Raw genomic sequence first — 278319 nt, 5'->3', positions numbered from 1 at the left:
CAGGGCTGGGGGTGGGAACACAGAACTGAAACCTATAGGGTTGCTGCATTTCTGGCACCTCTGAAGTTACTTGGAAAGCTTTTCATTTTAAATTGCTGTTGTAGGATTGTACTGATGGGTGTCCTATGGAAGTTTTGAACTTGAGATGTTCGAATAGTTTAAACTTGATCTCAAATTCTGTTCCAGGCAGCTTCTTAAATGGAAACTACTCCTCCAGAAAAAGTTGTGTTTATACTGAGTAGTAGGGTTGGCAAGACATTATTTACTTATCTATACTAGGTTCATCTGAGAAGAATTTTGACAGTCGTCTAGTATTACATGGGTTTGAGTCACAAATTGGAATATATCATTTTTTATTTCTGTCAGAAGGTTGGCATTAAAATTATTGATTTGTGTTAGTTTATTACAATGTTGTTTGACAGCAGCTACTTCTGAAATTTTGAACTCAAATGTTATTAGAGTCTTTTATTAATTCTGCTGTATTCAAAGCAATCAAATATAATCATTCAGGTAACAGAACTATTAGCTACAAGTTCAAGACAGGTATCCTTTAAAGCAGGGGTTCCCAACCTTTTTGATGCCATGGACTAATGCCATTTAGCAAGAGGGCTGTGGACCCTAGGTTGGGAACCTAGGTTGGGAACCCCTTCTTTAAAGAAATTATAAATTTGCAGTCCCAGATTGACCTTGCTGCATCTTTGGTGTGAAAGCCCATTGAAATAATTTGCTATTAATGCATAAGAAGAGAGCATCACTGATTCCCTGGACTGCCACATCGGGGGCTTTGGAGTTTTTAGCATTTAAGTGTATGAGAGCTTCACAGCAATGCAGTTAAGCAGAATGGGAGAGCTGTGTGTGCCTTTAACTGTCTACAATCAATATAAGAATGCTTTCCACTGTCTGTAGAAATGATGATGTCAACCATTATATTTATATTTTGATTGCACAAGGTCTGATATATCTTCTTAGACATGAAAATCAAAAATCCGAGGAAACTGGAAATCTGAGATGCAAGCAGAAATGACGAGAAATACTCAAGTCAGGTTGCATACTATATGTGGGAAGAGAAACAGAGTTCCGGTCAGAGATCCTACGTGCCTTGTTCTGGTGACAGGCCCCTGACTGGAAATGTTAACTGGTTCTCCTCCCATAGATGTAGTTGGACCTGCGGAATTCCACCAACATTTTCTGTTTGTGTCTTCTTGCATCTTTGTCACTGCCATAGTAGCAGCTAATCAATTTCATGGTTTTTGAACAGAATTCAATTTTTCAAATTTGCTTTGTATCATCAGGTGCTAAGTAAAGTTGGTCACAGAACCATACTAAACTGTCATTACCCTTTGAGTCAGTATACGGGAAATTTGCAAGTGACAAACGGAACCAGAGGACTATCTGGCCTCTGTTCAGAAGGGAAATTTAATGTGAGCAGATAAAGCTTCTAGGACAGCGAGAAAGTTTTCTGAGAAGGCCTTTGTGCATAGGATTAAGGAAATCCCCAAGGATTCTTTTCACACATGTGAAGAACAGGAGTATGTCCAGAGTGAGGGTACAACCAATTATGGATAGTACAGGAGACAGATGAGGTAGGGGAGGTCATTAATGAATACTTTGCTTCAGTATTCACCAGTAAGCAGGACCTTGACATTTGTAACTACAAGCTGATATGCTGGAACATGTCGATGTTTAGAAAGAAGATGCTCTTGAATTTTTGAAAATCATTGTGATAAATAAGTTCCTGGGGCTGGACAGAATATAGACAAAGTTCATACGGGAGATGAAGAAAGAGATTGCTGTGCCTGTGGTGATAATCTTTGTGAACTCACTGGCCACGGGAGTAGTGCCAGATAATTGGAAAGTGGCAAATTTTATTCCTTTGTTCAGAAAGAGAATAGGGATAACCTTCAGAATTATAGACCAGTGAGCCTTACTTCAGTGGTGGGCAAATTTTTGGAGAAAATACTTAGACAGTATTTCCAAGTATTTTGTGATGCATAGTATGTTTAGGGATAGTCAACGTGGTTTTTATGAGAGGCAAGTCATTCCTCATGAGCCTGAATGAATTCTTTATGGATGTGCCAAAGCACATTGATGAAAGTAGAGCAGTGGATGTGGTGAATATGGATTGCAGTAAGAAGTCTGATAAGGTAGGATCATTCAGAAAGTCTGGAGGCAGGGGATCCAGGGAAACATGGCTGCATGGATTCAGAATTGTCCTGTCCACAGAAGGTAGAATATAAAGTGTATTCTGCCTGGAGGTTGTTAACCAGTGGTGTGTTTTGAGACTGCTGCTCTTTGCGTTTTTTATTAATGGCTTGGATGAGCAAGTGCTTGAAGTAGGGAGTAAGGGAGCAACATTTTGCAGGGTGAGATCCATTTGAAAATAGTAAATCCAGTCGGGAGTGAGTCATTGTTTGAAGTAGTGAGTGGGAGGGTAATATTGGGCAGGGCTGGAGCCAGGCGTGAGTCATTGTTTGAAGTAGCAAGTGAGGGAGCAACAGGGCGGGAGCTATTTAAAAACAGCCAATGAAAAGAAAGGAAGTGTAAACAGAGTGGCCATTGTGGGAGTGATCATGCTTTGGCTCAGGATATGGCAAGAACAGGAGTAGGCTAAAGGTACTGAGTCTTTTGGAGTCATTTAGATTATTGTAAAACTTGAACTTGAGAAGTTACACCCAAAGGTATACAGAGCATTAGCAGGATGGTACCTAAGACGGTCTTCCTGATGACTGCATCTGCAGAAAGTGCATCCAGCTTCAGCTCCTGACTGACAAGGTCAAGGTCAGGGAGCTCGAGCTGAATGTACTCAGGATCATACAGGAAGATGAAAACATCATTGATGAGACTTGTACTGAGGTGGTCACACGCAGAGTGCAGGCTTCAGGTCGTAGATGGATGACCACCCAGAGAGGTAACAGGAATAAGAAATCAATGCAGGGTCCCCCTGTGGCATTTCCCCTCAGCAAAGTGTATACCCCTTTAAATACCGCTGGGGGTGGAGGTGACCTATTAGGGCACAGCAGCAGCAGCCAGGCCAATGGCATTGTGGCTGGCTATGAGGCTCAGCAGGGAAGGGTAAAGTCAGGTCGTATGAAAGCGAAAGGAGATTCGATAATTAGGGTGATGGACAGGAGATTCTGTGGCCAGGAAAAAGACTCCAGAATGTTGTGTTGCCTCACAGATGCTGGGTTCAAGGATTCCTGGAGAATATTCTCGAGGGAGGATGAGTGTCCTGTGGTTGTGGTGCATGTTGGCACCAATGACATAGGTAGAAAAGCAATAAAGGTCCAGTGCAGTATGTGTAAGGAGTTAGGGAAGAGGCTGAAGAGCAGGACTGACAAGGCCGTAGTTACTGGATTACTCCAATGCCATGTGCTAGTCAGGGCAGGAATAAACTGATAGTATAGATAAATGAGTCCAGCTTGGTGGCACAATAATATCAGCTCCAGACTCCGGAGCGACAGTTCCCGAGTTCGAATCCAAGTCAGGTTGAGCGTCGAGCTAGTAACTCAGCCTAGTAAAAACAAGATTAGCTTGCTACAGAGCCACCTTCATGACGGTGCCCCGATAACTCCGCTGCCGAGTTGAGGGCTATTCTTCTGCTTCATAGATAAATGAGTGGCTGAGGATCTGGTAAAAGGGGCAGGGTTTCAGATTTCTGGAGCATTGGAATCCCATGTAGGGAAGGTATGAACTGTACAACTGAACTGGAGGGGACCAACATCCTTGCAGAAGGATTTAACCTAATTTGATCTGAAGTGACAAGGCTGAGCATGTGGCAGTTGATATTTAAGTAGATGCGGTGTGCAGTGAGACTCTGAGGAAGGACAGGCAGATGATAGGGCAAAATTGCAGTCAGTGGGATGAGCTGAAGTATAACATGGGGGCAAAATCAAAAGGGATGAATATAGGACTAAAGGTGCTAAATTCGAATGCATGCAGGGTGATGATCTTGCAGCACATTTAAAAATTGGCAGGTATGACATTATGGGAACCACTGAGACATGGCTGAAATGAAGCTTAACATCCAAGGGTAGACCTTGTACTGAAAGGACTGGCAGGTGGATAGAGGAGGGGGGGTTTCTTTCTCAGAGTAAGGTGATATAGGAGCGGAAGATGAAGAATCTTTGTGAGAGTAAAGAAACTGCAAAGGTAAAAAGACACTAATCGGAGTTATTCAGACCTTGAACAGCAGACAGGATGTGGGATATAAGCTACAATGGGAGATAGAAAAGGCTAGTAAAAATGGTAATGTTATGATTGTCATGGCAGATTTCAATATGCAGGTAGATTGGGAAAATTAGGTTGGTACTGGACCCCAAGTGAGGGAATTTGTAGAATGCATATGAGATGGCGTTTTAGAGAAAACTGTAGTTGAGCCCACTAGGGGAAAGGCATTTCTGAATTGGGTGTCATGCAATGACCCAGATTTCATTAGCGAACTTAAAATAAAAGAAGCCTTAGGAGGCAGTGATCATAATATGATAGAATTCACCCTGCAGTTTGAGAGGGAGGTGATCAGTATTACAGTGGAGTAGAAGAAATTGCAGAAGCTTGCTAGAGGAGCTGGACAAAGTTAATTAGAAGAGGACACTTGTAGGGATGATGGCAGAACAGCAATGGCTGGAGTTTCTGGGGGCAATTCGGAAGGTGCAGGAGAGATACTGTACATCCCAAAGATGAAGAAGTATTCTAAGGGGATGATGAGGCAACCATGGCTGACAAGGGAAATCAAGGACAGCATAAAAGGAAAAGAGAAGGCATGCAATAAAACTAAAATTAATGGGAAGTGAGTGGATTCTGCTAGTTTAAAAACTAGCAGAAGGCAACTAAAAAGTCATAAAGAGAGAAAAGATTAAATATGGAAGTGAGCTAGCCAATAATATAAAAGAAGACACCAAAAGTTTTTCAGATATATCAAAAGTAATAATGCCAGAAATTTGAGAGTGTCAGGGGACTGAAATAAGCGCAGTTACTATTACTGAGGAAGGTGATTGGGAAGCGGAAAGTTCTGAAGGTAGATAAGTTACCTTGAGCAGATGGACCACACCACACAGTACTGAAAGAGGTACAGTAGCTGAAGAAATTGTGGAGGCATTAAAAATTGCCTTTAAAGAATCTGGAGGTCTGAAAAATTGCAGATGTCACTTTACTCTTTAAGAAGAGATGGAGGCAGAAGAAAGGAACTTGGTGGTCAGTTAGCCTGGCACTAGTGGTTAGGAAGATGTTGTAGTCTATTATTAAAGATGCTGCTTCAGGGTACTTTGAAGAGCATGATAAAGTTGGCCAAAGTTAGTCAGCAAGGTTTCCTTAATGAGAAATCTTGCCTGACAAATCTATGGGAATTACTTGAGGAAATAATAGGCAGGATAGGCAAAGAAGAGTCAGAGGTTGTTGATTATTTGGATTTTCGGAAGGACTTTGACCAGATAGATAGACACTTTATTGATCCCAAAGGAAATTACAGTGTCACAGTAGCATTGCAAGTGTACAAGTATACAAATATTAGAAGAGAAGTAAGAAAAAGTTTTTAAAAAGTTACCTTAAACAGTCTAAGAGGAGGTATTCAACACTTCTCCAGCTATAAGTTGACTTGTGGCTGAGGATAAGAGTGACCTCATATAGCGCTCTTTGGAGCACCACAATTGTCTTAATCTATTACTAAAAGTGCTCCTCTTTTCAGCTAAGGTGGCATGCAGAGGATGCGAAACATTGTCCAGAATTGCCAAGATTTTCTGAAGGGTCCTTTGTTCTACCATAGCCTTGAGTGTGTCCAGTTTGACTCCTAAAACTGAGCCAGCCTTTCTAATCAGGTTATTGAGCCTGTTGGCGTCACCCGTGTTGATGCCATTGCCCCAGCACACCACAACATAAAAGATTGCACTGGCAACTACAGATTGACAAAACCGGTGAAGGAGAGGCCTGTGTTCTCCAAAGGAGCTCAGTCTCCTCAGGAAGTAGAGGCAACTTGGGCTCTTCTTGTACACAGCCTCTTTGTTGGTGGTCTTTTCAAGTCTGTCATCCACGTGCACCCCCAGATACTGCACATGAGACTGCTTTACAAGATAAATACCTGTGGTATTACAGGAAAGGTACTAGCATGGCTGACTGGCATGAGGAAAATAATAGGAATAAAGGGGCTTTTTCTGGTTGGCTGTCAGTGACTTATGTTCCTCTGCAGGGGTCGGTAATGGGATATCTTCTTTACAGGTTATATCCCGAAGATTTGGGTGGTCGAATTCTTGGCTTTGTGGCAAAGTTTGCAGATGATACAAAGATAGGTGGAGGGTCAGGTAATGTTGAGGAAGCGCATACTGCAGAAGTATTTGAACAGATTAGAATGAGCAGATGGAATATAGTGTCATGAAGTGTATGTTCATGCACTTTGTTAGAAGGAATACAAATGTAGACTATTTTCTAACTGGAGAGAAAATTCATAAATCAGAGATGCAAAGGGACTTGGAAGTCCTTGTGCAGCATTCCCTAAAGGCTAACCTGCAGGTTGAATCGATAAGAAAGCCAAGTGCAATGTTAGCTTTCATTTTGAGAGGACTAGAATATAAGATTAAGGTTGTAATGCTGAAGCTTTATAAGCAATTGATCAGACCACATTTGGAATACTATGAGCAGATTTGGGCACGTATCTAAGAAAAGTTTTGTCAGGATTGGAATGGGTCCAGAGGAGGTCCATGAGAATTATTCTGGGAATAAAATGGTTAAGGTATGAGGAGCTTTGATACTCTGGGCCTGGAATCACTGGAGTTAAGAAGAATGAGGGAGAATTTCATTGAAACTGATCAAATATTGAAAGGCCTGGATGGAGTGGATATGGAGAGGATGTTTTCTCTAGAGGGTGAGTCAAGGACCAGAGGGCACAACCTCATAATGGAGAGACTTCCATTTAGAACATAGATGAGGGGGTAATTTCTTTAGCTAGAGGGTAGTGAATCTGTAGAATTCACTGCCACAGGTGGCAGGCTAAGTCATTGGGTGTATTTAAGGTGGAGGTTAATAGGAGGTGGAGGTGTCAAATGTTACGGGTAGAAGGCAGGAGAATGAAATTGAGAGAAGATCCACAGAAGGTTCATGTGAATGACTCTGGGAATTAACTGTTAATATATGAGGAGCATTTTATGGCTCTGGGTTTGTGCTCCATGGAGGAAGGATCTTACTGAAACCTATCATATATGGAAAGGACTAGATAGAGTGGATGTGTAGAGGATGCTTCCTATAGTGGGTGAGTCTAGGACCAGAGGGCACAGCCTCAGAAAAGAGGGACTTCCATTTGGAACAGAGATGAAGAGGAATTTCTTTAATCTAAGGGTGTTTATTGTCACGATCGGTGTGGAGGCCAAGTTGTTGAGTATATTTAAAGTGAAAGCTGAGAGTTTCTTTATTAATCAGACTGTTAAAGGTTTCATGGAGAAGGCAGGAGAATGAGGTTGAGATGGATAATAAATCAGCCATTGTGGAATGGTGGAGCAGACTGGCCTAATTCTGCTCCTCTGTCTTATGGAAAGGTAGATTAGTAGGCTTGCAGACAAACAAATGTTGGTGGAGTTGTGGATAGTGTGGAGGGTTGTTGTAGATTACAATGGGACATTGACAGGATACAAAGCTGGGCTGCGAAGTGGCAGGTGGAGTTTATCGTATTGTTAAGAAGGCGTAGGATGTTTTGGCATTCATTAGTTGGGGGATTGAGTTCAAGAGCTGTGAGATAATGTTGCAGCTCTATAAAATCTTGGTTACACCACACTTGGAACATTGGGTTCAGTTCTGGTCACCTCATTGTAGGAAGGAATTGGAAGCTTTAGAGAGGGTGCATAGGAGATTTACTAGGATGCTGCCTGGGCAAAAGGGCATTTCTTATAATGTAGGTTGAGTGAGCTACAGCTTTTCTCTTTGGAACAAAGGAGGATAACAGGTTACTTGATAGAGATGTTCAAGAAGATCAGAGGAATAGATAGTGATTGCCAGATAATTTTTCCCAGGGCAGAAGTGGTTAATACAAATGCGTATATTTTTAAGTTGATTGGTGGAAAGTGTAGGTGACATGTCAGAAGTAGGTTCTTTACACAGAGATTGGTGGGTGCATGGAATATCTTGCTAGGGGTAGTAGAGACAAATACAGTTGGGACATTTAGGAAACTCTTAGAAAGGCACATGGTTATGTAAGAGTGAAGGATTAGATTATCTTAGAGTAGGCAGAGCACCATGAGCTAAAGAGTTTTCACTGTGCTGTTATTTTTCTTTGTTTTACAGATGTGTGTGAACAAAACATTACAGCATAGTACAGGCCATTTGACCCTCTATGTTTATTGAGCCAGTAAAGCTCCAGCTCTCTCAACCTATCAGTGTAAGTCATGCTGACTAATCCAAGCAGCATCCTGGTAAATCTTCTCGGTACTCAATATAAAGCTTTTATATCCTTCCTACAATGAGGCAAGCAGAACTGAACATAATATTCCAAGTGTGGTCAAATTGGGATTTACAGAATTACAAAATGACTGACTAATGAAGACCAACACATCATGTGACTTCTTTAAAACTCAATTAGCTTGCATGGCAACTATTAGGGATCTATTGATGTGGACTCCACTCCTTAGACCAGCTTTGCTTCCTGTTAATGTCCCGTTGTAATTGTGGTGAACTACATATACCTGTCTGGACATGCCCCCACTGCTGACTGCTCCTGTGGCTCCTCCCACAGACCCCTGTATAAAGGCGATTGGAGGCACGGCTCTGCCCTCAGTCTCCAGGATGTCGTGTGGGGATCTCTTGCTGCTGACTGCTCTCTTCCAGCGAATAAAAGCCTATATCTCGCCTCACGTCTCCGAGTTATTGATGGTGCATCAATAACCTATGGCAACCTACTACACTACCCACAACTCCACCAACCTTACAGTATCATGACAAATATTATCTATCACCTAACTAAAATATTGAATAAGTAAAAAATTATATAGCCCGGCCAGTCAATGGTACAGCAATCTCTTCCCTCACTGCCTGACTGCCTGTAGTAACCTATGGTTATATCCCAATCGGTCCCAGGAACTTACCTGGCTTAATATTTATCCGTTTCCAGCATATGTTCTTTTTTAACATGTCACCTGTTAGTCTATTTTGTGTTGTCCTTGCAAATGTCAAGATCACTTTTACTTTGAATACTAAAGAAAAACACTCATTAAGAACCTCCCATTACACTTGACTCCAGGGATGTTTTCTTTTCTATCCCTGATTGGTTCTACTCTCACTCTAGTCATCTTCCTGTTCATTTCGTACATGTCAAACACCTTGGTATTTTCTTAATCCTATTCAATATGGCCTTTTCATGCCCCCTTCTGGCTCTCCCGTCCATTCTTCAGACACTTCCTGGATATGGATACCTGTCTAACCTTTGCTTTGTAAACCCTAAGTAAGCTTCCTTCTTCCCCTTGACTAGATGTTCCATATCTCTTGTCATCCTTTCCCTGCTTCAATGAGACAAGCCTATCCAGGACCTCATGTAAGTGTTCCCTAATCTGTTCCCAGTTTACACTCCCAAATTCCTGCCTAATACCATCATAATTTCCACTCCCTCAATTAAATAATTGTCCCGATTCCTCTCCAAGGCTATGGTAAATGTTAGGAAATTGAGATCACTTACTCTGAAATACTCACCCACTGAGAGATCTGATACCTCACCTGGTTCATTACCCAGTACTAGACCCAATATGGCTTCCTCTTTAGTTGGCCTGTTTATATTTTGTGTCAATAATTCTTCCTAGACACATCAAATTCTGCCCCAACTAAACCTTTGCACTAAAGAGGTGCCAATTAGTGTCTGGGAAGTTAAGTCATTGCCACCCTAGCATAATGGTTTGTGCAATGCTTTTACAGCTTGGAGCAGTGAAGTTTGGACATCCTCATTTTGAATATTTTTCCCCATGAACGTGTGGGTTTCCTCTGGGTGCTACAGTTTCCTTCCAAGTTCCAAAGATGTACCAGTTAGTAGGCTAATTGGTTACTGTAAATTGTCCTCTGATCAGGGTAGGGTTAAATAGCTGGGCTGCTGAGCAGTACAACTCATTGGGTTGAAAGGGTCTGTTTCGCACTGTATCTCTAAATACACCCATGACACCAACTCTGTTATTTTTGCATCTTTCCAACTCTGCCTCTTGATCTGTTCCTCAGTGTTTCCATTACCATTGCGAGTCCTATCGAATACTTCCAATAGAGTCATTGCCGACTTTCTGTTTCTGACTTCCAACTACACTGAAGCAGTAGACAATTCCTCAATGACAACTTCCCTTTCTGCAGCTGATACTATCCCTGATTAACAATCCCAGTCTCCCACCGACTTTATCTCCCTCCCTATGCCCTTTGAAACATCTAAACCCCGGAACATCCAGCACGCATTCATGCCCTTATGACAGCTAGGTCTCTGTAATGGTCACAAATTCATAGTCCCGTTTATTGACTCTTGATCTAAGTTCATCATCCTTGTTCCTGATATTTCTTACATCAAAATACACATTTCAACAGACCCCACTGACTGCATATTTTCCTCATTGCTACCCATCCTTCCTTATGGTCTCTATTAGTCCTTATAGTTTTATATTCCTACTTGGCTCCCTTTATTCTCTTTTCAAGACCTCATCCCTTTTCATACCTAACCATAACCTATGAGAGGATCTCTTTTTTTTCCTCACTCATACAAGATTTCCATTTCTTATATCTGTTGTTCCTTATCTGGTGATATCTATTATGAACCCACAGACTCTCACAGCTCCCTGGACTATACCTTGTCCTACCCTGTAACTTGTAAAAATGCCACCCCTTCTCTCAGTTCCTCTGTCTCTGCTGCATCTGCTCGCAGGATGATGCTTTTCATTCTAGGATGAAGAAGATGTCCTCCTTTTTCAATGGAAGGGGCTTCCCTTCCTCCAGCATCAATGCTGTCCTCAACTGCATCTCTTCTTTGTCATTCACGCCTGCTCTTACCTCAGCCCCCCATGACCCTACCAGAGATAGGGTTCCTCTTATCCTCACCTACCACTCCACCAGCCTCTGTGTCCAGCACATAATTTTCCAAAACTTCTGCCACCTCCAATGGGATCCCCCCACCAAGCACATCTTTCCATCCCACCCCCCCCCCAACTTTTTGCTTTCCTCAAGGATCACTCCCTATGTGACTCCCTTGTCCATTTGTCCCTCCCCACTCATCTCCCTCCTGGTACTTATCCTTGTTCAAGTGCTACATCTGCCCCTACACCTCCCTCACTACCATTCAGGGCCCTACACACCCTTCCAGGTGAGTCTGTTGGGGTCACATACTGTTGGGTGCTCCCAGTGTGGCCTATTGTATATTGGTGAGACCCGATGAAGATTGGGAAACCCTTTTGCAAGCACCTATGCTCCATCCACCTGAAAAAGCGGGATCTCCCAGTGACCACCCATTTTAATTCCATTTCCCATTCCCATTCCGATATGTCCATCCATGGCCACCTCTTATGTTGCGATGAGGTCACACTTAGGTTGGAGAAACAACACCTAATATTCTGTCTGGGTAGCCTCCAACCTGATGGCAGGAACACCGATTTCTCAAATTTCCAGTAATGTCCCCACCTGCCTTCACCACTTCCCATCCCCTTTTCCCTCTCTTAACACATCTCCTTGCCCGACATTGCCTCTCTTTGGTGCCACTCCCCCCTACCCCTTTTCTTTCTTCCATGGCCCTCTGTCTCTTTCACCAATCGACTTCCTGGGTCTTTACTTCATCCTTCTCCCTCCAAGTTTCACCTATCACCTTGTGTTTCTCTCTCCCCTGCCCCCGCCTTTTAAATCTACTTCTTAGCTTTTTTTCTGCAGTCTTGCCAAAGGGTTTCATCCCAAAACGTCCACTGTACTCTTTTCCTAGATACTGCCTGGCCTGCTGAGTTCCTCCAGCATTTTGTGTGTGTTACAATCTATTGAATCTTCTCACCTCTAAGTCTTTGAAGATATTCATAAGCCTCATTTTGTTGTACACTCAATCTTTCTGTTCGATACTTTCTAAACAGAACAGTATGAAATTATGACGGATTATGTCCAAAAGGGAGAAAGTCATCAGTTTATAGGTTCAAACATAGGAAAAAAACACCTTCAAAGTATTCTAACATAATTTTTTAAAGAAGTACTTACAGATTGCCACCCTAATCTAAAGCTACACTAAAAGTTAGCAATCAATCTTCATGTATTGAGCTGCAAAATTGTCTCATTGCTTTTGAACTCAGTCACCTGACTAACGAAGGCCAACACACCATATGTCTTCTTAACTGCCCTATTAACTCTTGAATGGACTTCTATTATGATAAAGATAAACTCTTAACCCCATATTGTACCTCTTCATGGTCCCTGCACCTTATTGTCTACCTGCCCTGCGCTTTCTCTGTAACTGTACCTCTTTCACTACTGTATCTTTTGCATTATGTTATTGCTTTTACACCATATAACCTCAATGTACTTATGTTTTCAAGTCCCAAACACGAGAAAATCGGCAGATGCTGGAAATCCAAAGCAATATGCACAAAATGCTGGGGGAGCTCAGCAGACCAGGCAGCATACATGGAAAAGAGTAAACAGTAGAAGTTGAAGGTCATTGCTGAAGGGTCTCTTCCCTCCGCAATTCTCACTCCTCTCTCCAGGACACTGGAGCCTTTTGCTGTTTGTTGTTGGATCAATTTAAACTCTGGCTGAGGTAGACTGCAAAAACAAGGTGTTGGGATCTGAGGTGAGAGCCAATTTCACTCATTCTCCATGATGGTCATCTCCATGGTGCTGAGGCTATGAAGGTTGCCCTGGCTGTTGTGCTCCATGCCCACTAATATGATGAACTGATAAGTGAGGCTTTAGGCCTACTCCGTGCTTCTCCAGGGTTCAGATCTGAGGACTCAGTTTTGGTTTGGATTGCTTCATTTGTTTGCATGATTTTTTTTAATATAATTTTTTCTTTTCTCTTGCACATCAAGTGTTGGTCTTTTATTTTTCTACTTTTTCTTTAATTGGATCCTTTCGGGTTTTTTGCTTTGTGGCTATCTGTGAGCAAGCAAATCTCAAGGTTGTATAATTTATACATTCTTTGAAAATAAATATACTTGAATCTGAATCTGAAATGATCTGCTTGGCTGCTTACATAACTAAGTTTTTCACTGTACCTTTGTACATGTGACAATAAAAAATCAATTACCAATTATGTCTGGTGTGGAGTGCTTTTGAGTTCAGAACAAAAAGACTGAAGTTTATTATTAACTCTTTCAGTTTTGTTAAGCATGAGGCTGTCTATTGTCCAAATAACTGTGAGGATGTCATAAAATAGAGATTGAAGGAATTTTAAATTGGCAGGAAATGATCCCTGCACCAAGTCAGTCAGGACTGATGATAATTTATGTTGTTTAAGCAGTGAATGTTCATTTTTTATGAACCATGGCTCTTTCCAAGATCTAATTTAACAGTGATCCATCCTAATATTACTTTAGGAAACAGTAACTCATATGATATTGAAATAACTGGGAAGTAATTTTTGACTCCATGCTCAACCATGAAAGATGACAAAGAATTATAGATATCAAGGCAGGGCAATGAAAAGATAAATGGTAGAGACAAAAAGGAATCTTCAGTAAAAACCTCTCCATCCAGTAATTGCCTTTTTCATGTTACTGCCATCAAGGAGAAGGTACAGGAGCCTGAAGACTCACATGCAATATTTTAAGAACTGCTTCTTTCCTTTTGCCATCAAATTTCCATTAACACTGTCCCATTTGCTTTTTCTCTATTTACTTCTATTTGTAAGTTAAAGTAAATTTCATATCTTGTGCTGTACTTCTGATCCAAAACAACAAATTTTACGATTTATGTCAGAGATAATGAACTCGCTTCTGGTTCGTATTTTTAAAATAACATAGAATAAGCTATTGTCCCCACCCTCCCCCTTCACCATTCCCATTTCCCTCTCTCACCTTAACTCCTTACCTGCCCAACACCGCTCTCTGGTGCTCCTCCCCCCTTCCCTCGCCTATCAGATTCCTCCTTCTCCTGCCCTTTATCTCTTTCACCAATCCCTCTCCAGGTTTTTGGGCCGGCTGGTGGCGTAGTGGCATCAGCGCCGGACTTCAGAGCAAAGGCTCCCAAGTTCGAATCCAGCCGGCTCCAAAAACCTGGAGATGCCTTTCAGATGTCCAAGACACATCGTATGATGAACAATCACCAAAAAGATTGGTGCAAAAAGCTTGTCATGACGGTGCACTGACGACTCCACCAGGAGTTAAGGGCGCATACACACACAATCAACTTATCAACTTCCCAGTTCTTTACTTCACTCCTCCCTCTCCCCCCACCTTCTTTTCTTTTTTCCAGTCCTGATGAAGGGTCTTGGCCTGAAATGTCAACTGTTTAATCTGTACCATAGATGCTTCTGGCCTGCTGAGTTCCTCCAGCATTTTGTGCGTGTTGCTTGGATTTCCAGTATCTGTTGATTTTGTTGTGTTTGCGATACTATTATGGAGTCTTGGTTGTCCGTCTGTTTCCCTCACTATTGAAAATCCCTCCTTCATACCTTACATAGACTTTTCTCAACCCTACAGTGGTGCCACAGTGTTGCCTCTGAGAAGCTAATCACACATTTGTATCCAAAACCGAATATCTGCTTGTGAGAGGAATGGCCGCCACCTATCACCTAGGAAATGCCCTCTTCTCAGTGCTAACATCAATGAGGAGATACAAGAGTCTGAAGACACACACTCAAAGTTTCAGAAACAGCTTTTTACCCTCAGCCATCAGATTTCTAAGCGGACAATGAAGCTATTAACACATTCTTGATATTTTTCTTTTATTTTTGCAATACTTAATTTTAAGAAATTATAGGTATGTTTCTTATTGTAATTTGTAGTTTTTATTATTATGTATTGATGCTGCAAAACAATAAATTTCATGATTTATGCCAATGATATTAAACATGATTCTGATTCTGATCCATCCCCTTTCTGTCTCTGACCAACTTGAAAAAAGCACCATCTATCACATTTAATTATGAATTATCCTCTGAAATGACCTACAAGACATTCAGATCAAGGGCAAATGCATGAAATGGGACAATATATACAGACCTTGCCTGTAGTTCCCAAATCTCAGAAAATAAATAAATGGAAAATATTGTAGTCATTTTAAAATATGAACATAGTAATTATTCCACTATGAGTACAGGTACTTTAACTCAAAAATGATTCTACAAGATGTATGGTTTCTACCTAGTTCCCATTATAGATGAATATAACAGGAAATTTCACCCTCTTTAACCTAATGGTAGAAGAGAAAAGCAACATGGACAGGGTATAATTAGCAACATATTAAAAATTAATTAGGACCAGGGCTGGAATTATTTAATTTCAAGCCCATCAAGTCTCAGGGATAACAGTTATTGATCAGTGTGTGGAATTGCACCTGACAAAGAAGGAGGAAGAATGGCAGCTTAGGAGAAAAGACACAACTTAACTACAAAAAGATAGCAGAATTACTTGAGAAGCAAAATGTTTAACCTTATTAAAATGTATCATTTTTCCCTTGACAGAATATTGTGGAGTGTTAAAATGCCCCTGCACAAAGAAATTATTTACTGGGGAAATTAAAGCATCAAGATGTAGAAAAAAAGCACCGAGAAAACTGGAAAAGCAGGTGCTGTTGGCCATAAGTTTGGATTGCATAGCTGTGATGTCACCTATTCACGAGAGTAATTCTTTTTTAATTGCCAGTATCACTGAAACATTTTTTTTCAAGAAATAGTAATCTTGTTGAAGGTTTGTAGTCTTAGGAAATAAATCAGATTTTGTTCACTATTATTCTGAACAATGCTGTTAGTGACAGTGGCCAGGAAGTTTTACCATGCTTCATCTGGGCCAGGGTTTGGTGTGTAGCACATTGGCTGTGCATACATAGAGACACACAAAGAGTGATTCTGTCATCGTGAAGGTTAGTTGTGAATGATGGTTCTTGGGGTGGATGTTTAGTGAAGGTTCATAACAATGAGACAGGATGGTTGTTCATGTCTTTAAGTATTGTACCTTTAAGGATTTAGGATTGATGACATAAGTGGGGGAGGGGGCATGGCAATATATTCAGAGCAGACACTATGAGTGCAATTAGTCTGGATACGTAGTTGAGGTTTATGCCAGAGAAGCAATTAGATGGCTCAATTAATGTGTGTAATGATTGTAGGTGAGGATGCTGTTCCATTAAGGGGTATGTGGGGCAGAGAGGTAAGGAAAGGGCAAGGTTTGTGGGGAGCAAACTGTCAGAGAAAAGTTTAAAATAGGATCTGCCTAAAACATTTTGACTTCAGACTCAGGCCATGGAGCAAGTTAAAATCCTCTTTAACTAAAGCAGTACAAGGCCAAACTTTATTAATTAAGATATTAATCTGTGAAAATATATTTTCTCATTTCAATATGCTGTATACTTTATTCATAAAGTGTTAACTATATACAGTAGCGAAGACATGTTAACATAGACAACAAAGGATACCATCCGAAAGCAAAAAGGGTAGACGTGGTGGGCCTGCTCCTCTGAAACTCTTCTGTGCTCTACAACTCTGTAACTATATGACTCCAAAGTTCAAAGTAAATTTTATTATCAAAGTACCTGTACATCATCAGATACAACCTTGAGATTCATTTTGTGTGCATACTCATCAGATCTATAGAATAGTTACTAGAACAGGATCAATGAAAGTTCAATCAGAGTGCAGAAAACAACAAACTGCAAATGCAAATATAAATAAATAACGAGAACATTATATGAAGAGTCCTTGACAGTGAATCCATAGGTTGTGAGAACAGCTCAGTAATGGAGAAAGAGAATTTGAGTGTAGTCATCCCCTTTGTTCAAGAGCCTGATGATTGAGGGGTAGACACTATTCTTGAACCTGATGGTGTGGGTCCTGAGGCTCTTGTATCTTCTACTTGATGGTGACAGCAAGAAGAGAGATACCCTGGATTGTGGAGATCCCTGATGATGGATGCTGTTGTCCTATGACAGTGTTTCATGCAGATATGCTCAAGGGTTGGAAGGGCTTTGCTGGGCTGAATCCATCACCTTTTGTAGGATTTTCCATTCAAGGGCATTGGTGTTTCCATACCAGACTGTGATGCAGCCAATCAATACACACTCCACTACACATCTATAGAAGTTTATGAAAGTCTTAGGTGTCATACTGAATCTCTGCAGTCTTCTAAGGAAGTAAAAGTGCTGCCATGCTTTCTTCACAATTGCACTTACATGCCAGGTCCAGGGCAGGTCCTCTGAAATAGTAACACCTAGGAAGTTAAATTTGCTAACCCACTCTATCTCTGATCCTCCAATGAGGACTGGTTCATGGACCTCTGGGTTCCTTCTCCTGAAGTCTATAATCAGTTCCTTGATCTTGCTGACATTGAGTGAGAGGTTGTTGTTATGACACTCAGCCATATCACCACCTTTAATTTGACCCACGACAGTGGTATCAACAGCAAACTTAAATATGGCATTGGAGCTGTGCTCAGCCCCACAGTCATAAATGAGTAGAGCAAAGGTCTAAGCACATAGCCTTGTACCATAGCTGTGCTGATGGAGATCGTGGAACATTCTCAATCTGAACTGACTGCGGTCTACAAGTGAAGAAATCCAGGATCCATTTGCACATCGAGGTATTGAAGCCAAGGGCTTGGAGCTTAAATATTAGTTATGAGGAGATGATGGTGTTGAATGCTGAGCTGTAGTCAACAAAAAGCATCCTGATGTATGCATTTTTACTGTCCAGATGTTCCAGCATTGAGTGAAAAGCCAAAGAGATGGCATCTGCTGTGGACCTGTTGCTCCAGTAGGCAAATTAGAATGGATCCATGCCACCTTTCAACACCAGCCTCTCAAAACACTTCTTCACTGTGGATGTAAGTGCATCTGGGGAAGAGGCAGGTCACCATGCTCTTCTTGGGTACCGATATAATTGAAGCCTGCTTGAAACAGATGGGTACCACACATTGCTGAAGTGAGAGGTTAAAGATCTTGATGAACACACCAGCCAGTTGACAGCACAGGTCTTTAGTACGTGGCCAGTTACTCTGCCTGGTCTGGATGCTTTCCATGGATTCATCCTCCTGAAGGCAGCCGACATGTCAACTTCAGAGACTGAAATCATTGGAATCATCAGGAGAGGTGGGTGCTTGTGATAGCCCCTCCATGTTCTGATGGTCAAAGGAAGCACAGAAGGCAGTGAGCTCCTCTGAAAGCGAAGCCCTGCTGTCTCCCATGTCACTTGATTTAACTTTATAACAGATGATAGCATTCAAACCCTGCCATGGCTATCAAATATTGATTCAAGTTTAGTCTGGAATTTCCACTTTGCCCGTGAGATGGCTTTCCAGAGATCATACCTGAACCTTTCATAACTTTCTTGGTCTCCAGACCTGAATGCCTCTGATCTGCCCTCAGCAGATCGTGGATCTCATGGTTCATCTAGGGCTTCTGATTGGGACGTACTCTAAGTGATTTAGTGGGGACACACTCATCTAAAGCTGTGTTAACAAAGTCTTTTACAACCATGGTGTATTCATTCAGATCTCTAGATGAGTGCTTGTACTCAGCCGAGTCCACTGACTCAAAGCAACCCCATAATTACTCCTCTGCCTCCCATGATCACCTCTTTGTTGTTCCAATCTCTGGAGCCTTAGTTTTTAGCCTCTGCCTGGAGTAGGTATATATACAAATGTCTGTACATTAAATATTACAGTAAGTGTGTGTATATATATAGAATTGTTAAATTAAACAAGTAGTGCAAAAATAGAAATAAAAAAACTAGTGAGGTAGTGTTCGTGGGTTCAATATCCATTCCGAAATCAGATAACAGAGGGGAAGAAGCTGTTCCTGAATCGCTGAGTGTGTGCCTTCAGGCTTCTGTACCTCCTTCCCGATGGTAACGACAAGAATAAAGGATGCCCTATGTGCTGGGGGGGGGGGGGGTCCCTAATGATGGATGCTGTCTTTTTGAGGCATTGGTCCTTGAAGATGTCTTGGATCCTGCAGAAGCTAGTGCTCATGATGGAGCTGATTAAGGTTACAACTCTCTGCAGCTTACTTTGATCTTGTGCAGTAGCCACCCTCCACCCCTATACCAGATGGTGATGAAGCCAGTTAGAATGTTCTCCATGGTACATCTGTAGAAATTTTTCAGTGTTTTTTGAGACACACAAATATTCTCAAACTCCTAAAGAAATACAGCTGCATCAAAATGTTGGGTTCCGGACTTCTCTTTTGGTTTGCCTTGGTTTTCACTTTCCGGGTAGAGTCCAGCAAGATCTCTCTTGTCCTAATCTATCTTTGCTTGCAGCATTGGATGAGATCTTTGGCTGCAAAAGCCTCTTATTCCAGAAAGAGAGACAGAGGATAACCAAACTGGCACTCAAACGGTGACATCCCATACACAAATGCTGTAAGGCTTTGTGGGTGACTTCCACCCACATCAAACAGTCACACCACTCGTCTAGTCTTTCCGAGGTCAGGCATCTTAAGGTACGTTCTAAATCCTGGTTGGTCAGCTCTGTCTAACCGTTGGGCTGCGGGCGAAACCCTGAGGCAAGACTTGCTGCTGCCCCTATCAGTTTACAGAACACACTCCAGAAATGTGGTGTGAATTGTGGACCGGGATCCAAGACAATGTCCACTGGGAATCCGTAGATCCACAAGACCTGGTCCAGGATGATCTCAGATATCTTCAGCACAGACAGTACCTTTTCCAAGGCAATGAACTCGCAGGCTCAACAACTACCACGATGACCAACTTCCCCTTGGATGACAGGAGGCCTGTACAAAGTCCATGGAGATGTGTGCTCAAGGTCTTTCTAGGTAAGGAGTGGAGGAGCCCTCGAGTTCAGGTACGGGTTTCCTGGTTCTGGTAGTACACCTTGCATGCCTGAACATACTGCTGAGCCTCTTTTGTCATTCCTGGCCACCAGTATCTCCTCTTGATAAACACGAGGGACCTGACAAACCCTGGGTGTGCAGTCATTCTCAACAAATATCCCCATTGGAGTACCTGGGACCTGAAGGAACTTGGGACAAACAGCCTACCTGGAGGACCATTCCTAGGAATCTCAAAGCAAACACGAGGAAATCTGCAGATGCTGGAAATTCAAACAACACACACAAAATGCTGGTGGAACACAGCAGGCCAGGCAGCATCTATAGGGAGAAGCGCTGTCAATGTTTCGGGCCAAGACCCTTCATCAGGACTAACCAAAAGGAAAGATAGTAAGAGATTTGAAAGTAGTGAAGGGAGGGGGAAATGCGAAATGATAGGAGAAGACCGGAGGGGGTGGGATGAAGCTAAGAGCTGGAAAGACAGAGCTGGAGAAGGGAAAGGATCATGGGACGGGAGGCCTCAGGAGAAAGAAAGGGGGGGGGGGGGTGTGGAAACACCAGAGGGAGATGGAGAACAGGCAAACAACTAAATATGTCAGGGATGGGGTAAGAAGGGGAGGACGGGCATTAACTAAAGTTAGATAAGTCAATGTTCTTGCCATCAAGTTGGAGGCTACCCAGCCGGTATATAAGGGATTGTTCCTCCAACCTGAGTTTGGATTCATTTTGACAACAGAGGAGGCCATGAATAGACATATCAGAATGGGAATGGGATGTGGAATTAAAATGTGTGGCCACTGGGAGATCCTGCTTTTTCTGGCGGACCAGGCGTAGGTGTTCAGTGAAATGGTCTCCCAGTCTGCGTCGGGTCTCACCAATATATAAAAGGCCACATCGGGAGCACCGGACGCAGTATACCACACCAGCCGACTCACAGGTGAAGTGTCGCCTCACCTGGAAGGACTATCTGGGGCCCTGAATGGTGGTGAGGGAGGAAGTGTAAGGGCAGGTGTAGCACTTGTTCCGTTTACAAGGATAAGTGCCAGGAGGGAGATCGGTGGGAAGGGAAGGAATCTCTCCTTGAGCTTGGGCCTTGTGAGCACAAGCGCCAACGCTCCAACAAATTGGCACTACCACCCTGGCCATGCACAAAATGGTGGTAAGCTGCTCCTCTCATTCTGTTTCATCAAACTGATGGGACAGGGCATCTGGCTTCTGGTTTTTTTGACCCCGGTCAGTAGGTCAGGATGAATTCAAAGTGGTTAAAGAATAAAGTCCATCTGGCCTGCCTAGAATTCAGCCTCTTGGCCTCCTGAATGTAAACCAGGTTCTTGTGGTCAGTCCAAAAGAAAAAAGGGTTCTTGGCCCCCTCTAGCCAGTGACACCATTCCTCCAAGGCTAACTTAACTGCAAGAATTGCCTGATGTCATAGTTCCTCTCTGCTGGAGAAGAATGCACATGGATGCAGTTCACTGTCCGAAGATGGTCATTAGGACAAGACAGTACCCACTCCGATGTTTGTGATGTCCACTTTCATGATGAAGGTTAGGTAGGGGTTAATAGAGAAACCAAAATGGGAGTTGTTTTGAACCACAGTTTAAGCCTCTGCAAAACCAGACAAAAGGGTCGTGGATTTCTTAGTTAGATTCATCAGCAGAACTGCCACCGAGCTGAACTTCCTGATGAACTTCTGGTGGAAGTTAGCAAACCACAAGATTCATGGGACTTGTTTGATACTGGTTGGTGGTGGCTAGTCTCTGACTGCCTGGGTCATGGTAGAGACAATCTTGAGATTGCTATTGGAGATGACAAAACCGAAAAATGAAACAGTCATCACATGAAACTCTGACTTCTCCAACTTAACATAAAGTCCATGGTCCAAAAGGCTCTTTGAAATGTCCCTGACATGAGCAACATGCTCCTCCATGGACTTTGAGAAGATTAGGATTTCATCCAGGTGAACAAAAGCATACAATGTGGTGTATCCCCAAGCACATTGTTTATAAAGGCTTGGGAAATGTCTGGAACATCCACAAGACTGAAGGGCATATCCATGTAGTCGCAGTGCCCTGTCGCTGTATTGAATGCAGTCTTCCACTCATCTCCTTCCCAAATATGGACAAGATTGTATGCACTCCGTAGGTCTGGTTTTGTGAATACCCTCGATCCTTGGAGCATTTTGAAAGCCGTATTCATGTGTGGAAGGAGGTAGTGATACTTAGGCGTTTTGCAGTTTAATCCCGTACAATCAATGCACATTATGAAGAATAAGCCTGCACCTGCAGGTGCGGTAGAGGGCCAAATGAAGCCCATGGGAAGAGCTTCCTTTATATATTCCTCTAATGTGCTTCTCTCTGGGCCTGAGAGGACTTAAAATCGACCCCGCTGAGGACAAGTGCCGGGCAGCAGGTCCATAGCATATAACCATATAACAATTACAGAATGGAAACAGGCCATCTCGGCCCTACTAGTCCATGCCGACGCTTACACTCACCTAATCCCACTGGCCCGCACTCAGCCCATAACCCTCCATTCCTTTCCTGTCCATATACCTATCCAATTTTACTTTAAATGACAATACCGAACCTGCCTCTACCACTTCTACTGGAAGCTCATTCCACACAGCTACCCCTTTCTGAGTAAAGAAATTCCCCCTTGTGTTACCCTTAAACTTTTGCCCCCAACTCTCAAATCATGTCCTCTTGTTTGAATCTCCCCTACTCTCAATGGAAAAAGCTTATCCACGTCAACTCGATCTAGCCCCTTCATTATTTTAAATACCTCTATCAAGTCCCCCCTCAACCTTCTACGCTCCAAAGAATAAAGACCTAACCTGTTCAGCCTTTCCCTGTAACTTAGGTGCTGAAACCCAGGTAACATTCTAGTAAATCTTCTCTGTACTCTCTCTATTTTGATGATATCTTTCCTATAATTTGGTGACCAGAACTGTACACAATACTCCAAATTCAGCCTTACCAATGCCTTGTACAATTTTAACATTACATCCCAACTCCTATACTCAATGCTCTGATTTATAAAGGCCAGCATACCAAAAGCTTTCTTCACCACCCTATCCACATGAGATTCCACCTTCAGGGAACTATGCACCATTATTCCTAGATCACTCTGTTCTACTGCTTTCCTCAATGCCCTACCATTTACCATGTATGTCCTATTTGGACTATTCCTACCAAAATATAGCACCTGACACTTATCAGCATTAAACTCCATCTGCCATCATTCAGCTTACTCTTCTAACTGGCCTAAATCAGCACAGTTGTAGGGTCCGTGTGGTGGAAGAGTCGAGGCCTTTCCCTTGCTGAAGACCTCCTCCAAGTCCTTGTAGATGAAAGGCATTTTGACCAGTCTAGTGTTGCTATCTCCTCCAGGCCTTCTTTCAAGGATGACTCCTGAGGCTTCTGAGGTGACAGATGATTTGACAGACCTGTGAATCATATCCCTATGCTCACAAAGTTCCTTCATAGAATCAGTGGCCAAATTAGAGTTCAAATCCCAGTCTGTATCCTCAGGCAATGGTAGTGAGGTATTACAGAGGTTTCTTGCACCACCCCCCCCCCCAAACAGGTTTCAAGTATCAACCTAGAGGGGTCTCCCCCTTCCTTGAGATCTGACAGCTAGAAGCCTTAAGCTTCCCAGACTGTTTGGGCCTTTCCTTGGACCTTTCTTGAACTAGAGATTTTCGCTCTCTCTCATTCCTGTGGGATCACAACTAGACAGTGTCAGGACTGGCACAGTCCCATTGGCTGGAACCAGCTTGTCCACTCTTGACTGGACTAGGTCTCCAGAAGGTCTTGCGTTCCCTCGCACTGACACCTGCCCCCTTATTTATCATTGGTCACAGGAGGATCTGGGTGTCAAAACTCCATGCCGCAAACAAACCCTTGTACAATGACTGGACCAGGCAATGATTTTCCCCTCCCCTCAGGGCAAGGGTACTGAGGATTAGGAGTATGAATGGAGAGTCAGTAATGCAGAAACTAATGTCTCCCACATGATCCCCTATCCTCATCTGCAACCCCACTGTATATTGCTGGATCTGCCCGGAACCTAGTGAGCAACCATCCAGGACCATTGCGGGCATGGGCTGGCTCAACTTTCATGGCAGTATATCGAACCAATGGGCTGTTCTTAAGCCCAGAAAATTATCTGCTGCCCCAAGTCCACAAAAGCCTTTACCTGCCTCAAGTTGTTACCTCAGGTGAGCTCCACCTTCAGCACAAAACCGGAATCTGTGGGATTGGGAGCAGTGGCCGCTACTGTCACAATCCTCTCGACATTGGACGGTCCTAGCAGTTTCCTGACAGATGCAGGCTGGGACATTCAGCCTGAGTGTGACCTGCTTCCCTGCAGTAAAAGCAGTGATCTTGCCTCCTACACCGGGAGCTCTCATTGGCAGAAAGTTTGGTGCAACCGACCTATATCTTGAGCAGGTGGAGGGCTGGTACAAGTCCAAGGTTGGGGAGTGGAACTGCGATACACAGGGACTGGGCTTCGACCGGCTCTCTTCAACCTCCTGAAGATTCACTCTGCCAGCTGAGAAGTTGATTGGTGATAGAGATAAATTATTGGAGAAGGGGGAATCTGATAGGAGAGGACAAAAAGCCACAGAAGAAAGAAAAGTGGGGGAGGAGTGGCAGAGGGAGGCAATGGGCAGGCAAGGAGATAAAGTGAGAGAGGGAAAAGGGGATGGAGAATGGTGAAGGTTGGGGGGGGGGGGCAGAATTACCAGAAGTTCAGAAAATACATCCTCATGCCATCAGGTTGGAGGGTACCCAGGTGGAACATGAGGTTCCTCCTTCTTGAGTGTGGCCTCATCACAACAGTAAAGGAGGTAATGGATCAGCATATCAGAATGGGAATGGGAAGTGTAATTAAAATGGGTGGCCACAGGGAGATCCTGCTTCTTCTGGCAGATGGAGCGTCAGTGCTCAGTGAAGTGGTCTTCCAATCTACATCGGGTCTCACCGATATACAGGAGGCCACACCGGGAGCAATGGACACCGTATATAACTCTAACAGACTCACAGGTGAAGTGTCACCTCACCTGGAAGGACAGTTTGGTGCCCTGAATGGTAGCAAGGAAGGAGGAATAGGGGCAGGTGTAGCACTTGTTCCGCTTGCAAGATAAGTGGGGAGGTTGTCGTGTAGGGAGCAATCCCTGCGGAAAGCAGAAACTGGTGGGGGGAATGATGTGCTTGGTGGTAGGATCCCATTGGAGGTGGCAGAAGTTTTGCAGAATTATGTGCTGGATGTGGAGGCTGGTGGGGTGGTAGGTGAGAACAAGAGGTACCCTATCGTTGGCAAGAAGAACCCTATCCATGGGATAGGAGCAGATGTGCGTGAAATGGAAGAGATGTAGTTGAGGGCTGCGTTGATGGTGGAGGAAGGGAAGCCCCTCTCTTTGAGAAAAGAGGACATCTCCTTCATTCTGGAATGAAAATCATCATCCTGAGATACAATAGGGTCTTTTAAGTAACTTTTAGGTAGGTACATGGAGCTTAGAAAAATAGAAAGCTCTGCGGTAGGGAAATTCTAGGCAGTTTCTAGAGTAGGTTACATGGTCGGCACAACATTGTGGGCCAAAGGACCTGTAATGTGTTGTAGATTTCTATGTTTCTATATTTCTATGAGAGCAGATACGGTGGAGATGGAGGAATTGAGAGAAAGGGATGGCATTTTGACAAGTTACAGGGTGAGAAGAATGTATAGTCCAGGTAGCTGTGAGAGTCCGTGGATTTATAATAGATATCGGAAGATAAGCTGCCTCCAGAGATAAAGAGAAAAACAAAGAGACTGAGAAAGGGGAGGGAGGGAGGTGTCAGGTAAATTTGAGCGCAGGGTGGATGGAAGTTGGAGGCAAAGTTGATGAAGTCAGCAAGCTCTGCATGGGTGCAGGAAGCAGCACCAATGCAGTTGTCAATGTAGCGTAGGAAAAGTGGGGGACGGACACCATTGTAGACTTGGAACATTGACTGGTCCATGTAGCCGACAAACAGGCAGGCATAGCTGGGTCCCATGCAAGTGCCCATGGCTACACCTTTAGTTTGAAGGAGAAATATTAAGAGTGAGGACACGTTCCACTAGACATCCATAGTGAACATATGATGATAGGGGCCCGTAAATTTAAAATCATTGAAAAGATCCAGAGCATGTAAAGTGTCACGGATGTAGGTAGGAAGGGAGTGAACTAGGTGGGATAAAAGAGAGTCAAGGTATGCAGATATGATTTCAGTGGGGCAAGAACAAGCTTACGTTCCCAATGTGCAGTGGCCCAGGCCAGGGCTCTCCCAGTCAGGAGAGAAATAATGAGGGTACTTGTCATAGCTCCAAAGGGAACTGGGATGGAAAATAATGAGTTCAAATAATGAGCTTTGAGTGTGGAAGCCACAGCAAGAACCGGGGTCACTGGCAAATCTCTCTGGGGTTTGAAGATGTGGTGACTTCACAGAACGATCAACTCCCGAGCGACTCTGGCTTCCTCCTTTTGAAAGCTGACGAACAGCTGCCTGTAGGTCATAAATCTCCAGGACTTGTCTGGAAATCTTTTCACTGTGGCTGGTCACAGTGGATGAAAGATTCTGAATCCTGCTGGGCCCATTTTGGCTCAATTGTACTGTGACGAGAGTCCTTGTCTAGGATGAATTGGACCCAAATGCTGGGATATCAGAAGCAAGGTTTGGGACACAGTATTACACTGGATGTGAGCTCAAAACAAACACTAGATGAAATCACAAGTAGGCTAATGATTGAGCACCGAATCACAATTCAGGTGTTTCTTAAATACTCAATTCTTGGTGCTCAAAACATGATTACCAATTAGCGGGACTGTCCTGAACCCTTAAGGGGGTTGTGTTAGCTATCTGTACTTCGGGGAGTTCGAGCATCCCAAATCCTGGAAGCCGGCGTGGTTGAGGGTGTCTTCTAACACAGAGCCATCAAATGCTCCTCATACCTTTAAGTGACGTGCACACAAATCACGTGGTAGCGTGATGACATATGCAATTTACATAATTATACATATAACCCCTAATGAATTATTTACACAAAAAAGAATGCTTCATCATACAACATATTTACAAGAGTACTCAAATATTACTTAACTATTAAATACACCACACTCCTCCCAGCTTAGCTACAAAACTCCAACTCAATGAAAAGCATCTCAACAATATACACAGCATGCTGCATTATACAACTACTAAATACAGACATCCACAGCATAGTAAATTTTAAATTGTCCCATTCAGGCCTAAAGATTTAATCACTGTGGTGGCTTTCTCACTCTTGTGGAATAATATCTTTCATGACAAGGGGAATCACTCTGCTTGGTACATGAGACTTGTGACTATGAAACAATCTCAGGTGCTGAGGTCTCTCTGTGGTGGTTGTATGTGTTGGCTTAGACTGCAGGAAGTGGTTCTGACAGCTCTGGACACCTTTCTTCTCCTTTTCTCTCTCTGGATCTACTTCTATACCTTTCTTTTACTTTCTCACATCCCTTGTCTCATTCACACCTTTCTTTTTCTTATACACACTCTTTCTCACCATCTCTACCCTACTTTTTCATCTAGTTTGTGCACCTTGATCTTGGGAAGGTTCATTTAGTTCACTGGTGTATTTTCTTACTAATCCTTCTATTGCTCCTTTTATGATCTGAACTGTCCTGATAGTTCCCTCATCCACAACATCATGTGATGAATTCTCTGTTTTCCTGTCTCCAGAGATTCCTTTCTTTTTGGTCTTCCATTTATCCAGCGGGACTTTAGTCATTGCACCTACTTTTCGTCATTGCAGGTTTTCGTCTCCCACTTGAAGTTCTTGCACGCTCAATGTGGCTTGTTGGTTTTTGTACTTCACTGTTAGAAATGTCATTCCCACAGGAGTTATCTTTTCTTCAGTATAAGTTCTTAGTTGGATATCTGCAGGCTTCAGTTTAGTATCTTTGAAGTGCTGTTCAAACTTATTTTGTGGAATGACTGAAACAGATGATCCAGTATCTAATTTCATTTGAATCAATATGACATTTACCTCTGGTGTAAGCCATATTGCTTATCTACCGTTAGTTTTCACATTGTAAATATCTGGGTTACACAGTCCTGTGTTACTCCCATTATTATCCACTTTTTCATCAGCTGTGCTGATTTGTTCTCTTTTTGAAACTGCAACTTAACTTTCTAGATTTTTCTCTTTGAAGTGCAGTCCATTTATTTTTGTATGCCCAACATGCTCTTTGTATGTGTCCTGCAAGTTTCATCTTTAAACCTGCATTTGTCTGTTGTGTGTAACCTTGAGTTTACATGGATCTCTGAGAGAAAGGTGACAGCCAAGCTTAAAAAGATCAGACATGACCTCTTTAAAAGCCTGTCTAGCTCTTAGAACTTCCGGTGGATAATCTTGAACGATCCGAAACTGTTGATCACGAAATTGTAATATACGCTTCTTCCTTGATTCACAAAGGATATGTTCTTTAATCTGATAGTCATAAAAGCGAATGATAATAGAGCGAGGTTTGGCAGGATCCCAATTAGGCGGCATAACTCGGTGAACGCGCTCAAATTTTGGTAGTTCCGATAATATATCAGGGAATAAATCTTTCAGCATTTGAGCACAAAAATCGTTAGGTTGATTACCCTCCAGTTTTTCAGGAAGCCCAAGAATTCTGATATTGCACCTTCAGTTCCTGGTCTCCAAATCTGTAAGTTTCTTCAGTAACACATCATATTTTTTAAGTTGTTCCTTAGAAATTTTCTTGAAACCTTCGATATCCTTCTGCAACACCGGCAGAGATTCTTCGTGTAGCTTAATACGAATTTCATGGTCATTCACAGTCTGCTGTATACTTCCAAGTTTCTGATTAAGCGTTTTCAGTTCAGATTTAACCAGGTCGAAGGAATTCTGTAACAAATCAAACTTGGATTCCAAGTCATCCAGTTTAACCAATTTTTCAAGTTTCTGTGACATTTGTTGAAACATTTCAGTCAAAGTCTCTAAAGTAGTCTCTTTTTTTGACTGCTTTCTACTCGTGGTGCTCTCACCGAGATAGGTTTAAACAGCAAAGTAAGCGAATAATTTCGGAGCACGTAGCTAGTGCAACATACTCCATTACAGCCACCGGAAGTTCTATGTCTGTTGTGTGTGAGGCCCTGCCATAACGGAACACAATTTGTTCAGCTGGGCTGGTTTCTGTTCAGACACAGCAATTTTGTTCATGCTCACTTTCATTTCTGCCTGCAATTCTATTGCATCTCTGTCTGCTGTTTCAATTGCCACAACAATTTCAAACTGCTCTTTTAAATTTAAGTTGTGCTTCAATTAACAGCCATTTTTGCAATGCCTTCTTGTAAGATTCCACAAACTAAATTACCTTCTGTGCATCATTAAGACCATTTCCAAACTGACAATGCACAATCTCTTCAATTCAGTCATGTATGCTGAAATGGACGCCACTTCTTTTTGATTCCACTTATGAAATCTAAAGCATTCTACAATCAACAATGGTTTCGGTTCTAAATGTTTCTGCATCACATTCACAATATTCCAAAGTTCATTCCGAATGCCTTGGTTGGAGCAGTTAAACTTCAAAACAAACTGTAGACCTTTAAACCTAATAGACTCCACAAATTGGTACTTATTTCTCTTGGCTATTTCATTTGCTTCAAAATAATTTCAGTTTGCTTAGTATACTTGAGCCAGTTATCTCTTGTAAAATCAAATGTGCCAATCTTTCTTATGTAGCCAGCCAATTCTGATTATTTTTTATGAGTATTATGACCCTGAATTCACTCTTTTTGAACCCATGAATTCTTCCATTTTCAGACTTTAAAAAAACTTGCTCGAGTCTTCCCTTCCGAAGAATACATGCTGTGCTGCTGATTTTTAAAGTTGTTGTCTCTGCACATGCTATGCTGTGTTTTTTACCCATTATTCCTCACTGCATTTTTTTTTAGTTCCAACGTCTCGCTTCACTCAACAGGTTGATAGCCATTTCAGGTTCATTTTAAAAATATTTTGCCCCCACTGTTCTGTTTTGAAACTTCAATACATTAAACTAATTCAAAGGAAGACACAGTAGTTTGAAATCTGAATCTAACTTCATGTTTACTATAAGCAAGGCGCACACGAGTCATGTGGTGCTGTGATGGCAATTCATGAACTTATACATATAACTTGTCATGACTTACTGAAACAAAAAAGATTATTTAATCTTACTCAAATATTACTTAAATATTAAACTCAACAATAAGCTCAGAGTCTTCTAATAGATCTCTTTGAAGCCTCCCCCACCCCAGAAAAAACAACTCAAGTTTGTTCATTCTCTGCTTACGACACGTCTTCTAAACAAGGCAGCAAGCAAGCTGGTCAAACTCTGCTGCACTCCCTCCACGGTCTCCATGTCCTTTCCATAATAGAGTAACCAAAATTCAATACAATGCTCCAGATGTGGCCAAACCAAAGTTTTATAGAGATGCAACATAACTTACTGACTCTTGAACTCATTGCCTGGACTAATAAAGGCAACAATGCCATACACGTTCTTTACCACCCCATCAGCTTGTTTAGCCACTTTCAGGGAGCTATGGACTTAGGCCCAAAGATACCCCTGTGCATCAACATACGTGGATCCTTCTATTAAATGTGTCCTGTCCCTTTACATTTCTTCTTCCAAAGTTCAACACCTCACACTTGGCCAGATTAAAATTCAACTGCTATTTCTCTGTCCATATGTGCAGACAGTCTTCTGAACCATCCATAACACTACCAATCAGTGTGTCATCTGTACATTTATTAACCCACCCATCCATGTTTTAACCTAAGTCATTTACACACACACACACACACACACACACACACACACACACACACACACACACACACACACACACACACACACACACACATATATATATAGTGTGTGAGTATATATATATGTGTGTGTATATATATACACACACACGTACACACACACATCGCATATACTGTAGCAGAGGTCCCAATACAGACTGGTTACAGACCTCCAGCCAGAACCACTACCATTGACAGCTACTTTCTATCTTCTATGGCCAAGCCACTTCTGAATCCAACATCCAAGTCACTGCAGATTGCATGCATCCTTTTCTCTGCATGAGCCCACCATGAGGGACCTGATTGAATAGGTTACTAAAATCCATGTAGACAACATCCTTACCTTAATCAAACACTTTCATCATCTCCTCAGAAAACACAAACCCATGCTGACTACCCCTAATCAGGGTTTGCTTTTCATTTGTGTGGAGACTTGTCTGGATTCAGATTCCTTCTGCTCTCATAATAGGAATTATAGTTCTCATTATTTGTAAGTTGATTAAAGCAGTTGCACACAATCTCACTTAGCTCAGCATTTTCAGGGGCCCATCTGTTCTGCATATGTTGTATTATTTAGTCTATGAGGAAATATGAAGATAACTGAAGGGAAGCATACGTTCCATCATTTGCACAGCAAATCAAAATATATCTCAGTGATTTCAGCAACATTCTCTACACTGTTATCTTCTGTCACGTACAGGAAAAAGCACAGAATAATAGATCACATAGGCATATATACAAAAGATATTCAAATATTATTCCAAGTGCACACACTGATGTTTCTCATTTAGGATTAACTGGGTAGTGTGGAAACATTTACTAATGAAAATTAAATTGAGATGAAAGGTCTCAACCTGAAACATAAACTGTCCTTTTCCCTCCATAGATGCTGCCTGTCCCTTTGAGTTCCTCCAGCATTTAGGAAAACTTTGATGCACTGCTGAGAAAATTGTAGGTACTTCATTTAGATGGGAGGAAAAGAGTGATTGGCTTTTCAAAGCTATACTTTCAAATATATGGGAATAGCAAAGGCATCCTTTAACTTAATGGCACGCATTGTTTGCTATGGTTGGCCACCAATGTTTTCATCTTGTTTACATAGTTTTGAAAAGTTTAGATAAAGGCCAGTCTGCAAATTACTATGTTCAAACACTTGAGAAAGATTGTTTGATAAAGCTACCAACAGCTGCTGGCCATGTTAATAGACTGGAGAGGCCCATCTGTCAACATTGGCAATCAGTACCACACACTGCTGAATCAGGCAAAGGGAACTGACAGCAACCTTCCAATGCCAGTGTTTATATTGACTAGGTCATTTTACCTCATTTATTGACACTTTTTATGCTTTGCAATTTATTTCTTGTGCTTTAACATGACTATAAAATAATTGTTAATTATTAAGAAAGATTAAGGTAAATTTTATAAAATCAGGTTTTAAAAAGTAAGCAAGTGTTACATCATAGGTCTCTGTTGTGAAGCTTTGGTTTGGTGCATTGATATTTATGGCTATATAAAAATGAATACAAATTCAGAACACTTTTTGATATGAGTTAAAGAACAAAACCTGCCAAAACTTATATAATAGGTACCTAACTTAATTCTTCAGCCCATACCTTATTTGCTTTTGATTAAAAAGATAACCACGGAAATATCTAATTTGCCAGCAACTATTTTCCTTTTGAGTTTTATCCATTTTAGTGTTTCTTTATTATGTCCCTTATGATTTCTGTATGTCACTAGGATGTGAATGTAACCTTCTTCTTGATGGCTCTGAAAAATTAAAGTTGAGTCACTAGCAGGGGATCTGATTCAAAGTAGTTCATTTATTCTCCCCCTTGTGATGCAAGATCAAAAATTTCCCAACATATGTCAGAGGTGATAAACTTAATTCTGACTCATTTTTAAAAGTTTAATTTATTTAGTCACACCTTCCAGGTAATTTCTGATTCTTTTTACACTTTGAAGAGTCATGCTCATTTATAAGTCCAGTCAAGATTAATCTTCTGGAGATCAATGCTGAAGCAGCATTTGGAATACTGGGGCTATATTGAGTCCAGGTATAAGGATAAAATGAAGATACTATGTTAAATATTTCTTATTTCCATTATTTACTTGCTAAGTTCAAACTTACTTTCATTGTATGCAGTTTACAGTACCCTATATCTACGAGGGGTGGTTGATAAGTTTGTGGCCTAAGGTAGAAGGAGATGAGTTACTAAATTCAAACTTTCTGCATAATCACTCAGAGTTGACCTGCACGTGCATGTTACAAGAGCTATATAACTCATCTCCTTCTACCTTCGGCCATGAACTTATCAATCACCCCTGCTGTGGACACTTTCTGGGGGTCCAAAATCCGTATCCTGCACGACCACTGGGCTAAGTGTGTAAATGTAGGAGGGGACTATGTTGAAAAATAAATGTGCTAGGTTTTCTAAAATTGACTCCTTCTACCTTAGGCCATGAACTTATTAATCACCCCTCGTAAAAGACCACCAAAATTCTACAAAAGGTAGTGGATTCAGCCCAGTAGATCACAGGTAAAACTCTCCCAACCATTGACCACATCTACATGAAACATTGCCATAGAAAATCAGCATCAATCATCAAAGATTGTCATCACCCAGGCCATGCTCTTTTTTCACTGCTGCCATCAGGTAGACGATTTCCTCATGTCTGAAGATACAAATGGCTCAGGACTCACACCACTGGGTTCAAGAACAGCTACTACCCCTCAACTATCAGGCTGTTAACTACAGCTATTTAAACTACAGTCTTTTATCTTGTTAATTTATGCTCTTTATTTATTTCTATTTATTTGTTTGCATTTGCGCAGTTTATTGTCCATTGATCCTGTTTACAGTTACTGTTCTATAGATTTGCTAAGTATGCCCACAGAAAAAGAATCTCAGCATTGAATGTAGTGACATGTATCTACTCTGATAATAATTTTTACTTTGAACTTTAGCCAGAAGCCAAATTGTTTGTTAGAAGTTAATTGCATATCAGATGGAGAAGGCTGCTGAAAAAAGTCATGGCACACAGATGGGGAGCTTAGATTTTGTTGAGGTTAGTGATTATAGGCTAAGATTTGAATATATGGCATGTGATAAGACTATCAGAAAATCAAGATGAGGACAAAAAGCTGTAGGCCATTGCAGAATGGATGTCAGAAATCAACAACAGCAATTTCCACTTACAATGTACTTCCAAATAATATAATCAAATATAAGCTGATGCTGAGATGAACAACAAAATTTTAAGGATTTATGAGGAAGACAGATGACATCCTAAAGGAGAAAGGAAAATTGGAGAGATAAAGTTTGAAAGGCAGTTCCAGAATTTGGGGTCTCAGCAGCTCAAGCCACAGCAAATAAATGTGAAGCTGAGAAGCTGAAATCGGTAATGATTTCAGTACTAAATAATCTGAGGTTGCGATGTTACGCAGAAGTAGGAATCATAATATTATATTTTCTTTGGGTTGGTGTTCCAAACATGTATAAAACTTATGAACACACATAAAATGCTGGAGGGACTTAACAGATCAGGCAGCATCTATAGAAATGAATAAGTAGTCATCGTTTTAGGCAGACGTCCTTCAACAGGACTGGAAAGGAAGAGAGAAGACAGCAGATTAAAAAGGTGGAGGGGGGAAGTAGAACAGCTAAGGCTTAGGGAGGTTAAGCTAGGTGGGTAGGAAAGGTTAAGGGCTGGAGAGGAAGGATTCTGATAGGGGGAGAGAGGAATAGGAGAAAGGGAAAGAGGAGGGGACCCAAGGTGAGATGATAGGCAGGTAAGAACAAGTAAGAGGCCACAGCAGGGAATAGAAGAAGAGAGGAGGGGAAGAGATTTTGTTTTACCAGAAAGAGAAATCGATATTAATGCCATCCAGATGGAATATAAGATGTTGCTCCTCCATGCCAAGGGTAGCCTCTTCATGGCATGAGGAGGCCATAGACCAACATGTCAGAAATGGAACTGGAATCAGAATAAAAATGCTTGGCCACTGTGAAGTTCTGCTTTTGGCAGATAGAGTGAAGGTGCTCAACAAAGTGGTCCCCCAATTGACAATGGGTTTCACCAACGTAGAAGAGGCCCCATCGGGAACACTGGACATAATAGACGATGCCAGCAGATTTACAGGTAAGGAGTTGCCTCACCTGGAAAGACTGCTCGGCGTCTTGAATGGAGGGGAGAGACAAGGTGAATGGGCAGGTGTGGCACTTAAGACACTTGTAAGGATAAGTGTTGGGAGGGTGATTAGTGGGGAGGATGAATAGATAAGGGAATAATGGAGGGATTGATCCCAATGGAAAGCAGAGAAAGGGGGGAGCTGAAGATGTGTTTGATGGTTGGATCCCTTTGGAGATGGGTAATTTGTGGAGATGCAGAGGCTAAAAGGGTGGTCGGTAAGGACAAAAGGATCTCTATCACTGTTAAGGCAACAGGAAGATGGGATGAATGCGGATGTCTGGGAAATGTAGGAGATGTGGGTGAGAGCAGCATCAATGCTGGAGGAAGGGAAACCTCATTCTTTGATGAAGGAGGACATCTCTCTGTAGATAAACCTACCTGTAACAACCCCCAAATTTTTTCCTCCAAACACCTTAAAATTATATCCTTCGTATTAGCCATTTCTGCCATGGAAAAATGTGCTGGCCGTCAACACTATCTATGCCTCATACTATCTTGAACACTCTATCAATTCACCTCTCAACCTCCTTCTTTCCTGTGAGAAAAGCCCTTGTTCTCAAATCCAGGCAGCATTCTCTGCACCCTCTCTAAAGCTTCCACATCTTTCCAATAATAGTGCAACCAGAACTGAACACAATACTCCAAGTGTAATCTGATAAATGTTTTATAGAGCTGCAATACCAGCTCATGGTTCTCGAACCCAGTCCCCTGACTATTGAAAGACAACACACATTCTTAATAACCCTATATGCTGCAACTTTGAGGAATCTATGGTCATGGACCCCAAAATCCCTCTGTTCCTCCATACTGTTAAGAAACCGGCCTTTAAACCTATAATTCCGAAGTGAATCATTTGACACTTTTCCAGATTGAACTCTACATGCCACCTTTCAGCCCAGCACTGCATCCCATTGTAGCCTGTGACAAAGTTCTACACTATCCACAACACCACCAACCTTTGTGTCATCTGTAAACTTATTAACCCAGCTGTCCACATCCTCGTCCTCAATCAATTCATTTATAGAAGTTGCAAAGAGCAGGCGTCCAAGAACAGATTCCTGAAGAACACCATTGGTCATTGGCCTGTAGGCAGAAAACGCTCCATGTACTACTACACTATCCCTTTTATTGGTAAAACAATTCTGAATCCATACAGTCAGATTTCCCTAGACCCCATGCCGCCTGACTTTCTGAATGAGGAACATTGTCAAGTGCCTTACTGAAATCCATAATCACCACATAATTCTCAGGCCTATCTCTTGGGAATAAGGTTAATATTTCTTGAACAAAAAATATTGAGTGGACAGCCAGAGACTTTTTCCCAGGGAGGAAATGGCTCATATGAGAGGACATAACTTTAAGGTGGTTGGAGGATAGCAAAATGGCGGGGGCGATGTCGGAGGATGTTTTTTTTTACATACAGAGAGCAGTGAGTGCCTGGAACTCCCTGCCAGTGTGGTGGTAGAGGCAGATACATAAGAGGCATTTAATAAATTCTTAGATAGGCACTTGGATGATAGAAAAATGGAGATCTATGCAGAAGTAAATGGCTAGATTGATGTTAGTATAGTTTAAAAGGTCCACACAACATCGTGGGCCAAAGCAGCTGTACAGTTCTGTAATGTTCTCTGCTCTATGTTCTATTTAACACCCTCCAGTTCTCTGGCATTACACCTGTGGCAAATGAAGAAGCAGATTATTGCCAAAGGTACATCAATTTCACCCTTCACTTCCCATTGTCACTTGTATTCCATCTGGCCTCAGGGAATTATCTATCCCAATGTTTCTCAAAATTTCCAGTGCATCCTCTTTCTTAACATCAACACATTCCATTATATTTGCTTGTTTTATGCTGAACTCAGATTTGTCAGCTAAACCCTTACTGGTAAATACTGAAGCAGAAAATTCACCAAGGACATCACCTACCTCCTACCTCCTCCAAGTTGAGGCACATTTCTGCTTTTATCCTTAACTGGTCCTAAGCTTGCTCTAATCATCCTCCTGCTCTTCATACATTATGCAGAATCCTTTGTGGTGTGTGTGTGTACATATATAGAATGTTATGGGACTTTGAATCCACCTTGCCATAAACTTTTCTTGGACCCTGCTTCTTCTCCTAATTCCATCATTCAGTTCTTTTCTAGCTTCTTTATAATCCTTAAAGGTTCTGTCTGATTTTAGCTTCCTAAACTTTATATTCTGCTATACTATCTATTCCCCTATCTGCAGTAGTCTCATTTAGCTATCTTATATCCATAGCCCCAATGTCAATCCAATTACTTGTCTGGATGCCTCTTAAATGTTCAGAGAGCATCTACCTGCACTATTTTTTTAGCAGTACATTCAGACTTCAACCACCCTCTGTGTGAAAATTTTCATTTTTTGCCTTCTTCCTAAGCCTTTTACTTCTCACCTTAAGTTCAAGTTCAAGTCTAGTTTATTGTTAACCAACCATATACATGCATGATCAAACAAAACAACATACCTCCAGTGCACAACACAGTACATGTAAATCATACACATAACTCTTTCCAAAAAGTAAACTAACAAATAATGAAGTGCATTTACATCACAAGTTAAAAAGTAAACAGCATAATGCTGCTGGCACTTCAAATGTTCAGTAGTCTAATGGCCCGGGGGAAGAAGCTGTTTCCATTCCTAAAGTTCTTGCCCTAATGCTACATTACTTCCTGCCTGATGGTAGGAGGTCAAAGAGACTGTTGGATAGATGAGAGGGATCATTGTGCTCAGGGCCCTGCATACATAGCACTCCTGATAAATATTCTTGATGGGTGGAAGAGATAATCATTTCAACATCAGAATCAGGTTTAAAATCTCTGGCATATACTGTGAAATGTGTTGTTTTGCAGCAGCAATACATTGCAACATATAATAAAAATCATAATTTATGGCAAGAAATATATATAAAAAAGAAAATTAAATTAAGCAAGTAGTGCAAAAAGAGAGGGAAAAATACTGAGGTAGTGTTCATGAATTCATTGTCCAATCAAAAATTTGATGGCAGCAGGGAAGAAGTCTTGAGTGAGTGGCTTCAGGCTCCTGTACTTCCTCCTTGATGGTAGCAATGAGAAGAGGGAGAAATTTCCAAGTATCTTTGGTAACATTCCAATTCTCCTCAAACAGTAATGAAATATAGCCACTGTTATGCCTTCTATGTAATTGCATCAATATATTGGGCCTGGGATAAATCCTCAGAGTTGTCGACACCGAGGAACATGAAACTGCTCACCCGATCCCTTGATGCGGGCTTCACAATTCTCTGCAATGACAGGGCAGCTGAGTCTTTTAAAGGCAAAGGAGGTGGAATATGATTTATGATTAACTTATTGTCGTGCACAAATGTGGCATACTGTCTCAGGTCGAATGTCATCCATTGATGTGCTGAGGGAGTTTTCTGCCATCATTCTAGTAGCAGTGTACAACTCACCTTAAGCCAACAGCAGGCAAGCATTAGAGGAACTGAGCAATGTAATCAGGAGGATGAAACTGCACACCCTGATGCCTGCTCTATCATTACAGGAGATATCAATCAGATTTGCTTGAAAAAGCCTCTGAACAACTAACACCAATATATCACCTGTGGAACCAGAGGAGTCAACACACTTGACTACTATTTTAGCAGCATCAAGAATGCTTACTAGGCTATCCCACACCCACACGTTGTAAAGTCCAATCTCCTGGTTGTAGTTCTACTCCCAGCATATGTGCAGAGACTAAAACCTGTAGCATCAATATTGAGGACTACAAAGGTATGGTCAAGGAAGGCAGTGGAGTGCGAACAGGACTGTTTTAAGTTGGTGGATTGGACAATATTCAGCAATTCATCTTTGAGTCTGAATGAATACAGTTGTCACCAACTTTATCAGGACCTTTGTGGAATGGGTTTGTGCATTCGAGAACATACCAGACCTTCCCAAACCAAAAGCCATGGATGAACTAGGAGACAGAAGTGCCACGTTTGTGCACCACGATGAGTTAATCATAAACCATATTCCACCTCCTCCGCCTTTAAAAGCCCTGTCATTGCAGAGAATTGTGAAGCCATCAAGCTGCAGCTCTGCATCTGAAATGGTGGGTGGTAGCCAAGTACACAGAAGTCCCTAATGTCCCTCTGGTACAGCAATCTATCTCTGGGGTTATCAATTTTACTGCCCAGAGATGGTACATTCACCAGCAGGAGAGTCGGGAGTGGGGGGCTTTTAATTATATTGTAGATCAGCACGCTGTCCCCACTACCATTTTGTTAAGGGGGAATTGCCCAAGACCCAAGTCTGCCATTCAAGGTTCGTCAATTTTGAGTTTGATAGATTTTTTAAACGTCTTAAAACCATGCCACTTACTGAAGCACCCATTGCCGTGACTGTGGCTTTCAGCTGTAGTAGTCCTAAGTGGCAATATTTGATGATTCCCATTGGAACTGCAAGCAAACAGTCACCCCTTAATGGCAACACACATAAAATGCTGGAGGAACTCAACAGGCCAGGCAGCATCTTGGAAAAGAGTACAGTCAATGTTTCGGGCCATAGTCCTGCCAAAGGGTTTCAGCCTGAAACATTGATGGTACTCTTTTCTTAGATGCTGCCAGGCCTGCGGAGTTCCTCCAGCATTTTATGTGTGTTGCTTGGATTTCCAGCATCTCCAGGTTTTCTCTTGTGACCCCTTAATGGCACCATCTTAGCTACATCTCAGCAGACCTCACAATCCTTTAAAAGGACTTAAGGTCAGATGCCTTACAATTCCCATACCAGACAGTGATAGAGCTGGTCAGGGCAGTCTCAATGGTGGTGTTGTAAAAACTGGTTAGAATGGGGGTGGGAAGCCTCATTCACCTCAATCTCCTCAGGATGTGGAGATGCTGCTATGCTTGACCACAGTGACTAGGGTGAGATGGTCCATTATGTGCACTCCCAGAAACTTGGTGCACCAAACTGTCTCCATGGAGCAGCCATGTGCGTGCAGTGATGAGTGGTCAGCCTGCACCTTTCTGAAGTCCACAAACATCACTTTGGTCTTGTCCACGTTGTGACTCAGGCTGTTGCTCTCGCACCATCCTACAAGCCACTCTACCTTCTCTCTGTACACCGTCTCATCGTCATTGTTGATGAGGCCAAACACTGCTGTGTCATCAGCGAGCTTGATGATTCAGTTTGAACTGGATCTAGCAGTGCAGTCGCGCATAGTGTGAACAGCAGCAGGCTGAGCATGTAGCACTTGCGAGCGGCGGGTGCACAGCGTGATGGAGTTAGAGATGTTCCTGCCAGCGCAGAATGACTATGGATTTTCTGTCAAGAAGTCCAGGATCCAGTTATAAAGAAAGGTGCTGAGACCCAACAAGGACAGTTTATCCACCAGCTTCTGAAGAATACTCGTATTAAATGCTGAGCTGAAGTCGATAAACAGCATCCTTGAGAAACACCATTTTCAAGATGGCACTGGACGGAGTGGAGTGCGGAGGCTATGGCATCATCAGGGGACCGATTTGAGTGATAAGCAAACTGGAAAGGGTTCAAAGTAGCAAGAAGATGGGATTTAATGTGATCCATAACCAACCACTTCATTATTGTCGAGGTCAGTGCCACTGGACGGTAGTTGTTGAGATAGGTTACCGTCACCCTCTTGGGCACTGGGATGATGGAAGCCACCTTGAAGCCCGAGCAGGTAGTGGACTGTTCCAGAGAGACGTTGAAAATATATTTTAGAACCTCACTCCCTCAATGCCCAACCAGGTAAATTATGAGGCCCCACTGCTTTACATAGGTTAACCCTGGCTAGGGATTTCCTGACATCAGCTATGACCGGACAGAGTTTCTGCTCCTCAGGGTGAAGGGGTGAAGGGGCTTTCCTTACTGCCACATCATTCTGTGTATCAAACCGAGTGTAAAAGACATTCGGCCTATCGGGAAGATAAACTGCACTGTTGTTGACACACAGGGTGTACTTGTAGTCCATTATGATCTGAATGCCCTCATGTCTCCAGTGTCACATAAATAGCTACATATTCTCTGGGAATAAACCCATTTTGCCTTCCCAAAGGCACAGGGAAGCACAGTTCTTGCTGACAAAAAGCTGTCTTATCCCCCAATTTGAAAGCTGCATTCCGATCTCTCAGCCGTGCTCAGACTTCTGCTGTCAGCCATGGCTTCTGATTTGCCCTCACATGGATGTGTTTAATTACAGTGACATCCTCATTGCACTTCTTTATATAGCCAGTCACAGATCTCGTACATCATAATGTAAATGCGATGGTCGTAGGTAGCCACCTCCCTGAACATGTTCCAGTCCATATTTTCAAAGCAGTTCTGTAAATTCTGAGGTTGCTCCTTTTGGCCACATCTTTATCTCCCTTTGAACTTGTTTAACTCTTTTACTCAGTATGCAGGAATTAGCATAACAGATAACCCACGATACACCATAGCCTTCTTGTCTTTGATACTCCCATCATGGAAAAAGAAAGTATTGCTATCTAACCAATCCATTCTATTCATAGTTTTTTTAATATATATTAAGTCACCACTTGGCCCTCGCTGCTCCAGCAAAAGCAAACACAGTTATCTATTCTCTCCCTGTAACTAAAGTCCTCATTAAAGTGGAAATACAGACAATAATTGCTTTGAGACAGAGCTGGTAAAAGGCCTAGAGTTCGTCTCAAAACTTTGCAATTAGCAAAGGAAAAGTGGGGATGGGGCTTGCCTTCTCTTAGAGATTATTATTTTGCAGCACAGTTGAGAGCTGTGATATGTTGGTGCGACCCATCATATGACGCTCAATGGAAAAACATTGAGGAGCGGGTACTTCCCATCCCCATACAAGCAATTTTGGCTGATAACAACCTGAAAAGGTACATAAATACTATTGATAACCCATGGGTGAAATTGACTCTTAAAATATGGAAAACTACTATAAAAGAATATAATCTACTCTAGAATTAATAAAATCCATCTCTAAAAATCTAAAAAAGAGGGTGGCATGGCTTTACCTAACTTTCGTTTATATTATTGGGCAGCTAATATATGTTGTGCTACCTTTTGGTCTTTCTTCCATGGCCAACCCGAGTGCCCTAATTGGGTGGCAATGGAGTTGAGCTCCACTAAAGAATTATCTATCTCTGCACTTCTTGGCTCTGCACTCCCTCATAGCCTGCCCAGATTAATAGCTAATCCTCTTGTTAGACACACTTTGCGTATATGGGCTCAGTTTAGGAAATGCTATGGTTTCCATGGTTTTTCCGTTTCCAGCCCTGTCGCACATAATCACCTTTTTTTACCTTCTACATACAATTCAGCATTCCATGTTTGGTATAGGAAGGGCATTAGACATTTTGAAGATCTTTTCACTGATAATCGCTTCGCTTCTTTTCAGCAGCTCTCTGCTAAATTCAATCTGCCCAATGCTCATTTTTTTAGATATCTCCAAATTAGACACTTTATTGCTCCTTTAATTCCTAACTTTCCTGAAATGCCTGCAAAAAATGCTATGGACTTATTTCTTTCCATTAATCCACTAGGTAAAGGTTTAATATCAATTATTTGAGATAAATTAGCAGCCTTACGACGGGCCCCTGTGGATAAAATTAAAATGGCCTGGGAGCAGGATTTAAATACCTCCTTATCCGATGAGAGCTGGGACTCGATTCTCAAATCGGTTAACTCAACCTCTCTTTGTGCTCGCCATTGCCTTTTACAGTTTAAGATTGTTCATAGAGCCCATTTGTCTAAATCTAAACTATCTCGATTCTACCCTAACATTAGTCCGCTCTGTGATAAATGCAAGAGGGGCGTGGCCTCTCTCATCCATATGTACTGGTTCTGTCCTAGCTTGGAGAAATTTTGGAAAGATGTCTTCACTACGTTATCGTGTATTCTGAATCAGCGCCTAGAACCAAACCCCTTAATTGCTTTGTTTGGTTTCTGGGGCGAGACAGATCTACGTCTGAGTCCGACCAAATGCCGAATATTATCCTTTGCCTCTCTCCTGGCTAGACGCTTGATCCTCCTTAGATGGAGAGATGTTGCCCCGCCCACTCATGCTCAATGGCTTAACGACATCATGGCCTGCTTGGACCTCGAAAAAATTCATTATTCAGTTCTCAATTCGGATCTAAAGTTCCATAAGGTCTGGGGACCTTTTATCGAGTACTTTCATAACCTTCCTCTTGACTAGGGTTTTTTGGGGGTTTTTTCTTTTCGGTCCCTTGCTTTCAGCTCCCTTTTTTTTCTGGTAGTAGGCATTATTATCCTCTGTTGCTAAGTGTATTCATAGTCTGGGAGTTTGATGGTCCTGAATTATACTCTCTATATTGTGTTGTGGTTGGTCTGGAGTTGTTTTTTTTGTGTTGTGGGGCTTGGGGAGGATACTAAGTTTACTTGTCTTCAATTTAGTTGCTTTTTTGTCAAATTCTCTTCCTTTGTAGCATATTGTCATTGTATGCTTAATTTTGCACTGTATTAATGTTCCTCATTGGGATTTGGGGTTTTTAATTTGTAAAATGTATAGAAAAACTAATAAAAATATTTTTTTAAAAAAGAATATAATCTAGAGGGAGATATTGCAATTCTTAAATAGTGTGCATATGACTGATTTTACACCAAATAAATTAGATTTAAGGACTGGACATCTAAAGGAATAACAGTTCTTTGCAACATAATGAAAGAAGGAACACTGTTCAGTTTTGAAATGCTTAAAGAGAAACACTTATTAGAAAAACAAGATTTTTATCAATATTTACAGATGCGACAATATGTTAATAAGACACTTAAAAATGTAACCAAGGAAAATACATGCTTGATAGAGCTCTTTAGAAAAGCATATAATTCAGATAACGGTAGTAGAATCATTTCAAGCATGTATAAGGGGTTGTCAAATCTTAAAACACATTCGACTTCATACATTAAAACAAAATGGGAGAAGGAAGGAGGGATAATTATATCTGAGGAAGAATGGACAACAATATGGAGATATCAATGGAAGTGTACCAATTCACAGAAATGGAGGGAGTTTGGATGGAAAAACTTGATAAGATATTTTATTACACCCTCTCAGAAATCCCATTATGATAGTAACCTCCCTGTTTGCTGGAGAAATTGTGGAAATCAAAATGCAAATTATTATCATATTTTTTGGGACTGCCCTGTTATCAAAGACTATTGGAGGGGGATACACAATGTCCTACAAGATATCTTTAAATGTGAAATAACCTTGGAGAGTAAGACCATATATTTTGGATATATACCTCAAGAATGGTTGAAAAGAAATAAATATTTAATGAATATACTGTTGGTGGCTGGTAAAAAGACTCTTACTAGGAAATGGTTATCACAGGAGAGCCCAACTTTAAATACATGGATGGAAATTACAATGGACATTTACAAAATCAAGAAGATAACACCATCTGTTAATCATAAGCTGGAACAATTTGATTCATACTGGGAAAAATGGTTTAACTACATAATGCCTCATAGGCCTGATTTTATTCTCACAAATCAATGAATCTGTTGTAAAAAATATCACTCCCTACTTGTACATAGTTCTTTCCTTTTGCTTGTTTTTTCTTTCCACTCTTTTCTATAAGTGTATACCCCAGATAAATACTTTGTGGAGATGTTGTGATATATATGATTATATGATATTTCTGTACAATATCTGAAATACATCTTATGGAAATGTTTGTTTGATGAACTTCAATAAAAAAAATTACAAAGAGACAGAGCTGGACAGCGTTGTCACAGAAATAAGCCAAGAACATGCATATGCTAATATCTCATATAACACATGGATCTTGTGATGTTATATTAAAGAAACTGAACCAAGAAACACTGAAAAGTTTGAGCAAACATGTAATTCAGATTAGATTCAAATTGTGAAGGAGGGGTTTGAATAGAAACCAATGTGGGATGTGTCGGAGCCTACATCGGTACCCTGTGGTGAGATGATTGATTTCCAATATCACACTTACCTTCTTCTGTGCAAGTTAAGACACTGGTCAGTGGAGAATATTTCCTGGCCATGATCTAATTCTCATTTCATCCAAATGACCTGCATTTTACTGACCAAATGGTCATTAACTTATCAGTCAGGGTGTCTCTCAAGCTTATTGAGCCAATTGAAATTTCTTCAGCCTAAATATTCTCAATTTAGCTTCTTTGTGTGCTTGGAAATTTCAAACAGTCTCTAATATTTGGAGTAATGTATCAGAGGAGAATGGCAGAACTTACTCCTTCCATACTGATTTCAACAACTCACTGTCTCGAAGTCATATTCCTGATCATCTTTATGAAAAAAGAAACTGCTACTCCTCTTTTGTAAGTGTCTCCCCATTCACTTTGAACCTATGCATCCAGCTCAAGCTTCCACTGACATGGCTAAATGACTCTGACTATCTATCCTATCCCTGCCGTCAGAATTTTTTAAATCTCTAAAAGATTAATACCCCAGCTTCTACTTTCCATTAAGAAGAAACCCAGCCTTTCTAATCTTTCTTTATAACAACAGCATTCCAAAGCAGGCAACATGCATCTAAGTGGATGAGCTTAGAGCGTGGATCAGGACTTGGAGCTATGATGTTGTGGCCATTAAAGAGACTTGGATGGTTCACTGGCAGGAATGGTTACCTAGAGTGTCAGGCCTTAGATGTTTCAGAAAGGACAGGGAGGGAGGCAAAAGAGGTGGGGAAGTGACACTGCTGATCAGAGATATTGTCATGGCTGCAGAAAAGGGGAAAGTCATGGAGGGATTGTCTATTGAGTCTCTGTGGATGGAAGCTAGAAACAGGAAGGGGTCAATAAATCGACTGGGTGTTTTTCATAGACCATCCAATAGTAACAGGGACATCAAGGAACAGATAGGGAGACAGATTCTGGAATGGTGCAGTAATAACAGGGTTGTTGTGATGGGGGATTTTAATTTCCCCAATATTGATTGGCATCTCCCTAGAGCGAGGGGTTTAGATGGGGTGGAGTTTGTTAGGTGTCTTCAAGAAGGTTTCCTGACACAGTATGTAGATAAGCTTACAAGAAGAGAGGTTACACTTCATCTGGTATTGGGAAATGAACCTGGTCAGGTGTCAGGTCTATCAGTGATAGAGCATTTTGGAGATAGTGATCATAACTCTATCTCCTTTACCATAGCATTGGAGAGGGATAGAAACAGACGAGTTAGGAAAGTGTTTAATTGGAGTAAGGGGAAATATGTAGCTATCAGGCAGGAACATGGAAGCATAAATTGGGAACAGATGTTTTCAGGGAAATGTACGGAAGAAATGTGGCAAATGTTCAGGGGATGTTTGTGTGGTGTTCTGCACAGGTACGTTCCAATGAGACAGGGAGAGGATGGCAGGGTACAGGAACAGTAGAGTACAATGGCAATTGAAAATCTAGTCAAGAAGAAAAGCTTATGAAAGGTTCAAAAAACTAGGTAATGATAGAGATCTAGAAAATTATAAGGCTAGCAGGAAGCAGCTTGAGAATGAAATTCGGAGAGCCAGAAGGGGCCAAATGAGAAGGCCTTGGTGAGCGAGATTAAGGAAAAACCCAAGACATTCTACAACTATGTGAAGAGCAAGAGGATAAGACGTGAGAGAATAGGACCAGTCAAGTGTGACAATGGAAAAGTGTGTACGGAACTGAAGGAGGTAATGGAGGTACTTAATGAATACTTTGCCTCAGTATTCACTACAGAAAAGGACCTTGGTGATTGTAGACTGAAAAGCTTGAGCACATAGACGTTAAGAAAGAGGATGTGCTGGATCATTTGGAAAGCATCAATTTGGATAAGTCACCAGCACCAGATGAGATATGCCCCAGGCTACTGTGGGGGTGGAGGGAGGTGATTGCTGAGTCCCTGGCAATGATCTTTGCAATCATCAATGGGGACGGGAGAGGTTCCAGAGGATTGGAGGGTTGCAAATGTTGTTCCCTTATTCAAGAAAGCAGGTATAGAATGCCCAGGAAACTATAGACCAGTAAGTCGTACTTCAGTGGTTGGTAAGTTGATGGAGAAGATCCTGATGGGCAGGATTTATGAACATTTGGAGAGGCATAATATGATTAGGAATAGTCAGCATGGCAGGTTGTGGCTTATGAGCCTGATTGAACTTCTTGAGGATGTGACTAAACACGTTGATGAAGTTAGAGCAGTTGATGTAGTGTACACAGACTAGAAGGGCCAAGTTGGCCTGTTTCCATGCTGTAATTGTTATATGGTTATATATGGATTTCAGCAAGGCTTCATAAGGTACCCCATGCAAGGCTTATTGAGAAAGTAAGGAGGCATGGGATCCAAGGGGACTTTGCTTTGTTGATCAAGAATTGGCTTGCACACAGAAGGCAAAGAGTGGTTGTAGACGGGTCATATTCTGCATGATGGTCAGTGACCAGTGGTGTGCCTCATAGATCTGTTCTGGGACCCCTTCTCATCGTGATTTTTATAAATGACCTGGATGAGGAAGTGGACGAATAAGTTAGTAAATTTGCTGATAATACAAAGGTTGGGGGTGTCATGAATAGTGTGTAGGGCTGTCAGAGTTTACAGCAGGACATCGATAGGATACAAAACTGGGCTGAGAAGTGGTAGATGGAGTTCAACCCAGATAAGTGTGAGGTGGTTCATTTTGGTAGGTCAAGTATGATGGCAGAATATAGTATTAATGGTAAGACTCTTGTCAGTGTGGAGGATCAGAGGGATCTTGGGGTCCAAGTCCATAGGACACTCAAAGCTGCTGCGCAGGTTGACTCTGTGGTTAAGGAGGCATACAGTGTATTGGCCTTCATCAATCATGGGATTGAGTTCAAGAACCGAGAGGTAATGTTGCAGCTATGTAGGACCCTGGTCAGACCCCACTTGGAGTACTGCGCTCAGTTCTGGTCACCTCACTACAGGAAGGACGTGGAAACTATAGAAAGGGTGCAGAGGAGATTTACAAGGATGTTGCCTGAATTGGCACGCATGCCTTATGAGAATAGGATGAAGGATCTTGGCCTTTTCTCCTTGGAGCGACGTAGGATGAGAAGTGACCTAACAGAAGTGTATAAGATGATGAAAGGCATTGATAGTCAGAAGCTTTTTCCCAGGGCTAAAATGGCTAACACAAGAAGGGACAGTTTTTAGGTGCTTGGAAGTAGGTACAGAGGAGATGTCAGGGGTAAGTTTTTTTACGCAAAGTGGGTGAGTGCGTGGAATGAGCTGCCGCCGACGGTGGTGGAGGTGAATACAATAGGGTCTTTTAAGAGACTTCTGGATAGGTACATGGAGCTTAGAAAAATAAAGGTGAGGGTAACCCGACGTAATTTCTAAAGTAAGTACATATTGGGCCAAAGGGCCTGCATTGTGCTTGGGTTTTCTATGTTTCTCTGTTTCTAACATCCTGGTGAACCTCTTCTGCACCCTCTCTTTTGTGATCTTCTGTCATCATTAATTGTCTTGGCTTCATGCTTAAAAAGCTTAATCTGAAGCAAGGCTGCAGGCCCGGATGGTGTCAGCCCCAGGGTGCTCAAAGCCTGTGCCCCCCAGCTATGTGGAGTACTTCACCATGTCTTTAACCTGAGCCTGAGTCTCCAGAGGGTTCCTGTGCTGTGGAAGACATCCTGCCTCATTCCTGTACTGAAGATGCCGCAGCCCAGTGGCTCCAATGACCACAGACAGGTGGCATTGACCTCCCACATCATGAAGACCCTGGAGAGACTTGTTCTAGAGCAGCTCCGGCCTATGATTAGGCCACACTTAGACCCACTCCAGTTCGCCTATCAGCCCCGACTGGGAGTTGAGGATGCCATCGTCTACGTGCTGAACCATGTCTACGCCCACCTGGACAAGCCGGAGAGCACGGTGAGGATCATGTTTTTTGACTTCTCCAGTGCGTTCAACATCATCCGCCCTGCTCTGCTGGGTGAGAAGATGACAGTGATGCAGGTGGATGCTTCCCTGGTGTTATGGATTATTGATTACCTGACTGGCAGACCACAGTACGTGCGCTTGCAACACTGTGTGTCAGACAGAGTGGTCAGCAGCACTGGGGCTCCACAGGGGACTGTCCTGTCTCCCTTTCTCTTCACCATCTACACCTCGGACTTTAACTACTGCATAGAGTCTTGCCATCTTCAGAAGTTTTCTGATGACTCTGCCATAGTTGGATGCATCAACAAGGGCAATGAGGCTGAGTACAGGGCTACAGTGGGAAACTTTGTCACATGGTGCAACCAAAATCATCTGCAGCTTAATGTGATGTATCCCGTAACTGGATCACTTACCAGCAAAGATAGAGAGGTCCACTGAAGTCTGATGGTACCATTTTTAAACGTTTTTATTTATAAAGGGGCACAAAAGTAAGGTTAATACAAACATTTAGATAACATACATCGTCAATATTCAATCTAAAGCGCAGGTATAGTAATAATCAATCAGAAATAAGCTCTATCGTTGTCTAGGGGATAATATATTGTCCATTTGGAAATATAAAAGTCATTCAGAAGTCTGCAGGCTTCAGCCTTTTGGGAACTGCTGGGTTTCCCGTGTTGGGATGAGAGAGAGAGATTGGTGATAAAAGGAACACTTGCCCGGGTCCTTACGAAGCAAAGCCATGGAATCAGGGGAGCAGGCTTCCCTGTTGTTAATTAAAAGCGGTTTTCCGTGATTCCAGCCACAGACTCCCGATTCGGAATCTAACGCACGTGACTTCCTTCAAAATGGCTTCCCGCTATGACGGGATCGCTATCGTGTCTCCTTGGTGCGTCTGAAGGGGTCCCCCCCTCCCCAGACCCTCCTTTATACTTCCTCACGGGATTGCAGGTGTCAATCTCTCTCTCAACCAGCCCACTTTGCCCGAGGGCTTTACACGTGGTCTTCATGAGACAATAGTCAATGTCGCCTTATTCTGCATCCTGGTGGAACGCGGTATTCAGCACGTCTCTCTCTCTCCCATTTCCTGTGTCTATTCAGCACGTCTCTCTCTTCTCTTGGGTCATTGACCCCCACCCCCCTTCACTAGGGCTCCTGCGATTCTCACAAAGGAGGAGGCTGGTATCATAACAGTGAAAAAGACTAAGGAGCTGGTGGTGGACCTGAGGAGGGCTAAGGCACCGGTGACCCCTGTTTCCATCCAAGGGGTCAGTGTGGACATCGTGGAGGATTACAAATACCTGGGGATATGAATTGACAATAAACTGGACTGGTCAAAGAACACTGAGGCTGTCTACAAGAAGGGTCAGAGTCGTCTCTATTTCCTGAGGAGACTGAGGTCCTTTAACATCTGCCGGATGATGCTGAGGATGTTCTACGAGGCTGTGGTGGCCAGTGCTATCATGTTTGCTGTTGTGTGCTGGGGCAGCAGGCTGAGGGTAGCAGACACCAACAGCATCAACAAACTCATTCGTAAGGCCAGTGATGTTGTTGGGGTGGAAATGGACTCTCTGACGGTGGTGTCTGAAAAGAGGATGCTGTCCACGTTGCATGCCATCTTGGACAATGTCTCCCATCCACTCCATAATGTACTGGTTAGGCACAGGAGTACATTCAGCCAGAGACTCATTCCACCGAGATGTAACACTGAGCGACATAGGAAGTCATTCCTGCCTGTGGCCATCGAACTTTACAACTCCTCCCTTGGAGTGTCAGACACCCTGAGCCAATAGGCTGGTCCTGGACTTATTTCCGCTTGGCATAATTTACTTATTATTATTTAATTATTTATGGTTTTATATTGTTATATTTCTACACTATTCGTGGTTGGTGCAGCTGTAACGAAACCCAATTTCCCTTGGGATCAATGAAGTATGTCTGTCTGATTTGTGAGGTATGATCTGCCCTGCACAAAGCCAAAATGACTCCTCTTAATCAACTCCTGCCTTTCTAGTGGAACATAAATCATGTCCGTCAAATCTGTTCTGAAACTTTCCTTCCACTGATATTATTGTGTTAAATAAAATCAGATCACACTTTGAGAGTCACTTCTTCCCAGACACTCTTTTGAGTTCTTTGTTTATGCCCTGATGCTTCGGGCACTCTTTCCTTTCAGTCCAGCTGATAATTTCAGGCAATTCTAAAGCACCTTTGGCCTTTGTTGGTGTTCAGTTTGCATTTCGTACTTTCAGAATGGCAAAAGTTTACAACACTTGCATCAGATCTTACATAATATTTGACAAAAATAAAATCCATGACTTGAACAAATTTGCTTCCAGTTGATAGTGGAGAGAAATAAATAATGTGCTTTGCAGTTAAGTTTAGACTCTATTCTCACATTCATATCTTTACTTTAGCTGCTCTTTGCATGAAAGTGTCCTCAAATCTTCCTGGAGTTATCCTTCAGGACACTGAGAAACTCAGGTGCAAAGAGCTGGAAGCCCAAGTGCTACCAGCCCTAAAATTTGTACAGAGAGCAGAAAGAAGAGCAGTCCTGCATCTAACATAGTGGCAGACAAGTTAGAAGAACACAAACAAAGGAGAAGGTTGTTGTTCTGTGTTTCTTGCACTCCCTTACTTACGGCAAATGACAAGACCTGCACATGGTTGCCCAGGAAGCATGTCCAGGAATGCCTGGGTCATGCGTCGTGGCTCCATGAATTTACAAAGAGACTAGATGGAAAAATTTTTAACGGCTATAGGCCTGTACGGATCAAATAAATGTAATCAGATGTAAATATCTAGAATTAGAGGAGTACATATTTCCCAGAGGGTTTTATGACTGAAAGATAAGAAGGCATATCTAAATAAGTACATACCATATGACAGAATATGTGTATAAATATAGGAGAGAAAACACTTCTCTTTTCTAACCACCTTATCCAGAAAGATCCATAGAACCATAAAACATTACAGCACAGAAACAGGCCTTTTGGCCCTTCTTGGCTGTGCTGAACCATTTTTCTGCCTAGTCCCACTGACCTGCATCTGCCCATTTCCCTCCATACACCTCTCATCCATGTACCTGTCCAAGTTTTACTTAAATGTTAAAAGTGAGCACGCATTCACCACTTCATCTGCAGCTCATTCCACTGTTGCTTTTTTCATATAATGAATAATTCAAATTAACAGAATAACTATGGCATTGATGTTCTCCCTGTCAGGATGTTGAAATGCAGAAATCACAACTGCAAATCATGGAGTTAGCAATTCTGCTTAAAGATAATGGTGGTGAACCTTTGTAACCTCATGGTGATAAAAAGAAAGTGGAATCCCAGCCCCTGAGAAGATTCAAGGCAGACAGCAAAAGATTTTCAGATATTAAATGGCTCAAGGGAAATGGGGATGGTGCAGGAAAGTTATGTTGATCAGCCACAATCTTATTGAAATGTGGAGAAGACACAAAGGATGTTTCGACTCTATCTGCTTCCCTTTCTTACATTCTTGTTTTGTTAACAGGCTTACATCATGTCTTTTAAAGTAGTACGGAATCTCAAGTCTTGTATTCTTTGTTTCACAGCTTCCTGCAGGCACTCTATGCTCCTCATATCTCAGGGTATTCATATTCTTTTGTTTCAGCCTTTCAATAAGAGTTGGCTTACAAAGGTCAAAGCACTGCATATCAACTCTCAACTTATAAATATTTTTTGACATTTCTGGGCCTAAGGATGTAAAACAACATTCAGACAGCTTGTAATTTTTAACAGTCATCATTCTGCTAAAAAGAAGCAACTCAGTTTAAATAAAATAATGCTTATCTCTTGAAGTAATCACAAATGTTAATAGCAACAATAAAATAGATTTCAGAGAAAGGGAGATATCACAAACTGATGACATATAAATTAGCAAACAGGTTCTTTAAACTTAATCTTTCAGGCACAGTGCAGTGAGTATGCATTGAGTATAGGCTTATGAAATTAGTCCTAAGGCAGAAGGGAAAGTAAATGATTTGATTGACTCCATCTCAAATCAACAACATCTGTAATCACAAAGCTTCAGACACAATCAAACTTCAAAACAAGTCAAATCATGCTGATAGCACGAGGTGAGAAGGAGAAGAAAATTCTGAGGACACTGGAGAAGGTGAAGCAGAAGTCTAGACCCCAAACTGGAGATTATAGGAATGTCTTTTATGAATACTTCATATCCTATTCTCTTATACATACACTGATCAATTCCTCTGTCAGTCTTCTGACTGCAGGCTACACATGAATGCTACCTAAAAAAGAGATCATTGTAATCTCTTTTTCTCTGGGCTTCTCACTGAAAGTTAAGCCAAACACATTACATTCAATCATGTAAGACTGTACCAGCACCCACTTCAAAGTACACCCTATCCTTCACAGCAGCCAGCTCCAATATAATCACTTCAGAGCATTCACATCCTGCAAAAGAGGAGAGGATGTACACAAGAGGTTCTGCAGATACAGAATCAAAATTTCAAAACTGAAGGGTGACAAATACAAGACTGAAGGTGTTTTATTTGAATGCACTCAGTATAAAAAAGTAAAGTAGATGATCTTGTAGTGCAGACAGAGATTGGCAGTTATGACATAGTGAGTGTCACGGAGTCATGGCTGAAAGAAGATTCTAATTGGGAGCTTACTATCTAAGGATGTACAATCTATCCAGGGGACAGGCAGGTAGCAGAGGAGGAGGAGTGTTTCAGCTGGTAAAAAAGAAATCAAATCTTTAGAAAGAGGTGACATGAGTTTGGACAATGTTAAATCCTTGTTGGTAGAGTAAAGAACCTGCAAAGGTAATTTGCAGCCCTCCATAAAGTAGCCAGCATGTGGTCTACAAATTAAAACACAAGATGGAAAAATCATGTCAAAAAGGCAATGCTACATTAGACATGCAACATTTTAAAATGCAGATAGATTTGGAAAATTAAGTTGTTGCTGGACCCCAAGAGAGAGAATTTGTGGAATACCTCCGAGATGGCTTTTTTGAGCAGCTTGTGGTTGACCTCATGAGGAGATCAGCAATTCTGAATTAGGTGTTGTGTAATGAATTGGTTGTGATTAGGAAGCTTAAGACAAAGGAACATGTAGATAACAGTGATCATAATATGGAAGAATTCACCCAGCAGTTTGACAGGGAGAAGCTAAAGTGAGATGAATCAGTATTACAGTGGAGTAAAGGGAATCACAGAAGCATGAGAGAGGAGCTGACCAAAGCTGATTGCAAGAGGACACTAGCAGGGACGACAGCAGAGAGCTAATGGCTGGAGTTTCTAACAGCAATTTGGAAGCTGCAGAATAGATACATTCCAAATAAGAAAAAGTATTCTAACGTCAGGATGGTGTAACCATGGCCAACAAGGGAAGCAAAACCAATACAAAAGGGAGGGCATATAATAGAGCAAAAATTAGTGGAAAGATAGAGGATTGGGAAATTTTTTAAAACCACCAGAGGGCAACTAAAATGTCATCATGAAGGAAAAGGTGGAATATGAAGGAAAGCTAGCCAATAATATCAAATAAGATAACAAAGGTTTTTTTTAAAAGATATATAGAATATAAGAGAGATAGATATTGGACCACTGGAAAATGATGCTGGATATATAGTAATGGGGGACAAGAAAATGACAAACAAAATGAATATGTATTTTGCATCGGTCTTTACTGTGGAACACTAGTAGTATGCCGGAAGTTTGAGAGTTCAAGGGGCAGAAGAGAGTGCACTTGCCATTACCAGGTAGATAGTACATGGGGAATTGAAAGGTCTACAGGGAGATATGTTAGCTGGACCTGATAGACTACACCCCAGGGTTCCAAAAGTGGTAACTGAAGAGATTGTGGAGGCATTAGTAATGATAATTCAATAATCAATTGAGTCTGGCATGGTTCCGAGGACTGGAAAATTGCAAATGTCACTCCATTCTTCAAGAAGGGAGGGAGGCAGAAGAAACAAAATTATAGGCCAGTTAGCCTACTCTCTATCTCTGTTTTGAATGGACACCCCTCTATCCTGAGGCTGTGCCCTCTTGTCCTAGACTCCCCCACAATGGGGAACATACTTTCCACATCTACTCCGTCTAAGAATTTCAACATTCAAAAGGTTTCAATGAGATCCCCCCCCTCATCCTTCTAAACTCTAGCAAGTACAAACCTAGAGCTGTCAAATGTTCCTCGTATGATAATACTTACATCCCTGGAATCATCTTTGTCAGCCTCCTCTGGACCCTCTCCAATACCAGAACATCTTTTCTAAGATGAGGGGCCCAAAACTATACACAGTACTGAAGGTGAGGCCTCACCAGTGCCGTATAAAGCCTCAGCATCACATCCCTGCTCTTGTATTCTAGACCTCTTGAATTGAAGGCTAACATTGCATTTGCCTTCCTCACCACCAACTCAACTTGAAAGCTAACCTACACAAGGACTCCCAAGTCCCTTTGCATCTCAGATTTTTGGATTTTCTCCCCATTTGGAAAATAGTCTGCACATTTATTTCTACTACCAAAATGCATGACCATTCATTTTCTAACATTATATTTCATTTGTCACTTTCTTGCCCATTCTCCTAATTAATTTAAGTTCTTCTGCATCCTACCTGTTTCCTCAACATTACCTGCCCTCCACAAGTCTTTGTATCATCTGCAAACTTGGCAACAAAGCCATCTTTTTCATCATCTAAATCATCTAAAAGCTTAGATTATTTTCTAAATAGGGAGAAAATTCAAAAATCTGAGGTGCAAAGGAATTTCGGAGTCATTGTGCAGGATAATTAGAATATAAAAACAAGGATTTGTTGCTGAACAACCAACACAAGATGCTGGAGGAACTCAGCAGGCCAGGCAGTACGTATGGAAAAGAGTAAACATTCGATATTTCAGGCTGAGACCCTTCATCAAGACTGGAGAAAAAAAGATAAGAAGTCAGACCAAGAGGTGGGGGGAGAGCAGCAAGAAATACAAGGTAATAGGTGAAAACAGGAGTGGGTGGATAATGTAAGAAGCTGGGAGGTGATTGGGGGAAAAGACAAAGGGCTAGAGAAAAAGGAATCTGATAGGAAAGGAGAGTGGACCATGAAAGAGAGGGAAGGATGAGCGACACCTGGGAAAGATGTCAGGCTGCTGAGGAGAAGAGGTAAGTGACAGAGTGAGGAATAAAAGAGGGAGAAAAAGGAGGGAAAATATTACTGGAAGGAGCAATTGGTGTTCATGACTGGACAGAAAGTGAGGACTTGCTCCTTCACCCTGAAAGTGGTTTCATCGTGGCAGAAGAGGAGGCCATGGACTGACATGTCGGAACAGGAATGGGGACAGGAATTAAAACTGTTGGCCACTGGAAAATTCTGCTTTTTGTGGACGGAGCTGAGGTGCTTGACAAAGTGGTCCCCAAAATTTAGAGGGTGGGGAATCCTTGCGAATGAAGTGGGCTTGGAGATGGAGGCAATGGAAGAGCTGAGAATCATGCAGGGCACAGAACTCAGTGAGGTGCAGGTGAAGGGTGACAAAGGTATTGCCCTTGCTAAAGACAGATTGTTCTGCTTTAGAAAGGGGAAGGTCAGGAGAGGATGCTGGGTGAGATATTCTTGATGTACTCCACTTGTTAAAGACTTCCTATCAGAAGAACATCAATCCATTTTTGCCTCAGATCATAAAGATAATTCTGGATTGAATTTGCTATTCCATTTTCCTTATGCCTTAATATTCTGGACCAGACTACAACATGGAACCTGTCTAAAACTTAATTGTAGTCACTCAGATTTTCTTAGTTACCTTTTCAAATAATTCAATGAATTATTCCTAAATCCTAAATGAAGTAATGGATATGGTCTTGGCCATCATGGGTAAAACCCTCCCCACCCCTGAGCAAATTTACATGAAATGCTTTAGCATGAAACTAGCATCGATCATCAGGGACCCCCACTATCCAGAAGATGTTCTCTTTTCACTGCTGCCACCAGGAAGAAAGTACAAGGGCCTCAGGACTCACACTGAGTCAGGAACAGTTACTTCCCCTCAACCATCAAGCTCTTGAACCAAAAGGGGTAACTTTACTCAACTTCACTTCATTGAAATGTTCCAGCAACCAATGGACTCATTTTCAAGTACTCTTCATCTCATGTTCCCAATAGTTATTGATTATTTATTTATTATTATTATTTCCTTCTTTTTGTATTTTCAGAGTTTGTTGTCTTTAGCACACTGATTCAGCACTCAAGTTGGAGGGTCTTTCATTGGTTCTGTTATGATTATTATTCTATTGTAGATTTATTGAGTATGTCTGTAAAAAAAAATCTCGGGTTGTATATGATGACATATATATATATTGATGAAAAATTTACTTTGAACTTTGAAATTTGAATTGGCAAGACACAATCTCCTCTGCATAAAACCATGCTGAGTCCTAATCCGACCCAACCTTTCCAAGCAAAGTTAATCAGAATTTTCTCAGCAATGTCCCTACCACTAATGTAAGGCTCAATTCTAATTTATTGTCTTTCAACTAATGTGTGGTGGAGAACATATAGACTGGTTGCATCATGGCCTGGTATGGAAACACCAATACAAATGAAAAACCCAATAAAAAGTACTGGATTTGGCCCAGTCCATCACGAGTAAAGTTCTCCTGCCACTGACTGCATCTATGTGGAGCAATGGTACAGCAAAGAAGCATCCAGTATCAAGGACCCCCACTATCCAGTCCATGCTCTCTGCTCGCTGCTAACATCAGGAAGAAAGTACAGGATCCTCAGGACCCTCACCACAAGGTTCAGGAACAGTTATTACTCCTTAACCATCAGGGTCTTGAACCAACTGGGATAACTTCACTCACCCCATCACTGAACTGTTCCCACAAACTGTTGACTCATTTTCAAGGACACCTAATTGCTTATTTTTTATTAATTATTATTATTATTATTATTTCCCTTTTCCTTTGTATTTGCACAGTTTGTGGTCTTTTGCACATTGGTTCTTCATCTGTCCTGTTGAATGGTGTCTTTCACTGATTCTATTGTGTTTCTTGGATTTTTTGATCATGCTCACAAAAATAAACAAATCTCAGGGTTGTATATGGTGACATATAGTATATACTTAGATAATAAATTTACTTTGAACTTTGAACCTTGAAATGGTTATTCCTCCTATGTTTTACCCTAATGACCCAAATATGGATGATACCTCCAGGGTATCCTCTCCAATTACTGCTGCTATGGTCTTCATAATTCATAGACTGATACCCACTTCCTCTTAGGTATTCTGCTCTGTCATCTCAGAAACATCTGTATGCTGGAACATTAAGCTGCAAGAACTGTCTCAACCTTGCTTAGATGATTCAATAAGTACCAGAATTCCAAATACTGTTCCATGCCTTAATCTCATCACTGTGAATTCATCGGCAGTTCCAACTATTCCTTGTGGACTGACAAAAGCTGCAGCTGGGCTCACTTCCTGCGGGTACGGTCAGCAGGGATACTGGAAGTGTCTCTGATCAGCCTCATTCTGCAGGAGTATACCCCTGCCTTAGCTTCCATATCCTTTATCTCCCCAATTCCTTTCTACTGAGAAAGGATAAAATACCTAGTGACTGTTCACCTTCTACATCAGTCTGACATTCACCATAGCCCACACTTAGACTTCAAAGTTGCTGTCATCATATTACCTGCATCTCTTTTGCTATCTCTCACTTACTCTGATCCTGCAAGTACTGCAGAAGCAATCTTACCTCACTTACTCAGCTGTTTATTAAGTATGGTGAATTATAATAATAAATTCTAGACAAATCTAGATCTGCTCCCATCTCCAGTCACCAATTTCTGGAAAAAGGATATAGAGGAGTTAGGTTGAAAATCAAGAAAAGACTTATTATGAAGTATTGCAGCAGTGTGATGATGTGATAGACCTCTAACCCACAAAATGCATTTTAATCTTATTTTGTGGGTGTCACATCATTGCTGTCCATTGGAAACAAGATAGTTTTTGTCCAGAAATCTAACTGCAACAGTCAGAAGAAGGTTCAGCTGTTATATTTCAAGTACAATGGTTGCATCGCTACAATTGTGGACATTACATCATTATTTATACATATCACAAAGCTCTGATTTCCCTTTTCCATGAAATGAAGCCAGTGCCGTATATAGATTTCAAAGGTGGATTTTTGCCCTAATGGATTCAATTGAATGCACTATTGTTTTCAAAGCCAAGGAAATCTAGATGACTGCAGTCATCTTCTAGCATCGGGGGTGACTACTGATGAAGAAGTACAGAGTCAATCATTGACGATTAGAACACCATGCCTGTGAGAACAGTCCAAATTAGACAGTGAATGCCTCTTTAAATGGCTCAACTGGAGGTCAGTCTTTGCGAGAGAGATCTCTTGCATAACTGAAAGGTTTTAAGTAATGTTAAATTATGTGAGGAAGGGAAGGAGAAAGTAGTAATATATTTAAATGAATGTACTCCAAAGTACCTAATTTGTTTCACTAATGGCTGCTGGGGAAGAATTGGACAACTGTACTCTATAATTCTGCAATCCAATATTCTTCTCCTCAGAGGTCATCCAATGTGAATTTCATCATTATTCTATGCCAGATAACTGCAAATGCAGCTTTAGCTTACAACAGTGCAAAAATGCTTTCATTTACAAAATAACACACTTTTTCTGATAATTCCAATGTGCTCAGAGGAAGCTTTTGTATGTAGCTGACAAAATGATACAGATATTTTACATGACAGTGTCTTTCATGGTTAAATTGGTGCCTAGGAAGTTTGGTTAAATATGCCATAGCACTGTGAATGTAACAAACTCTGTGCATTACCCTCAGAGAATGAATACCCATGTTGGAGGACCATGGAAATTCCAGTTCTAACAAATTCTGAGAAATCTATGGCAAATTGGCCATAGAATCATACAGCAGAAAAACAAATTTTTCATATCACCATGTCCCTGCTATATCTGATCCCATTTACCAGCACTTGGTCTGTAGTTTTGGAAATTCAAGTGATTATTCAGATACTTCTCAATTCTTGTATTCACACTCATTCCCAACATGTGACTATAAGCTGGTATAAGGGGGAAAATTAAGTCTACAATCCCAGATGAAGCCAATGAAGGATAGAATACTTACTCAGCAGGAGTAATCACTAGTGCAGGCAGAACTTGTAACTTCCCCTAGTATGACTGAACTTCCAAGGTTAAAATTGAACAGGTTGCTTAGAATGCTAATAACGCATTTTCTTGATATATGTTGTCAACAGAACTAACTTGTACCATGCATTGTTTATTTGAAAATCAAACAAAAGAAGAAAAAGGGCTGTACCACCCTCTTGTGGTGACTGACAGTGCTGACAGACAGACAGAAAGACATACTTTATTGATCCTGAGGGAATTTGGGTTTCGTTACAGCCGCACCAACCAAGAATAGTGAAGAAATATAGCAATATAAAACCATAAATAATTAAATTATAATAAGTTAATCATGCTAAGTGGAAATAAAGTCCAGGACCAGCCTATTGGCTCAAGGTGTCTGACACTCCAAGGGAGGAGTTGTAAAGTTTGTTGGCCACAGGTAAGAATGACTTCCTATGACGCTCAGTGTTACATCTCAGTGGAATGAGAATATTGACCATTGCAAGTTCAAAGCTACCAACCAGCAATTCATTGAATTGTTGCTTTGTCTACATAAAACCAACTCTGATAGCATGATTTTGAAACTGTTCCCAGTCGAACTGAGACACATTTTTATGAAATGTTGTTTTATACTGTGATAGGAACAATTCAATACCTTGCTATCACCCAGTAGTGCTCATATCAACAGTGATGAAATGCTTTGAGAAGTCGGTCAAGACCAGACTGAACTCCTGCCTCAGCAAAGACCTGGACCCACTGCAATTTGCTTATCATCAACGGCACCTGGACAACACCTAGGTCAGGATGTATTTCATCAACTATAGCTCAGCATTTAATACTATTATTCCCACAATCCTGATTGAGAAGTTGTAGAACCTGGGCCTCTGTACCTCCCTCTGTAATTAGATCCTTGACTTCCTAACTGGAAGTCCACAATCTGTGTGGATTGGGGATAGCATATCCTCTTCATTGATAATCAACACTGGAGCACCTTGGGGTGTGTGCTTAGCCCACTGCTCTACTCTTTATAAACACATGTCTGTGTGGTTAGGCATAGCTCAAATACCCTATAATTTGCTAACGTTGCAACCATTGTTGGTAGAATCTCAGCTGGTGACGAGAAGGCATACAGGAATGAGATATACAAACTAGTGGAGTGGTGCTGCAGCAACAACCTGGCACTCAATGTTAGTAAGATGAAAGATCTGATTGTGAACTTCAGGAAGGGTAAGACAAAGGAACACATACCAGTCCTCTTAGAGGTATCAGAAGTGGAGAGAGTGAGCAGTTTCAAATACCTAGGTGTCAAAATCTCTGAGGATCTAACCTGGTCCCAATATATCAATGTAGTTATAAAGAAGGCAAGACAGCAATTTGAAGAGATTTGGCATGTCAACAAATACACTCAAAAACTTCTATAGATGTACTGTAGAGAGCATTCTGACAGGCTGCATCGCTGTCTAGTATGGGTAGGGGGGGCTACTGCACAAGACTGAAAGAAGCTGCAGAGGGTTGTAAATCTACAGCTCCATCTTGGATACTATCCCACAATGTACCCAGGACATCTTCAGGAAGCAGTGTCTCGGAAAGGCAGCGTCCATTATTAAGGACCTCCATCACCCAGGGCATGCCCTTTTCTCACTGTTACCATCAGGTAAGAGGTACAGAAGCCTGAAGGTACACACTCAGTGACTCAGAAACAGCTTGAAACAGATGAATCACATATAGATAACAGACTGAGTGTATTAATATTAAATAATGTAAGGTACAGAACAGATTAACCAATGACACTTGGAATACAGTGCAGCAGAGAGTTCAGAAGCCTAATGGCCTGAGGGAAGAAACTGTTTTTCACCCTGACTGTTCTTGTTTTTATGCATGGTAGCCTCCTGCCTGATGGTAGAAGTCAAAGAGGATACTTGATGGATGAATGGGATCATTAGTAACACTTAGGGCCCTGCATTGCCCCGCTCCTGATAAATGTCTCTGATGGATTGTAGGGAGACCCTACAGAGGGTCCATTTTAGGGACTTCTGATCCAATGATCAACTGCTCCCAGACCAGATGGAGATGCAACTTGTCAGGACGCTCTCAATGGTGCTCCTTTAGAACGCAGAGGATAAGGTGGGGGAGCCTTGCTTGCCTCGATCTTCTTAAAATTGAGGTACATTTACCGAACAGAATAGGCTAGAGACAGAGGCAGCCAAACAAAGCACACTGACCTAGAAATCCATTTATGCAGTGCCTTGATTATGCACAGTCTGCTGTTGAATTTCTATGAAAAGCTATTAATGAAAGCTGGGAAATTACTTAGAGTCATAGAGTCATAGAAAAGTACAGCACAGAACCAGGCCCTTTGGCCCATCTGGCCCATGCTGAACCATTTAAACTGCCTACTCCCATCAACCTGCACTGGAACCATAACCCTCCATACCTCCACCATCTATGTAAATATCTAACCTTCTTTTAAATGTTGAAATCAAGCTCACATGTAACACTTGCATTGGTAGCTCATTCCATACTCTCACAACCCTCTGAGTGAAGAAGTTTCCCCTCATGTTCCCTTAAACTTTTCCCCTTTCACCTTAACACATGACCTCTAGCTGTAGTCCTATCAACCTCAGTGGAAATATCTGCTTGCTTATAGCCTATCTATACCCCTGATAATTTAGTATATCTCTATCAACCTTTTTTACATCTTTCCTGCAGGTAGGTGACCAAAACTGCAAACAATATTCCAAATTAGGCCTCACCAATGTCTTATACAACTTCAACATAACATCTCATCTCCTGTACTCAATACTTTGATTTATGAAGGTCAATGTGCCAAAAGCTTTTTTAATGACCCTATCTACCTGAGATGCCACATTCGATTAATTATGGACCTGTAATCCCAGGTCCCTATGTCTGTCATATTCCTCAGTGTCCAACTGTTCATTGTGTAAGATCTCCCCTGGCTGGTCCTACAGAAGTGCAACTCTATTAAATTCCATCTGCCATTTTTCTGCCCATTTTCCCACTGCAAGATCTGATAGTCTTCCTCACTGTCCACTACTAACCCCCCCCCCCACCCCCAATCTTGGTGTCATCTGCAACTTTGTTGATCCGGTTAACCATATTATCATTCAGATTGTTATCTGGGATCAGAAAGTGATCTTTTGGTTTTCCCTGCATTTATCATAATATGGAGTGGTGTACAGCAGTATTGTCTGGATACCACATGTGAGATTTTCCATAGTGCATGCATAGGCCTTGGACAGCGCAGTTAACAGTAAATATAATAATATGCATGATTTAAATGCAACCTTCTTGAGCAGATCCCAAGATACAAATCTAGTTCTGGAAATTTACTTCATGGGTCTCCTTTAAGATAAAAACTTAATCTATATAACAGCTTTCCTTCAAGTTCCTTTGCTTTGCAACCCTCTCAGCTGGATTTCAGTCCTAATCATTGACAGGCACAGAATTGCCATAGAAAGTTCAGACCATGTGCTGTAAGTGGGGCTAGTATAGATAAACTCCTGATGGTCAGCATGGCTGCAGTGGACTGAAAAGTCTGTTTCTGTGCTGCTTGACAATATGAAATACTCAGAATCTCACTATGCATCCCCAGAACCCCTAGATGGACCACCTTGAGAACTGAGCCCACTCTACACTCAAATGACTAGCACTCCAATCCGAAGACACCATAAAAAATAGAAGCAGGCAAAGGGCATTCAGCATCTTGTGAATGTTCTCCCTTTGAATAATACCATGGCTGATATTTTTAGCATTTTCCTGAACTAACCCTTCATATATTGATTCCTTGAATATTAAAGTCTCTTGTGCAACCCATCACAACCTCAAGGTCTCTATATTTCTGAAATTCTTCTTATATGGTTGTACAATTGAAAAATAATCACAAATTGTTGATGTAAAATGTTTTCACAGGCACTGAGAGATCTTTATGTACTGTATTTGCTTTCCCATAGCCAGCAATTCAAACCTAAAATAAACAAATCATGAAAATCAAATTAATCTAAGATATTTGAAATAAATTTCAAATTTAGGTTAATAAATAAAGTTAACTATAATAATACAAAACAAAATACATTAAAGAAGATAGAATGTTGAACCACTACTCCCTCCCACAATATGAGTGATTTTAATATTAAAACACCTGCAAAATTCTTACTCTGCACAAAACAATCCTTCTCTCAGTTGTGAATTCAGCTTCAGTTACAAACTGTTGTTCCTACACATTCTGTGTGAGAATGTTTCCCTGGTTGTTTACTCTGGCCATTTTCCTCTGTTAAGCTATTAGTGGCACTAACAAAGTAAACTGTAGAGTCTAATCACAGAATACTTCAGAAAAAAAGAAGATAATGTCAATTATTTAATTAACATAATAATTTGACCTGACATGATATTTATTTCTTTATATAATTTGGAGTTTATTCATTGCACTTATTTAAGCAGGGAGCATTTCTGTCAATTTGATGTACATATCCTAAATGGTAATTTAAGCAAGAGAAATATAATATAATAAAACTACTAAATATCCAGGCTCAGTTGCAAAATGGCTTGATGTCTTTATTACTTTGATGGCATCCCTTTTCAGCATTTCGTTAAAACAAAGTCCTCCCCACAGACTAGCCATAACAAGAAGAGAAACAATAAACTCTGCACCATTCAGAGTTTGCTGTGCAGTTTGAATGTGTGTGTAATTCTGTGATGCTCAGTGTGGTGAACTACATATACCTGTCTGGACATGTCCCCTGATGACTGCTCCTGTGGCTCCTCCCACAGACCCCTGTATAAAGGTGATGGAGGTCTGAGCCCGGCCTCTCAGTCTCCAGGATGTAGTATGGTGGTCACTCACTGCTCGTTCCTTCTTCCAGTCAATAAAAGCCAATACCTCGTTTTTACGTCTCAGAGTGAGTTATTGATGGTGCATCACTCAGAAACTCACATAGTGCAATGACAAACTTTGCAAGATAGAAACTCTCAACTTCAATCAGTGGAGCCAAATTGGAATCAATCTGACTTCAAGTGATAGATGATAATGGATCAATATATGCCCCTGATGACCAATGATATATTATCCTTTCAGAAGTGGATGCCTATGTCTCCCCAGGATGAGCAAGGGCACATGTGGGATGGAAGATAATCAGAATCAGAATCACATTATTGCTAATATGTGAAACATATTGGAATTGATTGTGATTTGGTTCCAGGCATTAAAACATAGGACAATACCATAACAGACAACACAATAGCAACCAAAAATTTACAAGACTATAGTGCAAACAGCCATCAGCAATCAACAATTAGCACAAATATCAATAATCAAACTTAAATAAATGTGAACGTATGAACAGACTAAATAATTATCAATGGAACAAGGAGAACAGGAAAGACCATTTATCAGATGTTGTACTGGAACTTTGGGGATAGTGTTTTGTTGAGAAGCTGGATAGCTACAGGGAAGAACCTTTGGAGATGATGTGTAGTCCTGGTGGTGATGGCCATGTATATCTCCCAGATAGCAATTTGATGAATAGGTGATTGTTATGGTGGGTGGAGTCGGTAGTAATTTTTTTAGCCCTTTTCTTCACTCTGGCGATGAACAGGTCTTTTAATGTTGATAGCTGACAGCTAATAATCTTCTCCACTTCGCTGCAATGTGGACTTGGAGAGGGAGGAAGTAGTGGAAACCAAACAGTGATAGTGGTGGTCACAACACTCTCAATGATGGCTGAGTAAAAATCCATCGGGGAACACGCTGAGATGTTAAATTTCCTAAGATGATATAGGAAGAATAATCTCTGCTGGGCTTTCCTAGTGATGAGCGTAATGTGCTTGTCCCACTTAAGGGAACTGATAATGGTAGTCCCCATTGGGATCATTGACATTATCCCAGACTTCATTAATGCTAGACTACCAACTCTTACCTTTATCTCAAACCACAGCTGGATAAAGCTTGTTCTTCTCTTCAAAGCCTATGATATTTGCTAAATCTGTATTCATATTAGGATGGTATTATTTGTGCGTTGCATAAAGATGATGGAGTGCACATATGATTTCATCCTAATATGAATACAGGCATACAAGAGTATTGTCAGGACTTGAGAACCTGAGTTCGATGGAAAGGTTGAATAGGTTAGGACTTTATTCCCTGGATTGCAGGAGAATGATGGGAGATCTTATCAAGGTATACAAAATTATGAGTATAGAAAGGGTGAGTGCATGAAAGCTTTTTCCCCACAGTTTGAGTGAGAATGGAATGAGAAATCATAGGTCTAGGATGAAAACTGGAATATTTAGGGGGAATCTGGGGAGGAGCTTCTTCATTCAGCAAGTGCTGCAAGTCTGGAATGAGCTGCCAGCAGAAGTGGTAGATGAGGGTTTATTGTAACATTTAAGAAAAGTTTAAATTGGTACATGGATGAGAAGGTGCAGGTGCAGGTGCAGGTAGATGGGATTAGGTAAAAGATCAGGGCAGTGTGGACTAGATGGGCCAAAGGACCTGTTTCTGTGCTCTCATGTACTATGACTCTATGAACAGCCTCTGTATTTAAGGATGTTATGCGCACTGAGCGTCACGTTGCAGTTTACCAAGTGTACAAGTCATGTTGGAGTCAGTTGTCTTTGGCAGCTGTTTTGGATTAACTATTGCACTACACAATAAAACTTTGATTTACTGGCATCTTGTGTCTCTTTTTCACCTTTTTATCACTTCTGTTTATTAGTTATATAAAATAATTGGAGAAATAAAGAAAAATGTCTGTTGAGACTAGAATAGATCAACAACGATTATGTTAAATGATGAGGTAGTGTCACAGTCTGGCCTGTTGACTCCTCATTTCTGTTGATTTCCTTTTCCCCATGTTCTACCGGGCCCCTTGATTAAGGCACCTGATTCTCATCCAAACTGGCAGTATAAAACTCTGGCTTACATCTACTCAGGGCTGGTCCGTCACCTCAGCCAGTGTGGCAATGCACGTTTCGGGCCGCCGAGAATAGTGGACTCTAAGTTGCTTCAGCGCCTGAGGTTGCTTTTAGAATTCTGTCGTTTTCGTGGCCAGCTGAGAATTGCTGGCCATTTGCCGCTACTCTGAGCCAAGATACAAATCGTCTGTCATTGTTTGGTTTTGTCATTACAAGTCCGAGTCCTGGCTCCATGTCCAGGGTTCGAGTCTCGGCTCTGTGTCCGAGTCCCAGTCCCAGTCCAAGCTCCGTGTCCGAGGCCAAGTCCAGGCTCCATGTCAGAGTCCAGACTTTGTGGCAAGTCCAGGCTCCATGACTAAGCTCTGGGTCTAAGCTTCTCCAGTTTGTTGTCCAACGTTCATGTCCACATAAGCATTTAATCCTCGCTCTTCGGCCTTCCTTGCTCCTATTAATAAACACATTTATGTTAATGCTACCTATGTGTCGGTGTCCTGCACTTGGGTCCGCTTCCAGTCGTCCATTGCAACAGGTAAGTTTGAAGACACTGATGTGAACACCTTTCCTATTTTCTTATGCCCTTATGTTTTTTTGTGTTCTTAACTGAGCAGTTGTATCTGGGAGATAATGTAAAGAAACATAAATTAAACCTAGAATCTACCCACTAGTAGTTGACCAAATATGAGGCAGAAACCAGCTATTGATAATATGGCCAAATGTATAATATAGCAGTTGAAATTATCTTCTAAATTTGAGTTGCCCTGACAGAGAGATGCATAGATTCATACAAATTCATATAGCTGCACAGCATTGTATAACTCTTTACATATGTTATTTTCTCCCCATTTTTCAAGCAATTTCTGGGTGAGGCGTACTTTCCTGGATGGGTAGATTTTCCTGGCAGAGTTTAAATTAGATTGGCAGGGGTAGTAGCATGAAGCAGATGGGAAGCTGTAAATTTATACAGAATTGAATTCTAACCAGAGCACAAATTCAGAAGGTAGAGGGATTGAGAAGAAGCAAAGTGTCATGGTCAGTAAGTCCGTACGGAAGAATAGGCAAGAGCAAGGGACAGTATATACACAACGGGACGGAAGGATTCAAATGATTTGAATGCAAGGAGTATTAAGGGTTTGGGAGTTGAACATAGATATTGGATCAATACTAAGGATTGGCTGAGAGACAGGAGCAGATGTTTAATGTTCCAGGGTTTCAGAATTTTAGAGGAAATAGAGACTTAAAAGGAAGAAATACTTCTAATCAGAGAGAATATCATAGCTTCACTTAGAGGAAACATAATGGAGGGCTTTCCTACTGAGTATATGTGGACAGAACCCAAAAATAAGAAAGGTGCTATTGCTCTGATGGGATTATACCTCCAACAGCCTGCAGTTCATTGGGGTACAGTTATGCAAGCTGATTAGAGAAAGGTGCAAAAACAAGGTCGTTGTCATGGGTGATTTCAGCTTTCCCAGTATACATTCAGTGGCCTTTATACACCTGCTTGTTAATGCAAATATATAATCAGCCAATCATGTGGCAGCAATTCAGTGCATAAAAGTATGCATACATGGTGAAGAGGTTCAGTTGTTATTCAAAATAAAAATTAAGAAGAAATGTGATCAATAGGACCTTAACAGTGGAATGATGTGCTGGTTTGAGGATCTTAGAAACTGCTGATTTCCTTGATTTTCATGCACAACAGTCTCTAGAGTTTAGAGAGAATGAAGGAAGAAACAAAAAACATCCAGTAAGAGGCAGTTCTGTGCATTAAAATGCCTTGTTAATGACAGAGGTCTGAGGAAAATGGCCAGACTGATTTAAGCTGACGGGAACATGACAGTAACTGAAATAACCACATATTACAACAGTGGTGAGCAGAAGAACATCTCCGAACATACAATGCATCAAACCTTGAAGTGGATAGGCTACAGGTGCAGGAGAGTACACCGGGTTCCATTTCTGCACCGAATCGTTAGCGACTGAATGTCGACTGAAACCCACACAAAATGCTGGGGGGCTCAGCAAGCCGGGTAGTACTATCCCCTCTACGCTGCATGGGTGCATGGCCGCACAGCAACTGAAATGCTTCCACGCACGTAGCATCTGTTGCCGCACAGCTGGAATAGACAGGTAAGAAAATCTTTTCAATTTTCATTCTATATACTCAGAGCAAGCATATTACAAAATAAACATTTAAATTGCTGTGCAGTTTTCAGGCAGTGTAGAAACTTCCTGCTCAGAACAATGGTTGATCCATGCAGCTATTAAAAAATATTAGATGGAACACTGACAAGCAGCATCTATGGGGTGGGGGGGGGGGGGTAAAAAGCAGATGACTTTTCGACCTGAGACCCTACATTAGGATTGGTAGGGTCAGGAGCCAGATAAAGAAGGTGGAGGAAGGGGGAAGAAGTACAAGCTGTCAGTTGTTGATAGATCAATGGTATGGATGAAAATATAGATGGAAGGATTAGCAAATTCACAGATGATAGCAAAATTTTTACACAATGTAAAAAACTATTAAAGAACACAATGGGTTATAGATCAGTTACAGATATGGGGAAAGAAGTGACAGATGGAATTTTAATATGCATGAGCAGCCTGAAGTTAAGTACATTTTAGTACCAATGTTATAGGTAGGAAAAAGGATAAGAGCCTGAAGAGACAGCCAAAACTGAAAAGCAGGAGCACAAGTGCAGTAATCTCTGGATTGCTGCCTGTGCAAAGTGCCAGTGAGGGTAAGAATAGGATGTGTGGCTGAGGAATTATTTTACTTTTATTTGGAGATACAGTGCGGAATGTTCTCTTCTGACCCTTTGAGCCACGCTGTCCCGCAGCCCCTGACAGTCCGAGTTTAACCCGAACCTAATCATAGGAAAATTTACAATGACCAATTAACCTACCTGGTACGTCTTCAGACTGTGGGAGGAAACTAGAACATCCAGGGAAAACACATACATTCCAGAGGGAGGATATACAGAGACTCCTTACAGCAACAAGGGTGATGAACTGAGTACATTGCAAATATAATATTGTGGCCAATTCAGAGATTTGGCTTGCACAAGGACAGGAATGTTGCTGGATGTTCCCATATTTAGATGTTTCAATAGAAACAAGGAGGGATATAAAAGATAAGGGGAATGGCATTGCTAATCAAGGATAGCATCATAATTGTAAAAAGGGAGGAAGTCATGGAGGGATTGTCTATTGAATCAGTGTCAGCGGAAATCAAAACAGGAAGGGAGCAATCACTGTATTGAGAGGATTCTATAGACTCCTGCCCCAGTCCCCCTCCCCCATACCAACAGAGACACTAAGAAACAGATCAAGAGATAGATTTTGGAAAGGTGCAAAAAATAACAGGGTTGTTGTCTTGGGTTCTTCAAGTTCCCTAATATTGATATCTTCTTAGTGCAAAAAGCTTAGATAGGGTGGATCACCAACACAAAAATAATCTACAGGTGCTGGAAATCCAAGCAACACACACAACATACTGGAGGAACTTGATAAGGCAGACAGCATCTAGGGAAAACTGTAAACAGCCAACATTTCGGGCCAAGACACTTCATCAGTCCTGTCCAGCATTTTGTGTGGTTGTTTAGATGGGCAGAATTTATTAGGTTCTTGTGGTGAACTAGATATACCTGTCTGGGCTGCTCCTGTGGCTCCTCCCACAGACCCCTGTATAAAGGCGACTGAGGCCTGTTGCTCTGCCTCATTCCCCAGGATGTAGTGTTGTTCATACATCCAGTCAATAAAAGCCGATACCTCGCTTCCTACGTCTCAGCGTGAGTTATTGATGGTGCATCAGTTCTTGACACAATTTGTAGACAAGCCAACTAGAGGAGAGGCCACACTGGATCTGGTGCTAAGCAATCAACCAGGTCAGGTGTCAGATCATTTGGTGAGTGAGAAATTCAGAGAAAGCGACCATAACAACCTGACCTTTACCATAGCCTTGCAGAGGGATAGGAGCAGAGAGTATTGGGAAGTATTTAGCTGGGGAGGAGGGAATTATGATGCAATTAGGCAGAAACATAGGACTGTATTGTTGTTGAGTGGCTTGCCGAGCTGGCTTGTTAGCTTGCAGATGTTTTGTTACCTAGCTAGGCATGGAAAAGATTTGTAACTTGGGTTGAGTGGCTCAGCAAGCTGTCTTGTTGCCTAGCTGGGTAACAAAACATCTGCAGGTTAACAAGCCAGCTCAGTGAGCCACTCAACAACAACATTCTCAACTGAGTTACAAAGCTTTTCCAACATCTTACATTGGATTGTAAATTGAGAATACATATACCGGTAGTCATAGAAATTTACAAAAGAAATGTGTGGGTTGTTTAGAGAGCAGTTGCTTTGGGTTCCGGATATCTTTGTCCCATTGAGGCAGGTAAGTATGGTAGAATGAGGAGATGTGGAACAAGAGATCGGCAACATCTGGTCAAATAGGATTAAGGAAAACAACGAGGTGTTCTCCACTTGTGTGAAGAACAAAAGGGTGGCTAGAGTGAAGGTAGAACCAATCAGTGATAGAAGAGGAAACATTTGCCTAGAGTTGAAGAAGTTAGGGGTGCCCCTTAATGAATGCTTTGCTTCAGCATTCACTAGTGAGAGAGACCTTGATGTTTGTGACAACAGGGTAAAACATGCTAGAATATATTGACATTCAGAAAGATTATGCACTGGAACCTTTGAAAAACATTAGTATAAAAAAGGCCCAGGGGCCGGATGGGATACACCCAGGTTACTGGGGATTGCTACACCTTTGGTGATGATTTTTGCATCCTCACTGGCCACAGGAGTGGTACCAGATGATTGGAGGGTGGCAAAAAAAAGTGTTCAAGAGCGTAAGTAGGATAACTTAAATTTAGCAACTCCCATCAACACTAATTTACCTCTAACCCAATTACAGGTCAATTTAAAATGACCAATTTACCTACCCAGTATGTTTTTATTCTGTGGGAAGAATCCAGAACACTTAGGGACAATCCACACATTCCACAGGGAGGACATACAGGCTCCTTACAGAGGACACTGGGACTGAAGTCCAAGCTCTGACACCCTGAGCACACTAACTACTCTTCAACCGTGGTGCTAATGGGATAACCCTGGGAACTGTAGTCTTACTTCAATGGTACTCAAATTATTGGATTAAATTTTTAAAGAGTGAGGATTTAAGAGCATTTGGAAAACCATAGTCTGATTAGGGTTAGACAGCATGGCTTTCTGTGGAGTAATCATGCCTCACAAGCCTGACTGAATTTTTGAGGATGTGACAAATCATATTGATGGTGGTAGAATGGTGGATGTGGTGTCAATGGATTTTAGTAACATGTGTAATAAGGTTCCCTCATTCAGAAATCAGGAGGCATCAGATCTAAGAAGACTTGACTATGTAGATTCAGAGTTGGTTTATACAACTAAGGACCATAAGACCATAAGACATAGGAGCAGAATTAGGCTGTTGAGCCCATCGAGTCCGTTCCATGGCTAATCCTGGATCCCATTCAACTCCATACACCTGCCCACTCAGCATATCCCTTGATGCTCCAATATATCAGAAATCTATCAACTTACGCTTCGAAAATACCCACGGACTTGGACTCCACCACAGTCTGTGGCATAGCATTGCAAAGATTCACCACTCTTTGGCTAAAAAATTCCTTCTTACTTCTGTTCTAAAAAGTTGCCCCTCAATTTTGAGGCTGTGGCCTCTAGTTCTCAATACCCCCACCATAGGAAACATCCTCTCCACATCCACCTGATCTAGTCCTTTCAATATTCATTTGGTTTCAATGAGAGTCCCATGCATTCTTCTAAATTCCAAGCACAGGCCAAAACCTGCCAAATGCTCCTCATATGTTAACCCCTTCATTCTCAGAATGAAGCTCCTCTGAGATAAGGGGCCCAAAACTGTTACCAATACTCCAAGTACAGCCAGACTAGTGTCTTACAAAGCTTCAGCATTATCTACTTGTTTTTATATCCTGTTTCCCTTGAAATAAATGTCAACATCACACTTGCCTTCTTTACCACAGACTCATCTTCTGGGAGTCTTGCACATTGACTGCTAAGACCCTCTGCACCTCTGATGGTTGAATTTTCTTCTCATTTAGAGAATAGTCTGCACTATTGTTCCTTTTACCAAAATGCATTATCGCACATTTCCCAACACTGTACTCCATCTGCTACTTTTTTGCCCATTCTTCTAATTTGTCTAAGTCTTGCTGCAATCACATTGCTTCCTTAGCACTATCTACACTTCTACCTATCTTCGTATCATCCACAAACTTTGCCACAAAGCCATCAAGCCATCGACAGATGGCACAATATCTAGTGCTCTACATGTCATCCGTGCACATCTGGAAAAGATGGATGCTTATGTAAGAATGCTGTTTTTAGACTACAATTCAGCATTCAACATCATAATTCCCTCCAGGCTCGACAGGAAGCTCAGAGATCTCGCCTTGTGCAGCTGGATCTTGGACATCCTATCTAATCGCTGGCAGGTGGTAAGAGTGGGCTCCCTCACCTTCACCCCTCTGAATCTCAACACAGGAGCCCCTCAGGGCTGTGTACTAAGTCCCCTCCTTTACTTCCTGTATACCCATAACTGTGTCACCACTCACAGTTCTAATCTGCCAATTAAATGCAACACTGCATTGATTGGTCTAATCTCAAACAATAACGAGGTGGCCTACGGGGAAGAAGTCATCTCTCTGACAGTGGTGTTAAGAAAATAACCTCTCAATCAATATCTCAAAAACAAAGGAGCTGGCTGTGGATTACAGGAGGAATGGAGATGGGCTAACCCCTATTGACATCAATGGATCTGGGGTTGAGAGGGTTAACAGCTTTAAGTTCCTCGGCATCCACATCATTGAGGACCTCACGTGGTCTGTACACACCAGCTGTGTGGTGAAAAAGGCACAACAGCACCTCCTTCACCTCAGACAGTTTAGGAAGTTTGGTATGGGCCCCCAAATCCTAAGAGCTTTCTAAAGGGCACAATTGAAAGCATCCTGATTGGCTGCATCACTGCCTGGTATGGGAACTGTACCTCCCTTAGTCAGAGGAGTCTGCAGAGAATGGTGTGGACAGCCCAGCACATCTGTAGTTGTGAACATGATTCAGGACATTTATAAAGACAGGTGTGAAAAATGGGCTTGTGGGATCATTGGGGACTCAAGTCACCCCAAGCATGATCTATTCCAGCGGCTACCATCCAGGAAATGGTACCGCAGCATAAAAGCCAGGACTAACAGGCCCCAGGACAGCTTCTTCCACCAGGCCATCAGATTGATTAACTCACGCTGATTTGAGTGTAGTTCTGTTACATTGACTGTTCTTTTTATTATAAATTATTATAAATTACTATGATTGCACATGGCACATTTAAACAGAGAAGTAATGTAAAGATATTTACTCCTCCTGTATGTGAAGGATGTAAGGAATAGTCAATTCAATTCAATTCCACTATTTAAATCATTGACAAACAATGTGAAATGTAGTTGTCCTAATACTGACCCCTGAGGAACACCACTAGTCACTGGCAGCCAATCAGAAAAGATTCACTTTATTCCCACTCACTGCCTCCTGGCTGCCAGTCATTCCTCTATCCATGCCAGTATATTTCCCATAACATTTAATCTTTTTAAGCAGCCTCACATGTGGCACCTTTACAAATGCCTTCTGAAAATCGAAGTAAATGACATCCACTACCTCTCCTTTGCCCACCCTGTTTGTTAGTTCATCGAAAATTTCTAATAGATTTGTCAAGCAAGATTTCCCTTTACAGAAACCATGCTGACTTTGACTTATTTTATTGTTAGTCTCCAAAACGTCCTTAATAATGGACTCCAACACTTTCCTGGCAACTGAGGTTAGGCTAATTGGCTCATAAGTTCCTCTCATTTGTCTTCCCCTCTTCTTAAAGAGTGGAGTGATATTGCAATTTTCCAGTGCACTGAGACCATGCCAGAATCAAGCGATTCTTGAAATATCATGACCAATGCATTATTTAGCTCTTCAGCAACCTCTTTCAGGACTCTGGGATGTAGTCTATCTGGTCCAGGTGACTTATCCACTTTAAGACCTTTCAGTTTACCTTGCACTTTTCCCTTTTTAATAGCAATGGCACTCACTCCTGCTTCCTGACACTCATGGACCTCTGACATACAGCTATTGTCTTCCACAGTAAAGAATGAAGCAAAGTACCATTAATAAAAACACAAAATGCTGGCAGAACTCAGCAGGCCAGACAGCATCTATGGGAGGAGGTAGTGACGACTTCACCACCCTTTGCTCCAATTCCAACCTTAACCCCTCTGAACGCAAAGTACCATTAAGTTCATCTGCCATTTCTTTGTTCCTTCCCCTGCCCCCATTACTACCTCACCAGCATCATTTTACAGTGGTCCATCATCAACTCTCACCTCCCTTTTATTCATTGTTTAACTGAAAAATCTTTTAGTATCCTGCTTTATATTATTGGCTATTGCCCTCATATTTCATAGTCTTATAACTTTTTTACTTGCCTTTTGTTGGATTTTAAAAGTTTCCTAGTCATTCAAATTTTGCTACCACTTATTTTTGCTACCTTATATGGCCTTTCCTTGTCTTTTATGTAGTCATTAACTTCCCTTGTCAGCTACAATTGCCTAGCCCTGGTATTTGAGAATTTCTCTGTGGGACATATCTATTCTGCACCTTACGAACTATTCCCAGAAACTTCAACCACCTCTGTTCTGGTGTCATCCCTCTCTAATCCACCTGGGCAAGCTCCTCCCTCACACCTCTGAAATTCCCTTTATTCCATTGTGATACTGATATATGTGAGTTATGCTTCTCCCTCTCAAATTGCAGAATAAATTCAATCATTATTATCACTGCCTCCTAAGGGTTCCTTTAAGTTAAGCTCCCTAGGGTGGTAATAGATGACGTCTATTCTGCCTGGAAGTCAGTGACCAGTGGTGTTCCACGTGGGCACCTGCTCATTGTGATTATAATAAATGACTTGGCTGTAGAGGTGTGAGGGTAGGATAGTAAGTTTGCAGATGACACAAAGGTTAATAGAGTTGTCGATCATGTTAACCAGGGGTGTCAAACTCATTTTAGGTCACGGGCCGGATTGAGCAAAATGCAGCTTCATGCGGGCCGGATCAGTCGGACGCGTGCGAACGCAGCTTTCGTTGCCTCCGTTTTTTCAGCCTGCTCTCATGTGTCTCAGTCTCTGCTATAACGACTAAGTGTTTCACTTTACAAATTCCGTTTCTTATGAAGAAGACTGCCGAGCAAGACTGCCGAATAAACACTAAAAACCCTGAAAACCTGGTACCTGAATAAACTCAGCATTAGCCATATCATATGCCATAGGCGCTTCGATTACTGGGGCCAGCTTTAATAGTAATTAGATATTATCTCGCGGGCCAAAGATAATTCCACCGCGGGCCTTGAGTTTGATATATATGATGTAAACAAATGTCTAGGCTAAAATGAGACATTGACCAGATGCAGAGCAGAGCTGCAAAGTGACAGATGGAGTTAAACCAAGAAAAGTTTGAAGTGATTCAGATTGGAAGGCAGAATACAGAGTTAATGGCAGGAATCTAAGCAGTTTGGAGGAACAGTGGGATCTTAGCTCCACGTCCTCAAAGTTGCCCTATAAGTTGATGCAATTACGAAGAAGGTGTACATTGTGCTGGCCTTCGTTAGTCAGGGTAATGAGTTCAGGTGCCATGAGGTGATCTTGCAGCTATTTACTCCTGCTTTTTATTCACTTGGAATATTGTGTTCAGTTCTGATCGCCTCCTTATAGGATTTGGAAAATGCAGAGGAAATGTGAACTTTTCCACATTGCTACCAAAAAGGTAGACATAGTTGGGACCCATGCAGATGCCTTCGAGAATATAGCAAGTCTTCCTTCACCAGAAGCCCTGGATGAACCAGGAGATTTGCAATGTAGTGAATGTTAGATCTGTGGCATTCAGAACTGGTAATCCAGAATTCCACACAAAGTCAGGGTATGACTTGCAAAAGGCCATTGTGAGAGTGAAAAGACAATTACATGTGACGTGGTAGATACACAATTGTATGCATAACAGCTTTGTTAGAGGTTGCATGCTATTATTTCCTACAAGGCAAAAACTAACAGCATAAATGGCACTGTTGCTTTACTCCCCAATGACTTTTATGCACACTTTGAAAAGGAGAATAACTTGGACAAAATCTCACAGCATCTGGAGATCCTGCGATCTCTATATAGGGCCAACAGCAGAACATCTTTAAAGCGGATGAACCCTTATAAGGCATCAGATTCTGACGGTGTACCTGGCAGGGTACTGAAATCTATGCTGACAACTGGCTGGAGTGTTCATAGATGTCTTCAACCTCTCATTTGTGTGGTCTGAGGTTCCAACCTGCTTTAAAAGAGCATCAAGCATACCAATGCCCAAAAAGAGCAAGGTGATTCAACAACCATCACCCAGTAACACTCACTCGACTGTGATAAAGTGCTTTGAGAGGCCAGACATGGCTATAATTGGCTACTACCTGAGCAAGGACCTAGAATTACTGCAACTTGCCTACTGCCACAATAGATCCAATCTCACTGCTCTCCATTTGTCCTTGGACCACCTAGACAGCAGCAGTACCTGCACCAGACTGCTGTTTATAGATTACAGCACGGCATCACCATTCCTTCACTACTTTAAGCTTCAAAATCTATCCTCTGTAGAGACAGAGATTTTTTTAATTGAGAGACGCATAGATACTAAGACAGTCGGAATCTGTTCCCCCCAGGGTTCAAATGTAAAACATGAGAGGACCTACTGTTGTGGGGAGTGGAGTTTAAAGGCAATGTGAGGGGCAAGTTTCAGATCAGATTATTTATTATATGTACATCGAAACATATAGTGAAATGTGTCATTTGTGTTAACAACCAACATACCCAAGTGTGTGCTGGGGGCAGCCCTCAAGTGTTGCCACACATTCCAGTGGCAACATAGCATGCCCAACATGCTCAGCAAAACACAGAATGCAGTAAAATAGAACAAATGACAAAACAACAATGGCAAAACAAGCCCTGTTCCTTCCTTCCACCCACGCACACACACAGTCGTCCAACGCCAGGACAGACCATCTTCGACCTCCAGCCTCCACTGGACTCAGATTTACAGATATTAGGCTTTTGATTTCCCCTGTAGACTCACAGAGACTTGCAGACTCAGGACTCCAGACACCAAGCCTCAACTTCTGAACTTCCTATCGACCTTTGGATTTAGAACTTTGGTATCAACCCCAGGAATTTCTGCTGATAATGTTAACTGAAAACCACGGATTAACATTCAGGCTCCAGGCCTTGAACTCCAGACTTGCCAGTGATGGGACCCAAACACTAGGCTTTAAACCCCAGTCCCATTGACCCACAAACCTGGGGTGGGTTTGTCACCGGCCCTCGTACCTTCTGCCTGCACGAAACTCCAATCCATTGATTTGCCGACCTAGGGAGGCCACCAGCCCTAGTCCTCACGGGTCTGCCAGCCCGATATTCAACCATGGGTGTCCTTAGTCACACATCCATGTTGCTGCTCTTCCAGCAAGAAGCAGAGGCCTAGACTCTGCTCTAATTTCCCAACATCTATGTTCCTAGATGCTACCTGACCCCTATACTTGCTCTCTGTCCCCAAACCATCACAATGAACCCAAAAACAACTAAACAACACCTAAGTCTGAGCTGCAACCTTAATGCAAAGCACAGATCTGCACCATCTTGACTGGAAGATCATTACTATGGTCCACATGCTGACTGCAGTGGTTGCTTGGTTTTTAAGTCCCCTACTGAAAGTATTAATGCACAGGCTTAGAAATGCTCTTGCATATCAATTTTTATATTTATGCAGAAGGGAGACTATACTTGCGGGAACTTCAATTGAAAACCATACTGCTGGAGGAATCAGCAGCAAAGCATCTACTGAGGAGGCAAAGGAATGGTTGAAATTTCAGGGTATGGCCCTGCATCAGGATTGAGAGTGTAGAGAATCTATTTTTAGAATGAACGGGTTTATAGAATTATAGTCAGTACAGTCAAATTTCTCCCTGACTATCACAACAGTTACTCACTGCACATTGTACCCTAGGGAAGGTCCAGTATTGAACCCTCCACGTATTTACAATCTATACATTTATTAACTCAGGAAATATTCCAGGATACAGTTCACAAATTACATCCCTCTGGACGCTGAACATTGTAGGTTCTCCAGTCAATACAGGGAAATTAAATTCTCCCACAAATACAGCCCTATTATTCATACAACTATGAGCAATTATTCAACTACCTGCTCCTCAACTCCCCGTTGACAATTGGGGGTCTAGAGTGACCCTTCCTTTCTTTTGCCTAAGTTCTACGCATATGGCCTCAATGAATAATCCCTCAAAAGTGTAATTTCAAAGTACTGTTGATATGTCCTCCTTTTTCAACGAGACAACACTCCCTCCTCGCTTACTTGTACCTGTCTCATGCTCTTCGCATCTATAACAGAGAATATTGGCCAGTCAGTCTTGTGCTTTTCTCAGCAACATTTCCAATAAGGTTATAGCATCCCAGGAATGGGCATGATTAGTCAAATGGTTTTCTTTTTTGGAATATGCTTTCATGTTATTTCCTAACCAAATCCTTAATTTCTTTGGAGACATCAGAGACTGGAGATGCTGGAATTCATTTACATTTCTTCTCACCTGGCCTACCCTCTCTATCCCTTCCAATGGCTGGCTTCCTTTCACATTTCTGTCTTTATCTCTACTTTCCACCACCCCTCCCTCCTCCTCCCCCCCTTTTCTACCTCCCCTCACAAAGTCCCAACACCGTCCTACTCTATCTGCTCATAGGTTTTTTTCTCTGTTTCCACTTGTCCCTCTTGGGCTAATGTACCCTTCACCATCTACCTCAGCTGGTTAATGCACTTCAAAATCTCCACCCTCTCAATCTAAGCAGGAGCATGTGCAACCCCACCATTCCTTTTCTGAAGTTGATGACCAGCTCTTTTGTTTAGTTGACATTGAGGGAACGTCTGCTGTCATGATACATGCCACTAAGCTCTCTCTCCTTCCTGTACTCACCGTTATCCAAAGTGCCTCCTCAGTTGGAATTAGAACAGAATCTTAGCATGCATTCAGTTGCATAGGGAGGCATTGATTCCCAGGTCTGGAATTTGGTGATGAGTTTGCTTGTAATAATAGTTTCGAAGGCAGAACAGTTTATTGTTTACTCTCCCCACATTTTTATTCTGGCATCTTTCCCCTTCCTTTCCATTCTGAAGAAGGGTCTCAGTCTGAAACGCCAACTGTTCATTCATTTCCATACATGCTACCTGACCTGCTGCGTTCCTCCAGCATTTTGTGTGTGTTGCTTTGGATTTCCAACATCTGCAGCCTTTCATCTACTCACAGTTTATTGTTTATTGATGACTTTACTGCTTCAGCTTTCCCTAGTTCCTGCCTAATACTCTTGTAACGTGTCCTGCTCCAATTTAATGCTCTCCTGTAAAATCCATACCTGAATCTGTTTTAAAACTTAGGGAGCTCTGATCATTGTACCCTAAATGCTCTCCCTCTGAAAGTTCAGACACCTGGCCACCCAATACCATGTCCTCTGTTGTTTTCGACATGTTGATTTAAGAAACCCTCAAAGATGCATCTAATCCTCATCTAAACTTTTAGCAGTAAGGAGTCTTTATGAAGGAAGTCGAGCTCATCCAGTACAACAAACATGTTTTTCACACCTTTCCTTTATCTGTAATTTAGTGTCCCGGTAGCCGCCGCAAATTCTGTAGTATAATCTCTTTTTTACATCTTTAATACGTTCAGTCCAACTGTTTATTAGAACAGAATATATATTTCTTTCTGAGAGATAATGATTTCTTCTCACAAGGCTGATTCTCAGTTACACACAGAAAAAAAACACCATACTATTAGATGAAGCCGCAACTGGATAGTTTTGAGGAACAAACACATAAGGAAGGGGGGAAAACCACTCTTGTCTTCTTGATGATTGACGTTAAAATGGACCAGTGGAAGCCCTAGACATTCTGGAATAAAGAGGAGGAGCTCACTTTTCATTGGTTTCGAGTGGCTAAATGGGGGTTGGGGTGGAACTACCGCAGCGCTTCTGTCAACAAAGGCAGTGCGGAAGGTCGGGGTTGACTGTGCGGGAACGTTGGTTCTCAGCTGTGATGTAAACGTTCGAGCTGTTTGTTGGAATCGCAACGGAATAAAAGCACAGTCAGTGGTGTTTGGAGCCTCTTCTGAGCTGAGGATGCCGTTCTTGGGACGGGATTGGCGCTCCCCGGGAGGGTGTTGGGTGAAATCCGAGGAAGGGTGGAAACGCTCGCAGTTTTACCGGGAAGTGGATAGTCACGGGGAAAAGCAGGTGTGCACACGGTAGGTACTCTCTGCATCTCTCCCGTCGAAACGCCAACGAGCACAGGGTCGAGTTAGCGGTTTTAATTGTGTTGTGCTTTTGCATTTTGGGGGCGTTGCACCTACACAGCATCTTTCCCCAAAATACGTCCTCCAAGACTTTGCAGCCAGTGCGGAACAGTGGTCAACGCTACCTCGCGGGAATATACTGTTAAAGGCAAGGTCCCTTGAAATATAGCGGGATTATTTATTGAAAGGGGATTGTATTACTGAGGCTATGCAGAGGTTTAGTGACGTGGCGTAGATTTGACTGTATTTTACCCAAATGGATCAATTTGCCACCGAATTGGTTCATTGTAGTGCAGGATGCTAATTCTTGAGATAATAAGAAGAGGTGAAGAGCTGTATGAAGCTTTCACTGTACTCCTAGTCATGTCGTACAGAGTTCATATCTGTATTGACCATCAAGTAATCCAATTTACCAGCTGGTTTGTGCCCTACCATCATACACCATCCATCAAGCAGTGTGTTCCAATTGCCTTCTTGTGGGTGGGTGGGTGGGTGGGGGGGGGGGGGGGTGGAGGGTAAAGTTATCTTGTATATTGGTTTAAGTTGCTTTTTCGGCAGTGAGGATTGGATTGGAAAGTGCCCACAGAGGAGATGTCTTTTGGATGATGCAAAAAAAAACAACAAAATTATGAAAAAACAGAAAGATTAATAACATTAGGCAGGTTACATGGAATAATGTTTATCCCCTGATATCACTTGAAGGAGATTAACTTATTTTGTGGTAGGATATCAACATTTAAAAAAAAATTGCTCTTCTAAAATTAAACAAGTAAAAGATACATATAATGGATAAGACCAAGTAGAATAGACAGGGAAGGTACAGGAGGAAAATGATTGAAGAACTGAAAACACATTGTCATCCAGTAAAATACTGTATATGGATCAATATAAAGTGGAAGCAGTTTCACCCTCTGGGAAATGATTCGTCCAAAACTGGCTGTTTTGTTTAAGGTCACCGTTAATTATTCACAGGGCATCCTGTTAAGTAAAATACTTAGAGTAATGTTGAAATGGCAGCAATATAGAAATGACTTTCGAGTCAACCATTATTTTTAAGGCCATTAACATTTTCTGGGCCCATTTATGCTATTTTTATAAATCACAGCACTATCAGATGTAGATAACCATTGGAAGTTTGGATAATTAACCCATGTTAAATTTGTTGTTCCTTCTTGAAAATTCTGTGGTGTAGAAATATGGAATTTTGATGCAAGATATGGTGAAAAATATTGTTTGGTGCCATCCAGGTAGATTGCTCCACATATACGTACATTAACATCACAGAAATAGGAAATGCAATAACGGATTGCAGAATATGGTGTTACAGTTCGAGTGAAAGTGTGGTGTTGGTAGTCAGAATGGTGCAAGGGTCTTGACGAGGTAGAATGAGAGATCAGGAGTTCTTTATCATACACGAGGTAAATAAGTTTATTATTGTCACATGTTCTGAGGTATGGTGAAAAACTGGTCTTACATAGGTGTCAGATCTCTTGGTGGTTAAGCACTTCAGAGACAGTGACCACAACTCCCTGACCTTTACCATAGCTTTGAAAAGGATAAAAACTGATGGTATGGGAAAGTGTTTAATTGGATGAGGAGGCAGGAGCATAAGTTGGGACCAGATGTACTCTGGGAAATGCAATGTGAAAATGTGGAAGTTAGGATAGTTTTGTCTCACGAACACAGGGAAAGGATGGTGGAGTAAAGGAACCATGGTTGCACGAGATGTAGAACATCCAGTCAAGAGGAAGAAAGAAATTTACTTCAGGTTTAGGAAGCAAGGATCAGACAGGGGTCCTGAGAGTTACAAGATAGCCAGGAGGGAATTTAAGAATGGATCAGAGAGCTGGAAGAGGGTAGGAGAAGGCCTTGGTGAGTGGGATTAAGGAAAACCCCAAGCTGATCGACACGTATATGAAGAACAGGAGGATGACTAGCCTAAGGAAGGGACCAATCAGGGATAGAAGAGGAAACATGCCTGGAGTCAGAGGTAGAAAGGAAAATTAATAATGAATACTTAAGTATTCACCAGTGAGAAGGTCCTTGGCACTTATGAGGACAATGTAAAACGTTTGGCTGTGCGAGAACATCTTGACATTAAGAAAAGCGATATGCTAGAACTATTGAAAAAACATTAAGATAGGTAAGTCCCTGGGCTGGATGGGATATGCCCCAGGTTACTATGGGAAGAGAAGGTAAAGATTGATGCTCCTTTGCATTCTCACTGACCACAGGAATAGTACCAGATGATTGGAGGGTGACAAATTTATATTATTTTTCTCAAGGAAGGGAGTAGACATAACCCTGGAATAACAGACCACTGAGTCTTGCATCAATGTTGAAAAATTATTGGAGAAGATTCTTAGAGAAAGGATTTGTGAGCATTTGGAGAACTATAGTCTGGTTAGGGCTAGTCAGTATGGTTTTAGTGAGGGACAAGTCATTCTTTATGAGCCTAATTGAATTCTTAGAAGATCTGACAAAACACATTGATGAAGGAAGAGCAGTGGATATCGTGTATATGGATTTTGTAAGATGTTTGATAAAATTCCTTGTGTTAAGTTCATTCAAAAAGCATGGGATCCAGTGAAACGGCTGAGTGGTTTCAGGATTGTTTTGCCCGTAGAGGCAGAGGGTGGTTGTAGATGGGGTGTATTCTGCCTGGAGGCCAAGGACCGGTGGAGTTCTGCGGAGACCTCTGTTCTTTGTGATTTTTATAGATGGCTTGGATGAGGAGGTGGCAGAGTTGGCTAGTAAATTTGCAGTTGAGCTAGAGGTTGGTAGTGTTGTGCATACTACAGAATATTGTCATAGGTTACAATGGGAAATTGACAGGATGCAGGGTTGGGCTGAGAATTGGCATAAGAAGTTCAACCTGGAAAAATGTGAAGTGATTCACTTTGTAAGGACAAATTTGAGGCAGAATACAGAGTTAGTGGAAGGATAGGGGCACCACACAGTGGCAATTAGTCAGGGGGTTGAGTCATAGAACACTATAGCACAGAAACAGGCCCTTTGGCCCTTTTAGTTAGTGCTGAGCAGTTTATTTGCCTAGATTCATAGATATGCACTTGGACCAGAGACTTTCTTACCCATCTCATCCACGTAACTATTGAAATGTCGAAATCAAATCCACAAAAAACACTTACACTGGCAGCTTGTTCCACACTCTTTCCACCCTCTGACTGAAGTGCCCCTCAAGCTCCCCTTAATCATTTCACCTTTTATCCTTAACCCATGACCTCTAGTTGTAGTCTGACCCAACCTCAGTGAAAAAAGCTTGCTTGCATTTACCCTATCTACCCCCCTCATAAATTTGTATACCTCTATCAAATCTCCCCTTAATCTTCTAAATTCTAGGGAATAAAGTTGGAACCTAATCAACTTCACCCTCTAACTCAGGTGTCAAGTCTCAGTTGGATCTTTGTAAGTTTTTTCTGCAGTCTTTCAATTTTATTTACCTCTTTCCCCTGGTGTATTTGCATCTACCTGGCATGGCCTTCCACAGACACACACCACTCTCTACAAAGAAATTGCCTCTGATTTCCCCCTCCCCTTTACTTTCCCCCAATCACCTTAAAATTATGCCGCCTTGTATTAGCCACTTCTGCCCTGGAGAAAAGTCTCTGGCTATTTAATCGATCTATGTCTCTTACCATCTTGAATAACTTTATCAAGTAACCTCTCATTCTCCGTCACTCAAAATTAAGAAAAGCTTTAGCTCATTCAATCGATACTTATCAGAGTTGCTCCCTAATCTATGCAGCAAGCTGATAAATCATCTCTGCACACTCTGAAAAGCTTCCACATCATTACAAAAAGTGAGGCGTCTGGAACTGAGCATGTATTCCAAGTATGGTTTAACCATGGTTTTATAGAGCTGCAATATTATCTTGGGATTTTGAATTGAGTAGAGGAGAAAGATTTTAAACGAAGTGAGCGTGGGCAATCTGAACATTTTGCATGTCACAGATTCCGAGGAGACATGGGATTGTGCATAATTATGCACTTGGCAAGATCCAATAAAAAAAAGTTAGATTTAAGCAGAGTGGCCACTTTGGGAGTAACCATTGTGTGAGTGAGTCAGTGTTAGAGTGGGGAGTTGAAGCTTTGGCTCATTGAGGCTTCAGCGAGGGGAGGTGTAGACCATAGGTAGAATTTTTTTATTATTTATTTTCTCCCTCCCCCCCTCTCTCCCTCCCCCCCCTCTCTCTCTCTCTTTCTCTCCATGTAGAGTAGTGGGGATGCCAGATAGGAGAATGGAATGCTTCTCTTGCAGGATATGGGAAAACAGGGAGACCTCTAGTATCCTTGACAACTACATCTGCAAGAAGTGCATTTAACTGCAGTTTCTGACGGACTATATTATGGAGTTGGAACTAGATAAACTTAAGATCATTCGGGAGGTTGAGAGGTTGATGGACAGGACATACAGGGAAGTAATTACACCCAAGGTGCAGGACACAGGTAATGGGGTGACTGTTATGAGAAGGAAAGGGGATAAGCAATTAGTGCAGAGTACCCCTGTGGCCATTCCCTCTACAACAGGATTCTGTTGGGGATGGGAGGTAGGGGGAATGACCTAGTAGAGGGAAGCCACAGCAATCAGATGTCTGGCTCTGTGGTTTAGAAGGGATGGGGGGAGGGAGAAAATGAGAGCTGTAGTAATAGGGGATTTGTTGGTAGGGGAACATTAAGGAGGTTCTGTGGTCGAGAACAAGATTCCCAGATGATATTTGCCTCCCGGGTGCCAGGGTGAGGAACATCTCAGACTGAGTCCATAGCATTCTTGATTGAGAGGGCGTGCAGCCAGAGGTTGTGGTCCACATTGGTACCAATGACACAGTCAGGAAGGGTGACATGGTCCTGCATAGTGAGTTCAGGGAGTTGTGTACTAAGTTAAAGAACAGGACTTTCAGGGTTGCGATCTCAGGATTGCTACGTGTGCCATGTGCGAGTGAGGCCAGAAATAGGAAGATGGATAAGAAGAATGTACAGGAGGGAAGTTTCAGATTTTGGTTTCACTGAGCTCTCTTCTAGGCAAGGTGTGATTTGTTTAGAACAGACTGTTTGCCTCTGAACAGGAGGAGCACTAATATCCTAGAGGACAGGTTTGATAGTGCTGCATAGGGGTAGATGTGGGGTGGGGATTAAACATAAGAGCTTGAGAACATAATAAATAGGAATAGGCCATCTGGCCCATCGAGCCTGCTCTACCATTCAATAAGATCATGGCTTATCTGGTCATGGATTCATCTCCACCTACCTGCCTTTTCCCCATAACCCATAATTCCCCTATTATGCAAAAATCTATCCAACCTCCCTTTCAATATACTTACTGAGGTAGCCTCCACTGCTTCATTGGGCAGAGAATTCCACAGGTTCACCATTCTCTGGGAAAAGCAGTTCCTCCTCATCTCTGCCATAAATCTACTCCCCTGATTCTTGAGGCTATGTCCCCTCATTCTAGTCTCACCTGCCAGTGGAAACAATTTTCTTGCCTCTATCTTATCTATCCCTTTCATAATTTTATGTTTTTATAAGATCTCATTCTTCTGAATTCCAGTGAGTGCAGTCCCAGGTGACTCAATCTCTCCTCATCATCTAACCCCCTCATCTCTGAAATCAACCTGATAAACCTCCTGTGCATCACCTCCATAGCCAGTATATCCTTCCTCAAGTAAGGAGACCAGAACTGCACGTAGTACTCCAGGTGTGGCCTCAACCGTACCCTGTACGGTTGTAGCAGAACCTCCCTTCTCTTAAGTTCAGTCCCTCCGGCAATGAAGGCTAACGTCTCATTTGGCCTCTTGATAGCCTGCTGCAGCTGCAAATCAACCTTTTCTGATTCATGCACAGGCACTCCCAAGTCCCACTGTACAGCAGTGTGCTGCAATTTTTTACAAATTAAATAATAATCTGCTCTTTCATTTTTCCTTCCAAAGTGGCTGACCTCACATGTACCAACATTGTACTCCATCTGCCAGACCCTTGTCCACTCATTTAACTGTTCTGTAGCTCTCTGCAGACCCTATTTCTTCTGCACAATTTGCTTTTCCACTGAATTTAGTATCATCAGCAAACTTAAATACACTGCTCTTGGCTCCCTCTTCCTGATCATCAATGTGTATCGTGAACAGTTGCAGGCCCAGCACCAACCCCTGTGGCACACCGCTCACCACTGATTGCCAACTAGAGTAACACCCATGTATCCCAACTCTCTGCTTTCTATTAGTTAACCAATCCTCTATCCATGCTAACACATCACCCCCAACTCTATGCATCCTTATCTTATGGATAAGTCTTTTATATGGCACCTTATCGAATGCCTTCCAGAAATCCAAATAAATAACGTCTGTCTGTTCCCGTCTATCCCCTGTGCTCATTACATCCTCAAAGAACTCCGGTAAGTTTGTCAGACAGGACCTGACTTTGCCGAATCCATGCTGCATCTACCTGATGGATCCATTTCTTTCCAGATGCCTTGCTATTTCTTCTTGCAAAATACCCTGGTTTCCTTGGCTGCGTAAGCCTAGGGAAGACAACCTCCAGGCCAAACTTGTGAGATTGAGGCGTGCTCAATCCCACCCCAAACCCCGGTTTGTGTGGATCTGTGTCATTTGTTACCCTGTTACAAATTAATGGCACAAAATAGCAGACAGTACACTGCATATGATTAAAGGAATTATATTTATGAATCTTTTAACTAAAGGGTTAGTAAAGGATAACAAAAAGAAAGGACACATTCTAATTTAACAGTCAAATGTGCACAAATTGCAGCTCAGCTTGAACTTCTCTGTCACTCACACGATGGGCCCTCGGTCAACGTGAAAGCACACACCACCTTCTGAACGTCGCTGGCAATCCATGTCAAACAAACGGGTCTCCCACCGGATCGTATGCTACGACCTGTTCTCCCCAGCATCTCTTTTCATCATCATTTGAACCAAAAACTCCAAGCCCAACCTTAGTGTCCCTCACCAGAGAAACCTCCCCTTAATCCGACCATCCTAATTGGATGGCACACATTTCTCCTCTCTCTTATCTTCAACAGTAACCCAAGCAAGCATGAAAACTGAACAGCCTGCTCTTACAGAGCTGCCAAAATGAAATACACACAGCATAACAGTAAAAATATGAACCATGGCATTACAGTAGCTTCAAGCACTTTCCCAGCTACAGATGTTAAACCACTGGCCTATAGTTACTTGCCTTTTGCCTACATCCTTTTTATTGAACAGTGATGTGACATTCGCCTTCCTGTACTCCACTGGGACCTGCCCAGAGCCCAGTAAATTATCACCAAAGCCTCTTCTATAATTTCTTTATACAGTGTGTTGTGTGTGAGTGGAAGGCCATGCCAGGGGTGGTGGTAGATGTAGATACATCAGGGGCTTTTAAAAAACTCTTAGGTAGCCACATGGATGACAGTAAATCAGACAGACAGACAGACATACTTTATTGATCCTGACGGAAATTGGGTTTCATTACAGCCGCACCGAAAATAGTGAAGAAATATAGCAATATAAAACCATAAATAATTAAATAATAATGTTAATCATGCCTAGTGGAAATAAGTCCAGGACCAGCCTATTGGCTCAGGGTGTCTGACACTCCAAGGGAGGAGTTGTAAAGTTTGATGGCCACAGGTAGGATTGACTTCCTATGACACTCAGTGTTGCATCTTGGTGGAATGAGTCTCTGGCTGAATGTACTCCTGTGCCTAACCAGTACATTATGGAGTGGATGGGAGTCATTGTCCAAGATGGCATGCAACTTGGACAGCATGCTCTTTTCAGACACCACCGTCAGAAAGCCCAGTTCCACCCCAACAACATCACTGGGCTTACGAATGAATTTGTTGATTCTGTTGGTGTCTGCTACCCTCAGCCTGCTGCCCCAGCACACAACAGCAAATATGATAACACTGGCCACCACAGACTCGTAGAATATCCTCAGCATCGTCTGGCAGATGTTAAAGGACCTCAGTCTCCTCAGGAAATAGAGATGGCTCTGACCCTTCTTGTAGACAGCCTCGGTGTTCTTTGACCAGTCCAATAGTTCCTAACCACTGGGCCGCAAAGCATGTGCTACCGGGCCACGAGGAAACTATATGATTTGGCAATATGAAATGATATGAGTTAGCTGCACCTTTCCTCATTGCCTGTCATGCCCACTGTTGAACTTCAATGCACATGAGGTCATTACGCACGCGAAGCTGCTACTGACCTGGAGCGCGGACAGATGGGCGCTGCCTCTAAACCTGTTTAGCATACTGAATGTTCGTGGCGAACCCGGTGCTAAAATACTCGCAGTTGACCTATTTCGGGCTCAGGGTTTCGTAAGTAGCAGAGCAGTTACCTCGCTGCAATTTACTGAAAGTCATCCCTCAAGCCAAACTTTTATCGGTCGATAGATCCTACCTACCTACCTACAAGGAGGGCAGGCACACGCCCTGTCGCACTCCTCACTCGGTTGGTCGCTCTCTCCGGACTGCGACCACCGGGGCCCCGGTACGGGGTCCTCCACCCCTTACCTTGTCCTCTCACTAGTGTATTGCAATGATTTATATGTTCATACGAGGAAAATATGCGCAGTGTGTTTAATATCCAAACGTTACTTAAAATGTTATGATGCATTGACTTATAAGTGAGTTATAGAAACATAGAAAATAGGTGCAGGAGTAAGCCATTTGGCCCTTCGAGCCTGCACCGCCATTCAGTATGATCATGGCTGATCATCCAACTCAGAACCCTGTACCTGCTTTCTCTCCATACCCCCTGATCCCTTTAGCCACAAGGGCCATATCTAACTCCCTCTTAAATATAGCCAATGAACCAGCCTCAACTGTTTCCTGTGGCAGAGAATTCCATAGATTCACCACTCTCTGTGTGAAGAAGTTTTTCCTCATCTCGGTCCTAAAAGGCTTCCCCTTTATCCTTAAACTGTGACCCCTCGTTCTGGACTTCCCCAACATCAGAAACAATCTTCCTGCATCTAGCCTGTCCAATCCCTTTAGAATTTTATACGTTTCAATAAGATTCCCCCCTCAATCTTCTAAATTCTAGTGAGTATAAGCCTAGTCGATCCAGTCTTTCTTCATATGAAAGTCCTGCCATCCCAGGAATCAATCTGGTGAACCTTCTTTGTACTCCCTCTATGGCAAGAATGTCTTTCCTCAGATTAGGGGACCAAAACTGCACACAATACTCTAGGTGTGGTCTCACCAAGGCCTTGTACAACTGCAGTAGAACCTCCCTGCTCCTGTACTCAAATCCTTTTGCTATGAATGCCAACATACCATTTGCCTTTTTCACCGCCTGCTGTACCTGCATGCCCACCTTCAATGACAGGTATACAATGACACCCAGGTCTTGTTGCACCTCCCCTTTTCCTAATCAGCCACCATTCCGATAATAATCTGTTTTCCTGTTCTTGCAACCAAAGTGGAAAACCTCACATTTATCCACACTAAATTGCTTCTGCCATGAATTTGCCCACTCACCTAACCTATCCAAGTCAGTCTGCATCCTCTTAGCATCCTCCTCACAGCTAACACAGCTTCATGTCATCCGCAAACTTGGAGATGCTGCATTTAATTCCCTCGTCTAAATCATTAAAATATATTGTAAACAACTGGGGTCCCAGCACTGAGCCTTGCGGTACCCCACTAGTCACTGCCTGCCATTCTGAAAAGGTCCAGTTTACTCCCACTCTTTGCTTCCTGTCTGCCAACCAATTCTCTATCCACATCAATACCATACCCCCAATACCGTGTGCTTTAAGTTTGCACACTAATCTCCTGTGTGGAACCTTGTCAAAAGCCTTTTGAAAATCCAAATATACCACATCCACTGGCTCTCCCCTATCCACTCTACTAGTTACATCTTCAAAAAATTCTATAAGATTCCTCAGACATGATTTTCCGTACACAAATCCATGCTGTCTTTGTCCGATGATTTCACCTCTTTCCAAATGTGCTGTTATCACATCTTTGATAACCGGTACTCTAGCATTTTCCCCACCACCAATGTCAGACTCACCGGTCTATAATTCCCTGGTTTTTCTCTCCCTCCTTTTTTAAAAAGTGGGGTTACATTAGCCACCCTCCAATCCTCAGGAATGACTTATTACTATATAATTCACTTATTACTATATTCATGCGAGGAAAGTATGCGCTGTGTGTTTAATATTAAATTCGATAGAATAAACCCTTTTAGAAATGAAATTGAGTGTATTAGCCACTTATAAGTGACTTATAGTTGACTTATCACCTATATTCCGGTTGTGATTAACACCCCCCCACCCCCACTCATTGGCCGGTCTGCAAGAATATTGGCAATATTAAACCGGACCGCGGTGCAAAAGAGGTTGGTGATCCCTGCAGTAAGTGGAGGACTATGTAGGAGGGAATGGTTAGATTGATCATAGAGTAGGTTAAAGGGTTGGTACAACATTGTGGGTTGAAGTGCTGTAATGTTCTATGCCATTTATACAGTTCAATTCATTACAACAGTGCTTTGAGGTAGTACAAGGTGAAAGAATAACTGAAGAATAAAATATTACAGTAAGGAGAAAGTCCAGTGATTGCAGCTCAGCAGTAACTAATTATCTATTCAGCACAGCATAGGCCTTTTGAGCCACACTGCACAGAATCCCCAATTTAACCCTAGCCGTGGGACAATTTGCCATTACCAATTAACCTATCTAGTATGTCTTTTGGATTGTGGGAGGAAACCAGGGGACTCGGAGTAAACCCATGCATTCCACAAGGAGGACTACGGAGACTCTTTGCAGAGGATGCTGGGATTGAACTCTGAACTCCAACATCCTTGCTATGTAATAGTGTTGCCCTAACCGCTATGCTACTGTGGTGTAATATCACATGGAGGTAGATTGTGAGGTCAAGAATCCAACTTATCGTTTATTCAGGAATCTTAGAACAGCAGGATAGGAGTTGTACTTGAGTTGGTGGGAGGAGTTCTCAAGGAATATTTATCACCAGGTGAGAGAATGACTAGTGCAGGAGGGGTATTTTATTTTTTTGACTACTTTCCCCATCAGTGGGAAGTGTAGGCAGAATAAACAGAGGGAGGTTAGCTTTGGTGTTGGACTGAGCTGAGTCTAGCAATTTCTTGTCGTCTTGCGCACAGCAGTTGTCATACCAAGATGTGTTGCTTCCAGGGTGTTTTCTCTGTTGCAACCTGCTTTAAAAAAAAAAATGGGATGTGCTGAATTTTTTATGGACTTATGAGGAAGTAGGAGTGTTGATGTGGTTTATCCTCCATAAGGTCTATATAGCTGGACCAGGAAAAGTTATTGTTGATATTTATACCTAGGAACTTGAAGCTCTCAATTACCTCCACCTCAGCACCAATGATATAAGAAGGGTTTGGACTCTGCTGCACTTTCTGAAGTCCATGACCAGCTCATTTGTTTAGCTGGTGTTGAGGAAGAGGTGGTTGGCTTCACACCATGCCAATACATTCTGTATTTCCTGTCTTTACTCTGTCACATTGTTGTTTCAGTTCAGTTAATCATAAACTTATAAATGGAGTTCTGGAAGACTCTGGCCACACGTACATGAGTGAAAAGGTGTAAAGTAAAGGGCTGAGGGTACAGCCTTGAGGGGCAGCAGTATTGAGAATAACCACGGCAGCGGAGCCTATTCTTAATGATTGTGGTCAGGTAGTCAGTAAGTTAGGGATCCATGTGCAATGCCCTATGTATAGGAGTTTGGAGATGTGTTCATTTGAACTTATACTATAGGAAGTAGAGTTATACAGTCAATAAACAGGAGTTTCATGAGCCCACCATCAACAATATCATTGCATTTTCTGCTTTCTGCAGGGATCACGCTCTTCATAATTGCTGGTCAGCTCATCCCTCTCCAGGCACTCTCCTCTAACCAGAAAAGAAATAAAACCTGGCCTGAAAACTCTTTCCTCATCATTATCCCTTCCATATGCAGCCCCTCCAGTCTTTCATGTACAGCATCGTTCATTGCATCAGGTCCTCTGTTGTGGTCACCTCGACACTGGTGAGACAGGACACAAATTGGTTGACTGCTTTGCCAAGCATATTTACATATTCATTTCAGTTCTCCTCCCATTCTCATACTGACACATCTGTCCTTCAACAAGATAAGGATAAATACAAACTAGAGCAATAACACGTTATATTCTGCTTGGGTAGTCTATAACCTTATGGCACTAACAGTAACTGCACTCTGTCCATTTAATTATTTCTCCTCCTGATCTACGTGTCCTCCATTATCCAGTAAGACATAGGTGTAGAATCAGGCCACTTGGCATGTTTGAGTCTGCTCCACCATTCCATACAGACAGACATACTTTATTGATCCCGAGGGAAATTGGGTTTCGTTACAGTTGCACCAACCAAGAATAGTGTAGAAATATAGCAAATATATCTATAATGGTTTATTTATTATCCCTGTCAACTCCTTTCCCCAGCCTTCTCCACGTAGTCTTCAACAACCTTTCCAGTCAAGAACCTATCAACCTCCACTTTAAATAAACCTAATGGCTTCAACTCCACAGCCATCTGTGTCAATGAAATCCCTAGATTCATCACTCTCTGGCTAAAGAAATTCCTCCTCATCTCTGTTCTAAAGAGATGTCCTTGTATTGTGTTGTGTCTCCTGGTTGTAGAGTTTCATTGTAAGAAACATCTTCTCCATGCGTACTCTATATAGGCCTTTGAGTATTCAATAGGTTTCAATGAGACCCCACTCGTTCTTTTAGATTCCATTGAGTCCAGGCCCAAATGCTTCAATGGGTCGTATATATAACCCTTTCATTCCCGGGATCACTCTTCAAAACACTCTTTAAGGAAACCACGCTGACTTTGACCTATTTTATTCTGTGCCTCCCTAGTAACCTGAAACCTCATCTTTAATAATGGACTCCATTATCTTGCAAAACACTGAATTCAGGCTAACTGGCCTATAATTTTCTATCTTTTGCCTCCCTACCTCAGGTCTTAAGGAGTGGAAATTTGCAATTTTCCAGTCTGCTAGAATCATTCCACAATCTTGTGATTCTTGAAAAATCACTACTTATGCCTCCATAATTTCTTCATGCATAACTTTCTGATGCACCATCAATAACTCACGCTGAGACGTAGGAAGCGAGGTATCGGCTTTTATTGACTGGAAGAATGAACAACACTACATCCTGGGGAATGAGGCAGGGCAACAGGCTACAGTCGCCTTTATACAGGGGTCTGTGGGAGGAGCCACAGGAGCAGTCCAGACAGGTATATGTAGTTCACCACATTCACCCCCCCCCCCCTTTGTTTTAAAAGAGTCCCCAGGTGGTGAAGTTTCTTACAAGTATATTTATAGGTTAAGTCTATCAGGTGGTCGAATCTTTCGCTGCGATCTACGTAGCACCGGCTGCGATTGCACAGGTGCCGGAGGTGGTGATGGCACAGGTGCCGGAGGTGGTGATTGCACCGGAGACGGAGATTGGGCTGGTTCTGGCCCAACTGGAGGTGTCAGAGATCCCTCACGTGTGTGCGAGGCCCCCGGAATAGACACGTACGAGATGCCCGGTACATGAGCGTCGTGAGGAGTCTGGGTGTGGCACGGTGTGCGCGGTGTCACTTCGGGTACAGGGTTCATAGTTACCGTGGAGTGCTCAGGGTAGTGGTCTGCTGCTCCGGCGGGCGCCAGGTCGCGGACAGAGACCGTGTCCTCCCGCCCATCAGGCAAGACCACGTAGGCATACTGGGGGTTAGCATGCAGGAGGTGAACCCTCTCGACCAGCGGGGAGTATTTATTACTCCTCACATGTTTACGTAGCAGCACTGGCCCCGGGGACGTCAGCCAAACTGGTAGGGTGGTCCCAGTGACAGACTTCCTGGGAAAAGAGAATAGGCGTTCGTGAGGGGTGGCATTAGTGGACGTACACAACAGGGAGCGGATAGCCTCAGGGAGGACCTCCTGCCATTGGGAGACCGGCACCCCTTTTGACTTAAGGGCTAAAAGTGTGGCCTTCCACACTGTGGCATTCTCCCTCTCCACCTGTCCATTCCCCCGGGGATTATAACCCGTGGTTCGACTAGTAGCAATGCCCCTAGCTAGCAGGAACCGGCGCAACTCGTCACTCATAAAGGAGGACCCTCTATCACTGTGGATATAGCAGGGATATCCGAACAGAGTGAAGAGCTGGCGCAGGGCTTTTATGACGGACGTGGTAGTAGTGTCGGGGCAGGGAATGGCAAAGGGGAATCGCGAGTACTCGTCAATAATACTGAGAAAATAGACATTGCGGTCGGTGGAGGGAAGGGGGCCCTTAAAGTCAACACTCAGTCGCTCAAAAGGGCGGGTGGCCTTGACAAGCTGCGCAGTGTCAGGACGGTAGAAGTGCGGTTTGCACTCAGCGCAGATCTGGCAGTCCCTGGTCATCGTCCTGATGTCCTCCAGGGAGTACAGCAGGTTCCGGGCTTTAACGAAATGGTAAAATTGGGTGACCCCCGGATGGCAAAGATGTGCATGAAGGGCATACAGCTGGTCGAGCTGTGCACTAGCACACGTTCCCCGGGATAGGGCATCAGAGGGTTCATTGAGTCTGCCTGGCCGGTACAGGATATCATAATTGTAGGTGGAGAGTTCTATTCTCCACCGCAAAATTTTATCATTTTTGATTTTGCTACGCTGTTGGTTGCTGAACATGAACGCAACCGAGCGCTGGTCGATCAGCAAGGTGAACCTTTTGCCGGCGAGATAGTGCCTCCAGTGCCTAATAGCTTCCACTATGGCCTGGGCTTCTTTCTCCACCGCGGAGTGCCGAAATTCAGAGCCTTGAAGGGTACGAGAAAAAAATGCCACTGGTCTGCCTTCCTGATTGAGGGTAGCAGCCAGCGCGAAGTCAGAGGCGTCACTCTCTACTTGGAAGGGAATGGTCTCGTCCACCGCATGCATCGTTGCTTTGATAATGTCCCCTTTAATGCAGCTGAAGGCCGCGCAGGCCTCGGCAGAGAGGGGAAAAGTGGTAGACTTGACCAGGGGGCGGGCCTTGTCTGCGTAATGGGGGACCCATTGGGCATAATAGGAAAAAAAACCCACCGCCGGAGTGCCTTGAGAGTGGTGGGAAGAGGGAGTTCTAACAGGGGGCGCATACGGTCGGGATCAGGGCCAATGACCCCGTTCTCCACGACATACCCAAGGATACCGAGACGGGTGGTTCTGAACACACACTTGTCCCTGTTATAAGTAATCCCTCCCACAGACCCCTGTATAAAGGCGACTGAGGCCTGTTGCCCTGCCTCATTCCCCAGGATGTAGTGTTGTTCATTCTTCCAGTCAATAAAAGCCGATACCTTGTTTCCTACGTCTCAGCGTGAGTTATTGATGGTGCATTAATTTTATTGACTGGAAGAATGAACAACACTACATCCTGGGGAATGAGGCAGGGCAACAGGCCTCAGTCGCCTTTATACAGGGGTCTGTGGGAGGAGCCACAGGAGCAGTCCAGACAGGTATATGTAGTTCACCACACTTTCAGAAGCCCTAGGTGTATTCAGTCTCATCCAAGTGATATGCCTATTTTCAGAACTTTCAGCATCCCAGCACCTTTCCCTAGTAATAGCAACGACACTCACTTCTGCCCCAGTATTTTCAAATTTCTGGTATACTGCTAGAGTCTTCCACAATAAAGACTGATGCAAAATACATATCGAGTTCATCCACCACTACTTGGTCCCCCATTACTACCTCTCCAGTGTCATTTTCCAGCAGTTCAATACCCACTCTTGCCTCTCTTGTACTCTTTATATATCTACCAAAAGATTTTCAGCCTCTTTTATATTATTGGCTAGCTTACATTCATATTTAATCTTTTCTCTCCTTATTGCTTTGTAGTTGCCTTTTGTTGATTTTTAAAAGCATCCCAATCCTGTAGCTTCCTACTAACATTTGCTACATTATGTGCCCTGTCTTTTGTTTTTATGCTGTGATTGACTTCCCTCGTTGGGCACGGTTGCCACACCCTCACTTTCAAATACTTTTTTGGAATGAACCTATCCTGAGCCTTCTGAATTGCTCCCAGAAACTTCCGCCATAGCTACTCCGCCATTGTCCCTGCTGGTGTCCCCTTACAATTAGATTTGACCAACTCTTCTCTCATGCCTCTATAGATCTGTTTACTCCCTGCAATACCAATGCATCTGATTATAGCTTCTCCATCTCAAACTGCAAGGTTATGATCATATATTTCATATTATGATCACTACATCTCAAGGGTTCCTTTACCTTAAGTTTGCTAATCAAATCTGGTTCACTACACAATACCCGATACAGAATAACCTTTTCTCTTGTGGGCTCCACAACAAGCTCATAGTCTTAAGTCACAGGCCTCCAGCCAGAGAGTGGTTGTAGATGGTTGCCACTCTGACTGAAAGCCTATGATTAGTGGTGTGCTGCAGGTACTGGTGCTGGGTCTGTTGTTGTTTGTCATCTGTATGATCATGTGGTAAACTGGATCAGCAAATTTGTGGATGACACCACGACTGGGGGTGTAATGGATAGCGAGGAAGATTATCAAAACCTGCAGTGGGATCGGGACCAACTGGATAAATAGGCTAAAAAATGACGTTTAATACTTGCATTTTAGAAGGATCAACCAGTGTAGATTTTGTATGGTGAGCATATAAAAGAGCATGGTAGAACAGGGGGATCGGGGAATACATGTCCATAGTCCTTTGCAAGTGGTGTCATGGGTAGATGGGGTCATAAAGAAAGCTTTTGGTATATTGGCCTTCATAAATCAAAGTATTGAGTACAGGAGTTAGGATCTTATGATGAAATTGTATAAAACTTTGGTGAAGCCTAATTTAGAGTATTGTGTGCAGTTTTGGTCACCTACTTACAGGAAAGATATCAGTAAAATTGAAACAGTGCAGAGAAAATTTACAAGGATGTTGTTGGGACTTGAGGAACTGAGTTATAGGGAAAGGTTGAATAGGTTAGGACTATTCCTTAGAACATAGATTGAGGGGAGATTCAATTGAGATACAGTATACAAAATTATGAGGGTGTAGATGGAGTAAACACAAGTAGGCTTTTTCTACTGAGGTTGGATGAGAATATGACTAGAGGTCATGGGTTAAGTGTGAAAGCTGAAATATTTATGGGAAACTTGAGGGGGATCTTCTTTACTCAGAGGTTGGTGAGAATGTGGAACAAGCTGCCAGAGGAAGTAGTGGATACGGGATCAATTTCAGTATTTAAGAGAAGTTTGGATAGGTACATCGATGGGACAGATAATGAGGTCCAGGTGCAGGTCAATGGGACTAAGCAGATAAATGGTTCAGCATGGACTAGATGGGCCAAAAGGCCTGTTTCTATGCTGTTGTGTTCTGTTAATTTAACATGCTCTAAAAAGCCATCTAGTAGGCATTCTGCAAATTCCTTCTCTGGGATCCAGCACAAACCTGATTTTTCTCAATCTACTTGCACATTGAAATCCCCTATGACCATGTTAACATTGCTCTTTTTATATAGCTTTTCTTGCTCTCAGTGTAATTTACATTCCACACCCTGGCTACTGTATGGAGGCCTATATATCTCCCATTAGGGTCTCTTTACCCTTGTAGTTTTTTAACTCTACCTATGAGGATTTTATATCTTCTGATCCTATGTCACTGCAAAGGATATTATTTCATTTTTTACCAACAGAGCCACCCCGCCTCCTCTGCCCACTTGCCTGACCTTTCAATAAAAATGTGTATCTTCTCTTTGGGAGGTTCCACAACCACCAGATCCATTACAAACTGTAACTCTGTGTCATGGATTTCTTTACTTTTGCTGTACCAATACTACTTAATGTAAGTTGACCAATTTACAGTGGATTATGGTTAATTAAGGCAACCGTTCATTTAGGACAACTCTTAAATTGCAAAAACTAATTGAGAAAATAGCCAGGATTCTCTTTTCTTGGGATACTATGCTGATTATTTAGGACTGGAAACTTGCTGAACAGTTTTTAAGCAGTGTCAGGCATGTGAACTTGTATAGCCTCAGACAGTTCACTGTGCTTAGATTGAACAGTTTAAAATAACATCAGTTGCATGTGTTTGTCTTAAAAAAACCCAGGGATTTTTGTCCATGATAGTTTGTGAGAACTAAACAGTAAGACAATTTAGAATTGTTTTGTTCACTGTAGTTTCAAGCACTCAGGCTCAGAAATGTTAGAAACAGCCAGGAATGAAAATAAAACCATTTCACTTCTTCAACTAGCTAGGAATTACAAATAATTTGAAGGTATCGACAATCATGTTGAATGTTACAGTGAAGACGAAGTTTTGGAGAATGCAATCAGAAGTATTTTATGAAGGCAGTCTATTATCTGCACTAGGTGTCTGTGCTAATTTTATTCACTAACGGTCAATCAGAAGAACACGACAGCGTATCTGACAATGACAGTGAAGCCTGTGCAGGGGAGTTTTTAAGGTGGGGAAAGGTTGTTGCACGAGGACAGTTCCACTCTCCCGACCTTGGAAGTCCGGGTTTAGTGGTACAAGTTGTCATCAGAAACTGGGGTTTTCCTTGGTCGCACTGAATGACAATTCTTTGCTTTATCATGTTTGTCACTCTCCATGAAGCATTGCAGAACTGCATTCTTGGTCTTTGGAGCTCACTGTTGATCTCATCTGCGTAGTCTCCTGGAGCTGACTTTGCATGCTAGGACAGGCCTGTCCTTGTTTCACCGAAGTATGAGGCCTGCCAGCTACCCTTAACTGGTCCAGCCTACCTGTTGAAGTGACGTACCGTGGTGTGGCCGCTGTCACGTTCAAACAGCAACTTGGAGCCACAGGTGAGAGCTGCATGTCAGGTGGGGACCAAAGGTGAGTGGGCTGCTGCAAATTAGACACGAGAAAACCCTTCACTGGAGGAGCCACGCTGGCTCAATGTTTCAGGGCAAAACACCAGCTGTTTACTCTTTTCGATAGTTGTGGCCTGCCCTGCTGAGTTCCTCCAGCATTTTTGTGTGGGTTGCTTTGGACTTCCAGCATCTGCAGATTTTCTTTTGTTTGTGAGGTGCTGTACCTCCCTGGACACTCTGTACATGGCCAAGTATGCTGGATGAATTCCTCTGTCAATAGTTATTAGCAATGAATACACATTTTTGTTTAGTGCTGTGGTAGCATTCGTAGTGTTCTTCTGTATTTCATTTAAATACATAATTTATTACTCACTTAAACAGTAGTTTGTCGTCTAAAATTTTTAAATTATTTCCCTGAGATTTTGGCTAATTAGGGCAGCTGCTTATTTGAGCCAAAATGTACTGGTCCCAACATGTCCCAATTAACCAGAATCTACTGTATTCACAAACCAGATTGATGCATTGTAGTTTTAAAGTTCTTGTATACAATATAGAACATAGAACAGTTTATCATAGCCTGTTGACTCATGATGTTGTGCCAACCTTTTTAATCTACTCCAAGATCAATCTGCCTCTTCCCTCCCACATACTCTTCCATTTTATATAGTTGGTGGTTGATCTTTTTTTTGGTTCACTTAATGGCTTTATAGTAATGGATGTTTAATAGCATTCAGTAGGACCAGTAACTTAAAAGGTTAAACCATTCAAGAGCTGCTCTTCATTTTTGGCTTTCTAAATGCACAGTTGATGTTTCTTTTATTCCGTTACCTTTTTTGGGGGGTGGATTTAGTCATCACTGCCAATATTCCTATTCTCTAACTTAATTTTAAGATGTTGCTGAGTTACAGTCTTTAATCACTGCAGTTCTTTATTGATGAGCACACTTTCAACATGCTTGAGGAAAGGATGTTCCTGGATTTGGATCCAGTGACAATGATGGAACAGCAACACACTTCCCATTTAGGATGGCGTCCCTCTGCATTTGTGCCCATGGCTTTCTTGGTGATAGTGGTCACAGTTTGTGAGGTGCTGGCATGCTGGCCTGCTAGAGTAACGGTACATTTTGCATATGATACATACCACAGCCTTTGCTATGTTGGGGAAAATGAGCATATACAGTAGGGATGCTAATCGAGTGCGACTGCGTTTTTCTAAATGGTGCTGAGCATCTTGAGGTGTTGGAGCTATACTCACCTAGACAAGTGGAAAAAAATTGATTTGTTAGACTGTGGAAAGTGTTCAAATGTGAAGGATAGGTCACTTGCCACAGAGCCTTTGTTCTCCTCTAGTTATGCATGTGGTTGTGTAGTGCTGTTCAGTTTTTGGTCAAAATGCTGATAGACCAACCTGGCAGGGAAAAGTTATACCACTAAAAATGCTGTGACATAAAGGCTCTTAGAAAAATTCAAGATAATCAAGAAAAGTAAACAATTTTGTGAATCATATAGTGATTGTCCAATTTTTTTTGGTGTTTTTTAGACCGTAAGATCGTAAGATATAGGAGCAGAAGTAGACCATTCGGCCCATTGATTATGCGCCGCTATTCAATCACGGGCTAATCCAATTCTTCCAGTCATCTCCACTCCCCTGCCTTCTTCCCATGTCCTTTGATGCCCTGGCTTTCATCGCCTTCTCACCACTGACTCAACCTGGAGGTTAACTTTTAGGGTATCATGCAGAAGGACTCCCAAGTCCCTTTGCATCTCTGCATTTTGAATTCTTTCCCCATTTAAATAATAGTTTGCCTGTTTATTTCTTCCACCAAAGTGCATGACCATACACTTTTCAACATTGTATTTCATTTGCCACTTCTTTGCCTATTCCCCTAAGCTATCTAAGTCTTTCTGTTTCCTCAACACTACCCGCTTCTCCACCTATCTTTGTGTCATCGGCAAGTGTAACCACAAATCCATTAGTTCCATGGTCCAAATCATTGACATACATCATAAAAAGCAGCGGTCCCAACACTGATCCCTGTGGAACTCCACTGGCAACCGGCAGCCAGCCAGAATAGGAGCCCCTTAGTCCCACTCTCTGTTTTCTGCCGATCAGCTAATGCTCCACCCATGCCAGTAACTCCCCAGTAATTCCACGGGCTCTTATCTTGCTAAGCAGATTCATGTGCAGCACCTTGTCAAAGGCCTTCTGAAAATCCAAGTACGCCACATTTACAGAACCTCCTTTGTCTACCCTGTTTGTAATTTCCTCAAAAAATTGCAGTAGGTTAGTCAGGCAAAATGTTTCTTTCAGGAAACCATGCTGGCTTTGGTCTATCTTGTCATATGCTTCCAGATTCCCCGTAATCTCATCCCTAACAATCGATTCCAACAACTTCCCAACCACTGATGACAGGCTAACAGGTCTATAGTTTCCTTTCTGCTGCCTCCCACCCTTCTTAAATAGTGGAGTAACATTTGCAATTTTCCAGTCATCTGGTACAATGCCAGAATCTATCAATTCTTGGAAGATCATTGTTAATGCTTCTGCAATCTCTCTAGTACTAGTAATGTACTTCTCTTGCATTTCCAGAAGGCATTTGATAGCTGCTGTTTCAGACATTTTCAGAAGTGGAAAGCTTATGTTAAGCCTTCATAAAAATCAGAGCATTGAGTACAGGAGTATGTTATGTTGAAGTTGTATAAGATGCTGATGAGACATAATTTAGAATATTGTATGTAGCTCTAGTCACTTAACTACATGAAATATATCAATAAGATTGATATATATCAAATAAGATTGAAACAGTGTTGAGAAAATTTACAGGAACTGAGGACCTGAGTTATAGGGAAAGGTTGAAGAGATTAGGACTTAATTCTCTGGATTGTAGAAGTGATTTGGTGGAATTATACAAAATTATGAAAGGTATAGATAGGGTAAATGCAAGGAAGGCTTTTTTCCACTGAGGTTGGGTGAGACTAGAACTAGAGGTTATAGGTTAAGGGTGAAAGGTGAAATGTTTAAGGAGACCATGAGGGGAAACTTCTTCACTCAGATGATGGTGAGAGTGTGAAATGACCTGCCAGTGGAAGTAGTGGATGTGGGTTCAACTACAACTTTGAAAAGTGTTTTGTGCATGAATGTACAAATGGGAAATACATGAATGGGAGGGATATGGTTCCAGGTGTGAGTCAATGGCACTTGGCAGAATAACAGTTAAGCATGAACTAGATGGGCTGAAGGGCTCATTTTGATGCTCTAGTGCTGTCTGACTGCCTTATGGTTTGGCATGAAACAAATTAGACAACCAGTTATGCAAATAAAAAGCATAAATGGTTGTGTTGCCACAGAAACCATACTCTGACTTCCAATTTTTCCAATTTCGGTAAGTGATTTTGAAGAGAGCTGAAGTATGATTGCTACTTTTTTTTAATGTATTTACTTGTAATATAAAGGAAAGCTATTTGGCCTATCACAAACAAGAGAAAATCTGCAGATGCTAACAATCCAAGCAAAAAATGCTGACGGAACTCAGCAGGCAAGGCAATATCTATGAAAAAGAGTACAGTCAATGTTTCAGGCCGAGATGAAGGGTCTTGATCCAAAATGTTAACTGTTTACTTTTTTCCATAGATGCTGCGTGGCCTGCTGAATTCCTCCAGCATTTTGACACTATTTGGCCTGCTGAGTCCATACCAGCTCTCGAAGTAATCCCACTATCCTACCTAATTTCCCTGTAATCTATTCTTTCAATCATGCTCATTACACAAGGGGTAATCAATTAAATCAACACATTTTTGGAATCTGTGGGGGTGTGGATGATGGGTATGGCAGCCTTCCCTCTCGTGTTGAAATGGCGCAGGAGAATCCATTTCCCACCCTTTTAGGGGAAAATGAGCCTGGAGTGTCAGGACCATGATTGGCAACCCTATGAAAAAATAACTTAAACAGCATTCTGCTAGCACAGCTCAGCAAGTTGGTCATCGACATGTTGAGTCGATGATGGTCAGTGTTAAGAACATGATGGTGAGTACACCTTCCGGAGAGGCAAACAAGTAATGGAATGTCATCACTGAGTGAGGTTATCATTAAGAATGAGCTGGTCAGAAACTTCCCCTTAAACTAATGACCTGCATTTATGCAGTCCAGAAGAGCAAAAGAACCATCACTTGTAACTATCTTTCTCAAATAGCACAGAATCCCGACGGAGTATATATTACAATTTAATCATCATTATTGGGTGTAATGATGATTACACCCAATAATGATGATTAATTATGACCATCAGTTAATGATGGACAATTAAATGTTGGCTTTCTAATTAAATGTTAGAGAATATGAGGAAGTAATGTTCACATTTCAATTCCAAGTATTTTCTACAATTGTAATAGTCAGTTATAATCATAACATTAATACATTAATTCTTTTGCTTGATTGGCTTGGGTGAAACAAAATGTGGTATCTATTGCATTCTATTTTTCTTAGAAGTATCTCTGCAGGAAATCGTAAATATTGTATACATTATTTTAAATGCGTGGAATGTACAGTAACAAAAGTGCTTTAAGTATTTGCATATCACTTTTGTTGCACATTTGCACAAACTCTAAATTGTCATAAATCGAGGACCACACACAAAATGCTGGTGGAACGCAGCAGGTCAGGCAGCATCTATAGGAAGAAGTATAGTCGATGTTTCAGTTCGAGACCCTTCGTCAAGACTGATGGAAAAAAGCGATAGTAAGAGATTTGAGAGGGGGAGGGGGAGACTTGAAATGATAGGAGAAGACAGGAGGGCTTGGGATGAAGCCAAAAGCTGGGAAGTTGATTGGCAAAAGGGATACAAGGCTGGAGAAGGGGGAGTATCATAGGATGGAAGGCCTTGGAAGAAAGAAAGGGAGAGGGGAGCACCAGAGGAAGATGGAGAACAGGCAAGGAGTTATTGTGAGAGGTAAGGAGAGAAAAAAAAATTATTAAAAATTAGGGATGGGGTAAGAAGGGGAGGAGGGGCATTAACGGAAGTTAGAGAAATCAATGTTCATGCCATCAGGTTGGAGGCTACCCGGAGGGAATATAAGGTGTTGTTCCTCCAACCTGAGTGTGGCTTCATCTTGACAGCAGAGGAGGCCATGGATTGACATATCGGAATGGGACGTGGAATTAAAATGTCTGGCCACTGGGAGATCCTGCTTCCTCTGGCAGACAGAACATAGGTGTTCAGCGAAACGGTCTCCCAGTCTGCGTTGGGTCTCACCAATATATAGAAAGCCACACCTGGAGCACCGGACACAGTGTATCACCCCAGCAGACTCAGAGGTGAAGTGTCGCCTCACCTGGAAGGACTGTCTGGTGGTAAGGGAGGACCATAAGATATAGGAGCAGAATTAGGCCATTTGGCCATCGAGTCTGCTCCGCCATTCCATTATGGCTGATCCTTTTTGCCTCTCAGTCCCAATCTCCTGCCTTCCCTTCCACCCCCTCCTCCGCCATAACCCTTCATGCCCTGACCAATCAAAAATCTGTCAACCTCTGCCTTAGACATACAAAAAGTCTTAGTCTCCACAGCTGCTTGTGGCAAGGGATTCCGCAGATTCTCCACTCTCTGGCTAATGAAATCCTTCCACATCTCCATTCTAAAAGGATGCCCCTCTACTTTGAGGCTGTGTCTTCTGATCTTAGACATTCCCACCATAGGAAACATCCCCTCCACATCCACTCTGTCAAGGCCTTTCAACATTTGATAGGTTTCAATTAGATCACCCCCCCCCCCCACCCATTCTTCTAAGTTCCTTGGATTACAGGTCCAAAGCCATCAAACATTCTTCATATTACAAGCCGTTTAATTCTGGAATCTTTTTTGTGAACCTCTTTTGAATCCTCTCCAGTTTCAGCATGTCCTTTCTAATATAAGTGGCCCAAAACTGCATGCAAATACTCCAGGTGAGGCCTCACCAGTGTTTTATAAACTCTCAACATTGCATCCTAGGTTTTAAATTCTTGAATTGAATGTTAACATTGCATTTACAGTCCTCACCACAGACTCAACCTGCAAATTAAACTTTAGGAAATCCTGCACAGGGACCCCCAAATCACTTTGTGCCTGAAATTTTTGTATTTTCTTTCCATTTAGAAAATAGTCAACCTTTTCATTTCTTCTACCAAAGTGCATGACCATACACTTCCCAACACTGTATTCTATCTGCCCCATCTTTCCCCATTTTCTTAATGTGTCCTTCTGTAGCCTCCCAATTTCCTCAAAACCACCTGCTCCTCCATCTATCTCTGTATCTTCTGCAAACTTTGCAACAAAGCCATCAATTTCATCATCCAAATCATTAACATACAACATAAGAAGAACCAGTCCTAACACAGACCCCTGTGGAACACCACTAGTCAACCAGAAGAGGCTCCCTTTATTCCCATTCTTTCCCTCCTGCCAATCAGCCACTGCCAATCTTTCCTGTAATACCGTGGGCCTGTAGCTTTTTAGGCAACCTGATGTGTGGCACCTTGTCACCGGCCTTCTGAAAAATCCAAATACTGTATACATCATCAACTGTGCCATTAGTATTAACGGTAAGACTCTTGGCAGTGTGGAGGATCAGAGAGATTTTGGGGTCTGAGCCCATAGAACACTCAAAGCTGCTGTGCAGGTTGGTTGTGTGGTTAAGAAGTCATAAGGTACATTGGCCTTCATCAACCATGGGATTGAGTTCAAGCGTTGAGAGGTAATGTTGCAGCTATATAGAACCCTAGTCAGATTCCAGTTGGAGTACTGTGTTTAGTTTTGGTCACCTCATTACAGAAAGGATGTGGAAACAATAGAAAGGGTGTAGAGGATATTTACAAGGATGTAGCTTGGATTGGGGAGCATGCTTTATGAGAATAGGTTGAGTGAACTTGGCTTGTTCTCCTTGGAGCGATGGAGGATGAGAGGTGACTTGATAGAGGTGTATAAGATGATGAGTGGCATTGATCGTGTGGATAGTCAGAGGCTTTTTCCCAGGGCTGAAATAGCTAACATGAGAGGGCACAGTCTTAATGTGCTTGGAAGTAGGTACAGAGGGGATGTCGGGGGTAATTCTTTTATGCAGAGTGGTGAGTGTGTGGAATTGGCTGCCGGCAACGATGGTGGAGCCGGATACAATAGGGCCTTTTAAGAGACTCCTACATAGGGACATGGTGCTTAGAAAAATAGAGGGCTATGGGTAACCCTAGGTAATTTCTAAAGTAAGTACATGTTCCACACAGCATTGTGGGTAAAAGGCCTGTGTTGTGCTGTAGGTTTTTTATGTTTCTATGTTTACTTAGTGCATCTTTGCAACTTTAACATAAAATTTTAAGAGTTTTCTTCAGTAAGAATATGATGCATTTCAAATGTTATATCGAAGAAAAAAACTCAATCCTACAGCAATGGATCAGTGCTGTCTTCTAGTTAATCTCCTTGTTTCTGTTTTGCAAAAAATGGCCAGTGAGCTGCTGTCAACAATATATTTCCTGTTTTAGGTGACATTTCCTGACCTTTTACATTCATTATTATTCAGTAGCATTGCGTGACTTTTGTATATTTCAGAACCAATTCAAAAATGTTCATCTTTGCAATTTCAGATTGAATCTAATATTTTTATTCGTGCAGAAATGTTTTTCCATAAAATGGTTTAACACTTTGATTGGATGTGTGTATGTTGTACTTAATACCTATTTGATTTTGGTTTTTGTTATTTGCCATAGATTGCAAGAACAGCTCAATGGAAATAAAATTGTTGAAGACTGTGAGGTAGTTGCAAAAAAGAGGAAGAAGGATCACTTTAATATCAACACACAAAGTGAATATAAGATTTATTACCATTTTAAAAAATGAACAATGAACTTGTTTCCTGGCTACAGACTTAATTGTTACATTGATTAGTCGCAAACAGTTTGTTGTTAATTTTTGCTGTATTATTCTGGGGTATATTATCGTTCTAAATACCCAACTGCATTTGTGTACATGTACATAGGTGTACAAGATAACAAGTGGCATAGATTAAGATGATTGTCGGTCTTTTGCTCAGGTTGAAAATGGGTACATAATTTGAAAAGGTGATTGGAGGAAAGTTAGTATTTCTAGATATGGATGTCCGTAAGTGATACAGCATTAAGATGGGTCATTGGGGCCACCAAGATCACCAAGCATATATTCTAAGGAAGCCCATTAAGCATAATTTAGAGCCATAGATTATTACAGTATAGAAACAGGCCCTTTGGCGCATCCAGTCTGTACCAGCCTGGTCTACCTAGTCCCATCTATCTGTACCTGGACTATAGCCTACCGTACCCCTTTCATCCATGTACCTATCGAAACTTCTCTTAAATGTTAACAGTTGAACCTGCGTCAACAATCTCAGCTGGCAGCTTGTTCCACGACTTTATTTTCCTCTGAATGAATCAGTTTCCACTCAGATTTCACTTATCACCCTAAACCTATAACATCTCTTCTAGTCTCACCTAAGCTGAGGAGGAAATGCTTGCATGTATTTACCCTATATCTATACACTTCAGAATTTTATGAACCTCTATGAGATCTCCCTTCATTCTTTTGTGCTCCAGGGAACAAAGTCCTAACTTATTCAACTTTTTCCTATAACTCATGTCCCCAAATCCCAGCCACATACTTGTAAATTTTCTCTGCACTTAATTCAATTTGGCCTCATCAACAACTTATTCAACTTCAACAACATAACATCCTATCTCCCGTACTCAGTGCCCAAATTTATGAAGGTCAATGAACCAAAAGGTTTCTTAATGATCCTATTTACCTGCAGTGACACTTCCACTGACCTATTGATCTGTATTCCCAGGTTCCTTTGTTCCACAAGTGTACTATGTAAGTCTTACTCTTGTTTGTCCTCCCAAACTGCAACACCTCACATATGTCTGCATTAAGTTTCATTTGATAGACTTCCTCGCTATCTACTATGCCCCCAGTTTTCTTGTCATCTGTAAATTTGCTGACCCAGTTTACCACCTTATCACCTAATCATTAATATAGATGAGAATTAACAATGGACATAGCATTATTCCCTGCAGTTCTTCATGAGTCACAAATCTCAGTCAAAGAGACAATGATCTATTACCACACTAAGGGTGCGTCCACTCTACACCGGATAAATCCATAACCGAAGCTTTTTCTCTTCGTCTTTACCCTCCGTCCACACTAAAACAGCGTTTTCGTCCCCCAGAACCGGAACTTTTCAGAAACGCTTTCCAGAGTGTGTATTTTTTAAAACGCCGCTTGGGCAGATCAGTGTGGACGGGATAACTGGAGAAATCTGGAAACGCTGTCAGACGGCAGCACACCATTTCATTGTTTTCTTGAATGCAACCTAACAATTTCAGAACAGACGGCAATGAAACTGAAGCCAGAAGAGTTAGAAATGTACTCACCAAATACTTTGACCTATAACTTACTGAATAAATAAGTATACTGTACTCACTTTGCCCTGTTTTCTGTCCTTGCTTGTATGAAGGTGGTTTACCTATTTATGCAAGTACTTCTCTGACAATAGATGTGTAACAGCCTAATGTAACATTGTATGGAAATACAAGATAACACTGATGCAGACGTGTTTTACACATTTAACAAGGGGCTTTATTAATGCAACAGAGTTAGTCAGTTTTTCAATGTTTGTCGTCAGCCGGGTCATACAGTCCATGAACTCCTTGTCGGTTGCCTCCATACACTTCAGTATTTGTTTTTTTTTAACTTTTAAGTCCTCCTGTGTGAGAGCCAACAGCTGCCCATCGTTTAAGTTTTTCTAGTCTATAACTGAACAAACGCGCAGCAAATCTTTCACAGCGAGATTCAACACCAAACATTGTCGCTTGTTTTCGGTAGATGTGTCCTGCACATGCGCAGTAGGAGGTGATTCACCGAAATCTCCATTTCAATGTGGACGGAGATATTTTTAAAAATGCATAGTGTGGATGCCTATCGTTTTTACGCAAAACCGGCATTTTCCAAAATTAGCCAGTCTAGTGTGGATGTAGCCTCAGTATTCTCCCACTATGCCATTATTGGATCCAATTGACAACTTCAGTCTGATGTCAAGCAACTTAACTTTCTGAGTCAGTGTTCCATGCAGGACTTTGTCTACATGGACTTTAGCAAGGCCTTTGACAGTGCCTACCACCTTTTCTTCACCAGCATTCTTGGTAACATCCTCAGAAAAACCTCTAAGATTGGTTAGATATGACCTGCTATACACAAAACCACTCTGACTATCCTCAATCAGGTCCTGTGTATCTAAATACTGGTATATACTGTCCCTTAGAATACCTCCCAGTAATTTACCCATGACTGATGTCCCACTCCCCTGCCAATAATCTCCTGGCTTATTTTTAAAGCATTTTTTGAACTACAGAACCAACGGAACCAACTTCTATTGGAAATTTGTAACCATTAATGTGTCTGTTGGTGTTTGACCTACTGGACATGACCAATGTACATAATTTTCGTTCATCAATTCTGAAATATCAAAAATAATCTGCCCAAATAGTAGCATCTATGTAAAAAGAGTAAAATATTTTTCATATTTAAAAACCTTGGCTGATAGCAAGAAAAATAGCTATACCATTAATTAAACAATCATGCCAAATACCAAATATGTAAATAAAATCAATAGCGGTTTTTATCTTTCAGAAAGCTTTTTGTAAGGCAGTTTTGACAATAGCTAAACAGTAAAGAAGTTACTAGTTTTTGATGTTTAACACTCTCATTTTCAGAACATACTTTCTGAGTACTGATCAGGATTGAGACCAAAATGTAGTTTGTTTGGACATGGACGTGGGCAAAGTATTTGAACTATACGCTCACAAACATAAGAAAATCTGCAGATACGGAAAATCCAAAGCAAGTGCACAAAATGCTGGAGGAACTCAGCAAGCCAGGCAGCATCTATGGAAAAGAGTAAACAGTCAACATTTTGGGCTGAGACCCTTCAGCAGGACTGGAAAGAAATTGGAGAAGTCAGAGTAAGAAGTTGGACGGAGGGGAGGAAGAAGTATAAGGTGGTAGGTGAAAGGTGAAACCGGGAGAGGAGGAGGGTTGAAGTAAAGAGCAGGGAAGATGATTGATGAAATAGATAAAGAGGTGGAGGATGGGAAACCCAATAGGAGAGTCTAGAAGACCATGGGCAAAAGGAAAGGAGGAAGAACACCAAAAGGAGGTAATGGGCAGCTAAGGAGATGAGGTGAGAGAGAGAAACAGGAATAGGGAATGGTGAAGGAGAGGGCAATTACCAGAAGTATCTACCTCTCCACCGGATACCCCACAACTTCTGCTATCTCCAACAGGATCCCACCACTAAGGACATCCTTTACTCACCCTCCCCCCAACTTTTGGGTTTTCAACAGGATCACTCCCTTCATGATTTCCCTATCCACCCATCCCTCTCCACAGATCCCACTCCTGGTAATTATTCTTGCAAGTGGAACAAGTGCCACACCTGCCCCTACAGCTCCAAACTCACTACCATTCATGGCCACAAACAGTCCTTCCAGGTGAGATAAGACTTCACCTGTGATATTGTTGGGGACATCCACTGTATCCGGTACTCCTGGTGTGGACTCTTGTATACTGGTGAGATAAGACATATATTGATTCGCTGAGCACCTACACCCCATCTGCCAGAAAAAGCAAGATCTCCCACTAGCCACCATTTCAATTCTACTTCCTATTCCCATTCCAACATTTCAGTCCATGGCCTCCTCTACTGCCTTGAGGAGGCCACACTCAGGTTGGAGCAGCAACAGCTTGTATTCTGTCTGGGTAGCCTCAAACCCAATGGCATGAACATTGATTTCTCAAACTTCTGGTAATTTTTCCCCACCACTCCTTCCCCATTCCCCATTCCTGTTTCCTCTCCCATCTTATCTCTTAACCTGCCCATCACCTCCCTCTGGTGCTCCTTCTCCTTTCCTATCATCCACGGTCTCCAACCAGATTCCCCGTTCTCCAGCCCTTTATCTCTTTCACCAATCAACTTCATAGCTCTTTCCTTCACCCCCTTCCCCTCTCCCGGTTTCACTTATCACCTACCACTATGTACTTCTTACTCTGACTTCCCCTCTTTCTTTCCAGTCCTGATAAAGGGTTCTGGCCCGGAACATCAACTGTTTATTCTTTTCCATCGATGCTGCCTGGCCTGCTGAGTTCCTCCAGCACTCTGTGTGCTTATTTTGAAATATAAGCTGTCAGAGAAAATGGTTGAAGAAAGGTACAATAAAAACAACATTTAAAAGGAACTTGGGTAAGTAGCCAGTTAGGAGGAGTTAGAGGGATATAGGGTTAGCTTGGTGGGCCCCATGGTCAACTTAGACAAGTTGCATCAAAGGGCCTGTTTACCTGTTGCGTTATTCTGCGACTCCAAAAGCTGCTATTAATGTGAAAATAGGCATTTGTACTCAAATCAAAATTTGTTAGCTAACCAATGGGAAACAGAGTGCACAAACAGTTACTGGAGGCAGTGGAGCGGTTAGTGGTTGGTGCAGCAGTTGTAAGACCTCTGACAAAGTCAGGAATCAAAAGGTTGAGCATGGTGCGACTAGTGTCCTGAGCTGCGTATATTTCAATGCAAGAAGTATTGTAGGAAAGGTGGATGAGTTCAGGGCACGGATCAACACCTGGAATTATGATGTAGTAGCCATTAGTGAGACTTGGTTGCAGGAGGGGCAGGATAGTTAGCTCAATATTCTGGGGTTCTGTTGTTTTGTACGTGACAGAGTGGGAGGGTTTAAAGGACGTGGGATGGCGTTACTTGTCAGGAAAAATGTCACAGTAGTGCTCCGTCAGGACAGACTGGAGGACTCAACTAATGAGGTGCTATGCATGGAGCGGGGAAATAAGAAAGGTACGCCCATGTTCATGGGACTATATTACAGACCACCCAACAGTTCTGGGGATATGAAGGAACAAATTTATAGAGAGATCGCAAACAGTTGCAAGAAACATAATGGTGTTACGGAAAGTGATTTTAACTTTCTACATATTGACTGGGAATCCCATGCTGTAAAAAGATTAAATGGGATAAATTTTGTCAAATGTATTTAGGAAAATTTCCTTCATCAGTATGCAGCAGTCCCAAGGAGAGAGCATGCAGTGGTGGATCTACTATTAGGGAATAAGGCAGGGCAGGTAACAGAAGTTTGTTTGCCATTAGTTTCAGTGTCAATATTCATAAAGATGGGTCTGGGCTGCTAAATTGGAGAAGGGCCAATTTTGATGGTGTCAGAAATGATCTGTCAAGTGTGGATGGGACAGGCTGTTTCCTGGCAAAAGTGTATTTGGAAAGTGGCAGGCCTTCGGAAACAAAATTTTGAGAGTACAAAGCTTGTATGTGCCTGTCAGAATAAAAGGTAAAGATAACAAGTGTAGGGAACCTTGGTTTTCAAGAAATATTGAGACCCTGGTTAAGAGAAAAAAAGGTGCATAGCAGGTTTAGGCAAGTAGGACAAATGTGGTGCTCATGGAGTACAAAAATGCAAGAGAACACTTAAGAAAGAAATCAAGAGGCCTAAAAGAAGGCAGGAAGTTGCTGTAGCAGCCAAGGTGAAAGAAAATCCTAAGGGATTCTACTGGTATGTTAAGAACAAAATGATTACAAGGGACAAAATTGGTCTTCTGGAAGACCAAAATGGTAACCATGTCTGGAGCCAAAATAGATGGAGGAGATCTTAATTGCATTTCCTGCATCTGTATTTACTCAGTAGAAGGATACAGAGTCCATAGGTGTTTGGCAAAACGGTATCAACTTTACTGGACTCTTTACAGATTACTGAGGAGGAGGTGTTTGTGATCCTGTGTCAAATCAGGATGGATAAATCTCCAGGGCCAGACAAGGTGTTCCCTCACACCCTACGGGAGGCAAGTGCATAAATTGCCGGGGCCCTAGCAGAGATATTTAAAACATCCTTAGTGACAGTAACGTACCAGAGGATTGGAGGATAACCAATGTTGTTCTGCTGTTTAAAAAAGGCTGTAAACAGAAACCAGGAAATAACAGGCCGGTGAGTCTGACATCAGTTGTGGGAAAGTTATTGGAAGGTATTCTGAAGGATGTATTATGGATAGACATGGACTGATGAAGTATAGTCAGCATAGCTTCATGTGTAGTAGTTCAATCTTGTAGAGTTTTATGAGGAAGTTACCAGGAAAATGGATGAAGGCAAGGCAGTGGATGTGGTCTACATGGACTTAATAAGGCATTTGAAAAGGTCCTGCATGGGACACTGGACAAGACGGTTCAGTCACTTGGCATTCAAGATGAGGTTGTAAATTCTATTAGACATTTGCTTTGTGGGAGAAGCCAGTGTGTGGTATTAGAGGGTTGCCTCTCTGACTGGAGGCCTGTGATAAGTGGTGTGCCACAGAGATTAGTGCTGGTCCTTTGTTATTGATATCAATGAGCTGGATGATAATATGCTAAACTGGATCAGCAAATTTACGGAAGACACCAAGACTGCGGGTTTAGTAAGGAAGGCTATCCTGGCTTGCAGAGGGAACTGCATCACTGGAAACATGGGCTGAAAAATGGCAGATAGAATTTAATGCAGACAAGCATGAGGTTTGCACTTCAGTAGGACCAACCAGGGTAGTTCTTACACAGTGAGCAGTAGGGTGATGAGGAGTGTGGTAGAACAGAGGTTCTGAGAATAAAAGTACATAATTCGTTGAAAGTGGCATCACATTGGCCATGAATCAGTGTATTGAGTACAGAAGATGGGATGTTGAAGCTGTATAAGACGTTGGTGGGGCCTAATTTGGAGTATTGTATGTAGCTTTGGTCACCTACCTACAGGAAAGATGTAAATAATGTTGAAAAAGTGTAGAGAAAGCTTACGAGGATGTTGCGGGTCTGGAGGACCTGTGTTATAAGAAAAGATTGAACAGGTTAGGGCTGTATTTTTTGGAAGGTAGATGATTGACAGGAGATTTGATAGAGGTATACAGAATTATGAGGGGTATAGATAGGGTAAATGCAAGTAGGCTTTTTCCACTGAGGTTGGGTGGGACTACAACCAGAGGTGATGGCTTATGGCTAAAAGGTGAGAAGTTTAAGGGTACATGGGGGGAAACTTTTTCACTCAGAGTCATGACATTGTCGAATGAGCTGCCAGTACAAGTGATGCCTACAAGCTTGATTTCAATGCTTAAGAGAAGTTTGGATAGGTACATGGATAGAGGGCTATGGTCCAGCGCCAGTCATTGGGAGTAGCAGTTTACATGGTTTCAGCATGTACTAGATGGGCAGAAGGTCCTGTTTCTGTACTGTACTTCAATATGACTCAGGGACTCAGTAATGTATCAGCTTGTATTAATGTCATATCATCCAGTAATATCCTGTTTGCTTTAGGAAATGGTATTTGTTTAGTTGTGTTTTATTTTCCAGACTTCTATAAGGAAAAGTGGATCTACATTCATAAAGGAAGTACTAGAGAAGTAAGTTATTTTTCTATATGATCCTCATTAACAATTTATTCAATTATATCTGCTTTCTTTTTAAATCTTTGACTTCCTTTTCTAGAGACATGGTTACTGTACACTGGGAGAAGCTTTTAACCGTTTAGATTTTTCAAGTGCAATTCAAGACATGAGAAGGTTCAACTACATTGTCAAAGTAAGTAATAATCTGTGAACTCTGTTAATACTGCAGAGGGAATTTTGAATTGAGTTGAGCACTGTAGCAATGAGATTCCAATTTGTTCAGTTGTTGTTATTTTACTGATTGTACCCTCTGCCAGCAGATTTATGAACATCAATAAACTTGTGAACACTACTTAACTATTTTGCTCTCTTTTTGCATGATTTACTGCACATGTATTTTTGTATTTAATTATTTGTTTAAATATATATAATTGTAATTTATAGTATATGTACTGTTGCTGCAAAACAACAAATTTCACGACATATGGTTGAGATGATAAACCTGATTCTGATTCTATGGAGCCTAAGCCTTGCTGAGCTTGATATCTGGTCACACAACATTATTACAGCCTTGGCAGATGGGTTTTCACCAGATACATTCACTTGAGTGGAGTTACCAACCTGCACAGAAAAAGCATCACATGGATATTTACCTTACACCGTGCAGTGGTGCCCCTAGTGGAACTACAATACCAGAGATCCAGGGTTTATCCTGACCTTGGCTGCTGGATGTACAGAGTTTGTGTGTTCTCCCGTGATAAAGAACATTGATCTGTATCAGTCATCACCACTGGGCTGATGATTCCACTCATGATATCGTGCCGATCTTAATGCCAATTTATACTAAATGTTCTTGTTTCTTCCCCCTCACCATTCCCTTCACATTCATGTCCATCTAAAAGCCTCTGAAACACTTCCAAACTGCTCGATTCCAGTACTGCTCTTGGTCACCAATTTCAGGCAGCTACCACTCTGCACTTAATAAAAAAAGAACTTGCCCCTCATAGTACCTTTGAACATGGAACAATACAGTTCAGGAAGGGTCTTTCAGCCCCTGATGTTCTATCAATCTGTATAAACATACTACATGATCAATATAACCCTTCCCTCATACAAAGCACATACATCTCCATTTCTCATATATTCATCTGCCAATCTTAAGAGTCTTCTAAATGTCCCATTGTATCAGCCTCTATCACCAGCCTCATCAGTGCATTCCAGGCACTCTCACTCAACACTCTCCATTTAAGTAAAAAATAACTCCCTCTGACCTCCTTGCTAAACTTTTTTCAATTCACTTGAAACAGATGTCCTCTGGATGGTATTGCTGAGCTAGGAAAAGGATGCTGGGCAACTACTCTATCTATAATCCATTTTATAATCTTTTACACCTCTATCATCTGTTGCTGTAAAGAGAAAAGCTCCAGCTCACTCGGTCTTTCCCTATAAGACATGTTCTCTACTCCAGTCAGCATCCTGGTAAATCTTTTCTGCACCCTTAAAAGCTTGTCCTTCCTGTAATGAGGTGATCATAACTGAACACAATATTCTAAGTGTGGTCCAAACAGAGTTTTATAGAGCTACGACATTAACTCGCAGCTCTTGAACTTAATCCCTCAAATAATGAAGGCCAATCAGCATATGCCTTCAGAAACACCCTGTAGACTTGAGTGGCAATTTTGAGGAACCCAATACCTCTCTGTTCCTCCACTCTGCTAGTTATTCTGCCATTAGTCCCATACTCCACCTTCAAGATCAGTTTTCCAAAGTGTATCACTTCACACTTTTCAGGATTGAACTCCATTTGCTTCTTCTCGGCCTAACTCTGCATCTTGTCTACGGCATTGTAATCCACGGCAGTGTTCTACAGCACCTCCAACTTTTGTCTCATCTGCAAATTTACTAATTCACCCCTCCACGTCATCATCCAAGTCGTTTTTAAATATATCAAAACTCAGAGGTCCCAGAACAGATCCCTGTGGAGCACCTCTAATCACTGAGATCCAGACAGAATATGATCTATCTACAGCTACCCTTTGCTTTCTGTTCACACTATCTCTACATTTGACCCACCAAGGTGTAACATTTGGCTAGGTTAAACTTCACCTGCCATTTCTCCACCATGCCTGTAACTGATGTATTCTTTGCCATTCACCTATTCTTTCTGTAATACTAACACCACTGGTCTTAGTACTGCACTGCTGATCCCTGTGATTCTGTGACTGCAAGTATATCAGTTTATGAGAAGGCTGTGAAAGCCAGTCTCCAGATGGTGAGAGCACTGTACAAGGCCAGTTGCTTTCAGAGCAACATTGCTGTGTTCATATCCAGTACTGACGTCAATATCAGGTGATCTGTTGAGTTTTATTCATTCTGATTAACCGTAGCTGCAGTGGTTTAACTGAGAAGATAGATTGGCCACTTCACAAAGCATTTAAGAGTCAGCTATGTGAGAGTCGTTTAGTTGCAAGTAATTGCAGATTGGATACGGGTGGCAGAGTTCTACTGCTAAAGAGCATTAGTGAAACAGATGGTTTTGTACGATGCTGGTAGTTTTTAATGGTTTTTATTTTGAAGACTATTCAGTGCATTATTTCCAAATGCCAGATTATTCTGTGGTACAAAAAAAATTGCTCTGCACATTGGGGATCACTAGGATGTTACCCGGGGTGGAGTGCCTCGTTTACTGTCTGAGGAGAGGCTGGATAAGTTGGATTTGCTTCTTTGTCTGTACTTGCTGCCTCAGCAAATGAGCCACAGCCAGCATAGCCAAAGATCCTACCCACCTTGGACATTCTCTCTTCCATCAGGCAGACGTTACAAAGGCCTGAAAGCATTTACCACCAGACTGATGGTCAGCTTCTGCCCTGATGATATAACATCATTAAATGGTCCCTTAATACAAAAAGATTGCGAGCTCAAGACTCATTATGAGCTTGCCCTTTTGTATTTGCCTGAATTAATCTTCCCCTGTATCTTTTCACTTTACTCTGCATTTTTATTGCTTTACTTGTTCTACGTCAATGCATTGTGTAATAATCGTGATTTCCATGATCTGTGTGTAAGACAGCTTTTCACTGCCTTGGTATATGTGGCAATACTAAACCAATCCCAATTCAGAATCAGTACCAGATTCAGTATCACCGACATATATCATAAAATAAGTTGTTTTGTCGCAGCAGTACATTGCAATACATAATAATAAAAAACTATAAATTACAGTAAGAAATATACTGTATATGTACAGTAAATTCTGGTTAATTGGGACACATCAGGACCAGTCCATTTTGGCCCAATTAAGTGGCTGCCCTAATTAGCTGAAGTTTGATGGAAATATTTAAAAGGTGTTTTTAAAATGAGCTATTGTTTAACTGAATAATTTATGTATTTAAATGAAATACAGAACAAATTATAACACTACCATTACCACAACAGTACTGTAAAAATGCATTGGTTCTTAATAGTTATCAATGGAGGTATTCATCCAGTTTATGCTGCTGTGTTCTTTTGACCATAAATGAGTAAAATCAACACAGACACCTAGTGCAGATAATGTATAGTCTTCATTGTCTTCCTGCGTAATGTCAAAATAAAAAAAGCCAAAATTACCAGAAAGCACTACTTTTTGAATCGGTGTCTGTCGGCCCAAACAGGTAAACCTGCCACAAGCACACACAGCTGACAGTATTTAAAATCTGTTTGCTCTGTCATCTCTAATGGCCACACAAGTGCACGTGACTGTTACTAGTTAGAAACTGTTCAGCAACAATCTCCTGTCCCAATTAAGCAGCATAGTGTCCAACATAAATGAAGGGGATCCTGTCTATTTTCTCAATTAGTTTTTGTTATATAAGAGTTGTTCCAAAGAAGCAGCTGCCCTGATTGACCGGCGGTGATATGTGCTTGCCTCACTTAAAGTAAACTTGGAAGTTAGACCTGCATTCCTGGACTCTCATGTCTTCCTTTGAGTTAGTTCAATGTTTTGAAGTCACAAACACAAGTACCCATGGCTGTGATTGTGGATTTCAGATGGACTACTTGATGACTCCCATTGGAGCTGCACGCAGAGTCTCTACTTGTTGGTGCCATCTTTCCATCCATTTCCAACTTTTTTAAAACATTTCCCCATGACATAACCAGAGATCATGAGTTTAAAGTAAGGAGTAAATGTAAATGAGTCATTTATATTTGTAATGCTCTCATTGGTGTGGGGGGGTGCATGGTACAGACAGAGACTTCCAATATTTAACAAGTATCTATTCAAATATTGGACCATGGAAGACTACAGATAAGTGCTGATAAATGGGGTTGGTAGAAATGGTCAGCCATTTAACACATTCTAAACTAAATGTGCACAGCATATTAACAGGTGAGGGGGTTCCAGAACAAAGAGCAGGTTTCTCTGCTCACGACTCCATTGTTAATTGAATTCAAATTCTCCAACAGTCATTGGGTTCTCCCTGGTGTTGATGTATTTTTTTAATTGATATACTGTGGCGACCCACTTTCTGCGCAGGCAAACTGGCTCACAAATAGCCAGCGCGCGGGGAGAGACTTTGGTAATGCACCTCTGATGTCATTTCCGCCCGGAGAGGGCGGGTGCCAGGGATTAAATGCCAGCGCCGCGAAGTTCGAATAAACTAGTCTCAAAACAATTTACCGACTGCGTGTTGTTATTTCAGCGCTGTGTGTAGCACATCGCTACATTGATGACCCCGACGGTCCAAACGGTATTTGGACCAAAGATGACCGACTCTTCATCTGTTCACGCAGTTTCACTAAAACTGCCGACTTTCTGGACGCTGTGACCATGCATGTGGTTTAGCCAAGCAGAAGCCCAGTTCCAGATTCGACAGATCTCTTCTGATTCCACGCGTTAGTATCACGTGGTGAGCGCCCTTGACCAGGAGACGGCCGCCCAGGTTGCGGATTTCATACAGTCGCCCCCCGGAAGAAGGCAAATATGAAGCATTCAAAGCGCTGCTCATTGGGACCTTTGGCCTCTCGCGGTGTGAGCGGGATGCCCGCCTGCTTCACCTGGATGGTTTGGGAGACAGGCTACCGTCAGCATTGATGAACGAGATGCTGGCCCTGGCTGACGGACACAAGCCCTGCCTCATGTTCGAGCAAGCGTTCCTAGAGCAACTGCCCGAGGACATACATCTGCTGCTGGCCAACACAGATTTCAGTGACTCCCGGAAGATGGCGGCCCGGGCAGACGTGCTGTGGAAAGCCAAGAGGGACAGCGTGGCGTCCGTCGGTCAGATTACCAGGCCACGCGCCCAACAGCAGACCAGACCAGGCCCGGCAGTGGGGGGTGCACACAACACAGAGGCAGGAGTGAGGAGGACAGTGAACAGTGGTGTTTCTACCACCAGCGGTGGGGCACAGAAGCCCACCGTTGTCGCCCGCCCTGCAAGGGCCAGGGCCAGCTGCCGCTAATGACTATGGGGGCTGGCCACCAGGATAGCCTCTTGTACGTCTGGGACAAACAGTCGGGATGCCGCTTCTTGGTCGACAACGGAGCGGAAATCAGCGTCTTGCCCCCGACGGGGTACGACACCCGCAACAGGAAGCCAGGACCCACCCTGAGGGCCGCAAACGGCAGCACGATACGGACCTATGGCACCCGCACAGTGCAGCTGCAGTTCGGCGCCAGCCGGTTCACGTGGGACTTCACACTGGCCGCGGTGGCCCAACCACTCCTGGGGGCGGACTTCTTGCGAGCTCACAGCCTGCTGGTCGACTTGCAAGGGAAAAGACTGGTACATGCCAAGACTTTCCAGACGTTCTCCCTGGGTGAAGCCAAGTTGCCAGCCCCACACCTGGACTCCATCATGCTGTCGGACAACGAATTCACCAGAATCTTGGCGGACTTTCCATCGATTCTGGCACCGCAGTTCACGGCAGCCATGCCCAGACATGGGGTTCAGCACCACATCCCGACCAAGGGAACACCCCTCCACGCCCGCGCACGAAGGCTCCTCCTGGAAAAGCTCCGCCTGGCGAAGGAGGAGTTCAAGCGGATGGAGGAATTGGGGGTCGTACGGAGGTCCGACAGCCCATGGGCCTCCCCCCTGCACATGGTGCCCAAAGCAGCCGGGGGTTGGAGACCATGTGGCGACTACCGCAGACTGAACGAGGCTACCACTCCAGACCGCTACCCCGTGCCGCACATACAGGACTTTGCAGCAAACCTGCACGGGGCAAGAATATTTTCCAAAGTAGGCCTCGTCCGGGGATACCATCAAATCCTGGTGCACCCTGAAGACATCCCCAAAACAGCACTTATCACCCCGTTCGGCCTGTTCGAGTTCCTCCGAGTGCTGTTTGGCCTGAAGAATGCTGCACAGACGTTCCAGCGGCTCATGGATGTGGTGGGACGCGACCTGAACTTTGCGTTCATCTATTTGGACGACATCCTTATAGCCAGCAGTAGTCGCCAGGAGCATCTGTCCCACCTCCGCCAGCTCTGCTCCTGCCTGAGTGATTTCGGCCTCACGATCAACCCGGCCAAATGCCAGTTCGGTCTCGATACCATCGACTTCCTGGGCCACAGGATTACCAAAGACGGGGCAACACCTCTGCCCGCCAAGGTAGATGCAATCCGCCACTTTGCCCGGCCCAACACGGTCAAAGGCCTGCAGGAGTTCGTTGGTATGGTGAACTTCTACCACCGTTTCCTCCCCTCAGCAGCCCGTATCATGCGCCCTTTGTACACCCTGATGTCAGGTAAAGGCAAGGACATTACTTGGGATGAGGAGGCCGCGGCCGCTTTCATTAAAGCCAAGGAAGCCTTGGCAGATGCCGCGATGCTGGTGCACCCCAGAATGGGCGTTCCGACCATACTCAGGGTGGACACATCCGACACAAGGTTGGTGGGGTGCTGGAGCAGCTCATCGAGGGGCGCTGGCAACCCCTGGCGTTCTTCAGCAAGCACCTACGACCACCCGAACTCAAGTACAGTGCTTTCGACCGGGAGCTGTTGGCACTGTATCTGGCAATCCGGCATTTCAGGTACTTCTTAGAAGGCGGGCCGTTCACCGTGTTCACGGACCACAAACCATTGACCTTCATGTTCACGAAGGTGTCCTGGTCGGCTCGCCAACAGCGACATCTGTCCTACATCTCGGAGTACACGACGGACATCCAGCTTGTCCGGGAAAGGACAACGTCATGGCGGACGCACACTCCAGACCAGCTGTCCAGGCCCTGTCCCTGGGGGTGGACTATTCAGCACTGGCGGAGGCACAGCAGGCAGACGACGAGATGCCCAGCTACAGGACCGCAGTCTCGGGTTTGCAGCTGCAGGACTTCCTCGTAGGCCCAGGTGAGAGGACCCTTCCTGTGCGACGTGGCTACCGGCCAACCTCGCCCCATCGTCCCGGCAGCCTGGAGGCGGCGAGTTTTCGACTCCATACACAGTTTGGTGCACCCATCTGTCAGGACAACTGTCCGGCTGATCTCCAGCAAGTTCGCGTGGCACGGACTTCGCAAGCAGGTCAGTGAATGGGCCAGAACGTGCGCGCAGTGCCAAACAGTCAAGATGCAGTGGCACACTAAAGCCCCGCCGCAGAAGTTCGAACCCACCCACCGGATGTTTGATCACATTCATGTGGATATCGTGGGCCCCCTACCAGTGTCCTGAGGAGCGCGGTACCTCCTAACTATGGTAGACTGGTTCACGAGGTGGCCAGAGGCGGTCCTGCTCACCAACACATCTGCCGATTCCTGCGCCCGAGCACTGATTGCAACCTGGGTAGCACGTTTAGGGGTACCGGCCCACATTACCTCCGACAGAGGCGCCCAGTTCACCTCCAGCCTGTGGTTGGCTGTGGCCAGCCTGTTGGGAACACAGCTACACCACACTACTGCCTTCCACCCCACCCACAGTCGAACGGACTAGTGGAACGCTTCCACCGTCACTTGAAGTCGGCTCTCATGGCCCGCCTGAGAGGACCTAACTGGGTGGACGAACTTCCCTGGGTCCTGCTTGGAATTCGCACAGCACCCAAAGAGGATCTGCACATCTCGTCGGCCGAGTTGGTGTACAGCACACCCCTGGCCGTCCCGGGAGAGTTCATACCAGCCCCAAGGGGGCAAGAGGAAGAACCCGCAGCAGTCCTGGACAGACTACGCGAAAGGCTCGGCAACCTGGCCCCCGTACCAACTTCACAGCACGGACGAACCCCAACCCATGTACCCAAAGACCTGCAGAACTGTAAGTTTGTGTTTGTACGAAGGGGCGCACACCGGGCACCGCTACAGCGGCCGTACGAGGGACCGTTCAAGGTGATCAACAACAACGGGTCCACGTACGTTCTGGACATTGGGGGGAAAGAGGAGGTTTTCATGGTGGACCGACTCAAACCAGCCCATGTGGACTTGGTGCAGCCGGTCGAGTTTCAGGCACCGCGGCGCAGAGGCAGACCTCCCAAACAGAGGCTGATCCAGACTGTGGACATTGGGGGGTGTATCGCCGGTTCTGAGGGGGGGTTATGTGGCGACCCACTTTCTGCGCAGGTGAACCGACTCACAAATAGCCAGCGCGTGGGGGGAGACTTTGGTAATGCAACTCTGATGTCATTTCCGCCCGGAGAGGGCGGGCACTAGGGATTAAATTCCAGCACCGCCAAGTTTGAATAAACTAGTCTCGAAACGATCTACCGACTGCGTGTCGTCATTTCAGCGCTGTGTGTAGCACATCACTACAATACAAAGGAAAAGTGACTTTAGATTGTTTCTACTTTCTTCTGAGCACTTCTGATGGATGTATTCATTTACAGAAGTAAAAGCTCCACTTATTCTGTCTGCTCAATATCCCACTTCACATTTTACACTGTAGTTCTTTTTTTGCCACTGTTACTGTATTTGTGAAGTATATTTCAATTGAGCTAATGCACCACATGAGCAGTTGAATATTTTAAAAATACTTTCTGGGAAATGCATTTGAGAGTTCTATCCTTCAATTCACTTTGTGCTTTAGTGCTAATGGGCACCAAAACCATTAAAATACATTTTACAAATTTCTAAAATCATTTTCTGAAAATAGGAAATGCTGTGGGATATTAAGCTCAATGACCAACATTTTTTAAAATAGATCATGTTAACTTGGTCTACTTATATCTGAAGTGATAACTTCCCCACCCACCCACAAAAAAGGCAGCCTCAAAATATGTTAGTACTTTAAGGCAGTAAATTAATATTTCTCTTAGTCTGATAGAATCTCCGTTCAGTGTATGCTCCACCTGAAATCCTAAATTGAACCAAGGTACTACATATTTCTTTGATCTTATGCATTGGTATTAAGTGATATTGGCATTTACTGTGACATCGGCGAGCCAGTTAGGACTGGTTGGTCCTGTTGATGCAGGATGGTGCAGTGCTCCTGTGGGAAGGCAGTATCCCTGACCACTATAACTGCAAGAAGTGCAGCCTCTAACAATCCATGTTAAGGAGTTGGAGCTGGAACTGGATGAACTCTGATTCATCTGGGAGTCTGAAGGTGAGATAGATAGGACTTTTAGAGAGGGAGTTTACACCTAAGGTGCAGGACACAGGAAACCGGATAACAGCCAGGAAGTAGAAAGGGGTTAAACAGCCAGTGCAGAATATCCCTATGGCCATCTCCCTCTAAAACAGGTATGTCACTTCGGATTCTGTCGGGGGGGGGGGGGAGTGGGGCAGTTGACCTGACAGAGGAAAGTCACAGTGGTCGGGTCTCTGGCATGGAATCTGCCTCTGTGACTCAGAAGGGAAGGGGTCGAGAAGTGGCACTCTTTGAGGATAGGGGAAATGTTAGGGGAATAGGCAGGAGGTTCTGCAGATGAGAATGCAATTCCCAGATAGTATGTTGCCTCCTGGGTGCCAGAGTCCAGGATATCTCAGATCGAATCCTCAGCATTCTTAAGTGGAAGGGTGAACAGCCAGAAGTCGTGGTTCCAATGACATGGGTAGGAGTAGTGACGAGGTTGTGCATTGGGAGTTCAGGGAGTTAGATGCTAAGTAAAGGGCAGGACCTCCAGAGTTGTGATCTCAGGATTGCTACCAATGCCACATGCTAGTGAGGCTAGAACTAGGAAGATTATACAGTTTTACGCGTGGCTAAGGGGTTGGTGTAGGAGAGAGTGCATAAGATTTCTGGATCATTGGGCTGTCTTCCAGGGAAGGTGGAGCCTGTACAGAAGGGATGGTTTGCACCTGAACTGGAGGGAAATTAATATCCTAGTTTGTTAATGCTGCACAGTAGGGTTTTACCACTTGTAAGCCGATGCGGCATGCTGGTTGTTGTATTTCACCGTTACTTACAAATGTCATAAAACAGGAGTTATCTTTTCTCCAGTTTAAGTTCTTAGTTGGATATCTGCAGGCTTTAGTTCAATATCTTTGAAATGCCATTCAAACTCATTTTGTGGAATGACTGAAACTGCTGAAGTAGTGTCCAATTCAACTTTAATTTGCCGTTCATTTCTGGTATAAGCTTTGTTCATGTTAGTTTTCACATTGAAAATCTTAAGACTACTCAGTCCTTGGTCACCCTGGTCATTGTCAGACCTTTTGAAACTACTTTATCTCTTCCATTTAGTTTCCAGTGCCCATCACGTTCTTTGATGCATCCTTACTTTGTCGCATTTTCTGCAAGTTTGGCCTTTAAGCCTGCATTAGTCTGGTGAATGCGAGCCCCTGCCACAATGGTGATACAATTTGCTCAGCCAGGCAGGTTTCTGTTTGGATGTTCCAATGTTGTTCATGCTCACTTTCATTCCTGACTCCAAGTCAACTGTGTCTCTATCTGCTGTTTCCATTGATGCAGTCATTTTAACTGCTCTTTTAAATTTGACTTGTGCTTCTGTTAGGAGCCATTTTGAATGCTTTTTTTGTAAGATTCCACAAACTAAGTAATCTCTCAGTGTACCATTAGATCCTTCAGTAAACTGTCAGTGCCGGAACAATCTCTTCACTTCAGCTCTGCAATCTGAGATGGGCTCCTCTTCCTCTTGATTCCACTTCTACCTAAAGCATTCTGCAATCAACAATGCTTTTGGTTCTAAATTTTCCTGCATTACGTTCACAATATCAGAAAAGCTCATTTCAGCTAGTTTGTTTGGAGCAGTCAAACTTCTAAGCAAAGTGTATGCTTTTCTACCCAATGCACTCAGCAACAGTGGCACTTGCTTTTCATTTGCTTCAAAATACTGCTCAATTTGCTTAGTATATAAAACCCAGATATGTGCTGTGCAATCAAATGTGTCTGACTTTCTGATGTAGGCAGCCATTTCTGCTTTATTAAAACGTATTACTATCATCATTACCTGGTACTCACTGTTTATGAACCCATGAATTTCATCCATTTTCTGCCTTTATGTTAACTCGACTATTTTCTCCTCTTGAAAAGAAAGAACACTTGCTTTTTTTAGACTGGAACACTTTGCAACAAATAGGGAATTGTCTTGGGTTCATTTTAAAATTTACTCGTTGCCTCTGTTATATATTGTAATTTAAAAACACAAAACTAATTGAGAGAAAAACACTGATCCAGGGATAATGTGTTTACTCTGATCTTACTTTTAGCAGGCCCTGCACATATAACCTGGTGACATAAATGACATATGCTATTCATGTACTTTGGCACATAACCCATAATGAATTATGTAAACTACAAAGAATGCTTAATTGAACAATATATTTACGATATTACTGAGATATTAAATTCAGAAAAACATCTATCTGAATAATCAGGATAATCATCATTGTCCATCAACGGATATGTAATATTTAATTATTATGCAGCTTTATTTTCATTATCCTCTAGATTCACAAATGCGAGGTATGGATTCATTCTGGTGTTAAACACTAAAACATATTGCTTGCAAAATAGTTCCATGGCATAGCCTCTTTGGTGTTCTGGAACCTCCTCTCCTGATCATATGCTGGGTATAATTGTCTTTAAATATGTTTACTCTGTTTGAATTTAATGAAGTGTTTTTGCACAAAATTTTTTTGAATGTGGACTAAGGGAAAGAAAATGGAGTAGTTCTGGTTCATTGACTAAAATGGTGCTTGATTCTACAAGTGATTTTTGCAACATGCAAACACTACCATATAATCCTTTCAGCACAAAGTAGTGATCTCCAGTACAAGTCTAAAGGTATGAAGAAGTGCTTATGCAGAAGTGGAAGGATTCCTCTATGTAATTTTTATGTGCACACTTTGAATAAGCTGCAGAGAAGTACAATTCATTGATTATTATTATTTTTTTTAATTTAACAGCTTCTGCAGCTTGTGGCAAACTCACAGCTAACTTCTTTGAGTGGAGTTGCACAGAAGAATTACTTCAATATTTTGGAAAAGATTGTTCGGAAAGGTACATTTTGTTACCTTTTAAATATTAAAAAATACCATGGTATCTTCAAATAAACTATACTAAATTCCTCTTTGCCAAGAAAAACATCAATTTTATATTCAAATGTCTTCAATATTATTTGATCGTAAATGATTTTTGGCTATTTTACAGTGTAAACTTAACTTATCTTTGACCCACCAAGTAGAATTGTGGCAAGCTGGTATTTAGAAGATGGCAACAGGACAACTATTCACTTGGGATCTTGTATAGATATGCAGTTAAATGCATTTTAACATGCTGCATCCCTCCGGAAAGCTATCTTGCCTGAGAAGTGGCAATACTAAAACCAAGTGGCTGAGCGATTGCATCGTTGGGGTTTAAGACTGCTTTCAGGTCAGCAAGAACTGCGTTTTCCCATGCCATCAGGAAGGCACAATGGGATTACTTACAGAGAATAAACAGCCATTTCTGTGACACCAGAGCCTTAAGGCACATGTGGCAGGGCTTTCAGGTTATAATGGACGACAAGTTTCACCCTGCGTGTAGACAACAGTGACACTTCTCTTCCTGATAGGCTAAATATCTTCTACGCTTGGTTTGATGCACAGAGAATGTGCTGGTGAGGAAGGTCCCCCTTTCTCCCCCAAGGAGCAGGCACTCTATCTGGCCACAGCTGATGTGAGGAATACCATAGCCAGGGTCAACCTACGTCAAGCTGTGAGGCCTGGTAAAGGACCTGGTCAGGTGCTGAGGGATGGTGCAGCCAATTAACAGAGGTTCTAACAGACATCTTCAGCATCTCTTTAGAGCAGTCCACTATCCCCTCAAGCTTCCAGGCATCTACCATCATCCTGGTGCCTAAGAAGAAGATATTAACCTGCCTCAATGACTACCGTACAGTGGCACTGGCCTCAACAATAATGAAGTGCTTTGAGCTGCTGGTTATGGATCACATTAAATCCCATCTTCCTGCAACTTGGACCCTTTCCAGTTTGCTTATCACTCAAATCATTCCGCTGATGATGCCATTGCTTCTGCACTCCACTCTGTCCTGTCCCACCTGGAAATTCAAGTTCAAGTTTATTGTCATCTGACTTTACATATATATATGTAACCAAACGAAACTATGTTCCTCTGGACCACGGTGCAACCACACACATTTATCAATACGGTATATATTACACTATAAATAAGTTAATAAAATATAATGCAAAATTCATGTAGTCAAGAGCAGCACAGGTAAATAGGACAGTAAACAGCTCGCTATCATGGCGATGAGACCTCGGTGGGGGCAGGGTATTCATTAGTCCCACAGCCTGAGGGAAGAAGCTGTTACCCAGTCTGGCATTTCTAGTCCTGATGTCCTTCCTGATGATAGTGGGTGAAAGAGGTTGTGGGATGAGTGGTAGGGATCCTAAAGATCAAGGTAACATGCGTGAACGACTGGTGTCCTGTCGCACTCACCTCAATAATAAGCAAATGCTTTGAGAGGCTGGTCAAGGACTACATCTGCAGCTTGCTACCACCCACACTGGACCCCCTACAATTCGGCTACTGACACAACCGATCGATAGACAACGCAATAGCCACTGCTTTACCTACCGTCGTTACACATCTGGAGAAGAAGGGTGCTTATGTGAGAATGCTGTTCTTGGACTACAGTTCAGCATTAAACACCATAATTCCCTCCAGGCTGGACAAGAAGCTCAGAGACCTCAGCCTTGACCCTGCCTTGTGCAGCTGGATCCTGGACTTCCTGTCAGATCACCAGAAGGTGGTAAGAGTGGGCTCCCTCACCCTCACCTCCACCTCTCTGATTCTCAATACAGGAGCCCCTCAGGACTATGTACTAAGTCCCCTCCTTTACTCCCTATATACTCATGGCTGTGTCACCACCCACAGCTAATTAGATTTGGTGACGACACTACATCGATTGGCCTAATCTCAAACAATAACGAAGTGGCCTTCAGGGAAGAAGTCATCTCTCTGACACAGTGGTGTCAAGAAAACAACCTCTCCCTCAATGTCGCAAAAACAAAGGAGCTGGTTGTGGATTACAGGAGGAATGGAGATGGGCTAACCCCTATTGACATCAATGGATCTGGGGTTGAGAGGGTGAACAGCTTTTAAGTTCCTCAGCATACACATCACCGAGGACCTCACGTGGTCTGTACACACCAGCTGTGTGGTGAAAAAGGCACAACAACACCTCTTTCACCTCAGACAGTTGAGGAAGTTTGGTATGGGCCCCCAAATCCTAAGAACATTCTACAGTGGCACAACTGAGAGCATCCTGACTGGCTACATCACTGCCCGGTATGGAAACTGTACCTCCCTTAATCACAGGATTCTGCAGAGAGTGATGCAGACAGCCCAGCACATCTGTAGATGTGAACATCCCATGATTCAGGACATTTACAAGGACAGGTATGTAAGAAGGGCCCGGAGGATCACTGGGGACCCGAGTCACCCCAACCACAATCTATTCCAGCAGCTACCATCCAGAAAACTGTACCGCAGCATAAAACCCAGGGCCAACAGGCTCCGGGACAGCTTCTGCCACCAAGGCATCAGACTGATCAACTCACGCTGATCTGAGTGTATTTCTATGTTCTATGACTGTTCTATTTATTATAAATTACTATGATTGTACTTTGCATGTTTAGACGGCGTCGTAACATAAAGATTTTTACTCCTCATGTATGTGAAGGATGTAAGAAATAATATCAATTCAATTCAGCAATACTTTGGGCCCTTCATCGACAATGCTCCCTGTAAATGTCACAAATGGGGTGTGGGAGACCCTGGTGATCCTCTTGGGAGTTTCTGCTATCCTGTGTAGGGTCTTGCAGGCTGATGCCTTGCAGCTTCTGTAGCACACGATGATGCAACCAGACAGAACATTCTGGATGGTGCTCCTATAGAAAGTTGTGAGAATGGGGGTGGGGAACCTTCCATGCATCAATATCCTCGGAAAGTGTAGTCGCTGCTTTGCCCTCTTGTCTTGTCAGGAGGTGTTGTGGGTCCAGGTTAGATCGTGTGTTATGTGCACACTAAGGAACTTTGTGCTCTTCGATTTCTCCATGCCAGAGCCATTGATGTGCAATGGAGAGTGGTTAACTTGTACCTTCCTGAAGTCCACAATCATCTCTTGTTGTTTGTCCACATTGAGACTCAGGTTGTTGCTCTCACACCATCTGACAAACCTCTTTCCCTCCTCTCTATATGCCAGCTCATCATTGTTGCTGATGAGGCCGACCACTGCAGTATCATCAGTGAACTTGATGATGAGGTTTGAGCTGGATCTGGCAGAGCAGTCACGAGTCAGCAGTGGATTGAGTACACAACCCTTGGGGGCACCAGTGCTCAGCATGATGGAACTTAAGGTGTTGCTAACAACTCAGGCTGGCTGGAGTCTTTGATTGTTGAAGCCAATGCCCCTGGGCCATAATCATTTAGGCCAGTTACCGTTGCTCTCTTGGGCATTAGAATGATGGTGGCTGCCTTGAAGCCTGAAGGGACAGTGGATATTAAAGAAGTCCATTAAGACCTCTGTTAGTGGGGTTACACAGCCCCTCAGCAGCTGACTGGGTACATTGACTGATGCTGCAGCTTTGCACAGTTTTACCCTGGCTAGAGTCTTCCTTACCTTGGTTGTGGCCAGACAGGGTGTCTGTTCCTCAGGAAGAAGGGGGCTTTCATCAATGTCATATCATTCAATTGGTCATACTGCATAGAAACATTCAGCCTATCAGGAAGGGAGGTGTCGCTGTCAATGACGTGATGAACATGTAATCGGTTATGGTTTGTATACCTTTCCACATTTGCCGCGGATACTTGGTGTCACAAAGGCATCTGTGGATTTTCTGTGCATCCTCACACTTTGCCTTCCTGGTGGGATGAGAGAGTGTGCTCTTGCTGACCTTAGAGTTGTCCTGTCCTCCAATCTGAAGACACTGTCCCAATCCCGAAGCATTGCCTCATATGCCAGAATGCTGGTTATCGACTTTAGCTCAGTGTTTAATACAATAATCTCCCAGAAGCTGGTGGGTAAGCTAGAGAAAATCTGTAGATAGTGGAAATCCAAGCAACACACACAAAATGCTGCAGGAACTCAGCAGGCCAGGCAGCATCTATGGAAAAGAGCACAGTTGACATTTCGGGCCAAGTCCCTTCAGCAGGACTGGAGAGGGTCTTGGCCCAAAACATCAGCTGTACTACTTTTCATAGATGCTGCTTGGCCTGCTGAGTTTCTCCAGCATTCTGGTGGGTAAACTGTCTTCATTGGGTCTCACCCCAACTGTTTGTGACTTTATTTTGGACTTCTTGACAGAAAGGCCACAGTCTGTCCATCTTGGCTGAAAACCTCTAACTCCATCACTCCTGAGCTGTGGCACTCCCCAGGGCTGTGTGCCACACTTGCTGCTGTTCGCACAGCTGATATAACTGCCCTGCAAGATCCAGTTCAAACCAAATCATCAAGTTCACTGATGACACAACAGTGGGTGACCTCATCAACAATGACATTGAGATGGCATACAGAGAGGAGGTAGAGTGACTGGTAAAACTTGTGCGAGCACAACAATGTGCATCTCAACGTAGATTAGACCAAAGAAATGATTGTGGACTTTAGGCTGATCACACCTCACCGCAAATACATGGATCCTCCAAGAAGAGAGTTAGGAGCACCAGGTTTCCGCAAGTGCACATAATGGTTGATCTCACCTTGTCCCTCAACACCACCTCTCTGTCATGAAAGCACAGCAGTGTTTCCACTTGCTGAGGAGACTGAAGGGAGAAAGAGCCCCCCCCCACCCCCCCACTTCACGTAATTTTTACAGGAGCATCATCGTGAATACTCTGACCACCTGCATCACTGTCTGGTGCAGGAATTACAAGGCATCTGACTGCAAGTCCCTATAAAGAATTGTGAGGACTGCTGAGAGGATCATTGGGGTCTCTCTAGAACACAACACAGATATTTATCAGGAAGGTTGTATGCAGGACCTTAGCATTGTCAAGGATCTCTTTGACTCCCTTAACATGAGATAGGAGGTACGGTAGCATTAGGCCAATAACTGTTAGGATGGGAAACAGCTTCTTGCCCCAAGCCATAAGACTACTGAGCTCTCTGTACTATCCAGGTCACATCACAAAGCATATCTCGTCCTGCCTGAGAGGTGACTTTGATCTGCCTACCGTCACAACAGGTCAACATCAAATGCCATTTCATTAGCTCTCTACTCAATTCTGGAACAACTGGACAGTGAAGGTGCATACATCAGGATGCTCTTCATTGACTACAGCTCTGCATTCAATATTACCATCACCTCAAAACTAATCAATAAGCTCCAAGACCTAAGCCTCAATACCTGTCCTGCCTCAATGACTACCGTCCCGTTGCACTTACATCCATCATCATGAAGTGTTTCGAGAGGCTCGTCATGAGGCACATCAAGACTCTGCTGCCCCCCTCACTGGACCCCTGCAGTTTGTGTAACATCCCAACCATTCAACAGATGATGCCATTGCCACCACCCTCCACCTGGCCCTCACCCACCTGGACAAAAAAGACACATACGTTCGGATGCTGTCAATAGACTTCAGTTCAGCATTCAACACAATCATCCCTCAGAAACTGATTGGAAAACTGAGCCGACTGGGCCTGAACACCTCCCTCTGCAACTGGATCCTAGACTTCCTGACTGGGAGACCTCAGTCAGTCCGGATCGGGAGCAGCATCTCCAACACCATCACATTGAGCACGGGGGCTCCCCAGGGTTGCGTGCTCAGTCCACTGCTGTTCACTCTGCTGACCCATGACTGTGCTGCAACACACAGCTCGAACCACATCATCAAGTTCACCGATGACACGACCGTGGTGGGTTGCATCAGCAAGAACGACAAGTCAGCATACAGAGAGGAGGTGCAGCGGCTAACGGACTGGTGCAGAGCCAACAACCTGTCTCTTAATGTGAACAAAACAAAAGAGATGGTTTTTGACTTAAGGAGGGCACGAAGCGACCACTCCCTGCTGAACATCAACGGCTCCTCAGTAGAGGTCATTAAGAACACCAAATTCCTTGGTGTTCACCTGGTGGAGAATTTCACCTGGTCCCTCAACACCAGCTCCACAGCAAAGAAAGCCCAGCAGCGTCACTACTTTCTGCGAAGGCTGAGATAAGTACATTTCCCACCCCCATCCTCACCACATTCTACAGGGGTTGTATTGAGAGCATCTTGAGCAACTGCATCACTGCCTGGTTCGGAAATTGCACCATTTCGGATCACAGGACCCTGCTGCGTATAGTGAGGTCAGCTGAGAAGATCATCAGGGTCTCTCTTCCCACCATTACGGACATTTACATGACATGCTGCATCCGCAAGGCAAACAGCATTATGAAGGACCCCACGCACCCCTCGTACAAACTCTTCTCCCTCGTTCTATCTGGGAAAAGGCACCGAAGCATTCGGGCTCTCACGACCAGACAATGTAACAGTTTCTTCCCCCAAGCCATCAGACTCCTCAATACCCAGAGTCTAGACTGACACCAACTTACTGCCCTCTACTGTGCCTATTGTCTTGTTTATTATTTATTGTAATGCCTGCACTGTTTTGTGCACTTTATGCAGCCTTGGGTAGGCCTGTAGTCTAGTGCAGTTTTTGTACTGTTTCGTGTAGGACCATGGTCCTGAAAAACGTCTCCTTTTTACTGTGTACTGTACCAACAGTTATGGTCAAAATGACAATAAAAAGTTACTTGACTTGACTCTTTGTGCAACTGGATCCTTGATTTCTTCACTTGTAGCGTCAGTTCAGCCAGTAGTCTTTTTGGATAAGTCTCTATCAGCTTTGCACAACATAATGGAGCAAGATTTTCCCATTCATCAAGCTGTGCCAGGTTAGTTGGGGGCTGGTGGTGGACAGCAATCTTGAGGTCTTGTCAGAAATGTATGATCAGGTTAAGGTCAGGACTCTGACTGGGCCACTCAAGGACACCAATTTTCTTCATTTGAACACATGCCGTGGTTGCTCGGACACAGTGTTTTGGGTCAATCTCCTGCTGAAAGATGAACCTCCTCCCCTGTTTAAGCTTTTTGGCAGAGGCTGGCAGGTTTTTATCCAGAATCTCTCTGTATTTAGCAGCATTCATTTTCAGATCAATCCTGAACAGATTTCTGACCCCTGCTGCTGAAAAGTATCCCTATAGCATGATGCTACTTCCCCCATACAGTAGGACTGGTGTTACATAGCTGATGCACAATATTAGATTTATGCCGCATGTACCACTTAGTGTTGAGGCCAAAAAATTCCACTTTAGTCTCATCTGACCCTAAGGCTTTCATCCACACCTTTACAGTATCTTCCAAGTTACACTTTGCAAAATCTTTACAGGCAAGAAAATGGTTTTTTTTTTTTAAGTATAGCTAGGGCTTCTTCCTACCCATGCTATCATTTTTGTTCAAGGCCTTGAAGATTGTGGAGCCATGAACTTCATCTCCATTTGCATCCACTGACTTTGGCAGCTCACTCAGAGTGACTGTAGGTGTCACAGTAGACTCTTACAAATGCCACTCTTCTCCAATGACTAAGTTTAGAGGGACAGCCTGACCTACAAAGTGTGGTATTTTTTCCCACTTTTTCATGATGGATTGTATTGAGTTCTGAGGTATGTTCAACGTCTTTGAGATGACCTTGTACCCTTCCTCAGATTTGTGCTTCTCTGTTATCTTGCCTTGAATGCTCTTTTGTTGTATTTTGATTTGGTCTGTTGAAACTCTACCATGTTGTTGGACCTTACGGGGGGGAGGTATTTATTCATAAGAATGATTTAATTGAAAACAGGTAATCCTCCTATTTTCTACTTCAACAAATTGGGTAATTACGAAGGGAATGAATACTTTTCACAATCCTGGTTTTTTTACTTTTAGTTGGTTTTGGATTTTTTTTCCTTTGATAAGATATGATGCACAATGTTTTGTAGATAACCTCAAAAAATCCTTCATCAATATATTTTAAATTTAGAAAATGGCAGTAAACTGTGAAAATAGTTGTGGGGGCTGAATACCTTTCCAAGGCATTGTATGTACTTTTATAATAGATTTACTTTTGAACTTTGTGGTATGGAATGTACACTGTGAACAGGAGGGCTCTACAACAGGCCAATATACTGCCCAACCCATCAGCAGCACCACTCTACCCCCTATCAAGGATATGCAGAAAGGTGCCAGAAAAAGGCCAGTAATATCATGACAGATACCACCCTATCCCATTCCAATCTTTGGATGCTATGTGTCTTGATCTTCTGGACTAGCCTACTATGTTTCTTCACCAAATGTCTTAAAGTCCTTAAAGACAACATTCATGATCCTGCCTTCAATCTTCTTGCTTACCTGCTCTAAAGTAAGCCTCACTGAAATTCATGAAGCAGCATTTGCCCCACAGCAAGTGATCACTAATCAGCTTCAACAGTATGTTAACTGTTTTCTAGTCTTCTGGTACATTCCCTGTGGATAATGAAGCTGCAGACATATCCATTAGGGCCCCAGATAGCATCTCCACTACTTCCCAGAGCAACCTGTATTGAATGTTGTTGTTTGAAGGCAATATTTTATTTCCTATTCTATTTCATATTTCCTATTTCAGGAAACCATTTTCAAAATGGGGAGGGGACTCTGTCCAATTGTTTGGTGTGTTCAGATATTTTATCCCTACCTGCTTCCTGGGACTATGATTCTGTTCTTTCCTACATAGTTTTGAAGGTCATGAAGGATCAATGCAATATTAATCATGTGTAGACTAGTTATTAATTTAACATCCCCAGTTATGTGTTATACATTTTGTGGAACCATCATGTGGAGCTAAATATAATTAACACTATGTTGGCTCAGAGTATTAAATCCTTACAAAAATGTTGCACTGAAGTAAAACTATTGCCATCAAGATTTACTAAAAAAAACTCAAAAATACATATATTTGCCATTCTGACACAAGTTTACTTTTGAATAAGGACAAACTGTTACATTTGAAATTTCAAAATTATTATTTATATCAAAAGAAATCTAATTCACTAGTCTGTTCTATTTGTGACTCCTGACCTACCAATGAGGTTGATTTAATTGTCCTTTTACTGAAGGATGAGCAGGAAATCCCAGCTTTGTTATTGATTTTGTTTGTTCCATTTTCTAAAAAATAGTGTTAGCCTTCAGTATTGGTACCTGTACATTCTTTGGCAATATTGGTACATTCTAGCATCCGCATATTTTCTCATGTTTGGGACATGTTTTAGATTCTGATTTGTTAAAATTTTGTAGAAAATGTACAGTATGCCTCCACATATTTGCTTTTTGTTTTTTAATACAACTGTACAGTTGTTAATTTACCCTTTTGGTTACTTATGTTCTCAAAGTGCAGCTTTCAAATGTTGCCAAACTAATTTACAGGATAGTTTTTTTTTTCAGATACATTGTGTTTGCAAAAACACTGAGGAATATTTGAAAACTTAATACTTTGATCATTTTATTTGGCAATTGGATAATCAAAGAACACAACTTATTTTAATTTGGGATTCTAACTACTACAAAATATTAACTATTAATATTAATAAATATTAATCCAACACAAATAATTAAGCAAGGGTGGTGAAATACTATTTGGAATAATTTGTTGCCATGCAATAATCTTACCTCTGGGACATCTGGATGTCTTCATTAAAATTTCTGGACTGATTATGATGGGAGGAAGAGGTCTGCCATTACAAGGGAATCTTCACCCCAGTGGAACTGCACACCAATATTACATTAGGCTAGTTTCATAGAACATTGAATATTTAAACAGTAAATACCTTTTAGGTGAACTTTATGGTGAGTTACTTTTTGCTGCCTTGATCTTTTCAGAAGATGGCCCATGAATTTAAAGCTTTTTCTAAACTTCCAAGAGTTATATAGCACCTTAGATTTTGCAGGTAAAATTTCTCCTACAGATAGAATTAAACAATTTCAGAAAATAAATTATACTTCTCAATATTAACTTCAAACAATCCCAAAGCTGAAAGGATCATTTGTAATTCTGATGTGCTTAAGTCTACTTAAATTCTAACCAAGCTTTAAATGATTGTGAAGATTGATATATATATGCCTTCTTCTTGTGTAACAGTGATTGAGGACCAACAGAACCCTCGACTTATCAAAAATCTTCTGCAGGATCTGGCTTCTGCTCTCTGTATCCTAATCCGTGAGATGGGAAGATGTGTCCTAGTTGGGAACATTAATATCTGGGTTTACCGCTTGGAAACCATTCTGAATTGGCAACATCAGCTAAATAATCTGAAGATTACCAGGGTAGGAACAATAAAGCTGCTCTGTTGGTTGCTAAGGCTGATCAATATGAATTAATGGGTTTGATTTATCTATAATGCCCTAGTTTTTTTTAACTGGATAAAGTTTTCAACTTGACCATAATGAATTTGTTGACTGTACAGCATATGATTTTATATTTGATTTTTCTTTTTGGAAAAGTGTTATCATATGTAGCTATATTCTTATGGTTCATCTATGTTTCAATAATTCTGATGCAAATAACAAAAATATAGATTTTAGTCAGTATGACATTGAGAATATCTACTAAAGTGGGTTGAAGGTGTCACTTATCAATTTTTTACCCCCTGATCATCACTTTGAATGTTAATCCATCTAAATTTTTGGAACTTCAAAGCTAGATGGTGCATAGCTGAAAATAATGGTTAGACGTTTGAAGAACTTATCCAAGATTGTGCAAAATTTATTTGAGGCAGACTCCAGAGGAGGTGGAAAGAAAAGATGAAGGGGAGAGGGGTGGGAAGAATGAGGCAAAGGGATGTGTGGGTTGGAATGAGGATCTTGTACTCCAAGAATAGGTGAATTAAATTTAAACATTGTTTTTTTTTAGATTTCAAGCCTCCACTTGCAGTTTGTAAAAGAGCAAGCAATTGTTTTGCTTTCAGGAGGCAAGTTGGCTGTAGAATAGATTTCCAACTGAAAGTCCCATTTCTTGGGACTTCCAGAGTCCCAGGAGATGAAAGATGTTGAAGGTCTAATTAAAGATTAGCTTTATTTGTAATATGTACATTGAAAGTTGAAACATGTTGTGAAATGCATCATTTGCGTCAACATCCAACATAGTCCAAAGGGTGTGCTGGATGCAGCTTGTTACTGTCGGGGGGGGGGGGGGGGTGTTTTTCTGTGTGTGTGGTGTAGGCCTCCGTTAGTCTCGATAGACCATGGATTTGTACCTTGGAAAGTTTCCAGGGCACAAGCCTGGGCAAGGTTTGTTTTTTTAATGGAAGACTGGCAGTTGCCCAAGCTGCAAGTCTCCCCTCTCCACGCCACCAATGTTGTCCAAGGGAAGGGCATTAGGACCCATACAGCTTGGCACTGGTGCTGTCGCAGAGCAATGTGTGGTTAAGTGCCTTGCTCAAGAACACACACACCAATGTAACACACTCAGAATTTACTAAGCTGTAATCTCTTGGAATGAGGGTGGAAAATTGATCACCTGCAGGAAATCTCTGCAGCCATAGGGAAGCGTACAATCTCCTTACAGACAGCAGCAGGAATTGAACCCTGATTGCTGGCACAGTAAAGCGTTACACCTTTAATTACAGTAATTGCTAATTAATTACAACAATTCCTGCAGGCCATAAGCAACAGGAACGTTTCCTACAGGCTCAAGGTGGACCAAATTATTAAACATGGATTAGCTTCCAACTCCTTGATCCCTTGGATAGAACTTGAATTCATTGAATTGTCTGACTCTTGTATCCTGGCTGCTTTCCCTAATGGTGGAAAAACTTGAAAAATCATACTGTCCTGCAGTTCAATTTTAGCAGGACAGCTAGGTGCTGAATTTCCAAACTTAAGTTTTTTTTCAGGAGTTATAATTGAATTGTATTGTAACTTTGGCAAAATTATAAAAGTTCCTGGAATATTTTATTCCTATTTAGTAAAGCTAATGACATGTATGCTTTTTGTTGTATGTACAGAGAATATGTAATGGTGTGACATTGAGTGACCTTCCACTTCATATGCAGAGAAGCATTCTGCATAGGTTTTCTGATGGCCTGGACATTATCAGTTTGGGACAGGTGACCTCCACTTTGCATATGCTTAGTGAAGATAGATATCTGTGGAAAAAACTTTGCCAGTACCATTTTCCGGAAAAGCAGGTAAGTATATCAGCTGAAGCTTAATAAAAATAAAACAGACAGGTTATGAAGAGAAGTTAATGGTGCCCATTTACATATACAAAATATAGACGAGTATTGCCATTCCTTATCCTAGTTTTCCTTTCCTAGTTTGCCTTTGTATTTATTACTTGCTTCCCTATTATTTGGTAAAGATCACCGATAGCAAGACCCCTACTGATAGTCTGTATACTCAAGCTGTTCATTTAATCCTTAAATAACCAGTTGTCCTAATACTCCTTGCTGAGGAACATACATATATGCATTCTTCCATAGAGTCATAGTTATATAGCATCAAAAAAGGCTCTTCAATCCACCTCAACTTTGCTGATCTAAACTGGTACCATTTGGCCCATATGCCTTTAAACTTTTCTCTTCCATGTATCCTCTTAAATGTCTTAAACATTGTAATTACTCCAACCTCTATCACTTCCTGTTGCAGCTCATTCCATGTACCCTGCATTCTCTATGTGGAAAAACCTGTCTTTCTGGTCGCCATTAAGTCTTTCCCATCTCAAATCTGGGTGCTTTAATTTTAGACTCCATAAAGTTGGGTCAAAGTCCATGAGCATCCTGCTAAACTATGCCCCTCATGATTTTATACACCACTAGGATTACCCCTCAGCCTCCATGCTCCATGGGAAAATCAATAGTTCTTCTGGTTTCTCCTTGTAACTCAAGTCTTCCACTGCAGGCAACATCCTTGTAGATCTTTTCTGCGCTCTTTCCACCTCCATAACATCATTCCTTTTAGTACAGCAACCAGAATTGCACACAATGTCTTGTACAGCAGTACAATGATTTTACAGTGCTTGTACTCTGTGCCATTGATGAAGGCAAGCATGCTTTGGCTTCTCTGAGTTGTCACTTTCAGGGAACTCTGGACCTCTCAGTCTCCCTGTTCTGCAATAGTCTTTTCAGGGCCTACTGTTTACTGCATTAGTCTTCCCCTGGTTTAACTTCCCTATATGCGGTTTGGCCCTTTTCATAGTTAATTTCTCTCAGCTATTCCGTGGTGCACTTGCCCAGTTGATCTAGATCCATGTAACACTGTTGTAAACTTTGATAGCCTTCTTCACTGTTCAGTACGCACCCAATTTTGTTGTCATCTGCAACTCATTAACTATGCTATCTACATTCTCATCCAAATTTGCATGACAAATAACAAGAGATCCAGCATAAATCCTTGTGGCAGACCCTGCTCAGAGGTTTCGAAAAAAATGACCCTCTGCATCCACTTTGACTCCTTCCAGTCTAAGATAAAAAGTATTGCCTATTTTCTGGTTCATAGAACATAGAACATTACGGACAGTACAGGCCCTTCAGCCCAAGATGTTGGACCAGACTTTTAACCTACTCTAAGATCAATCTAACCTTTCCCTCCTACATAACCTTCCACTTTTCTAGCATCCATTGTCTATCTAAGAAATTCTTAAATGCCCCTAATGTATTTTTTTCTCCTCCCAACTCCACTGATAAGAGGAGTTCTGCGCACCCATCACACTCCGACATATTTTTAATTGAATAGTGTTGACATTTGCTCCAGTTTTGTGTGATACTTGCTATTGTTATTGTGGATTTGAATCATTACCTGCACATACCCATGCCAACTTTCTTTAATAAGTCCAGAATTTGCTTGAAATTTGCGAAAGTGAAAACAATTAAATTGTGACCTCTTAATAGAGATGCATTTTGACTTCTTGCGCATTATTTATTGATTTCTCATCTCACCTGCTGTCCCAGATGAAAACCTAAGTTATATATACCTGTACGCATGAGCAAACTCTCAGAATATTATTAAATTCAAAACCCCAATGAATGTTCCTTCCAACAAACAGCAGAACTAGTATTTTCTCTCTGCTGTTAGCAATTGTTCTTCATTATCAGTCTTTTATGCTTTTGATGCCAATCATTACAGTACTGTAGAGCATCACAGCATAATCAAACAAATTTGCATCTTTTAACCAAAATTATCTGATGTACATCTGCACAAAAAAGGGAAAACTAGTTGTAACCTGGGGACAGTCTGCAAATGCAGAACAGTGGCACTCTTTTCTTTGTGAATCTTGGCATTTAATTCTCCATTGTTTTTCCTTTGCCTCCAAAGATTGAACAAGCTTCAAAATGATTAAGGAATCAGTTTACACAACAATATTGGTCATAGTAGCACAACACAATTTAATAGAAATTGAGCCAAATTTCACATTGCTACCAGAAATAATCAACTGCAATGTACCAATGTTCCAAAAACGTTGCTGGAATGTTACTACTAAACAACAATTACTTGAAGAATGCCAGACACCATAGAGCATGTTTAAAACACAGGAATTCCCTTGGCACATGAGTTTCTGAAAGTAATTATTATGAAACTTACAATAGTTGCATGATATGAAAATTGAAGGAGTTAATGCAACCATATGAGCCTGATGTAATTTGGAATCAAGCATTAAAATGGGAAAAAAATAGTTTCGGAGGACTATCAATGCATTCCTTATTATTCTCTCATCTTCTTAAATTTGAAATTTCAATATTGTTTTGAACCATTACAAGATATGACATTGTTATGTTCATTTCCTGAATATCTTCTGAATTCTGAGTAATTTTACTTCTGAACAAAAGTGGTGGAAGTTGAGTTATGAAGAAATAATATGCATCTGTTATTCTAGTTTTGTAGGCACTTGATTTTGACTGAGAATGGATGTGTTGATTGGAAGCTGATGTACTTCACACTTCAGAAGTACTGTCCGAAAAAGGAGCAATATGGAGATGCCCTTCAATTCTGTCGCCATTGCAGTATTTTGTTCTGGAAGGTAATAGGCATTATTGCTGAGCTTTTGTTGAATTGTTTTTTATTTTGTTATTATTGCTGAGAGTCCATCTGTGACTGTGGCCTTCAATAACACACACACACACACAAACACCCCCCCCCACCCCCCACTTTGGATAAAGTTGGTGGTGGGGGTGTGGTGAAATACCAGGGGAAAGCCACAGAGACCAGGTCTCTGGCACTCAGGCTAGCTCTATGCTTCAGAAAGGAAGGGAGGGAAGAGGAGTGCAGTAGTGATAGGAGATTAATGGTGATAATTAGAGGAGAATACAGGAGATTCTGTGGAGTGAAAACCCTACCAGATGGCATGTTGCCTCCCAGATACCAGTGGCAAGAATGTCTCAGATAGAATCCACAGCTTTCTAAAGGAGGAGAATGAGCAGCCAGAAATCATGCTATATATTAATGCCAACGACATAGGTAGGAAAAAGGATGAAGTCCTGAAGAGAAAATAAAGGGAACTAGGTGAAAATCTGAGAAGCAGGACCACAAGGGTAGTTTTCCATGGATTGCTGCCTTAGCTACATGCCATTGAGGGTAAGAATAGGATGATTTGACAGATGAATGTGTGGCTGAGGAATTAGTTTAGCGGTAGGGTTTCCAGACGTCTGCATCATTGGGATCCCTTGTGGGTAGGTATGACCTGTACAAAAAGGACTAGATACATATGAACTTGAGAAGCACCAATACCCTTGTGGGCAGATTTGCTAGAGCTGTTGGGGAGGGTTTAAACTAGTTTGGTAGGTGGATAGGAACCAGAGTGATAGGTCAGAGGATGTGGCAATTGGTGCAGAGGTAGATATGGTATGTTGAATGTCTTTGAGAAAGTATAAACAGTTGTTGGGTCAAAATTGCAGTCTGTGGGACAGGTTGAAGTTAATGTATTTTAATATAGGAAATATCAGGAACTAAGATTGGGAAAGAGAAAGGATGGTAGGGTGAAGGAACTATGGTTGACAAGAGAGATGGCGCATCTAGTCAAGCTGAAGAAAGAAGCTTACTTAACATTTAGAAAGCAAAGATCAGATAGAGTTCTAGAGAGTTACAAAGACAGCAGGAAGGAGCTGAAGAATGGACTTAGTAAAGATAGAAGGGGCATGAGAAGACCTAGGTGAGCAGGATTAAGGAAAACCTCAAGGTGCTCTGCATGCATGTGAAGAACAGGAGGATGGCCAGTGTGAGGGCAGGTCTGAACAGGATTACTAGAGGAAACATATAACTGGAGTCAGAGGAGGTAGTGGTGGAACATTTTCCTTAAAAAAATTCACCAGTAACAGGGACCTTGATGTTTGTGAGGAGAGCTTGAACATGTCAATGTTAAGAAAGTCGATGTGTTAGAGCTTTATTAAAACATTAGGATAGATAAGCCCCCAGTGCCAGACCGGATATACCCCAGGTTACTAGGGGAAGTAAAGGAAGAGATTGCTGCACCCTTGGCAATTATCTTTGCATCCTCACTGGCCATAGGAGTGGTACTAGATGAATGAAGGGTGGCAAATGCCATTCTTTTGTTCAACAAAAGGAGTAGGGATAATCCTGGTATTATAGAACAGTGAGTCTTACTTCAGTGGTGGGCAATTTATCAGAGAAGGTTCTTAGACACAGGATTTTCAAGTATTTGGAGAAGCATATTCTGATTAGAGAGATCATAGAAATATAGAAAACCTACAGCACAATACAGGCCCTTCGGCCCACAAAGCTGTGCCGAACATGTCCTTACCTCAGAAATTACCGTGGGTTACCCATAACCCTCTATTTCTCACAACTCCATATACCCGTTGAGGAGTCTCTTAAAAGACACTATTGTATCTGCCTCCATCACTGTTGCTAGCAGCCCATTCCACACACTCACCACTCTCTGCGTAAAAAAACGTACTCCTGATATCTCCTCTGTACCTACTTCCAAGCACCTTAAAACTGTGCCCTCTCATGCTAGCCATTTCAGCCCTGGGAAAAAGCCTCTGACTATCCAAACGATCAATGCCTCTGATCATCTTATACACCTCTATCAGGTCACCTCTCATCCTCTGCCGCTCCAAGGAAAAAAGACTAAGTTCACTCAACCTGTTCTCATAAGGCATGCTCCCCAATCCAGGCAACATCCTTGTAAATCTCCCCTGTACCCTTTCTGTGGTTTCCACATCCTTCCTATAGTGAAGCGGCCAGAACTGAGGACAGTACTCCAACTGGGGTCTTACCAGGGTCCTATATAGCTGTAGCATTACCTCTCAGCTCCTAAACTCAATCCCACGATTGATGAAGACCAATGCACCGTATGCCTTCTTAACCACAGAGTCAACATGCACAGCAGCCTTGAGTGTCCTATAGACTCGGACTCCAAGATCCCTCTGATCCTCCAGACTGCCAAGAGTCTTACCATTAATACTATATTCTGCCATCATATTTGACCTACCAAAATGAACTACCTCACACTTATCTGGATTGAACTCCATCTACCACTTCTCAGCCCAGTTTTGCATCATATCAATGTCCCGCTGTAAACTCTGACAGCCCTCCACACTATCCACAACACCTCCATCCTTTGTATCATCAGCAAATTTACTAACCCGTCCCTCCACTTCCTCATCCAGGTCATTTATAAAACTCATGAAGAGTAGGGGTCCCAGAACAGATCCCTGAGACACACCACTGGTGACCGACTTCCATGCAGAATATGACTCGTCTACAACCACTCTTTGCCTTCTGTGGGCAAGCCAGTTTTGGATCCAGAAAGCAATTTCCCCTTGGATCCCATGCCTCCTTACTTTCTCTATAAGCCTTGCATGGAGTACCTTGTCAAATGCCTTGCTAAAATCCATATACATTACATCCACTGCTCTACCATCATGAGTGTGTTTAGTCACATCCTCAAAAAATTCAATCAGGCTCGTAAGGCATGACCTGCCTTTGACAAAGCCATGCTGACTATTCCTAATCATATTATGCCTCTCTAAATGTTCATAAATCCTGCCTCTCAGGATCTTCTCCATCAACTTACCAACCACTGAAATAAGACTAACTTGTCTACAAATTCCTGGGCTATCTCTACTCCCTTTCTCGAATAATGGAACAACATCTACAACCCTGCAATCCACCGGAACCTCTCCCGTCCCCATTGATGATGCAAAGATCATCGCCAGAGGATCAGCAATCCCCTCTCTCACCTCCCACAGTAGCCTAGGGTACATCTCATCTCGTCCCAGTGACTTATCCAACTTGATGCTTTCCAAAAGCTCCTGCACATCCTCTTTCTTAATATCTACATGCTCAAGTTTTTTAGTCCGCTGTAAATCATCCCTACAATCACCAAGATGCTTTTCTGTAGTGAATACTGAAGTAAAGTATGCATTACGTACCTCTGCTATCTCCGCTGGATCCATACGTACTTTTCCACAGTCACGCTTGATTGGTTCTATTCTCTCATGTCTTATCCTCTTGCTCTTCACGTACTTGTAGAATGCCTTGGGGTTTTCCTTAATCCTGTCCGCCAAGGCCTTCTCGTGACCCCTTCTGGCTCTCCTAATTTCTTTCTTGAGCTCCTTCCTGCTCGCCTTATAATCTTCTAGCTCTTTATCATAATCTAGCTTTTTGAACCTTTCATAAGCTCTTCTTTTCTCCTTGACTAGATTTACAACAGCCTTTGTACACCACGGTTCCTGTACCCTACCATCCTTTCCCTGTCTCATTGGGACGTACCTATGCAAAACTCTACGCAAATATCCCCTGAATATTTGCCACATTTCTTCCGTACATTTCCCTGAGAACATCTGTTTCCAATTTATGCTTTCTTGGCTGATGTGGCAAAACATTGTTGAAGGTAGAGCGAGGCATGTGGAGCATATGGATTTTAGTAAGTCCTTTGATGAGATTCCTCATTCAGAAAGTCTGGAGGCATGGGATCCAGGGAACCTTGGCTGTGTGGACACAGAATTGGCTTTCCCATATAAGGCAGAGGATTGTAGAATATGAGGAGTATTCTTCCACAGGAACATGTTCTGGGACCTCTGCTCTTTGTGATTTTCATAAGACTTGGATGAGGAAGTGAAAGGGAGAATAAGTAAGTTTGCAGGTGACACAGAGGCTGGTGGACTTTTGAATCACGTGGAATGTTGTTGTGGGTTGCAGGGGAACATTGACCGGATGCAGAACTGGGCTAAAAATTTGAAAATAGGACAGGAAAATTAATGATGCAGTGATTCCTTTTGGAAAGGTCAATTTGAAAGCAGAGTACAGGGTTAATGGAAGGATCATTATAGGTATGGAGGAATAGAGACTTTTTGGGGTGTTAAGATGGCATATGGTGTTTTGGCTTTCATTAGTCAGGGGATTGTGCTCAAGAGCTGCAAGGTAACACTGCAGCTCGAAAATTCCTGGTTAGACCATACTTGGAATATTGTGTTCAGTTCAGGTCGCCTCAGTAAAGGAAGATGTGGAAACTTGAGAAAGGGTGCAGTAGAGATTTACTGGAATACTGCCTGGACTAGAAGGCATGTCAGATGAAGATAGGTTGAGCAAGCTCAGGCTTTCCTTTTTGAAGTAAAAGAGGATGAGAAGTTTTTTGACAGAGTTGTAGGTGATAAGAGGCAGCGATAGAGTGGACAGGCAGCACCTTTTACCCAGGGTGACAATGATTAATATAAGAGGGCATAATTTTAAGGCGATTGGAGGAAAATATAAAGAAGATTTCAGAGGTAATTCTTCACACAAATAGGAGTGGTTGCATGGAATGCCCGACAAGGTGTGGTGGTAGAGACAGATACATAGGACCATTTCAGAAACTCAGAGAGGCACATAGATAATAGATAAATGGAGTGTTATGTAGAAGGAAAGAGTTAGATTGATCTTTGAGCAGGTTAAATTTTGGCACAACATCATTGATTGAAGCACCTTTACTGTGCTATAAAGTTCCATGTTCTTTTGGTAATTAAATAAATTCAATTTAATCTCGAGTGGCCCATTTCAATTTGTAATGGCTCTGTTCAGTTTTTTTTTTATAAAAGAGTCTAGTAGTTAACAGCAGAAAAGCCTTAAAGGATGTTTGCACTGGATTTATCCATTCTCCTGGATGTGTAACAAAGAAGCATCACTTTAATTATCATTGGATTTGATCAATACATTTTAATTAGTGCAACAATCCAATCAAATCTATTTGTATGTGGTTCACGTACTTGAAGAGTGTATAGTGAAGGAATGATGTCAATCATACTTCAATATTGAAACTGAAAAGTGACCTCGATGACTGCAGAAGTTTTTGGGACAATTGGACTAACTTGAACTCAGGAGCAGTCAGAATATTGAAACAGGCCTTTCACGCCAAATCGTTCACGTCAACCAGGATGCCCCATCCAAGCTAGTCATATTTGCTAGAGTTTGGCTCATAACTTTCCCAACCTTTCTAATTCATGTAACTGTCCAACTATCTTTTAAAATTTGTTCTTGTACCTGCCTCAACCACTTCCTCTGGTAGTTCACTTCACATTGATACCACCCTTTGGGTATAAAAGAAATAGTCACCTCTTAAACTCCTATTAAATGTTTCAACTCTCACCTTAAACCTAAGCCCTCTAGTTCTTGATTCCAAACCCCAGGGAAGAAAAAGATTGAGTTTTTCTATGCCTCTCATGATTTTATACCCCTCAATATAATCACCTCTCCGTCTCCTACAGTCTAAGGAATAAAATCCTGGCCTATCAGGCCTCTCCTTATAACTCAGTCTCTCAAGTTCTGACATCATCCTTGTAAATATTTTCAGTACTTCTAGTTTAATAATATCTTTTCCTATATCACGGTGACCTAAACTGAATACAATACTCAAAGTATGGCCTCTCCTTTATCCTGTACAATTGTACCATCACCTTCTAATATTCCTGCTCTACACCTGGATTTATGAAAGTTGGCATGTCAGAAGGCTTTCTTACTAACCTGTGTACCTGTGACTCCTCTTTCAGGGATCCAAGTCCTTGCACTCTCAATGACCCTCTGTTATATGGCATTCCCGAAGTCATGCTGTTTACCTGGATTTGACTTTCTAAAATGCAATATCTCATACTTATCTGAATTAAACTCTCATTTGTCATGCCTTGGTCCACTTACTTAGCTGATCAAGATCCTGCTGTAATTTTTGATAATATTTTTCATTGTCCCCTATAGCACCTACTTTGGTGTCATCTGCAAGCTTACTAACCATACCCTACATATTCTTATCCAAATAGATGACAAACGACAACGAGGTTGACACCTAATCCCAAGGCACACCACAAATCACTATCTCAAATTCAAGAAAGAACCTTCCACTACACCCTCTGCTTCCACATCAAGCCAACTGTGTATCCATTTAGACAGATCTCGCTAAGTTCCATGTGATCTAATGTATCAGAACAACATATGTGGAACCTTATCAACATCCTTTCTGAAAGTTCCCACAAGCCACATCTACCACCCTGCTCTCAACAGTTTTCTTAATCACAAGATGAAAAAACTTATCAACCTCTAAGCAACCCATATCGTTCCAGATATACATACTGTATATATTTTCCTTCAAAATCCTCCCCAGTAGCCTAACTACCACAAAAGTTAGGGCTTGCTGGTCTGTATTTCCTAGGGTTTTCTTTGTTACTCTCTCCTTTCTATGAAAGGAACATTTTCTACCCTGCAGTCTATCAGTGACTCACCCATGGCTAACCATAAGACATAGGAGCATAATTGGACCATTTGTTCCATTGAGTCTGCTCCATCATTCCATCATGGGTGATTTATTATCCCTCTCAAATCCGTTCTCCTACATTCTCCCCAAAAGATTTGACACCCTGACTAATCAAGAACCTCTCAAACACTGCATTAAATATACTAAATTACTTTCCCTCCACAGCTGTCTGTGGCAATAAATTCCAGTTTCACTTTCCTCTGTCTAAATAAATTCTTTCTCGTCTCTGCTATAAATGGAGATCTGTCTATTCTGAACCCTCTGAATACAGGGCATCTGTGCCTTTATTCCTTCTACCAAAGTGCATAACCATTCACTTCCCTACACTATATTCTATCTTTTACTTTGCCCATTGTCCCAAACTAAATCCTTCTGCAGACTCCTTACTTCCATAACACTACCTGTCCCTCCACCCATCTTTGTATCATCTGCAAACACGTTCACAAAGCCATTAATTCCATCATGCAAATCATTGACATATAGCGTGTAAAGAAGCAGTAGTTCAAAGTACATTTATTATCAAAATATGCATACTGTAAACTTTGAGATTTGGTTTCTTGTAGACAGCCACAAAACAAAGAAACACAATGGAGCCCTTTAAGAAGAACACACACAACACAGATCTCCAAATACCCAACATACAAAACAAGGAAGAGTTCAAACAATAAAAAAGTAAACAAATGACACACAGAGTATAAACTGCAGAGTCCTTGAAAGTGAGGACACAGCCATGAAACCAATTCAGGGCTGAGGCAGTGAACTATCTAAGCTAGTATCTTTCCTGCATTACCATAAGGTTTTATCTTGTTAAGCAACTTCATGTGTGGCATCTTCTCAAAGGGCTTCTGAAAATGCAAGTAAACATCATCTACTGATTCTCCTTTGTCTATTCTACCTGTTGTTTCCTCAAAGAATTCCAACAGATTTGTTGAACAAGATTTCCCTTTAAGGAAAGCAGGCCGACTCTGCCCTACTTTATTATGTGCCTCCAAGTACACTAAAACTTCATCCTTAACACTGGACTTGCAACATCTTGTCCAGGTGACTGACTTACCTTCTCACTTTTCAGCTTCCCAAGCACCTTATTAATATCAACTATACACACTTCTGCCCCATGACTCTCAAATGTCTGGCTTACTGCTAGTGCCTGTCACAGAGAAGTCTGACAGAAAATACTTATTAAATTCATCCACCATTTCTTTTTCCCCATTACTACTTCTCCAAAGTCATTTTCCAGCAGTCTGATGTCTACTCTCATCTTTTATACTCTCTATATATCCGGGAAAAAAACCTTTTGGTATTCACTTCTATATTGTTGGCTGGTGTACTTTCATATTTCATCTTTTCTCTCCTTGAGACGCCTTCTCTTGGTATTTAAAAGCTTCCCAATCCTCTAACTTCCCACTAATTCTTGCTCTATTATATGCTCTCTCTTTTCCTTTTATGCTATGTTTGACTTTCCTTGTCAGCCGTGGTTGCCTCATTTTCCCTTTAGAGTACTTCTTCATCTTTGGCATTATTCTGTCCTGCACCTTCCAAATTGCTGTCAGAAACTCCAGTAGTTATTGTTTGCCCATCATCCCTGATAGTGTTCTCTTCCAATCAACTGTGGCCAGCTCTTCTTTCATGCCTCTCTAGTACCTTTTACTTCTCTGTAACCTGACTTTAATTTCTTCTCAAACTGCAGGGTGAATTCTATCATATTATGATCGCTTAAGTGTACCTTTACCTTAAGCTCCCTAATCAAATCTGATTCATTACACAATTACCTTTCCCCCTGTCGGCTCAGCTACAAGCTGCTCTAAAACGCCATCTGATAAGCATTCTACAAATTCCCTCTCACCAATCTGACTTCCCAATCTACTTGCATATTGGAATTACCCTTGACTGTCATAAAATCACCATTTATTTTTATGCCTTTTCTATCTCCTTTTTTAATTTGTATCCCACATCCTGGCTATTGTTTGGAGGCCTGTCTGTAACTCAAATCAGGGTCTTTTTGCCCTTGCATTTCCTTAACTCTGCCCACAAGGACTCTATGTCTTTGGATCCTATGTCACCTCTGACTAAGGATTTGAATTCATTTTTTACCAACAGAAACATCTCAACTCCTCTGCCTACCTGCCTGTCCTTTCAATACATTGTGTATTCCTGGACATTACGCTCCCAGCTATAATCTTCTTTCAGCTACAACACAGTGATGCCCACAGGATCATACCTGCCAATCACTAACTGCACTACAAGATCATCTACATACAGTCTGCATTCAAATGTAACACTTTCAGTCTTGCATTCGTCACCCTTTTTGATTTTGTCCCGATTTGATACTTAATCTCAGCCCACTGACTGCGTTTACCCAATCATCTGTCTGTCCTTCCTCACAGTCTCATAACACACTGCATTTACTTGTATACTGTTATATTTCAGTGATGCAATTTCTCAACCAGGGCTCCCCAGTTTTCTCAGGATCCTGCAATGTTCTTCCATATATACACCTGGACCCTGGAGATTTGTCTACTTTCACATCTTTCAATTTATCCAACACATCCACATCCTAGTTTTTCATGTCTTTCACCATAGAAGTTAACATAGGAGGTACAGTATATTTATTAGCAAAAAACACACAAAAAGTTAGATGAATTAAGCAAGTTAAGCAGCATTAATGGAGAAAAGTGAATTCAACACCCAGGTAAAGCCCCTTTATCAGGACTCCAAAGGAGAAAGGCAGATGCCAGAATTAAAGGGGAGGGCAAAGGAGCAGGAATTGATGGGTAAATCCATGTGAGAGGGAAGATGTGGAGTGGGAATAGAATGAGATGCTGGGAGATCATGGGTAGGGGTTTGTGAAAAGGGATCAGAGGAATAAGGGAAAAGAAAGGTGGGGACATGGAAACAGAGGGGAGTGCTTACCAGAAGTTAGAGAAATCATTGTTGATGCTGTCAAGTTGGAGAATACCAGGACAGAATATGAGGTGTTGTTTCTCAAATCTGTGTCTATCCTGAACTCAGCAGTACAGGCAACTATTGACACACATCATTGTAAGAAAGGGAAGTGGGATTTAAATGACAAGTCTAAGATTATCATGGTTGCTGCAGCAGGAGTGAAGGTGTTCAACAAAGTTATCTTCCAATCTGCATCAATACATTCATGTTGCTTTCTGCACCAATGCCGAGCTCATCAATTTCATCAACTTTCACATCTCCCACAAATTCAAGTGGTCCATCCCCAACACGTCTCTTCTCTTTCCTGATCTCTTTATCTTCTGACATCTTTTACATACTTACTGATTCCCATGGTAACGTTGACTACAGCTCTTTGTACCCTGTCACTTGCAAGATGTTATTCCCTCCTCTCAATTCCTCCACCTCTGCCATTACACAACCACTGAGACGTCCTCTTCTTTGCACAGAAAACATTTTCCATTCTTTTGCTATCAATGAAGCACACCTGTACCTCCTCCATTTTCCACAGTCCTGTGCTCTTCCCATCCCCCCCCCCACCCAAAATTATAGGGATAGGGATCCGCTTGTCCTCACCTACCACCACTGCATCATTATCTGCAACTTCTGTCCTCTCCATTGGGATCCCACTGCAAGGCAGCTCCAGTCTGCTAATTAAATTTGCTGACGACACTGCATCGATTGGCCATATCTCAAACAATAATGAGGTGGCCTACAGGGAAGAAGTCACCACCCCGACACAGTGGTGTCAAGAAAACAACCACACCCTCATGTCGCAAAAACAAAGGAGCTAGTTGTGGATTACAGGAGGAATGGAGATGGGCTAACCCCTGTTGACATCAATGGATCTGGGGTTGAGAGGGTGAACAGCTTCAAGTTCCTCGGCATCCACATCACCGAGGACCTCGTGGTCTGTACACTTCAGCTGTATGGTGAAAAAGGCACAACCATGTCTCTTTCACCTTAGAAGGTTGAGGAAGTTTGGTATGGCCCCCCAAATCCTAAGAACTTTCTACAGGGGCACAATTGAGAGCATGCTGACTGGCTGCATCATGGCCTGGTATGGGAACTGCATCTTACTTAATTGCAGGACTCTGCAGAGAGTGGTGCGGACAGCCCAGTGCATCTGTAGTTGTGAACGTCCCATGATTCAGGACATTTACAAGGACAGGTGTGTTTTTTTAAAAAAGGCACGTAAGGACCCAAGCCATCCCAACCACAATCTATTCCAGCTGCTACCATCTGGGAAGTGGTACTACAGCATAAAAGCCAGGACCAACAGGCTTTAGGACAGCTTCTTCCACCAGGCCATCAGACTGATGAACTTACAATGACTTGAGTGTATTCTATATTACATTGACTGTATTATTGATTATAAATTGCTATGATTGCACATTTAGATGGAGACCTAATGTAAAGATTTTTCTAAGAAATAAAGTCAATTCAATTCAATTGCAACTTACCTGCTTGTTCCTCCCAACCAATCTGTCTCGAGGCACTTATCACTGCAACAGTGCCAAGTGTTACATCTGCTCTAATACCTTCTGCCTCACCGTTATTCAGGGCCCTAAACAATTCTTCCATGTTAAGCAGCACTTCAGATGTGAATCAGTTGTGTCCTTATTGCATCCAGTTCTCCCAGCTCAAACGTTGACTGGACAGGTGGTAGCTTTAACTTCAGTAAAGCTTTTGACAAGTTCCCACATTAGAGACTGGTTCAAATTTCGTGCCTACAAGAAACTGGATCCAAAATCGGCTTGGCAATAGGAGACAAGGTGATGCAGAAGATTGTTTTTGCAATTGGATGCCTGTGACTAGAAATGTCCCACAAGGGTCGGTGCTGGGACAGTGGACAATTACAGACTGATGAGGAGACTATTGAAATTGACAGAATTTGGCAGAGGTTTCGATATTGTCTTGAAGTTGCAAGCTTGCCTCAGGTCAAAACTGATGAAATAACACAATCTAACTTCTAGATTTACATATCTTGTCATGTATACTTTTCTGCTTTTGGAGCAAAATGTGAACAGAATTAAACATTTATATGCCAATATGATGGTGAGTCCCCTATCAGTTGTGTTTCTACAAATTAAATACCAGTTTGGAATTTAATCTCTGAAATTCTTTTATTGTTCATTTTTTGTCATTTAAGATGTGGAATATGAAATATTTAATTGTCTCTTGGCTCAGTACCTTACTTGTTTAGTTAGCTCAATATTCCATGAAAATATTAATTATGACTGTTTTTCATAAACTGGATATTTAGTGTTGTGTCTATAATTTCACAAAGACTTTAAAAGTCCAGTGGAAGGGAATATATTTGGTGAATCTGTTCTTTTAATTTCTTTATTTCTATTTGTTCTTTTCTCCTCATCCCCTTCCCTTTATGCCTGCACCCACCTCCCCTGCTCCTCCTCCCTTGATCTCAAAGGACTACTGCCTTGCTTTACTATTCAAGGTATTTTCAAATATTTGTGTTCTTAAATACCATCTAGTACAGGCATGGGCAAACTACGGCCCGGGGGCCATATGCGGCCCGTTAAGCTTTTTAATCCGGCCCGCAGAACTTGATGAAATTATATTAATAAACCTTGTTAACGTTTTTTTCCCCGCAATTCTGGCGTTTTCGCCACAACAAAACTAAATCCAGACTTTGATGCGCTGGCTAAAAAGGGAGACCAACAACACTGTTCCCACTGAAATTAAAAATAAGTTTCTTCGTTGTGTTATGTAAAAAATGCATTTGAAAATATTTGTTTCAATAAGCCTTACATGTTACATGTCATTTCTGTTAAGTGATGGACATGAGTAGTGCACAGGTGCATGTACGTTCTCAAAATAAAAAATGCACTCCAGATAAAATAACGCGCTCCGCATACTGCCGCGCTGTCACTGTTCTGTCCTTGTGCTGGTCATTGTTGAGTTTTGGCACGGGACAATTGAATAAGAAGGAGCAGGACAAGTAGACCTGCATCTCCTACCGTTTTTGAAATAAAGACAGTCAGGAGGAGAGTGATGATGATAATATCTTGAAGGATAACAGAATTTTCAGTGCTTTAAAATAATAACTGTTACTATTAAAAAAAGCTGTATTTTATTCATTTAATTTTCAGTGTTTTAAAAGTCATTTCAATAAATAGCTAAATACCATGGGACTTCAAAGACAGATATTTTGTTGTAATGCATTTGTTCATTTTCAATTGAAATTAAAGCACATGTTTTCTACATATCCCATGATATTTTATTTTCTCTTATGAGGTGTATTAGCAAAACACTCCGTCCATCTGCTCCTGGTCCGGCCCCCCTGTCAAATTTTAGAACCCTTTGTGGCCCACAAGTCAAAAAGTTTGCCCACCCCTGATCTAGTATGTATCTGTCCAATTTCTGCAGGCCAGTCAACTTCTTGATGTCTTAGACTTTTACAAAAAATGATTGTGTATCTATTAAGTAGTTGTACTATTTCTCTTAAAGGTATATAATCTTGTTTGAGGAAATGCAAGCATGTTACAATTAGCAATTATAGGTTGAGTACCCCTTATTCACAATTCTAAAATCTGAAAATCTCTGAAATCCAAAATTTTTGGAGTGCTGACATGATGTCACAAATGGAAAATTCCACAAGGCGCTGGGAAGGTCCCCAGATGATATCTGTGCACCATAGATAGTTCTGAGAAGTGACCTCACATATGTAATGAACAGAAGTTAAGGAAAAATAGAAAAAAAATGGCATAAATTGAAAAGTGAAGATGCTGATCATGTATCGTTCATTCAGGAGTGAACATTTGCCACTTAACAGTATGCTGACAATGAAACAAGCAAAGATCTATCAGGACAAATGAAAAATTGAAGGCAATTGTGAATATTCAATGGGCTAGTTGCACAAATTTAAGAAAAAGCATGGTATTAAAATTTCAAAGCATCTGCTGATCACAAAAATCTAGCAGCAGAACAAGTCTATGATGCTGATTGTTTTCAGAGCTTGCATAACGGCCATAAATTTTTAAAGCATTGCAAATAGAAATCTTAACACCAGAGCAAGTCTACAATACTCATTGTTTTTATACCTTACATAAAACTTAAAAACTACAAATATGTACATTGTACTGTAACATTTTAATCAAAAAATAATAATCGTAGGTAGAGACTGAAAGCCTGACGTTGTTTATTGTCACAAACGAGAAAATCTGCAATGCTGTAAATCCAAGCAACACACACGAAGTACTGCCTGGCCTGATGAGTTCATCCAGCATTTTGTGTGTGTTGCATTGTTTATTGTTGTTCAACAGGTGATTCAATTATTCTCCTGATGCTGCTTTTGTTACCCTGCACACATTACATATCATTAATAGAATGAAAATATAATAATTTTTAGCGTTGAATACATGTGTAATGAAAAAGTGCAAGCCAAAGACTACATACTGATAGCATATAAATTCTGAGTCAGAAATGATGACAATCCCAAGCTATCTCATTATATATGCCAAAATCCAAAAAGAATTCAAAATCCAATCCAATACCTCAAGCATTTCAGACAAGGGGTACTCAACCTTCATAACGTTAATGGTAAAAGCTAAAACTTATTCATTATATTTTCTGCTAGGATACAGGCCATCCCTGTACAGCCAACAATCCTGAAAGTTGCTGTACACCAGTGTCACCTCAGCACTTCATCGATCTCTTTAAATTTTAAGTGGAACTACTGATGCTTTAAGGCTTTTATGTTCGATAGCCTTGATCATTTCTCATACGAGAACAACCAATTTGCTTCCTTTTCTTCTGCAATGTTTTTCATTAATTTTTTTTATATCCATATACTACCAAAATTAGATAAAACTAATGTAGGACATTTCCAATATCTGCATGTTTTGATTCCTGATTTGTATTAATAAAGTTAGAATTCATTTTCAACATGTTTGTGCACAATAATATTTCAGGCTAAATGTAAAAGTGAAACATTGTTTTAGCTATTTTTAGCAAAAGCAAACACATGTATTAAGAGTTCTATCATTTTCAACCACAAAACACTTTTTGGATAAAGCATTGGGCCCTAAACAGCATTTTTGTATGAATAATATTTTTTTAAGTTGCAGTTGTATGAGTAAAACTGTTCCTGCTTATGATTCATTGTGTATTTATTATATTTTTAAAAATGTATAATGTAATGAAGTGCATTATTTTGTTATGTCATACCTGCTGCTTGTAATTTTGCAGATTTTGGTGATCCAAGTACAACATTATAACACGTTTGAGATGCAAATTAATTTTTAATAAAATCTTTAAATTTATAATATTTTGCACCACTGGTAATGTACTGTCAGAGCTCTGTCATGTAGATATTTTGGAAGTGTGAGGAAATAAAGAATCTTGCTGCACTTTATTTAATCTTTTCAGTTTTGATGCCATATTAAGATTAAACTCTTGATCTGCCTTATAATTATTGCAGCTCATTATAGGTATTTTATATCTTTACATCAGTGGTTTCTTCTTTCATAAAAGGCATTAGGGTTGAGATTGATCCTAGCTGAATGCAGATTAGCAACAGCCATTCTCGACCGTTAAATATCCCTAATCTTCCTATTAGTTAAACACTACATTCTAGTATTTTAAAAAATTTCTATTGTGGAAATTGCAGCATGCGTTAGAATGGTGTGCTAACAGAAAAGTATGCAGACACTTTGTGCAGTCTTCCTACGTGTGGAAGTTCACTAAAGCAACAGTCCAGACGATAAGCTTACAGAAACAGTATGCACAGTGCAGTCATCTAGCCTGAATATGGCCCTTGAAAGTCTAACTCTTATACAAACTTTCTTTTCAAGCCTCTGAACCAAGATCACCAATCATATAAAGGCAAAATAAAGATGTGAACAAACTATTCTTGGGCAACACTTAATTTTGGACAGTTATTTTGCTAATTCTCAAGTATTATTGGACTTTACACAGACTTAATTGCTTATTAACACCCAAAATATCTATTATGATTATAAATACAAAAATATTGGGATTCAGTAGTGCACAGTTTCTACTGGGTCAATTGAAATGCCTATCCAATTTTCTCACATTTGACACATTTCCTTCTTCCCCTTTCCTATCCACCTAACTGTCCAAATGATTTTCAAATGCTGTGATTAAACCTAGCCAGTCTTAAAGCCAGCACTGGATGACCAAAATGCTTCATTTCGGACTTGTCAGGATTGAATTCCACCTGCTACTGTTGATCTATGCCCCACTCTCTCCTTTGCTATTGTCCTGACCGATGTGTTTTGTACAGATGTTACATCGCAACTGTTGTATTAAAGATGCCCTCTCTGAGGAAGGCAAACACACTCTGCCTATACTGCACCTGTACCCTTTGGAAATATTGTGTTGACCTCCTGGGAAGTGAATGTGCGTAATGTGACTGGCCTAGATGGAATCTATGGCTGTGTCATCAGATTCAGCATGGACCATCTGTCGGGTATATTCACAGATATCTTGGACCTTTCCCTACTCCAATCTGAAGCTGTTACCTACTTTAAGACAGTTTTCATCCTGGAACTTAAGAAAAATGAGATAATAAGCCTTATTGACTACTTCTTGCTGGCACTAACATTCAACATCATGAAGAGGCTGATTGTGACGTACATCCCTATTCCAGCCTCCCAGATAACCTTGACACACTACAATTTACCTACCATTAAAACTGCTCCATGGCGGAGAGTATACCCAGGCCATACACTCATATCTGGAACATCTGTACAGTAAAAACACCTACACTAGACTATTGTTTATTGATTACAGCCCTGCCTTCAACACCATAATTCCAAACAGTGCTCCAAATTCCTGGAGTTGGGACTCAACACCTCCCTTTGCAACTGGATCCTTGACTTCCAGGCAATCTGAAGGCAGGTGACAATACTTCCTCCATTATTATCCTCAACTCTAGTGCCCTGCAAGGTTCTGTCTTCAGCCTCTTCACTATATAGCCAATTTCTGATCTAACTCCATTTACAAGTTCTCAGATGATAGATAGATAGATAGATAGATACTTTATTCATCCCCATGGGGAAATTCAACATTTTTTCCAATGTCCCATACACTTATTGTAGCAAAACTAATTACATACAATACTTAACTCAGTAAAAATATGATATGCATCTAAAATCACCCTCTCAAAAAGCATTAATAATAGCTTTTAAAAAGTTCTTAAGTAGTTTACTTAAATACATTGAGTCCTAACCCCGGCACTTTAACATATCTTACTCCTGGTGGTTGAATTGTAAAGTCGAATGGCATTAGGGAGTATTGATCTCTTCATCCTGTCTGAGGAGCATTGCATCGATAGCAACCTGTCGCTGAAACTGCTTCTCTGTCTCTGGATGGTGCTATGTAGAGGATGTTCAGGGTTTTCCATAATTGACTGTAGCCTACTCAGCGCCCTTCGCTCTGCTACCGATGTTATACTCTCCAGTACTTTGCCCACGACAGAGCCCGCCTTCCTTACCAGCTTATTAAGATGTGAGGCGTCCCTCTTCTTAATGCTGTCTCCCCAACACGCCACCACAAAGAAGAGGGTGCTCTCCACAACTGACCTATAGAACATCTTCAGCATCTCACTACAAACATTGAATGACGCCAACCTTCTAAGGAAGTACAGTCGACTCTGTGCCTTCCTGCACAAGGCATCTGTGTTGGCAGATAACACTGAAGTGGGCCGGAACTCAAACAACGATGACACTAAGTTCAGAAAGGAGAGTGCATACGGGCATGATGTCATAGCAACCACCTGTCCCACAATGTCAGTAAAACAAAGAAGCTGATCATTAATTTTAGAAAGCCTGGCATTACTGGTGCTGTGGTAGAGACGGCTGAGAACTTTAAGTACCTAGGTATAATTCAACAACATTTTTCCTGATCCAGCCACATTAATCCTGTGTAAAAGAAAGCAGATAAATGTCTACTTCATCAGTTAATTCTTTCCAATTAAGTGAAAATCAAAACTTTTGTCTTAACACTTTATTGAAGTGAAGCAGCATTGTCTGGCAAATTATACAAAGAGAAGTGAGTTTTAAATTCAACTCTAAATATTAAAAAAATTCTGTCACATCACATTGAAATCAAAAGGTTGACTACTATGCATACAGTACAAAGTAAGAATTTGGTAGTAAAATATGTGAATGGGAAATACTTATTGGTTTTAAATTACAATACAATAGCAGTATTTAAAAAAAATGTTCTTACTAAACCATTTATCAAGAAAATTCTTCCAAACTTTTAATCTATTAACATGAAGTGCTACCACAGCTTTTGTACAGTTGCATTATCTACATTTGTAGATCATTCACAAATGAACAAGTGAGCTTTCTATACTAGGCAATTTCAGTCTGCAAGGATTAATTAAATACTTTGGCAGCATTTCTGATAATGACAGCAGCCAGCAAAAATAGACTTGTGGTACAAAATGAAATTAATTTTGCAGCAAGCAAATTCACTAAACCAATGATTATCCATTCAGAAATTAGCAATAACTGCTGACATAAAGCTTTTTAAATACAATTGTCTAATCACCCTGAGATGCAATTTAATAAAAATAATCATGTACTGCTGTATCATTTGATAATCATGTTATTGCTAAATAACAAAACTCCTGTATTTAATTTCTCTTCACTATTGAATACTGAATTTGGGTTAGAGTTGAAGTGTTAACTGTTCCTGTTGCTTAATTGAATTCCCCACAATGGTTGGGTGCTTTTTGTTCCTTCCTAACGCAGAATCATTGTAACTGCTTAATTCTAATTCTAAGAATGTTACTACCAACAAAACAAAAATAACCTTTAAATTGTTTCATCACAAAAGACCAAGCCTTCAATGAATGAAGATAATCTTTGTGAAGGTTACAATTCAAGGTTTAATGTTAAAAGCAGTATGGAAACTTTGAAGTGTACAGGAAGTGCTTCATGAGGTAACTGATTCAAGTTAAATTATACAATCAATATCAAATATTTGATGACTGAAACACTCTGACTACTGGTAATCTGTCAGCTGTGCTTAAGATTGCTTAATAGGTCATCTTAGAATCTTTAACACGGGAGTATTATAAAATAGTGTGAAAGCCAAAGGATTCCTTCTGGAGACAGGAGAATGCAGATACTGGAACTTGGACCAACACACAAACTGCTAGAGGCACTCAGCAGGACAGACAGCCTGTGTTGGGGAAAAGCAACTCCTTTCCTCTTACCAATGGTGCATAACCCAGAGTTCTTACATCAGATTGCTTATTGCAATACAAACCTACTGCTTGAAAGAGTATGATTTTTTCCAGCCCCCCCACCCCTTTAATGACCAATACTTCCAACAGTTTCATAAGGAGTGGAAACTGATAATATTCCCACTCTTTACAAACAAGGCTGAAGGTTCAGACTTGGGCATCTAGCGTGGCACTCTCCCAAGAAAATTGCTCAGTAAATTATTATGCCTACTGTTTTACCAATTACACTTTAACTAGTCACTGTTATGATTTAGGTCACCAAACATATTGATACTACACTAAAGAACTTGGATACAACAGCCAAAGCAAACTCTGTGTTTGAAAGGTGAGGAAAGCCCGAGAAGATTCCTGAGAAATTTCTTGAGTAGTCTTTCACTAATTCCCATAATTAGAAAGCTCATTGAGCAGTTTCACAGTGGGCGCTATGACTACAGAGCATGTCACGACAGAAACAGTGATATCAATCCCCCAATTGATTAATTAAGGCTTACTAAAAACAAAGCTGTTGGATCGGTTTTTGCTGAAAATACTCGGCTTTCTGTGAAATTTTTAAAAACCTACAAGACATTCAGACAAAAACAACTTCACACAACTTTTATCCAGTGATGGTAAGACACTGGATTCCAAACCAATGCTAATTGTTTAGCAGATGTTCAAATTCAGTTCACCAGAATCTTTTTCTCATCATTCAGCATACATGAAGGAGAAGCTGAGTTTTCTTTTACCCCAACTGTAACAGCCCTTGTAATATTTAATCCAACCACCCGTCTTTATTAAATCAAGAAAAGGGCAAAGGTGAAGAGACTAGTCTATGGTCACTAACAGTAAACACATGCAAAGTAAATCTACTGCCTGTACCTCTTACTCAGTTCCACTGTGGTCTCTGGTACCCAATATGTGCAGTGGAGTAGTAGCCAAAATAAGCATGCATTTATACTGATGTTCATAAACAAATACAGTATACCCAATGTTCAGAAGAATGAGGTATCAATAAATAGTTATATTTAGGCACTCAATAAAGCTGATGACAAGCAGTCACAAATAAAGAATGCTGATGGGACAATTCAAAATGAGCTCATCCGAATGGAAAAGGTGCTAATACATTTATTGAAGAATTGGCACAACAGAAAGAAGGTTGGCGATTTTGATTTAGTGCTCAACAGACACCGACTTCACATGCATAAAATTACACAGAGGCAAAGAATCCACAGAAAACCTGACAGAAGAACTGAAAATGGTGAGAACTGTGCAACTAATTTTTGGACTACCATTGAAGCAGATAGATAAGTATCACTCAAGTTCTTCCCAGCAGTCAGTCAGATTTCCTTTACTGCGTCTTCGGATTCCAGGCAGTTTCCCTGCTGTTATGATTCCCCACCTGGAACTACTCACATTTGTTTCACTCTCCAGGCTGGTATATTTTGAACTGCTGCTACTTTCACTTGCCCAGTCAGACCAGACACAGGAGTCAGTCAAATTGCTATAAGGATTCTCCGTTGTAACTTGTGGCTCCCATGCTCCTTCTTCTGTGGGACTCTTGCTGGCTGAGTTCTGTTTAATTCCCAAGGTGTCCCAGAAACTGGGTTTCTTTTCCATTTTTACATCTTCTTTTACTTTCACAGTTGTCCTGCAGAGATAAAAGGGCCATGAAAAAAATTACTACAAATAATGTTTTCAAATACATGCATTCATTGGATGTAGGTGATGCCAACCAAATGAAATTCATTATTTGGTTCTGAGACTTAACATCACATGGGACAATTAATAATAAATCTATTTTTTAATTTTATTTTTCACAATTAGTTTTACAGCTAATGAAATAAAAGCATGTGGTTACCCAGGTGTCTATGTTGGGAAAAGGCAATTGACTCCTGATGTGTTAGTTTATTTTAGTTAACATGCTAATTGGCATACCACAACTGGCTTGGGATCACTGGATTTTGGAATTACCAACTATAATCAACCCCCAAATGACTATGATTCAACTACAAAACTTAGCTATAATAGAGTGAAGGAAACTATAATGATTTGCAACAGCAAACATAAAAAAATTCATGAAACTGGGAGCCATGTTTAATGCCGTGAGGATAGGAAGCAGAGCTAGACATGAGGTTTAAGAAAGTATCTGGAAAAGAGCAAATCTGCAAGGAAAGCAAGGCATGGATAAGAGTGTTTTCCTTGAATTGAAAAGTCAATCACTAGAGGACATGGATTTGAACTGAGAATGGGAGATTTATACAGCAAGTTTTGTTTTACAGAGAGTGAGTGGGAGCACACTGCCTGGAGATGTGCTGAAAGTAGATGTGATGACAACATTTAAGAGGGATTCAAGGAGATACAGGGATAGAGGGTTATAGATAATATGCAAGCAGATTGTTTGTGCTGTACTGTCTAGGTTCTGTATGGATGGGGTGTTGTCTGTGCTGTACTGTCTAGGTTCTGTATGGATGGGGTGTTGTCTGTGCTGTACTGTCTAGGTTCTGTATGGATGGGGTGTTGTCTGTGCTGTACTGTCTAGGTTCTGTATGGATGGGGTGTTGTCTGTGCTGTACTGTCTAGGTTCTGTATGGATGGGGTGTTGTCTGTGCTGTACTGTCTAGGTTCTGTATGGATGGGGTGTTGTCTGTGCTGTACTGTCTAGGTTCTGTATGGATGGGGTGTTGTCTGTACTGTACTGTCTAGGTTCTGTATGGATGGGGTGTTGTCTGTGCTGTACTGTCTAGGTTCTGTAAGGAAGGGGTGTTATTTGTGCTGTTCTGTCTAGGTTCTGTAAGGAAGGGGTGTTATTTGTGCTGTTCTGTCTAGGTTCTGTAAGGAAGGGGTGTAGTTTGTGCTGATCTGTCTAGGTTCTGTAAGGAAGGGGTGTAGTTTGTGCTGTTCTGTCTAGGTTCTGTAAGGGATGGAAGATAAATTTTGTAAACTAGCTTCAGAGTTAAGTGCAGGAGATGTGACAAGTAATGAAAACATTTAATCAATCATATTATAAAACTGTTTAAACCCTAGGTAGTCAATTACATGGGAATTGGAGGGGGTGCCATTTTCCCCTTATGTCTTAGAAATGCTGATGAGTCCCATAGTTTAGTCTGTAGTCTGCACAAAATGACAATATGGTAATAAAATCAGAATCAGATTTATTATCACCGGCATGTGACTTGAAATTTGTTAACTTAGTAGCAGCAGTTCAATGCAATACATAATATAGAAGAAAAATAATAAGTAAATCTTATTCAGTATACTTTATACAGTACATGCATATTAAATAGATTAAAAATCATGCAAAAAAACAAATACTATATATTAAAAAAAGTGAAGTAGTGTCCAAGGGTTCAATGTCCATTTAGGAATCGGTTGGCACAGGGGAAGAAGCTGCTCCTGAATCGCTGACCGTGTGCCTTCAGACTTCTATACCTCCTACCTGATGGTAACAGTGAGAAAAGGTCATGCCTAGGATGCTGGAGGTCCTTAATAATGGACGCTGCCTTTCTGAGACACCGCTCCTTGCAGATGTCCTGGGTACTTTGTTGGCTAGTACCCAAAACGGAGCGGACTAAATTTACAACCCATTACAGATTCTTTTGATCCCCGTGCAGTAGAAGCCTCCCCCCATACCAGACAGTGAAGCAGCCTATCAGAATGCTCTCCACAGTACATCTATAGAAGTTTTTCAGTGTACTTGTTGACATACCAAATCTCTTCAAACTCTTAATGAAGTATAGCCGCTGTTTTGCCTTCTTTATAACTGCATCAGTAAGTTGAGACCAGGTTAGATCCTCCGAGATTCTGACATCCAGGAACTTGAAACTGCTCACTCTCTCCACTTCTGATCCCTCTATGAGGATTGGTATGTGTTCCTTCGTTTTATCCTTCCAGAAGTTCACAATCAGCTCTTTTGTCTTACTGATGTTGAGCGCAAGGTTGTTGCTGTGACACCACTCCACTAATGGGCATATCTTGCTCCCGTACACCCGCTCGTCATCACCTGAGATTCTACCAACAATGGTTGTATTGTCAGCAAATTTAAAACAACTGCAGCCTGCACCATTTTTGTTGCCTGTTGTCAGTGATGATGGAGACTAACAGTCTCTATGAAGAGCAACCAGCTGATCGATGTGGCCAATTGCTAATAAATGTACCTAACTTTTAACTGTTTACTCACCAGCTGGAGTCTAAGTACATCAACAATAGCTCTGAGCACCTCAGACATCAATTATTTGTGCACAATTAAACTTTTGACTTGTATATTTGGAACCACCACGTGAGACCAGGCGCTTGACCATCATCAATCTTCCTTAACATGCTAGAGAGACAGGGTGATGAAGTCTGGTACAGCTACACCAGCTGTTGCGTAGGAGAGACAGAAAAGGCAAATAGATCCCCTTTAACTCCTGTGGGAATGAAACACCCCCTTCTATATCTCTTCAACCAAGTTCTCCAGTACGGCAGTATGTCTTCCATTATGATTCTAATCATCCTGGAATGTATGTCTGCCAGTACTGTCTACTCTACACCATCAGTGCATGTAGATTACTGAAGCTCACATACATAGTTAACAGAAAAAATATACACAGAATTAGAAGCTAAAACTGCAGGCAAACCTAAGTTATGATAATCAGAAAAGAGAGCCAAAAATCACATTCTAACATCGGACTTTCAAATGCCATCTTATTAGCATGATACATTTTCTCCCGTATTACACTGTTTTTCATAGCTAGCACCTGTGAAGAGTTTCAAGTCAGATAATTTGGGAGCTTCAGCATCCTGAAGCCACTGCAATAAAAATCAGATGACCCATTAGTCCAAGTTACAAGATTTGCTGAATTGTAATGCATTTAATTTCCTAAGGTTTAATAACAGTGTGGCATAGTGCCATGTTACTTATAGTAATTTTTAAACTACTTTCCATTACCAATTAACTACTTTTGCATACCGTCAGCTTGTATCTCAGTCCAAGACTGTGGCAAAGGTCAGTGAGTTGTCGTCACTGTTTCTGAAAGGCTCAGCCAATGAGAAGACTGACACCTGACTTGGTTCGTTGCTGAGCACCAGAACAAGTATTGCCCCTTCTCTCTCCTTTCCAGGATATACTGAACAGATCAGAACCCAACAAAATCTTTCATACTGAGAAGGTGGCAATCACTAATAGGGAAGCTGAAGTCATTGAGATTTATGGATTGGACTATAATTCATATTGGCCTCTTTCAGTTCTATGTTTCATTTTGTGTTCTAGCCCCTCCTTTCTTGTTGCCAACTGGCAGGCTGGGGGTTTGGGTGATCTGTTAGTTTGTGTGCAAGGGAGCAGTTGGGGGTGTTTGGGGGTTTGGGAATTTTTGTTTGATTTTCTTTTCATGCAGGGGGCAGGGACTGATATTTTTCTTTCAACCAATATGGTTTTCTGTACAGCTATCTGGAGAAAAGAGCAATTTCAGAGTTATATTCTGCATACATACTTTGATAATAAAGTGAACCTTTGACCCTTTTTTTGAACCTTAAGAAAGCTGTGAACCTATTCTGTAACATCCCTGACCCTGGCACCTGCGAGTCTCTGTCCACAAAATCTCCTGTTTGTTCTCTTAACTACTGAATCCCTTATTACTGCTGCTCCCCTACATCACCACTGCACTCCTCTTCTCCCTTCCCTTCTCAGTGAAAGAGAGGCAGTCTCAATTTCAAAGACATGACTACTGTGACATTCCTCTGCTAGATCTTCTCCCCCCACCCCAACCGTATACTTGTTATTAAGGAGGACAGCATCAGGGATACACTGCACTGTCTGTGTATCACTTCTCCCCTTCTGACGGTCACCATGTTACTTGGGTTCTGCACCTTAGATGCAACTACTTCCCTGTATTTCTTGTCAATCAACCCCTGAATGATCCCGAGTTTATCCAACTCCAGTTCCCTAGCATGTTACATCTGGGTGCACTTCTTACAGCTGTACTTGTCAAGGACAATGGAGTTCTCAGTTTTTTCACATCCTGCAAGAGAAGCATTCCACAGCCCTGACTGGCATCCCCATTCTCTAACTGTACAATAAGAAAGAAAGAAAATTTCTTACCCTATTCTCTGCCTCTTCTCACGGAAGTTTTTACAGCCAAAGCCTCAAACCTCCCCGCTCCAAGCCTGGTCCACTGCTACAATGGTTGCTCCTCTTAAACCCAACTTCTTATTGGCCCTTGCCGAGGTCCTAACTGCCCAATGATCTCAATCCCTTTGAAAGGTTCCAACAGGCCTTTTGTAAATCTCATGTTCACGCACCACAAGCAATGGCTCATGCACCCTCAAACCTGTCAAAAGGTCTTAACATCATCACTTGCTTTTTAAATCACACACTTACTCAGCTGTTTTGGGAAAATGAGCAAGACCCAGCCACAGACCTGGCAATGTGTGAACGTTTGGGACCAAACACTACAACTTATTATGAGTAAGTATAAAATTGGAACTTGGGAACAGTTCTAAATTGGGGGAGGGAAAATTATGATGGGATAAAGCAGGAGCTAAGAGGTATTGATTGGAGCAGCTACTATCAGGACAAGTCCATGTATGACATGTGGGACAGGTTTATAAAGATCACTTGATTAGAGTTCGGAATCAACAGATATTGGTAAGGAATGAGGACAAAGTCGGTAAGGTAAAGTAACCTAGTATGACCTGTGAGTTCTGAAATTTAGTCAGGAAGAAAAAGGAAATATATGCAAGGCTTACAAAGCTAAAATCAGATTGCGCCCTTATAAAGATAGTAGGAAAGTGCTTAAGCAGGAAATTAAGGTGAAAGAAGATCATGAAATATCCTTGATGAGCAAAGTCAAAGATAATCATTTAAAATTTACATTAAGAAAAAAAGGATAACTAAATCAATGATCAGTGTGACAACGCGGTAAACTGAATAATCACATTTGTGGATTTGGGGATAGTGGACAGCGAGGAAGGCCATTCCAGTGGGATCTGGACCAGCTGGGAAAATGGAACTTCAGTGTTCTATTCACCTAGGGAGCTATCATCCATGATCCTCACTGGAGTTTACATACCACCAGCAGCTGACTATAATCAGGAGCTTGGGATAGTGCATGATGCCGTCACCAAACAAGAAACAGTCCATCCTGACACACTTCAACTAGGCATGTTTGAAGAAAACCCAGCCCAATTACCATCAGTATATAACTTGTAGCACCAGAGGCTCCAATGCACTAGACCACTGTCATATTATGAAAAAGGAATGCCTACCATTCTATGCACAGACCGTATTTTGGGAAGTCTGATCACTAGGTTGTCCTTCTGCTAAATGCAGGCAGAGGCTAAAGAGCAAGGCTCCAGAGATTAGGAGAACAAACAGGTAGTCGTTGGAGTCAGAGTAGAGGCTACAGGATTGCTTCAAGTCAGTGGACTGAGTCATTTTCAAGGTCTCATCTGTGGATGCGAATGAATACACTATAGTTGTCACAGGCTTTATAAACAGTTGTAAATTAGTTTGTCCCCACAAAATCAGTGACAGTTTTCCTCAATATGAAACCCTGGACGAACAATGAGATCCACAATTCACTTAGTGCATTAAAGGCGACCAAGAAAGTTACAAGAGGTCCAGGTACAATCCCCAGAAAACTATCTCATGGGTGAAGTGGCAACTCTGAACTAAGCTTGAATCAACAAAAGATGCTTGACAGTTGTGGTAGAGCTTAAATGCTATTACCTCTTACAAAGTACAATCAAGCAACATGGGCGACAGCAGGGTTTCGCTCTCAGATGAGCTCAATGCTTTCTGCGCTCACTTGGAACATCAAGACACCAAGGAACCATCACAAACTCCCATAGCCCCAATGATCTTATGATTTCAGTACCTGAGGCCAGTGCAAGCATTCTTTAGGAAGGTGAACTGCAGAAAAGCAACCGGCTCAGATAGGATATCTGGCCAAGTACTAAACACCTGTGCTGATCAACTGGCTGGAGTGTTCACTGAGATCGTCGACCTCTCGCTTTGGCAATCTGAGTTTCCCACCCACTTCAAGCAAGCTTCACTTATTCTGGTGCCTAAGAAGAACGTGTTAACCTCCCTCAATGACTATCGTCCAGTAGTGCTTACATCCACAGAGATGAAATGTTTTCAGAGGTTAGTGATGAAACGTATCAACTCCTGTCTGAGAAGTGACTTGGATCCACTTTAATTTGCCTACTGCAGCACAGGTCCATAGCAGACACCATCTCGTTGACTCTTCACTTAACTCTGGAACATCTGGATAGTGAAGACACATGCATCAGAATGCTTATTATTGACTACAGCTCAGCATTCAATACCATTATTCCCTCTAAACTAATCAGTAGGCTTCAAGACCTTGGTCTCGAGACCACCTTGTGCAAATAGATACTTGATTTCCTCACTTGCAGACCTCAGTCAGTTCAGATTGGCAACATCTCCACAATCTCATTAGCACAGGTTACCATAAAGCTGAGTGCTTAGCCCTCTGCGCTATTCACTCTACACTTATGACTGTGTGGCTAAACATAGCAATGCCATATTCAAGTTTACTGATGACACCAATGTCAAATCAAAGATGGTGATGAATCAGCATATAGGAGGGAGATTGAAAATCTGGCTGAGATTGAAAATCACCCCTTCAGCAAGACTAAGAAGCTGATAATTGACTTCAGGAGGAGGAAATCAGAGGTCCATAGGCCAGTCCTCATTGAAGGATCAGAGGTGCAAGGGGTCAGCAACATTAAATTTCTTAGTGTTATCATTTCAGAGGTCCTGTCCTGGGTCATCACACAAGTGTAATTATGAAGAAAGCATGACAGCACCTCAACTTTCGTATGAGTTTGCAAAGATTCAGCATGACATCTAAAACTTTGACAAACTTCTAATGGATGCATGCTGGAGGGTATATTGACTGGCTTCATCACACCAGTGCCTTTGAACATAAAATTCTACAAAAAGTAGTGGATACTGCCAGTCCATCATGAGTAAAGCCCTCCCACCATGAAGCACATCTACATGAAGCATTGTTGCAGGAAAGTACCACCCAGGACATGCTTTCTTCTCACAACTACCACCAGGAAGGTGGTACAGAAGCCTCAGGACACACACCATCAGCTTCAGGAACAGCTGTTACCCCTCAACTATCAGACTCTTGAACTAAAGGGGGGTAACTGCACTGAACTTCACTTGCCCGAACACTGAAATGTTTCCCTAGGTGGATTCACTTTCAAGCACTCTTCATCTCAGGTTAGAAACATAGAAATATAGAAAACATACAGCACAATACAGGCCCTTCGGCCCATAAAGCTGTGCCAAATATGTCCCAACCTTAGAACTGCTTAGGCTTTACCCATAGCTCTCTATTTTTCTAAGCTCCATGTACCTATCCAGGAGTCTCTTAAAAGACCCTATTGTTTCCACCTCCGGCAGCCCATTCCATGCACTCACCACTCTCTGCATAAAAAACAGACCCCCAATATCTCCTCTGTACCTACTTCCCAGCACCTTAAAAATATTCCCTCTCCTGCTAGCCATTTCAGCCCTAGGAAAAAGCCTCTATCCATGCGATCAATGCCTCTCATTATCTTTTACACCTCTCATCCTCCGTCGCTCCAAGAAGAAAAGGCCGAGTTCACTCAACCTACTCTCATAAGGTATTCTCTCCAATCCAGGCAACATCCTTGTAAGTCTCCTCTGCACCCTTTCTATGGTTTCCACATCCTTCCTATAGTGAGGCGACCAGAATTGAGCACAGTACTCCAAGTGGGGTCTGACCAGGGTCCTATATAGCTGCAACATTACCTCTCGGCTCTTAAACTCAATCCCACGATTGATGAAGACCAATGCACCGTATGCCTTCTTAACCACAGAGGCACCCTGCGTAGCAGCTTTGAGTGTCCTGTGGACTCAAACCCCAAGATCCCACTGATCCTCCACACTACCATGAATGCTATATTCTGCCATTCTACTTGACCTACCAAAATGACCCACCTCACACTTATCTGAGTTGAACTCCATCTGCCACTTCTCAGCCTAGTTTTGCATCCTATCAATGTCCCGTTGTAACCTCTGACAGCCCTCCACACTATCCATAAAACAACCAACCTTTGTGTCCTCAGCAAATTTACTAACCCAACTCTCCACTTCCTCATCCAGATCATTTATAAAGATCACGAAGAGTATGGGTGCCAAGAACAGATCCCTGGGGCACACCACTAGTCACAACCTCCATGCAGAATATGACCCGTCGACAACCACTCTTTGCCTTCTGTGGGCAAGCCAGTTTTGGATCCAGAAAGCAATGTCCCCTTGGATCCCAAGCCTCCTTACTTTCTCAATAAGCCTTGCATGGGGTACCTTATCAAATGCCTTGCTGAAATCCATATACACTACATCCACCGCTCTTCCTTCATCAATGTGTTTAACCGCATCTTCAAAAAATTCAATCAGGCTCGTAAGGCAGAACCTGCCCTTGACAAAGCCATGCTGACTATTCCTAATCCATCAACTTACCAACCACTGAAGTAAGATTCACTGGTCTATAATTTCCTGGGCTATCTCTACTCTACTCCCTTTCTTGAATAAGGGAACAACATCCGCAACCCTCCAATCCTCCAGAACCTCTCCCATCCCCATTGATGATGTAAAGATCATCATCAGAGGCTCAGCAATCTCCTCCCTCACCTCCCACTGTTGCCTAGAGTACATCTCATCTGGCCCCGGTGACTTATCCAACTTGATGCTTTACAAAAGCTTCAGCACATCCTCTTTCTTAATATCTACATGCTCAAGCTTTTCAGTCCGCTACAAGTCATCACTACAATCACCAAGATCCTTTTCCATAGTGAATACTGCAGTGAAGTATTCATTAAGTACCTCTGCTATTTCCTCTGGTTCCATTAGCACTTCCCCACTATCACATATGATAGGTCCTATTCTTTCATGTCTTATCCTCCTACTCTTCATATACTTGTAGAATGCCTTAGGTTTTTCCTTAATCCTGCCCACCAAGGCCTTCTCATGGCCCCTTCTGGCTCTCCTAATTTCCTTCTTAAGCTCCTCCTGTTAGCCTTATAATCTTCTAGATCTCTAACATTACCTTGCTCTCTGAAACTTTTGTAAGCTTTTCTTTTCTTCTTGACTAGATTTACTATAGCCTTTCTACACCACGGTTCCTCTATCCTACCATAACTTCCCTGTCTCATTGGGACGTACCTATACAGAACTGCACCCAAATTTCCCCTGAACATTAGCCACATTTCTTCCATACCATTCCTTGAGAACAATTTGTTCCCAATTTAAGTTTCCAAGTTCCTGCCTGATAGCCTCATAATTCCCCTTACTCCAATTAAACGCTTTTCTAACTTGTCTGTTCATATCCCTCTCCAATGCTATGGTAAAGGAGATAGAATTGCGATTACTATCTCCAAAATGCTCTCCCACTGAGAGATCTGACACCTGACCAGGTTCATTTCCAATACCAAATCAAGGATAGTCTCTCCTCTTGTAGGCTTATCTAAATATTGTGTCAACAAACCTTCCTGAACACACCTAACAAACTCCACCCCATCTAGACCCCTTGCTCTAGGGAGATGCCAATTGCTATTTGGGAAATTAAAATCTCCCACCACGACAACTCTGTTATTATTACACCTTTGTAGGATCTGTTTCCCTATCTGCTCCTCAATATCCCTGTTACTATTGGGTGGCCTATAAAAAACACCCAGTAGAGTTACTGACCCATTCCTGTTCCTAACCTCTACCCATAGAGACTCCGTAGACAATCCCTCCATGACGTCCACCTTTTCTACAGCCGTGACACTATCTCTGATCAACAGTGCCATGCCCCCACCTCTTTTGCCTCCCTCCCTGTCCTTTCTGAAACATCTAAAACCTGGCACTTGAAGTAACCATTCCTGTCCCTGAGCCATCCAAGTCTCTGTAATGGCCACCACATCATACCAAGTACTGATCCACGCTCTAAGCTCATCCTCTTTGTTCAGAATACTCGTTACGTTAAAATAGACATATTTCAAACCGTCAGTCTGAGCGTGTCCCTTCTCTATCACCTGCCTTTCCTCCCTCTCACACTGCTTACAAGCTTTCTCTATTTGTGAGCCAACCACCTCTTCAGTTCGGTTCCCACTCCCCAACAATTCTAATTTAAACTTTCCCCAGTAGCCTTAGCAAACCTCACCGCCAGGATATTGGTCCCCCTGGGATTCAGGTGCAACTCGTCCTTTTTGTACAGGTCACACCTGCCGCAAAACAGGTCCTAATGATCCAGAAATCTGAATCCCTCAGCCATGCATTTATCCTCCACCTCATTCTATTCCTATTCTCACTGCCGTGTCACACAGGCAGTAATCCCAAGATTACTACCTTTGCAGGTCCTGCTTCTCAACTTCCTTCCTAACCCCCTGTAGTCTGTTTTCAGGACCTCTTCCCTTTTCCTACCTATGTCATTGGTACCAATATGTACCACGACCTCTGGTAGTTCTCCCACCCACAGGTTCTTGATATCCATTGCTTATTTATTTATTATTTCTTTCTTCTTATGTTTGCATGGTTTGTTGTCTTTAGCACACTGGTTGAACACCCAGTTGGTGCAGTCTTTCACTGATTCTATTATATTTATTGAATTTATTGAGTAATCCCACACAAAAGTGAACCTCAGGGTTGTATATGATGACATGCATGTACTTGGACCTATCCCAATCTACATTTGCCAGATCTCTTCTGAAACCATCAAAATTGGCCTTTCTTTAATTTAGAATCACAACCTGAGGACCAGCCCTATCCTTCTCAATAATTATCCTGAATCTTATGGAATTATGTTCACTGGATCTAGTGTTGCCCCACATAACTTGTGTCACCTGCCCTTTCTCATTCTCTAATAAGAGATTATTCAGTATTGCATTCTCTCAAGTTGCGACCTCTACACATTAATGGAAACTTTCCTGAACACATTTGACAAACTCCATCCTATCCAGTCCTTTTACAGTATGGGAGTCCCAGTCAATATGAGGAAAGTTACATTCACCAACTATCACAACCTTATTTATTTTTCCTTACAACTGTCTTCTACCTCTTTACAAATTTGCTCCTCTGAATCACACTGACTTTTAGGAAACTCCATAATATACACCTTGTCATGTCTTTATTATTGCTCAGTTCCACCATATTGCCTCTGTAAATGAGCCCTCCAGTCTGTCTTATCTGAACAATGCTGTAACATTTTCTCGATGAGTAATGCCACCACTCTACTTTTAATCCCTCCCCTCTAGTATGTCTAAAACAATGGAACCTTGGAACAGGCCATTTCTCCCCCTTCGGCAACCAAGTCGGACTAATGGCTTCAATATCATAATTCAATGTGCTTATCCACGTCCTAAGCTCATCTGCCTTACCTACAATGCTCTTTGCATTGAAACAGACTCAACTCAGAATATGAGTTCCACCATGCTCACCCGTTTGTCGTTCTATGTAGGGTCATAGTCTCGCACTCTGGCTCCCACCTCCTGCAACTCTAGCTTCTTCCCCAGAGCAACAGTGGCAAACGTTCCCCCTCCTGTTCAGATTTAAACTCTCATTTGTACAGGTATTCTCTCATTCCACCTCCATCCCCAATCAGGCAGAAGATACAAAAACTTGAGAACACCTACCAACCAAGCTTAATGATAGCATTTATTCCAGTTATAAAATTCTTGAATGAACATCTTCTATGATATAGGTGAACTCTTCATCCCTCAGTATACCTCATCATGGCTCTGGCACATTATTTGTCTACCTGCAGTACACATTCTCTGTAACTGTAAAATTATGCATTAACAATTATTTATTGTTTTTTTCTTTACTTCCTGAATGTACTTGTACAGAATGATCTGTTTGGATACTGTGTAAACAAAGCTCTTCACTGTATCTCAGTATGTGTGACCATAAATAACAAATTACCAAGATGCCCTTATTATGATTCTTGCGTTAAGTTGACTTTCTGGGAATTTTTGAACAAGAACCTTTGCTTGGGTGTAACTTATACATCAAATAACATTGGTTAAGATTTCACAAGCTTTGGTTGAAATAACAGCTTAAATTGCATCGATCATTCTGCATCAGTTGTTTGACACTGCACCCCTTTCCATCCTCTCTCACTATCTTCACTATCAACAGTGAAGGCACATGGTACTGATATATTCCACACGTTTCAGTTATGCCCTACACAGTTTTGAACTCAGTACAGCTACAAATCTAAAAAAAATAGAGCCACTCATCTGAATACTGTATACACCCTGCCTGTGAAGATCATCTTTGTTCACAGCAATACCATCAACAATTATGCTGAGTCTTTCATTGCACTTTAACAGTAGAAGTAATAAAATGCTTTATTACTGTTGCACAGATATAGCTAAGATGCAGGACAAACTTACTTCTCCAAACATGCCTTTTCTTAAAACATATTTTGCACACTCCTGCCACTCTCAGCATTCATATTTGGAATACCAGCAAGCAATCACAGCATAAAAAGCAAGATAATTTTCTCATTATGCTTGTAGTAGCACACAAGAAAAAAGCTCAGTGCAAGCCCAGAAGACAAATTATTTCTTGTTAATCTTGTTTTAGCAGTAACTTCTCTACTTGAAAGATAACTGGAATAACATTAAACTAAACTAAATTGCCATTACATTGCAACCACCATTATGTATGTTCACCTGCAAAGTGGAATACAGAGCTGCCCATCCAGAGTTATGTTAACTGCCTTCACCCATTGAAAAAAATTCTTAAACACATACCTATGCCGTTAATTTTTAATGTTGGGAGAAAACTATATCTTTTTTTGGAGAACAAATTCTAAAGTCCTCAAATTGGGTTCCTTTAATATGCAGCCTTCATTAGACTGAATTTAGGTTATAAGACAGGGTTTCACATCGCTTGAATCCAGTGACTAAACTCAACTGTAAATTAGCACAGAGCTCAAATTAAATTATTATATCTTAAGTCCATTCAAATCCGTGTTATATCAATGCAATTATTACAACTTTATGCTGAATGATGCACCACAAGTGTCAAATTACACCATCTTAACCAAACAAAAATTCTGTTCTCAGGTAATAATTACTTAACCCAGATTTCTCATGCAAAACTAAGCTTCCAAACCAGTTTTTTGTAGCTTGTAACTGCTCTAACAGTGCAAGATGTCAGAACTCAGGAGGCATGTTTACTGGAGTCTGAACATTGGGAACCTTTATTAGAGTCAAAAAGAAATTACTTAAATTACTTAATTGAATCATTCAAAACAAAATATCAGAGTAAAGCATTTTTATGCCACTGAGATATTAAGCAATGCTCAACATTCTGATAGGCTTTCCTTTGCATTGAAAGAAAATGTTGTGTGTATCTGAAAACACCAGATTGTCAGTGTGAACCTTTAGCAACAGAGACCATTTCAAGATTCAAGATTTAAAAACTTTATTGTCATTCTAACCGTACATCAGCTCTGCAGGGCAGAATGAGACAGCGTTTCCCAGGAGCAGTGCAATCATAACGTAACAAACGCAACACTAAATAATAAACATAACAATAAATAGTGAAACACAACAGCCACATGTCAGTTAAAAACAAGTTATAAGTGTCCAGTGCAAGTTGTCAGGTGTCATCTCAGCAATTCTATACTCTAGTCCAGGACAATGAAGGGAATCTGTAGCAGGAAAACTACTGGTTACATCACACAATGAGCTCAATGTCAAATGTGTTTCAATACGAACGATTCTAATTGAAGCTGCCAATGGCAGAATGGTCAAAACCACTAAACACCTGCAATACCAACACAAGAGATTCTGCAGAGTTGGGAAATCTGGATCAATGCACACAAAATGTTTAAGGAACTCAGCAGATCAGGAAGCATCTATGGAGAGGAATAAAGAGACGATGTTTCAGGCTAAGATCCTTCATCAGGTCTCAATGAAAGGTCTCAGCCCGAATCTCCCAGACAACCTCGACAATTCACCTGCAATACACCTACTGTCGAAATATCTCTACAGTGGACACAGCTCCCTGACCCTACATTCATCCCTGGAACATAGGGACAGTAAAGACACCTAACACCAGCCTGTTGTTTACTGACAATAGCTCTGCCTTCAATGCTAATATTCCAAACCCCTACACCTTGCTTTGCAATAGGATCCTTGGCTTCCTGACCAGCAGACTAAGGATAGACAGCAATTTCTCCACCACGACTATTCTCAACACTGGTGCCCCACTAGGCTGCAGCCTCAGCTCCCTACTCATGCCCTATACACTCATGATCGCACGGCCAGATTTTGGTTTAACTCCATCTGTAAATTTACAGATGACACCACCATATTGTGCCATATCTCAAATAACAATGAGTCAGAATACAGAAAGAAGAAATAGACCCTGGCGAAAAGGTGTCATGACAATACCTTTCCCTCAATATCAGCAAAACAAAAGAATTGGTCATTGACTTCAAGGGATTGGTGCACATGCAGCAATGACGCTGATGCTGAGGGGGTTGACAGCTTCAAGTTCCTAGGAGTAAATATCACCAATAGTCTCTACTGGTTGCAACCACGTTGATGTCATAGACAAGAAAGCTTACCAGCACCTCTGCTTCCCCAGGAAGCTATAGAAATTTGCCAGATTCCTTTGACCCTCATCAATTTTTATCAAATGTACCATAAAAAGCATCCTATCCAGATGCACCACTATTTGCACAGCAATTGCTCTATACAAGACCACATGAACCTACAGAGAGTTGTGGACACAATGCATCACATCACGGAAACCCCCAGCCTCGCCTCTATTGACTGTCTACTTTTCTTCTTGGCTTGGTAAAGCAGCTGATATAATCAAAGATCCTACCTTCCCCATTCTTCTCCCCTCTTCCATCACGCAGAAGCCTGAATGCACGCATCACCAAGCTCAAGGACAACTTCCATTCTGCCTATTATAAGCCTATTGAAAGCTCCTCTTACATGATACAATAAACTTGTAACCTCACAATCTACCTCATTATGACATTGCAACTTACTTTCTCCCTGTATTACAATTTCTTTGTAACTGTAAGAATGTATTCTGCATTTTACCTTGTACAACCTCAATGCACTGTTGTGATGAATGGTATGGAAGGTTTATTTATCCTCTCTATAACTTGGTATAAATGACAATAATAAACCAATTTATTATGCAGCAAACTTGAGACTCCCACATCAAACTGTACAATTATTAAAGTCCGCATCTGTAACCATAGATTAAGTAATTGTTAACATGTTAAGTAACAGATTAACATTTAGTAATAGAATTGACACAAACACATATCCATATAAAGGAACAACTATTCAACTCCAGCTGAAAGGAATCTACAGGCTCAAAGGTTAATTTATTATCCAAGTATGTATAGTTGGAAGAAAAAAAGTTTGTGAGCCCTTTGCAATTACCTGTTTCTGTATGAATTACTCATAAAATGTGACTTGACCTTCATCCAAGTCACAATAATAGACAAATACAATCTGCCTAAACTAATGTCAAAGAACTTTACTTCTCGTCAATACTGAGTATACCACAGTGAAACCCCGATTTTAATCGCGCCCCGATTTAACGTAAATTCGGATATAATGCGATGAGTCATTGGACTCCGTGTCCATGTCAATCCATACTCCCCCTTCTCCAGCCTTGTATCCCTTTTGCCAATCAACTTCCCAGCTCTAGGTTTCATTCCTCCCCCTCCTGTCTTCTATCATTCCAGGTCTTCCCCCCCCCCCCCCCATGCCCACTTTCAAATCTCTTACCATCGCTTTTTTCCGTTAGTCCTGATGAAGGGTCTTGACCAGATGTTGCCTGGCCTGCTGTGTTCCACCTGCATTTTGTGAGAGTCATTGGACCTTTTTTTGCTCAAAATGGAACAAACTGCTAGAAAAAGAAAATCCTTTTCTGTGAAAGATAAGCTTCACGTACTTGACGCAATCAAGAATAAAAGTTAAACTCAAGTTGCACGAGACCTCGGAATACCGGAATCAATACCCCAAGGCTGGAAATCTCACAAAGAAAAATTACGCACATCATTTTGCAAAGTTGAAGAAGAAGCAGGTCTGAAAGCCAAACGCCTGAAAACAGCCAAAGATGTCAGCCTCGATGACTCCCTGCACGAGTGGTTCATTCAAGCTCACTCAGAAGACCTTCCAGTTTCTGGTCCTATTCTCAAAGCTCAAGCCGAGAAGTGTCTAGTGCTCAGCTGACAGTGCCGCCGCCAGCGAATACCGGGCTGAACTAAAAACTCTCTTAGAAGAAGGTGGCTACGTGGAAGAACAAGTGTACATCTGTGACGAAACAGGCCTCTGCTACAAGACGATTCCAGACCGTACACTGGCTAGCAAAGATGACGCCCACCAACGTGAGGGGTTCCAACAACGCAAAGATTGCGTGAACATTGTTGTTTTGTGTAAACAAGATTGGAACACACAAGTTAAAACCACTCATGATTGGCAAATCTTGCTCGCCCCGCTGTTTCCACCATGTCAACATGAACTTGTTACCGTTCGAGTACACGTACGGCAGCAATGCTTGGATGACAAGTGTCATCTTAGAGGATTGGTTTCACAAAACCTTTGTCCCTGCCATCCACGTTCATTTGTGTAAGCAAAAGCTAGAACCCAAAGCTCTTCTTTTGCTCGACAACTGTCCCAGCTGCCAACCTAGTAAGCCATGACAGAAAGATCTGAGCTTCTTACCTGCCCAAGAACACTACATCCAAGATCCAGCCTCTAAATCAAGGGATCATCTCCATGTTCAAGCAGAATTACAGGCGGGAATTAATTTGTAGAATTGTAGATGACTTGAAGCCTATCTGGAAAGCCTGAACGTGAAGGATGTTTGCCTGGGCAGCAGTCAGTTCATCATGTGTAGAGAAATGCTGGGAGAAGAGTCTGGGGCCAGCCCTTTCATCACGCCAATCCACCACGGAAGATGATGATGATGATAACGAGCCAGATTTGTACAGCTTCACAAAGAAGATGTGCGTGAGGCAGAGGAGCTGTCTGAATGGAACAAAGAAGAGCTACACCAGTGGTACTCTGCCGACAACGACTGCCCAACATATGAGCACCTGACGGACGCGTGATGTAACTACCCCACCGGCAGAAGCAAGTGTACCGGTACTCGAGCCACAAGAAGATGATAATGAAGAGCCTCCACCCCCAACCCCAAGTGTCTGAAGCCAATGAACACCTCAAGGCTAGCCTCCATTGGCTGGAGACCCAGGAGGTGAACCTTATGAAAAAACCTCCAGCTCAGAAGCATTCTGGATTTCGCTCACAGCCAGCAACATGCTACGTTCAAGCAAGGAAACTCGATCACTTTTTTAAGAAATAAACTATAAATTGCTAATATTCTTGAATGTTTTTATATGTTGTTTTGTGTATTAAAAAGCTTTACTAAAAATTAATTTGTGTTTTAATTTCTACAGTATGAACAATGATTTATTCAAAGAATTCTTTAATTCAAAGGTAATTTACTGGCCAGAAGGTAAACATGCAAAAAACGGGTCAAATAGGGTGAAAATAGTGGTGTTTTAGGATGTTAGGTCAACATTGGGTCAGCTTAAACGCTGATTTTCTTGAACCCTGATTTAGTGCAACCCCACTTTTTTCATGGTGACATTTTATGGACCCAAATGATTGCATTATAACAGGGTTTCACTGTATTTAAAAAATCACATTCCACATTCAAAACAGCATGTGAACCTCTGAGGTAATGCCTTCTACAAAAGCTATTTGTAGTCAGGTGTTCCAGTCAATGACATGAGATTGAAGGGGTAAAGGTGTCCTACTCTACAGAAAAGACACACAAACCTGCTCTTCTCAAGATACATCTGTTTATGTGCACCATGCCTTGATCAAAACTTGCAGAGGACCTTAGAAGAAGAATTGTAGAGATGCATGAAGCTGGAAAAAGCTACAAAAGCATTTCTACAGACCAGAGTGCTCATCAGTCCATAGTAAGAGAAGCTGTCTACAAATGGAGAAGATTCGGTACAGTTGGTTCTCTCCCTTGGAGTGGGTGTCCTGCAAAGATCACACCAAGAGCACAATGTGCAATGCTGAAGGAGGTGAAAAAGAACCCAAGGGTAACAGCAAAATACCTGTAGAAATCTCTAGAACTTGCTAAGGTCTCTGTCCATGTGTCCACTATAGGAAAAATACTGAACAAGAATGGTGTTCATGGAAAGACACTATGGAGGAAATCACTGCGTTCAAAAAAAAAGCCTCAAGCTTTGCAAAAGACTACCTGGATGCTCCACAACACTTCTCGGTCAATGTTCTGTAGCCAGATGAGAGAAAAGTTGCATTTTTTGGCAGAAATGCACACCTTTATGTTTGAAGGAAAATGGGCATTATACACCAACACCAAAATCTCATTCCAATTGTGAAGCATGGTGGAAGGAACATCATGGTTTGGGACTGCTTTGCTGCCTCATGGCCTGGACAGCTTGGAATTTTTGAGAAAACAATAAATTCAAAATTGTATCAAGACATTTTACAGGAGAATGTCAGGGTAGTGGTCCATCACCTGAAACTTAATAGAAGTTGGATGATGCAACAACACAATGATCTGAAACACACAGTAAATCAACAACAGAATGTTTTATAAAGTAGCAAATTTGTGTTTTGGAATAGCCGAGTCAGAGTCCCGATCTTAACCCAGTTGAGCTTTTGTGGCATAATCTGAAGGGCTGTTCATACAAGGTATCCCTGAAATACTGATGAACTGAAACAGTTTTGTATGTAGGAATGGTCTAAATCTCTTCCCTTGCTGTTGTGCAAGTCTGATCAGCAGCTGCAGGAAACATTTGGTGGAAGTTATTGCTGCTAAAAGAGGTTAAACCAGTTGTTAAATACAAGGCTACACATACTTTTTCCAGCCTGGACTGTGAATGATTAAACAATGTGTTCAATAAAGACATGAAAAGTATCATTGTTTGTGTTATTAATTTAGGCAGATTGCATTTGTCTATTATTGTGACTTAGTTGAAGATCAGACCACATTGTATGAGGAATTGATGCAGAAAACCAGATAACTGCAAAGGGTTCATAAACTTTTTCTTGCAACTGTATGTAGGATATGACTGAGATACATCCTCTCCAAATAGCCATGAATCAAAGAAAACCATCGTTGTTCAAAGAAAAACATCAAATGTACACCCTACCACAAAAAAAAGACCAGCAAAACCATCATCAGCCCCTACAAAAAATCTAACAAAATGCCAAACAGCAACAAGAACATTGACCCCAGAACCCCTCCCCAAAACCAAACGACAACAACATCCCCCCACCGCGCAAAAATAACTAATAAATCGCTGCAACAAGAATGGGTGAAAACGCAGAACCTGAAATATAAGTTAAAGCTACGAAGAGTTTTATTTTTTGTTTGCTGTTCTTAGTCTTATCTTCTATTAATGGTGCTTCAGCAGAGGAACAATCAAAGGGAGTTTCCTGATCTTCCAATACATTGTATCTGACGGGTTCCTTCGTAACCCATATTAAGGCGATTAAATCCACACAAATATCTGGACAGAGAATTACACAGAACATAGAAGAGTAGACCACTGAGCAGGTTATATCCTTCTACAGTGTATCATCTACATCACTCCATTCCCTTCACATTTATGTGTTTATCTAAAAGCCACTTAACCTCCAACAAACTGCCTGCTTCCACTACTACCTCGAGTAACATATTCTAGGCACCTACCAGTTTGTGTAAAAAAATACATCACCTTTGACATTTCCCCCTCGAACCTTGAAAATACATGCTCTAAAGTTTGACATTTCTACAGTAGGAAAAAGATTCAGACTGCCTACATTATTTACACCTCTCATAATTTTAAAATCCACCATCAGTCCTCCCCTCAGCCACTGACCTTCCATAGAGAACAACCCATTTTATCCGGATCTCTCCTTATAGCTTATACCTTCTAATCCAGGCAGCATACTGGTAAAAAAATATTTTATTTATTTAGAGATACAGCACAGAATAGGGCCCCTGGCCACATTACCCAACAAGCCCTGACAACCCCCATTTAACCCTAACCTAATCACAGGACAAATTACAATGACCATACTCACCTTTTAGGTTCACTGTCAGTCAGCAGTTTGTGCTCATCGTCTTTATTGAAAAGTGAGGCTACTTCCTTCCAACTTTTTAGACTTGCTCCTTGAACCTAAATCAAGCAAAAAGTTTATTAAAGTACCAGTAGCTACAATGCAAAGCATGAAATAACAAGAGCATTTTCAGGATTCCTTCAATGGCTCTGTAGATGAGCAGGGAATCACACAGATTGGAACAGTTTTATTTTAGATTCATTCCAGATCTAGACAGTGTTCGCCAATTCCAGGAGCAGCAAGTGCAGGTATTGTAATGGATCTCAGAACTCGAGGAGGAGTTAGCAGGGAAAACAATTCCCGTCAGTGCTGCCACCTCATGGTTTGCTATCTGGGTTCAACCCTGACTTCAGATGGTGTCTGGGTAGAATTTGCATGCTCGATATGTGTGCACCATTTTCTTCCCAAAAAGTACTGATAGTTAACTGACCATTTTAAATTATCCTTCGTCATAGACTAATGGCAAAAGGAATCGAGGCAGATTTTTCTGGACATTTGTCAAAAGAATATTTTACACAGATAAAGCAAAAATAATGAAAGGGGAAATGGGAGTTGCAAAGGTGATGATCGGCCAAAGGGACTTCTCCTGTGTTGTTCCAAGCGCAAGAGCTGTCTAGTAATAGAATATATGCTAAACTAAGCTTTGACCACCATTCTTCACAACTGAATAGTCTATTAATTGATAAAGAAAAGCACAGAAAGTAGAGGAAAACAAAGAAAATCTTACAAGATATTAAAAGGAGATGTGAAGAGTTAATGGTATTAGTTTTATTGCACACTTGTTCACTGGGCATAGGCGGCATTGACAATATGGCCATTTGTTCCCCATCCCCAATTCCACTTTCACTGAGAAGGGAACTAAATGGCTCTGGAGCCATAGTTCAGTCCAGCAAATTTTCTTCCCTGAATATCAGTAAACCAGATCAGTTTTTGCAACTATCAGGTTACAATTACACTAATGATTATAGAGACATAATTCCAGTAATTTAATCAATTTGAAATCTAAATTCTCTAGCTTCTATTCTGAGATTTGAACTCATGACTGTCGATCTGGAATACTGGTTGCTAGTAGTAACATAACCACTACTGCATCATAATCATTTGAAGGAGCAATTCAATTCAGGACACACTTAGGTAAGTTGCAAAATCAAATTCGGGAAATCTCTGTGCCTAACTTGGCAACTAAAACAATCTTGCTCTTCTTTACCTTTATAATCTTGACAAGATCATAATCCATAAGAGCAGAATGAGGCGATTTGGCCCATTGAGTCTTCTCCACCAATTTATCATGGTTGATTCATTTTTCCTCTCAGCCTCAACCTCCTACCTTGTCCCCATATCCCTTCATGCCCTGACTAATCAAGAATCTATTGATCTCTGCCTTAAATATACATAAAGACTTGGCCTCCACAGCTGCCTGTGGCACAGATTCACCACTCTCTGGCAAAAGAAATTCCTCCTTATCTCTATTTTAAAAGGATACCCCTCTATTTTGAGACTGTGTCCTGCGGCCACAGTTACCCACCATTGAAAACATACTCTCCACATCCACTCTGTGAAGGCCTTTCAGCATTCCACAGGTTTCAATAAGGTCACCCTCTGAATTCCAGTGCATACAGGCCCAGAGCCAAACACTTTTCATATGACAGGCCATTCAATTCTGGAATCATATTTGAACCGACTCCAGTTTCAGCACACAAGGGGTCCAAAACGGCTCACAATGCTCCAAGTGAACCTCAATAGTGCTTTATAAAGTCTCAACATTACATCCTTGCTTTTATATTCTATTCTTCTTGAAATGAATGCTAATGTTGCATTTGCCTTTTTCACCAGACACAACCTGCAGATTAATTTTTAGGGAATCCTGCACAAGCACTCCCATGTCCCTTTGCATCTCAGCATTTTGTATTTTCTCTCCATTTAGAAAATAGTCAACCCTTTCATTTCTTCTTCAAAGTGCATGACCATACTTCCTAATCTGCCCAAATCCTTCTGTAGCCTCTCTACCTCCTCAGAGCCACCCGCCCCTCCACCTACCTTCATATCAGCTGCAAACTTTGCAACAAAGCCATCAATTTCATCATCCAAATCATTAACATATCACATAAAAAGAATCAGTCACAACACAGACTCCTGTTGAACACCACTAGTCACCAGAAAAGGCTCAATTTATTCCCACTCTGCATCCTGCCAGTTAGCCACTGCTTTATCCATGCTAGAATCTTCTCTGTAATAGCATGGGCTTGTAGCTTGTTAAGCAGCCTCATGTGTGGCACTTTGTCAAAGGCCTTCTGAAAATCTAAGTACACAATATCAACTGATTCTCTTTTGTCTATCCTGCTTGTTATTTTTTCAAAGAATTCCAACAGATTTGTCCGGCGAGATTTTCCCTTGAAGAAACCATGCTGACTAAAGCTTATTTTATCATGTGCCTCCAAGTACCCTGAGATCTCACCCTTAACTATCAACTCCAACATCTTCCCAACCACTGAGGTCAGACCAACTGGCTTATAATTTCTTTTCTTCAGCCTCTCTCCCTTCTTGAAGAGTGGAGTGACATTTTCAATTTTCCAGTCTTTTTGAACCATTCCAGACACTAGTAATTCTTAAAAGATCATTAATAATGCCTCCATGATCTCTTCAGCTACCTCTTTCAGAACTCTGGGATGTACACTATCTGGTCCAGGTGACCTATCTATCTACAGACCTTTTAGTTTCCCAAGAACTTTCTCCCTGGTTATGGTAACTTCACACACTTCATGAACCCTGACACTTGGAACTTCTACCACATTGATAATGTCTTCCACAGTGAAAACTGATACAAAATACATTCAGTTCTTCTGTCATTTCCCTGTCCCCCATCAATACCTCTCCAGCATCATTTTCCAGTGGTCCCATATCCACTCTCACTTCTCATTTACACTTTATATATCCGAAAAAAACATTTGGTATCTCCTTTAATATTACTGATGAACTTACTTTTGTATTCCATCTTTACCTTTTTAATTACTTTTTAGTTGCTTTCTGTTGGTATCTGAAAGCTTCCCAATGCCTTAATTTCCCACTAATTTTTGCTATTTTATATCACCTCTCTTTGGTTTTTATGTTGGCATTGACTTCTCTTGTTAGCCATGGTTGTGTCATCTTGCCTTTAAAATGCTTCTTCCTCTTTGGGATGTATATATCCTGTGACTTTTGAATTGCTTCCAGAAATTCCAGCCATTGCATCTCTGCTGTTAGCCCTGCGAGTGTTATGTCCAATCAATTATGGCCAACTCTTTTCTCATGCCTCTATAATTCCCTTTACTCCACAGTAATAGTGCTACATCTGACTTTGGTTTCCCCTTCTCAAAATTCAGGGCGAATTCAATCATATCAGGATCACATTTCCCCTAAGGGCTCTTTTACCTTAAGCTCTCTAAACAATTCCAGATCATTGCACAACACTCAGTGTAGAATAGCTGATACCCTAGTGGGCTCAACCACGAGCTTCTCTAAAAAGTTCAAATGTTCTTCAAATGAAAATATTATCTCAGTTGCTCTTTCCACACATATTCACTCTTCGGTACTTTTAAGTTTATGTAGGATTTCCTGTTGATTTCACTGCCACTTCTTCAAAGTTGGTATTCCTCAAACAGAAATTCAGGTTTTCTTTCCAAAGGGATTTCTGTCTTTCCTTTTTGCCTTGCACGCCCTCAATGGCTTCAGATTCTCTTCTTGCCTCTTACAAGGCCTTGACCAAAATTTGCTTTCAAATGTCTAGCACAAGTATCTGCTGTTTTGTTTTCTCTATTAGGGAATCTGTCATTTGCAGGTTTTAAGAATGACAGATGCACACATCTTTTGATAGCAACACAAAAACAAAATACTGTGGATTCTGTAAGTCAGAAATAAAAACAAAACACTCAGCACAACATCTCTAGAGAGGGAAACAAATATAATTTATCGGACTGATGACATTTCACCATGGATGTTCACTGACTCAAACAGAAGCTGTTCTAGGTGCAAACAATTAATGTCATACATGGAATAACTATTCCCATTCCTAATCTGTCAGAACTATAGTTCATCCTTTCCTGCACACTCTTCTGAGGTGTCTTAATCAACTACATTGCAGAAGAACAATCAGTCCTATTTTGAGGAACAAATATTGGAGATAAATGCAGGCTTCCCAACATCATCACCTTGACAGTCTAAAGATTTTTTGGAAACACTTGGACAATGGAGGAATTTCATGGAATCTCACGCTTCCATTGTGCCATGTTATAAATGAGAATTGAAACACAAGCTAAAGGTGTTAGATTCTATTTAGCTCTTGTCCATTTGCTGTCAATGATTTAAGAAAGACTTCTGAACAAGGAGATTTTCCTGGTGCTTTTGTGAAATCTTCAAAATCATTAGCAAATTTAGTCAAGAAATGACCTCTGTATTCCAATGAAAAGATGGCATACAGTGATACCTTATCGTACCAAATACCTTGATAGAAATTCACAAGAGAAAGGGAAGGACGGAGCAGCAACAGCAATTTAAGGAAGAGTCAGAGAGAATACATGTGAGTTATATTAATTGTGCGTATATGGCAAGTCTTTCTCATCTGGGTCTTCCCCACAAAACTCTCCAACACAATGACTGAAAATCCATGTACTCTCTCCAATGGTAAAGTAATTATGAAAATCGGTGGTCATTTGCTAACCAGCATACTTGTGTCATTTTTGGAGTTAATAAGGTTGCCATCAGAGCAAATTCTCATGTGCTTAAACTATGATGATCACTGATGAGCCAAGAATTGTGCATTGAATCTCAGCTTCCAAACTCCTTAGAAAAGCACTTAACTTCTATTCTTTGGCCAACTTAACTCAATATTTTCTTTACAAAGTTTGAAATAAAATTTATCACTGTAATATATGTCACCACATACAATCCCAAGATTCTTTTACCTGCAGGAATACTCAGCAAATCTATAGAATATATATCTATAGAATCAATGAAAGATCAAGTAGAGCAAAGAAGACAGCAAACTGTGCAAATGCAAATATAAATAAATAGCAATAAATAACAAGAATATGAATTAACAAGATTCAAAAGTGAGATCACTGGTTGTGGGAACATCTCAATAGATGAGTGTACAGGCAGTCCCCGGGTTACGTACGAGTTCCGTTCTTGAGTCCGTCTTTAAGTCGGATTTGACATAAGTCGGAACAAGTACATCCGGTATTATTTAGCGTCAGTCAAACATTTGTCTTAGTATATAGTATATATTTTACCTTTCTATGCATATAAAACACTTAAGAAACGTATGTATTCCAATAATTAAACCACTGCATTTCTTAGTAATAATTGTAGCTTTCATCGGAGCAGGGCCTTTCAAATGCTCCATTATTCTCACTTTATCTTTATCCTTTAAAATTGTTCCGATCGTTGACCGACTGTAGCCTAACGCTTTTCCAATGACCGATGGTGTTTCACCTCTTTCCAAACGCTTTATTATTTCCACTTTATTTTCAATCGCAATCACTTTCCGCCAATGGAACAGAAACACTGCGGGCGGCGGGTCCCGAGCTCCGCCAGCTCCCGAGGTCCGCTGGGTCCTAAGGACCACCGCATTGAGACACGCTAAATGGGACAAGTGGGGGCTGTGCTGGGTTTGGGTATTTGATCCTCCACAATATTCCACGTGGGAATTTAAACTGGAAGTGGCTGTGTTTTTTTTAAACTGGGTTGAGTTGCGAGCTCAAAATCAACCTGGCACGGGTGGTACGGGAGTCACTGGATTGACATCAACCCAGCGCGGGAGTGGTCTGTCACTGGATCAAACTCGCAAACCTCCATTCTTCAGCCCGACGCTGATCTCACTGCGCCACCAGCCGACTGGAACGGGGGGGGGGGGGGGGGAAGGTGGGCGGGGTCAGGGTGAATTTTACTACGAAAAATTTAAGCCAAATAGCCAAAATAAGCCAAAAAGTTAAACACTCAACACAGTGTCAACGGCAACGACTTAAAATGGCGGACAACATCACGATCCAACTTAAAATGGCAGACGGTGTCGTGAATGGTGGACACCATTTTTCCTCGGTTCGAAAGTATGAGTTGTCCGTAAGTCAGACATTCGTAACTCGGGGTCTGCCTGTAGTTATCCCCTTTCTTCAGGAACCTGATGGCTGAGGGGTAGTAACTGTTCTTGAACCTGGTGGTGTGAGTCCTGAGGCACCTGTACCTTCTACCTGATGGCAGCAGTGAGAAAGGACCATGGCCTGGGTGGTGAGGATCTTTGACAATGGATGCTGCTTTCCTCCGACACTGTTTCATGTAGATGTGTTCAAAAGTTGGGAAGGTTTTACCTGTGATGTACTGGGCCAAATACAATACCTTTTATTGGATTTTCCTTGGACTGTACAGGAAATACAGTCCAAGTTGCAAACAAATTTTATTTCTACAGCATTATATGAAACCATAAAGTTCAGATTTGCAAATAACAATTAAAAGCCACAAAGGGAATGTTATAACTTCATTCAATTAATGTTCATATCCTAAAGTAAATTAATGTAAAATGCATCAGTACAGAACTCAATTCAAATATGCTTGCACAACTAAATCATTATATTGTCACACTAAAACAAATGTAGCACTCAGAGTCACACAATGCACCTTACTTGTTCAAAGGATTTCCTATGGCTTTCTAGTCTGCAACATACTGCAGTTAACAAAACCAAATTTGCAGTGCACACTGCAAAACACCTGGGAGATGTGAACAAGATTTCTCCTTAAAGTTTAAAACTGATTATTGAGCAGCATAATGTCTGAATCAAGAACTGCTGGTTGGAATAGCTAATTAGCATCACTGCTGAACAATAAAAAGTAATCACAAAATCTGAAAATGTTGCAAGTTGATTGCAAGTCTAATTATCCTGAAATATAAAAATCACAACAATTGTATTTTAAACTGAGATTAATTAACTGTTCATTTTCAATTTTAAATTATATACATTTAAAGATTTTGTTGAGTTTTAATATTTGCTTATATATTTGAGAATGATGGTGTGGCTATCAGCCAAGCCTTCTGCAGAGGTTTAACAAAGTTCTTGCTGAGGAGTCAGGAAGTTGGGGTTGAGGGTGTTGCAGATGCAAGCAAGCAAGTGGGTTACTGACAAGTGCAAGTGATTTGTTTTGATCAGAAAATTCTGCCATTGTTTTGTTAGTAAATGCAATTATGCGTTGATTAATACAACTATCACTTTCATTACAATTGTAAAATTAATTGACAGATTTAGATAGCCAAGCAGAGTAGTCACAAGGTAGTAATAAGTGTTAAAAAGTAATATACAGGAACATGTTCTTGAAACAGCGTTTGGACCAAATTAAATGAATTTCACCTGCTGCACATCCCACATGCTCGCCTAAAAGCCTTTTGAATATTGATGTCATATGTGCCTCGACTACCTCCAGGCAGCATGTTTCCAACACCTCTAACTCTGTGTAAAAAAACACTTGCACCAGAAAAGCCCTTTAACCTTGCCCCATTTCAGCTTAAAGCTAGTATCTGACATTTCATGTAATGGAGTCTAGGGCAATGGTCTGCTCCTCCTGCAGGATGTAGAGTCTCGTGTGGTTCCTGACAGACAACTGAGAGCAGATGAATCTCCAGATGGATTTGTTATGGAATTACTGGGATGAGGAAGAAGTATTAGACAGTATGTTTACTGAGGTAAACACTCCACAGCACAGAAAGAGGTGCAACTACCAGGAAAAAGCAGTGAAAAGCTCCCTGTGGTCATCCCCTCGCCAATAAATATACCATGTTGGATAATGTTTTTCTTCAGTGGTGGTGGGTTAACCTCCTAAGTGAGAGCAGCACCACAGTACAGGTCACAGTACAAAATGTTGTAGGACTGTGAGAGCTACACCATGGGGGCACTTCTATGGTCACAAAAGAGACTCCAGGCCTCTCTGTACAAGGGTCAAGGAAAACCCACTGCAGCTCCACTGCCATGAGATATTGAATCTAGGAATAGAAGAACAGCTCAGATGAATGTGTGGCTGAAGGGATGATGCAGGAAATGGGCTTTAGACTCCTTAATTAGTTTACCATTGTCATTGAGAAAGGTTTAATCTGAATCTGCAGAGAGAGTAGCTCAGAGTAATGTTAGTCAAAGATGGCTTTACTTTAATACTAACAAAGATAATGTTCTGATTTTCTTCCACTAAACTGACCTACTATATGTCCACTACATGGGTGGCATTTCAAATATTTCATGATATTTTAACCCCTTGTGTCCCATTCTTTCTTCTTTAACTGCTAAATGTACTCACTGGCAGACAGATAACCTAGAAGACTCCTCAAATGAAGCCATTATGGGTCGAGATCAGACATGAAAAGGGTATTATCACCTTTCTAGACCTGTAAAACAGACCTTCCAGAACTCAACAAAAGATAGAGGAATATGTAGGAACACGAGTAGGCAGATTTTAGGGAGATGTAATAAAAATAGTGCTATCGTATTGAGGAACTTCAATTTTCATTCTATCACAGGATACTGAAGGCTCACAATGGGTGGAATTTTGAGGTGTCCAAAAGAGATTTTTGACGCAGTATGCAAATAGACCAATGGGGAAGGAATTGGTTTTATCTTGGGGAATGTGTATTAATTAAGTGCAACGTGGATATCTCAGTCAGAGATAACGACATAACCTTGTATATTGTAAAGCTGTAATGAAAAAGGATGGGCTTGGACCAGTAATAAAAGGTAACATGAATGAAGATAGACAATAGACAATAGGTGCAGAAGTAGACCATTTGGCCCTTCGAGCCTGCACTGCCATTCTGAACTCATGGCTGATCATCTACTATCAATCTACTATCAAGATTGAGAGCATCTATTTGCAGTCAAGTCTATTCCTGCTATTTCTCCTTGGAATGCTTCCCAATGTGTAAGATAGCAGGCCAATATTTATTGTCAGGGTAAAAACAAGGAGTTTGAGAAAAAAAAATGAAAGCAAAGGACAGGTACAAGGAATAAATGATAGGGGCACCTGTCAGGAGTGGAATGAAGAACTAAGGAAGGAGATTATGAAGGCAAGGAGATATCCCACACAGAATAAAACCACTAGCACAGGATTAAAGCAACTCTAAAAGCATATTATAAATATACTAAGGGCAAGTCAGGCCCATTAACTGATAACATGTGCAGTCTGTGCCTGGAATTAGAAGGTATAAGTATGCGATGTGGCCACTTTATTAGGTACACCTATTTGTTAAAGTAAATGTCTAATCAGCAAATCATGCCACAGCAACTCAATGCATAAAAGCATGCAGACATGGCCAGAAGATTCAGTTGATGTTCTAAGTGACCGAATGTATAACATGTCAAACCTTGAAGTGAATGGGCTATAGTAGCAGAAGACCATGAACATATTTTCAGTGGCCACTTTATTAGTTATAGGAAGTACCTACCAAACTGGCCGTGAAGTGTGTTCTTCCATCAGTATTTACAGAAGGAAGATTTTGCAGCTGAACAACTTGGTGAAGAGATAGGTGAAAGTCAAGACCAGGGATTCCTAACCTGAGGTCCACAGACTCCTTCCTTAATAATATTGGTTCAAAGCATAAAAACGGTTAGGAACCCCTCCTATAGAGCAACTATCCATAAATTAAAGAAGAGATAATTAACAATCTCCCTCTAAAGATAACTGAATTACGCCCGTTATCTGAGGAACTCAAGACCTAAAAATATAAAGGGATGCAGACACAGTTGATACTTCTAAATGCAAGAGCTGGAGAGAGATTGAAACTGGGTCACTGACAACAGGTAAAGAAGCAGATGAATACATGTAAGTCTTGGGCATAGAAGGATATAGACCAAATGCTGAGAGATGGGTTTCATCCAGAAGGGTGCCCAATACTTGACATAGAAAAATGTGAGCTGCAGAAGTCAGTGGCTGAAACTGGAGATGAAGTTCATGGCTCCACAATCTCCAAGGCCTTGCACAAAAGGGTATTTATGGAATAGTAGCAAAAAAAAAGCATTTCCTTGCTTGTAAGAACTCTGCAAAGCATCACTTAGAAGATGCTATAAAGATATGGAAGGGGCCATGTGGTCGGATGAGATTAAAGTGGACCTTCTCGGCCTCAACACTTAAGTAGTACATTGGCGTAAATCTAATACTGCACATCAGGCAGGTAACACTATCACTACTGTAAGTAAGGTGGCAGTAGCACCAGGCTATGGGGATGCTGGTCAGGATTGACGGGAAGATGAATGCTGCTAAGTACAGACAGTTCCTGAATAAAAACTTGCCAACCTCTGCCAGAAAGATTAAACTAGGGAGGAAATATGTCTTTCAGCAGTACAATGACCCAAAGCATACTGCCTAAGCAACTATGGAGTGGCTTCAAATGAAGAAAACTGATGTCCTTGATTGGCCCAGTCAGAGTCCTGACCTTAACTCAATCGAACATATCTGGCAAGACCTCAAGGTTGTTATCCACTGCTGCTCCCTAACTAACCTGTCATAGCTTGAGCAATTTTGCAAGGAGGAATGGGAAAATTTTCCAAAGATTCAAAGGTTCATTTATTATCTAAGGAGGATAAATACTTTGGAACTGCAGACATTTCAGTTTTTCTATTTTTAGTTTTTCATGCTTCACAATTTTCCCTGCTTTTTTGGGCTCTACTGTGGAAAAAAAAAAGCATGTGATTCACAAATAAGAATTATCAGTTAAATTGATCAAAATCCCTGGATGTAATACTCATTTATGAGAACAAAGAACTGGGAGATGAACACTTTCACAAGGCACTGTATTTCCTGCTTTCCTGTTCAATTTTTTTTTCAAATTCTTGTTACTTTATATACTTGGATATGACACTCCCTCCTTTTCACCTTCATCCATTTTGAGATCAGTGATTAATAAACTCTGGTCAGATCACGCACAAATATTTACATGGTGCTGGCTCCAGAAAGGTGCTTAAAAATTTTATTCTTCATCAGCTTATTGCTTTGAGCCTCAGAATCATTTTTCTGCTTGAAAGTGTCTTTTCCAGCCTAGTAATTTTCAAACACATCTAAAGCTGCCTGTGGAATGAAGTAACAGGTTGGAAGTTGAATTAGTGTCATGTGTTTGGATGAACTTTTGAGTGGTTTATATATAATCTGACTTAAGAATTTAGGGAGGATTTTGAACACTTTCCAGAGAATATGTGATTTATTTTTAAAACATTCCACAGTGCATAACAGTTCGTTTTTATTAGATTCTTTCTAATGGCTTAACTGAGTTTGCATATCTTTTTACTGTTAGGATGTTTTACTTATGTTGTTGTGGTAGAAAGAGGGGGCATTGAATGATCTAGAATACTGTCAGCAAATCAGCTTCAACCATTCTCAGGCAGTGCATTCTAGGGACTTGCTACTGTCTGGATGAAGAATCCCTCCTAAATCTTTTCCCCATTACTTTAAACACATTTCCTTAAGGTTTATTTACCTCCAATATGGGGAAAAGTTTTCTACAGCCAACTCTGTCTATACCCCTCATTACTTTATTAATCACAATCACATCTCCTCTTAACCTTCAAGGTCCCACTGTTCCTCAATACTCCCCAAGATCCTGAAATTCATGTGAATCATCTCCTAAAGGCACTCTGAGTGGGCACCAGCATGCCTGTCTGCCTGGCAGGGTCCAGCTCAAACACCTGTCAGCACATCCCCTCCTGTGCCAACTGCTAGTGTGAACCAGTCTGGTGTTCCAGCCGATTATGCTGACCTTCTTGAGGTCTTCAGTAAGGAAGTGGCCAACTCTCAGCCTTCAAACCGGCCATACTACTGTGCCAAAGACGTTGTACCCGGTTCTAGTCCTCACCTCGATTGGGGAAAATCTGGCAAGGGAAGCAAAAATCAAGGAGGCATAGGCCATCAAGCTAGCCAGGTGGGGTGGGCTTCTTTGTGTGAGCAAGGATGGCAAGCTCCATCCCTGCATTGATTATCGGCCCTCAACAAAATTATGGTGAAGAACTGCTACCCTCTTCCCCTGCTTGCTTCTGCATTTAAACATCTCCAGGGAGTAACCACGTTCTCCAAGATAGATCTGTGCAATGCTTACAATCTGCTTCACATCCAAGGAGACGGATGGAAGACAGCATTCAACACCTCCAATGGCCACAATGAGTACCACATGATGTTATTTGGTCTGGCCATTGCCTTTGCTGTCTTACAGGTCCTGGTCAACAATGTGCCCTGGAACAAGTTGAATCAGTTTGTTTTTCTATATTTGGATAACATTCTTATCTATTTCCACTCTTGTCAAGAATGTGTCCTACAGGAATGTGTCCTGCCTCCTCGAGACAAACTTATGCCAAGCCAGAAAAGTAAGTTTCACAAAGAGCAGGTTTTGTTCTTGGGTTACATCCTCACCCCTCACAGTATTCAAACAGACACGTGTAAAGTTCAGGTACTCACAGTGGTCCAAACCATTTACAGTCAAACAAGAAGGCCCTTTATGGGGTTTGCAAACTTTAATCGCTCCTTCACCAGAAACTACAATTCCATCACAACTCCCTTAAATACACTCACCATGAAGACATCTGCAGGATTCCTATGTGCAAGTGAAGCAAACCAAACATTCTCAGAACTAAAGTCATGCTTTACCTTTGCCCCAGTGCTGCAACATTCAGACCTATCCTGTCCATTCATTGTTGTGGCTGATGCATCAGAAGTCAGCATTAGATCCGTACTCTCCCAGTGCTTTTCTGCAGCTAATCGGCTGCACCCCTATGCTTTTCTTTCCCATCACTTGACTCCTGCAGAGCTAATTATGATGCTAGGAACTGAGAAGTTCTGGCTGTCAAGGAGGAATGGCAACATTGGCTGGAGGGGCCAGAGCAGCCCTTCCTGGTATGGACATATCACAAAAACCTCTCCAATATTCATGACACCAAGAGACTCAACTCCCGTCAAGCCCATTGGACTCTCTTCTTCACCCAGTTTAATTTCACCCGCCTACCGTCCTGGCAACAAGAATACCAAGGCCAATGTTCTCTCCTGCCAGCCTGACATCTCTGATTACAATGCAATACAGAATCCATTCTTCCTCACTTGTGCATAGCTACCTCCGATTTTGGGAACAGAAGCATGGTGAGGGCTGCCCATCTATCAGATCCAGGCCCAGGTGGGGGACCTCCCAACTGGCTGCTTGTCTCTGCCACTGTGTGCCCCAGAGTGATGGAGTGGGTACACTCTTCCCATCTAGTTGTCCATCTGGGAATTCAGTGGACACTGGCATTTATAGAGACAATTTTGCAGGGCAGTCTATATGCCAAAATGTCCATGTCTTGCCTCTGCCAGTCTCACTTTTGCCCAGAACATGGCATGACATCAGGGCCTTGCCGGTCTGCTCTGTACACTGCCTGTTCCTCACTGCCCCTGGTCCCTCCTCTCAGTGGATTTCAGCACTGGTCTCCCTCCTTCAGATGGAAACACTACCATTCTGATAGTTGTAGACCGGTTCTCCAAAGCAGCCCACTTCACTGCTCATCCAAAGCACTCCTCAGCTCATGAAACTGCCACCCTCATGGTTCAGGCCTTCTTCAGGACTAGTGTCTGATCAAGGATCACAGTTCACATTGTGCTTTTGGAAAGCTTACTGTTCTCTTTTGGGAGCCACAACTGGCTTCTCATCTAGTTTCCACCCCCAAACTAATAGCCAGACTGAGAAATTGGATCAGAAACTGGAGACAATCATGCACTGCACTGCCTTTTCCAACCTCACAGCCTGGAGATCACAACTGGCTTAAGCAGAGATTGTCCACAATATCCTCCAGTCATGTCCTCCTTTGAATGCCAAAAGGGATTCCATGACTCTGAACTCAATATTGATATACGAGTTCCTCATGCTGAACATGTGGTCTGACACTATAAGCACATGTGGAGACAGGCCAGGGCTTCTCTTCTGTTGCTCAGACACCATATGCCCTGCAGGCTGATTGGATCCACTGACAGGTGAGGCCTCTAAAGCCAGGGGGAAAAGTTTGGCTGACGTCTAGTGATCTTCCTTTGAAATTTGAGTCACAGGTTGGCCCCATTCACTTAGGCCAGACCATCAACAGAGCCTCCTACAGACCATTATCTATGAGGAATTCACCCAGTGTTCCATGTTTTACAGCTCAAAACAGTGACTTCCTCCAGTCAACCCTCCTTCCATGATTGGTGGATAGGTCCCTGGTCTATTCTACGTGGTACCTCCTGGCATTTCCACTGGAAGCAAGGCAGGGTCCATTACCTCATAGATTGTGAGAGGTATGGCCCAGAGGAATATTCTTGGATTCCAGCTCATGACATCCTGGGTAAGTCTCTCATCTGTGACTTTCAGCTGGCACAGGTCTCTGACACCTTGGGAGCTGCACCTAGGGAGGGGTCCTGTCACAACCATGGAGCCTGCCGCAGAGATTGGGCCCCCATGCAGGTGGGCAGCTGAAAGGGGTCAGCAATTACGCTCATGAGAATGCACATTCCAGCCAATTTGGATGTTTTTGTGGCTGTATTTAACTCTTTTCCTTTTGTTTCAGGCTTGTTGAGTCTTGACTGAAGCACAGCGAAGGCAATACTCTCCACTTGCCTTAGTCCAAGTTCAGGGACAGAAGACTGCAATTTAAATTGACACTTTAAAGGAATGATATTAGTTTACTATTAAGTTACTGCCTCTGAACCACAGTGTTTGTGTTAAACTTTAGTTAGTGGAGCAGTTGGTCTGGTGTTATCATTTTCCTTTTGTTCTTATTAAAACTCAGTGAACTGTTCATTCTGCTTCAATGTTTCTTCCTCTGCACTCAGGCCATCACCAAACAGTGTCAGAAAGTGGTGTCACAGGTAGAATACGTGGTGATGATGATGAGTGTAGAAACTGGGAAGTCATGCTACAATTACATAAGATATTGGTGAAGTCAGAGTTTGTACAGTCTTTGTCATCTTATTATAAAAAAGGTGTTATTAATCCAGAAAGAGTGTAGAAAAGGTTTACCAAGATGTTGCCTACACTTGGGGGTCACAGTAACAAGGAGATGTTGTACAGACTAGGGCTTTACTCCCTGTAACGTAGGAAACTGAGGGGTGACATGGTGGAGTATACACGATCATGAGGGATAAAGACCAGGTAAGAGCACATAGTCATTCTCCCAGGAAGGGTGTGCTAAAATCAGGAGGCAAGACATTTAAAAGAGACACCAAGAGCAACTTCTTCATGCAAAGAGTGGTGCACATTTGCAATGAGCTGCCAGAAAGAGTAGCGGGGGCAGGCACATTAAAAAAAAAATTAAATTCCATCAAGTACATGGATTGGAGGTGTTTTAAGAGTCAGTGGGCCAAACAAGGCTGATGGACCAATATGCTGAGCTACACAATATTATAGTCATGAATGGACAAATTAACCCAAAGGGCTTGTTTCCAGTGTGACTCTGACTGTACTACACAATTAAAGACATCCCATTTGGCTCCTTTCCCTGCAAATGGGCTCACTTCTACAAGATCCCACCTAATGGCTGCAAAACTATACTCTGCCCTAGATCAGGACTATAACTTGTGAACCAGTTAGATCCTTCTCCATAACTATTTTAAAATTAATAAAGTTGCGATCACTGGACCTAAGGTGCTCACCCCAAGGCACTTCTACCAGTTGCCCTAACTTACTTTCCATGTGCAGATCCAGTGTTACAACCTGTCTGGTAGGTCCCTCTATATATTAATAACGGAAGCTTTCTTTGACTTGTAATGCTCTAGTTAACACCTGTTTTATTGCATTTCTACCGCTATGCTGCACTTTTATTTTAGCAGTTTTTTGCAAACGCAATGTGTTTAGTTAAGCTTCATAGGTTTTGGGTTCAGCTGAGATTAAAAGCATTTGCTTAACTTTGGAATGTTGTGTTAGCCAGTTGGGTTTGTTTGGTATTGTGCCATAACGTTCTGTCCGGTGGGATGCCAGGGAATATTCGAAAGAGCTGGGCAGGATCAGATTTCTGAAGAACAGTAGTCCAGTTTTGGGATTTGTTTTTGTTAGGAAATGCAGAGAAGAACACAAGGGAAGATGCTCAGAAGATCCCGCCCGAAGGAGAGACCCTACTGTAAGAAGTGCTTTGTGCAGACAAATGGTTCCAAGGAGGAAGTGCCAATACTCCTGAGGTAGCCAGTTCATTCGAAATGGTTTGTGAAGGAAGTTCGAACTGTAGCTGGTCTCTTTCACGCAGAACATGGGTTCACCATGAGATTAATCAAAGCAAAGCATCCCGGCTACTCCAGAAATGAGCTCCAATGTTTATGTGCTGGGCCCTTTTCTTTTGGGATGCTTTGCAATTTTCTAATTTCCTTTGGGATCAATAAAATATCTATCTTTTACCCCTCCTATTAACTGTTTGTTAAAGTTGAAATACCTGTAAGTATACTCTCACTTTAATTTTATGCTGGTGTGAGGTGTTATTTCCTGGCAAATGATCACTTTGCGTGGGGAAGTATTTATACAGCATTTACCACAATGTTTGTTCCCTCATTGGAACATTCCAGCTTTCCTGTTAGGTTGAACCTGAATCATACCAACCATAGACGTGTGTTGCTTATTGAAGTTGGCCTTCTCCATGCAATGCTGAGTCACGTGGCTGTTAGCTGAAGTTAACCAATGAGCCAAGTTTGTTACAAGCCACAGTGAGAGAGTTACAGACACATTTCACAAATTCCACTTCGTCCAACCTATGGTTGATCCTGTCAATATTAGGGAAGTTAAAAATTCCCACTAATCCTACCCTATTTTGTTTATAACTAGCTGAAATCTCTACGTATCTGCTCCTCCAATCCTTGCTGACTATTGTGGGGGGGGGGGGGGGTCCAATAATGCAACCTCATCAGAGTGGCCATCCCCTATATGTTCATAAATTCTACCCATATGTCCTCACTGGATGATCTCCAAAGAATTGTCTCTCAAGTTATGTCCTCTTTCATCTCACAAAGGCAGCTCTCCCCCCATCCTACCTGCACCTCTAACATGACTGTAGCATCTATGTCCTGCCTTTCCCTCAGCCATGTTTTCAGCAATGCCAAAATATGCCTTGGTTTCTTTCTCCTGACTCCTCAGATCTCTTGCAATAAAACAAATGTAGTTCAAATCACCCCTGCTATTTACTGTGTTCCAGTATATCCTGATGACTAAATTTGTTCCCATTGGCTACAGAATTATCCCAATTTCTCATCAGCCACTCTACTGCTCAGGGCCTCACCCAACTCCCAACCCCACTCCAGTCAGGCATAATCCATCTCTTATACTGGTCACCTCAATCCTTTAGGAGATCCCAGTCATCCCAGAACATGAATCTCTGCCCCGTGCACCAGCTCCTAAATCATACATTCATCTGAACTGCATTTCTATTTCTACCCTCACTTAACACATGGCACTAGGAGTAATCCAGAGTTTACTACCCTTGAGGTCCTGTTTCTTTTTTAAACAAAATTCTCTCCTAACTCACAATATTCACTGCAGAGGTCCTCATTTCTATTTTTCTACTTATGCCATTGGAACCAAAATCTCTGGCTCCTCACCCTCTGCCTTGAGAATATTCTACAGCTGCTCCAAAACATCCCTGATCCTGGCAACCAGGAGGCAACACACCATCCTGGTGTCTCTTGTGGCCACCGAATATTCAAGTCTCCTATCATTAACACCTCCCTGATCTTTCTCCTATTTGCTAAGCATCAGAGCCACCAACTTTGCTACTGTTGCATTGCCCAGAAAGATCATGCAGCCCCACACCAGGGGGTATCTGTTGCTGAGAGAAATGACACAGAGGGACACTGCACTGTCTGTCTCATCCCTGTACTTGTCCTGGTTACTCAACTATCTGCAGCCTGCACCTGAAATGTGACCAGCTCAGTAAAGTTTGTCTATGATATTCCCAGCCAGCATTCTAACTGGCTGCATCACTGTCTAGAATGGGGAGCTACTGCACAGGATCAAAGTAAGCTGCAGAGAGTTGTAATCTTTCAGCTCCATCATGGCCACTAGCCTCTGTAGTATCCAGAACACCTTCATGGTGCATTGTCTCAAAATGGCAGCGTCCATCATTTAGGACCGCCATCATATAGGATCTCATTGCTGCTATCAGGAAGGAAATACAGAAGCCTGAAGGTGCACACACAACAATTTGGGAACAGCTTCTTCTCCTCTGCCATCCAATTTCTGAAGGGATATTGAACTCGTGGACACTACCTCAATACTTTTTTTTAAAACATAGATCAGCAGAAGAACAGGTCATTCCACTCACAATGTTGTGCCAAACCAGCTAAAGAACAAATCAAAAACACCCAAACATTAATCCCTCCAACCTACACAATGTCCACATCCCCCCATCTTCCTTACATCCACGTACCTATCCAAACGTCTCATAAAAGCCTCTAATGTATTTGCTTCTACCACCACACCAGGCAGCACATTACAGTTATCCACTGCTCTGGGGAAAAAGCTTACCCCTCAAATCCCTCCTGAACCTACCCCCACTCACCTTTGATGCATGTCCTCTGGTATTAGACATTTTTATTTCTATTTTTGCACTACTTATTTAATTTAACATGTTTTCTGTAATTTGATTTTTCCTTATTATTATGTATCGCATTGTACTGCAAAGTTAACAAATATCATGACATACGGCAGTGATATTAACCCTATTCTGAACTTCAGTATGTCCAAGTCCAGCTCCTGCTCCTCAATATGATGAATCAGGAACTGTACTGAACACACTTCCCACAGGTGCAGATCCCAGAGACAGTGGGCGTCTCTGTGAACTGCCACATCCTGCAGGAGGAGCATTATCACTGACACCTTAACTACACTCACTATAAAGAGTAAAGTTAAAAAAGGACTTACTGAGACCTCACTTGATTCCTTCCTCTGCTCAGGTTCCTCTTGTCAAAGTCTCTTTAAGAACATAGTTATTCTCATGGAATAACCATTATAACTTGATCATTTGATCACCTCAAACTGGTACAAATACCAAGTCACTGTACTTTATTCTTTAGTAAGTCTTAAGACTTACAATTTTTATGCTTTTCAAGGGAATGCTGTTTTACTGATGCTTTGTGCCAGCGATGCTGCCACAAGTAAGAGTTACACTGCACCTGTGCATACATGGCTTGTGTATAAACTTCATTTTAAGAGATACTACACAGATACAGGCCCACTAGCAGACCAAATACATGTTCATCATCAGCCATCCACTTAAACAATACAATTAATGTTGGATTATTGATTATTCATCCCACACTCAGTTCTCATGAGATTCTACCACTCAACTGCACCCAAGGGATAATTTACAAAGATTAATGAAGTGACCAAGCCAATGGTTGATCAGATGTTGGAGGAAACAGGACCACCTGGGTTGAAACTCATACAGTAACAAGGAAAACAAGCCAACAGCATACAAATCACACCTGAGATCAGGACAAATTCAGGAATGATTCAGCAGTCAATGAGCTGTCCTACTGAGTTAGCCTAAAGACACATATTGGGCTTGAAGGTCCATAAGGCACATAAAGGCATATATTGAGTTTAGTGCAAATTTAGTCGAATTATATCAATGGAACTGAAAGGTTGAAATTAAACTTGCATTCCTTTCTGTATAGAATATGAATATTCATTCTGTATCTCAAAGTGTTTTCACTGTTACAAGTACGGTAAATGATTCTTTAGCAGTAATGCACAGTTAAAGTAATCTTTAGTGAGACAATCAGAACAAAGATCCAGAATCTTAAAATTAAAGGGAAGACATTCAAGTGTTTTTCTCCCCCACACAAAGTAAAGAAAATTCTGACACACTCTGCAAAAGACTGCTGATTCCAGGTCCATTGAAACTTTTAAGATTAAGATTGATGAGATTATTATTGGACAAAGACACTAATGTATATAGATCAAAAGCAGGTTAATGCAGTTTAAGGTAGTGATCAGTCATAATCTAATTAAACAGTGAGAAACCCTTGTACATATGCTTCTTCAGGAATTTTTTAAAAATTCATTTACTGTACTTAAAAAAAGCTAGTTCGTGGACTGTAACATAAACTGTGAATCCTAATTGTAGTCACTATAGCAGAATCTTACGAAAGAGGGGCCATAATAATGTCTGTGCTGACACATGCAAAAACAGAGCCAAATCAACGTCCATTTGTGTCTACTACTTTAGGAATAAAACACAGTTCACTTGATTTGAGTGCTTTATTCATTTTCAGATGGTTAACAAGTTTTTTTTTTAAAGTAGAACAGTGAGATCTCAGAGGCAATTACAACTCAGTAGCTGACTAGTATGGATGGCTTCAAGGCAGAACAGAATAGTGTAGCAGAGTTTCTGATTTGCTCCTTGTGAGGCACAGAAGCCAATAAAAAGGCAGCAAACATCAGCAAAACAGTGTGCAGAGTGGCAGATCTGGGAGAGGCCAAGGCTGAGCAGTGTTGCAGGTAAAACTAAGGCATTTCTCAAAATTACTCATCCAGTTAGTGTAGCTGGATGGCAGCAGTGTGTTGCCTGCCCAGCGCCAGGGTCAAGAATGTCTCTGAGCATTTGCAGAACATTCTCACAGGGGGTCTAAGCAGACTGAAGTTACCATGCACATTAGCATAAATGATATAAGCAGAAAAGTGGATGATGTCCAGCACAGTGAATACCATGAGGTAGGAAAGCTGTCAAAAAGCAGGATATCAGTGTAGTAATTACGGATTACTCACAGTTCTAAATGCTAATGAGTCCAAAGATGGGAGAGTACAGCTCATCGGTATACTTGCATGAAATTCTGGATAGGATTGTCCTATTGAGTTAGGGTAAAGATGGCAGAGTGAAGAAACCATGGTTGAAAAGAGATGTGGAACATCTAGTCAAGAGGAGAAAAGAAGCATTCTTAAGATTTAGGAAGCAAGGATCAGACAGGGTTCTACTAAATTACAAGGTAGCTGGGAAGGATTTTAAGAACAGACTTAAAAGAACTAGAATAGGACATGAAAGAGCCTCGTCAAGTAGGATCAAGAAAAACTCCAAGCCGTTCTTCACATATGTGAAAAGCAAGAAGATAACTGGAGTGAGGGCAAGACCGTTCGGAGATAAAAAGAAAGGAAACGTACATGGAGTTCGAGTTGGTAGGGTAGGTCCTTAATTAATACTTTGCTTTAGTATTCACCAGTAAGAGGGAACTTGAATGCGAGGTCATAGTGCAGCATGTGGATATGCTAGAACATTTCAATGTTAAGAAAGAGGATGTGCTGGATCTTCTGAAAAACAGGATGGTTAAGCCTTGAGAACAAGATGGGATATATCACAGATTACAATAGGACACATGGGAACAAATTGCTATGCCTCGGTGATGAGTTTTGCATCCTCACTATCCACAGAAGTAGTGTCAGAGAAATGGAGGATGGCAAGTGTTTTTCCTTTGTTGGAGAAAGGTAATAGAGAAAACCCTAGGAATTATAGACCAAGGTGTCTTGCATCAGTGGTGGGAAAACTATTGGAGAGGAGTCTTACAGACAGAATTTACAAGCATTTGGAGAAGCATAGTCTAGGGATAGTCAACATGGCTTTGTGAGGGGCAAATGATGCCTCACGAGCCTGACTGAATTCACTGAGGTGACTAAACATACATATGAAGGCAGAGCAGTGAATGAGGTGTAGTATGTTCCCTACGGTATGCTCATTCAGAAAATAAGGAAGCATATGATCCATGGAAACTTGGCAAAATTGGCTTGCCTACAGAAAGCAAGGGTGGTAGTAGCTGGAGGTTGGTGACAGTGGTGTTCTGCAGTTATCTGCTTGGAAATCCTGCTCTCTATAAACGACTAAGATGAAAAAGTGGAAGAATGGTTTGGTACGTTTACTAATGACAAAGTTCGGTGGTGTTGTGGAAACAGACAAGTGCAATGCTAGCATTCATTTCGAGAGATCTAGAATATAAAGTAAGTTTGCAATCATGAGGTTTTGTAAGGCATTGGTCAAAATGGACTTGGAGTAATGTGAGTCATGTTTCTGTAATGATGAGAATTGCTAGTCTATTGCAATCTATGCTTAGAATTCATTGCCTTACTAATTAGGCCATTTATATTGAAATAAATGCAATTTCATCAGACTTGCCTTTCTCCCTGCCGTTCTGCTGTCTTGTCTATTGACCTTACTATCCATGATTTCTGGATGAACTTCAAGCCTCCCATCTTACCACACTTTCAATTCCACCCCTCTGTAAATTTAGTTTAAAGCTGCCCTAACAAATTTACCCACAAGGATATCAGTCACACTCCAGTTAAGGTTCAATCTGTACCCTCTTGTGTGGGTCAGCTGTCCCAGAATTGGCCTCAAGAATCCCAAAACCTGAACCCTTATCCTGCACCGACTCTTCAACCACACTAACTCTTCATCTGCCATATCTTGCGATTAGCACACTAACTAGTATTTGACACTGGAAGTAATCTAGAGATTTCTACCCTTGCAATTTTTAATCTCTTCCCTATAAGACCACTTCCATTTTTAACCAGGTCCTTGGCAAGTAGGATTAAAGTAAATTCCAAGACACTTTGTACTTATTTCAAGAGCAAGAGGATAAGCAAGGAGAGAACAGGATCACTCAATGATGAAGGAAAATGACGGAGGGAAAACGTACTTGGAATCTGCAGCTGTGGGTGAGGTCTGAAATAAGTACTTTGCATTACATAAAGGGTACTGAGATCAGTGTGAGGCATGTTAATATGCTAGGGCATTTTGAGATAAAGAAAGGGGCTGTGTTGGGTCTCTTGAAAAACATACGAACTTGAAGAGGTGATGAAGTACTCAACAATGGTAGAGCAGCTGACATTGTCTTTATAGCATCTGACAGAGTCTCTCATGGTAGGATCATCCAGAAGATTAAAGAATCCAAGGTAACTTGGCCATTCTAATTCAGAATTGGTTCAGCCAGAGAACAGGACAGTGTTCAATAGATTTTGCTCTGGTTGGAGGTCTATGGTGTTCCTATTCAGGATTCATATAGGGCGGCTGCTATTTGTGATATTTACCAATGACTTAGTTGGATGAGTTAATAATTTGGAAATTACATAAAGATTGCAGGTATTGTGGATAGTATAGAAGATTGCCAAAGGATAGAACAAGATATAGGTCAGTTACAGATATGGGTGAAGAAATAGAATATTGAGTTTAACTGGAATGGCACTTCAGGAGATCAAAAGTAACAGTAAGAAGTCAAAAGTAAAATGGCAGGATCCTAAATAGTTATGATACACAGAGGAGTCTTGAGTTCAAATCAATAGTTCCCTGAAAGTGACTGCATAACTTGATAGTGCAGTAAAGGCAGTTTATGACATGTTGCCTTTATTATAAAATGCACAGACGAATCTTGAGGTCAAGTATACAAGGTATTGAGCTTTGATGTTGCAGCTTTATCAAATTCTGGTTAAGCCACATTTGAAATAATGCATTCAATTCTGGAATTATGGGAAATCCATTACAGGAAGGAGATGGAGGCTTTTGAGGGGGTTCAGGAGGTAGTTTACCAGGATGCCTGGTTTTGAGGGCATGTGCAATATCAGACAGAATGAACTAGGTTTAATTTCTCCAAAGCTGTGGAGGCTGAGAGGAGACTTGGTAGAAGTTTATAAGATGGAGAGGCATCGATGGAGTGTTCAGCTAGTATCTTGTTCCTAGGGCCAAAATATCTAATATCAAAGTGCATATATTAAAGATAAGAGGAACAAGTTCAAAGGTAATGTGCAGGGCAAGCATTTATTTAAAAAAAGATGGTGGTACCTGGAATGCACAACTATGGTGATGGAAATAGGTATGATTGAGGTGTTTAAAAGGCTCTGAGATAGGCACATGATTAGATGGGGAATGTAGGGATATGGACCATATGCAAACAGAAGAACGAGTTTTATTAGCTGTTAATAACTTGATTAGTTTGGCACAATGTCATAGGTTGAAAGGTCTTTACCTTTGCTTTATTGTTCTAGGTTATTATGAGAAACACTTTAAAATACAGTGTACTTCAACTTTATCAACAGGGAGGAGGTAAATGAACCTGAAGACACACACATAATGTTTTAGGAACAGCTTCTTCCAGTCTGGAATCAGATTCCTGAACAAACCCATGAAAACCATTGTTTTTTGCTTTTTTTTTCCCACTGTGAGTTCCTGTTCCCTCTTTCCTTCAGAGCCACAGAGTCAGACTCACAAACATATACACACACACATATATACATACATACACACACACACACATATTTCTTAATGCAATGTGTAGTTCTTTTATTGCACTGTACTGCTGCTACAAAACAACAAATTTCACAACATACTCAGTGCCAGTGATATTAAATCTAATTCTGATCCAACAAAGTTATCTTGAAAGCATTGGACTGCAGGAGGTTAAGCTACCACTACAAGTACTTTTATCTTTGGCCTGTGTCATTAACCTAAAAAGAGAGGTCTTTATTATGCGTCTCTTTGATCTGCTGGTGGTTTTTATAAATCTTACATACAGAGCCTATAAAAAGCATTCAACCCCTTTGGAAGTTTTCAGGTTTTATTGTTTTCCAACATTGAATCGCAGTGGAAATAATTTGGCTTTTTGACCTGATCAACATTGTCCAGAATTGCCACAATTTTCTGTAAGGTCCTTTGTTCTACCACAGACTCCAGAGTGTCCAGTTTGACTCCGAAAAGTCCTAGGACTTGTATAAGTTAAATGCCATCAAATAAGCAGCAGAGGTGTCAAATATACACACTTCCTTTTTTTTTGGACACTGGGATTTCCTCCGGCTTTCCCTCCACATTTCAAAGATATGGATTTGGTAAAATCATTTGCCTCTGTAAATTGTCCCTATTTTGTAATGACTTATAGAAAGTGGCAGGAATTGAGGGGAACATGGGGAAATAAAAAGGGATTGATACAAATAGGTTTTTGATGATTGTCTCAGATTAGTGGGCTGAAAGGTCTGGTAAATTGGTTTATCATCATTGCAAAACTGTTCTGTATGCTGTCCATGCGGATTCTGGTCAAGATGACACCTGCGCACAACACTCCTTCAGTCAACATCTTCAAGAACCTCGTAGTAAGAAGACTGTGGGATGGAGCGCAAGTCGATGTCCGACTCCATTTCACCGATGAAAGCTTCCATTGTTTGCCGATTAAAGTGATGAGGGAGACTGAAACATCGAGGTGAATGTGGAAGGTGAGTGCCAGCTGCCCGCCTTTTTATTGTAGATGATACAAAGGGGTGAGATCGCTCTGCTACGAAAAGGAGAAACTGCCTTTTTAAAATCACTGGTGGGAGCACTCTGCTACGGAGAGGGGAGACTGCCTTTTGATCGCTGGGGGGGGGGGGGGGGAATGGTTTGCTGCCGGAAAGGGAAACGCCTGCTGTCGTGCCCAGAGAAAGTTACTGAGGTTTTCTGCATTTTGGATATGGACTTGGACTACAGACCTTTTCTTTCAGTTTTATAGTTTTTAAAATCTGGGTTTTTCCACCCTATCTTTCTTGTTTTTTGTGTGCGGGGGAGGGGGATTTGGGAGTTGATGGGCCTGTTCCATTTTTGTTCGGGGATGAGGGATTTGGTGGTTGATGTTAGTGCTACTTTTCTTTTCTTTCTTGGTTTTGTGGCTATCTGGAGAAGAATAATTTCAGAGTTATACAATTTGATAATAAATGAACCTTTGAATTTCATTACAACAGTGCATTGAGTTCATGCAAGGAAAAACAATAAAAGGAAGCAGAATAAAGTGTTTCAGTTACAGAGAGGGCAGTGCAGGTGAACAATAAGGTGCAAGGTCATAATGAGGTAGATTATGAAGTGAAAAGTCAATTTTATTGTACCAGGGGACCATTTGACAATCTTCAAATGTCCTTGAATCTGGTAGTACATGCTTTGGGGCTTTTGTATTTTCTGCCTGAATGGAGGGGTGAGAACACAGAATGCCCAGAGTGGGCGGCATCTTTGATTATGCTGACTGCTTCAGAAACAAACAGGATACATCACTATTCATTCCAGTTACCTTGTCCTGCAGACCATCTGTGTGCCTTTGCACCCAGACGTTTGGTAATCAAACACCCTCATGATCATCTACAAAGATATACACTGAGAAGTAGCTACATATCTCAACAATCATAATACTATGTAGATCATAATCCTTAATTGTGCATTCTGGTCACTTCACTGTGGGAAAGATGTGACTGTGCTGCAAAGAGAGCACAGGAGATTCATCAGGATGTTGCCAGGACTGGAAGACTATAATTATGTGGAGAGATTGGATAGGCTGGCCTTTTCCCTCGATAATAAAGGAGTCTGAGAGGTGAACTGATACGGGTATGTAAAGTTGAGAAGCACTGATATGCCAGATGGACAAAATTTTTCCCGTGGTCAGAGTATCAAAAACAAGAGGGTGTAGGTTTAGGTGGGAAGAGTTTAAGAGGTTCTGAGGGGAAAGTTTTGATTTTACACAGAGCAAGCTTTATATCTGAAACACACTATAAATGAAGGAATAAAATCAGATGGAATCAAGGTTCACAGGCATTTAGAAAGACAGGATATTAAAGGATACAGACCTAATGCAGGTAAATAGACAAAAATATCAGTGCAGACACGGTGGGTCAAAGGTGACTGGAGCATGCACTCTCTCTTGACTTTCAGTGAGCTCTGATGCAGCAGAGACAAGGCAGACAACAGTAGCCTGGAATAATCCCAAAAATCAAAATAAAATCAGCAAAGGTTCAAAGTAGCTGTGTCTGAGGTCACAGGAAGTCACATTTCCTAAAGTTTTCAGGAGGTCTGATATAATTAAAGCAGGTACATAGAGTCCGAGCAATAGAGCCTACACTGACCAGCTGTGCTGCAATGTATTAAAACGTTGTGTGATATTGGACAAAAATATGAACAGTGCCAAGTGACATTTTAACTCTTTGGGAGCTCACGGCATGTGGTGTCAAGGTGGCTGTACGAGTTAAACACTGTAGGACTGTTAATGTTTAATGTTTGCTGATAGTGGCTGGCGCCTTCCTTGGCCTCAAGGCACAAATGGCATGAGGAAGTCTGTCAATGAACTCGAGTGGTTCGAATGGACGAAACCATGACCAAAGATAACCCATTTATTGAAATTTATTGATTCCCTATCCTTGGGACTTCACTGAGACCAAAAATCAAGTGGCAACTCAGAATTGTGAGCCCTAACATCTTTGTGACTTACTACATAGTACTTCCTGTGGTTTATTTTTGCTGTCTGTTTCATAAATTAAGCTTAGTTACTTTGTTCTGCTGGTATGCTTGTAACCACATTTCCTACACACTGGAATCACTCGGGTCTTTTGAGCTTGATTTACCCAGCCCATTACACAAGCTAGTCTAAATTTCCTGTGTTCAGCTTGTATCTCTAAGCTCCACTCGTCCAAGTGCTATTTAAATGATACCACTATGATACTATTGTACCTGCCTCAACCACTTCCTTTGTCGGCTCATTCTTTCCACTCACAACGCTTGTGGTGGAACAAGTTACCTCTCAGGTCCCTTTTAAATCTCTACCCTACCCCCCACTAAATTGATGCATACCAGACTACAACCTCCTTACCCTAGGAGAAAAAACTATCAGACTTATCTATGGCTCTCATAACTTCAAACACTTCTATAAGGTTGCAAACAAAAGAAAATCTGCAAATCTGAGCAACACACACAAAATGCTGGAGGAACTCAGCAGGCCAGGCAGCATCTACAGAAAAAAGTACAGTCAGTATTTTGGGCTGTCCTGCCAAAGGGTCTTGGCCCAAAACATTGACTGTACCTTTCCCCTCGCATAGATGCTGCCTGACCTACTGAGTTCCTCCAGCACTGTGTGTCTATAAGTTTGCCACTGATTCTCATGCACACCAAGGAATAAAGACATAGTCTAATTAATTTCTTTCCGTAAATCAGGTCTTCCACTCCTGGCAACATCCTCAAATATTTTCTACTCTTTTTACAGTTTAACTACATCTTTCCTATAATGGGGCAACCAAAACTTTACAAGTTGGTTTCATGAACAACTTATACAATAGCACACTACATCCCGATTCCTACATCTGATGACCTGATTGATGGAAGCCTGCATGCTAAACAACATTTTCACCAGCTTATCTACCTGCAACACCACTTTAGACCACAAGACATAGAAGCAAAATTAGGCCATTCAGCCCATCAAGTATGCTCTGCCATTGCATCACGGCTGATCCCGGATGCCATTCAGCCCCATACACCTACCTTCTCACCATAACCTTTGATGCCCTGACCAATCAGGAACCTATCAGTTTTTGCTTTAAATATACACACGGAGATGGCCTCCACAGCTGTCTGTGGCATAGCATTCCGCAAATTCACTACCCACTAGCTAAAAAATTCCTCCTCGACTCTGTTCTAAATGGTTGTCCCTCAATTTGAGATATGCTGTCTAGTTCTGGATGCCTCCACCATACAAACATCCTCTCCACACTCACCTTATCTACTCCTTTCAACATTTGGTCAGTTTAATGAGATACCACCCCCCCCCCACCCCACATTCATCTAAATTCCAGTGAGTGCAGACCCAGAGCTGCCAAATACTCCTCATATGTCAACCTCTTCATTCCCAGAATCATTCTCGTGAACCTCCTCTGGACTCTCTCCAATGACAACACACCCTTTCTGAAATATGGGGGCCCCAAAACTGTTGACAATACTCCAAGTGCATCCTGACTAGTTTCTTCTAAAGCCTCGGCATTATCTCCTTATTTTTATATTCTCGTCCTCTTGAAATAAATGCCAACATTGCATTTTCCTTCTTTACCATAGACTCAACCTGTAAATTAACCTTCTGGGAGCCTTGCACAGGCACTCCCAAGTCCCTTTGCACCTCTGATGTTTGAATTTTCTCCCCATTTAGATAATAATCAGCACCTTTGTTCCTTTTACCAAAATGTATTATCATACATTTCCCAGCACTGTACTCCATCTGCCATTATTTTGCCCATTCTTCCAATTTATCCAAGTCCTCCTATAATCGCATTGTTTTATTAGGACTACCTACCCCTCCATCTATCTTTGTATCATCTACAAATTTTGCCATAAAGTCATCAATTCCATTATCTAAATCAATAACAAACAATGTGAACAGTAGCAGTCCTAATACTGCCCCCTGCGGAACACCACTAGTCACTGGCAGCCAATCAGTAAAGGCCCCTTTTATTCCCACTCTCTGCCTCCTGCCTATCAGCTTTTCCTCTATCCATGCCAGCTTCTTGCCTATAATGTCATTTGATTTTATGTTGTTAAGCAACCTTAGGTGTGGCACTTTATCAAATGCCTTCTGAAAATCCAAGTAAATGATACTCACTGGCTCTCCTTTGTCCACCCCGCTTCCTCTAAGAACTCTTAACAGATTTGTCAGGCAAAATTTCTCTTTAGAGAAACTATGCTGACTTTGACTTATTTTATCATTAGCCTCCAAGTATCCCGAAACCTCATCCATAATAATAGGCTCCAACACTTTCCCAAACACTGAGGTTAGGCTAACTGGCCTATAATTTCTTTTCTTTTGCCTTCCTCCTTTCTCAAAGAGTGGTGACATATGCAGTTTTCCAGTCCTCTGGAATCATACCAGAATCAAGATTCTTCAAATATCATAACCAATACATCTGCTATCTCTTCAGCAACCTCTATCAGAAATCTAGGATGTAGTCCCATACAATTCCCATAATGTTTTTTTAAATCCACCTTAAGATCTTTCAGTTTGCCCAGCACTTTTTCCCCTTGTAATAGTAACAGCACTCACTCCTGCTAGTTTGTCTTCATATTTCATCATTTCCCTTAGAACCATAGAACACTACGGCACAGTACAGGCCCTTCAGCCCTCCATGTTGTGCCGACCCAAATATATCTTTTAAAAAAGTACTAAATCCACACTACCCTATAACCCTCTATTTTTCTTTCATTCATGTGCCTGTCCAAGAGGCTCTTAAATACCCCTAATGTTTTAGCTTCCACCACCATTCCTGGCAAGTCATTCCAGGCACTGTCAACCCTCTGTGTAAAAAACTTACCCCTGTTGTCTCCCCTGAACTTCTCTCCCTTAATTTTGTACCTATGCCCTTCTTATGGCTTTTTTTTAAAAGATGCCTTTTGTTGGATTTTTAAAATTTCCCAATCACCCAACTTCCCACTATCCTGCAACTTGTGAAGTATTCCCAGAAACTTCAGCTACCTCTGCTCAGCCGTCATCCCTGACAGTACCACACTCCAAACCAACCAGGCAAGCTCCTCTCTCATGTCTCTGCAATTCCATTTATTCCATTGCAATACTAATACATGTGACTTATGCTTCTCCCTCTCAAATTGCAGTATGAATTCAGTCAATATTTCAGATTGAGACTTTCCATCTGGTACAGAGAAAACTCATGAAAGCAGAAGGAACAAGCATTTTGCAAACTAGCCACCCATCAAACTCATCAACCATTATGTCCCAGCTATAGAAAAATATTAAATTCCAAAACTGGCTGCCTAAGAACTCCTAAACCTGTGCTTCACGCCAATCATATTTGATCCCAAGAGACTGCCCAGAAGAAAGAGGAACAGAGTTAGTAAAACCTATTAATTTTGAGTAAATGAGAACACTTGCTTTTCAACTGATGAGACTAAAAATCTCATTAAAAAACAATTCTGAGCTATACTTAACTGTTGAAATTATTTGAGGAAAACCTTATATTCAAGTTTTCAGAGTTAAATTTCCCAGCAGGCACAAGGATAGCCAGAAATGTGTCTAAAATTGCTTTACTCTAAATAAAACTAACTGCACCATACTTCTTGCTTGGAATTCTGAAAATGAATTTTGAGTCACAACAACTTTGTCAAACACAACTACAAGTTGAGCACCCCTTATCCAAAATCCAAAAACCAGCAAAATATGAACTTTTGAGTGCTGATGTGATGTCATAAATGGAAAATTTCACAAGGCACTGGGAAGGTTCCCAAGCAACGTGCAGTTCTCTGTATACCGCAGACAGTTATGAGAAGTGACCTCACGTAAATAGTCAATGAACAAAGTTAATGAAAATATAGAAAAACGATGCATAAAGTAAAAAAAAAATGAAGATCTCCATCATGTACTGAAAGAGTGGATTTGTCAGCATCAGGGTGAACATCCACTGCTGTAGGTCTGACACAGTGGTCAGCAGCACAGGAGCGCCACAGGGAACCATACTCTCTCCGGTCCTGTTCACCCTGTACACATCTGACTTCCAATATAACTCGGAGTCCTGCCATGTGCAGAAGTTCGCTGATGACACGGCCATAGTGGGGTGTGTCAGGAATGGACAGGAGGAGGAGTATAGGAAACTGATACAGGACTTTGTGATATGGTGCAACTCAAACTACCTGCGTCTCAATGTCACCAAGACCAAGGAGATGGTGGTGGACTTAGGAGATCTAGGCCTCATATGGAGCCAGTGATCATTAATGGAGAATGTGTGGAGCAGGTTAAGACCTACAAGTATCTGGGAGTACAGTTGGACGAGAAGCTAGACTGGACTGCCAACACAGATGCCTTGTGCAGGAAGGCACAGAGTCGACTGTACTTCCTTAGAAGGTTGGCGTCATTCAATGTCTGCAGTGAGATGCTGAAGATGTTCTATAGGTCAGTTGTTGAGAGCGCCCTCTTCTTTGTGGTGGCGTGTTGGGGAGGAAGCATTAAGAAGAGGGACGCCTCACGTCTTAATAAGCTGATAAGGAAGGCGGGCTCTGTCGTGGGCAAAGTACTGGAGAGTTTAACATCGGTAGCTGAGCGAAGGGCGCTGAGTAGGCTACGGTCAATTATGGAAAACCCTGAACATCCTCTACATAGCACCATCCAGAGACAGAGAAGCAGTTTCAGCGACAGGTTACTGTCGATGCAATGCTCCTCAGACAGGATGAAGAGGTCAATACTCCCCAATGCCATTAGGCTTTACAATTCAACTGCCAGGACTTAAGAACTTTTTTTAAAGCTATTATTAATGCTTTTTGAGTTAGTGATTTAGATGCATATCATATTATTACTGAGTTAAGTATTGTATGTAATGAGTTTTTGCTACAACAAGTGTATGGGACATTGGAAAAAATGTTGAATTTCCCCATGGGGATGAATAAAGTATCTATCTATCTATCTATCTAACAGTTTGCTGATCATGAAATGAGCAAAGATCTATCACGACAAACTGAAATATGAAGGTAATTGTGAATATACAGCAGGCTAGTTTCAGAAGTTTAAGAAAAGGCACGCATTAAATGTTTAAAGATTTGTGCTGATAAAGCGTTTGATGATCATGAAGCAGCAGAGAAATTCATTGATGTATGTGCTAAGATAGTTACTGATAAAAATCCAACACACAGAACAGCTGCATCAGTACATATAGTATGTGCGATGAACAAGCGTAAAACAAAGACTACTCAACCTGTACTGAATTTTCAAGAGAGAAACAAACTTTTGCTACAGCATTTGAGATTTGAGCGATCGTGGTCTTTTCATGACCATGATTGTTCTTGGCAATTTTTTTTCCCTACAGAAGTGCTTTGCCACTGACTTCTTCTGGGCAGTGTCTTTACAAGATACTTGACCCCAGCCATCATCAATGCTCTTCAGAGACTGTCTGCCTGACATCAGAGGTCGCAAAACCAGGACGTGATGTGCATCAGCTGTTCATACAACCATCCATCATCTGCTCCCATGGCTTCGTGGGACCATGATTTGGGGCTTCAGCAGCTGCTACACCTTGCACAAGGATGACCTGAAGGCTAGCAGAGAGAGGGAGTGCCTTATATCCCCTTTCATAGTTACGTATCTCTACCCTGCTACCCATATCTGGCAGATATTAATAAGTTTCAAAGAGATGGCTTGAGACACCCAGACATAATTTTACGTTGCTTCCTGTTACATGGTGTATTCAAAGTCACAGTGTCCTACACCACAGAAACAGACCCTTCAGTCCACTAAGTCCATGCCAATTTATTTGCCAAACTACACAAATCAGTTCTGCCCGCATTAGGACCAAATCTTTCTCTACCTTGCCTAATTAAGTCTCTAAGTGTGTCCTCATAAATCATAACTACAAGCCATCTGGTGCTACTCGAGGATCAGCTGTTGTGTGGCATTCCAGAAATAAACAAACAACCAAATGCCTTGATTAAAAAATAACAACAATCTTAACACGTAACAGCGCACACAAAAGGCTGGAAGACCTCAGCAAGTCTGCAGCACCTACGGAGGGGAATAACAATCAATGTTTCAGGCCAAGACCCTTCATCAGGACTGGGACAAAAGGAGGCAGAAGCCAGAATCAGACTGGGGGAGGTAAAGGAGTACAGGCTGGTAGGAGATAGGTAAGATCAGATGTGGGGTTAGATAGGTAGGTGGAAAGCATGGATGAAATAAGAAGCTGAGAGGTGGTAGATAGAAGTAAAGGGATAAGAAAGGAGGAACCTAATAGAGAGCATTGGACCATGGAATAAAGAGAGGGAAGGCGGAAACCAGAAGGAAGTGATGTGCAGACAAGAAGGGGTAACCAGAAGGAGAAATGATATAAGAAAGAAGGATGTATAAACAATGTTTGGATGAAAATGTAGAAGGGTGGATTAGCAAATTTGCAGGTAACACCAAGCTGGTGGAGTTATGGACAGTGCAAAACACTATATAAAAAAAAAGCAAGAGATAGAGCAGTTAAGGATTTGACAAAGAAATAACAGATTTGAATTTAATTCTGCCAAGTATGTAATGTTGCACTTTGGGAGGTCAAATGAAAGGAGAGTTAGTGATAAACCTCTTAATAGTATTGAAGCAAAGAGGGATCTTGGGTCCAGGTCCATAGTTCACAGAAAGTGGCTACACAAATGGCTAATGTGGTTAAAAAACAAGGCCATATTGTATAGTTGCTTTCATTGCTAGAGGAGATGAATATAAAATTAAGAAAGTCATGTTACACCTATATAAAACACTGATTAAAGGACAGATGGAATATTCTAGCCTTGCAACCTCTCCATCTTCATTACCACCATAGGCTGAACTTGCAAATGTAAAATGGGCAATTTTAATTCCAATTACCTTGGTCCAATTATCTCAGGCCCTGCCCAGTAAGCCTGCTTATCATAAAGATTAAAGCATTTCTAACATTTTTATCTTAATTTTTTGCCTTTTTAGTAATTTACCAGGAAAGTTGATGAAGGCAAAGCAGTGGTTGTTGTCAACATGAACATTAGCAAGGCCTTTGACAAGGTCCCGGATGGGGGTTTTGGCCAAGAAGGTTCAGTCACTTGGCATTCAGGATGAGATAGTAAATTGAATTCAAAATGGCTTCACAGGAGATGCCAGCGGGTGGTAGTGTGGACAAGTGTGTGTTCGGAACCACCCGACTTGCTATCCTTGGGTATGTCGTGGAGAACGGGGTCATTGCCCCTGACCCCGACCGTTGGAACTCCCTCCTCCCACCACCCTCAGAGCCCTCAAACGGTGCCTGGGCTTCTTTTCCTATTACGCCCAATGGGTCCCTCACTACGCAGACAAGGCCTGCCCCCGGTCAAGTCTACCACTTTTCCCCTCTCTGCCGAGGCCGGCGCGACCTTCAGCCGCATTAAAGGGGACATTGCCAAAGCAACGATACATGCGGTGGACGAGACCATTCCCTTCCAAGTAGAGAGTGACGCCTCCGACTTCGCGCTGGCTGCTACCCTCAATCAGGCAGGAAGGCCGGTAGCTTTCTTCTCTCGTACCCTTCAAGGCCCTGAAATTCGGCACCCCGCAGTGAAGAAAGAACCCCAGGCCATAGTGGAAGCTATTAGGCACTGGAGGCACTATCTCGCCAGCAAAAGGTTCACCTTGCTGACCAACCAGCGCTCAGTTGTGTTCGTGGTTTAGCAACCAACAGCGGGGCAAAATCAAAAATGATAAAATTTTGAGGTGGAGATAGAACTCTCCACCTACAACTATGATATCCTGTACCAGCCTGGAAGGCTCAATGAGCCCCCTGATGCTCTACCCCGGGGAGCGTGTGCCAGCGCGCAGCTTGACCAGCTATACGCCCTCCATGCAGATCTTTGCCACCTGGGGGTTACCCGACTTTACCATTTCGTGAAGGCCCGGAACCTGCCTTACTCCCTTGAGGAAATCAGGACGGTGACCAGGGACTGTCAAGTCTGCGCTGAGTGCAAACCGCACTTCTACCGTCCTGAAAAGGCACAACTTATCAAGGCCACCCGCCCCTTTGAGCAACTGAGTGTTGACTTTAAGGGCCCCCTTACCTCCACTGACCGCAATGTCTACTTTCTCAACGTCATCGACGAGTACTCACGGTTCCCCTTTGCCATCCCCTGCCCCGATACCACTGCCACGTCCGTCATAAAAGCCCTGCGGCAGCTCATCACTCTGTTCGGATATCCCTGTTATATCCACAGTGACAGAGGATCCTCGTTTATGAGTGACGAGCTGCGCCAGTACCTGCTGGCTAGGGGTATTGCTACTAGTAGGACCACGAGCTATAATCCCCGGGGGAATGGACAGGTGGAGAGGGAGAATGCCACTGTGCGGAAGGCCACATTCTTAGCCCTTAGGTCAAAGGGTTTGCTGGTCTCTCACTGGCAGGAGGTCCTCCCCGAGGCACTCCACTCCATCTGCACCCTGTTATGTACGTCCACCAATGCCACCACTCATGAGCGACTCTTTTCTCTTCCCAGGAAGTCTGCCACTGGGACCACCCTACCAGCTTGGCTGATGTCCCCAGGGCCAGTGCTGCTCCGGAAACATGCGAGGAGCAATAAATACTCCCCAATGGTCGAGAGGGTTCACCTACTTCATGCAAACCCCCAGTATGCCTACGTGGTCTTACCTGATGGGCGGGAGGACGCGGTCTCCGTCCGCGACCTGGTGCCTGCAGGAGCACCAGACCCTGTACCCCGAACACTCCACAGTGACTATGAACCCCGTACCCACCGAGGTGTATACCCACGAGACACTGCGCACACCAAGCCCTACACAGACCCCTCACGACACTCCCATACCGGGCGCCTCGCAAACGCATGAGGGATCACTGATGCCTAACGGGCTGGCACCTCAAGTCAGGCCGGAGCCAACACAACCACCGTCACCGGTGCAATCACCACTGGTGCTACGTAGATCGCAGCAACAGACTCGACCGCCTGATAGACTTAACCTGTAAATATACTTGTAAGAAACTTCGCCCCGTGGGGACTCTCTTTTAAAACGGGGGGGGGGGGGTGAATGTGGTAAACTATGTATACCAGTCTGGACATGCCCCTCTGCTGATTGCTCCTGTGGCTCCTTCCACACACCCCTGTATAAAGGCGACTGGAGGCACTGCTCCTCTCTCAGTCTCTGAGATGTCGTGGTCTCTTTTGCTGCTAATAAAAGCCTATCGTTCACCTCCCGTCTCCGAGAGTTATTGATGGTGCATCAGGTAGTAAATGGTTGTTTCTCTGATTGGAGGTCTGTGACTAGTGGAGTGCCACAGAGATCATTGCTGGGTCCATTGATGAGAATGTGGTAAAGTGGATCAGCAAATTTGCAGATGACACCAAGATTGAGGGTGTAGACAATGAGGAGGCCTTGTAGTGGGATCTGGACCAGGTAGAAAAATGGAGTGAAAAATAGCAAATGTAATTTAATGCAAACAAGTGTGAGGTGTAGCACTTAGGGAAGACAAATGAGGATACAACTTACATGATGAACTGTAGGGCATTGAGTAGAACAAAGAGATCTGGGAAGACACATCCATAATTCCTTGAAAGATATGTCACAAGTACATAGGGTTGTAAAGACAGCTTTTGGCACATTGGCCTTCATAAATCAAAGTATTAAGTACAGGAGATGGGATGTTATGTTGAAGTTGTTTAAGACATTGGTGAGTCCTAATTTGGAGTATTGTGCCCAGTTTTGGTCACCTACTTACAAGATATCAAAAAGAATGAAAGTGGGCTGAGAAAATTTACAAGGATATTGCCAAGACTTGAGGACATGAGTTATAGTGAAAAGTTGAATAGCTTATAAAACTTAATTCCCTAGAGCAAAAGGGAATAAGAGGAGATTTGACAGAGGTATACAAAATTATGAGGAGCATAGATAGGGTAAATGCAAGCAGGTATTTTCTAATGAGGATGGGTGAGAATAGAACTAGAAGTCATGTGTTAAGGGTGAAAGGTGAAATGATTAAGGAAAACATAAAACTTTTTCCACCCTTCTTCACTCAAGAGGGTGGAAAAAGTGTGGAATGAACTGCCAGCGGAATTGGTGGATATGGGGTTGATTTTAACATGAGAGAAGTTGGATAGCTACAGGACATGGATGGGAGGGGTATGGAGGGCTGTGGTGCGGGTTCAAGTCGATACAACTAGACAGATTCATAGTTCAGCATGGACAAGATTGGCCAAAGGGCCTCTTTCTGTGCTGTAGCACTCTCTGACCTGATAATTGAGAAAGAGTGAATGATAGAACTGTTCAAATGGATTCCACTTTAAAAACTCCAAGTCATTTTAATTTTTGTTGAAACTTAACTTTATATCAATCATAGAACTGCACAGCACAGAAACAGACCCTTCAGCTGTGCTGACCATGATACCAAGTTAAACTAATCCCTTCTGCCTGTCATAGTTTGCATCCCTCCATCCACTACCTGCTCACGTCTATATGCCCCTTCAATACTGCTGCTTTGTCCACCTCCCCAGGCAATATGTTTCAGGCATCTACTCTTCTCCACGTGAAAACGAAACATTTATACTCAATGTCCCGACCAATGAAGGCAAGTATGCCATATGCCCTCCTTACCATCATACAAAGTTGTGTTGCAACTTTTGGGGAGTTATAAACTTGCTCTTTCTGATCCCACTATACATCTGTGCCCCCACGGGTCCAGTAGACTTTGCTCTTGTACATTCCCTCCCAAGTGCAACACCCAACACTTGTCCAGATTAATCTTCTGCCATTTCTCCACCCATATTTTCTACCAATCTATATCTTTTGGGTAAAATGTTTAACTGATATTGAAATAGTCACTTTTTTATAATCACAGAACTAATTTCTCCCATGAGAATCTTCCATTCTTCCTTTGCTTCATCAGCTTCCACCCTCAAACACCCAAAACATAAACAAATTTCACGGATGACAGCTAGTGCAGACACAACAGCAATTAACATCCGGCCACATTCAGACATTTGTGGTTTAGCAGCCAGCGCTTGCTGGGTTTTAAGTCAGGTGATCTGAGTAAAGTGGATACATTACGGTTTTTTTAATAAATCAAACCACATTCATCATACAACTGTAGTGTTTTCAATATTTTCTTTAATCAGAGTGATATTTTACCCACTTGACAGTTCTATCGATGGACAAACAGGCACAGCCACACCAAAGCACAGACTGACTGCAACAATTTGGAACAATTTCCATCCATCTAGCTGCAGTACTTTCAATGTCCCAAGGCACTTGCGCTAAGTTAAAAACTTATTCCTTCTGATTCAATATTAGAGTTATTTTCTTACTCCAATCCATTTAAATAATGCAAATCGTCATCCTGTACAACCTCTTCATGGAAAAAAAATCATAGGCCTCGTGTATCATTCACAGAATTAGTACTAAACGCATTGCATTCAACATTATAATTCACTTCAATAAATTCAATATATGACTGAACAATATAGTTTGCTTAGCATTACTGAATGAGAATGGGTCTAGGGAGCAAGGTTTTTCCATTAAGAGATGTGGCTTTGCTGACTGTCAGGATTTAACTGCCCGTCCCAAATTGCCCTTTGGGAGGTGGTATTGAGAGATGGCTATACCGATAATGCTGATTGGGAAGGTTACAGGATTTTCTTCAATCATAGAGCTGTATTGTATATGGTATGTAGATTGAAGGGCAATTTCCATAACGTAGTGTTTGCTGCCCTTGTCCTTCCAGCTGGTAGAGGTTGTAGGATTGGAAGGTGCTGTCCAAGGAGACTAGTCAAATTGCTACAGTGCATACTGTAAATGGTACAAATTGCTGCTTCTCTGCTTCAGTGATGTAAAAAGTAAATGGCAGTCAGTAGGCTGTTGGTTCTGTATGCTGTAATATTTCTTCAACACTGCTGGAGCTGCACTCATCGTGGCAAGTGGAGGGTGCTCCTTCACTGGCTTGACTCCTAACTTAAGCCGTTTAGATGGTAGGCAGGAGGTAGGCAAGGTACAGTGTGCCAGCTATGATGTTATAAATATATATAAATAAAATCACACACACATGCATATACATTAATGACTTGGATGAGATGTAGGTGGCATAATTAGTTTGCAGATGAAATCAAACTTTGTGGTATACTGAACAATGAAGGCAGCTGTATAAGATTATAACATAATATTGATCAACCGGGGAAGTGTGAAAAGGAATGGCAGATGGAAGCTACTCAGACAAGTACAAAGTGCTGGACGAGGGGTGATTGACAAGTTCATGGCCTAAGGTAGAAGGAGTCAATTTTAGAAAACCTAGCACATTTATTTTTCAACATAGTCCCTTCCAACATTTACACACTTAGTCCAGCGGTCACGGAGCATACGGATCTTAGACCTCCAGAAAGTGTCCACAGCAGGGGTGATTGATAGGTTCATGGCCTAAGGTAGAAGGAGATGAATTATACAGCTCTTGTTACATGCACATGCAGTTCAACTCTTTGAGTGATTATGCAGAACATTTGAAGTTAATAACTCATCGGGGTGATTGATAGGTTCATGGCCTAAGGTAGAAGGAGATGAGTTATTAACTTCAAACTAAGTTTGAATTATCTAATTCAAGATAAGTCCCGCAGGCTGGATGCAATATATTCCCAGGTTACTACGGGAAGACTGCTGCACATTTGGTGATTATCTTTGCATCCTCACTGGCCACAGGAGTTGTACCAAATGATTGGAGGATGGCAAATGCCATTCCTTTGTCAGGATAGAGAGTAGGGAAAACCCTGGAAATTACAGACCATGTCGCCTTCCTTCAGTGGTGGCCAATTGATGGGAGCAGTTTACTAGTATTTGGATAAGCGAAGTCTGATTAGGAATAGTCAGCAGGCTTTCGGAGTGAAGAAACAGAAACTCCAGAAAGTGTGTCAATAAGACAAAGTTACATACCTGGAGTATGGTTTTATTCTGTTCCTGTCAGATCAGCATCACCCACTTGCCTTATTTGTAATACTGTACTGTCTAATGAAGCCCTGCAACCATCAAGATTGCAGGAACACTTCTGTAAAATACACCCTAAAAAGGCTTCTTATGGTATTACTCATTTCCAGAAGACGAAAGTAGTATTTGAAAAGCATTGCACAATCCAGTCATTTGCCAAGCTAAAAATGACCTTGATAGTGTTCTCAGTGCTTCTTACATTTCCAAAATCATAGCACAGTGTGGAAAATCTCAATTGATGAAAGATTAATAATGCCTGCTGTATCAGAAGTGCTCATCACAGTTCTCAAAATGGATACCAGTATTTTAAAATCAATTCCTCAGATTAATAACACTGTAGCTTGTCGTATTGACGAAATGAGTGAAGACACTGAGTAGCAACTACACACTGAACAGCAAAAAACAGAATATGGGATACAACTGGATGAGTCAACTGTGCAAGACAATGAGACGTTGCACAGTTGACACATCCAGCTGTATCCCAACTTCAGCCCACAACGTTGTACCGACCATGTAACCTATGTAACTCTTGCTAGTGGCAAGTGGCACTTCAGCTAGTGGCTTAATATAGGGGATGATAGCTTCCCCGACTGGCCAAATTTAAGAAATCCCGTCTTGGTGGATGCTGCGTGATGTGTCCCGTTACAAATCAGTACACGAGATAACAAACAGTACACAATATGCGATTAAATGATTGAACTTTATAATTCTTAATTTGACTATATGGTTAGTCAAACAAAAAAGGAAAAAGAACCCATTCTCATGAAACAGTCTATTGCGCAAGGCTGGAGCTCACTGATAGACCATTCATCCAACATTGACCTCCTCCGATCGTCGCTGACCTTCAGACCCTTGCTCCACATCCACTCCGTCCGGAGGACTACTAACTCTCCATTTGCATCTTCTCTCATCTCTCCCCAGCCAAAGACCACAAATTCCCAACTCCCCGACACACAAGAAAGAACAACATCCCGTTCATTGGCTAACATGCCCTGTTATCTCTAGTCATAACCCAAACATTTCTGCTACAGAGAAACCATTACCTTAGCAGTGGAACCTTACAGCGTGTTACACCTATTTTAGAAACTACCTAGAATTAACCTACTGCATAGCTCTCTATTTATCTAAGCCCCATGTACCTATCTAAGAGTCACTTAAAAGACCTTATTGTATCTGCCTCCACCACTGCTGCCTGCAATGTATTCTACACACCAACCACTCGCTGTATGAAAAACCTACGCCTCACATCCCCTCTGAACCTACTTCCAAGCATCTTAAAACTATCCCCCCTTGTACTAGCCATTTCAGCCTTGGGGAAAAGCCTCTGACTATCCACATAGTCAATGCCTCCCATCATCTTATACACCTTTATCAGGTCACCTCTCAGCCTCTGTCGCTCCAAGGAGAACAGGTGAAGTTTGCTCAACCTATTCTCATAAAGTACACTCTCCAATCAAGGCAACATCCTTGTAAATCTCCTCTGCACTCTTTCTATGAATGATATATACATGCTTTATCAGAAACGGAAGTTTATGAAGAGACTCTGTTTTGTAAAAAGTTTAAATAAATATTAACAGAGAATCAATCTATGACAAGATCAAAATGTATATTGAGGATTAAAAGTATTCTGATTAGGAGCATGATTTCTTGTGCAACAGATAGAGCATCATATATGACAGATCTCCATTCTGGTTTAGTGGCATTTATGAAAGAAGAAATCCCAAGTCTGTTGCAATTCATTGTGTAATTTATCGTCAACATCTCACAGCCAAAAACCCTCAGCAAGCGACTTTTTTTCAAGCATGACTCTTGTAATACCTGCTAACAACAAAACTAAAGTTCATCCATTAAATAGCAGAATATTTTGCCAGTAATGGCAAGATAACGATGAAGAGCTTGAACGCTTGCTTCTTCACACTGGTGTGTTGGTTGTCAAAGGCTGCTGCTTAAAACATTCCTTTGATTTTTTTGACACTGTGTTGATTTTTTTGCTCAAAGTCAACAAAAGCATGGGAAACAAGATTGAACTTCTATGTGGAGGTGTGGCATTCCTAGCCGATCTGTATGACAAAATGAACATTCTAAATATGAAACTGAAAGCTGAGAATTTCAAGATAATCCAGGCAAAAAGTGTGGTGTTCACTTTTATCAGAAAATTCTAAAAATATAAACCAAAACATTAGGAAAAGAATGTTCTTGCAATTTATAGAAAGTATGGCACTCTCTTTCATAGATGGTTATTTGCAAGAGTACAGCTTACACCTGCAGTCACAGAAGTAGGTTTTTCAAAATTGATTCAATGATTTGAACGATCTGGAAATTCCAGACTGGGTAACTAACCCATTTCTTTGCCAGGTGGAACATCAGGAAGAGAGTTTGCTAGAAGAACTTAACAAAAATTCAGAATGAAGAAGAAACAAAATAGTTTTCAAAAATGTCGGCTTTTGTGGAATGTGGTTACATTGTCATACGAGGTTTCCTGGTCTTTGGAGAAGAGCCAAACTGCCCCTCATTGCATTTCCATTCTCCTACCTTGATCAAAGAGACATCAGTGCAGTGAACCACATACTCACAAAAAAAACAGATACCACTTGGACATTGTTACATGTAAGGACTTAAGGCATTTGCTGTCACAACTTGAATCAAATATTTCAATGCTTGCTAAAAACTACCAAGCTCAAGGTTGCTATACAGTACACTGGTACTGTGTAAGCTAGGTTTAAAGACAAATACAAATTTAAAGCAGAATCATTTTTCTCATGTTAGTATATGGCAGAAATAATGGCATAGTTTTCACACTATGGTGGTGCTAGTAAGTATATTGTGCCTAAGAGGGGCGTTGGCAAGAATGAAGGTGGTTTAGGGGGCACTTGCAAGCATGAAAGTGCTTTAGGGGACATTGGGCTAAAAAGTGGTTGAGAAACATTGATATAATCCTATGACTTCTAGCTCTAGTTTCAACCACCTTAAGGGGAAAAACCTGCAAAAAATCATCACTACCCATCACTATCCATCCCCCTCAATTTTGTATACCTCTAAGATCTCCCCTCATTCACCTACACTCTAGCGAATAAAATCCTAACCTATTCAGCCTTTCCCTGTAACTGATGTCCTGTCACAGCATGATCTAACTTTTACTTGATATAATTTTTCTCACCATGCTCTGACAGAAACATTGTTTGTGGAATCCTGCAAACCCCTGCACATCTGATGCATGTGGATTTGATTCCCAAAGGAAATTGCATCAACTGGAATCTCACAATTAAATTTCAAGAGTGGTGCAGTATGACTGGCTATATTTCTACTCCATAAAACACTTTAAACTAGAAAAGAAAATAATTTTTTAAAAATTCTGAATTTCAAGTCTGGTCTTTTCTAATGTTAGATACCACACAGCGTTTTACTACAAAATAATTTCTTTTGTAATGCGTTTAGTATTAGATGTAGGAAATATGCCAGCTATTTCATGCACAGCAAGCTTCACCACAAAGTGAAATTATAATGATCTGGTCAGTCATTTCTTCTGTTGCTAGTTGAGGTACAAGCATTTCCCAGTATATAAAGGATAAAATCCCTGCTCTTCTTATTGAAAAATGTACCAAACAGGCAACTTCTTCATGCAGTGGGTGACATACATATGGAATGAGCTACCAAAGGAAATAGTTGAGACAGGTACAATAAACACATTTAAAAAGCACTTGAACATGTAAACAGAGAGCAAACATGAGAAAATCTGCAGATGCTGGAAATCCAAAACAAAATCCAAACCTGGTCTGCTAAGCTCCTCCAGCATTTTGTGTGTGTTGCTACGTACATGGATAGGAAAGGTTTAGAAGGATGTGAGCCAAACTCAGGTAAATGGGACTAACTTAGATGAGCATCCTGGTTGGCATGGACAAATTTCTAAATAGAACTTTGTTTTACTCCCACCTGCAAGAGTAGACAGAGCCTCAGTTCAACTTTTCATATGAAAGAAAGAACCTCCAACCCTGTACCATTCTTTAGCATTGTAGTGAATCATCTACCTGGATTTTTTTTTGGCTTATGTCATAGATTGGAACCCTAAATCTACAAAATCCAGATACCAGGAATAGGGAAATAAACAAATCACCAGTGGAAAAAGTAACTTAATTCATAATGAACCACTGTTTTCAGTTATCAGAAAACAATTTTAATCCAATGTTCTTAATCCATTCAAGATCAAAAATTTCATGTTATAAAAAAGCGTCTCTCTCTTAGCCTTTCATGGAGTTGTCATTATTTAAATAAGGGGCGGTGCAGTAGCACAGTGGTTAGTGTAACCATACTGCAGTGCCAATAACCTGGGCTCAATTCCACTGCTACTTGTAAGGAGTTTGTACATTCTCGCCATGACCACGTGGTTCTCCAGTTGGCTCACACATTCCAAAGATGTATGGGTTAGCAGATTAACGGGTCACATCGGTGCAACTGGGTGGCACAGTTTGAGCCGGAAGGGGCTGTTATCATGCTGGATGACTAAATAAATAGATAAATAAATACTATTATCTCAAGCCCCAGACTGCTCTCTCTGATGGACAAAAAACATCCCCAGGCATTAGTCTGAAAGAGTGGTGCTATTTTTAGAGAATGTTTTCCATTATGTAGACTCTATGACATAATTGATATTATCGAAACGAATTATCGAGCCATTTTTCACAAGACTGTTGTGGAAGCTTGCACATTAAAAGCAGCTATACTTCAAAAGTTCTTGTTGGCAGTGAAATAAAATTAGATGCCTTAAGATCACTTGAAGGCATTACAGGACTGCACCTTTTTGTTTATTTCTCTAGTTCAGAGGGAAAAATTTACATAGTGTGGTGTAAGAATTAATTACAGGTTTTTCCCATTCTTGGAATTTGTTTAGAAGTGATGGATGTAGACTCAATAATAAATTCCAAATAGTAACCGGAGGAGTTAGAATCAGAGTCACAGTGCAACACAGCAAAGACATAAATCCTTCAGCTTAACCAGTTCACACTAACTACGGTGCACATCAAACAGTCTCCGTTTCCTGTGCTTGGTTCATATATCTATAAGCCATGCCCCTCCAAGTCCCTATTCAAGTGCTTCTTAAAAAAATATTATTGTAACCACCTCAATTACTTTCTCTCTGAAAGTGTTCCTCCTCAGATCCCCTTTAAATCTTTCCCTTCTCACCCTATATTCTTCAGGTAATCCTACACCCTGGGGAGAATACTGTTACCATTCACTACATCAATGCTTCCCTTTATTTTAAATATCTATAGGATTCAATGGTTCATTTTTAAAGGCTCAAAGTTTATTATCAAAATATGTACACAGAATATAATTGAGATTTGTCTTCTCCAGATAGCCATGAAATACAGAAAAAGAACGGAAGTCATTATAAGTAAAGACAACAACCCCTTCCCCCACACAAAGAAAAAGAAACAAAACTCATAAACTCCAAACACCCCAACCCCTCCCTTACACAAGAACTAACAGATTGCCCACCCAGAAAACAGCAGCTAAAACATCAAACCCCAAACCCCCCACACAAAAGAAACAGCAACAATAACATCAAACCCCCAACCCCCTCTCTCGCACAAAAAAGAATTCAGATTGCCCACACAGAAAAACACCAACAAGAACATTAGACCCCAAATTCCCAACCACCCTCTTGCACATAAACTGAAATGTCGCCACCCAGGAAACGACAACAAGAAACACAAGAAACTGAAGGAGGCCATATAAAGTACAGACTTATACTGTATATGAAGAATGTCCCTCATTCTCCCATGCTCCAAGAAATAAATATCTAGCCTCACCAGCCTCTCCCTATAACTCAGGCCCTCTCATCCAGCTCAAATCTTTTCTGCAATCTTTTTCAGTTTAAGTGCATCTTTCCTATAAGGGAGTGACCAGAACTATACACAATACTCCTAATGCAGCTCATAAACAACTTATACAAATGTAGCACAACATCCCAACTTGAATACTTAGTGCCCTGACTGAGGAAGGCCAGCATGCTAAATGCCTCTTACACCCCCCTGTCTAACTACAACTCTGCTTTGAGCAGACTATACACATGCTCTCTTCAGTTGCTCTGTTCCTTTATACATTGGCTTGACATTCCAAAATATGTCAACTCATACTTATATACATAGAAATCGATTTGCTCCTCAGCACATTTCCCTAATTAATCAGGGTGCTGGTATAATCTACACTTCCCATTTCATGTCAATTGCAAACTTAAAAAAAAAACCTTCACACATTTGCATCCAAACCTTGATATGAATAATGAATAACAGGAGCCCCAACATCCATCCCTGTGGCACACGAAAAGTCATTGAGCCTCCATTCCAAAAAACTATTTAAACACCAAACTTCACTTCCTATTGCCGAATGAATTTTGAATCCACCTAACTAGCTCCTTCTACCAAAGTGCATGACTATATACTTCAATATATTCCTCTGCTACGTCTTTGCCATTCTCCAATCCAAATCCTTTTGCAGCAACGTTGCCTGCCCCTCTACATATCTTCGCATAAGGCCACAAACATGACCACAATGCTATCACTTCCAACATCCAAACTGACATATGTGAAAAGAAGTGATCCCAATATTGAACCCTGCAGACCATCACTAGTCACTGGCAGCCAAACAGATTGGCCCCCTTTGTTCCCACACTTAGCCTCTTGCCAGTCAGCCAATCTTCTATCCATGCTGGTTTCTTTCCTGTAACATCTTGTTGGTGCTGCACATGAAACTAACTTTGTCAAAGGACACCTGAAAATCCAATAAACAACATCTACTGACTCATCTTTGTTTTATCAGAATCAGGTTTATTAGCACCAGCATGTGTCCTGAAATTTGTTAACTTAGCAGCAGTTCAATCAAATTTGCCTAGCTCCTCTCTCATGCCTCTGTAATTCCCTGTACTCCACTGTAATACTGATATATCTGACTTTAGCTTGTCATTCTCAAACTACAGGGTGAATTTTGTCATGTTATGATCACTGGCTCCTAAGGCTTCCTTTACCTTAAGCTCCCTAATCAAATCTAGCTCACTACACAACAACCAATCCAGAATTGCCTTTCCCCTAGTAGGCTCAACCCAAGGCTACTCTAACATGCCATCCTGTAGGCATTCTACAAATTCCCTCTCTTGGGATCAAGCACCAACCTGATTTTCCCCAATCTACCTGCACAATGAAATCAACCATAACACTGTCCTTATTACATACCACTGCTATCTTCCATTGCAATTTATATACTAGTTATTGTTTGGGGGCCTGTATACAATCCCCATCAGGGAGCTTTTACCCTTTTGGTTTCTTAGCTGTACCCACAAGGATTCTACTTCTTCTGATCCTAGGCCACATCTTTCCAATGATTCCATTTAATCTTTTTACCAACAGAGCCACCCCACTCCCTCTGCCTATCTGCATGTCCTTTTGTTAAGCTCTGAACGATGACCTTCATTCAGCCACAACTCAGTGCTGCCCACAATGATATACCTGCTAATCCCTAACTGTGCTAGATGACCTGCCTTATTCTGTGCAGTGCATGCATTCAAATACAACATCTTCAGGACTGTATTCACTACCCTTTTCGATTTTGTCCCCATGCTACACTTCAACTCATCCTACTAACGGCAATTCTGCCCTGTCATCTGCCTGTTCTTCCTACACAAGGCATCGACTTGTATTCCAAGTCCCCCATCCTCATTCCTATCACAGCCTGGTTCCCATTGCCCTGCCAAATTAGTTTAAACCCTCCCCAACAGTTCTCGCTGACTTTAAAAACCTTGGAAATGAACTGATCGGCAAAAGATAACTTAACCCATTAAGAATGAAATAAGGACCTGGCAATTAAAATTCAACACACAAGTTAGAAATCTTAATTTTCGCAAATTAACAAAAAAAAAGTTGATGAAAATGATGTGATACAATTTTGTCGAAGGTGTAGGTGCAAATAACTGCAGGGAAGCCAGATAATTTTTTAAAATGCCAACAATCAGAAGGGGAAAGCTAGGGAAAATACATTAAACCTTTATAACCGCTTTGTTTGTGTCAAATCAAATCAGCAAGGAGTGTGTTGGACAGCCCACATGTGTCGTCATGCATCTTTGGAATGTGGAAGAAAACTAGAGCACTTGGAAAAAATCCAAGTGGTCACAAGGAGATCGTGTAAACTCCTTACAGACAATGGCAGGAATTAAACCCCCAATCGATACTGCTGGCACTGTAAAGCTTTGTGTTGACTGCTAAAAATATATATTCAAGTAAACATCAATAGTAAACTGGTGTCAATAAAATAATTATGCCACTCCGGTAGTGAAAATGAGAACATGGGGAAAACTTAAAAAGAATAGGAATAGCATAAGTGTTTGGCATGGATTCAGGAGCTGTATAATTTTATGGTACCTAATGAAATTTACAGTTTTTGAAGGTTAGTAGGAATTTTGACTGTTTACTTTGTAGTGCCTTAATTGGCCAGCTCTTTGGATGTCTAGGAATTCTTCCAGGAATATCTCATTGAATTGAGACATCAGTAATTCAATTGAATTGAGAGAGATCAGAGAAACTTCTTTCCCCACTCCTTCCAAACTCAGACTGACAAAAACCAAAGAAATCAGGAGAAATCCTAAAAGGAACATTCATCTCCAAAGCACAAACCCACTGAGTTGTTCATTTGTATGAGTTTTCTTGGAAGATTCAGGCTGCCATAATGACAGACTACTTTGATAACAGGCAATTAGAAGCAGTGGAAATTAATTTTTCCCCCTATCACATTGCTTCTATAGAAACACAGCTGAAAATATCCTGACTGGATGTATTATAATCTAGGTCTGCATTTCTAATGCACACGGTGCTATGAACACAGTCTGGCCCATCATGGCACAACTCATCCTACCACTGAAAGCATTGTTAAGAGCTGATGCCTTAAGTGGCAACACTGCTCACCAAGCACTCCACCATCTTGGTTTTCACGCTTCTCACCACTACCATGGGGTAGGAGGTACAGAAGCCTGAAGACTCACACTGTCAGGTTCAGGAACAGCTACTTTCCTACAATCATCAATTTTCTTAATCAGCCTGCACAACTGCAATTCTACATCAGTAATTGAACACCGCTGTACCTCTCATACAACCATAGATTGATCACTAACCATTGTTTTGTTTTTGAACTAATGTCTTGATTACCACAGTCTTTTTTCTTCACTGTCTGGTATGATTTATGCATAATTTATAGTTTCTGTGTCGTCTGAACCTATCAGCCCATGATGCTGCTATAAGATTTCATTGTACTGTACCTCACCATACTTATGACAATAAACTCCACTTTATTTGCATACTTGCATGATGGAGGGAAAAAAGTCATTTCTCATCCTCAAGGGTCTCACTCTCAAGAGCCAAAGTTTAGTCCCTGAAACAAGGCATGTAAACAGGGCAGTTGTGGTGTTTCTGTTCAAAGGGAGATCAGGAAGTATCTCTGGCATCACACCTAGATTTACTTGGCCATACTATGTTGCCTCAACCAATGTACAAACTCACAAATGTTATACGTGCTCATATGTGTTTAAAATAAATTTTAATTTCCGCCTTGTATGATTTATTCCATTGTCTGTCAATCAGATGCTGTTAAAAATGCCCATAAACAGTGATACTGGTGTAACAGTACTATAGTTGTTATTGTTATCAACTCTCATTATCAATTATGGACTCAGTTCAAAGACTTGATCTCATGTTCCCCATATTTCTTGCTTTATTATTACTTTTTATTCTTTCTTTTTTGTATTTGCACACTGGTTGTCCACCTTGCTGGTGTGGTCCTTCATCAATTCTTTCATGGTGATTGGATTTATTGAGTATGTCCAGATGAAAACGAATCTCGGGGTTGGAGATGGTGACATACGTGTACTTTGATCATAAATTTATCTTCAACTTTCTATTCTTGAATAATTCAATGAGAAAATGTGTAAGAAAAGACTTGCAGCAAAATGCAACAGGTACTACAAATATTCTACAGGGATTCGTATATTCTACATTATCATTACTAATTCATAATATTGACCCTGTCATTATTAATTTATCACGTTGTTCAGTCTCCTCATAGCATATTTCAACTGAGCCACATGAGCACATAGATGAAATGAGCAACGTTGTTTTTTTTTTACTAATTACTAAAATTAAAACTTGTTCCGCATAAGTAAGACTCGGCTTCAGCTGCAAAGACATAAGCCACATACACAGAAAACTACAGAGCTATCAATTCAAAGCGAAAAAAGTACTGAGTGAAAACAGACTCCTACCTTTGTAGCGAGCTGCGAGACAGAACTTGTAGCCTCTTCTGGAAGCAGTGGATCCTTGCTCTGAAACAGGTCATGAAACAGATATTTCAACCATGTTACTGCTCACTGAAGGCGGCAATAGGATCTCAATTGAATTAAGCACAAAAACTGAAAATCATTGTAGCCAGATCTTAATCGTTAAAACAATGTTATTGCATCGGAAGAGGGAAAAAAACAGCAAATGCATTAAATGGTAGGCATCTAAACAGTGCTAACGTTGCAGGTTGTTTTGGGATATTTTATCTTTATTTCACAGTATTTGGCTAGATAAAATGCTGAAACATTGATCTGCATGCAACCGAAAGACGACCAGCTCAAGATCCTCGAAGATGCGATAGGAAACATAGCAAATGCGTCTTTTAATCGAGTTCAATAAAGTACACTGTTACTGTTAGTATCTATCCCTTTCACTACCAGATATCCTATAGTAATATTGGCACTCTCCGTCCCCTCGGTCAAGTCACAAAGAGCTGCATCGAATATTGCAGCCCGGTGGACACTTCTGCAGTGGGTTTCTCCCCTGGGAAACACTGGAGTGAGAGATCCCACCTCTCTGAGCTGGCAGAGTTCTTCGCATCGAGTGGCATTACGCATTCAACAACTTTCAATTATAAATGTCTTCACCTCATAGACACTACTCATAGGCCATTGCCAACACTGATCCTGATAGCTATGCAAGGCCGGGCTGCACAAAGTTAGCCGGCATTTTCACAGCCGCCTTCTAACGGACTTGTAGTCGGTGCCTTTGGTGTGGGTAGCGCCCATAGTGGAGTACACAGGAAAGAGCTAATGTCCTCCGCATTCCTGAGAAAACATACCTTCGACACCTCCTGTGGTTTGTCGTCCTCGCAGTAAGAATCCTTTAGTCCTCTGTGCTTAATTTTCCACATTATTGGGCTGATCCGTTGGAGGAGAAGCAGACTGCTGAGTAATGGGGCTCTTGGGCTTTTTTTCGTTCCCTTTTCCTCTCCTACACACCGGAGGCTACATCGAGTTCAAACTCCCAAAACAAAATACACGAGGACGGGCAGCACCTTCCGAGACTCGGATAGACAGAACCCCGCCAGCCGGGAGCCAGCAGTTCTGCGCTGCTCCCCAGCACCCTGCCTATCCGTCACGTGATTAACCGATGACAGTGTTTAGGAGGATTAGTTCGACCAATCGCCGCAAGATCAAGGGCGATCTTGCTTCCAGCTTTCAGCCTCCAGGCTCCTGAGGGAGGGTAGGAGTGAAATCAAAGGGGAAATCTGGAAATAGCAGAGTTTCCCCTCTCCCATCCTCTCCTTTCTTTCCGCTGCCTCCCCTTTTCTCACGCCCCCCCCCCCCGCTTTTTACACTCTCCACTCTCTTCTCGTCCCTCCTTTCTCACCTTTCGTCTTTCTCACACTTTCACTAACCATGGGGACTGATTCAGCAAATACTGTTAGCAACGGGCATTTTAACAGCCGTTAAAGTGAACTTCTTTTATTATTTTGCCTTTTGTCCTGGTAGCCACGGGTAACTTTTTAATTATTCAAGAATTTGCCAAATTTAAAACGAGATGACCTGCTGAAGTAGAAAAAGCAGTACTCCTTAGCGGTGAACTCGCCCAAAACAAAATATCATTGTTTGGAAATGGCACATTAAAGTTGCAGACGAAAAACACCTGTGACTTTCTTTTGTTTTGTTGGAATCTCCGAAAGAGCAAGAATGTATTATGCTTGTTAACTTCGACTACCTGTGCTAACCTATCCGATCTTTTTTAGTAACGTGCTCAGGCCAGAGTTCCTCCATAACACTTGTTTAGATATCGTGTTCACTGGGGGGAGGGGGGAGAACTATAACCGCTGGCGGTGTTGGAGTCTGTTATATAACTAATCTTGATCTTTTCCACAGCAGCCGTTCAGATGATGGGTTGGGTACAGTTAGCAGCTTCAGGATATCCGAACAGGATGAAGATAAGATCAGAGAACCATAGCGACGGATCAGCTTATCAGAGTGTACCTGTTTATCCGAGGAAATGTAGAGAGTAGAGCTGTATACTGGCTCTCTGAAGACAAATAGATCGCCCAGCAGGTTTGTTTCATCCACAGCCATTTTTGAGAATCAATTATACCCACAGACTAAAAAGAGCAATTGGGCTCAAAACTTTTATGGCACAATAAGTAAATCTGTTTACATTTTTAAAATTGATTATTTTTTTGAAAATCCAATTGTGAAATTGACTCAAGCACTTATTGTTGTTTCACTGCCTAACTAACGCAAGAACTGGAATTCAGCTGAAGCAAAATTGAATAACAGTGCCATTATCTTGCCAGTGGTTCTAACAAGCTGTGTTTCAAAGTTAGTACATCTGTCAATTGAACTATTTTCCTGTCAATGTAGTTTCATACTGAATTCGACATTAGCTAAATATAATAACTATTAATTGACTGGAAAGTGCTATAGTTCTATTCCTTGCACTGTTGGATATCTAAAATATTTGAATAATATATGTGCATTCCAGAATAAATAGTGCATGACCTATTATTATCAATAATCTGAAGCATATTCTATTGTGCGAGTAATCTGCATTAGCCGTGAAAAGACGAGTTAGAGTATATGTATTGGATTTGTATTTCTGACGCACCCAAATGAAATATGTTGAAACAGCAGGTTGGACGTCTATCTTGTTAGAAATTTCAAAAGCTTGTAAGGTTAAGTACATTATAGTTGAGAGGACCCTCGGATCTCTGGTCTCCATCTTTTACAGTTCTACAGACCCACTGTTCCTTTCTTCCTAGAAAAATGCTGAAGTCTCCATATACCCAGCTCTCAGCCAGGCATTCAACACCATTTCTAGCAGCTCCAGCATGATGTCACCTTCAAATACATCTTCTACTCCAAAGAGAACATACACAATTGGTGCATTCCTGCATTATCCCCACACATGCATTCCTTCTAGACAACACTTTCCCATGCAAACACAAAGAAAAATACAATATATGCCTCCTTTCTTCTCAAAACACAGGCCAGAAATATACTTTCTGGGTAAAAGAGTGATTTTGAAACAGCAACTGGTACAGTATTTTGCATTTACTGCTCACAATTTGTTTGACTCTACACTGGAACAGCCAAGGCAGATTTGGTGACCACTTTAAAGAACACTTGAGTTCAACATTCACTGCTGAAGTGACCTCACTGTCAACAGCTTTTCCTACATCCTACCGTGAAGTATATGTAAAACTATGACACAGTGCCTCATCTTTCACCTAAACACATTCCATACATAGCACTGAGTCCAACAGTTCAGTTCATAATCTACTATTCTCATTTACAGTTGCTGTGCAGAAACAGACAGAAATATGAAAGACGAAACAAAAACACTGAGAAAACTCAGAAGAGAGTATCTGTGGAGTGAAGGATAAACAGTAAAAAACTTACAGTCAAAGACTTCTCACCAGAGCAACTCTTCGAGTCACTTTTTCTGTTTCAGTTTATCTGACCCATTACCATTCCCTCTTGCCTTTCACCATCATTTCGTCAATACATCTTTCTGCCTTAACCACATCAAAGCATCTCAAGATAATCACAGACCCTATAAAAAGTATTCATCCCCTTGAAAGTTTTCATGTTTTATTGTTTTACACCATTGTATCACAATGGATATAATTTGGCTTTTTTTTTAACACGATTAACAGAAAAAAAGACTCATGTCAAAGTGAAAACATATCACTACAAAGTGATCTAGATTAATTACAAATATAAAAGATAAAATAACTGTTTACATACGTATTTACCCCCCCCCCCCCCTTCATGTCAATATTTAGTAGATGCACCATTGGCAGCAAGTGCAGCCTTGACTCTGTGTGATTCGGTCTCTATCAGCTTTGTACATCTGGACACTGAGATTTTTCTGCATTCTTCTTTACAAAACTGCTCAAGATCTCTCAGATTGCATGAAGATCCTGAGTGCAGCCACAAATACTCAGTTGAATTGAGGTCTGACCTCTGACTTGGCCATTCCAGGACATTTACTTCTGTTGTGTTCATTTTACCTTCTACATTCACAAAGTCCTCCAGGGCCTGCTGCAGTGAAACAATCCCACAGTATCATGCAGCGCCACTATGCTTCAGAGTAAGGATGGTGTGCTTTTGATGATGTGCAGTCCTTGGCTTATGCCAAACATAGTGATCAGTCCAATGGCCAAAAAGCTCAATTTCAGTTCCATCAGAACATAAAGCCTTCTTCCAGCTGACCCAGAATCAACTACATGCCTTCTGGCAAACTCTAGATGAGTTTTCGTGTGTGTTTTTTTTTCAAATAGTGGCTTTCTTTTTGCTACTCTCCAAAATGCTGTGACTGGATAAACACTTGGGCAACAGTTGTTGTATGTGCAGTCTCTCCCATCTCAGCCACTGAAGCTTGTAACTCCTCCACAATTACCTCCCTCACTAATCTTCTTCTTGCACAGTCACTCAGTTTTTGAGGATGGCCTGTTCTAGGCATATTTACAGCTGTGCCATATTCTTTCCATTGCTTCATGACTGACTGAATTGTTCTCCAAGGGATATTCAGTGACTTGGAAAGTTTCTTGTATCCATCTCCCGACTTGTGCTTTTCAATAGTATTTTTCCAGAGTTGCTTGGAACGTCCTTTTCTCTTCATGGTGTAGTTTTTTCCAGAATACTACCTCACCAGCAGTTCGACCATCCAGATATGGGTGTATTTTTACTACAATCAATTGAACCACCTTGACTGCACATAGGTCTCCAAATCCAGATCTCCATTTTATTCACTATGTAACTTCTAAAACCAATTGGTTGTACCAGTGATGATTTAGTGTGTCATATCAAAGGGGGGATTGAATACTTATCCAATCAATAATTTTGTGTTTTATATTTCTAATTAATTTTGATCACTCTGCAGAAATCTGTTTTCACTCTGAGACAAAGTGTCTTTTTCTGTAGAACATTGTCAAAAAAGCCAAATTAAACCCTCTGTGATTCAATGTTGTAAAATAATAAAATATTAAAACTTCTGAGGGGTGGGGGTGAATATTTTTATAGGCACTGTATAAATCAAGTACTTGCTAATTCTGGAGTAGTTTATAGATCAGAGAACATGGAGCAGCACAGCATAAGAACAGGCCATATGGCCCTTGATGTCTGTGCTGGCCATAATGCCAATTTAAACTGACAGGAATTTGCATGTAATTCATAATTCCTCAGTGCTGTGCCTGTTCCTGTGTCTATCTAAATGTCTGTTAAAGTTTGCTAGTTTGTCTGTTTCTACCACATTCGAGGCATCTATCACGCTCCATGTAAAAATCTTACCATGCAAATCTCCTTCAAATTTTCATCTTTTTTACCTCAAACCTATGCCCTCAATTATTTGACAGTTCAATCGCAAGAAATACTCTCTCTACACCTCTTGAAATTATATACATTCCTACCAGGTCACTTTTTAGGCTCCAATATTCTGGAGAAAACAATTCAGGTAACATCAAGTAAGGCTACAAAGATTGGCAGGCATGGCCAAACTAATGAGCACAGTGGTCTGAAGTGTGTTTACTTTAATATAAGGACTATTACAGATAAAACAGACAATTTAGGGCCTGGATTATTGCATGGGATTTTGTTGTTGCCATCACAGAAACTTGTTTAGATATCTTAGAAGACTGGAAAAGAATACAATGGGATATACAGTACATTAATTGCAGATATGGGTGCAGAAATGGCAGATAGACTTTAATCTGGCTAAATGTGAGGGATTGCAACTTGATAGGTCAAAAGCAAAGAGACAGTACACTGTTAAATGCAAGATACTTAATAGGGATCTCGGGTCCAAATTCAAAGCTCCCTGAAATTGGCTACACAGGTTGATAGGGTGGTTAAGAAGGCATATGGCATGCTTGCCTTTATTAATCAAGGCATTGAGTTCAAAAGTCAGGAAATTATGTTCTAGGCCACATCTGGAGTATTGCATACAGTTTTGGATGCCCCATTATAGGAAGTATGTTGAGGCTTTGAACAGGGTGCAGAAGGGGTTTACTAGGATGCTGCCTGGATTAGAAGGTATGTTCTATAATGAAAATTTGGATAAACCTGTGTTGTTTTGTTTGGAGCTCCGATGGCTGAGGGGAGATCTGATAGAGGTTTATAAGATTATGAGAGAAGGTAGAGTAGACAGGTAATATCATATTCCAAGATTTTAAATATATTATACCAGAAGTTACGCATTTAAAGTGAGAGGAGATCATTTTAAAGGAGAAGTGAGGAGCAAGTTTTTACACAGATAGTGGTAAGTGCCTAGATTGTGCTGCCTGGGGAGGTGGTAGAGGCAGAAACATTAGAGCCTTTTAAGAGACATTTAGAAAAGTGCAGGACTGGCAGCTCAGTGCTGCATTATTCAGATGTTTCAGACTCAGTAGAAAGAGATTTCAAAAAGCTGGGGACTAACACTAGTGATCAGGGTAAATGTCACCGTGACACTCAGAGAGAACATACTGGAAGACTCCTCTTGTGAGATAATATAGCTAGTGATATATGTACTTTCTTATTCCTGAGCTCAAAGATTGGACTATACTATTCAATCATCTGTTCATTATGTGCCGTGTTGTATGACATAGGCGACCATGGTCTTTCCATGACCATGATTGTTTTGGCAATTTTTTTCTCAGAAGTGGTTTGCCATTGCCTTCTTATGGACAGTGTCTTTACAAGAAGGGTGACCCAAGCCATTATTAATACTCTTCAGAGATTTTCTGCCTGGCATCAGTGGTCACATAACCAGGATTTGTGATATGCACCAGCAGTTCATACAACCATCCACTAGCTTCCCATGATCCTGATTGGGGGGCTAAGCAGATGCCACATCTTGCCCAAGGGTGACCTACAGGCTAGTAAAGGAAAGGATCACCTTACACCTCTTTTGGTAGAAAAGTATCTCCACCCCATCACACTATTAGGCCTCCCAATAGCCAATGGGTGACAGAGGAACAGGTGTGCAGACAGATTATGGAAATATGTAAAAGTAACAGCGTAGTTCTGGTGGGACTCTCACAATGCCAGAGATGAGATATGGGCAGAATTTTTTAGGTACATTTTTGGCATTGTCTGTGAATAATCAAATCAGGAAAGGAGCCATATTAGACTTTGTGTTAAGAAATAAGCCTGACCAGATGATAAGTGTGAGTTCATTTTTGGAAGAGTGATCATAACTCTAAGTCTAAAGATAGTTGTGTATAAGGATAAGACTAGAACTTGAAGGAAAGTGGTAAATTGGGGAATGGCAAATTACAACAGTATTAAAACTGGGAGAGTGAATTGGGAGTGGCTGTTATTGGATAAATCTTCACCTCACATGTGGGAATCATTTAAAATTCAGCTGGTAAGAATTCAGAGCTAACATATTCCTATAAGGAAGAAAGAAAAGAATGACAAGAAATGGGAAATTTGGATCATGAAAGATGTTACAAACGTAGTCAAAAAGGAAGCATGTGTAAGGTTTAGGTCACTGAAAGCAGATCTAAACTTTGAGGAAAATAAAACGAAGCAGAAGAAAATTAAATAGGAATCAGGAGGACTAAAAGGAGACACATAATGTCTTTGATAAGCTGATTCAGATTTATTATCATGTACATCAAAACATAAAGTGAGAAGTATCATCTTCGTTAACGATGAACACACCCAAAGCAGCATTCAAGTTTTCATGATCTGATTATCATACTCAGAATTCACTGCCTGTATCAAACTCAAAGTTAAAGGCAGGGAAAAATTATCAAAGATCATATATATTACCATATGTTATCTTAAAATCCATTTTCCTGCAGGCATTTACAGGAAAATAAAGAAATACTATAAAATTTATGAAAAAACTACATAAAAAAGACTGACCAATAATCATCCAACAGTAGAAACATATTGCATTCTCTGTGCTGTGAAGAACACAATGATTCTAAATCTTATTCCCTTAGGTCAGTACAAGCTGCTTCTCATGACCACCAGTAATGTCAGTCAGGTTGCTAAGCTCGAGAATTTGCTGATCACTATTTTCAAGGCTTCAGCAGCATACAGCTCAAGGTACTTCACAAAAGAGTTAATAAATAAGGCACTGAGGTATGTGACCAAAAGATTACCAAAAAGACAGACCAGAGGCAATGTGGTTTAGTTAGCCCAGTAATGATGAATGAATGGGCAATGTAAGGAAGCTAATATTGGAGTTGAAATACCACATGGAAAGAGAACTTATTATAGGAAGGACTTGGATAATTTAGAGAGAGTGCAAAGAAGATTTATCAGTAAGCTGCCTGGACTAGAGGGCATGTCTTATGAAGATAGATTGAGTGAGTATGGCTTTTCTCTTTGGAACAAAGGGGGATAAGAAGTGATGGTGATAAAGGTGTATCGGATGATAAGAGGCATAGAGTGGATAGCCAGAGACAATTTCCCATGACATAAATGACAAATACAAGGGGGGGGGGTAGCATTTTAAGGTGACTGGAGGAAAGCATGGGGTGAGGAGAGTCAGAGATAGGTTCTTTACACAGTAAGTGGAGGGTTCATGGACAACCCCAGCTAGGGGTGGGGTTAGAGTCAAATATATTAGAGGCATTTATGAAACTCTTAGATAGTCCTCCAATTTTCTATTATCCATGTGTCTATGTAAGAGGGAAGGGTTAGATTGATCTTGAAAGATCAGTGCAATATTGTGGGTCAAAGGGCCTGTACTGTGCTTTAAAGTGCTATGTTCTATGTTCAATATTGAAATTAAGGACTTTATAATGAATAACAAGCAGATGATTGTCTCCCAGTGCAGAGCTGACCAGAACAGCTGGAAATAGATTGAGTACAGTAATTGCACACATCCCACCAGGACTAGAACTAGGACTTCTATTCACTTGTCTTGCAACTTTTTGTGACCATGGGTCAGGCAGATCACATTATCTTCCAGCAAAATTCTTTGAAACACCATCTGCTTCACTTGGATTGTAGGCTGGAAATGTGGGAATAAGGGGAGACTTCTCACCAAATGCGTCATGACTTCCACCTTACATCTGAACACAGAACACAAATTCCACAGAATGAAATGCATATATTAACTAATGCACACTTTTGTGACATGAATTTCTGTAATGGTTTTGGTTAGTATACCATAACATGGAACTTCCTACTCAGCAATGCTAGTCCCCTTTTTACTCTGTCATTTACTTGCATCTATAGGACCTGATCTATAAAAGAAGAATTTGTATTCAGTAGCTTAGTTTACCAAAGTTTTCTTGAAAAGAATTCCAATCTGAAACACACTATATAAAATCAGTGGCCGCTTTATTATATACACCTATTTATCTGCATGTTAATGTAAATATCTAATGGGGCAGTAACTCAATGCATAAAAACTTGCAGGCATGGTCAAGAAGTTCAGTTGTTCAGGCCAAACATCAGAATGGGGAAGAGATGTGATTTAAGTAACTTCGACCGTGGAATGATTGTTGGTGCCAGATGGGGTGGTTTGAGTATCTCAGAAACAGGTGATCTCCTGGGTTTTTTACACAAACAGTCTCTAGAGTTTACAGAGAATGGTATGGAAGTGGCCTAACCTGGGTCAACCCACGTAAAGCTGCGGATCCTGATAACATACTTGATCGAGTGCTAAGGAACTGTGCAGCCTAGTTAGCTGAGGTTCTAACATACATCTTCATCATCTTTCTGGAACAGTCCATTGTCCCCCTTAGGCTTCAAGACAATCACCATTTCAGTGCCCAAGATGGTGATAGTTACCTGCCTCAACAACTACCATTCAGAGGCACTGACCTCAACAATAATGAAGTGCTTTGAGTGGCTGGTTAGGATTTGTATTAAATCCCATCTTACAGCTACATTGAATCTTTTCCCGTTCACATTGCCCAAATCGATCCACTGATGATGCCATTGCCTTTGCACGCCACTGTGCCCTGTACCACCTGGAAAATGGTGTGTGTGTCATATGCCACAAGGCTGTTGATTGACTTCAACTCAGCATTTAATACGATCATTGCGGAAGCTGGTGGGTAACCTGTCCTCACTGGGTCTCAAAACCTCTCTCTCTGTAATTGGATCCTGGACTTCTCGACAGAAAGGCCACAGCCAGTCCATGTTGGCAGTAACATCTCTAGCTTCATCATGCTGAGCACTGGTGCTCCCTAGCACTGTGTGCTCAGCCCACTGCTGTTCATGCTGCTGATACCAGATTGTATTGTTACACCCAGTTCAAGCCAAATCATCAAGTTCACTGATGACGCAACAGTGGCTGGCTTCATCAATAACAATAATGAGAAGGCACATGGAGAGGAGGTAGAAAGGCTGGTAGAAAGATACATCTCCATTCTGATGTTTGGACTGAACAACAACTAAACCATTTGATCATGACTGCATGCGTTTATGTATTAAGTTGTGCCGAAATGATTGGCTGGTTGGATATTTGCATTAATGAGTGTACCATTTCTGGTTGGCGGCCAGTGACTAGTGGTGTTCTGCAGGGGTCAGTGTTGGGACCACTTCTTTTTATGCTGTATATCAGTGATTTACATGATGAAATAGATGGCTTTGTTGCCAAGTTTGTCAATGATACAAAGATTGATGGAGGGGCAAGTAGATGGAGGAAACAGGTAGGCTACAGAAGGACTTGGACAGATGAGGAGAACGGGCAAGAAAATGGCAAATGAAATACTATGTTGGAAAATGCATGATCAGGCACTTGGGCAGTAGAAATGAATGTGTAGACTATTTTCTAAATGGGGAGAAAATCCAAAAATCTGAGATGCAAAAAGACTTGGGAGCCCTTGTACAGAACAACCTAAAGGTTAACTTGCAGGTTGAGTCAGTGGTGAGGAAGGCAAATGCAATGTTAGCATTTATTTCAAGAGGTCTAGAATATAAGAGCAGGGATGTGATGCTGAGGCTTTATAAGGTCCTGGTGAGGCCTCACCTTGAATATTGTGAACAGTTTTGGACTCCTCATCTCAGAAAAGATGTGCTGGCATTGGAGAGGTTTCAGAGGAGGTCCGCATGGGTGATTCTGGGAATGGAAGGTTTACCATACAAGGGACACTTGATGGCTCTTGACCTGTACTCGCTAGAATTTAGAAGGATGGGGGGTCTCATTAAAACCCTTTGAGTGGTCAAAAGCCTGGACAGAGTAGATGTGGAAAAGATGTTTCCTATGGTGGGGGAGTCTAGGACAAGAGGGCACTGCCTCAGGATAGAGGGGTGTCCATTTAAAACAGAGATGTGGAGAAATTTATTCAGCTAGAGGGTAGTGACTTTGTGGAATTTATTACCACAGGCAACTGTGTGTGGTTGTACTTAAGGCAGAAATTGATAGGTTCTTGATTGGATGCGGCATCAAAGGTTATGGGGAGAAGGCCAGGGAGTGGGGCTGAGTGGGGGGAAGAAAAGATCAACCATGATTGAATGGTGGAGCAGACTCGGTGGCCAAGATGGTCTAATTATGCTCCTATGTCTTTTGGTCATCGTCTAATGAGGTGACCACTGAGTGCAGCTGAATCACTTGTAAAAGTGAACAACTGATAAACTGACAACAATGAAAGAATACCATTCCTTTTATAACTTACACCATGGAAGAATACAACATAATACATTATAAAACTTGTTGACAGTTGGTTAATTGGAAAATATTCTTTATAGAAGCTGGATAAATTAGCCTTATTAATGCAGAAGAAAATGGAAGCTGAATGGGGTAGAAGGGAATCTGTTGAGATAGGAAAAAAACATTAACAGTAGGATTGCACTTATCAGGAGCGCTGCATAGCCAGGGCCCTCAGCATTGTCAGTAATTCCTTCCATTCATCCAGTAATCTGTTTGACCCCCTTACCATCAGGCAGGAGGCACAGTAGCATTAGGACAAGTACTGTTAGGAGAGGAAATGCTTCTTCTCCCAGGCCGTGAGACTACTGAACTCCCTGCCACCACCCAGGTCTTATCAAGTTTGAAACGGCAGTAGCATTAAAATGTTTACTTTTTAAACATGTGTTGTGCAGCTGCAATGTATGTAGTGTGCTGTGCAACTTGGTTCGGAGAGACGTCGTTTCATTGGGCTGTACAAGTATACTGTTGAATGACAAAAAATCCAACTTGAACTTAATAAAGTGGCCACTAAGTGTACTTCAAGCAATAAAGGAAGGAGGGAAAGAAGGTTGAAAGATGTGCAGTAATTGTCCACCAAACCAACAGACAACACACTGCTGACCCACTCCTTGCTCATAATATTCTTGTTCCTCATTTGTTAAGTCAACATATGCTTGAAACATAACCCTCCCACCATGATTGTCTTCTCCCTGTTATTGAAATTCCAGAAAGAAGTAAGTGAAGGAAGGAAGCTGAGAGAGATCATTAGAGGAGAAAGCATACTAGTGTAAAGAGACTTTGAAGGAAATAATAAAGTATGAGGAGATGTGACATGCTTTAATAGCAGCAGCATGATGTGCAATGATGAGCTTCAGTGATCATAGGAAAGTGCTGATAAAATAACACAAGTAATCAAGATTGGCATTATACGAGGCCATTCAAAGAAATTTATAATTTAGGAGGGTTATTGTTTCTATCCTTGTAAAGGTATTGTATTTCCTCAAGCTATAACCATGTCCGGCAGTGATATATATGGTACTGTCCTATTCGGTTACGTCTGCCCAATTTCACTGGGCAGCAAGCAACTACATCAACCAATGTGGCAACTTTATTTGAGTCAGTGATTACAAGCCAATGAGTCTGACTTAAGTCATAGAAAAATAACAGTAAAAGCCCCGAGGAACAATACTAGTCTATATCTGGAAAGGCAATAATCAATCAGTTATAGTCAGAATTACTTCATTGATGGGAGATCCTGTCTAACTAATTTAACTGAGTTTTTTTGATAAGGTAGCAGACTGTATTAATGAGATCATAAGACATAGGAGCAGAATTAGGCCATTTGGCCCATCAAGTCTGCTCCCCCATTCAATCATGGCTGATCCTTTTTTTCTCCTCCTCAACCCCAAATCCCGGCCTACTCCCTGTAACATTTGATGCCATGTCCGATCAAGAACCTATCAATCTCTCCTTAAGTACCCTCAACGACCTGGCTTCCACAGCTGCATGTGGCAACAAAGTCCATAAATCCACCACTCTCTGGCTAAAGAAATTTCTCTGCATTTCTGTTTTGAACAGACGCCCCTCTATCCTGAGGCTATGCCCTCTTGTACTAGACTCTCCCACCATGGGAAACATCCTTTCCACATCTGCTTTGTCTAGGCCTTTCAACATTGGAAAAATTTCAATGAGATTCCCCCTCATCCTTCTAAATTCCAGCCAGTACAGACCCAGAGCCATCAAAACTTCCTTGTATGATAACCATTTCATTCCAGGAATCATCCTTGCAAACCTCCTCTGGACCCTCCCGATGACGAGATGATTCTAAGATGATGAGTCCAAAACTATTCACAATATTCAAGGTGAGGCCTCACCAGTACCTTATAAAGCCTCAGCATCATGTCCCTGCTCTTGTATTCTAGACCTCTTGAAATGAATGCTAACATTGCATTTGCCTCCTCACCACCGACTCAACCTGTAAGTTAACTTTTAGAGTGTTCTGCACGAGGACTCCCAAGTCCCTTTGCATCTCAGATTTCTGGTTTTTCTCCCCATTTAGGAAGTAGTCTGCACATTTATTTCTACTACCAAACTGCATGACCATGCATTTTCCAACATTATATTTCATTTGCCACATTCTTGCCCATTCTCCTAATCTGTCCAAGTCCTTCCGCATCCTACCTGTTTCCTCAACACTACCTGTACCTCCACCAATCTTTGTATCATTGGCAAACTTGGTAACAAAACCATTTATTCCATCATCTAAATCATTTATATACAGCATAAAACGAAGTGGTCCCAACTCCAACCCCTGCAGAACATCACTAATTACTGGCAGCAAACCAGACAAGGATCCTTCCAATCAGCCAATACCCTATCCATGTTAGTAATTCTCCTGTAATACCATGGGCTCTTAACTTGGTAACCAGCCTCATGTGTGGCACCTTGTCAAAGGCCTTCTGAAAGTCCAAATATACAGCATCCACTACATCCCCTTTATCTACCCTACTTGTAATCTCCTCAAAGAATCCCAACAGGTTCATCAGGAAGGATTTTCCCAGAACGAAACCATGCTGACTTTGTCCTGTCTTTTCCTGTGTCACCAAGTACTCCATCACCTCATCATTAATAATTGATTCTAACATCTTCCAAACCAGTGGGGAAGTGTGGTTACATGAATGCCAGCAAGGTCTATCACAAGGTTCCACATAAAAGGCCTGTCCAAAAGGTTAGAGCCTGTGGATCCAAACAAGGCAGTCAGCAGAGTGTCAGATATGGGAGATCAGGGAGCAGGAGCAGTCAAGTGTCCCTGATGACTATATTTGAAAGAAGAATGTCCAGCTGATGACATTTGTAGGAATTAACTCAGTTGGGGTGGTAGTTGGGCACACTGAGGATGATACAGGAGAAAGATAGTGACATACATAGGAACTTCAGAAAGCTTACCGTATTCAAAGGATCAGTCAGATAAATGGGTAACCAACAGGAGAGGTAGCCACATCTGATTATCTCTCAAACAAGTATACCAGTTTCATGTACTGTGGATCAAGATTGTCTCTTGGAGGAAAATAGCAGCAACAGTGAGATAAGTAGCACCATAACTGGCTCTTCAATAAATTAGTTTAAGGTAAAATCAAAGAGAGTAAAAATATTAAGAAACTTTATAGTCAGGGCACAGACAGGTGTTTCTATGGCCACAAGCAAGATTTCTAGGTATTATGTTGTCTCTGTGGTGCTAGGTTCAAAGATGTTTCTGAATAGGCACAAAACATTCTGAAAGACAAAAGTTGTGTCCATATTGGTACCAATCTCACAAGCAGGAAGGGAGATGCCATCCTTCAAAGGGAAATTACTGAGTTAGGTAGTTATAAAACAAGATCTCTAAGGTTGTGTTCTCTGGATTACTCTACTTGCAAAGAGCTAATGAGGCAGGAAATAGAAAGATAGTGCAGCTAAATGAATGGCTATGAAGCTGGTGCAGAAGGCATCAGGTACATGGATTATTGGGATCTGTTCCAGGGCAGGAAGGAGCTGTACAAGATGGACTAGCCACACCTGACCTGGAGAGAGAAAAATATGCTGATGGGAGATTCGCTAATGCTACTTGGGAGGGTTTAAAGAGGAGGGATCCAAAACAGTAGCGTACAGATGGGCAAGTTGAAGCACAAAATAATCTTAGAGTCATGGAACAGTACAGCACAGAAGCAAGCCCTAGGTGAACAAGTGAAAAGATGGATAAATGAACACAAAGCAAAGCAGAAAATATACTTCGATAAACATTCTCAACCATTACCTGAACTGCATCAGGGAGATGAAGTAAGAGTACAAGACAAAGTGAACACATGGACACAGAAAGCTGCTGTACTTGAAGAAGTACAACCCAGAACAGAGGAGGGAGCAGTGGTAAGAAGAAATCGCAAAGACCTCAAGAAAGAGCATACTTCAGAGATTCAGTTAACAGATGAAGACGAGACAGAGCATGTAAATAATAACAAGGAAACACAAGAACTGTGTGTACCACTTAGAAGGTCTACTCATATTTGTAAACCCACAGAGAGACTCAGAGACTTGTTGAATTATGTATTTGCTGTGATTAATGTTGTTAATTGTTTTTCTTTTTGGATTATCTTTGATTCTCCCGTATTATTCTTCCAGAACCACTTCTGACACCATGTTATGTTACTTCTGTTTAACCGTGCTGTGGGTTAACAATGAAGAATCATATTCTGGAAAGAGAACTTTCATTTATAGTAATAAACAAACATGTCTTAACCCAGCCATGTGCTGGATGCATCCACCATTTGTGCTGGCAACTCATTCCACACTCTTGCCATCCTCTGAGTAAAGCTATTCTCCCCCATGTTCCCCTTAAACATTTCACCTTTCACCCTTAACTCATGACATCTGGTTGTAGTCTCACCCAACCTCAGTGGAAAAAGCCTGTTTAACTTTACCCAATCCGTACTCCTCATAATTTTGTATGCCTCTATCAAATCGCTTTTCAATTTTTTACATTCTAGGGAATAAAGTTTTAACCTATTGAACCTTTCCCTATAATTCAGGACTTTAAATCCTGGCAACATCCTTGTAAATTTTCTCTGCACTGTTTTAATCTCAATTACATCTTTCCTGCAGATAGGCTACCAAAACTGTGTGCAATATTCCAAATTAGGCCTCACCAACATTTCAACATAATTTCAACATAAAATCCTGATTTCCGTACTCAGTATATTAATTTATGGAGGGCAAAGTGCCAAAAACTTTTGTTGCAACCCTATCAACCTGTGATGCCACTTTCTAAGAATTATGAATCTATATTTCCAAATCTCTCTGATCTATCACACTCATTTATGCCCTACCATTTGTGTAAGATCTGCCTTGGTTGTTCCTCCGAGTGCAACACCTCACACTTATCAGTATTAAATTTCATCTGCCATTTTTCAACTGGTTCAGATCCCACTGGACCCATGACCGAGCCCTGCGATACACCACTAGTCACTGTCCTCCAGTCCTCAACTTGTCTACCTGTGCCACCACTTTCAGGGAATTGTGTACTTGCTTTCCCTTGTCTCCCTGTAGAACAAAATTCCCCAGGGCTCTGACATTCATTGTGTATTTCATTCATTACCAAACTGCATTACTTCACACTACATCTGCTATTTCTTTGCCCACTTTCCCTATTCAATCTTCTGTTGTGAACTTAGACATGATTCTTCAATGTTCACTCCACAACCAATTTTGGTGGCATCTGCAAACTTACCAATCATGCCATCTACACTTACATCCAAAGGGAGGGAGAGAGACAGCCGTCTGGTCCAAGTTCATTTGAGGTCAGGGTAGAAGTCTGTAATGCAGGCGATAAAGGTTAACGATTGACCCATTTCTATTTCCCATATTCCTGCCCCAACCACGACTCTAAATTTCCCTTGTTACTCACCTTTCAGCCTACCAGTTTTTGCATATCTTTCTTGAATGTTTCTACCAATTGCAACAAAAACCCACCATTATTCAGAGGTTCCACCTCTCCACCTTTTGCTTTCCACAGGGACCATCTCTCTATGACTCCCCAGTTCCCTTATCATTACTGCCCCCACCCCTCCCTGTTCCCTGGCACTTACACCTGAAACTATGGGAAATGCAACATTTAACATACATCTCATGCCTTACTGCCATCCACAGACCCAGAAAACCCATCCATGTCAGACAAAGGTTCAGATGCCCATTCTCTAACCTTGTCTATCCTATTCATTTCTTTTGACATGATCTCCTCTACAAGATTACTATTTGTGGGACACCTACGCTCTGTTCGCAATCAACATTGTGAGCTCACAGTAATGTGTCATTATAGCTTCCTTCACATTTCTAGAAAAGAAAACATCATTCCTCAGCCGTTTCCCTTTCCATGGTGAAGACAACACTAACTGAAAAGTGTAGCATCTCAGGTTAGTCTCAGTAGTCTATAAACCAATGGTCTGAGCGTGGAATTTTCCACTTACAGGTAACCCAACACTCACCGTGCTCTTCTCTCTCTCCTTTTGTTTCCTTATCTCCCCCATGCTCCACCCCACCCAGTTTCATTTTCCAACCCCCCCCCAGTTTCAACTGCCTATCACACTATCCTTCAACTTTATTCATCTGCCCCTCATCCTTAACTTATCTGATTCTACTTATCATAGAGTCATAGACATACAGCACAGAAACAGGCCCTTCAGCCCAACTGGTCCATGTCAACCCAGATCCCTACCAAAGCTAGTACCAATTCCCTGTGTTTGGCGCATATACCTGTCATACCTACCTTATCAGATTCCAGCCTCTACCCGTGAGTCCACTTTTCACTCAACCATAAGGCATATGAGCTGAATTAGGCCATTCAGCCCATTGAGTTTGTTCTACTGTTCCATCATGGATAATTAGAGAGAGTGCAGAGACGATTTACTAGGATGTTACCTGGGTTTCAGCACTTAAGTTACAGAGAAAGGTTGAACAAGTTAGGTCTCTATTCATTGGAGCGTAGAAGGTTGAGGGGGGATTTGATCGAGGTATTTAAAATGTTGAGAGGGATAGATAGAGTTGACGTGAATAGGCTGTTTCCATTGAGAGTAGGGGAGATTCAAACGAGAGGACATGATTTGAGAGTTAGGGGGCAAAAGTTTAAGGGAAACACGAGGGGGTACTTCTTTACTCAGAGAGTGATAGCTGTGTGGAATGAGCTTCCTGTAGAAGTAGTAGAGGCCAGTTCAGTTGTGTCATTTAAGGTAAAATTGGATAGGTATATGGATAGGAAAGGAGTGGAGGGTTATTGGCTGAGTGCGGGTAGGTGGGACTAGGTGAGATTAAGAGTTCGGCACGGACTAGGAGGGCCGGAATGGCCTGTTTCCGTGCTGTGATTGTTATATGGTTATATGTTATATGGTTATATGATTTATTATCCCTCGCAACTTCATTCTCTTGTCTTCTCCCTATAAATTTGATACCATTACTAATCAAGAACTTCTGCTTTAAATATACCCAATGGCTTGGCCTCCACAGTGGCCTGTGGCAATGAATACCACAGAATCATCACACTTCAGCTAAAAATATCCTCCTCATCTCTGTTCTAAATTGACATCCTTTTGTTCTTAGGCTTTGCGTTATGGCCCAAGTCTCACCCACTATAGGAAACATCCTCTCCACATCCACTTTTCAATATTTGAAAAGTTTCAATGAGATCCACCCTCATTTATCTAAACGCCAGTGAGTACAGGCCCAGCTATCAAACACTCCATATTCATTAACCTCTTCATTGACAGAATAATTCTCATACACCTCCTTTCCAATGCCAACACATCTTTATAAAGCTTGAGCATCACATCCTTACTCTTATGTTGTAGTCCTTATGAAATGAATGCTAACATTGCATTTGCCTTCTTTACCACTGACTCATCCTGCAAGTTATCTTTTAGGGAATCCAGTGCAAGGTCACTCCGTTTAAAAAATAGTCCATGCCGTTATTCCTTCCACCAAAGTACATGACTTAATGACGCTGTATTCCATCTGCCAATTCTTTGCCCATTCTCCCATTCTCTCTAAGTCCTTCTGCAGACTACCTGCTTCATCAACACTACCTGCCACTCCAACTATCTTTGATTCATCTGCAAGCTTGGCCACTAAGTCATCAATTCTATCTACAAAACCTTAGACATACAGCATAAAATGAAGCGATCCCAATACCGACCTTTACAGAACAACACTAGCCACTGGCAGCCAACCTGTATACCCATTCATTGCCTCCTGTCAGTCATCCAATCATCTTCTTTCTATGTTAGTATCTTTCATGTAATATTATGGGTCCTTATCTTGTTTAGCAGTCTCATGTGCAGAACCTTGTCGAAGGTCTTCTGAAAATCCAACTAAACAACATCCATTAACGTTCCTTTGTCTATCTTGCCTGTTATTTTCTTAAAGAACTCAACCGATTTGTCAGGCAATATTTCCTCTCATCGAGACCATGCTGATTTTAGCTGATTTGATCACGTGCCTTAAACTACCTGGAAACCTTAACATTAATAATAGACACCAACATTTTACCAACCACCAAAGTCAGACTTACTCACCTATAATTTCCTGTTTTTTGCCTCCTGCCCTTCTGAAAGAATGACATTTGTAATTTTCCAATCCTCCAGAACCATTCCATCATCTAGTGATTCTTGTAAGATCTCCATTAATGCCTCCACAATCTTTTCAACTACCTCTTTCAGAACTCTGGGATGTAGTCCATCTGGTCCTGGTGAGTTACCTACCTTCACTTCTCCCAGTTTCCCAAGCAGTAGCAACTACAATCAATTCTGCCCCTGAAACTCTCAAATTTCTGGCATTTGGCCAAGCTATTTGATGCTAAGTTAGTCCCATTTGTCTGCATTTGGCCTATATCAATTTTCACTGTTCCTGTCCGTGAATACATCCAAATGTCTTTTAAGCAGTGTAATTTTCTGACCTCTACTACTTATTCTGCAGCTCATTCCAAATATGCACCATGCTCTGTATGTAAGATATTGCCCAGAATGTCCCCTTTCAATTTTTCCACTTTCACCTTAAATCTCCACCATCTATGTTTAAACTGTAACCTTATAACTATTACTTTGTCATGACTATTCACATTATCTATGCTTCTTGAAAATTTCTGTAAGGTCTCCCCTTAGCCTTCAACAGTCCAGGGAAATAAGCCTGGCATATCCCATTTCTCCTTCTAACTCAAACCCTCAAATCCCAGTAAGATAATTATGAATCTTCCCTGCACCCATTCTGCTAATAACAAAATTCCTCTAGCCAGGTAAACAGAGCTGCACACAGTACTTCAAGTATGGTCTCACCAATATCTTGCACAGTTGTAATAAGTTCCAATTGTTGTACTTAGTGCCCCAATGGATGACAGACCCTACCTCACAGAATCCCCTGTAGTAACTTTCCCGCCACTGATGTTCAGCTTATTGGCTGCAGTCATCTGGCTTATAATTGTAGATCTTCAAGGCACAAATTCAAGACTTCCAATATCTTGCCCATAGTTAAGTAATAGATATTTTGTTTGATACAGCGCCTATAAAAGTATTCGCCTCCCCCTGAAAGTTTTCATTTTTCATTGTTTTACAACATTGAATCATAGTGGATATAATTTGGCTTTTTTGACACTGATCAACAGAAAAAGATTCTTTTGTGTCAAGTGAAAACAGATCTCTACAGAGTGATCTAAATTAATTACAAATATTAAGCACAAAATCATTGATTACATAAGTATTCACCCTTCCTTTAATATGATACACCAAATCATCACTGGTGAAACCAATGAGTTTTAGAGATCACATTATTAGTTAAATGGAGATCATCTGTCTGCAATCAAGCTGTTTCAATTGATTATGGTAAAAATACACCTGTATCTGGAAGGTCCAGTTGCTGGTGAGTCAGTATCCTGGCAAAAGCTATGCCATGAAGAGAAAAGAACACTCCAACTAACTCTGTGAAAAGGTTATTGAAAAGCACAAGTCAGGAGATGGATATAAGAAAATTTTGAAGTCACTGAATATCCTTTGGAGTAGAGTTAAGTCTATCATTAGGAAATGGAAAGAATATGGCATAGCTGTAAATCTGCCTAAAACAAGCCATCCTCAAAAACTGAGTGACTGTGCAAGGAAGGGACTAATGAGGGAGGCCACCAAGAGAACTATGACAGCTCTGGAGGAGTTACAAGCTTCAGTGGCTGAGATGGGAGAGACTGTGCATACAACAACTGTTGCCTGGGTGCTTCACCAGTCACAACTTTATGGGTGAGTGGAAAAGAGAAAGCCACTGTTTGGAAAAAAAACTCACACAGAGTCTCAGCTAGAGTTTGCCAGAAGACATGTGGGAGACTCTGTGGTCAGCTGGAAGAAGGTCCTATGGTCTGATGAAACCAAATTTGAACTTTTGGTTATCAGACTAAAATCTATGTTTGGTGTAAGCACATCATCAAAAGCACACCATTCCTAATGCAAAACGTAAAAACATAGAAAACCTACGACACAATACAGGCCCTTCGGCCCACAAAGTTGTGCCGAACATGTCCCTACCTTAGAAATTACTAGGCTTACCTATAGCCCTCTATTTTTCTAAGCTCCATGTACCTTTCTAAAAGTCTCTTAAAAGACCCTATTGTATCCGCCTCCACCACCATTGCCGGCAGCCCATTCCACGCACTCACCACTCTCTGAGTAAAAAAACTTACCCCTGACATCTCCTCTGTACCTACTCTCCAGCACCTTAAACCTGTGTCCTCTTGTGGCAACCACTTCAGCCCTGGGAAAAAGCCTCTGACTATTCACATGATCAATGCCTCTCATCATCTTATACACCTCTGTCAGGTCACTTCTCATCCTCCGTCACTCCAAAGTGGTGACTGTATCATGCTGTGGGGATGCTTCGCTGCAGCAGGCCCTGGAAGGCCTGTGAAGACAGAGAGTAAAATGAATGTAGTAAAATACACGGAAATCCTGTTGCAGTCTGCAAGAGATCTACAACTTGGGAGAAGATTTCTTTTCCAGCAAGACCTTGACCCTAAGCATGAAGTCAAAGCTACCCAGGAATGGCTTAAAAACAACAGAGTTAATGTCCTGGAGTGGCCAAGTCAGAGTCCAGACCCCAATCCAATTGAGAATTTGTGGCTGGACTTGGAAAAGGTCTATTCACTCACGATTCCCATGCAATCTGAGAGCTTTAGCTGTTTTGTAAAGAAGAATGGGGAAAAATGGCAATGTCCAGATGTGCAAAGCTGATAGAGACCTATCCATACAGACTCACAGATGCCAAAGATGCATCTACTGAATACTGACTTGAAGGGGGCAAATACTTACGCAGTTAGTTATTTTGTGTTTTATATTTGTAATTAACTTAGATAACCTTGTAGAGGTCTGTTTTCACTGTTTTCACTTTCTTTTGATCAGTGTCAAAAAAAGGCCACATTAAATCAACTCTGATTCAATATTGTAAGACAATAATGTACGAAAACAGCCAAGGGAGGGGAATTACTTTTTATGGGCTCTCTATGTATCAAAACCATGGATCCACGTTTATATAAGACTTTTATGAAAACAAATCCTCAAATCTAGCAAAACTTATTAATAAAAAGTTAAGTACAGGCTTCGTGTCTATTGGATCCTAAAGGAAGGTATCTTATGTCCATTAACCGGGAAGAAAAATAAAAATCCAGTCCATTGCAGTACTAAAGCCACAAAGTGAGAACATTAATAATGGACAACAAAAGCCATAAATTGAAAAAAAAAATCAATTCAAAGCCTTTGATATAATTTATCAGCATCCCTGGTGATAGCAGACATTTGATCAATGGCATTACAGAAGCAATTTCCAGGGCTGTTACTAGAAAATCATTCTGCTTGAATAATTTTTCACTCAGGTCTTAATGTACTAAATATGCATAGTACAATAATGAGAGAATAATGAACATCAAAGGAAACATTGAATATGTTTACATTCATTGTTATAATAATATCCTGGGGGATTGCAATCAGAGTTATAGGGCTGAGGATGGAACAATTGGTTAAACAAGTCGATGCAATGTGTAGTGAGATTGTGAAGCATGACAGGCAGATGATAGTGCAAAATTTCATCCAGCGGGATGAGTTGAAGTGTAATATGGGTGAAAAATCAAAAAGGCTGGTGAATACAGGATTGAAGGTGCTAGACTTCAATGCATGCAGTATACAGAATAAGGTAGATGACTTTGTAGTGCAGCTAGAGGTTGGAAGGTATGAAGTATGGGCATCACTGTGTCATAGTTGGAAGTTTAAAATTCAAGGATAGACATTGTATCAAAAGGACAGGCCGATAGGCAGAGGGGTTGGGGTGGCTCTTGGTAAATTTGAATCAAATCCTTAGAAAGATGTGACATAGGATCAGAAGATGTAGCATCCTTTTGGGCACCATTAAGAAACTACAAGGGTAAAAAGCCCCTGATAGGAGCTATATATTGGCCTCCAAACAGTAGCCAGGATGTGGGATACAAATTACATCAGAAATTGAAAGGCATTTAATAAGGATAATGTTACAATAGTCATGGGGGATTTCAATTTCCAGGCAGACTGGGAAAATCAAATTGATGCTGGATCACAAGAGAAAGAAATTGTGGAATGCCTCTGAGGTGGCTTTTTGGAGCAGCTTGTGGTTGAGCCCACTGGGGATCAGCAATTCTGGATTAAGTGCAGTGTAATGAACCAGATATGATTAGGGAGCTTAAGGTAAAGGAACCCTTAGGAAACCATTGTCATAATATGATAGAATTCTCCATACAATTTGAGAGGGAGAAGGTCAAGTTAGGTGTTTCAGTACTACAGTGGAGTAAAGGGAATTACAGAGGCATGAGAGAGGAGCTGGCCAAAGTTGATTAGAAGGGGACATGAGCAGAGATGTTGGCAGAGCAGCAAAGACTGGAGTTTCTGGGAGCAATTTGGAAGGCACAAAATAGATACATCCCAAATAAATGAAGAATTCTAAAGGCTGAATGATTCATCTGTGACTGACTCAAAGCCAGCAGAAAAGTAAAAGAGAGGGCATATAGCAAAAATTAGTGTTTTTTAAAAAACCAACAGAAGGCAACTATAAAAAGCCTGAAGGGGAGAAAAGATGAAATATGAAGGTAAGCTATCCAATAATATACAAAAATGATATGAAATTTTTTCAGATATATAAAGAGTAAAAGAGAGGCAAGAGTAGATATTGGGTCACTAGAGAATGATGCTGGAGAGATAATAACAGGGGACAGGAAATGGTAGATGAACTGAATAAGTATTTTGCATCAGTCTTCATTGTGGAAGACACTAGTAGAATGCTAGAAGTTCAAAGGTGTCACGGGGCAGAATTGAGTGCAGTTGCTAATAATGAAGAGATGGGGCTTGGGAAACTGAAAGATCTGAAGGTAGATAAGTCACCTGGACCCGATGGACTACTCCCCAGGGTTCTTAAAGAGGCAGCTGAATAGATTATGGAGGCATTAAAATGATCTTTCAAGAATCAATAGATACTGGCATGGCTCCAGATGACTGGAAAATTGCAAATGTCACTCCACTCTTCAAGAAAGGAGAGAGACAGAAGAAAGGAAATTAGAATCATTTTCTTAAAGGAAAATCTTGCCTGAGAAAACTATTGGAATTCTTTGAAGAAATAATAAGTAGTATTAACAAAGGGGGATTGGTGGATGTTGTGTACTTGGATTTTCAGAAGACCTTTGACAAGATGACGTTCATGAGACAGCTAAAGAAGATAAGAACCCAAGATATTACAAGGAAGATTAGAATTAGAATTTAGAATTTATTTAAATCTTATATCCATCCCACAACAGGATGGAGTAAAAATCTTTGCATTATGACTCCGTTGCAATGTACAGACTTGTGAACTTAAAAGTCTAATGGCTTGTAGAAAGAAGCTGTCCTGTAGCCTGTTGGTCCTCAGTCCTCAATGGAGGGAAATTCACATCCACAGATGCGTCGAGCTGTCTGTACTACTCTCTGCAGTGCCCAGCTATCAAGGTTGGTGCAGTTCTTGTATTAGTTGGTGATACAGCCAGTCAGTATGCTCTCAATGGTGCCCCTGTAGGTGTCTTGAGGATTTGGGGGTCCATGCTGAACTTCTTCAGTTGCCTGAGGTGGAAGAAAGGCTGTTTTTTTTTTACCACACAGCCAGTATGCACAGTCCAGATGAGATTGGTGATGTGTATACTGAGAAACTTGAAACTACCCACCAACTCAACTTCAGATCCATTGATGTTGATCAGGGTGAGCCTGCCTCTATTCCTCCGGTAATCCACTATCAGTTCTTTTATTTTTTTTGATACTCAGGGAGAGGTTGTGATCCTGGCACCACTGTGTCAGGGTGTCAACCTCTCCTCTGTAGGCTGCTTCATTACCACTAGAAAAAAGGCCAATCAATGTTGTGTCAACTGCACATTTGATCAGCAGATTGGAGCTGTGTGGGGCAGTAAAGGGAGTAGAGGAGGGGACTCAGAACACAATCCTGGGGGGCACCAGTGTTAAGGGTCAGAGGGGCAGAGGTGAGGGAGCTCATCCTTACCATCTGTCGGCAATCCGATAGGAAGTCTAGGATCCAGCTGCACAGGTGGGGTGAAGGCTGAGGTCTCTCAGCTTCTTGTCAAATATGGAGGGAATTATGGTGTTGAATGCTGAACTGTAGTCCAGGAATAGTATTCAAACGTATGCATCCCTCGTCTCCAGGAGAGTGAGGACAGTGTGTAGTGGTGTATAGATACTAGCATGGATAAAGCGTTGGCTGATTGGCAGGAAGCAAAGTGCAGAAATTAGGGAGCCTTTTCTGCTAGTGGTGACTAGTGATGTTCCTCAGGGGTTGGTATTGGGACCGTTTCTTTTTATGTCATATGTCAATGATTTGGATGACAAAATTGATGGCTTTGTGGCCAAGTTTGTGGATAATACGAAAATAGATGGATGGGCAGGTAGAGTTGATGATGTAGGGAGGCTACAGAGGGACTTAGACATATTAGGAGAATGGACAAAGAGGTGGAAGATGGAATACAGTGTCGGGAAGTGAATGACACTGCACTTTGGTAAAATGAATAAAAGCATAGATTATTTTCTAAATGGAGAGAGAATTCAAAAATCCGAGGTGCAAGTGGATTTGGAAATACTCATGCTTGGATTCCCTACAGGTTAATTTGCAGGTTGAATTAGTGGTGAGGAAGGCAGGTACAATGTTAGCATTCAAGCAAAGACGGAATGCTGACGCTACATAAAGCACTGGTAAGGCCTCACTTGGAGTATTGTGAGCAATTTTGGGCCCCTTATTAAAGAAAGGATGTGCTGACATTGGGGACAGTTCAGAGGAGGTTCAGGTGAATGATTCCAGAAATCTGGAATTATCATATGAGTAGCGATTGAAGACACTGGGCCTGTACTTGCTAGAATTTAGAAGAATGAGGGTGAGATCACATCAAATATTGAAAGGCCTAGATAGAACGGATGTGAAGAGGATGTTTCCTTCGGTGTGGGAGTCTCGGACCAGAGGGCTCAGCCTCAAAATAGAGAGCCATCCATTTAGAACAGAGATGAGGAGGAATTTCTTCAGCCAGAGGGAGGTGAATCTATGAAATTCATGGCTACAGGCAGCTGTGGAGGCCAGGTCACTAGGTGCATTTAAGGTGGAGGTTGATGAGTTCTTGATTAGTCAGGGCATGACAGGTTATGGGGAGAAGACAAGAGAATGGGGTTGAGAGGTAAATGGATCAGCCATGATGAAATGGCAGAGGAGACTTGATGGGCCTAATTGCCTAATTCGGATCTTATAGTCAAATGTAATTGTCTGTATTCATTTCATTGGAAGTAGGGGTGTAATGATGTGGCTTTATAAAGCATTGATTGGACCACATGGAGTATTGTGAGCAGTTGTGGTCCCCTTATCTAAGAAAAGATATGTTGGCATTGGAGAGTGTCCAGAAGAGGTTCACGAAAATGATTCCGGGAACGAAAGGGTTAACGTAGGACGAGCACTCTGGCCTGTACTCACTGGAGTTTAGAAAAATGGCGGGGGGGGGGGCATTCTCATTAAAATCTATTGTGCATTTATAGAGTGGATTTGGAGAGGATGCTTCCTATAATGGTGGAGCCTAGGTCCAGAGAGCGAAGCCTCAAAATAGAGGAATGTCCACTTAGAACAGAGGTGAGGAGGAACTTCTTTTGCCAGAGGGTCGTGAATTCATTGCCACAGATGGCTGTGGAAGCCAGGTCATTGGATTTATTTTAAGTGGGTATTGATAAGTTCTTGATTAGTCAGGTGTCAAAGTTTATGGGGAGAAGATAGGAGAGTAGAGTTGAGAGGGATAATAAATCAGCCATGTTGGAATGATAGAGCAGACTTGATGGGCTGAATGGCCTTGTTCTTCAATGTCTTATCTTCTTATATCTATGATATTGAATTTGAGAGATTTGAGAACTTCAAATTCCTAGGAGTGAACATCATCAATAGCCTGTTCTATTTCAGCCACATAGACAACATGGCAAAAATGCTCACCAACACTTCTATCTCCTCAGGATCCTAAAGATGTCTACAAGCAATTTCTATCAATGCACCATAGAAAGCATTTTACCTAAATGCATTATGGCTCGGAATGTTAACTACCCTGTCCACAAACACGAGAAACCACAGAGGGAGATTGATACAGCTCAGCAAAACCCAAAAACAGTTTCCCTTCCATGGACTTGTGAATACTTACTGCCTCCTCAGCAAAGCAGCCAGCATAATTAAGGACTTCAGACATTCTCTTTTCTCCACTCTTCCATTGGGCAGAAGATACAAAAGCCTGATATCATGTACCACTAGATTCAAGGATCCCACTTGTACTCCACTGTTTAGAGACTATTATATTGTTCCCTTATATGATAAGGTGGACTCTTGACCTCACAATCAGCCTTGCTATGATCTTGCACCTTATACTGTACTTTTTCTGTAGCTATTACAGCTTATTATTTATTGTTATTGTTTAACATCAGACTAACTCATTGCACTGTGCAAAGATCTCGTCTGTTACAACAATATGCCAGAGAAGCTTTTCACAGTATCCCAGTATGTGACAATTAATAAACCAATTCCAACGATTTACATTGTTGAATGTAAATTTTAGATATATTGAAAATACAAATTTGCTATTTTCAGAGGCTGGAACTTAGTAACTAAAACGGATTAACTGCTATAATAAAATAAGTGTTTCCTGGTGACACAGTACTTTTTCCATAGTAGTATACAACCAATTACACTGGACAGCAATTATTTTTCAAAAGTATTGCTTCCTCAGAAATCTTTTGTAGTTTGACTGCTTGAAGCTGAACAGAAATATAATTTCAGACTACTTGTATCACATAGGAATTTAGGAAAAAACAGCAAATTAACTTTTTTAGAATATAATGTGTTTAATTGCACTTTGCAATAGATCAACTAACAAAAATTGTTTTGTTGATGATTTTCACGTACTGAGTTTGAGGCTTCCTGCTTAAGTGTCCAACAATAATCAGCCAGCACTAATGGATTCCAGTTGTGATACACAAAAAATGCAGTCATGAAGTGTCTCAGCCCGAAACATCGACTGTTTACTCTTTTCCATAGATGCTGCCTGGCCTGCTGAGTTCCTCCAGCATTCTGTGTGTATTACTTTGATTTCCAGCATCTGCAGAATTTCTCTTGTTTATGGATTCCAATTGCCTTGATATCATTTCTCCATGATTGCAATGTCCTGGTGAAACTTTTAGCCATGCTCGTCACTGACAGCACCAGAATTTGCAGGAAAGACGCCTAAATGGGAATGTAGAAAATAAATCTTCAGTGATGCGTTGCACTTCATTGTTTTGTATGCTTGAAGCATGTTGTCAACTAGTTGCACATAGATTGGTGCTCTGTAGTTGCCAAGAACATTTTCAAAAACATCCTTGGATGCTTTCCATGTGATTTTCTCCAGTCACACTAGAAGTTCTTTGAATTGCCTGTCTTTGATTACCAGTTTGATTTGTAGACCAACAAAAATGCCTTCCTTAATCTTGGCATCAGTTATTCTGGGAAACATCTGTCTCAAATATCAAAATCCTTCATGGAAATTTTTGTGCCCAGTGACAGAAGTTTCCATCCTTGTATTCTTGAACACAGTAATTCTGCTTTTGCGTTTGACAAACCAAGTCACTGACCAGGTCATCTAACTCAGACTGAGTTATCAGATGAGGCTCACTTGATGTAAATGGTTCAAAATCTGTATCAGGCTCAGTGTTGTTTTCTATTCCTTGCTTGCGCATCATGGCACCTTTATCTGCCTCCTCTAGACTCCATGTCTCTGGTGGCTTCAGTACTGGAAGACTATCGTCATGCAGGACAGATCTCATGGCTGAAGGGAGATGGGGTATTCAATGGAGTTCTTGTATTTAAGCAGAGAAACCAGACACACTGGTCGGACACAAGTAGCAGTCTGTCACATGATCCATTACCATAGTGAAAGTGAACAGCATTGACTTCTGAGTACCTCTGAGTCAAGTTCTAAGATTGACAGTACACTTTGTGCAATAAATGTAATAGCCCAGGCTTTCTCTTGGCCACCAATTTTACATCAAAAGTAGAGCTTTCTTAATAAGCAGAGTCCTGCTCTGTCTTTGAGATTTAAGCGTATACTCACCACAAATATAACAGAAGGTGGAGTTTAGGAGGGATAATGGCACCTAACGGCGACTCCTTTGTTTGCATCTTCAGAAACAGCTCTATTTACACCTTTAATATCTTTATTTTTCTCTTTCATGGTTCTTTAAAAGACCCTGACCTGGAGTTACACACAGGCTTCGGTTCTTTGCGGGAATAGGACCCATTCTCAGGGTTCCACGACTGGCCGTTATCCGTCATGCCAAGGGTTTGGCCTGAGAGTCTTGATCGTGTTTGAAAGCCTAAGATCTCAGGGCTCCGGAGACGGGCAGATCAGGGGTCGGGGTCATGACAGGAGACTTGTGTGTCGTCAGGGAGGCTGGAAAATCTTTCACTATGGGCCCAAAGACCTGAGGTCTTAGCAATCTTCAGACACAGAGTGATGAAACGGACTTTTAACATTGTAAACCAGCGGGTTGTTTTATGTCTCCCGCTCGCTGTGAAAATGGGGGACACCTTCCTCTCCCTTGTCAGGGAGAGAGAGAACCTGTGGTTTGTCAAATGTCAGATGAAATGTGAAGTCTTTGGGGTAACTTTGGTCTGTGTCTTTGCTATTGCTTAGCACACGCTTGGGCTTGGTGACAGTACTGATGTGCTTTCCTTGCTAGTGGGGGGAGGGGCCTCTCATGTTTAACTGTCGTTCATCCTTTGGGGCACTTCTCTGTTTTCATGGATGTTTGCGAAGAAAAGTCATTTCAGGATGTATATTGTATGCATTTCTCTGACATTAAATTCGACCTTTGAACCTTTGAAAGTATTGCAGCTATTTAATATGGGTGAGACATTTTACTATCACAAATACTACTGAAAATACAATTACTTTATTATAATGAGTACACACAGTATGCTGTAGCATCAATATATCGCAAACCGATATATGTGTAAACGCGATGCATAGAACAGTGTGTGCGTGAGGCTTTTATAGCCTTTCTGAAACCTGCCCTGCATACACAGGCATGCCTGGACAAGATAAAAAATTTTCAGCTTAGATTGTTGTCAATATTTTAATTGACCTGAATTATGAATTGAAATAACAAGTATAGGCCAATTCTAAAAAATATGGTGCATGATAGAAAAATTCCATGGTCAGCAGTCCAAACTCCAGCAGATACACCCAAAAGTATTCAGGAAGCAAAATTTTTGTTGTCCAGCGTTATTTACCCATAGATTTGATTCTGGGATAAGGGTCCTGAATGTAAAAGAGCAAATCTAAAGGTTAGTTAGATGCTTCATTTTGGTAGGTCAAATATGATGGCAGAATATAGTATTAATGGTAAGACTCTTGGCAGAGTGGAGGAACAGAGGGATCTCAGCGTCCGAGTCCATAGGACACTCAAAGCTGCTGCGCAGGTTGACTCTGTGGTTAAGAAGGCATACGGTGTATTGGCCTTCATCAATTGTGGGATTGAGTTTAGGAGCAGAGAATTAATGTTGCAGCTATATAGGACCCTGGTTAGACCCCACTTAGAGTACTGTGCTCAGTTCTGGCCACCTCACTATAGGAAGGATGTAGAAACCATAGAAAGGGTGCAGAGGAGATTTACAAGGATGCTGCCTGGACTGGGGAGCATGCCTTAGGTTGAGTGAACTCGGCCTTTTTTCCTTGGAGTAACAGAGGTTGAGAGGTGACCTGATAAAGGTGTATAAGATGATGAGAGGCATTGATCGTGTGGATAGTCAGAGGCTTTTTCCCAGGACTGAAAAGGCTCACACGAGAGGCACAATTTTAAGGTGTTTGGAAGTAGGTACAGAGGAGATGTAAGGGGTAGGTTTTTAACGCAGAGAGTGGTGAGTGTGAGGAATGAACTGCCCATGACGATAGTGGAGGCGGATAGGCTAGGGTCTTTTAAGAGTCTCCTGGACAGGTATATGGAGCTCAGAAAAATCGAGGGCCATGGGTAACCCTAGGTAATTTCTCAGGTAAGGACATGTTTGGCACAACCTTGTGGGCTGAAGGGCCTGTATTGTGCTGTAGGTTTTCTATGTTTAGTTCATTGTTGACTTTGAGAGACTGAGAAATCAAACATTCCTATCTCGTGCTTAAAAAATAAAGAAAATGTGCTTCAACCTGGATATGAAAATTGAGGATAAGTTAAATCTAAGGAGGAAAAATGTAAAGGACCAGTAAAGCTAGAAAATAGGATTGGATGCATTTAAAATTTAATGGCAGGCAATGTGATTCATTACAGAAGTAGTTATAGATCATAGAACATTATTGCACTAGACAAGCTATTCAGTCCAAAATGTGCTGATCTGTTACCAGTTTATTCTAATATCCTCCTCCTATCATCCAAATCCCTCCATTCCGCTCTTACTTATATGTCTGTATAAAAGACTCTTAAGCTTCACCGAACTGCCTGCTTCAATTACCTCCTGGTAACCTATTCCAGGCACCTAACCTACCACTCGCTGCATTAAAAAAAAACTTGCCCTTCATGTCATGTCCCTTTTGACTCTATCTGTCACCTGACCCTTCCCTGCCACCCCCCCCCCCCCGCCTTCACTGACCCCTCTAATATTAATCGCATGTCCATTGGTGTTTAACATTTCGACCCTGGGAAATAGATTCAGACCCATCTATGCCACTCATAATAATTGAATATCCCAAGTTTGTCCAACCTGTTCTTATAGCTCATTGCTTCTAATGCAGGCAACATCTGCTAAATCTATTCTGTGCCTTCTTCACAGTCTTCCCATCCTTCCTATAATAGGATAATTAGAAATGCATGCAATACCCCGTGCACTGAATAAATTTTTATATAGCTGCAACATGACTTTCTTACTCTTATACTCAACATCATTACCAATGAAGGAAAGCATGCCATATACCTTCTTTAACACCTTATTCATTTGTGTAGCCACTTTCAGTCAAATATGGATTTGGACCCCAATATCCCTCTGTCCCTCAGTGCTGTTAAGAGGCCTTCCATTAACTGTACACTCGCTCCTTTCTTTTGACTTCTAAAATGCAAGAACTCACAATTACCTGGATTAAACACCATCTGCCGCTTTGCCCATATCTCTAACTGATCTGCAGTATATCTCATTGTATTCTTTTATAGTCCTTGACACTGTCTGTTATTGTTCCAATATCGCTGTCATCTGTGAACTTACTAATCCACCCATCTATATTTTCATCTAGGTCACTGACATATATCACAGAGAGAGGTCCCAGCATCAATCCTTGCAGAACATTTCTGGTCATGGAACTCAAACTGGAATAATAGCTTTCTACCTCTACTCGTTTTCTTCTACGGGCAAGCCAGTTTTGAAACCAGACTTGCAACTCACCCTAGGTCCCATACGTATTCATCTTTTGCATTAATCTATCATAAGCGACCTTGTTAAATGCCATTACTAAAGTCCATCCATCACCTTCCCGTCATCAAGCTTTGCCATGTCTTAAACAAACTCAAACAAGTTTGCAAAGGCATGATGCACCTGGCACAAAACCATGCTGCCTGATTCCAAGCAGTGACACCTTTCCAAATTCACACAAATCATTAACTTTCATATCACTGACAAGAGGCTCATGGCCTCTAATTACCTGGATCATTGCCACTTCCTTCTGCTTCTTTCCAGTCCTCCAGCACCTTTCCTGATGCTAATGAGGACACTAAGATCTTTGTCAAAGCTCCAGTAGTCTCCTCACTTATTTTTTTTATATTCTGGGATATATGACATCAGGCCTTGAGGACATTCATTTCCATAGATGCTGGCTGACCTGCTGAGTTCCTCCAGCATTTTGTGTGTGTTGCTATTGATAATGTACCTGCCTCTACCATGGGTGGTTGTAGAGGCAGATACAATTAAGAACTTTTGAAAACCTCTTTGGTAGTGTCAGGTTGGATTTTGATGCTTTTCATCCAAGGTTCCTTCAGAAGTTTAGGAAAGAGACATAAAACTTATACAAACAAGCTGGATGAACTCAGCAGGTCGGGCAGCATCCATTGAAAGGAGCGGTCAACGTTTCGGGCCGAGACCCTTCGTCAGGACTGAAACATTGACTGGTCCTTTCAACGGATGCTGCCCAACCTGCTGAGTTCATCCAGCTTGTTTGTACGTGTTTATTTGACCACAGCATCTGCAGTGTACTTTGTGTAGACATAAAACTTGTTGTTTCACAATTATTTTAAGTGCAAAGAGAGTTGGAAATATAGCATTGCAAAAGTCGAATAAACTTGTAGTTTCGTGGCAACAGTGCAAAAATCCAGGTGTGCTGTTTTGTGACAGCTGACCACGGTGCCCAGTTTCTCCGGTGCCTGCTTGACATTGGCCAGAGGTGACTACCAGGATGACAGTTGAAACCTCCCTTCATTGTTGCAAACAGCAATATTTGTGAAGTCTGCTCTTCCTGTGGTTTATTGAGTTGCCCAAAGCTATTCACAATTAGATGTGATTTAAATCTGATCTACTTGTTATGGGATTGCTTCAAAGTTCAAGTTTCAAGGTAAATTCATCAACAGAGTATGTATCTGTTACTGCAGGTTACCTGGAGATTCATTTTCTTGCAGGCATTTCCAAGAAATAAAAAAAAATACAGTAGAATTGATGAAAAACTATACATAAACAAAAACTGACAAACAACCAACATACAAAAAAATGACAATGTGCAAATAAAAAAGCAATCCTGAGAACGCGAGTTGTGAGTGTAGGCGCTCACTTTCAACCTACACACTTGAAAGTGAGAGTGTTGGTTGTGGATTCAGTTCAGAGCTATGATTGAAGACATTGACATCGGTTCAGAAACCTGAAGACTGTTGTTATTGTTCCTGAACCTGGTGGTGTGAACCTCCTCCCCGATGATAGTAGCAAAGAAAAGGCGCAGCCTGGAGTCTATGATGACAGATGCTGCTTTCTGGTGGCAGAACTCTATGAACTGTATAAGGAGTTGGGATGTTATACTGAATTGGCATAGCACATTGCTGAGGCCTAATTTAGTATATTGTGCACAGTTCTGGTTGCCCACCTACAGGAAAGATATCAATAAAATTGAAAGAGTACAGAGAAATATACAAGAATGTTGCTGCGTCTTTAGAACTTGAGTTATAGGGAAAGGCTGAATAGGTTAGGATATTTTCCATGGAGGGCAGAAGACGAAAGGAGATTTGATAGAGGTAACCAAAATAATGAGGGGTACAGATAGAATAAATGCAGATAGAGGTTAGACCATAAGACATAGGAGCAGAATTAAACTATCTGGCCCATTGAGTCTGCTCCGTCATGGCTGATCCTTTTTTTTCTCTCCTCCTCAACACAAGTTCCCGGCCTTCTCCCCGTAACCTTTGATGCCATGTCCAATCAAGAAGCTATCAATCTCTGCCTTAAATACACCCAAAGACCTGGCCTCCACAGCTGCATGTGACAACAAATTCCACAAATTCACCACCCTTTGGCTAAAGACATTTCTCCACATCTGTTTTGAAAGAGTGCCCAGTCTATCCTGAGGCTGTGCCCTCTTGTCCTAGACTCTCCCACCATGGGAAACATGCTTTTCACATCTACTCTGTCCAGGCCTTTCAATATTCGAAAGGTCTCAATGAGATCCCCCCTCATCCTTCTGAATTCCAGCGAGTACAGACCCAGAGCCATCAAACGTTTCTTGTATGATAACCCTTTCATTCCTGGCATTCTCCTTGTGAACCTCCTCTGGACCCCCTCCAATGCCAGCACATCTTTTCTAAGATGAAGGACCCAAAACTGTTCACAATACTCAAGGTGAAGCCACACCAGTGCATTATAAAGTCTCAGCATCACATCCTTGTCCTTGTATTCTAGACCTCTTGAAACGAATGCTAATATGGCATTTGCCTTCCTCACCACTGACTCGACCTGCAACTTAACCTTCAGGGCGTTCTGCACAAGGACTCCCAGGTCTCTTTGCATCCCAGATTTTTGGATTCTCCCCAGTTCAGAAAATAGTCTGCACATTTATTTCTACTACCACAGTGTATGACCATACTTTTTCCAACATTGTATTTCATTTGCTAATTTCTTGCCCATTCTCCTAATCTGTTTAAGTCCTTCTGAATCCTACATGTTTCTTCAACACTACCTGCCCCTCCACCAATCTTTGTATCATCTCCAAACTTGGCAACAAATCTATCTATTCCGTCATCTCAGTCATTTATATACAGCATAAAAAGAAGTCGTCCCAACACCGACCCCTGTGGAACACCACTAGTCACTAGCAGTCAGCCAGACAAGGATCCTTTTATTGCCTTCTACCAATCAGCCAATGCTCTAACCATGTTATTAACTTTCCTGTAATACCATGGGCTCTTAACTTGATAAGCAGCTTCATGTGTGGCACCTTGTCAAAGGCCTTCTGAAAGTCCAAATAAGCAACATCCCCTTTATCTATCCTACTTGTAATCTCTTCAAATAATTCCAATAGGTTCATCAGGCAGGATTTTCCTAAGAATTGAGTGACATTTGCAATTTTCCAGTCCTCTGGCATCATACTAGAGTTCAATGATTTTTGAAAGATTATTTCTAATGCCACCACAATCTCTAACACTACTTCTTTCAGAACCCTAGGGTGCAGTTCATCGGGTCTGGGTGACTTATGTACCTTTAGGTTTTTTAGCATTTTGAGCACCTTCTTTCTTGTAATAGTAACTGCACCCACTTCTCTTCCTTCACACACTACAACATCAGGCATATTGCTAGTGTCTTCCACAGTGAAGACTGATGCAAAATACTTACTTAGTTCATCAGTCATCTCCTTGTCCCCAGTTATTATTTCTCTTGTCTCATTGTCCAGCAGTCCTATGTCCACTCTCATTTCTCTTTTATTTTTTGCATACTTGAAAAAGCTTTTACTATCCACTTTGATATTATTTGCTAGCTTATTTTCATATTTCATCTTTTCCTTCTAGTCTTTTAGTTGCTCTCTGTAGGTTTTTAAAAACTTCCCAATCCTCTATCTTCCCATTAATTTGTGCTTTGTTGTGCTTTGTCAGCCATAGTTGTACTATTTTACCATATGTCCTGCACCTTCCTAATTTTTCCAAGAAATGCATGCCATTGCTGCTCTGTTGTCATCCCTGCCAGCAGCTCCTTCCAATTTACTTTGGCCAACTCCTCTCTCATACCACTGTAATTTCCCTTACTCCACTGTAATGGGTTGGGTGAGACGAGAATTGTAGGTCATGGATTAAGGGTGAAAGGTGAAATGTTGAAGAGGAGCGTGAGGGGAACTTTTTCAATCAGAGGGTGGAACAAACTGCCAGTGGAAGTAGTGGATATGAGTTCAATTTCAATATTTATGAGAAGTTTGGATAAATACATGGATGGGGGTGGTATGGAGTGATATGATCCCAGTGTGGGTCATTGTAAATTATCCTGTGATATGTAACACAAGAAAGAAAATGAAACTAAAGCTTACTCAGCTCTAATTTTTACAGGAACAAGAGTCCAAGTTGATGAACCACTGGTGTTGAAACTACCATACAATGGCCACCAAATCAACAGGTTAACCCACAGCCACTATTAATTAAGGTGGACACAGTTAGATAATTTTTTTATTAACTGTCAACAACTCAACAAATATTGCTCAGGTGCCCAAATGCAATTGTAGAAGTAACATGAGACATGAAATGATATTAAAATCAAGAAGGAATATATGTCAGGGCCATGGGGCCAGGTGTAACAAATCATCATACTTTATCAGAAAACACCTCAAACAAGAAACTCAGGGCTAGTGATTTTAGATAGAGGCATGATGTTTTTGACAGACTTTAACAGGGTGGAACATTAAAATGAAAAAAAGTACAATCAAATACCCAGTTGTCTCAGCTAATTATAAAGGGAAGGGAAATGATGTTGTATGCAGCAGCAAGAACAATTCCAGAAGGGAACTCGGGTGAGACGAGGTGTTCAAATACCCAAAACCCAAGTGCAAACACTGGAGATTAAATTGGTCAATGACCCATCAGAAAAATGTTATGCAAACAATTAATATTTATTATATTCTCCAGCCATGTGAAAATTCCCTTCCTCCCAGCTTCCCACCCAATAATAAATGAATCCTACCCTAAGGTACACTTATTTTTAATAGACATACTGACCACTAATCATTGCACTTGGATTTGATTCTAAATCTAAATAAAAGTACTTAATCCAGTTCACTAAAACTTTATCCTTAATATCCAAACAGCCAATTTCCTAATACCCAAGGATATTCAGACTCAACACAATCTTTCCATAATGCAACAATTCAAACATATTATACCCTCCTTCTCATGTTTATATCATACCTTCATTGTCAATATACCACCAAAAAAAACATTCCCAATCACTATGGAGTTGCATGACCTGCAATCTCAACAAATCCGTACATTTAAAGATTGCACAATATAACTATAATCAAAAGCTGGGATAAATCTCCCAAATTCAAAAACCTCCCAAGGGAAATAAGCCTCAGACTAGATCAAGATAAATAGACAAGGTGCAATGGAAACAAGCCAGGTAGTTGCTTTTACAAAAGACACTCAAGTAACGTAAACCAGCTGTGCAGGATGGGCAGTCCCATATTCCTAATTACCTAAGTTTTAGAAATTACAATGAAAATGACCAAGTCACCAAATACAAAAAAGAAGTAGGTACAATTGAAGATTTAAAAGAAGTTTGAACGAATACAGTATATGCGCAGGAAATGCTTAGAGGGATAAAAGCTAAATGCAGTCAGTTGGGACAACTCAGGTCTGCAATGTGGTTGGCTTGGATGGGCTGCTCTAAAGTGATTATTTTGTACTGACTAAATAATTAAAACTTCAGCTTTAAATGTCCAAGGGGAAAAATAAAATAAACTGCTTATTGAACTGAATTCTGTGCTGGATAATTGCAAGTGGTATTAAATGAAACGAATGAAGACACAGGTCAGACCATATCTCATTTAGTACGGAAGCAAATATTCTAGGAAAACAAGGTAACAATTGCTCTTCTTCCCACAAGGCTCCCCACCCCCTCCAATCCATTCAGAGAGCTAACTACAGAACCATAGCAAGAGTGCTTCAGAAACTGACAAGACAATTTATTTAGAAAACTTGTACAAAGAGATTTGATTTAATAATTGGCAACTGTTAATACAATTGTTCTGAGCATGTAACTAGCTATTAGTCATTGAACATCCCAATACTAGCACCTTTATAACATAGAGGAACACAATAGTTAAATAGGGTGATTAGATGGTGTGACAGAGAGCACTCGGTATATGCACTCCTTACACACACACACATACACACACACCCCCGACCCCCCATCATTCTGCTGCCATTCCACTGAGAATGCACACTTCAATGTCTTCCCCTTCGTATATTCTACTAATGGGTCCTGAAGGGTTTGCTTTATGGTACCTTTCCCACCATGCATTTCAGAATACTCCATTTCTTTAGGAATGAGGATGTGCAAATGTGTATATGTTGCTTGTGTACTCTATTTAAGGTAGATACTTCTGTTTATTTTGTAATATGATTGTGAGTGCATCATATTTTAATTCATGTGTAGTCTTAAGTTAACTTTGTGGGCAATTAAAGATGATATGTCCTGATGCCTAATAAACAGGATTCATTGTTCTTAGTGGGATAGAGAGATTGAGCTGCCAGGAGCTCATACTGGACAAAGTACAGAGCTGTTATTGTGTAACATTGACAGTTTTCTTTTCACTATTTTTCAAGTTTTATTCTAAAGTTCTGAGCGACTCCAGCTATTTATTTCTTTGATCATAACCCACATGTGTAACAGATGAGATGACATCATCAGGGAACTTTTCAAACTGGCAGTTGTGCCTCTTACCAATTGTGTAAATCAACATTTGCACCCTTTTGTATCTAGAGAGCTGGTCCTCTCAAGACTGAAGTAAAATAGGAAGATTTTAATGTCTCAAGTCCCAAAGAAACTTGAATATTCAGAGTTTTTCTTGTCAGGTAAGATGGGAATCCATCTGTTATGGTGTAATTCCATGGAACCAATTGTCTACTCTTAAAATATTAAAGTAATATATGCAGTTGTTATCTTTAATTTGTATTGAATCACTGCAACTATATTTGGAGTTAAGTAACAGAACCCGATGCACTTTGATTGGACTGTAAGATGTAAGATCATAAGAACTAGGCTATTTGACCTATCGAGTCTACTCTGCTCTTCAATCATGGCTGATCCTTTCTCCCGTCCTCAGCCCCAATCTTTTCCCTATAACCTTTGATGTCATGGCCAATCAAGAGCCTAACAATTTTTGTCTTAAATACACCCAATGACCTGGCCTCCACAGCTGCCTGTGATAACAAGTTCACCACCCTCTGGCTAAAGAAATTTCTCCACATCTCTGTTTTAAATGGATGTCCCTCTATTCAAAGGCTGTGCCCTCTTGTCCTAGACTCCCCCACCATGGGAAACATCCCTTCCACATCTACTCTGTCTAGGCCTTTCATCATTTGAAGAGTTTCAATGAGAAACTCATCCTTCTAAATTCCAGTGAACACAGGCTCAGAGCCATCAAACATTCCTCCTATGATAACCCTGTCATTCATGGAATCATCCTTGTGAACCTCCTCTGGAACCTCTCCAATACCAGCAGATCATATCTTAAATAAGAAGCTCAAAGCTGTTCATAATTCTCAAGGTGAGGCTTCACCAGTGCCTTATAAAGCCTCAACATCACATCCCTGATCTTGTATCCTAGACCTCTTGAAATGAGTGCTAACGTTGCATTTGCCTCCCCATCACCAACTCAACCTGCAAATTAACCTTTAAGGTGTTCTGCACAAGGACTCCCAAATCTCTTTGCAGCTCAGTTCTTTGGATCTTCTCCCCATTTAGAAAATAGTCTGCACATTTATTTCTACCTACAAAGTGCATGACCATGCATTTTTCAACATTGTATTTCATTTGCCACTTTCTCGCCCATTCTTCTAATTTGCCTAAGCCCTCTGCTGCCTTTCTGTTTCTTTAACGCTACCTATCCCTCCACCAATCTTTGTATCATCAGCAAACTTGGCAACAAAGCTACCTATTCCATCATCTAATTCATTTATATACAGCATAAAATGAAGTGGTCCCAACACCTACTCCTGTGGAACACCACTAGTCACTTGCAGCAAACCAGAAAAGGATCCTTTTATTCCCATTCACTTCCTCCTATCGATCAGCCAATGCTCTAACCATGTTAATAACTTCTATGTAATACCACGGGCTCTTAACTTGGTAAGCAGCTTCATGTGTGGCACTTTGTCAAAGGCCTTCTGAAAGTCTAAATATACAACATCCACTGCATCCCCTTTATATTTCCTACTTGCAGTCCTGCTCAAGGAATTTTACATAGAGATCCAAACAATAGATTCTCCCATCGAGATCACATTAAGGAACTGCGGCTAGAATTGGATGTACTTTGGATTGTCCAGGATGCTGAGAGATCATGGGCAGGAGTTTTAGCAAGGTGGTCACACCTAAGTATAGACAACAGATGAGCAGCCATCAAGAAAGGAAGATTATGCTGTCTGACAGTGTGCCTGCAGACATTGATTTCAGCAACAGTTATATGATTTTGGATATAGCAGTTTGTCGGGTGGAATGATCTATTAGGGTACAGCAGCAGCAGCCAGGTTCGTGGCAACATAGACATTTCTGAGGCTCAGCAGGGAAGGGTAAAGTCAGTTAAAGTAACAAGAATCAGAGACTCTATAGTTATGGCGATAGACAGGAGGTTCTGTGTTTGTATAGGTTTATTGTGTTGCCTCCAAGGTGCTAGGGTCGGTTGTGGCCACTATAGAGACTTGGTTGAGGAACAGGGACAGGAATGGGTGCTTAATGTCCAGGGTTTTGATGTATCAGAAAAGATAAAGAGAGAGGTAGGTAAAAAAGGGGAGGGGAGAGTTGGAATACTAATCAGGGAAATATCACAGCTACACTCTGAGTGGACATAATGGAAGATTTGTACACTTGTTCTATATGGATAGAGCTCAAAAAATAGGAAGAGTGCAATCACTCTGATGGGATTGTAGGACAGACTCTCAATAGTCACTGGGACATTGAGGAACAGATATGTAGGTAAATTAAGGAATGGTATCAAAACAATAGGTTTTATTACTATCAGGACAATGTTCCCTTGTTCATGTCCCATAGTCTTTCTATTTCCTCTTTTAATTCAGGATATTTATGGTGTTTCTCACTTAGTGATTTCTGTAAGTTATGTGTGTTTGGTTTGGCTAAATCTATTAAGTAAGTTGTTCTTGCTTGATTATCCCATAATATTATATCTGAAAGGTTACTATGGATTATCCTATCTATAATAATGGAGCCATCGTAATATAATTTGTGGGATTCTGACTCTAAACAGGATCAGGCTTGTACTTATTGTAAGGTATGACTTCTCTTATGACTTTGTACTTTAATGCAAGCTTTTGGTGAATAATGTTTGCCATTTTATTGTGCCTGTGTAAATAATCAGATTGATTTAAATCGCTAGAGGATCCTGAAATATGTTGGATTGTTTCTGGTTTTTCTTGGCATTTTCTACATTAGAGAAGGAATTCTCTGATCTCAAACCTCTGCTGCCTTGCAGTTATACCCACTCATGGTTCAGGAGTAAACCCCAAGGGAAAAATCCGGAACTGGAGTTCCTAAGCAGTCCTATGTTGAGTTCAAAGCTGACTGGCAACTCCTGCAACTCTTCTGGAACCAAATTGTATCCGTCTCTGCCATTCCTTTGGGTTCATCAGAAGCGTGGAGGAGAGCTTGCTACATGGGCAACAGTTTGCTCTCCATATCGTCCTGTTCAGGCTTGCATACCTAGACAGTTAGGATGCAACATCTACGGTCATCTCTGATCGACGAAGGCCTTCACCTCACCTCACTTCTTATCAGAATTGCATATACTTTCATGGAGTGCTGAATCCAGTTTTCATTGATGAAAATATATCCTTAGAAATCTTAGCTGATTGTTATGTAGATTTTTAATGTCTATTATTCCTCTTCCCCATTCTGTCCTTGGTAGTGTTGATCTTAGCGCATTCGAGTGTGCATAATGTTTTCTGAAATAAGAAATTTTCGTTCTTATTTTTCTTTGTAAATTTTTCAGGTTGGTTTTGGACCAAAATATTATGCCAAAAGAATATGTTACAAAGGGTATAGTGAACGTGTTTATTTCTTTTTGTTATATTTTTACTGTTGAGCTCTGTTTGACATATTTTCTTAAGCTTTGAATCAAATTCTGTTAAAAGTTTTTCCATTTTCACACTATTACCTATTTTCTTTGCTTGTTGATATCCCAGATACTTATATATTTCATACTCATCCATCGGTTATATTGAATCCTGCTGCTCTGTTTTATATTCTACTAGATCTATTACATCTTTCCTTATGTTTAATGTTCTACATTTATCCAGTCCAAAGTTCATGTTGATACCTTTTGAAAATAGTTCTACTATTTGAAATAATTGCTTTAGCTTTACTAATGAAGGAGCATATACTTTCAAATCATCCACGTATAGAATGTGTATCAAGATACATCTCATTTCATTGTTTCTGATTTGATACCCAATTTTTGTCCAATTCAGTAAATTAGAGTGCGGGTTTAAACCTGGACAGAATCATAGTGAGCTTTGAGAGTTGCATTGGAAAATGCCTCAGTTTATTTTTATAATGGTGTTAATCTTTGGTTGTTAATAGATAGGGTGATTATAGTACACCAAAGCTTCATCAGATGGTGAAGGAATTTCACAAGTATTGGGTATAGTTTATATATATCAACAGCTTTTCTTAACCATGAGTGTAGGACAGAGTCAAATACTTTTTGGTAGTCAATATAACAACATGAGAGACAGACAGACAGACAGACAGACATACTTTATTGATCCTGAAGGAAATTGGGTTTCGTTATAGCC

At 41.5% G+C, this 278319-nt stretch overlaps 2 protein-coding genes across 4 annotated transcripts; one reads left to right on the top strand and one right to left on the bottom strand.

Annotated features, from left to right (window-relative positions):
• The first annotated feature begins 81022 nt into the window (after positions 1-81022).
• Positions 81023-158093, top strand: fbxo25 (F-box protein 25). 3 transcript variants are annotated; one of them, XM_073056785.1, is made up of 10 exons: positions 81023-81308; positions 107930-108024; positions 115627-115676; positions 115762-115854; positions 127932-128025; positions 138161-138345; positions 140025-140207; positions 142892-143035; positions 155148-155174; positions 157317-158093. In XM_073056785.1, exons 1-10 carry the CDS (start codon positions 81184-81186, stop codon positions 157404-157406), a joined length of 1086 nt encoding a protein of 361 aa, XP_072912886.1. In that variant the 5' UTR covers positions 81023-81183; the 3' UTR covers positions 157407-158093. The 3 variants fall into 3 exon arrangements, with proteins under 3 accessions (XP_072912886.1, XP_072912889.1, XP_072912887.1); XM_073056788.1 differs by lacking the exon at positions 140025-140207; XM_073056786.1 differs by lacking the exon at positions 155148-155174.
• Positions 158094-160693: 2600 nt separating this feature from the next.
• On the bottom strand, positions 160694-235826 carry LOC140733446 (testis development-related protein). The gene is made up of 4 exons (XM_073056784.1): positions 235449-235826; positions 234592-234651; positions 184062-184156; positions 160694-163587 (listed from the first exon to the last, which is right to left on the bottom strand). Exons 1-4 carry the CDS (start codon positions 235518-235520, stop codon positions 163251-163253), a joined length of 564 nt encoding a protein of 187 aa, XP_072912885.1. The 5' UTR covers positions 235521-235826; the 3' UTR covers positions 160694-163250.
• Positions 235827-278319: the final 42493 nt, after the last annotated feature.

This window comes from Hemitrygon akajei, chromosome 9, assembly GCF_048418815.1.
Source record: "Hemitrygon akajei chromosome 9, sHemAka1.3, whole genome shotgun sequence".
NCBI classification, from domain to species: Eukaryota; Metazoa; Chordata; class Chondrichthyes; order Myliobatiformes; family Dasyatidae; genus Hemitrygon; species Hemitrygon akajei.
Note: the sequence above shows the minus strand (reverse complement) of the source record. Positions and strands in the feature narration are given on the sequence as shown.

What these genes read in the sequence shown, in the direction of transcription:
- fbxo25 (XM_073056785.1), top strand. Translation starts at nt 81,184, where the DNA reads ATGCCGTTCTTGGGACGGGATTGGCGCTCCCCGGGAGGGTGTTGGGTG. An exon ending in GCAGTATTTTGTTCTGGAAG is followed by an intron (nt 143,036 to 155,147) that starts GTAATAGGCATT and finishes TTGATCTCAAAG; the next exon opens with GACTACTGCCTTGCTTTACT. An exon ending in GCCTTGCTTTACTATTCAAG is followed by an intron (nt 155,175 to 157,316) that starts GTATTTTCAAAT and finishes ATTTTCTGCTAG; the next exon opens with GATACAGGCCATCCCTGTAC.
- LOC140733446 (XM_073056784.1), bottom strand. Translation starts at nt 235,520, where the DNA reads ATGTGGAAAATTAAGCACAGAGGACTAAAGGATTCTTACTGCGAGGAC. An exon ending in AACCACAGGAGGTGTCGAAG is followed by an intron (nt 234,652 to 235,448) that starts GTATGTTTTCTC and finishes GACCTGTTTCAG; the next exon opens with AGCAAGGATCCACTGCTTCC. An exon ending in TCTCGCAGCTCGCTACAAAG is followed by an intron (nt 184,157 to 234,591) that starts GTAGGAGTCTGT and finishes TGCTTGATTTAG; the next exon opens with GTTCAAGGAGCAAGTCTAAA.